Genomic DNA, 288,358 nt, shown 5'->3' with positions numbered 1-288,358 from the left:
GCCACATGTATTCCGAAAATGGCGCATTCCTTCCGACTTCGGAAGAATGCGCCACCTTCAGAATAGGTCTTAAGTACCGAAAAGGTCGTTAAGCCTTTTAACGTCCTTTTCGGTACTTAACACCTACATGAGAATGGACTCCATAACTTGGGGCTAACCTCTTGGTTAGCACACTTGTAATCTGGCAAAATTACAGCCAGACGGAGTGACTGTAACAGTAAATGCGTTTGGCAGTACGTCCAAGCGAAATCTCATCTAAATCGAAATGACACCTAATCGACCAGGATGATAGCTCAGGGGCAACGCCTTTGTCTTGGAAGCAAGACAGCGAGTTCTTAGATACTGGTCTTAGGTATAAGGAACGTAATAAAAGATTAATTAATTTCAAAGAATGCCAGCTGTGAGGTGTAATCTACTGCGTTTTTTTTTATTGTAGGAATTTAGTGAACGTTTTTTCTGCATCAAAATGAGCTTTTTTTTTTTGTTTTGAAAACACACTTTCCATATATGTTCTCGGTCTAAAATGAACTGGCAGTGGCTATGTGGGCCTTCTTGCATTGGTCCTTTCCCCATGTGTGCATAACTAGATCACTGACATCCATATAGTGGACATTATACCACAGTGCGGTGGTATTGAGCCAATGTAAGGTGCTGAACGGATGTAGATTATGGTGCGGGTGCGTAGCGGGTGTAGAGTGCAGAGCGGGTGTAGAGTGCGGAGCGGGTGTAGAGTGCGGAGCGGATATCGAGTGTCGAGCAAATGGACGATATATGTGCGGGACGGAATGATTTGAGTGCATGGAACATTTGAAAGAGCATGGCAGTGAACGGTTTTTCAAGTGCTTGAAACGGTCGTAATGCATGGAACGGTCGGAGTACATGGAACGGATAGAGTACTTGGTACTATTGGAGTGGGCCAAATCTCAAACACCTAAGGTAAACCACCATATCACATCTCCACGCTTACTCTCTTCTTTACACCACCACTCAACTAGAACACAGCAATACTATGACACCATTCGGTATAGCTGTTCTCATACCATCATCTGCCTCATACTCCCCATCACCCTAATTAAACACTGCTGGTCATACACCCTCCAGCCTAGGCGTTCTCCTCAGGCCTCACGCAGCCAGAATCGGTCTGGATAAAAAGCTGCCAGAACGAACACATACTCTTGATCTTTCAACCACTACATCTACCGCTAGAAAGCAGCTATCACACGAATACCTCACCTGCTGCACACATATCTGGTGCTCACACACACCGTTTGACTCTCTCTATTCTCTCTACTGACTTGAACTTCGGTTCCTGAGGGCGTTCAACCTACCAGCGCTGTGAGACTATACCAATGGTACATAAGGCACTATATAAATGCAAAATAACATAACATAACATACATGCACACATCTGGCCACAAACAAACCAGCAAATGGCACCTAGAAATAAAGTTTCATGCAGATTGAAGCGTGCTCATGAAACACACAGTAAACAGCTTTCATGATATAGTGCCTTTAAAGCTAATGGCCACTGGTCTGCTGTTACAGAGGACATTTAGAACTCCAAAGAGACATCTGGGGGAAAAAAGGAAGACTCAAAAGATTGAAAAGGTTACAGAAAAAGCATGATAAAGCAAACGCCAGAACAATAAGGAAAAGGAATAGGTAGAGCATGCTGGTTAATAAAATCGGAAGGAAAGAAACTCTGCTGAGTTCCGATACTAAAAACTGCTGGGGCATCCCTGTGGCCACAACCATTCTATTTGTGGGTGGGCCAAAATGTACCCACGGACCCAAAAACAGTACATTTCAGGAGGAAGAGAGGATACTGGTTAGCATATGCTGGTTACATAATCCACAACGGGATAATGTGCAGTCACGTGATATGTTCAAGCATTGGTGCCAGGCATCAGGGAGGAGTTGGGGAGACTCTAAATGTCCTGAGGTTGTTCCGCCACCCCATCACCAACCAAGGCACTGTGATAGGTCTAGACTGTAAAGAGGAGGGATTACACCAGTGCAGTCCAACAGCTTAAGGCGTTTCCATAGCAAGTCCAAGGATGATCCCAGAAGTAGAAGGTAGGGGCAACAGCTTTAATCTCATATCCTACCCTTTATGAATTTGAGGTGAGAGGGGAGAAAGTAGCAGAGCTGAGTGGGTCACGACCGGCACCATCCTGGCTAAACTCTGAATGGGCACAGTTTTAAATGGCTGAAGAATTACACATTGTACGTGTAGATTTTCTAGCCCTTTGTGCCTCTCTAGTGTGCCACTCCTTCCGACGTTCTACCTACACCATCTGTACCAGATTCTGGTCTACAGCGACAGTGTCCTCCAGACACAGTTCTGCTGCCTATGACTCTTGAGTCCCCTCTACTCCCATCCACCATCGCTGTGGAAACTACCGCCATTTGCAGCTATCATTCACCTGCCATTCTCCATTTCCCGGGTCCTCAGCAGACCTTAGCGAACAGAGCTCACTTGGTGCATGCTGTGCACGACTCCCACAGCTGTGTAGTTAACACAGGAAGTCAGCCAACCCCTCAATTTTAGGAAAGTGGTTAAATATTATACAGCAGTCTATTACAACCCTCCACCTCCCTACCTTTTAAGTACCAACAGATAATGGTCTGATATAGAATGATGTTAATCAGAAAGTCGAACATGCTATGTCATGTTAAAGGTTCTTATACCGCACACTGTTGCCACCAGTGTGGTTTCTTGATGCAATGGCGGTGCTGCAAAACATGGTGGGGGGGTACGTTAGGACTGAGTGGGAGAAAAGAGCCAGAGAGCTGTGATGTGCTGTTGGCAGCTTCAGTTCGGTTGACACCGTTCACTGAGCGTAGGTGTGTTTTTCTGTTGGTAGCTGCCGTGGGCTGTTGGGCAAGGCTATGTGTGGTTTGTTTCGTTGTTGTGGTGTAGTGAAGTGCGTATGGTTTGTTGTGCTGTAGAGGCCTGGTTGTGTTTAATATGTCCAAGCTCATGTCTGGCAGCAGTCCAGTTAATTGTAAATATTAACACCTAATGTTAAAATTCCTTTGGAATCTGTACTGTTCTTGTCATGCCTGGTTGCTATGCACTACCAAGATACAAAGTGGATGGTAGGTGCTTATAAAAAAAATATATAACAAGCACAGGCAATACCAAACGTTTTTGTGAAATGCTTGTGATATGCACTGCCGTATGAGTATTAACTGGCCATCAATGTTAGCAGCTGCAAAATGGTATGAGTACCTGGGCATATAATAGCAGTGCCCGATTTTCCACTACTTAGGCACAAGCCAAAACGGTTGGCTTTGACAATTCTTGTTTTTACCAGACTTCAATGAAGGACAACCATAGTGCTTATAAATCGAGTGACTGAAGGCAGACCTGTTTAAAAAAAATATATTACACAAGTAGCATGTTTACAGCTCCAATTAAGTCATTAACTCTTAGAAGGCTGCTTTAAAAAACACTAGCACCAGGTTTGATGGTAACGCCTGTTAAAGCATCTTCAAAGAGATCACAGGAACATGTATTATGGCCGGTTAGGGGCGGGAAGTGGGTGGGAATGGCCATAGGGATTAGCATGGCCATGGGTAGTCAATGGGTGCGTAAATAACCAAACAACACCTACGAGCTTTGTGTCCCTCCTCATATGCCATTTTCCCCTACCTGTACACTAATGAGATAATTTTAACTTGTAGGTGGCACTTTAACTGAAAATGGCAACAGAATATGCTCTGGTATGTATAGACAGAAAGTTAAGGCAATAATAGTTCTAACCCAAATAAATGTGGCAATTTGTTGTTCTTTACTTGGCGCTGAGACAGTGCTTTCATAGACTTAATTTAAAAGTCTGCATTTAATTCGTGCCCTTTCAGTTGTCAAGAATTCAGCAGTTTATTTTTAATCAGGATCACCCCTCTGACCACACACTCACACCTCAATCTCCCTCCCCAGCTCCCTGGCCCCCATATCCCGACATACAAACATGAAGGAAAAAGAGAATGTTGTGATCAGTACTCCAGAGACTATTTTGAGGTGTGAGTATTTTACTCCCTATTTTTAAACTCTGAGAGTAAATGTGATTTCAAGAGAGTCAAAATGACTTTTCTCCTTTGCAAGAGAGTAAAATGTATGTTACATCCAGCCGACGTGTGCAAAAACTGTATGGAAATCATTAGCATGCGGTAGCTTTCTGGATTGTGACAGAATACACCTTTCATTATTTCTCTAAGGTCTGTCCATTTGATCTCTCCTGTATATATTTAAAAGTTTAAAGCACAAACACCTAGCCAGTTACATAGTAAAGCAAACATGAATTGTAGTGTGTGTTTTGAGGTTTGATAGCAGAATTGTCTTTTGATGTGTAATGAAAGTCCTAATTTCCTGGAGCTATTACTGCCTAATGGTATGCCAATGTTAATATACAACAGTGCAGAGAGGCAAGGACTCTGTGCTGAATTATATACCTGATCACATGGTCAAATGTCTATTTATGTAGCGTTTTTGGCAAAAAAATATTTATTACAATTATCACCAAAATGAATTTGGTACCCCTTTAACGACTGCAAAAGGATGAAAGGCTAAGTTGACCTTGCCAGGATTCGAGCCTGCAACCTACAGATCACGCACATATCGCAGCAACAGGCACTCAACCAGCTGAGCTATCTTATTGGCTAACATCCTTCAGAGGTCAGTAAACTGAGTATCGACTGAGGTATACAAATCACAGTGCCTAGATGTTGGACGAACCATGTATGAAGCGCTACATAAACTAAACTACCTATCTGGATTATCACAAGGACAGGTTTCGCTGAGTTTCTATTTCAAGTACAAATGTAACTTTCATTTGTTTGTTTTTGAACAGCGCTTGTGCTTCCTGGAGAGTCAGGTTTTGGATGTTCTAATTGTAGTCTTGAAGATTTGAGAGGCTATAATATCTTTGATGGGTATAATGACAATCACTCACCCTTGAGCAAAGACTATGCTGCCACTGACCATTTATAGTAATTTGCCACATTGACTGCAAGGTTGAATGGATGTAAACTAGACCATGCATACTCATAATTCTACACACTGTTTTCAGGCTTCAGAGAAATAAATTCAGTTTCAGAGGCTTTACATTCATGTAGATACAAATCAAAAGAAGGTTCTGCTTTCTGTCAAGTAACCTGACCTTTGCCCTGCCCTTTGCTCTAAACTTGTGTGTAAATGTACACAGGAAAATAATAAAGCTGTCCGATTTACAAGATTTCTATGCCTAAAAAGGCCTGGTAAGAACCTTATCTGGTGGCCTGGTTGTGATAAAAACTTCCAGGACACAATGTTACCGTTGAATCTTTTATTCAAATGGTTAACAAAAAAGCAAAACCTTTATATATAATTAGTCAATTAAGACAAAAAGTGCATGCAAAAAATGCAGACTTCTAAATTGCAGTCTATGAAAACACGCATTACGGTTGAGACAGTGCAGAGTCTGAAAAAACAGCCCCCTCTCGCAGAACTTGAACGACCTGTCTCCTGCCCAACCATGTAAAGCTATTTGTCCACCATCAAGTGACACATTCAAAACACATTTAATTGTGGAAGGGGGTTTAAAATGTTGGGCCGGGCCATCAAAATACTCTGAGACTGTACAGGATTGGGCGATTAAGGCAATGGGGTTAATGAATGCGACAGGGCTTCTTTCTTCTTAAAGTGGCAGAGCATGGGCAGAATTGTGGCAGGCTGGGAGCTTGGGGTGGGGGAGTAACATTTAATTCCACAATTTTGGCTCTCTCAGCATGCCCAGTATATGCCACCAAGCAACTCTGCCAGAAGCAAACTACCTTGGAACTTCTACAAAAGAGGGACGGCATCCCATTTGGCAGATGTCTCCATTAATTTGGATTAAAGCGCTATATAAATAAACACATCATTATCATTGACCCCCTACAGAGGGGTTTGGAAGTCACCAATCCCCTCTGCAGTGTGAATATGTACATGAAGTAAGGAAGACCCACTTGTTGCCGGACAAAAGATGCAAAGTCTTCTCCCGATGGAATGAAGAGAGGAGAATCCCAACCAGACAAACAATCCTTGCTTATTGTCCATGAGCAACAGAAGAGGCGCTTGCTTGAAGAACTAAGGAGCTTGTCTGCTGCTGATGGCCAAAGATCCAGGACATCTAAATACCTGGAGGGCGACAATGTGCCATGAGTACCTCAAAGACCTTGGCCTGAAGAGAAGAAGAGAGCTCCAGTTGAAGAAGATCTTTGGAGAAGAACCCCAGCATCCACCTGGTCAGAATGTACCACTTCCCACTGCTGCTGTTGACCAGAAGTCCCTAAGGCCTTTCAACTCGAGCCAGCATTGAACTGTAATTCCACCCAGTGCCCCTCCATTAAGTAGACTCCCATGTGTTCCATCTAATCGCCCTTTGCCATGTCGAATTGTCGACTGAGCCAGTGGAACTAGCCCGCTAGGAGGGCATAGCTTTTGTGGCAAAGCACCATCAAGGGAATTTGAGGATATTGAATCAACCTGTTTGGTAACATGTAAAGGATCCGAACTATCATTTTGACACTATGGAATCAACACACATAGAGACTAAGGTGGTTGAACTAGTGGACTAGGTGCCAGACCCAGGCACCACCGGGCCTTAGAGTAGACATAGCAACTGTTTAAGTGCCTTATCACTTGAACCCAAGAAACAAGATTTCTTAACGACTATAATTTAGCATTTTCCCTTTTTTCATGAATTTCTTATTTTGTTTACAATCTAACTACGGTCCACTTCCCAATCATCTAGCCTGCCTAGTTGTGTTATTCCTTAGCCGATGGCATTTCTTCTCTTGCGTGGCTGTTGTTTTAGTATGCTTGTAAAGAGTGCTCTTTTATAGAGCGTTGTTTGGGTATTCTTTTGTTTATTAATTACTGCTCTGTTGTTTGGAATCTCCCACCTGAGGACCTTCCTCTCTGGAGAGTATAGAGTGCCCTTGTTTTAGGGGAAGGATACATACTATTTACTTTTATCTGCATAGTTTGGATCTAATGACTCAGAGCTGAGTTTTGGTTCAGGTTTAGGCCTAGCGTGTAGTCCTCCAGCTTCTTCTGGCCAGCAACAATTTCGTCACAGTCAAGCACATAAAGGAGCTCCATGTTATTATCAGCTCTCGCTTGTGCACGTTTCTCTTGAACCTGTACATACCCCACTGTTGCACCTCAATAATGATACAGAGCAGGTGTGATGGGTAGCATTTAGATTACTAAGAGGTTGTGACTTCCTGCAACAACAAAAAACCTACAAACATGGAAAATATGCTTTAAAATGCACCTGTTGGTCCCATTTAATAAAATAAAAATTACACTTGGTTGTTAACCCCCTCAAATTCCACCAGAAATGGGAGATATTGCTGGCCACGTCCACTGGCTTGGTGACACGTAGATTCAGTGTGTCTGAGATTTGCCTGATGAAAATGTGATCGTTGTGCTTCTTGTAGATTGTGAATTGTTCTGGTAATTAAAAATGACACAATTGCAAAAATGGAGGTATTCTTTTAGCCAAACATCTTCTGTATTAATCTTTTAACCCATCTATTGCTTTAACCGGATTCCACTGAAACAATACAATAATAAGCAAAATAAAACACACACACATTGTTACTAATAAAGGAAGCATCTTAGCACAAACACAGGCGGACTCCTGCTGACATGTGCGCAAAAGGTGCTTGAATTCAATGCTAATTATTTAAGCAACAGTTTCTCCACATGTCGCTATTATCTTCACACGAAAGGCGTCAAGGTTTGTGTTGCACAGCTCACGCAATAAATGGACCCCAGAAGCAGTCAAGTCTACCTCATGGTGATAATATATTGGTACCTTCCAATTACGCTTGGAAATATATGGTCTGTTTGTGTATTACGTTCTCAGTCCTGTTTCAAACAATATCGCAGTGCACATGTCACAGAGCTGCGATGTACTGTGTATTTTACTACTAGGACAGAAGTGACATGCAAGGAGGGACACAGAGCTTGTGGGTGTTTGGTTATTTTACCGGTCCATTAACTCCCTATGGCCTTGCTAATGATATGATATGATTGGTTATTTATAATGCGCTTAATACCCAGAGGCTTCTAAGCGCGGACCCGGGGATCGAACCTGTGTCGTTCGGTCTTGCTTCCAAGGTGAGCACATTGCCCCTGAGCTATCCTCCCGAGACTTGACAATTCCTTCCCACTTCCTGCCTAAAACACATACACCTGGAATCTCGTTAAAGTAGATTGATCAGGAAGTAAAATAAAACATTGGCCTTACAGTGTTATTTCGAAGCAGTCTGCTGAGATTTATTGGCTCAATTACAGATGTAAATGTGCTACTAATCTATCACAAATGTCTTAACCAAGTATGCCTTCAGCACTTGCTTGATATACACACACACATATATATATATATATATATATATATATATATATATATATATATATATATATATGAAAAACAAGGAAAGGTGCGCACTCCAATTCTCTGCATAACCTTCCAGGACACTGGTGTACTCCTCCGACCGGTTTCTGTGCCAATACACGTCATCAGGGAGGTTGGGTGGACTTGCAGCTCACCGCAGGTGCAGGTGATAAAAATCTGCTGCAAAGGCTACTGGTAGATGTAGTCATCCGGTCAGCAGAGAAAACGCTCACGCCCAATCCCACAGTGGAGAAAGGGGGGGAGTGTAGCCTCAAGTGAGGCACTCCAAAGCCGGGCATATATAACCCTGGTGCGCACCTTGTCAGGTCTTGAGGATTCCACCCCTCAAGTTCCTGCGAAAAATGAAAAAACAAGGAAAGGTGCGCACTCCAATTCTCTGCATAACCTTCCAGGCCACTGGTGTACTCCTCCGACCGGTTTCTGTGCCAATACACGTCATCAGGGAGGCTGGGTGGACTTGCAGCTCACCGCAGGTGCAGGTGATAAAAATCTGCTGCAAAGGCTACTGGTAGATGTAGTCATCCGGTCAGCAGAGAAAACGCTCACGCCCAATCCCACAGTGGAGAAAGGGGGGGATTGTAGCCTCAAGTGAGGCACTCCAAAGCCGGGCATATATAACCCTGGTGCGCACCTTGTCAGGTCTTGAGGATTCCACCCCTCAAGGTCCTGCGAAAAATGAAAAAACAAGGAAAGGTGCGCACTCCAATTCTCTGCATAACCTTCCAGGCCACTGGTGTACTCCTCCGACCGGTTTCTGTGCCAATACACGTCATCAGGGAGGCTGGGTGGACTTGCAGCTCACCGCAGGTGCAGGTGATAAAAATCTGCTGCAAAGGCTACTGGTAGATGTAGTCATCCGGTCAGCAGAGAAAACGCTCACGCCCAATCCCACAGTGGAGAAAGGGGGGGAGTGTAGCCTCAAGTGAGGCACTCCAAAGCCGGGCATATATAACCCTGGTGCGCACCTTGTCAGGTCTTGAGGATTCCACCCCTCAAGGTCCTGCGAAAAATGAAAAAACAAGGAAAGGCGCGCACTCCAATTCTCTGCATAACCTTCCAGGCCACTGGTGTACTCCTCCGACCGGTTTCTGTGCCAATACACGTCAACAGGGAGGCTGGGTGGACTTGCAGCTCACTGCAGGTGCAGGTGATAAAAATCTGCTGCAAAGGCTACTGGTAGATGTAGTCATCCGGTCAGCAGAGAAAACGCTCACGCCCAATCCCACAGTGGAGAAAGGGGGGGAGTGTAGCCTCAAGTGAGGCACTCCAAAGCCGGGCATATATAACCCTGGTGCGCACCTTGTCAGGTCTTGAGGATTCCACCCCTCAAGTTCCTGCGAAAAATGAAAAAACAAGGAAAGGTGCGCACTCCAATTCTCTGCATAACCTTCCAGGCCACTGGTGTACTCCTCCGACCGGTTTCTGTGCCAATACACGTCATCAGGGAGGCTGGGTGGACTTGCAGCTCACCGCAGGTGCAGGTGATAAAAATCTGCTGCAAAGGCTACTGGTAGATGTAGTCATCCGGTCAGCAGAGAAAACCCTCACGCCCAATCCCACAGTGGAGAAAGGGGGGGAGTGTAGCCTCAAGTGAGGCACTCCAAAGCCGGGCATATATAACCATGGTGCGCACCTTGTCAGGTCTTGAGGATTCCACCCCTCAAGGTCCTGCGAAAAATGCAAAAACAAGGAAAGGCGCGCACTCCAATTCTCTGCATAACCTTCCAGGCCACTGGTGTACTCCTCCGACCGGTTTCTGTGCCAATACACGTCATCTGGGAGGCTGGGTGGACTTGCAGCTCACCGCAGGTGCAGTTGATAAAAATCTGCTGCAAAGGCTACTGGTAGATGTAGTCATCCGGTCAGCAGAGAAAACGCTCACGCCCAATCCCACAGTGGAGAAAGGGGGGGAGTGTAGCCTCAAGTGAGGCACTCCAAAGCCGGGCATATATAACCCTGGTGCGCACCTTGTCAGGTCTTGAGGATTCCACCCCTCAAGTTCCTGCGAAAAATGAAAAAACAAGGAAAGGTGCGCACTCCAATTCTCTGCATAACCTTCCAGGCCACTGGTGTACTCCTCCGACCGGTTTCTGTGCCAATACACGTCATCAGGGAGGCTGGGTGGACTTGCAGCTCACCGCAGGTGCAGGTGATAAAAATCTGCTGCAAAGGCTACTGGTAGATGTAGTCATCCGGTCAGCAGAGAAAACGCTTACACCCAATCCCACAGTGGAGAAAGGGGGGGAGTGTAGCCACAAGTGAGGCACTCCAAAGCCGGGCATATATAACCCTGGTGCGCACCTTGTCAGGTCTTGAGGATTCCACCCCTCAAGGTCCTGCGAAAAATGAAAAAACAAGGAAAGGCGCGCACTCCAATTCTCTGCATAACCTTCCAGGCCACTGGTGTACTCCTCCGACCGGTTTCTGTGCCAATACACTTCATCAGGGAGGCTGGGTGGACTTGCAGCTCACCGCAGGTGCAGGTGATAAAAATCTGCTGCAAAGGCTACTGGTAGATGTAGTCATCCGGTCAGCAGAGAAAATGCTCACGCCCAATCCCACAGTGGAGAAAGGGGGGGAGTGTAGCCTCAAGTGAGGCACTCCAGAGCCGGGCATATATAACCCTGGTGCGCACCTTGTCAGGTCTTGAGGATTCCACCCCTCAAGGTCCTGCGAAAAATGAAAAAACAAGGAAAGGTGTGCACTCCAATTCTCTGCATAACCTTCCAGGCCACTGGTGTACTCCTCCGACCGGTTTCTGTGCCAATACACGTCATCAGGGAGGCTGGGTGGACTTGCAGCTCACCGCAGGTGCAGGTGATAAAAATCTGCTGCAAAGGCTACTGGTAGATGTAGTCATCCGGTCAGCAGAGAAAACGCTCACGCCCAATCCCACAGTGGAGAAAGGGGGGAGTGTAGCCTCAAGTGAGGCACTCCAAAGCCGGGCATATATAACCCTGGTGTGCACCTTGTCAGGTCTTGAGAATTCCACCCCTCAAGGTCCTGCGAAAAATGAAAAAATAAGGAAAAGTGCGCACTCCAATTCTCTGCATAACCTTCCAGGCCACTGGTGTACTCCTCCGACCGGTTTCTGTGCCAATACACGTCATCAGGGAGGCTGGGTGGACTTGCAGCTCACCGCAGGTGCAGGTGATAAAAATCTGCTGCAAAGGCTACTGGTAGATGTAGTCATCCGGTCAGCAGAGAAAACGTTCACACCCAATCCCACAGTGGAGAAAGGGGGGGAGTGTAGCCTCAAGTGAGGCACTCCAAAGCCGGGCATGTATAATCCTGGTGTGCACCTTGTCAGGTCTTGAGGATTCCACCCCTCAAGGTCCTGCGAATAATGAAAAAACAAGGAAAGGTGCGCACTCCAATTCTCTGCATAACCTTCCAGGCCACTGGTGTACTCCTCCGACCGGTTTCTGTGCCAATACACTTCATCAGGGAGGCTGGGTGGACTTGCAGCTCACCGCAGGTGCAGGTGATAAAAATCTGCTGCAAAGGCTACTGGTAGATGTAGTCATCTGGTCAGCAGATAAAACGCTCACACCCAATCCCACAGTGGAGAAAGGGGGGGAGTGTAGCCTCAAGTGAGGCACTCCAAAGCCGGGCATGTATAATCCTGGTGCGCACCTTGTCAGGTCTTGAGGATTCCACCCCTCAAGGTCCTGCGAATAATGAAAAAACAAGGAAAGGTGCGCACTCCAATTCTCTGCATAACCTTCCAGGCCACTGGTGTACTCCTCCGCCCGGTTTCTGTGCCAATACACGTCATCAGGGAGGCTGGGTGGACTTGCAGCTCACCGCAGGTGCAGGTGATAAAAATCTGCTGCAAAGGCTACTGGTAGATGTAGTCATCCGGTCAGCAGAGAAAACGCTTACACCCAATCCCACAGTGGAGAAAGGGGGGGAGTGTAGCCACAAGTGAGGCACTCCAAAGCCGGGCATATATAACCCTGGTGCGCACCTTGTCAGGTCTTGAGGATTCCACCCCTCAAGGTCCTGCGAAAAATGAAAAAACAAGGAAAGGCGCGCACTCCAATTCTCTGCATAACCTTCCAGGCCACTGGTGTACTCCTCCGACCGGTTTCTGTGCCAATACACTTCATCAGGGAGGCTGGGTGGACTTGCAGCTCACCGCAGGTGCAGGTGATAAAAATCTGCTGCAAAGGCTACTGGTAGATGTAGTCATCCGGTCAGCAGAGAAAATGCTCACGCCCAATCCCACAGTGGAGAAAGGGGGGGAGTGTAGCCTCAAGTGAGGCACTCCAGAGCCGGGCATATATAACCCTGGTGCGCACCTTGTCAGGTCTTGAGGATTCCACCCCTCAAGGTCCTGCGAAAAATGAAAAAACAAGGAAAGGTGTGCACTCCAATTCTCTGCATAACCTTCCAGGCCACTGGTGTACTCCTCCGACCGGTTTCTGTGCCAATACACGTCATCAGGGAGGCTGGGTGGACTTGCAGCTCACCGCAGGTGCAGGTGATAAAAATCTGCTGCAAAGGCTACTGGTAGATGTAGTCATCCGGTCAGCAGAGAAAACGCTCACGCCCAATCCCACAGTGGAGAAAGGGGGGAGTGTAGCCTCAAGTGAGGCACTCCAAAGCCGGGCATATATAACCCTGGTGTGCACCTTGTCAGGTCTTGAGAATTCCACCCCTCAAGGTCCTGCGAAAAATGAAAAAATAAGGAAAAGTGCGCACTCCAATTCTCTGCATAACCTTCCAGGCCACTGGTGTACTCCTCCGACCGGTTTCTGTGCCAATACACGTCATCAGGGAGGCTGGGTGGACTTGCAGCTCACCGCAGGTGCAGGTGATAAAAATCTGCTGCAAAGGCTACTGGTAGATGTAGTCATCCGGTCAGCAGAGAAAACGTTCACACCCAATCCCACAGTGGAGAAAGGGGGGGAGTGTAGCCTCAAGTGAGGCACTCCAAAGCCGGGCATGTATAATCCTGGTGTGCACCTTGTCAGGTCTTGAGGATTCCACCCCTCAAGGTCCTGCGAATAATGAAAAAACAAGGAAAGGTGCGCACTCCAATTCTCTGCATAACCTTCCAGGCCACTGGTGTACTCCTCCGACCGGTTTCTGTGCCAATACACTTCATCAGGGAGGCTGGGTGGACTTGCAGCTCACCGCAGGTGCAGGTGATAAAAATCTGCTGCAAAGGCTACTGGTAGATGTAGTCATCTGGTCAGCAGATAAAACGCTCACACCCAATCCCACAGTGGAGAAAGGGGGGGAGTGTAGCCTCAAGTGAGGCACTCCAAAGCCGGGCATGTATAATCCTGGTGCGCACCTTGTCAGGTCTTGAGGATTCCACCCCTCAAGGTCCTGCGAATAATGAAAAAACAAGGAAAGGTGCGCACTCCAATTCTCTGCATAACCTTCCAGGCCACTGGTGTACTCCTCCGACCGGTTTCTGTGCCAATACACGTCATCAGGGAGGCTGGGTGGACTTGCAGCTCACCGCAGGTGCAGGTGATAAAAATCTGCTGCAAAGGCTACTGGTAGATGTAGTCATCCGGTCAGCAGAGAAAACGCTCACACCCAATCCCACAGTCGAGAAAGGGGGGGAGTGTAGCCTCAAATGAGGCACTCCAAAGCCGGGCATATATAACCCTGGTGCGCACCTTGTCAGGTCTTGAGGATTCCACCCCTCAAGTTCCTGCGAAAAATGAAAAAACAAGGAAAGGTGCGCACTCCAATTCTCTGCATAACCTTCCAGGCCACTGGTGTACTCCTCCGACCGGTTTCTGTGCCAATACACGTCATCAGGGAGGCTGGGTGGACTTGCAGCTCACCGCAGGTGCAGGTGATAAAAATCTGCTGCAAAGGCTACTGGTAGATGTAGTCATCCGGTCAGCAGAGAAAACGCTCACACCCAATCCCACAGTGGAGAAAGGGATATATATATATATATATATATATGTTCCTTACACTGAAGTCCTGTTAAAAATAAACATTGGCAATACCAACCGTTCCGTTTTGGCTTATGTATAGATATTAGACTGCCGTTTGCCAGACATTGATATCGAATGCCCAGGTAATCACACCATGTTCCACTTTTACCATTTTATTGCAGGGACGTGCAGTTAAGTTAGTACCTAGCAACTGCCTATTCCATGCCTACATGAATGTCTAAACTGTTGGCTTTGCCAATACTTGTTTGACAATAAACTTCGCGGGGATATTTAAGAACCAGCGGATACAGTAAGGAAAAATACACACACGAGTGGGGGTGCCTTATAAATGCACACACATGAATCTTTGCTCCTTCTAGACAGGAATAACAGAAAGTTGGAAATAAAAAAAAGGCTACATGTAAAAGGACCGTCCTGCTATGTTCACAGTTTTCATTCAGAGGTCGAGGTATATAACACAGACACCAAACTCTTCAGTGTCCCAACAGAGCGGCCACGAATTCATTTCCAAGGGAACGCACAGTTCTGGGCTGTACTAGAAACCGTGTGGCTCCAGAGTTTCCATGGAAACCTGGATGCGTCCCGGTTTATTTTGAAAGAGAAGTAAAGCTGGTTCAGAGTACACATCCCATTCTGCCGAGTACAGAGGGGCAAATGAAGGAGGGTCACGTTCCCCTGGCACGAGATGGCGGCATTTAATTTGCATCAAAAGCAAATTAATCACCCATGAAGGAGAAATCGCGATAAACGAGCCCCTATGAGTGAACGAAAGAAAACACAGCCAGTCGTAACAGGAGGAAAGGCAAGGTCGTGTGACGAGGAGAGAGGCTCCCTTGAGAGGGAGGAAGCAGCTTTAGGTCTGCTAATATTTTGAGAAGCTGCTTTAAGTCTGCTAATATCTTGAGACGCTGCTTTAAGTCTGCTAATATCATGAGAAGTCTAAAATGGCTCGCTGTGAAGTGAAGGCCTTTCAAACGTACACATGCCAGGTCAAATTAATATTCACGTCCGTACATAGGCTGAATTCACGCCTTTAGCACGATTTAAAGAAGACGTTCACTTATCTCTGTAACACTCGATTTGATCTAAGGTAACGCCTGCTGTGTGGAAATTGGTATTCTTCCTTGGTTGCCTACGATGAAGTCTGTTACTCATGCTTCGATTGGTCGTCACAGGACTCGCGAAATTAGATCCATCTAACCTGATCTGATGACAGACTCAACCTTCAAAATCGGAATTATTCTATCCAGGCCCGCTCCTTGAGGGGAGGGCTACCAAGCAGGCAGGGACTCTCATTTAGTTACACCAACATGTTACAGGTCTTTGGGTTCTGGGGCCCAAACACATGTCGGGCACCATCCCGAACCAAAGACGTTAAGGGATTCAGAATCTTTGTCCTCCTCCCGCCTGCCCCCTCCGCCCCCACCCCTACCGCCCCCTACATGTACGGGCACAATCGCAACCCAAAGCATAACATGCTTGCCTGGCAGCAATCAATGAATTATGGATGCTCCAATGATGTCCCCCTTCCCTCCTTCATCCTTGAAGGAATGAGAATAAGCAAGTGGCAACGACCATCTTAAAGGAGTTTGGGGTCTGGTGCACAAACACATTTGGGGCTCCACCCGACCCAAAGAAATGAAGGGCTTCAGAATCTCTGCCCCTCGTCCCCACATGGTCACAATCACAACACACAGCTTAATATGCTTCCACGCACTACCCAATTTTCAACTTTCTGCAACCACTTCTCATACAGAAACTCACACAACCACCTCTCGGCACAGCAATCCGCACGCATTTCGCCACATTGCAACAACAGACTAAGAACACATAACCTGGCACAACAGCACATGAGAATACACGCAGACCCGAAAACCGCACTTAAGTTCAGCGAATGGTGAAAACCGAACTGAAGCTGCCAACAGGACATCACAATTCTCACTTTCATATTCCCACTACACCCTACTATTCCCCCCTTTCTTCACACTCTCCTTTTCAGATCCGCCAGAGCGCCTGGGCACCACTCCGGTGGTGAGGTGGTGATGGTGCACAGTACAAATACCTTTAACATTAACATGGCAGCAATCAAAACAAACGTGGGTGCTCCATTCACGTCCCCTTACCTCCCTCATCCTTGAAGGAATTAGAATAATAAGCAATTGACATTTCAAGGGAAACCTTAGCAGCCCATGATGAGGGTTATTGTGCTCTAGCATAGCCTCATGGAAGTAACCAGAAAGGTACTGTGAGAAATTGCCATCTGGCAAGGGTGCATATAAGCCCTGGACTTTTTGATTTTTATGAACTAACAAAATGATGCACGTAATTCCATATCAGAAAGGGTGACCTGCTAACCAGGACCACCTTTCCCAATGCTACATGCCAAAAGCATAATGTACACCTCAGGTGCAAGAAAACCTACATTTCGGGGGGCTAACTGGTCAAATTTAGGGAGGTGCACTAAATTCAGAGGTGGTGGGGGAGGGGTAAAGTTATTTGTGTGGGGGCATCTAACTTCTTTACACATTCTAATGAGGCCATTCTAGTGCAGCATCAATGTTATAAGCAGTTAACTCTCTCCTTTAAGTCTGAAAGCATCCACTTAATGACTGCTGTGAGAATGAACGGTCTGCTGTCCCCTCTCTACTCTTCCAATCACTCCCTTGGCATATAAGTACTAACCCCACATCACGATTTCAATTGCCTACAAATGTATGTATATGAATGCAGGTGCTAACAGTGAAATGCTTTGCATTATTAATTCCAAAGCCTTTGTTAACAGCAAAGCCCAGGTGCTGTTTATTGTCTGTGTCCTTTTCTGTCCAGCATTTCTGTAGGTAAGCCAGGTCGAGTCAACATAGCCCAAAATTTGAAGCCCCGCCAGCTCAATGGTATTGCGCCACTGATACACCTGTGCCTAGCTGCATCAGTAGCCTGATCTACAGTGCCGACTTTGCAGTGGCCCAGAGCAGGTTCAGGGGTCAAAGGTGCTCTCTTGACAGCTGCAGTGACAGCTACATCTGTGCAGCGCAGGGGCTGCTTCAAAGATATGTACCCCTGTTCCAAAAACAACATAACTAAAAGAATGCTGTTCGGATGGCGCACTGAACTGCAAATATACAGTGGCGGCCCACCTATATGAGCGGTGGGGTGCTTCCTCTCGCCTGAGCAACAGGCTGACACCTCACCTGGGTGGCAGGCAGCACAGCCCACCCATGTGCTTTATTTGCATGGGGGACTGTGCTGCCTGCATCTTATTAGAGGCTAGTCCCGACTAGCTCCTACGAGCCCCACCAACTCTCATTTTTGCACTAGCAGCAAAGACAGGCTGCCTGACAGGGGAGCAGTCCTCTCCTGTCTGTCAGCATGTTCACCCGTAGAGGCGGGGAGGGCCATCTGGTCCACACAGTGGCTGCGTGGGCTCATGTGAAGTGTGTAAAAAAATCATGCCCCAGTCTGCATATACTTTCTTAATGTGGCATGGCAGTTTTTGCTTGGCATCTAGAGTACACTAAACATTACACGTTGTATTACGTGGCAAGCTTGGCCTATGCTGTCACTGTGCGTTTACTTTCTTACTGTGGCATGCATTGGTTACTTTTTGCTTGCCATCAAGGTTAAAGCAAATGTGATGAATGTTATTACATGGCTAGACTGGCTTACATTGGTGACTCCAGTTTAGCCATATATTGTTTGTGTCATGGCAATTTTATAATTTGCATTAAGGGTAGAACCGAACATAAGTGTGATTGTGCGGTACACTAGCCTATCTTGGCATAGCCAATTTAGGTATTCTTTCTTTCTGTTGCATAGCATTTTATTTACAGGCGGGAGGCCTTATATGGCAACACTGGCATGCATTGGTGCAGCATGCATGGACATCTATGGGAAGAGCCAGCATAAACATGTTTTATATACTGACATATGTTGTGGTGAAAGGCACCATGAAAATGTGTTGCAAAATTGTCATGTGCACTGTTGGTGACTTGTATCTACTGGGTTTTTCATCATCTAATTGCACACTGTGTGGCTTTTTATCCAATTGTTCGCAAAAAGTGTTGTAAACACACCATTTTTACCCATTGTTTAAATAATGTCCTTGGGTTAGCCTTGTGGTTTGCCTATCCTTTGTGAGAGCAGGTAACAACCTCCCAGAGAGACAGCCACTGCACAGGAAGCTGTCCTGGGAATAGGAATCAAAGTGCACACCCATTCACAAAAGGAATAGCCCCATACCAGGGTGCTGTAGAATCAAAGGCCTTTGATTCTATTGAAATGCAATGGGTGCAGGGTTAGGGCCTCATCACGAGTTGGGCGATAGCCCCGGCACTAATACTACTGGGGCTATTAGCGCTACCACCAAACCCCCGGCGCTAATAGCGCTGGATCACGGGTTTGGCGGAACGGTTGGTCCCCATTCCCCATTGGGCCCATTCAGTAATTCCTTATTCCCCATTGGGCCCAATGGGGAATTTTCATGCTATTACCACTGGCGGATTATCCGCCAGCGGTAATAGCGCTGAAAATCGGCAAACCTGTGGCAGATTTGCCCCCAGCTCAGAGCATGATCTGGCGGACCTTTAAATGCGGCGGTAACAGCGTTACCGCCGCATTTAAGGGTTACCACCAAACTTGTGATGAGGCCCTTAGTGTAGACAGAGGGAGCTCTTTACAGCTGGAGGAAGGTCCCACCATCTTGTTTCACTCTGCCTCTATTTTTCCTTCCTGTCCTCTCCACTTCTTGTAGAACAAAGCACTTTGGGTGTGATGTCAGAAAGTAAAGGATAGGGATTGGACCCTTAAAGCAGGTTTGCTTTTGTCCAATCACCTGTAGACATTTGCCATTAAAGGAAGGGGTCTCCCACCAATTCTTTGAATGATCTCTGGACTTCCACCCTCAAGAAGATGTTGTTGGACCCTTTTGGGGGAGCAGTCCTTTCCAAAGTCCTTCGGTAGTGAGGTGAAGGCAGGTGATCCAAGGCAGAGTCAAACTCTGTCCCCTAACGATCCACAGGGACCATTGGGGGTGAATAGCTGCTGGAACAAGACCTGCATCTTTGCGAGCCACACTGCTGCCCAGGACCTCACTGTGCTAAATGACCACTGAAGGTGTGTGCCAGGCTCTGCCATGTTTGGGAGCCCAAGAAAAGGACCAACTTGTGCCTTAGACCCAGGAGTGGGACTCACAGCTCCTAAAAGCCAAGACAGCCAGATTGTACACCAGGACCCTCCGGAGCTACATTTGGCACTCGCTGATCATCAAACTGCTGTCCTGCACATTCCAAAGCCTTCACCACAGCACTGCGCTATCTGAAAATGCGTTGTTGCCTCGGCTCGAACTAAGACATACCACTTATTCTGCACTGCTCAAACCGCTGTTTGGAACGTCAGCTTCTTCATCATCAAATGAGTCGCAGATTGAACCGACCCAGGTGTTCTTCCAGAACCTCATCCTTCAAACTCATGCATCAAACTGCCTCTCCTGCGCATCCCATCATCAGACCGTCTGCTTTCGAACCTCAACCATTGAACGGAACCTGGTGACCACCTCGATTTGTATTGCTTCAGTAACATTTTGAACTGCAACCTTCTTCAGTTCGTCCCCACTTAGACATCTGCTTGCTTCTGGACCAGCACCACTGCTGCATTTCCAACTGCCAAACAGCAATGAGTAGCCTGGTTCACCATTGTCAAACCTCCAAGACACTGCAAAGTTATTATTGACTGATAACTGCCCCCCATGTCCATGTTGGGCCCTATGGAGTGGCTAGGTCAGAGTAATCCATTTATGAACATTGTAGTTTTTATTGCCTTTTCTCCCCCTGTCTCATTAAACAGAGTGCTGCATCTCGCGATCTTGCATATTCTGTGTTCTTTCTACAGGGGTGGGTTTTTGTAGTGTGTTCTATTTAGATATTATTGCATATGGTGTATTTAAAGTATATATATTTTTATAGAACCTTGATTGGACATTCCTTTATTTTTGACTGTTTATTTATTTATTGTGTGATATAGTTTTGCATACACTTTTCACACACTTGTGAACAAGAAAACAAATACAAGAGCACCAAAGATAAAAGAACATAATACATGAAAATCATTTAAAATGGTGAGCACATAACATCCATAAGTAAAACAATTTAAGAAAATTGGACGGTTTTACTTCGCTGTTTGGGTTGCTACATTTTCACATTCACACCCCTCTTGAGAGTATAGCCTTCCCTTAGCCCACACTACCACAAAAGTCAAAGGAGGTATGGGCCCCATTTATAGAATAAGTGCAGAGACCCCGCAAAGTACTGTGCGCGTACAATAACTTTGCGTGCAAGTGCGCACAAAAGTCCCTTTGCATGTACCGCGTGTTTATGGAATCCAAAGCGCAAAGCAACCCGACCTGCAAAGAAAACCAAGCTGCATGAGGAACGCCCACAACACGCCCCCACGCAAATCAACACTATTGCCAAAGACCAACCTTTGCGCAAACCTTCGCGTCCACCTCTGTTCCACCATCCAGCACCCCGTCGACACTGCACATGGTCCCCCGTAAGTCAAGGCTGCACCCCAGCAAAACTGTGTGAGGTCCCCATAAAGCAACAGCTGCACCCTTGCAAAACTGCGCGCGGTCCCCCATAAGCAACGGCTCCACCCCAGCAAAACTGTGCAAGGTCCCCCATAAGTAATAGCTGCACCCCAGGGAACCTGTGCAAGGTCCCCTGTAAGTAACAGATGCACCTCTGCGAAACTGCGTGAGGTCCCCCACAAGTAATGCCTGCATCCCAGCGAAACTGCGCGAGGTCCCCCGTAAGTTACGGATGCACCCCTGTGAAACTGCAGACCGTCCCACTTACTCCCAAGGCACACAAACTGCTGGCAGATACCACCAAATCATAGCAGCCCCTTCAAGTCCTGTCACCACCCACAAGCCCCCCTCTCACCTCTGCCACTACCCCCAGGCAGCCCCCTCAAGTCCTGACGCCACCCACCAGCTGCACTCACCTCTGCCACTACCCCCAGGCAGCCCCCTCAAGTCCAGACATGACTCACCAGCCCCCTTCACCTCTGCCACCACCCCAGGACTCCCCCACAGGACCTGACCCCACCAACCAGCCCACCTTACATCCCCCCCCCGCCTCAGGCATTCCCATCAAGTCCTGACACCACCCACCAGCTCGCTCACCTCTGCCACCACCCCAGACAGCCCCCAAAAGACCAGACACCACCCACCAGCACCCTCACCTCCACCACTTCCTCCAAGCAGCCCTTTCAATTCCTGATACCACCCACCAGCCCTCACACCTCTTCCACCACCCCAGGCAGCCCCCACAAGTCCTGGAACCAGCCACCAGCGCCCCCTCCTCTGCCATCAACCCACATGCAGCCCCCTGGCAGTACACCCCCATCCCCTCACTCCCTGAGATCTGCCAGTACCCCTAGCCTGGCCCCGCCGATTGGCACACCTACCAGTCCAATGTTGACAAACAACTCTCCTCAACGACACTGGCCTGTAGCAAACATGAAGTACACTGGCCACATATCCCCCTCCAGCATGAACAACTGGGATCACTTCTGCAGAATCCATGTCTGGAGCTCATCACAGGACTCCCTGGTACATCACACTCAGCTGCACATCTACAGGACAGCATAACGTGGCACCAGCAACACTGTGACCACACCACATACATGTGACATACGAATGAAATGGAATGCAATGAACATATCATTAGGCCCATGTGTCATTGCAGTGGACTCAAAGTGCTGTAGGAGAATGTCTGTGGAAGCCCCAAGACAATCACAGATTGTACTGAGTCACATGTAATGTGTGTCTGCATAGTAGCCTGTACAAAGGTATCAAGGAAGGCAGTGAGGTAGGCGGTCAGCTATGGCAAAGCACCCGCAAGTGGCACAAGTCCAACTGGCATGTGTCTGGGTGATGTGAAGGTCAAGGAGATGGACAATGTGCACAGGCAGACTCAATAATAAAGGAACAGAGAATCATGCATGTCAGTGACTGATGTGCAGCATGAAGTGAGAGCAGGTTCTGGTGAATGCAGATGTGTGCTGGTGAGGGGGCTTTGCCTTGGGAGGGATACAGCTACTGAAGAAGGAGTGCACAAGTGATGAGTGCATCCCACGCATACACAGTGAGTCCCCAACCCACGTGACAGTCATAGTTGAAATGCATTACAAAAACATAGTAAAAGTGATTTGCACATAGCCAAAAAGAGACAGAAACAAGTGTGTGATCATGAAACATAAATCTGTATTATGAAATGCACACAGCAAAAAACAAACATGGGGAGGGTGAAATGTCCAGGGCTGATACAAAAACAAAATACAAAATTAAACCTAACACTAAGAACTATGTACAGCGGGCCTACATGTCCTTCAGTGCGTCCTCAAGGGCAGAGACATATTCAGCATATTCCTCCTGTAGCCGTTCTTTATTTGAGGTCTTGCAGGACAACCATCATCCTCCTCCTCCTCTGCTCCTCCTCCACATCCCTGCAAGCTGCCTCCACTATGGAAGCCCGCCCCAATGCTCGTCTCTCCGACACCTTTGGCTTGGCCCTTGCAATCCTTGTCTCACTAGCCCGCTGCCTCTCTGCCATCAGCTGCCTAAGGTAAGTTGACTGCACGCACAGCAGATTATGGAGCCGCCTCCTCTCCTGCCAAAACCATGTCCTGTCTCATCTGCCTCCTCAGTGTAGATTGGCCCTGCATGGAGTACCTCTGCACGGTTCCATGTAATAATGTCGCCACATAAATCTTGCCATTTAATTTTTTTTTTGCCCCTGTCACCATATATATGGTCACCCATTTAATATTGCTGCAACCTTTTCCCGGCGATATTATTTATGCCGACCATATATATGGGGATAAGATAACCTGATACCCTCTGCACATTCCTTATCTGCTGCTGTCTGGCTGAGTGCAAGCTGCCCAAGTACCCCTGCCGTCAGGATGACAGATGTTGAGGGGGCACACTGCTAGCACTATCCTGAAGTGCCAGCTGTCTGACCAATGGATGTACCTGTGCTGGTGTATGGGCATGGACAGTAACCACCTCATCTGTTGCACATGGGAATTCCACCAGAGGCAGGGATGTATTCACCAACAGACCGGGCGGTGTGGGTGGGATTGGTATACAGGGGGCCGTGATGGAATGCGGCAAGGAAGGCTCCCTGGAGGACGACTGGGGCACATAGGGGAGGCATGGTATCACAAGTATTGAAGTTTCTGGGGTTCGAAATCTCCTACTCTGCCCTATAACTAAGATGGGAGTAGTCTCGACCATGAAACGATAAACAAAACAGTCCTAGTGGAGTCCGTCAAATCAAAATGGTCTATGATAACCAAAACCTAATGCCTGCCCTATCTCTTGTACAAAACGTTTACAAAGAAGAAATGTATGCAAAGGAAAAATCAGTGTTCAAAATAATAAATGTGGCTGAATCAGCTCTCCTACCACGTTAGAGCACACAGAGTAAGGCGGTCCATGTAGGCAGGATGACACACTCTGGCTCGGGTTTTCAACACAATAAACAGTTCCAAAATGTAGATCGAGGCACGCCTGGCCTTCCACGTTAAAGCCTTTCTTTCTTGAGTGCCAAATAATGTTTCAACAAAAAGTTCACGTAGGTCCCCCTCTGTCAGGCTCAGACCTCTTCAAAACACAATTCACTTGGGTACCCCTCTGCGGGGCTCAGACCTTTCACAACAAAGTTCACATAGGTCTCCCTGTGTTAGGCTCAGACCTTTCTCAGAACAAAGTTCAACAAAACTTGTAAGAGGGCTCCTTTCCCCAAGCTTATTACACTTCAGGCCCCCCTCAGTCGGGCTAAGACCACTTTCGGATATCGAAGACTTTAGAATGTGCATGGCTTTCTTTACAGACCTCTGCAGGACCACTTCGACTCAAAGTTCCAAGTTCAGTTTTCACTCGCCCCTTCTCTTGGAGTTAATTTTGCTTACTTCACTTTTCAGTTCATTCGCTTTATCGTTACAAACAATGCAGCTTTCACAGAGTCTTTCGAGTGATCTACTTCCTTTCGCCAGACCACTCCGTTACTCAGTATTGCTGATTCTATAGCTGTCCTTACTTCAAAGTTCATTCACTGGTCTGCCTTTCCTCATGTCTCATCCACATCCGCACAGCCTTCACTTGCAATTTAATGTTGCTACTTCAAACTTTAACACCCACTGGTCTCTCAGGTCACTTGCCAACTCACCGGCTGTGTGCGTTTCTTTCTTGGTTTTATGATTTCCAATTCACGAGTCAAGGTTAGTACCACAGGCTTGGCCTTGCCTCCCCAACCATGCTGTTCACCGGGAGGGTCACTGGTGTGCTTCGAACATGATGCATCCTTCTGATGTGGGATCTGGCCTTTTCTATGTGTCTTTTGCGGTCTGTCAGAGGCAACGACCCCCAGTAGGGAACTCAGGGTTTTCGACCTGCTGCTCTCATCCCTTGGTCCGTTGTTCTGCTCCAGTAGGTGTGACTCTGTCCCGGAAGTCCTACTCATACTCGTGTTCCGCCTTGCTCAGAGTGTGCCTCTAGGTTCTGCCTTTTATTCGTCTGAGGAGAGCTAATTGGTATTAGGTGTATGCACTTAGAGTCAAGTGCCTGACTTTGCCTGACCCGATTAGCAGGGCATGTCCAGTACGATGTGTGAGAGTTAGTCTAGTTACTCTCAGTCACCCTCTTCCTCGGCCCAGTGTGTGTGTAAAAAGGGGGGAGGAGTTGGGACCTCAGAGAATCCTAAAAAATAGGATGGTCCAGATGAACAAAAAAGGGGGGAATACTGCATCTCACCATCGGCTGCCACATCCCTACTCCCCGAAGACCCCTCACCCAGGTAATCTTCCCACACTGGTCCAACCCCAAGAACTGGATCCAAAACCGATGGCCACCTGGATGACAAGTCCCTGGGGACTAGCGGGTCAGACACCCTTTGGTTTCTTACATACCCTTCCCCTATGCGAGGTGGATAGGTTTGTTCTCTGAAGTCCTCTAGTCTGAGGCCTCTGAAGAGGACAAGTGGAAATCTTATCCATGGACTCTCGCATACCCACAGAGTTTCTCTTCGGCTGTTCTGGTAGGGGTTGAATTTTAACCTTTATTCCCTGTGAGTATCCCATGAACTGGGATCGAGAGGTTTTGATACAAACAATGTCTCTATGAGGGTCTATTTCTGTCCATTCCCATACCGGGGAGGTCTTGGAGTAGAAATCTGATTGCCACCCATCTTGTGGTGTAAATTCTATGGGTGAAAAGGAGGTTCTTGAAGAAGGGTGGAACATTCTGGAAAGTCTCTCCCTATGATAACCTCTTCTGGAAGTCCAGGGATAATGGCTGATACTAGCCGGGATTCCCCTCTGATATTAATGTACACCGGCACTCGGGGGTAGAGCTTGTTAGCTCTGTGTACACAGGTGACTCTAACCAGGGTTGCTTGTTCTAGATCTGTTGGAGTGACCAAATCGGCACTTATGACTGTCTGTTTACTGCCAGAATCAATTAATGCTTTTACTAGTCTTCCATTTACCGGAGCTCTCTCATATGTAAACTCAACTGAGGATTGGCATAAACATATGCTAAAGGTTTTGAGATTTTCCTCTTGTTCTTCCCATTTCTCTCCTTTAGGCATCCTATTTCCATATGCTCCTCCTTTTGATTTTAGGGCAATGCCAGGCCAAATAACCTGTCTCCCTACATGAGAAGCAGGTAGGTGGTGATGGTTTTATCCCTCTGGGTTCTTCTCTCTTTAGCTCTTCCTTACACTTAATGTCTTTTTTTTAATTTCTACCCTCTCTTTCGTGGGCCACTCTCAGGTTTTAGAGAGTCCTCCTCGTTCTAATGTCAGGTTTTGAGAGCGGTAGGTTGGTTTTTGATCTTTTCAATCTACATTTTCATGTAAGGAATGGAAAAGTCTTACTGCGTCTGAATGGTTTTTGGCAGTCTCAATAGCCATTTTAAGGGTGGGCCAAATTAATTGCAATATGGCTTCCTGTAGAAAAGGAGGTAACGAGTTGGTAAACTGTTCCAAGATAATCATTTCTACTAACTCCTCCAGAGTTTTATTGCCGACCCACAGGGAGACAGTGTTTTTAATTTGTTCCCCTACTTCCAGGGGGGTCTCACCAGGGTTTAATTTGATGGATCTTAGTTTTTGTCAATAAACATTACTGATCTGGCCTACTCTTTTAAGGAGTCCTTCCTTGATGGCTATGAAGGTAGCTCCCAAGGCGAGATTAAGTTAGGCAGTTTGTAGTTCACCTTTTAGTAGAGGGCAAAGTCAAAAGTGTCAACCTATGGTTATTTGGCCAGAATGGGCCACTTTTCCAGCTAGAGTGGGCCAGTGTGATATGTTACTAAACTAGTCTTAACCAATGTTATTAAGCAAATATGCTTACAATTCAATTACATTATTTGCAACATATTTACTTGGGTAGTGCTCAAACAGTATGTTTTGAGAAGTGATGAATTGCAATGTGTGATTGTGGGCTACTTTTCCATTGCAACCTGGGCTAATTTTATGTCCCGGTTTTACCATGGCGGGTTCCAGGATGCACCTTTTTGACGATATTAAGTGAAAAGAACGATTTATAAAAATCGATCAAAAAAATGTATGATTTAGTAAGACCACTTGGAGATAGCTCCAAGCAGTCTTTCTAAACCAGACTGTCAGCCCCTGTGAGGCACACGAGTGCACGCAGGGACTGACAGGCATGGCGAGACCCAGCAGAGGAGTCACGGGAGTGCCAGGTGAGTGTGTTCTTGTCTTTGTATGTGTGTGTGTGTCTGTGTGTGTGTTTGTGTGTGTCTGTGTGTGTGCGTGTGTGTGTGTGAAAAGTAATGTTTGTGAATGGGAGGGGCGGGGGAAAGGAACTGGTTGCATGTGTGTGTGTGTATGTGGTGGGGGAGCAGAGGAGCAAGGTGGAAAGGGGGACTGGAGAGGTGAAACCCCCTGAATTCAAAGAAAACCAGTGGCATGTGCTTTTTCAGCTTTTTGAGGGCCTCACAAAATCAACCAAAATAAATCAGTGTTTTGACAGTTATGTCAGAATGCAAAAAACTATTCTTTCTGAAAGGAGACCCAGAAGCTAAGAGGCTAGATTGTGGGTTTGACAGTGGCAAGATTGCAGGCCCGAAACCAGTCATTGGTTTGAAAATGCTCAACCTGTCATTTTCAGCTATGCATTGGGAGGGAAATGGAAAGGTTTTTACTGTTATAAAAATATTGGTTTTTCATTAGTTTCATTATAAATGATTCAGCGAGAGAGAGCAGCACCCCGGTTTATCCCAACCGGCTTTGCTTTTGCCAGATGCATCTTTTTCCATCCCAACTTTGACAGCTATGTTATACTGCAATAAGCTATTGTTTTTTTTCCTTCCATTTAGTTGCATATGGTTAAACAACCTTTCACACAATTAAAAACACAATAAAGACATGAAATTAAAAAAAAAACAGCAAATCACATTTAGGTCACAATTAAATCTCATTATTTTAAAAAAACAAGTTAAATAAATAACTTTAATTGTTTATCAAATTAGTTAAAAACACAGAAGGAGGGATCGTACAAAACCATTTCCTCATTCATACTATGGTCCGTGGAACCCACAATGATCTTACCAATTTAACACACACTTTAGGGGGTCAGTCTAAGTTTTACTGACTACCATACATGAAATACTGCAGCCATAACCACGAACGAATCAGTGGCAAAATTACTACTCCAACTCTGGTCTGATTGGTAGTCAATAAAATCAGCATAGGCCTTTCCATACATATCAGGCAGTGCCAAGCATTGTGTAAGAATATGTTGAGATGAGAATTAAACAGCCTACAAAGTCGTTCTTCTCAGGGGGTTCCCCTCAAGGCACCAGTATTTACCAAAACTGGTAGAACCTCCAACCTTAAGTAAAAAATGGAGCGTGTAAGTGATGGATAATGGAGACTAGCCAAATGTTTATGTGGATATTCTGCAAAATCGCCCTGATGAGAGTAGCCTACATATTTCAGGATGGCAGCCAAATGTGCAAGAGGTTGAATTCTATCTAATTACCTAGTTTTCTCAACATAGCCGGACAGATGGAATTCCAAGGGTGACTCTGGCAGTTCGGTCAGGCCAATCTTAACAAAGTGTTGACCACCAAATCCTTATACCGTGTACTACGCGTGAACCTCTGAGCATGTTCAGTCATTTGGGAAATTAGAGAAGTGCTCCCTACTGCTCTATATCTAATTCTGGACCAGAAACGACAAACCGACACCTTCCACAATGAAATTAATGATTGGAGGCCCAACTCCAGTCTGATTGCCTGAACAGGTACCACCCCCGGTAGGCCCTGTGAGAAACCTGGAGGTGTCTCACCCGCTAGTCCCCGGGATCTGTCATCCAGGTGGCCAGGACACAGCCATCCGTTTTGGATCCAGTTCCTGGGGGTGGACAAATGCGGGAGGACCACCTGGATGAGGGGTCATCGGGGAGTGGAAGTGGAACATCGGAGGGTGAGACGTGGTATCCCCTTCCCAATAACACCTTTTCCCCGTCTTACCGGGTGGGATACCTAAGAATTCACCCCCTCCTCCTCTCCGATACAAACACTTTCTCACAAACAGGATAAGGGTCTTAGTGGCCCCCTAATATTTAAGGAGCCCACACTAGAAGAGCCCCAGTGCACAGCACACAGTTCACAACGCTCCTTAGTTATGGAGCCTTGTTTTTAGTCTTATTTGTTTTTAACAATGTGGCAATTCGCTAAACTACCTTATTAAAAGCAATCACATTCACGTATGATTTCCAACACCTATCAAGCCATCTAATGCCTTGGAGGTGCTTTTAACATGAGCTGTTCTGGTACTTTTTGTCTCATTTTGTTCCCACTAGTTAGGGAAAGTTTTTCCTCCTGTCCCCTCACTCTTGACAAGCGGCACATCACCGCAAACTAGGGCTAGCTACTCAATGAGGGCTTAGAAAGAATGGTTGGAGGGAAAGATAAACCATATTCATATACAGTAACATAAATAACTATAACTAAATACTTGACCTGTTTCCATAATCTATCTTCATTGACCTGTTCTAAGAGCAGGTCGCTAAGCCTCCAACTAAAAGATGGCTCACTATATGCTTTTTTCCCAATGGTTATTATTTTAGTTTTATTACCATTTATCCGCAGCCTATTTGCCCTAGCATACTGGCCCAAAGCATCCAAGGACTGTTGTAGGCCTATTGCTGTACGGTATGATACTACAGTATCATCAGCGTATACCAGGGTATGAATAGCCACATCACCAAAACAAGGTTGGAAGTTATTTACTATAGACAGTGTAGGGGCACAATACGACACATAAAGGTTGTAAAGCATGGGGCCAAGAACGCACCCCTGCTTCAAACCTCTATTTTTGGGAAAGGACTTGGATAGATCTCCTTTTTGAGATAAACAAACCCCAACATAGGTGTCATTATATAGTGATTTAAGAAAGTAGAGAATGGAAGGATCAATTCCCCACTGCCTCAGCTTATTTCACAACCTACTTCGAGTAACACTATCGAAAGAGAAACTGTAATCTACGAAACATATATACAGTGGAGACTCTCGAGAAAGCAATGTATAAGAAATCAGAGTCTTCAAAACCCAAATAGAATGTGATGTACTGCACTTCTTCCTGAAACCCCTCTGAGTCATATTCAGAAGGCCCTTGTCTTCCACCCACACTGTTACAAGGTCCAAGAGCAAAACCAAAAAGGTCTTTGAACTGCTGTCTAGCATGGCCAGCAGTCTGTACTTTTCCGGCAACTGCCGAGGTCCCTTTTTGTGGACAGGAATTAAAATTGACTGGTGCCAAGACCGGGACAGTCTACCCATCTCACATATATGGAGAAAACAATGGTTCAGGATATTGGCCCAAAAACAAAGGTCACTCTTGATTGTCATATTAGATAATCCATCCAGGCCAACTGCTCTAGAGGATTTGACCTTCATTAAGATCTTAACCAAGTCAACCATCTGGACCTGTTGCCATACCAAGGAGCAAGGCATTGTTTTATAATGGATCACTACGGGGAGTGCGTCTTCATCCCAATACAGTGATTTAACATGGCTGGCCCTAAAATTTCATTAGCGGTCAAGCCGCCACTGCAAGTTCGCATCATATTGCAAAACTTAGAGTCACCTGTCTTAATGAGCTGGTTCACGAATTTCCAACCTGCACAGGCTTCGAAGCCAAGTTTTATACTGAGATTTCAGTTTGCTACAGCTAGTCCTCTTAGTAAGTTCATTCATATTATAATTTCTCTTAATCGAACGTATAGACATGATCAGTTCCCTTTCCCCCCCCAAGCACACCGACATAAAAAAGGGCATACAGCTTTACCATGTTTTCCATATCCCATTCGCATTGACTCAAGGTGTCCCTCCCCGATTTTTCCAAAGGGGCAAAGGCCAGATTAAAATTGCACTTATCAGCTGCTGTCCAGCGCAATCGGTTATCCTGGGTATTTACGGTGGGGTTAAAAAATAATGTTTCCTTGTCCAAAGGTTTAATTATCTGGCTTTCGAATTCAAGAATGGCATGATCGCTCACAGTTATAGGAAGTATAGAGAGTTCTAGAAGATAGATATTAATTGCCGGATTCACAAAGATAAAATCAATACAACTATTACAAGTCCTATTTGACCAAGTAAATAACACATCTTCTCTCTTAGTCATCAGAGGTAGCAAATCAAACTCTGCCAGTGATTCACATCATCTTTCACCTCTTACCACCCCTGGTATCCTGTCACCTCCCACCCCCCAGATACACAAGAGGGGGCACAGCAATCTGCATTAAAATCACCAGATACAACGATCCCACCCTTCGGGTGTTGGAAAAGCCAAGGTCTAATGATATCAGACAATGTACCACACAAGCAAGATGTTAAGTAAGCACCCAGAGGGTCATAAAGAGTAACTACCAAAGTAGGTCCTTTACCAAACATAGGGTTCACCAATTCTGCACAAAGTACATTATTATGCATTTTTATATTCATCATTTCTTTCAAACCTAAAGTGTTCCTTGCCCTGATACAAAAACTCCTTCCCCTTAAGGCGACCAGCTACAGTTTTCTAAGAGAGTGAAAAGAGTAACGTAGAGCCATTAAGCACAAAGGGGGCAGTCAACCAAGTTTCTTGGAGAAAAAATAAATCTACATTTTCAATTTCCCCAATGCCATGTCATTATACAAAAAGAACCGGTGCCCACGGGTATTCCAGGTGATTAACCAAAAGGTATTTTCAAGATAAATAGGTTTATGTCTTTGAAGAGAACTAAGCACCTTCAACCAGGTCCCAGGTGCTCGCTTATTCATTGACCAAAGGTCTGTCTCTTTATTATTGACTACACTTTGAGAACCAGTCAGTTCTCATGCCCATATTTCCTCCTTCTCTACACTCCCAGATGGATGAAAAACAGCAAACTCAAACCCCAGGACAGAGAATGAATAGGCATGTTTACAAATACACTCCACCACCATGGGCGAAACAAATGCGGCCACCACCCAATTCGTGATACTGTGATATTTAGGTAGTTCCAAAGCCTCAATATCCTTCAAGGTGATGTTACACAGATCAGGAATTAAGTGTAATAGATACAACAACCAGGCACAATTAAGAAAGGGGCTAGAAGCCAGTGGGTGTCTCTCTGCGATCTTAATTTTTTATTTTTTTTATTTTTTTTATTTAATTAAAGTGTTTTTTGGTTAATTAAAACCTTATACACTACAAAAATATTATATCAACCAAACACAATTACATATTACACATAAGAAAAGCATACATCACATTACTCGCTTCCAAATATAAAAGGCTGCCCCAATAAAAACCTTAATCCCTCCATCATAAATAACTGACCAAAATTGGTCAGATTCAATCCTTCGCATATCCTCTACAAAATTTGCATACCCTTTAAAATAACATTCCCTTAATTTGGTGCATGAAGTTAAAATATGTCTTGCTGTCTCCACCTCTATATTACAGTGCCTACACAATCTTTCTGCACGGGGAGTTTTTGTTCTTGCCCCGATAATATCATTACACGGGAGAATGTTCAAACGTAGTTGCAAGATAAATCTTCTCAAAGCTCTGCTTCCCGTGTTTAGCAGATATTGTCTTGGGGTGGCAGGTTTGAGGCCTTGGAGAGCATAAACAGAGTATCTGGACTTATTATAAAGATAAGATTGATTTTCACGCAGATCCCAAATAAAAGCTTTATCTTTAAGACTTTTCTTAATACACATTCTGTTATCTTTTCCCATGAATTCATTATAGCCAAGGGCTTCTAGAAAAGATAATACTATTTTTTGAAGATTTAGCATATAGGAATTCTTAAATCTGCCTTCACTTTTATTTTGTCTTATAAGGTTAAGCAGACTTCCTTCATCCCCGTCCCCTGAGATTATTCTAAAATAGAGTTTACATGTAACGCTCACCTGATTCCCGTAGAGGCGCCGGTCTTGACTGGGCGTATACCGTATCTTCAAAGGTGATGTGTAACACAAGGCTGGCTCTTTGGGCTGGACCTCTGTGCACTGTATGTCTGGCTCGAAGGGTAAGATGTCTGCAGATAGAAAATGTGGGATTAATGAACTGGGTTATTGAATGTCTCTCTCTTCTTCCCTTTCTCTTCTCCTGTAGAACCCCAAAGGTTAACGCTCTCCCCTTAGGTAAGTGAACGCTGTGCTCTCCATCTGCCTCGAGGCAGGGTGCTGTAACCAGTTTCTTCAATGGATAAGGGGAGCGGGCCTCTTGACTTCAGAGGACTGCTGTCCGTCGTTTACTGCACGAACGGTAAGTTTCGAGTAATTCTAATGTCTTTAAAGTCTTTAGTAATGATGTCTCTTGTTTTGCAGGGTTCCGGCGATGGCGGATGGCGGGCTGAAGTGAGTTGAAGATGGAGCACGTGTGATGAATAGAAGCGCCTCGAAGCACGTAAGTAAGCGCTTGTTGCCTGCTTCACGATGCGCTCTAACTGTCTTTTTATTTTGCAGGTACAAGTTCGGGGCGACTGCAGGGTGCCGGAATACCCACTGGGTTAGATGTGGAAAGGAGTAATGGCAGGTGAGTATTAAAGTTCCCCAATGTCTTTAAACGCACCTTGTTTTGTCTTTCAGATGCGGGATGCAGCGCCGAAGGCCTCCGGAGCGTGCGAAGAGTTGGTAAGCTTTTGTCTTTCAGATGCCGGAATGCAGTGTGAAGACCTCCGGAGCGCACGAAGAGTAGGTAAGCCTTTGTCTTTCAGATGCCGGAATGCAGCGCGAGGCGTTGGTGACAGCCGATGGACCAGGTAAGTGAAGAGCTGTCACTGAAGACCGTAATGCTAACCTGTTCTTTCTTGTCTTTATAGGTGTTGCTGAAGACTGGATTCAGAATGGTAAGCCTTTTTCCTTAGGCCCAGGATCAGATGCAGAAGACACGATGAGCGTTCTGCTGCTGAGGATGCAGAATAACGCAAAGCAAGATTCATCCATCGGGTGTGGTTTAAATAGCCTCCTGTAGTGCTTAGGTGTCTCCTTCCACAGCCACGCCTAGGTAAGAAAAGAGTTCCTGCTTTCCAGAAGAGTTCCAGTGTTCTGAATCTAGGGAGTGGCTCCTGCCCCACCCAACAGGAAAAGTAGTTCCAAACAGAAGAGGATCAGAGACTCAACTGGCAGGCAAGTAAGCAGCATGGTCTGCTGCAGGTAAGTCCACCCAAGCATTATGAGCCCGGCGCTTCCAGCGCTGGGACTGGGCATATTTATGAGCCTGGTGCCACTGGCGCCAGGACTGGGTCCAAAAGGTCCCAATTGGGACTGGTTGGCACTCGGAACCTGGGTTATGGATCTGCTTCCAAGGGAGTTGGGAAAACCCTGACCTTTTGGAAGCAGAGATCATGACTACAACATTCGATTTTCCACAAAGTCAAGAGGGATATGAGCCCCAGTTCGCACCTTATAGCCTGTATTGGTACTGAATTGGGGAGTCCTAGGGCTGGTCTCCAGATCTTCCCTTCAAGTAAGTGTAGTTTACTCAGATATTTACTTTCTACTGTTTCCAGTGCATACAGAATACCAGATATAATGCAGCTTTTGTATATCTCAAGTAAACCTTCGATTGAGTGGCCGCCTTTACTGGTCATATATTTCCTTATGACTTTCCATTTCTTTAGTACTTTTAGATTAACCGCCTCCTGGAAAAAATGTATACAGGGATTGCTCAGAATAGGCATCCCCAAATATGGATAGGCCTCAACAACCTCCAATTTAATAGAGTTTATCTGCCATCTTGAGGAAAGTTTTTTCTTTTCTAACTTTGTAGCTCCGAATACCATTACCTTAGTCTTATTTATATTAATACTAAGGTTATTCGCTTCAGAATAAGCTAGTAGGCCATTCAACATTCTTTGCAGCCATATCGGGGTCTTATCCAAGAGGACAGTGTCATCTGCATACATAAGGCCACATATGGGTTTCCCCGCCACTATTGGTGGGAAGTTATTTATGATGGTAAAGCTTTCCCACATATCTGAAACACACAAGTTATACAATATAGGCGATGTAACACATCCCTGCTTCAGTCCAGTATTAGTAGCGATCTCAGGTGATAACATCCCTCCTTTGCCCAGACATATGGAGACTGTAGTTTCCCTATACATTTCTTCCAAAAAATGCAAAATTTTGGGGCAGATCTTTTTCTCTCTTAATTTCTTCCACAAAAGTCCCCTATTAACACTGTCAAAGGCTTTCGAATAATCAACGAAACACACATATAGTTTTTCCCCCTTATCCTTAGCCCCTGCTATAATGTGTTTCAACATTATTATATTATCGAGGGTGCTATATCCTTTGCGGAAGCCAGTTTGGAGAGCAGACAGAAGACCCTTTTCCTCTATCCAGTTATTTAAGCTGTCAACTAACAGTGAGCAGAAGATCTTACAGCTACTGTCTGCCATGGCCAGCAATCTATAATTATCGGGCAATTTTCTGTCCCCTTTTTTAAAAATAGGGACTACTATAGCTTTCCTCCAGCTATCCGGTATGCGGCCTGTCTCCCATATACCAGTAAATAGCTGGAGCAGAGTCACTGCCCATTTCATGGGATTTTGTTTTATGACAGCATTAGCTAACCCGTCTGGGCCGGGGGCACGTGATGCTTTCATTTTAGAGATTACTTTAATAATGTCCAGAATACCAAAGGGAAATGTATTATAGCTGTATGGATTTATACCAGTAGGGATAGCAGACATATCACTAATCTTGAAGTAGAGATCAGTAATATACTGCTTCCAAGCCTCCTGGCTCACATTAGAATTTTCCCTACAATCTTCCTCCATCAAGAATTGTCGATATAAGTACCAAAATTTTTTTGAGTCATGGGTTTTACATATCTTATATAAACACCTCCAATTAGCATTATTAGTACTATACTTATAATCCTTTAGCCAGTTTTTATATTGTGTCTTTATATTACTGATTCTCTTACTTCTCTCTTCGTCATCTAAGTCACATGTCTGCTTTAGTTTACGAATCTCACCCATCATTTCTTTTTTCCTGTCATAAATCACTTGATCAAATTTGTGGGAATGATTTTTTCCCTTTTTATTTTTCACAATAAAGTTGCTGTTTGTCCTCCGTATTATTCCCAACAAATTCTTTATCAAATTGAGGCCGTTACGCACAATATCCTGGCCATCAATGATCAGGCGATCAAACAGCTCATTAAAGATAATTAAATTTTTATCCTACCAAGTGATCCTGTTTCCACCTGCAGAAAATTGAATATCCATCACATTGCCCACATCCCAACTTTGCTTTTTCGGGCTATTAAAAAATTTACCCCTGATGGGTGTATGGTCACTCAAAATGGTATCTATGTGTTCAAAATAGATCGTAGATTGGCTTAGTTTTTTATTTACAAACATATAGTCTAACCTATAGCCTACCTTCCCATTAGTCCAGGTTGCCCCAGTACCTGGCCCTATATTAGGTTCCAAATATTCTAACCCCCAACTAGACATAAGGTTCATCCACTGGCATCCCTGCACAAACTGGGTATTAAGCCCATCAACCAGGTTGCCCTCCTGTGTTTCCAATGATGCGGTAATGACCGTTTCATCCCACAATTCTTTGCACCTATTCATATCCCTTACAGCAGAGTCACAGTGGGCGTTAAAATCGCCCACTATACAAATTTCGGACTGAGGAGAATCCAGGGTCCAGCTTTCAATAGTATGGTTTAGAAACTCCCCAATCTCATAAACATTATCCCCCCCTGGTTGAGAGTAGATGTTAATGAGAAGGAGGTTCCCTGATAGCCTTCCCCTATCTATGATTGCACACATAACATTATGTAGGTTCCCGTGCTTCTCATAAGGTTTAAATGAAAGATGGTTTTTTACCCCAATACATAGCCCTCCATACGGCCGGCCCTTTTCACCTTTGGAAGCAGCTTTACTCCAGATATTATATCCATCAAGTAGAATTTCCCCAGTTACCCAAGTTTCTTGTAAAGCAAAAACATCACTCTCCAACAACAATTGGATACCATCCTTGTGCAATAGGGAATTAAAGCCTCTACTATTCCAAGAGAGGAGATTGAATTCATTAATATATACCTCATCTCAATTCTGGATAGTACTATTTCTCTCCAAAGAATTTACTTCTACATTTCTATTTCTTAATTCCATAGTAGTAGGTGAAGCTCCCACCAAATCCATGTTTTTATCATTCCGATCATTATGAATTGCGGAGTGGCATATCACAATTTCATAGTTATTGCCCCATACTCCATTAGAGTATTCCCTTATGAGGTCAACAAAAACTGCAGATCTAAATTGGACAATGACCCAGTTTTCCCAGCTTCCATATTCCGGCAGGATAATAGATTCAATATCCCCTGAATTAATATTTTGTAACTGTGGAATATGTGACAGTTTATTCACTAACCAAGCCCGATTTAAAAATGGGCTTTCATAAAGAGTGGGTTTTTCTATGATTTTAATACTTTTCCCCACTATAAATTGGGGTTCTTCATTTATTCCCACAAAATTTGCCATACTTATTTTTTGGTTACTATGCATGGCCAATCGTGCCATCTCTTTGATATATATTTCCCTCTCGCTTTTTGTGAGAGGCATAATATTGTTATTATATGGAATTTCAACATATTTAAAATTGTTTTCTATAGATACCATATCCTCACATTCACTTTCCTCTATTGTATTATCCTTACCCTTTAGCCATTTTTCTAGTCCCTTACTTTTAATTACCACTTTTTTCCCTTCGTCCGACTTCCGCTGATGTTCGATAATTTCATAGTGGTTCCCCACTTCTACGCATTCAGAGTCTAAAGGGGCGGTATTTGCTAGAGCCAGGGATTTTTTTTTAGCAGTCTTAGTAGTTTTAGTCTTGTCCATCACATCCTCTTACGGGTGGATTTTTTATTTTTTCTATTTCGCCTAGTGCGCCTCCTATAGCCTTGAGCTACCCTTATTTCTACCTCTCTCACACTAATACTAGTCTTATCAGCCGAGTTTTCCCTTGAATTAAGTTGTTCCGAGTGGGAAGTATTAGTCTGTACAGTGGTATTCTCATTTTCTTTTTCAACCACCAAAACCAACTCACTCAAGTCTCCTAACACCTCATTAGACCCCACGGTATGCCTTTCCCCCTTTTTAAAATCATTTCCACAGTATTCCTCTATCATAATCCCAAGAGATCTGGTATTATCAATATTCTGCAATACCAATGATTTTGTGTCACTCTGTTCTTTAAGCAATTTAGTGCAAATGGTCAAGAGGACATCCATCATGGTAGTTAGGGCATCCAATTTCTCACCAGATTTAAGTGAGTTTTCAATTACCCTACTTCTATCACTGTTAACAGAAATTTCAGAGAGGTTACCCATAGAATTATAAGACTCATCGCTCAAATTAAATTCCACTTCTCTCTGGGCAAATTTATCCAAATCTGGAGAAGCTGACAGATTTGTACCGATAATATTATTCATGTCGGTATCTTCTACTGCAGAAATTTCCAGATTTGTTCCCGTTCCCATAGATTGACGCCTGAATTTATGTACTAATGTCAACAGCGAATTATTGTCAATCATAGAGCTATTAGAGGGAAGAGGGGGAGGTAATACATTGTCAATCCTCGAGCTATTAGAGGAGAAAGGGAGGGGGAGTACATTGTCAGGTGCCATTACTTTTTCTTTTACAGTAAGAAAGCTGAGTATCTTAGGTTGTTCTAATACGCCTTTAGTCTCACAAATAGGCTCATTCTTACTTCCCTTTTTTAGTTTTTTCCCTTTACCAGGCTTCTGGGTTCCTAATTTAATATTAGATGTGGGTACACTTTTCTTCCCCTTTTTAGATCTCAAATTGTGTGAGCAAGGACTTTGGGCCATGTTAGTAGAGTGTTAGGGGGGATATATATAAATAAGAAGGAATAGCTATTAATTCCTAAGAAGGCGAATCACCCAAAATTTAAATCAATCCTATCACAAGTGAGTCTATAATAAATATACCTAGGACCTAATCAATTCAGTAGTTATAGTACACTCCTTTTCTTAAAATTAACAGGGGAGAAATAAATTAAACTAATATCAGGGATCAGCAAATAATAGAACTATAAAATGAGCAGCCAATACCATCAATTAGAATGGGAGCGAATAAAAACCAAAGTTATACAATTTCATAAAGAAAATAATTAGTTTGATTGGTTAAAATTATCGTCACAAGTCATATAATAATAAAAGTTAATGAATGATTGAAGAGTAGAGTTCAAATGTCAAGAAATATAGTATCTAAGTGTCAATCCGATAGTACCACCCGGAATGGGAACACCCGACAGCTTGAGGAGCGGCCTTAGTCCGACTCTCCCCCCCAGCCAGGTGATAACAATGTATATTTCACTGAAATAACTGGTTTGCTTACTTAGGACCCTGTAAACTAATCTTCCTTCGGCAGCATCGGCACAACACGCACAACAGCCGTATAACAGCCAGAGGGCTTAACTCCACAGGGCTTTACGCCGCAAGGGTGGTTTAGAGTTGGTTTTGAGGCCCGGTGGATGTCACGTGATACGTCACGTGAGGCTGCAGCGCCCCGCCTCCTCCAGGAAGCAGGCACCAGTGTAGCAAGAGCAGAGAGCTCGCAATGCTACTTGAGCACAATATTAGGCAGCAAAACGTTGGCGTTTAAGGAAACGCTTTTACAGAGATCAGCAGCACACACCCCTCGGCTGGTTTAGGGCTGGTTTTGAGGCCCGATGGATGTCACGTTATACGTCACGTGAGGCTGCAGCGCCCCGCCTCCTCCAGGAAGCAGGCACCAGTGTAGCAAGAGCAGAGAGCTCGCAATGCTACTTGAGCACAATATTAGGCAGCAAAACGTTGGCGTTTAAGGAAACGCTTTTACAGAGATCAGCAGCACACACCCCTCGGCTGGTTTAGGGCTGGTTTTGAGGCCCGGTGGATGTCACGTGATACATCACGTGAGGCTGCAGCGCCCCGCCTCCTCCAGGAGGCAGGCACCAGTGTAGCAAGAGCAGAGAGCTCGCAATGCTACTTGAGCACAATATTAGGCAGCAAAACGTCGGCGTTTAAGGAAACGCTTTTACAGAGATCAGCAGCACACACCCCTCGGCTGGTTTAGGGCTGGTTTTGAGGCCCGGTGGATGTCACGTGATACGTCACGTGAGGCTGCAGCGCCCCGCCTCCTCCAGGAAGCAGGCACCAGTGTAGCAAGAGCAGAGAGCTCGCAATGCTACTTGAGCACAATATTAGGCAGCAAAACGTTGGCGTTTAAGGAAACGCTTTTACAGAGATCAGCAGCACACCTCTGCGATCTTAATATATTTGGCATCCCCACACCACGAGTGGTCTAAACAAGACAATGACTGGCTCTTTTTAGAATTTTGAATGGTGTCTAAATTGGTAAGCCAATATTCATGCGAGGGAAGTGCCAGAGGACAAGCAACCTTCTCCCGCTCTTGATCTAAAGTGCCCGCTTGGCATAGTTGGGTGGCCTTTTGCACCATATTCAAAGCAGGTATTACTATACCACCCAGAAGGTTGCCCTGCTCCTCTCTTCCTCTCCCAGTACCTTTGCTGGACCGCAAATTAGCCACATTAGACAGTTCCCTGTCAATCTTCTTGGGCTTGGTCTTGGGCAGGGGCAATTTGGGGTCTGTCACCTCCACCAACTCTGGGCTTTCATCAGGATTAAAACTAAAATCAGCCATGTCAGATGAATTTCGAGGCTCCAACCATTTGTCAAGCGGGTCATGCAGTAAAACTTGCCTAATAGTGCCATCACTCAACTTATTAGTGAGATTGTAATATGGCCTCAAGAGAGACAGAGCTTTCCGAGCATCACCATTAGTTTTGGATTTTCTTGCAATGACTTTCCTGCCTCTTCCCCCATGCAAGGCAGGTCTGGCTGCTCCAGGTCGTTCATGCCCTTTTCCCCTTGGTTCAGACCAACGTGAGAGGGAGCTATTGAGCATAGATAACTTAATCATCCTGGGCTTCAATAGAATTTGCCTTCGAGGATGCCATGATATTAACTTCATCCAAACCTTCCACTCCTGTCTCTTCAGGAACTGAAGAGAGTTCATATAAACAAGATTCTTTTGGAGAGATATCCTGAGGGCCCACAAGCCTATCCTGATCAGATGCATGTTGCAATACTTGAGGGATGGTTGTACTTTCATTTAAAGGGAGAGCTTCAGGCTCCAGCAGGTGCTTGAAGTTCAATTGTTCTGAAGCCATGTTTGTACATAGAAGTAATAAAGCGTCCAGTTTTGCTTCAATCAAGTACATCTGTGTCAGTAATTCATCCGTCGGTTTTACCATGTTCATGATAGTAGCAGTACTATATCCTCTGCTTCCTCCTCAGAGTCACTATCACTTGAAGAGGTTACAGATGGAGAGACACATTTAGCGAGTTTGGGTGAGGCAGACAGATTTACAAAAGTCATACTTTCCTCTGAAAAAAATCACAGATCCCATTGAGGATCGTTTAAGATTCATGCAGTGGTTCAAAAGGAAACCGTTATTATCAATGTCAAACGAAGTACCAGCGGAAGTAGCATTTATAGGAGGGCTTGTGGCTGCACTATGAGCATTGTCCTCCACTGCTACAGGAACCGGAGAACTACATCCCGCCACAGGAAGACTGCACCCGGTCACCCCTCCCGGGTCCCAAGAGCCCAGGAAATCTAGAATAGAGGGCTGGTATCCATTTACCCCAGGTTTTTGGTCATGTTTCCCCTTCTTCCTACAAGGGAGCGCTTTCTTGGCACATATACTCAACATCGGGCTCCTGCCACGTTTTCCCATCATGATAGTGGTGCTACAGAGACCGTAGCAAACCTGCCTTTGTACTTTCATGCAACGCAGGTTACTGCCAACAAAGCCAGCTGTAAATGGAGGAGAAGAAGCAAGCTAGTATGGCAAGTTAAACAGATGCAGCACTTCAAAATCACAAGGAAAATGTGTTCCTCTGTTCCTCTGTAGAGTACCTGGCGGCATAGGCGTAGTACTCCACCAAACTCCAATGGAAGCTCCAATGGAAATGGGAGACCGGCCCTCCTGCCTCCTGTTTACTGTGAGTCTGCAAGTCTGCACTCAACTCACCGAATGCGCGCGCGCAAATGCGCTCCCTCGTTCTTCTTATAGGATTTCCTGGTAAGCAGCCAATCAGGTCGTCCCACGGCCAAACAATTTTTTAAAATTCATTCCGAACAACCTTCAACAGAGGAAAAGGATCTGCAAGTCTGCACTCAACCGTGCACTCGCCGAAAGCTTTCTGAAGGGTGACCTAGTAGCTCAGAGATAAGAGCATGAGTTTACTAGTGCAAGGGTGCAGGTTTAAGTCCACTGTTTTGATAGAACATGGTAGATTCACCTGTGCTTTTGGAGAAAATAGGTCAAATGTTACGTTTTAAATGTTACGTTTTAAATGTTTTGTTACTATTGTAAAATAAATGGTGTTATCTTTATTTCTATTATAAATGACTCAGAGAGAGAGAAAGAAAGAGAGTAACACTAATGTTTATCCCAGCCGGAATTGCTAGTTGCAGATTTGGACTGGCCTATGCGGCAATGGGACAATTGGGGGACGCTGGAAGGTCTAACCCATGCACATGCTCTCAAATGCATTATTTGCAACACCTTTTACCCATCAAAGAAACCTACTTAAACAGTGTGTTCTGAAAAGTGAAGAATTGCAATGTGTGATTGTAAGCCACTTTTTCATTGGTGCCTGGGTTGATTTTATATCCCAGTCAGACCCCGGATAGTTCCATGATGTATTTTTATCACATTTTTGACAGCTGTGTGTAAGTGTGCAGAAGAAGGCAACTGAACAGAAGGTGTCATGGTGGTTGGCAAAGACTTTTATTGAATCGAAAAACCTAACTATCCCTATTTCTAAGAGTGGTTTCCCTGCCTCAAACAAAAAACTAAAGGGTCTTTCAGAACGTCTGTAACTAAAGAAAACACTGCCCTGAGTCAAAACCTTACCTCTGTCCCTTACACTATAACCAAAGAGTCTTAATCAAAAGCAACATTCTCTCACCAGGAGAATGACTCCTTTGTCCTGGCATTTTAAAAGAAAGTCTCTTCAGGATCCAAGTTAATTTCATACATGGGCAGAGGGAATAATTCCCTTCCCCTGGCTATCTTCAAGCTGGATTCAGGGGTAATGATTCCCTTCCCCTGGGTAATAGCTTCACCAAAGTTCCAATTGGGTCCAGGGGGAATGACTCCCTTCCCCTGGATGTCTAGTTTCAACAAAGTTCCAGTTAGGATTAGGGGGAAGCCTCCCTTCCCCTGCCATTTTCGGTAACTTTTGCAACAGTTCCAGGCTCTCCTTAGCCCATTTCCCTTGCATTTATTTGGGTCCCAGACCCTGTTCACTCTCCTTTCTTGTCAAGTGAACTTGGTTCACTCTCCTGCCAAGCGGTGCCATGAGAAGGATAAGTTATGTACTAATATCTGTTACTTTGACTTGGGTCCCAGACACCAGTTTCAATTATTCATTTCATCAGGCCCACTTTTCATCAGGCATGATGGTACTCCTGTTCAGAGGAGAATTGCCTAGCACTTCTGTGTTGGACTGCTTTTGTTGGTGGGACAAGACTGATATGCAAATGGGTATTTCTCCATTGTGAAGGGTGCAGTGAGCTGAAACGTAGTTGTAGACCCCCCCCGAGTAGAAGACATTCCATGGAACAGGATATTTGACCTATGTTTGTTCTCAGTGGAGGGGCACCCACACTCCTTTGTGATACTGCCATGAGGATGATGCTTCTTATTGTTACAGATTTCACCTTTGTTCAGGTCCAAACCATTTGTACTCTTCCCTTCTCATCTCACTAAGCCCACTTAGGTGACTCTCTTCCCAAGCACTGCCATAAGGAAAATGCTTTGTATCTTCATACCTGTGTAGTTTGTCTCTCTCCTACACCTCTAAGCCCCTACTGTTCCCTGCAATGTGCCTGTAACCGTTGTTGGCTCAGGGACTCTGGGCCGGTTCTTACTGGGTGCTTGCATCTTCTTGCTGGACTGCACTGATGTCTCTGGCTTCTGCTGCTCTCGCTGTGCATACCTTCTACCCGGTCTCTTCATTGACGGTCTGGGTGCTGTTACTAGACTGCTCGGTACACCTCCCTGAGATCCTGGTGCCGTATTCCAGGCTGCAGTCACAACCCTGACCTGCTCCACAAAACCGGATGAAGTACTCCCGTTGTTGGCCTCTTGCCTTTGGGAGTGGACTGCTCTCGGATTTTCCACTGTGTCCTCCACATCTCCTTCAAACTTCCCGGGCTGGACTGTAATTCGTGCTGGCCTGTGGCTCTCTTTCTCAATGTCCTTTCTCAGTTTTTATGGATTTCTTAGGATGACTCACGCGGAAATCTGCAACATTCCTGTATCTTCTCTGAACCAGACTTAATGACTTGTCACTTCCCTTTGTGCTGCTGGCTTCCCTATCTGTGTCTAAAGGAAATCTTGACAGGGAATCAAGATTGCCCCATTCTTTTCCTTTACTATGCTCTACATTAAAGCAAAATGTTACGCTCACCTGGACCCCACAGGGGCGTCGATCGGACCCGGACAGCTGCGGTCTCCGCTAACGTGATGCGTAGTGCAGAGAGGACTGTTTGGACTGGCCCACCTAGTCTTGTCTGCTGGACCCGAAGAAGTATTTTCCTGCAAGTGGAGACAGGGATTTAGCCACCCGTGGGTTTTATTGATGGCCCCCTCCCCAACTGTTCTCCCCCACTAATCACCTCCGATACCCCCTTTAGTAACCTCACCTTATGTTTTTAAATGATGAGCTCTCCATCCTGCGAGTCTTGCAGGGGCGCGTAGATACCAGTTACTTCACTGGTTTGAAGGCGTTGGCAGAGTTCCGGAAAGTATTGACTCTGAGGTTCCTGGCGGGATTGGTAAGTATCAAGTTCAAAGAGTTCAATGTGTCCGATGTTCACTCTTGTCCCCTTCCTTCTTTATCTTGCATCGGAGTTCGTGTGAAGAAGGTCTCGTGGCTGCTGATGGCATTCAGGTAAGAGTCTGTATTACCCAATGCAGTCCGGTAACTATTGCATGCTTTAACGTGTTGTTTTTCTCCCTCTTTACAGGTGCGGCATATGAAAATGTGGAGAGTTATAGTATAATGCCTCCGGTGGTAAATCAGGTAAGTCTATGATGGTAAAGAGGTTGTATTTGTTGATTCCCTTGGCTCACCTTGTTCTTTCTTGTGTCCTCTAGGTGCCGGAGTGCGGCGAAGAAATGATGGAGGCAGCGCCGGATCGAAAGATGCTGTGAGGACTGGTGAGTATGGCACGGCGCTGGAGCTGGCGAAGCGGCGCGTGCAGGATTGATGTACTTTCCAGGTCCGGAGATGAAATGGATCCGGAATCAGGTGAGGAATTTGAAATATGTTTGTTTTCTAACCTTGTCCTTTTCTTCCTCTTTATTCTAGGAGCTCCGGATTCGAGGCGGGCGTGGCAGAAGACTGGATGCTGGCTGCGGGCACGGTGAGCGTCACGCTGCTGGATACAGAATAACGCGAAGCATGTGCTGCTGTTCGGGTGTGGTTTAAATAGCCTCCAAAGTAGTTCCAGGTAAGAAGTTCCCTAGAGCCACGCCCGAGTAAAAAATAGTCCCTGTAACAAAATAGTCCCTGTAACAAAATAGTCCCTGTAACAAGATAGTCCCATCCAGGCCTCATGTAGGCTTGGGCTCTTTTGCAGCATGGTCTGCATCAGGTAAGTTAAGTCTATGAGCCTGGTGCCTATGGCGCCAGGACTGATTTCTATGATGAGCCTGGCGCCTAAAGTGCCAGGACTGAACCCAGACAGCCCCTAGCTGGGGCTGCTGAGGTTTAAATAAATGTCTGGATGCCTGCTCCCGGAGCTCATGACCTTGGTCCTGATGCCCGGGGGTAGGCACCATGACACAAAAGGGCTGTAGGTCTAAAAACCAGTGCATTATTCTTGGGTTGGTGCCTTTTCTTAAACTGAACCAAGTGAGTAGTGAATGGTCTGTTATCAACTTAAATTTAAATTTAATTTTGTTTACTCAATTCAAAATGAATACCCTAGACTATCAATTTGACCGTGTATCTACCTGGTTGGAAAATAGACCTGAAAATAGACAGAATGAGTTCTTTAATAGAAAAAACACACAACCTGGCTCAGATTCAACAAACCCATTGAGTTCATCTACAGAAACTGAAGAAGAGGGTCCCAGTTCCTCAGACATTAGACCAATGACATCTGGAACAAATGTTGTACCTATGGTGTCTTTTTTAGAAAAAAGACCACCAGACGAAGCATATAGAAAAACAGACATAGAGAAACTGACTCCACGTTCCAAGAAACCGAATTTATAAAACTTTCAGATCAATCGTTAACATCGGAAACCACATACATCTTAAGAAGAGGATTAAGTTCAGTACCATCTTCTCAAAACTCTAGCTTTGACACATTTATAGAGGTGGAGATATTGCTGAGAAAGGTGGCATTGAAATTACAATTTCAGACATAAACTGAAGTGGACAGAGATATTTTGTCATATAAGGAACATCAAGGGAAGAGCAAATACATTCCAACTATCCAATCAAGTCCAATACAAATTTTCACAAAATTAGTATATGAAGACCTTGAAAAAGTGAAGTTTAGCAAAAAAACTACACCAATCAATTATGTCTAAAGAAGAGCTGGAAGTTGTAGGATCATTGAGTTCCAATCAAGACTTGACAATCAAACTTGTGGACAAGGGCAGGCTGATTGTCATAAGGAATACTTCAACATATGTGGCCAAGTGTAATCGTCAACTTCAAGACAATTTAACTTATAATTTACTGTCGGAAGATCCCACTCGAAGAATCCAGATGCTGGTGGGATACATGTTCGAAGAGGGAGAAGAAATGGGTACATCAGTGAAGCCACACATCAATCACATTATAAAAGTAACCCAACTATTCCTGTTTTCTACTGTCTTCCTAAAATACACCAGGATCGAGTAAATCCCCCAGGCCGTACAATGGTGGCACAACATGGTTCACTCTTTGAAGAAATGTGTATATATATTGATCATACTCTTCAATCATTGGTAATTGCTAACAGTCACCATATAAAATACATGGCACATGTTCTTACATTACTTGAACAAATAACTGAACCTTTGAATTATTATTGGCTGGTGACACTTGATGTAGCCAGCCTTTGCACTAACATTCCACGTGAGGAAGGGATTGAGGCAGTAGCAGTTGCATTACAAAGACAGTAATTTATGGATGTACATCATCGTTTTTGTCTGATCCTTTGTGATTTGTCTTGATTAACAGTTACTTTAAGTTTGGGAAACAATTTTATCAACAACTGAAAGGCACCTCTGTGGGGCTAGATTTGCATCAGCATATGCCAATGTGTTCATGCTAAAACTTGAAAATAGTAAAATCTTGGATTCAGGAGATTGGAGGAGAGGTGGTAAACTTTGGCTAAGGTATATCGATGACAATGTTTTCTGCCTGTGGTAAGGGACACCAGCAGATTAATCTGATTTTTGATATGCATCAATCAAATACATGATATGATAAAGATTACCTTAACCTGGTCTCAACACATGGTTACCTTTTTTGATACCAATCGAACATTACAGAATGATCATAATATCACTTTTACTGTCTTTCACAAAAGCAACAATTGTAACTCTTTATTACAATGGAAGTCTAATCATCCGAGAAAGTTGGTGCAGAATTAACCATATTTCCAATTTCTAAGATTATGAAAGATCAGTACGAATGAACAGGATTTTGAAAAAGAAGCTAATGTGTATCGATGAAATTGTTGCAACGAAGTAACCCAGATGAGGTGATCAAAGTGGCGGTTACAATGGAACAGATTAAGAGGCACAGAGAATTGTTGACATATAGAGAATACCAACAACACCATCTAATACATTTATCTTACCACTTACATTTGGTCCTATAACAACCAAAGTCATTAAATCTTTTAAAAATCATTGGCTGATTTTATGAACAAAACCAGCCTTGTGTAATATTTGCAAAGAATTTCCTCAAATATCTTACAAAAGACAACAGAAATTAAGAGACAAGGTAATATGTGCAAACATTGGTAGTAAAACGTCCATATACACTTATTTACACACATCTAGGATGGTAACTTTCCAATGTCTTAATTTCATACATTGCAATAATGTGATTCACAGGAGTATTCCTCACCAACTTCAAACAGGTGAACAGATCAATTTAAGACAGACTACTACCATACTACCAAATATACCATATATGGTGTAAAATGTTTGTGTGGAAAGATGTACGTGGGAGAGACCACGAGGATGACCAAGGACAAGATTGGTGAACACAAAGGGGACCTCAGGAATTGCAATTTGAAATTGCTAGTGGCAAAACATTTCAATTAGATGGGACACCAAGCGACACAATTGAAATTTCAAATAATAGAAACGATAGCACCATATACAAAAAAGACATGTACAACGTGAAGCCTTTTGGATTTTCAAATTACAGACAATGCACCCATTCAGAGTGAATGAAGAATGATCATTGGTATCATTTCTTTTTTTTTTGTCAAAATCTTTTTTATTGAAACATCAATAGACATTGAATTCATTAACAAACCAAATCAGTGGCAATATTACTTGATTACAAATCAGCGGTCAATCCCCCAATGGCACTCGTCCATTGAATCGTCTACTGAAATTCATAAAATTCATAAAATTCAACATTTGTCACTGTGCTCCCAACTTCAATTAATTTATAACAATGGATTAACATTTCATTTTAACATCTTTATGATTCTTATAGTGAATGTATTTCCTAAGTATCATTTGGGGTGTAGTATTACAGCTTTGTGTTCCGTAGCGTTCTTAGTTGGAGAAGAAGAGGGAAAAAACCCCCCCAAAAAACCCCACATTCATTAAAGTTACTATAGACTTCACCAGAGTCACCATTAGTCCCGGGTATTGCCCCCAGTGTCCCGCTACGTCCCCCCATTTTGATTTGAAGTCGGTAGGTCTTTCCTTCATTCCCAAGCTGTTCAGGGCTGGAGGAGATATTTAACCAGTCTGGGTTGGAAGAACATGTGTTCCTTTTCCTCCATATGGTCTAGGAATGGGCCCCACATATTCTAAAATGTGTCCGTCCGGTTTTCCATTGCAGCCGTTAACTTATCTATTCCCAGAATATTCCAGACTTTAACCCACCAGTGCACAATGTGGGGACCCTCCAGTACTTTCCAGAATCGATCGCGCGTGAGATGGGCCGCCATCAGTAGTTGTGTGATTAGCCGCACTCTGGGACCAGATTGTGGGTAGGATCCATCATCTGGGGTGTCGCCCAGCACCATTACTAGTGGGTCCATGGGGAGGAGAGTTCCACAGATGTCCTTAATTTTGGACCTGATCTCTAGCCAAAAGGATTGAATGATCGGACAATGCCACCACATGTGCCCCAGATCTCCCTTTGCCCCACAGCCATGCCAACATACATCAGGGCAATATACATTCATTGAATGCAGTCTCTGCGGCGTGAAATACCATCAATAGCATATCTTAAATGCGCACTCCCTGATATTTTGTGCATCTAGAAGACCTATGTGCTCTGTCCCAGATTCTCTGCCAAGATTCCAGAGCTATCTCTCTCTCCAGTTCCCTCTCCCATGCCAACATGTAAGAAAGTTTCTCTTCCTCTGGGGCGTTTTCTAGAAGGCGATAGCACGTTGCCACTTTGTGTGAGCGTTGTCCTTCCGAGACAGTTATCCCTAAGCCCGTGGGATGCCTAGTGGGCGCCTTTTTGACGGTCGGGTTGGTGACCCAGTGCCTGAGTTGTATATATCTAAATCTCTCTGTTTTTGGGAGGTTGAATTTCTCCTTACACTGGATGAAGGTTAAGGGGTCATTATTGGCATATAGCTCCTGCAGTCTCAGGGTCTCCGCTCTTGACCAGTTTTGGTATGATCTAGGTTGGAGCCCTGGAGTAAACACTGGGTTCTGCATGATTGGGGTTAGGGGGCCCAGACCCAGGGCGATCCCCCTTAGGGTAGTCTGCCTGTCCCAGCATCGGAGCGTGGAGCTCGTAGTTGGGAGAAGGAGCCTCCGGGAACCCCGTGCTTCCCGCGGCAGGAAGGGGAGGTGAGAGAGAGGAGCCCCGGAGAACAATTGTTCGATGTCTTGCCATTTGGGGGGATCATCTTGAATTGCCCAATCCAGGATGGGGGCAATTTGAGTTGCTCAGTAGTATTTTAGGATGGAGGGGAGCCCCAGGCCTCCAAGCTGCCTGCTTCTGGTGAGAATCTTGCGCTGAAATCTGGGTGTTTTACGCCGCCAGATGAATCGGCATATCTCCTTCTGCAAGTTGTGTAAATCTCGCTCCGGGATATGGACTGGGAGCGCTTGGAATGTGTAAAGGAGCCGGGGTAGCAAGGTCGTTTTGATGGCTGTTACACACCCCAGCCAAGATATCTCCTGGGGGCCCATTTTAGTAGAGAATCGTTTGTGTCTTTTATCAGTAGAGGGATATTTGCTCTCGCCAGTCCAGAGTATGTAGGAGTTAAGTGCACTCCCAAGGTATGTTATTTTAGAGTTTACCCAGCTAAGAGAGAAGGTGTTCTGTAAGGCATTTAGCACCTTTGGTGTTTCAGATAGATTCAGACCCTTTGATTTGGCCATATTTATTGTGAAGCCCGAGATCTGCGCAAAACTTCCCAGCAGGCTCATGAGCGGAGGGACCGAGGTCTGAGCGTCTCTCAAGAAACAGAGCACATCGTCCACATATAGCGCTACTTTGTGGTTCTGGTCTCCTACCTCGAACCCTTGAATTTCAGGATGAAGGAGGATGTGTTGGGCTAATGGTTCCATTGCTAGAGCAAAAACCAAAGGCGATAGGGGACATCCCTGCCTGGTCCCTTTACCGAGGGGTATCTGTGGTGTACAGTGAGCGTCGACTCGTATTTGGGTAGAGGGGATCCGGAAGTTGGCCAGGACCAATTTAGAGAAACGTGGGCTGAAGCCAAAACCCTTCAGGACCAAATGCAGGTAGTCCCATGACATGCTGTCAAAGGCCTGGTGGGCGTCTAAGGATAGCAAAGAAAGGGGACCTGGTATGGAGGGGGCTAGGGCTATTAGGTCTATTGCTTTCCAAATGTTATCATGGGCCGATCGGCCCTGAATAAATTCCGTCTGGTCCCTGTCTATTAGTGTAGTCAACACTTCCCCCAGGCGCTGCGCTATGATTTTACTAAACAACTGGGCGTCAGTATTGAGCAAGGCTATGGGCCGGTAGGAAGCACAATCTGTTGGGTCTTTTCCGGGTTTCAGGAGTAGGGTGTGTTTGATTCAGCCATGGATTGTGTAACAGACCCCGTTTCCCATAGGGTGTTGAATAGCTTTGTGAGGTGCAGTATGAGTTCCTTTGCAAAGGTTTTGTAAAACTTGTTTGTGAATCCATCTGGGCCCGGAGCCTTGCCAATAGGGAGGGCTTTGGTGGCAAATTCAACTTCCTCTGCCGATATTGGGGCTTCTAAGGATTCTAGTGAGGATTGTGACAGCTGTGGAAGGTCAGCCTTGGATATAAACTCTTTGACGGACTGCGGGTCTCCCTTATGTGGGCTCGCATGTTCCCTAAAAAATTCTTCTATAATGCGGCATTTGCCCTCCTCAGAGTATGTGCCTTTGCCTGATTTATCTCGCAGGAAATCTATTCTGTTTTGTTTAGTCTGTTTACCTAGTTTGGCCGCCAGTAATTTGTTAGCCTTATTTCCTTTTGTGTTTAAAAAATTGCTTGCTGCGCATCATGCCATAGGCCGCCCTCCCCATATGGTGTGCTTCTAGCGCCTTTTTTGCCATCATCAGGTCCCTTAGTGAGCGCCGGGAGGGTTTCTTCCTGTGGGCTTCTTCCAGTCTGAGTTCTTCCCCTTCTAATTGCTCTCTCAATACTCTCCTAGCTCTCCCTCGTTGTGCTGCCTGTTCTATTAAATGGCCCCTGAGTACCGCTTTGCTCGCTTCCCAAATCGTGCCCCAACTCACATCACCTGTGTCATTCTCGCTGTAGTATAACTCTATCGTTTCTCTAATGTGGGCGTGGATCATTGGGTCATCTATCAGGAAGTCATTTAGCCTCCAGGGGGGTTTTGTGGGAGGAACAGATCGGAGGGGGGTTATGGCCAGTGCGACCGGGGAGTGATCTGCTAGTGCTTCGGGGAGTATGTCTACTTCCAACACATCTTGGATCAGCGAATCAGATATAAAAAACATGTCTAGCCTTGAGAATCCCCCGTGAACCGCAGAACAATATGTGTAATTTTTTTCATCTTGATGGCAGAATCTCCATACCTCAATCAGGGAATGGTCTTTCAGCAAGGAGGTGAGGGCCTTAAAATGATTCCCATCGTTTGCTGTTGGCGGTAATGTTTTATCAACTAAGGGGTTAACCACAGCTTTAAAATCCCCCCTAGAATCACTTCCCCCTCTGCATGATCAAATAAAGCTTTTGACAACTTCATGAAGAACTGGTTTTGGTTAGTGTTTGGGGCGTAGATGGAGACCAGTGTGACTCTACGGCCATCTAGTGTGGCGTTGATCAGCAAGAACCTTCCCTCCTCATCTTGAACCTCTCCCTGAGTTTTAAAGGAAATCCCCTTGCGCACCAATATGGCAACCCCTCGCTTCTTCAGCCCGTGTGAGGCAAAGAATTTGGTGGGATAGAGCTTATCATTAAGGCGTAATTCATCGGCCGGTTGTAAATGGGTCACTTGGAGAAAGAGAAATGATGCGTCTAAGGACTTCAGTCTGTGGAGGAGAGCTTTACGTTTCAGGAGGGAGTTCAGCCCTTGCACATTGAGTGAGATGAATTTATAACTAGGGGTTGCCATGGTACGGTTGCTTAGGTTTTTGCCTTCGGTTGACTCTCTTAGCCAAGTCTGGAGTGGGGTAACTTCTTAGATTGGACATTGCTGTGCAACCTGATTGGAGACTGTGGTGGATCAAAATATAATGTCCCCCCACCAACTTCAGGGTGGGGGTATACACAAAAAACTCAAAGAAAGGGGTATAATAGAAACAGATGATATCAAATGGGCAAGCTACTTCCATCAAAAATTGCATAGTTCTTAGTCCTCAAGGTAATTTAAGCCAAGTGCGAGAAATGTCGGGCGCCATCCATTCTGGCGCCCAAGTCAACTTATTAAACAGAATTTTCAGGCCCGAAGTCGAGCTAAACATGATTTCAAGGGGGGCAAGGGAGTGCCCTAACTTTTATTGCGCTCCAGTTGAGGTGGATTAGTCTCTTACTGCTGCTTCAGTATAGGCTTCAGGTGAGGCGTTCCTAGGTGCTCCTCAGGCACCGAGAGAAAGATTTCTAATCCTGTCCAGGATTCCCCCCCATCAAACAAATCGCCTTCTCCAAGTGACCATGGAGGCCAAACGGAGAAATCCAAAGGTGGACATTTCTCCTCAGTGATCATTTAACCTCTAACCCTCGAACTGTTCAGGTTGCTGCCCAGCGCTCTCCCTCTGATGATGCTGGAGGTTAAGCCTCTTCTGGGGCTTTGGTTGCTTTCCCAGGATCGGGTTCGCGGCTTGAGGTCGTGGCGGACTGCGGTCGGCACCGGAACCTCCCTCGCCTAGCCCTCGGCGGCGGGCGCAAAACAGAGCCATTCTCCTCATGGGATCGTGGGTTAGGGGCCCCATCATCGGGTGTCTCACCCATTAGACTTTTCGCTTCTTCCTCTGATGAGATTATGTGGTGTTGATTATGGAGTATGAACATTAGCTTGCATGGGAACCCCCAGCGATAACGGATTTTCCGGTCCCTCAACCAGGCTGTCATCTTCTGCAACGCCGTCTGCGCGCCAATGTGTAGGGGGCCAGGTCTTGAAACAATTGGATTGCTGTGCCCTGAAAGCGTATTGAGCCTGAGTCCCTGGCTGCAGCCATGATATCCTCCTTCTGCCGATAAAAGTGCACCCGGGTGAGCACGTCTGGAGTTAGGTTTTTCTTCATCTGGGCTGAAGAGTACACACGATGTGTTCTGTCTAGCTTTAAGTCTTCGTTTGGTGGCAGCTCCAAGAGGGCTCTAAACAATGTCTCTACGTATTCAGCCAAGTCGCGGTCGGGGATTTTCCGGGGGACCCCCTGAAGACGCACGTTGTTTCTTCTTGACCTATTTTCTAGATCAGCCTGTTTTTCCCAAATGTCCTCAAGGTGCTCTTCAATGGCCCATACTGTTCCCGCTAATGCTTTTGCTGTCATGGGATTGCACACAAGTTACATTCTCCAGGTCGTTAACCCTAGACTTCAGTCCCCCCAGGTGGGATGTGAGGTCTGCAAGTGACTGGGCCAGGGAGTCCTTGGAGATCTTGATCTCCTTTTTGATTTCCTGTGTGATGTCTTGTTTAAAGGACTTAAACATTCCCTCCAGATCCTCCCTGGATACAGCCATGTTAGCGGTCAGCTTTGGGGCTGGGAGCGGGTGAATTTCGGCCGTGGTGGTGCTTGTGAGGAGTGGATCTCCGAGCTGTGGTGTTAGGCCTGAATGCTGTGTGTCTTCTTTTTAGCTACTCTTTTGGACATTCCCTGACAGGACTGCCTTTGTCGCCTACTTGCCTTCCCAGGACAGCCAGATGCACCCAATGGGAGAGGCATGCAGGGGCTCCCAACGTGTGCTTTATTGTTCATACGAGCCCTAAGGGGTGTATGAGGCTTCAATCGTATCGTGGGGAACCCGTTCCCAGCCGTTGGGATCTCCCTCCAAGGGTCTCTTCCTAATGGTGTGGCTCCCCACAGTCACAACCCACAATCCCCGCTCTGTACTCCGGGGCTCCCACACGCACCAGATCTTTATTTGTATGTGGTCTTCTGATCTTTCTTCTGTGTTCGGGGTCCTCGGTTCTCGCTGGGGGCCTTAGGGGTTCATCCGGTCACCCTGCGGTCTTCGGGTTGCAGGAGGGGGGGAACTCCCGGCACTCCCAGCCACAGTCACCACCAACAGGAGCCGGCCCATGAAGTGACCGGGGCTGGTGAGGCAGTGGAGGCTCTTCCTTCCCCCGATACTCCGACAATGTTAGCAAGAGGTCCACCCGCCGCCAAGCAACTAGGCAGGCCGCCCACCAGGTCCGGCGTGTCACAACACTCCTCTGGGTTGCTCATGGGCAGCCAGCTCCTCGACCTGCCGGGGAGGGGAGGGACCCCTCTTGGTGCAGACCACCGCACCCCGCCCCGCCCTGAACAGAGCTCCCAAGGGCAGGCAGGGTTGGCGCTGCACTGCAGTTAAGGCCGGAGGAGACGCGGATCTCACCTCGACCTGCCGGGGAGGGGAGGGACCCCTCTAGGTGCAGACCACCGCACCCGTGCCGCCCTGAACAGAGCTCCCAAGGGCAGGCAGGGTTGGCGCTGCACTGCAGTTAAGGCCGGAGGAGACGCGGATCTCACCTCCCCTCCGGCATTCTTCTCCCATCGGTCGGTGGGCCACCAGCTATCGGGCCAGCCCTCAGGCGGGCGGCCTGGCCGGTCCTCTCCCCGGCACTGATTTTCTTCCTCTCCAAGGGCTCCCCTGCCACAGGTGCGCTTCCCGATCCGAGCTCTCAGGGCAGGCCGGGCAGACGCTGCATTTCAGCCGTGGCCGGGGGGGCAGCGGAGCTCACTTTCCCCCTGGCGTTCTTCACTTTTTGGTCGGGGGTCCGCTGGTTGTCAGGCAGGCTGCCCGGCTTGTCTCCACCTCTGGCGCCGCTTCTCCTCCCAGCCAGTGGCTCTCCTGCAGCTGCTTCGCTCCCCCTCAGACCACCGTTGCCACTCTCTCGGGGGTCTCCAGCAACGAGTCTCCCGATCCACTATCCCTGCACCTCGTTGTCACCCTGGCCAGCCGTGGAGGTTCCGACGCGGCCCGCTCAGGGTCTCCTCATCTCAGGGGCTGCCCAGGATGGTGCGCACCGCCATTTTGGGGTTCCTTGCCAGCAGGTTTCACCGCCTGAAAAAGGCTCCAAATGAGGGGTTTTAAGGCTCTGAGCCCATTAAAAGCAGTGACAACATTTCATCTTCGTTCCAAATGTTCGTTATTCGGGGGAAATTGGTTGACTTGGGCGCTGTGGCATGGAGCTCAGGGGAAACATGACCGCATGGCGTGCTACCTAGCCACACTCCCCATTGGGATCATTTCTATAACCCATAGCTGGGGTACCCAGCGTTGCCCATGTCCTGATCGATTGGTGTCTCATTTGCCCTGGAGAAAGTTGCCCTTGTCCTAATGTAATTAAGTCATGCTGTTGTTTGTTGTTGTGTTTCAGAAGCTCTCAATATTGATTTTCGATTTGCATCAAATGGAGATTTTCCAAGTGATGTTAGTTTTTTGTGCGGTATGTTTTAGTCACTCAATGGCTTCATCACATTTGAGAACATGTTCAAGAAAGATTAATTGATTGTGCTCTCTTCTCGTGAATGAATCTAAGTCAAATGTAACCTTGCCAATTCCTATATTTTTGAATTCCCTTTAAAAATGCTTTAATAAACACTTTCAAACTGTACACAGTAGTAATACATTTCACAGGAATAACCAACACATCGAACATTTTGCCTCAGACACTTTTCCAAATTTTGCCTCCTTCTAGTACCTACTGTAGTAAATCGGGGTGAGCATCAGTAAATCAGGGTGTCTATGGAGTGAATTGTTTGCATGCAACCATAGACTATGATCTAGCCCCATGCAAAAGAGGAATCCATGCAAAATGTGGTCGACGTGGGTTCAATGGTGTGGATTTGTATAGCCGGAAAAACTTTCACACATACATACATTCAGCTTTATATATAAAGATATGGATGACTCCATTTTGGATACTTGGGATTACATCATACAAAATGGGTGTCAGTGGACAGTATTGGTTTTGTAGTGGAGCACACGCATTTTCGTTCAAAAACATTTTTTATACCTAACACATGGGGTCAGTGTGTATTTTTCTTAGTTTCTCATTGAGGGTGGGTTTTTGGGATGCCATACATATTTATAGTAGTTTTGTCTAGTTTATGTTGGGATATTATAGATCTCAGTTTTTTATTGTCAATTCTTTTTACTATCCCCATTTTATGTTTTTATTTATATATTGTTTTCCATTTTTCTTGATTTATTCTCTTTTTTTACATTTTCACTTATTGCTTTTTCCTTTTATCCAATTATGTCATCAATACATGGCCCACGGTAGCGGGTGTGTAGTTATGGTTAAGTTGCTAAATCCATAAATCCATAGGAAGACCACTTTTTCGGAGGCTTGTAACTTTGCTCCCCGTGAACAAATTTGAATAAAACTTTGCCAACAAAATATATGGGGCTGCTGAATTTTTTGGAAAGTTGGGTGAGGTTTCGTGGGGGGGGGGGCAAAGTTATAAGGGGGGTTCCCGAAAAGGTTTTTTTGCATAGACTGAATGGGGAAAAACTTTGCGCACGCCTACGAGGCAAACGGCTGGACGGATTTTAAGCAAATTTGTAGCAGGAGTGGGGGCTTGGTTCCGAAAGCATGCTTTTGTGTGTTTGGTGGAAATCCGACCAGTACTTTTGTTGCAAAGAACTGAAATGTATGTCTAAAGAAATTAGTGATATCTGGCTCAGCTCCACAGACTCATTTCTTTGTTTGCTCTGCGGACAAAAGTCTCATTGGCTTGCAGTACGCCGTGATGTCGGCGAACATTGGACGCGGCCGGTGGTTGGCTGGAGGGAAGCATGCTGTGCGTCAACATTTTTAGGAAACGCTGCTATGCTGTATCGGAGGACAGTATGGCGCCGAAAGGGCCTGGCTAACATACTTAACACCATGTGGTGGTGGGAAAAAGGGATGGAAAGGGTGGGGAGTGAGAAGTGGTTCATCTGAGATATGTCATAAGGTGGAAGAAGACGGTGGTGTGCCTGCATTATCAGTGTGTACTGCGCCAATTCGCAGGTTCCTCCACAGGCGACTACCATGTGTGGTGAATGGAGGCAGCCTTCGTTCTGGCACGATAGGTCGTGCAGCGACCTCTTACCATGGTGACTGGTGGCAGCTCAATTGCGGAAGGGGAGTGCATTGCCCATGACATGCACATTGTAACATAGCACGTACTATGGTGTGTTGCGCATGGTTAGCCCGTAGCCCATTTGATGCATGGGTGGAGGCCTTGCACCGACAAATATGTGCCGTGGTTGTAAGTAGTGCTGACATTGTTGCCTTGTGTGTGTGGTTCGTCAGCATTGCATAAATTGTTGGTTCCATGGGTGTGGTGATTGTTAGCACATGTTACAGTGTTTAGGCCATGGCTGCAGCGAATGCAGTGAACAGTCCTGCAGTATGTGCACTGGGTGCAGTGTTGAAGTACTGTGTGCATAGAAGTGGATAGGGTTGAACTGCAGATTTTATCGGCTTGGGTAGTGTCCATTGCGCACAGTGCTGAGTATTGTACTGCACTATGCACTAATGGTTTTCTGTACTTAATACAGTGTCGGGAGCACAGCGACTGTTGTGAAGATTTTGTGGTTTGGGTGGCAGTAATACAATGCTATGTGAATGGACGTGGGTAGGGGTGCCGGACACCGTGGTATGTTTGTGGATTCTGCTAATTGTTACATGTTTGCATGCATTGTTGTATTATGGTGCGGGGGTTGGGTAGAAGTGCTGCTGCCTATATTACATTTGTGGATCGTGGTACCTGGTCAAATGTTCGCCTCCATGGCTCTGTTATGTAGTTCTGGGTGTGGCCAAGGCTTAGACTGTTGGGTACATGGCCAAAGGCCGTAGGCCGTAGGCCATACACCCAAGAGCCTAGACCTAGACGACAGCCACTACAACATAATGCAGCCATGCAGTTTTAACTGTGCCTCTCTCTGAGGGTGGTGACCTTTAAAGAATGGTTGTGGAGGACATTTTACACTTGGTAGAACACCCGAAGTGAGGTGATATGCGTACATTACTGTATGGCGTAGATCTTTGCACGTGTTGCACATTAGGGAGGCACATGTGACCATTTCCGTTTGTTATGGGTTGCCTCTTATAAGAGCCTGGCTTTAGGAAGTGCTTTACGATATTGCGCCATGAAAGGATGTCCTCAGAATCACACATTTAAAATAGGGACAATGTACACAGCCAGCCACATACTGTTCACCACACCCACTGGAATGTCATTCAGCCATGCATGCAAACATGTGGCCAGGGTGAAAGTTGGCAGGCTCAATTGCAGATGGGGAGTGCATTGCACATGACATGAGCATTTAAGCATAGGGTACACTATAGTGTGTTGTGTGTGGTGAGGCCCTAGCACCTTGGATGCATGGCTGGATCCCTTGCACTGACAACTATGTGGCCTGCTTGCAAGTAGGTTTGACATTGTTGCGTTCTGTGTGTGGTTTGTGAGCATTGCATACAGTGTTGGTTACATGGGTGTGATGATTGTTAGCACATCCTACAGTTTTTTGTCCATGGCTGGAGCTGATGGAGTGAACACTCCTGCAGTGTGTGCACTGGGTGCTGTTAGGCGGAAACCTGTGCAGTTCCCTCTGGGACCACTGCAAAAGATTTAGGACTACAGGTGTTTGGCGGTGAACCCACTTGGTAGCAGTCTGTACCGCACAGATTCACTTGGTAGCTGTGGCTGAACAGTCAGTCTTCCCTCAAGAAGAGTTGAGCAGTATGTGGAGTATACAAAATAGGGCAATTCTTCACAGCAAGACAAGCAAACACGCAACGAGACTCAGTGTAAAGATATTAAGGTATTTATTTATAACGGAACAACTATTAAAAACACTATGGCACTTTCACGGCAAACAAATCAAACACAATTACTCTACGAAGAAGAAACGATCAATCCCCCTAGCAATATTTTGACAAGTCTAGGTTCTACCGGCACCACTTATTTACAGACAGAGGTGTGTACCTCAACCTAGATGGCACTCTAATATTAGTTAGGACGGGAGAGAAAAAAGATAGGCAGTTTACGAAATCAACACAGTTCAATACTTCACGGGTAAAATGCAAGGCAAGAAGGGAAGAACCACAATAGATCATAAAGTTCAGAGGCCAGGCCCACTCGGAGAGAGGCAAGGCGATATGTCCCAAAAAGTCTCTAGTGGAAATGCATTTGAGTCTTTGTAGCAAATTGTTATCGGCAGATTGAACCAGTTCAGAACAATAAGTGAGAAAGCTTGGAGGCTACCCAACGGAAAGGAGAGGATCAAGACACCTCACTCGAACCGATCGAAAGGGAAGCCAGGCGGACACGGTACCTTGTTGTGGAGAGACAGCTCCGGCGGGGGCAGTTGTTCCTGGTGGTGGATGCACGTCGGGTCTTTGCCAAGAGTAGAGATGATCTAGTCGTCGAAGAAAAGTGAAGTCCGGTGCACCACCAGGGAAGAGACCAGCCGCGGAGTGCTCCGTCACAAGGCACCACCTTTTGGTCGCGGTACAGGGGTAGTGGCTATCCGGTTGCCGAGGTGCGCTGCACGGGCAATTCGACCACTGCGTCCTGAGGCGAATAAAAAGCAAAGGGGACTGGTTGTTCCCACCAGTCAGGGGAAGAGACTCTCCGGCAGGGAGATCTCCTCTGTCGTCGGGAAGTGGTGAGTCGGCTCAGCAGGGCTCCACCGGAGGTGTCGTCGTTGCAGGTCGGCTCAGCGTTACCCTCGTCGGATTCTTAGGTCCTTTGGCGACTTCTCAAGATCCAGTCCCAAAAGCCCTGCTTTTATGCAGAAAACCCCCATTCATTCAGCCTAGCTGTCAATCAACACATGCTAAGTGGTGAGCGGGGAGGCTCACCACTTGGGCCAATCACTCCAGAGTGTGACCGGAGTTGGCAAGGCAACTCGGCCCAGGGTGCCTAAACCCCCTCCCACACCCCTGTGGTAACCCAGACAGAATGGCACCACTTTGGAGGGTCTCTGTACAGAGCCCGCCAAAAGTGGAACAAAGGGCTCAACATTTGGTTTAGGAGTCACAGAGACGAACACAGACGCCATTTTAAAAACCGAGTTCTGGCAGAAGATACCATCCGATAAACTTATTTACGATAAGTAGACCGGTGGTACGTTAGAGATTAACGAGAAAAAGTATCAATCTCCAACAATGGGACGAATCCCATAGGGTTATGTTCGGGGTCGAACATAACAAGTAGTTTCCACTGCCACCAGCCAAAACTCGACGAGGGGGGACGGGACAGTGCCCCCTCGAATAACAGATCCAGGAGTAATCGAATTACCCCTACTAGTACGTCCACAATAAGATGGTTTGTACTAGTTCTGTTAGTAAATTTAGGTCTAGTAAAGCCAATGGTGACTTTACCTGCCCGGGGAGACAGTAGTCAGTCCCTGGGTATGGAGTCTATGGTGGGGGTCCGCTAGGCCGCCCCAGTGCTACGGCACGTAGGGTGCGGTGTAACACACATAGAAAAACATATGAGACCCTATGGAGTAAAAGACCCCATAGGCCATAGAACACATTGATATTCAAAGGAATTACACACATACATGTCCAAGATTGGGAGAAAAAGAGTCTCACTCTTGGCAGGATGGAAAAAACAAACTCCAGAAATCCAGCAAAGCTGCTGGGGGACTCACTAGGTTAGGAAATTCAGCCTAAACAGAGAATTCTCCCTAACACTCGCCCCCCCCAGACTAAGGGACAGGAGGATTTAATCCACTCCTGGATGAATCTCATACCTCTAGTCGATGACATACATCCTAGAGAGACCATCAGCATTTTGGTGGTGACATCCTGACCTTTGCTCAATGGTGAAATCAAACCCTTGCAGGCAGATCGACCATCTCAATAGTTTTGGGTTTTCCCCTTTCATTTGCATTAACCATCTCAAGTGTTGGTGGTCAGTGTGAATGACAAAAGTAGAACCATACAAGTACGGCCTAAACTTCTTCAGAGCCCACACGATAGCAAAGCACTCTCTTTCGATTGTTGCCCACCTTGTTTCAGGATCCTTCAGCTTGCGGCTGATGAAGCAAACGGGGTGCTCCCTACCTTTCCAATCCAGTTGACTGAGTATGGCACCTATTCCTACATTTGAAGCATCTGTCTGCACAATGAAGTGTTGGCGGTAATCAGGAGCTCTGAGTACTGGGGCTTGGCAAAGAGCCTTTTTCAGGTTTTCAAAAGCCTGATTGCACTCCTCGTTCCATTTAACCTTCTTAGGAAATTTGGGCGAGGAGATGACATTCAGTGGAGAAGCTATGGTCCCATAGTTCTCTATGAAATTCCTGTAATACCCAGTGAGGCCTAGGAAGGCTCTCACCGGGGTTTGATTAGTCGGTGTTGTCCAATTTTGCACAGATTCAATTTTACTGAGCAAAGGCCTTATTTCTCCACCTCCTACCTCATGTCCAAGATAGACTACCTTACTCTGTCCAATTTGGCATTTGCTCGCCTTTATGGTCAGATTGGCTCGTCCAAGAGCCTGCAAAACATCTCTCAGGTGGGTTACATGTTCTTCTCAGGAATTGCTGAACACTGCGATGTCATCCAAGTATGCCATGCAGAAATCCGCCATCCCATTCAGAACCTGGTTTACCATCCGTTGAAACGTAGCAGGTGCATTCTTCAATCCGAAAGGCATTACCTTAAACTGGTATAAGCCAACGGGGTGGAAAATGCAGTTTTCTCCTTGGCATGGTCTGTCAGGGCTATGTTCTGTCAGGGCTATTTGCCAATAGCCTGACGTCAAGTCAAATGTGCTGAGGAACTTGGCGGCGCCAAGTTTATCCACCAACTCATCTGTTCTTGGCAAAGGGTGGGCATCAGTCTTGATGACTGCATTAAGAGCTCTATAATCCACGCAGAATCTAAGTTCCTTAGACCCGGCCTTTGGCACTAACACAACTGGGCTAGACCATGGACTAGTAGAGGGCTCGATTACCCCGAGATCAAGCATCTTGCTGACCTCACCTTTGATGTGGGTTCGTACATTTTCTGACATGTGGTATCCTCTGCTTTTGACTGGCAGACAGTCACCAGTGAGTATGTCGTGCTGGCCCCAAGGGGTCAAGCCTGGTGAAAGCGAGAACAGAGAGGCAAACTGATTCAACATAGATTTGCACTCTTCTTGTTGCTCGGGTGTCAGATTGGAGGTGAGTTTTACTCCTTCAATTTTTTCATCTAAAGGTAAGCTTCTGAGGAGATCCGGAAGAGCTTCACTCTCTTCTTCTTCCTCGGATGACGCTAGAAGCATCGCTCCTACATCAGGTCGTGAGACATACGCTTTAAGTCGGTTGGTGTGAAAGACTGTCGGAGCCTCCTTGGGATTGCCCAAGTCCACCAGATAGTTAACCTCTCCGAGTTTACCCACAACTCTGAGGGGTTCCATCCACTTATCTTGCAAGGCCCTCTGCCTTGTTGGGATCATAACGAGAACGAGCTGGTCTTGAGCGAACTCAACCATGTTAGCCTTTTGATCGTGCCAGTGCTTGACCAATGCTTGTCCAGCTTTCAAGTTATCGCTTGCTTCCGTCATCATGTGTGACATTCTCCTCCGGAGACCTATCACGTAGTCAGTCACTCTGACTGGCTTGGGGGAAGGAGCACTCTCCAACCCCTCCTTAATCAGGGCCAATGGACCTCTGACGGGATGACCATAGAGTAGTTCGAAGGGCGAGTAACCTACTCCCTCCTGAGGGACTTCTCTATAAGCAAAGAGAAGGCATGGCAGTAGAAGGTCCCACTTACGTTTAAGAGGTTCCTCTAAAGCACCTATCATGCTCTTCATGGTTCGGTTGAACCGTTCTACCAACCCATTGGTTTGTGGGTGGTACGCTGTTGAGAACTTGTAAGTAACTCCACAGGTTTTCCACATGGCTTTCATGTAGTTGGACATAAAGTTTGACGCCCTGTCAGAGATTACTTCCTTAGGAAACCTGACCCTAGTAAAAATACCAAGGAGGGCCTTAGCCACAGCCAGAGCTGTAACAGTCCTCATAGGAATTGCCTCAGGATACCTAGTAGCATGGTCTACTACAACAAGTATAAACCTGTTGCCTGAGGAGGTTGGAGGATCAAGGGGACCAACAATGTCAATCCCTACTCTCTCAAATGGGACTCCCACAACTGGGAGAGGCACTAAAGGTGCCACATTCTTGGAGCCAACCTTACCAGAGGTCTGGCAGGTGTGGCAGCTCCTGCAGTGTTTTTCTACTTCGGCCCCCATCTTTGGCCAATAGAAGTAGAGAGAGAGCCTTTCCTTAGTCTTCTTGAAACTCAAGTGACCAGCCAAAGGATTCTCGTGGGCTAACTGCAAGAACTGTGGTCTGTTCTCTTGGGGTACTAAAAGTCGTTTGTAGTCTCCAGGTGCAGACTCGGTCAGTTCACTGTAGAAGAGGCCATCTTCCCAGTGCAACCTGTATTTCCCAGGCTCTTGCCCTTCAGCCTGAGCTTCTGCCTGGTGGCGAAGACCTTCCAGAGTTGGACATTCCCTCTGTCCCTTACTGAAGTCTGCCCTGCTGGGTCCACCTTCTGCCAGTAAAGACTGCAGCTCAGGATGGTCAACAGGATCCAGATCTCCAATGAGTTCCTGGCCTTCCATTAGCTCTTCCTCAGAGTCTAATTCTACCACACAGGGTTGTACCTCCCTCTCAGCCTCAGCTGGAGTTGGAGTTACGGGTGTAACTTTGGACAACCGTGGGGAAGTCCGTGTTGGCTGCACTGGAATGCTGGCTGCTGGTTTCGGGATAGAAGTCTTAGGTTTCCCTTTCGCTTCTGATTTCTTGGAGACAGCGGCCGACAATTCCAGTGGAGCAGGAATGATTTCTTTCTTCATCATGTCCTGGAGAGTACCGCGCATGGTCCTCTCTCTTGCGGGTCTGGTTAGCTCCTGTAACCGTTTACTAGGAGGTCTGGGAGTATGCAATACAACTCCGAGAGTCTTCAAATCGTTACCCAACAGTACGCGTCCTGGTACATCACTCTGTATGCTGACAGGTATCTTCACAGTCATGTCGTTACACTTGATGAGAACTGGTAATTGGGGAAGCATCTGCACAGGCCCTCCAGCTAACTTGGCGAGGTGTTTGGGCGCCTTAGCAACATCCTCAGCCTGAAAAAAAAATGATTTATCCACCACAGTTATGCTGGCCCCAGTGTCCCTAATGGCAGGAGTCTCCTGACCATTCACCTGGACACTGTCCTTATAATACTCTTTAGTATTATCGGGGATAGAATTATAGACATCTAAATTCTGTTGTTCCCACAACCCCAGAGATACTAAAGAAATGCTGGCTGAGACTCCGCTGGGTTCGTCAGCTAGCAGTAGAAAGTTTCCACTTGCCATTTGGACTTCCTCCTCTGGAGCGAAGGCTAAGGAGACAAGGAGGACCCCTGAAGGTTTACCCTTACATTTGGGATCTCCTTTCACGTGGTCAGTCGAGCCACAAACAAAGCATTTACCGAATGCTTTCTGGAATGGTGGCTTGTTCTGACCTCCTTCCGGTTTGGCACCAGAAGACACTCTATTCTGCTGTGGTTTTCCTTGTGGCTTGCCCTTCTGGTTTTGTTTGGGGCCCTCTTTGGAATGTGAGTTATTAGAATTCTCTTTTGAGTCTTTTCCAGAATCCTTATGAGTAGCCCGGTTGGCCACCCATAAGTCAGCAGCCTTAGCTAGCTCCCGGGAATCCAATTCCTTCGAATCAGCCAAGTGCTGTCTGAGCTCAGGAGAACAGGCATCATAAATAGACTCCAACATAAAAAGATTCCTCATACCCTTATAAGTGTTCACTTTGTAACCCTTAATCCATCCCTCTAAGTTTTTCAACCCTTCACTCACCCAGGTAGCCCAAGGGGTACCATCATGCTTTTTGAGGGTTCTAAACCTCTTAAAATACTGGGAAGGGGTCTTCCCGAATCTAGCTATTAAAGCTAGTTTCACACTTTCGTAATCCGTTTTATCCGCCTCCCCCAACTCCATTACCACATCAGTCGCAACAGGAGGGAGCCTAGAGAACAACCAGGGAAGTAAAGTATTCCCGGTGATGTCCTGGAGCCCATGATTGCATTCAAACAGTTTCAACCAATCCAACACATCCAATCTCGGTTCATACATACCCACTAATTCCTTCGGCATCCGGGGTCTTTTGGGACTGGAGCTCCTAGAGGAACCAGAGGAGAGAGAAGCATTTTCCATAGACAACTTTTTCATCTCTAACTCGTGATTAAGTTCTATTTCCCTGAGTCTTAACTCAGCTTGCTTCTTCTCAGCCTGGGCATTCATCCGTCTGAACTCGAGCTCTTGGTTTCGTTCAGATTGAGCCAAGAACCGTTTGTATTCTAATTCGAGCTTCATTTTTTCAAGTTCAAAATAAGCAGGGTTACTTGTGGGACCTGGTATGGGCCCCGTAGGCACAGCTGGTAAGGCAGGTAGAGGAGCAGGGGAGACAGTTTCGTTAGCCTCTCCGTCCTCGTCAGCCTCTTCATCGCTATCATCAGAATTACGATTTAGATCAACACCATCACTGTTATCTACATTTGCTGGAGAGATTGGTTCCTCTGAACCAGTACCCAGACTTTGGTTCGCCAGCAATCTCTCTATTAGTTCTAACTTCTTGCCTCTTACAGAAAGATTCTCTTGCCTACAGAGAGCTCGCAAACTCTCAGTATTTTCACCTGACAAGGACTCTTGACTGTAAGTTTCCATCGTAGACATGTTTTTTTATTGAAGTTGCTTTTTGTGCTAAGTTTTGTGGTTAGTTATCCTACAGTGTCGAAAAGCACTCTAAACTGTATACTCGATACAAATCCCACCGCTGTACACCAGTGTTAGGCGGAAACCTGTGCAGTTCCCTCTGGGACCAATGCAAAAGATTTAGGACTACAGGTGTTTGGCGGTGAACCCACTTGGTAGCAGCCTGTACCACACAGATTCACTTGGTAGCTGTGGCTGAGCAGTCAGACTTCCCTCAAGAAGAGTTGAGCAGTATGTGGAGTATACAAAATAGGGCAATTCTTCACAGCAAGACAAGCAAACACGCAACGAGGCTCAGTGTAAAGATATTAAGGTATTTATTTATAACGGAACATCTATTAAAACACTATGGCACTTTCACGGCAAACAAATCAAACACAATTACTCTACGAAGAAGAAACGATCAATCCCCTTAGCAATATTTCGACAAGTCTAGGTTCTACCGGCACCACTTATTTACAGACAGAGGTGTGTATCTCAACCTAGATGGCACTCTAATATTAGTTAGGACGGGAGAGAAAAAAGATAGGCAGGTTACGAAATCAACACAGTTCAATACTTCACAAGTAAAATGCAAGGCAAGAAGGCAAGAACCACAATAGATCATAAAGTTCAGAGGCCAGGCCCACTCGGAGAGAGGCAAGGCGATATGTCCCAAAAAGTCTCTAGTGGAAATGCATTCGAGTCTTTGTAGCAAATTGTTATCGGCAGATTGAACCAGTTCAGAACAATAAGTGAGAAAGCTTGGAGGCGACTCAACGGAAAGGAGAGGATTAAGACACCTCACTCGAACCGATCGAAAGGGAAGCCAGGCGGACACGGTACCTTGTTGTGGAGAGACAGCTCCGGCGGGGGCAGTTGTTCCTGGTGGTGGATGCACGTCGGGTCTTTGCCAAGAGTAGAGATGATCTCGTCGTCGAAGAAAAGTGAAGTCCGGTGCACCACCAGGGAAGAGACCAGCCGCGGAGTGCTCCGTCACAAGGCACCACCTTTTGGTCGCGGTACAGGGGTAGTGGCTATCCGGTTGCCGAGGTGCGCTGCACGGGCAATTCGACCTGAGGTGAATAAAAAGCAAAGGGGGCTGGTTGTTCCCACCAGTCAGGGGAAGAGACTCTCCGGCAGGGAGATCTCCTCTGTCGTCGGGAAGTGGTGAGTCGGCTCAGCAGGGCTCCACCGGAGGTGTCGTCGTTGCAGGTCGGCTCAGCGTTACCCTCGTCGGATTCTTAGGTCCTGTGGCGACTTCTCAAGATCCAGTCCCAAAAGCCCTGCTTTTATGCAGAAAACCCCCATTCATTCAGCCTAGCTGTCATTCAACACATGCTAAGTGGTGAGCGGGGAGGCTCACCACTTGGGCCAATCACTCCAGAGTGCGACCGGAGTTGGCAAGGCAACTCGGTCCAGGGTGCCTAAACCCCCTCCCACACCCCTGTGGTAACCCAGACAGAATGGCACCACTTTGGAGGGTCTCTGTACAGAGCCCGCCAAAAGTGGAACAAAGGGCTCAACCTTTGGTTTAGGAGTCACAGAGACGAACACAGACGCCATTTTAAAAACCGAGTTCTGGCAGAAGATACCATCCGATAAACTTATTTACGATAAGTGGACCGGTGGTACGTTAGAGATTAACGAGAAAAAGTATCAATCTCCAACAATGGGACGAATCCCATAGGGTTATGTTCGGGGTCGAACATAACAAGTAGTTTCCACTGCCACCAGCCAAAACTCGACGAGGGGGGACGGGACAGTGCCCCCTCGAATAACAGATCCAGGAGTAATCGAATTACCCCTACTAGTACGTCCACAATAAGATGGTTTGTACTAGTTCTGTTAGTAAATTTAGGTCTAGTAAAGCCAATGGTGACTTTACCTGCCCGGGGAGACAGCAGTCAGTCCCTGGGAATGGAGTCTATGGTGGGGGTCCGCTAGGACGCCCCAGTGCTACGGCACGTAGGGTGCGGTGTAACACACATAGAAAAACATATGAGACCCTATGGAGTAAAAGACCCCATAGCCCATAGAACACATTGACATTCAAAGGAATTACACACATACATGTCCAAGAGTGGGAGAAAAAGAGTATCACTCTTGGCAGGATGGAAAAAACAAACTCCAGAAATCCAGCAAAGCTGCTGGGGGACTCACTAGGTTAGGGAATTCAGCCTAAACAGAGAATTCTCCCTAACAGGTGCTGTGTTGAAATACTGTGTGTATAGAAGTGGATAGTGGAAAACTTTATATGTTATGTGCTTGGGTAGTGTGCATTGCACAGATTACTGACTACTGTACTGCAGTTTGAAGTATTAGCTGTTTGCACTTACTAGAACAAAAAAAATATTGCTACTTGTACTTTGTGGTGATGGGTGCCGCTCTGGGTGAATCTGGATGCTGAAAGCGTGCATGCTTTTGGTGAAGGTTTTACTGGAGGTGCTTTGAAATCACACGAGACGGTTACTCTGAGTGTGTAACAATGCATATGAAGTGTTGTACAGAAATGATAGTGTTCGATGCAGAGGTCTTGGATGTCATTGGTGCATGCCTGTGTGACTATTTAATAGTACCTAAAGAGGGAGTGCAGCAAAAAGAATAGTGGAAAGGGAAGAAGGACTGTCCCTGCTTTACTAGGGCGCAGCCCTTGCTGTAGCTGGGAAAGCGTATGTGCCACATTCTGCCCTTCTCAGCATGGTGAGCATGGGAATGCAACTGTGGGGATTATCCAATCAGGTGTCGAGGGTGTGCTTCATAGGAAGAGGTGGCACTATTTTTTCCCAATTCTTTGTGTACTGAGGTTGGCAGAGATGGAGAGACACAGAGTGCTGATAGTGGGTGATACCTATGTGCAAGACCTGCACAGGTATGCAGTGAAAAGAAGCATTGCTGCTAATTTTGAGTTGGAAGGAGTGGAGGCTTTCTTGGGCACTGTCTATGAGTGCAGTTTAGGCAGTATGGGTGACCTTTGCAGATGTGTGGCAACTGTCTGGACTGTTGATGTTGTCGTGGTGCATTATGGTGGTCTACATTTGGGGTACATGTCGTGCCGACATTTGCTCCATCGCCTAAAGAAGTTGATGGAAGCAATGATGCAGATGTTTTCCACTGCCAAGGTGGTTTTCTCATGCATACCACCAAGAGGAGCATGGGACCATGCCGGTGTAATTTGTCCTGAGCCAGAAGTCGGAAGGTGCTTTATAAACAGAAGCATGTGTCAATTTATGTGCAGTGCTGGGATGTTCTCCAACGACTATGACATCATTAATGAGCAACTTTTGCACTGGTTCCATGCAAATGGCATTTCTTTCACCGCCATTGGCAATGCTGTTTTGTTTTACACTGTGCAAGAAGCGTTGAAGAGAATCCTGCAAAAAATGTTAGGAGGAAAAGAAAACAGAAACTGAGATAAAGAGCAGACGCAAATGGCATTTCTTTGACCGCCAACGGCAATGCTGTTTTGTTTCATGCAAATGGCATTTCTGTGAGTGCTATTGGCAATGCAGTTTTCTTTTACACTATGCAAGAAGCGTTAAAGAGAATACTGCAAAAATGTAAGGAGGAAAAGAAAACAGAAACTGAGATAAAGAGCAAACACAAACAATGTTCTGTGCAAGCACGTAAAAAGAAAAAAACAAACATTTAAAAAAAGGCTCTTTTCAGAGCCACCAATACAAACGAAATCCCCTATTCTGTTTCAAATGTATCCCCCCTCCCTTTTCTAGCACGATAACTACGTGGACTCTGTGGTACTATCAGGATTACACATGCCACATCTGGGCCTTTTGAGGATGGCAGGAATGGAAATGGGAGTGTGGAGGCTAAAGTATTGCTCAATAAAGTTTCTGGTTGTGGTGTGTACACCAAGAACTGTGGCAGAAGGTCTATTTCTACAGACAAATGCAGAAGCCTATGGTTGAAGTGTGCAAGGTAAATGGCAGGCGTCCTGTTTGTATGCATGCACTGTATGTACTTGTTGTACGTTGCTAAGAAACATTGAATGTTGCTTTTGTGCGATATTTTTACGAATTTCGTAAGAGATAGGTAAGTGCGGAACACAATTTGTAGCATTGTCAGAAGGAAAGAAGGCAGTTACTGTTTGGATATTAGAATGCCTAATATGGGTAAATGAAAACGTTGAACGCAAATTCCGTTGCAGTGGCACTTGATGGTAGGTGTTGGTAGAAAGAACAGTATGTATTTTAAATATGTTGTGGACGTTCAGTGGCAGACAGCCTGCTCAGAGGCACTTATAACAGAGTTGTAAAAATAGTGTACAAAAAATATTTCTACCTGTACTTTGCAGTGATGGGTGGCCATGTGGATGAATGTGGATGCAGAAATCTTTGATAGTTTTACAGAACTTTCTACTGGAGATGCTTTTGACTCACACGCCACTTGCACTCTGAATGTGTAACGATAACTATGAAGTCTTTAACAGAACTGACAGCATTACATGCTGATGTCTTCGATGTGATTGGTGGATACGTGTGTGACTATTTAACAGTACCAAATGAGGTAGCATTGGACAAAAAATAGTGTAAAGGGAAGAGGGACTAGTCCTGCTTTACTGGGGAGCGGCCCTTGTGGTAGTTGGGGTAGGGCACGTGCCACATCCTGCCCTTCTCAGCATGCTGGGAATGGGACTGTGGGGATTATTCAATCAGGTGCTGCAGGTGTGCTTCACAGGAAGGGGCGGTAACATTTTTTTTATTACTCTGCATAGTGAGGCTGGCAGACATGGAGAGATGCAGTGTTGTTTGTCGGTGATGCCTTTGTGCAAGATCTGCACAAGTATGCCGTACAGAGAGTCTTTCATTGCAATTTTGATTTGGACCGAGTGGACGCTTTGTGGGCCGGTGTCAGCGTGTGTAGTTTCGGCGATGTGCTTGCACGTTGTAGAGAAGTGGCCACTTTCGCTACTGTTGACGTACTGGTGATGCAATATGGAGTGTTTCATTTGGGTTTCATGACTTGTGCATGCGTGTTCCGTCAATTGAGGAAGTTAATGAAAGCAGTGAAGTGCATTTTCCCCACTGCAAAGGTGCTTTTTCCATGCATCCCACCAAGAAAAGTATGGAACTATTCAAATGCATTTTGTCACCAGCCAGAGCCCGGAAGGTGTCTTATCAACAGAAGCATGTGTGATTTGATGAGTGCTGCAGGGATGTTTTCCTGTGACAATGACATCATTGGTCCTCGAATTGTGCACCTTTTCAATGCAAATGGGATTTCTTTGTCCAACGATGGCACTGTTACTTTGTTTTACAATCTACAGGCTGCATTGGAGACGCTATTGTAAAAATGTGAGGAGGAGAAGAACATAAAAATCTGTATAAACACCAAACAAAAAAGGAGCTTCCTTGCTAGCACCAAAAAAAACAAACAAAAAAAGGCTCTTCTCAGAGCTACCACTACAAAAGAAAACCCCTACTTGGTTGAAATGTATTCACCCCCTCCTGCACGCACACAGCAGGAAATGTCCACGGACATAGCAGTAGATCTAGGATTACACATGCCGCATCTGGGGCTTTTGAGGATGGCGGGCATGGAAATGGGACTGTGGAGGCTAAGGGATTGTGCAGTAAGGTTTCTGGGTGTGGTGTGTACACACAGACTTTGGTAGAACATGTATCTGTAGAGAGGGAGGCAGAAGCGTACGGTTGTGGCTGTTTGTTGCAGGAGTCAGACTGTATGCATTTTGGGAGAGTCCTACATACATTGGTTGAAAGTGAATGCAGTGGCTGTTCATTTTGGATTCTATCATGTAGATGCGCACTGGTATGGAGTACCTGCAATAAAGTGGCTGGGTGTGTTTCCTCTTTGTGGCATTTTGGTGATGCACGATCATCCACACAATACAATTTTTAATTGTGGAGGGAAAAATTTAGGACATGTTACCAGAATTTCTCTGCAGTTTGCGATGAAGGACGCACTTGGGCAGGTCATGCGTGTGTCTCCAAACTACTGCATAATCTTTTGTACCATTACACAGGCACTATTATGGCTGCATTCTTGTTACGCTTACCTGGTCTCTGCGGAGGCATTGGGCATGGTTACAGCCCTCCGGGGGTGAGGTCGCTCGGGTCCGACGTCGCCCTCTGCGCTTATGTGGTGACTGGTGGTAATAGGTGATGCTGCTTGGGACTGCTCCTGCGTGGAGAATAGGGGGTGTGAGTATGCCAGCTTGTGTGCCTGATCCCCTTCCAGACCCCTTCTCCTAAACCGTGGTACCCGTGGGATGTGCTGTCCCTGGAAAGCTCACCTGTTGATTAGTTTTGGCGAGCACTCCGTCCTGCTGCTTCTAGCAGGGGTGCTTGTATGATCTGGACCGAGTTCCTTCACTGGTCCCTTGCACGTGTTAGTCCAGTCCTGCTGCAACTAAGCCACTATACTTCAGGTAAGTGTTCCTGTTTGCCTTTGTCTTTTCTCATCTGTTTTTGTTGTATTGTAAAGTTTGTTGTCTTGTATTGCTGTCCGTTTCACTTTTGATGTTTGCCCTTTTGCTTTCTTCCCTTGCAGGTAATGTTGCCGGCCCGGCAGAAGCTGCAGAGCTCGAGGTGGCAGCCAGAGGGAATGAGGAACGAAGCTACAGCGGTACAGTAGCTGGTAAATTGTTAACTAGGGAGTGCGAGGGTTCGAATGCAGCGCGGCCCTAGGAGGAATGTTCTAACCTTCTCTTTCAAGATCACTGGGTGTCAGGAGGTGAGTCTGCAGATGAAGTGATGAAGCACTGGTTTCCTGGAGGTGAGTATGGAGGAGAACGCCTGGTTTCAAAGGTAAGTAAACTGGTCCAAGCGGCGGTGAGCATCACGTTGCATGCGAGTGCACAGCTACGCGAAGCACCGGCCTTAAGGAGGGAGCAGCTTACATAGCTGAGCTTCTGAAGCCACGCCCACCAGGTTCAGCCTGCCTGCCACACCCAATGAGTCAGCACATGAAGACCAGGCCTAGGGAGCCACACCCGATGAGTCAGCAAATGAGGATGTTCTCTGGAATAAAGGCTTTCAGCTCCTGGAAAGTTATTGTAAAATAAAAGCACTCCTGCACTGAAATAAAGTGTTTCTGCTCACATCTCTATATGAGCCTGGCGCAAAGGCGCCAGGACTGAGTCCAGCCAGGGCCCCTGTGTTTATGGGTCCCAAAGGGACATAAGTGAGTCAAGTGACCCATTGCCCCCATCACTAGATGGTGTGGTTTTTGTGTTCTGGGGCCTGTGGCCATGAAAGTTCTTCTTGATTTGGTCCGGAAATGGAGAAAGTGAGGCACATTGGCAAGAAGGCTATTTGTGCCTTTTTCTGACATTTGACAATGTCCTACTTCCACAATGGAAATACTATGTTTCATAGCACAAAAATGTTTCCCACCAATGGCGTTCATCTCCCTGATCCTGGCATTCAGGTTTTTCTGCTACGTATGCAAAATACATTGCTGCCCTTTTTGGAAGTACATCATGCATTTCTCAAGTAGGTCTTGCGCACTTCAACCCTTTGCAACCCACACAAACACAAGAAGAACCCTCTTTTTACAGGCTGCTCTTTGTAGCCGAACTGACTGCAATGTTTTCCACAGAGCCACGCCGCCCATTATTTGCCACACAATGTGTGGAGCATACAGACAGCACGGTGGCCTGCATCCTTTCATTGGCAAATCAATTTTTTACATTTGAAATGAGCTTTTTGTTTAATGTTTTCCCTTTTCCGTTGCTTGCATGTTTCTTGGTCTTCTAACATACGACACAGAAGTAAAGGAAGAAAAGGGAGGGTACGGAAGGACCAAAACCCACAAGGATAAAATAGGGCCAGTGCAGACAGAGGAAGATGTTGGGTGTACTTCACTTAAGTAGGCGGCAGTCATTGTCATGCTCCCAGACCGAACATTTCCAAGCACTTTGAAGTTGCTGCCTCCTGCAGAGTACTGCTTCGTCTTACATGCAAAATACAATGCCCTTTCATAGGTAATGGTGTGCTGCGGAGCATATGGTCTGCAACAGTGATTTAGGGCTCTGCTGCCCTACAGGAGTGTCCCTGGTGTTGGCAGGAGCAGATGCAGAGAATGGTGTACAGGAAAGTAGCCTACTGCACTGTCAGAAGGGCAGTACACTGCACACTGCTGCCTTGTATTTCTCTTTGAGGTGTTGTCGCATGCAGTATGGTCAGCATTGACGGAGATGAGTACATTGTGAAATACAAATATGCTTGCAACAAGGACAAATGCAGCTTCATTACGTTCAGCAAGAACATAATTATTCAGGTAGTGCCACTCAGCCACAGTTCCTTTCAGAGCAACACTCATATTGTTTGAGATCCGAAGGTTCTGCTGTTTACTTAGCTGTCAGTACATTTACAGGGTAATTCATAGAATTCAGCGCACAAGTGGCACACGCGGCTGGCGCACAGTGTGCGCGTGCGACTTTCTGCACCAGCCGCGTGTGCTAAAATCCATTTCCGTGCACAGCGTATTCATGGATTTTAGCTTCCAAAACCAGCCGTGGTGCAGAGTGGTGCAGCGACCCTGCGGCAGCGCCAGTTACGCACCCAACCCCTCCAAGTGCGCCATGCACAGCGCACAAATCCTGTACATGGCGCACAGGCCCCCAACCACGAAAATGCCTGTAAAACTCCCCGCGCACCCCTCCGCGTTCACGTACCCCGCTGCACGGAAGTTTCACACGCGATTTGACCGGGGTACGTGTATTTCGTGGGTGCGCTGGAAGTTTCAGACACGATTGGAGCGGGGTACGTGTATAACTGGGGTTCGCTGGAAGTTTTACACGCGATTGGAGCGGGGTACGTGTATTTCGGGGGTGCACGGGAAGTTTCACATGCGATAGGCCCTGTGCGAGTGGGGTATGTGTATTACTGGGGTGCGCTGGAACTTTCACACGCGATAGGCCCTGTGCGAGTGGGGTACGTGTATTTCGGGGGTTCGCAGGAAGTTTCACACGCGATTGGAGCAGGGTACGTGTATTTCGTGGGTGCGCTGGAAGTTTCACATGCGATTGGAGCAGGGTATGTGTATAACTGAGGTTCACGGGAAGATTCACACGCGATTGGAGTGGGGTACGTATATTTCGGGGGTGCGCGGGAAGCTTCACACGCGATTGGAGCCGGGTACGTGTATTACTGGGGTTTGCGGGAAGTGTAACACGCAATAGGCCGTGTGCGAGTGGGGTACGTGTATTACTGGGGTGCGCGGGAACTTTCACACGCAATAGACCCTGTGCGAGTGCGGTACATGTATTTCGGGGGTGCGCGGGAAGTTTCCCACACGATTGGAGCAGGGTACGTGTATTTCGGGGGTGCGTGGGAACTTTCACACGCGATAGGCCCTGTGCGAGTGGGGTACGTGTATTTCGGGGGTGCGCGGGAAGTTTCACATGCGATTGGAGCAGGGTACGTGTATTTCGGGGTGTGCGGGAACTTTCACACGCGATAGGCCCTGTGCGAGTGGGGTACGTGTATTACTGGGGTGCGCGGGAAGTTTCACATGTGATTGGCCCAGTGCGAGCGGGGTACGTGTATTTTGGGGGTGCACGGGAAGTTTCACAAGCGATTACGCTGTCAGAGCGGGGTACGTGTATCCAGTGGGGTGCGCGTGGAGTCCCACACGTGAATTAGCACTGTAGGTCCTCCAAGGTGTCCCCTCTAACCCCTCCACGGCCCCTGCAGGCAACCCACACCACAGGGGACTACACCCCTGCACCTCTGGTCATGTGCCGCAGCCAGTCCATCCACCATGGGCATACCCCCCATCCAGGCCACATGTCACCTTGCACTAGTGATCACCAACTCATGTCCCCCAGCACCCCCACCCCCCAGCAGTCAGGGGCACCTGCCAGCAGGCCCCCACTCATGTCCCACTCATGTCCACCAGTACCCCCACCCCCCAGCAGTCAGGGGCACCTGCCAGCAGGCCCCCACTCATGTCCACCAGCACCCCCACCCCCCAGCAGTCAGGGACACCTGCCAGCAGGCCCCCACTCATGTCCCACAGCACCCCCAGCCCCCCAGCAGTCAGGGGCACCTGCCAGCAGGCCCCCACTCATGTCCCACTCATGTCCACCAGCACCCCCCACCCTCCAGCAGTCAGGGGCACCTGCCAGCAGGCCCCCACTCATGTCCCACTCATGTCCCACAGCACCCCCACCCCCCAGCAGTCAGGGGCACCTGCCAGCAGGCCCCCACTCATGTCTCACTCATGTCCACCAGCACACCCACCCCCAGCAGTCAGGGGCACCTGCCAGCAGGCCCCCACTCATGTCCCAGTCATATCCCACAGCACCCTCACCCCCCAGCAGTCAGGGGCACCTGCCAGCAGGCCCCCACTCATGTCCCACTCATGTCCACCAGCACCCCCACCCACAGCAGTCAGGGGCACATGCCAGCAGACCCCCAGTCATGTCTACCAGCACCCCCACCCCCCAGCAGTCAGGGGCACCTGCCAGCAGGCCCCCACTCATGTCCACCAGCACCCCCACCCCCCAGCAGTCAGGGGCACCTGCCAGCGGGCCCCCACTCATGTCCACCAGCACCCCCACCCCCCAGCAGTCAGGGGCACCTGCCAGCAGGCCCCCATTCATGTCCCACTCATGTCCACCAGCACTCCCACCCCCCAGCAGTCAGGGGCACCTGCCAGCAGGCCCCCACTCATGTCCACCAGCACCCCCACCCCCCAGCAGTCAGGGGCACCTGCCAGCAGGCCCCCACTCATTCCCACTCATGTCCACCAGCACCCCCACCCCCCAGCAGTCAGGGGCACCTGCCAGCAGGCCCCCACTCATGTCCACCAGCATCCCCACCCCCAGCAGTCAGGGGCACCTGCCAGCAGGCCTCCACTCATGTCCACCAGCATCCCCACCACCCAGCAGTCAGGGGCACCTGCCAGCAGGCCCCCACTCATGTCCCACTCATGTCCCACAGAACCCCCACCCCACCGCAGTCAGGGGCACCTGCCAGCAGGCCCCCACTCATGTCCCCCCTACATGAAATACAGATGCACAATCATGGCCCACTTCTACACCAAAATACCACAGCACGCCACCCCATTCTTGAGACGCAATGATTTCCCAATCCACCCCACACTGACATGCCTATCTCAAGACACAAACCAATAGTCAACTATGTACATCAACACATGTCCGTCACACACACACACTTGTTGGCATTGATTGTGTAAACCCACATTTTCACATGCATCAACCCAATGAGCGAATCCCACACATAATAATAATAATAATAATAATAATAATAATAATAATAATAATAATAATAATAATTAGGCATTTATATAGCGTTACAAACCCTTAGGTATCTGAGCGCTGATTATTATTACCCACGGTGTGTGGTGCTCATTTATCGACCTCGGAAGGATGAAAGGCTGAGTTTGGCCCCGCCGGGATTCAAACCTGCGTTAACAGGCTCTGCACGGATGTCAAAGCGAGCGCTCTACTCGCTGTGCCACTTGACCGGCTGGGCCACTTGACATGGAACTAAAATATGAAAATGTATTATGTACAAAAAAAAAACAATGACATGAAAGCATAAGAAAATAGCAAATATGAAATGAAAAGCATGTGCAAAAGATGAGAAATGAAAAGTATAACCAATCCAAAGAAATCCGAACGAAAAATAGTCCAAACTCTCCCTCCAACAACGCAAATCCAAAGGAAACGTAAAAAGAAAAATCCATTGATCCATGGTGAAATCAAATGAAAAAGGTCAAAATAATCCATTGTCCAACTATGTACAATCCATTGTCAAGGATCCATGAGCCCAATGAAAGAAATAAAACCTACCTAATAAACTACCTAATAAAAAAACTATATACAAATGTGTGTGGCATAGTCCATTCACCACAAATCAAAGAAAAAGGAAAAGGAAACCTAACTCTAAAAACTATTTACAATAGCAGCGGGCTAGTCCGACGGCTCACTTTTTGATGTCCCGGGCCAGGGCATCATCGAACTCCCGCTCAATGTCCTCGAGGTGGTCCTCTTCCATGGCCCCGAGGGTTCGCAGGGATGACGACATGTTCACCTCCTACTCCCTGCGAATTGCCTCGAGGCACTTGGCCCGCCTCAGTGCCCTCTGCATGGAGTTCTCCGCCCTGACCATTGTGAGCCGTGCCTCTTGCGCCCGCTGCTGCTCCGCATCTATGGCGTGGCCCAACCGCTGCAACACGGAAGACACTTGAAATCCTGGGTCCTCCTGCCCTCTGGCCGATGCCTGCCCCTCCGATGTTGAAGGCCCGAGCCATCATTGCTCCCACCATGTTGCTGCTGCTGCTGTGCCTGTGCCCTGGCTCTTGCTGCCTGCACGTCCTCCTCTGGCTGGGGTGCAGTTGTCGTGGTGGCCACCCCTGCTGGACGTCCGACTCCCGACTGTGGCAGTGATGTGTCCTCCACCAGCCTGGCCGCTGGGTCAGAGGCAGCTCCACAGGGTACCCAGGTGATACATGGGTGGGAAGATGGCATGGAGGACGACTGGCGCATAGGGGGTTCAGGTGAGGAGGGGGTCGCAAGAAGGTCCAGCACACGGAGGAATCCAGCACTGGTGACCCGTCCCAGCAGGTCAACATGGTCAAAGAGGCATCTGAGATGACGTGCAGTCTCTTCACGAAAAGACCGCAGGTCACCTCTCATGCCCCGTTGACGCAACGCTATCCCGGCCAGGACAGGCTCAACATGGTCCCGGATAGCCACGTCCGCAGGGAGAGGAAGGCCAGTTGTTGTGCGCTCATCCCCTCCATGAAAACGGGTCTGGACGTAGGCATCCCTGCTGGTGCCAGGTGATGCAGTGACAGGATCAGGGACAGGATTGCACACAGGCACCTACGCGGTGGCCTGTGCTGCCTCCTGTCCCTGCCCCTGCACTGCACCACTAGCACCAGTGGAATCCCCACCTCCAGACCCTGTGTGTGTCCCTTCCGCGGCCTCCTCCTCCACCAAACCCCCACCAACCTGGATGACTCCGTGCCATCTTCCTCCGTTGGACCCTGTGGGGTCTCAGCTGCCCCTTCTGCTGCCGAGGAGTCCACCTCTGACCTCTGCCTCTTGGACCTACCCTCGGCAGCTGCGGCCTGGGATGCAGCACCAGACTCCTCACTCCCCGATGAGATAACAATCTGGGAGGGGAGCCGGGCCTTGCGTCTCCGGCTGGTGTTGCGATCCCTGCTGCTGTGTTCCACAGCACCCTCTCCGCCCTCTTCATCAGTTGATGCTGCAGACAGGGAGAGATAAAACACAGACATCAGGGCACTGTACAATGAACTGATGCACACATGACAGTTGCACATGAGTGGCAGTGTCAAACTTCAGACATGGCATCACACTCCACGACACACATGTCATTTCAACTCACACACATGAGCATTTCCACAGCAATATTGCACCAGGCAGCACCATCCATACACATACAACAGCATGAACAGCCGAAGGTGAGCCTGACATCACATGAAACACAGGGAGTGCACTAGACATGCACACACGCCACCACACTTACATGCATGTCTACATCTCCTCCAACTGTCGCAGTGATGAGATCGCCATACATGTCACATCTGGCATTCAGCCTTCTACATATCAGTGTCACGTGCATCCATGTTGCATCACAGTTGCACACTTGTCAAATACACACACATGCACATGTACACAGTGCAGATATATGCAGCAGGAACCACCATCCATGTGTGACACCACAACCATGCCAACGTACATACACAGATATTCAAACATGTGTGCTCCCACACCTGCATTTGCACAGCATGTTTACCAACACATACACCATCGATGTGTCTCGCACCTGAGAGGACTCACATGTGGCAGCCTCACGCCCCTGTTCATACACATCCCTACATGGTCCTACGAAAACACATGTGCAACCTGCACACTACTGGCACACCACCACACGCACTGCGTCCAATCAGTATGCATGTACACTTACCGCTCAACTCTAGACGGGTCTGCCTCTCAAGGACCTGGATGTGGAGCGCTGGGCATATGTGTTCCAGGACCCTCATTTGGTGGTCGGACAGGTGGCCCCGGCGCCTCTTGGCATCCGCTGCCTTCAAGAGGCGCCGGGCCTTGTTGAGGGTCCTGGACCTGAACCTGGACCTGAAGTCCTCCCAGCGCTTCTTGACATGTTGTAAGTCGCGGACTGCCACCTCCTCCGCGTTGATGGCAGTCACGATGTCCATCCAGATCCTGGTCCGTCCTTCATTGTCGGCGCGCAAACTTCCAAAGAGGGCATCATACTGCCCCAGGACTTGCTCCACCAGGACACCAACTTCCCTGGCACTGAAGCTGGTGGCCCTCTGCCTTTCTGGCTGGGGGTTGCCAGTGGTGCCAGATGGTGTTGTGCCCGACATGGCAACCCCAGAGGCAGGAGTAGGTGGGCAACTGGGTCCTGGGGCTGGGCTGTGGAGCGATGGTATCCCAGTCAGGAGTCTTCGGTTCCAACAGGGGTGGTCACAGCAACTGCATCCCTGGCTGACGTGCAGGCAGCAAATAGCAGGGCATGTGGGCAGCAGGCAGTCAGGCAGCAGCAGATGGCAGGTGGGAACGTGCTTGGGGCTCTGGGGGGCAGTAATTCGGCCTTCTGGGCAGGAGCGTGTTCTTCCATGTGTTGTTGCGTGGCCAGCTTGATACGGAGTGATTTGGCACGTGAAAATCTTGCACATCTGTGTATAATTTGAGGAAAGGCCCTTAGCGCGTGAGCGCGTCAGCACACGTACACGGTTTCATTGGACCAAAGGCCCTTAGCGCGTAAGCACGTCTGTGACGTGACGTGCAAGGGCGTTTCCAACAACACGGGTGCATGTTCATTGTACACGTGCAAAAACTGCACGTCCGAGTGTCAGCTCGTGTATTTGGAGGAAAGGGCCTTAGCGCGTACACGCGTAAGTGACGTTGTACGTGTGGGCCGTTTTAAAAGGTATGTGTAGGACGCGATTTACTTGTATGTGCTTTTCGTGGAGAGCGAGTGGGTGAATTCTGTACTTCTTGTCGGTTCACACGAGATTACTTCACAGCGTTTCAAGTTTGTACTCCCTGTTACCTCTGACAGCATTCTTTATTTTTTTTGGGCATGTTTCCTCAAACAGCGTTCACTTCTTCTTTTGTCCTGTCTCCTCAGACAGCATACAATTCTTCTTTTGGCGGAGGTGTTGCCTACGCGCACACGCGCCTTTTTTCACATTATGTTTCCAGGCAGACGATGAGTCGCGCACGCATTTACCAACTGTGCTTGCCCCGTGTGTTGCGTACCCCTTCAGAGGTCCTTGTTGGCTGCATGTAACACATGTACGCTCATTTTTGTGTTTCTGGGTGCCACAGCGTAGTGCAGGTTTATTTTTCCACACAAAAGGTCTACGAGGGGTTGCGTGCACGTTACTTTTTGTTTTCAGGGTGCCTGTGCGTTGCGTGAGCCGTCATCTTCCCCCAGGGTCACAGGCAGCCTTGCTAGAGCACTAGGGTATGAATTCCATCTAGTACCCTACCCCTTTCACCCCCAATTGCCCAGGACAATTGTTTACTGCAACTCCCATACGCACAACATCATCAGTGCCATGGTTGGGAGGCGACCAAGCAGTAAGAGAGGCAGAGGTGGCTGACCTCCAAAAGGTGGGCGTGGTGGGCGCGGTAGGGGACATGGCAAGGATTTGCAGGGTGCCCCTAGACCCCCATGTGTGGAGGACCAATCAGGGACACCCATGCTCCCCCCCCTATGGTTGAGGGAAACATGGCTGACACCATCCCAGCTCAGCCCTTGTTGGACCAGCCCATTGTGGCACCTGACCCGGCACAGGATGATTTCCAGGCTGACTTCCAGGTCAGCAAGTCTAAGCCATGTGTGCCAGTGCAAGTTGGTGTCACCAGGCCACGTGGATCTGGGGCAGCGATGCCATCTGCTGCCCCAAGTAGGCAGGGTGGGGAGGCTGCAGGGGCAGCTACAGCTCTATCCACCCCAGCTCTGAGTCTCCCACCGAGACAGTGTCGGTCCTGGTCCATCAAACTGACGTTGCCCCTGCCAACATCACACTTCAGACAATGCCTGCACCAAGACCTATGGTCATTGTGCATTCGCACACTCCCAGTACCCTGTCCACCTGCGCTTCTGCCCCTACTGACCAGAGCGGCGCAAGCCACTCAGGCTCTGCTCCACCTTTGAAGAAGAGGAAGAAGGATGCTCTGGCACTACAGGCTGAGACCCCAGACATGGCTACACAGTCCGGCACGTCAAGGAAGCCTAGCTTTAATGACCCCGAACTTGATGCACTTGTGACCCATGTGTCAGCACATAGCCACGAAATGGTGGTGACTGCAGGGTGCAAGACCACACCTGGTCAACGTAGGGCACACTGGCAGACCATCGCGGACCGTATGAGTGCCCTTGGATTTGTGAGGCGCACAGCTGATGATTGCTACAAGCGGTGGAATGACCTGAAACGCAGAGCAAAGAACAAGCTGGCCTCAAATCATGCCGCTACTCTGGTGACTGGCGGTGGGTCTCCACCAGAGGACAACCAACTCACTGAACATGAGTCTGTTGCTGGGACCTTCATCACAGAGGAACAGATCCAGGCGTGGGAGAGCTACCTGATTACAAGGCATTGCCCGGTGAGTGCCCATGCATGTGTGTGTAATCCATGTGTATGTTGTTTGGGTGACGGGTTCTGATTGAGTGCCAGGTGAGGGTGTGTATTCCTGAGTGTTATGGGTCACCCATGTGCTTCCTACAATACATTCACGTGCCTTTGATTTGGGTATGACAGTATCCCTTCTGCCCACAGTAGCCAATTAGCCCCACATTACTGCTGTTGCACTTGAACTATCATCTTGCAACAACATTGTTCTGTTTTTTTCTGTGTTCATTCAGGCTGATTGTTTAGATTATCAAATTTTTCATATGCTTTTTTCATCCCTAATGCCACATATGTGACATGCTTCACCCCTCATTGGGCCACATGTGTTACCTTGTCATGTGAATGATTAGACCAATTCAGGCTGATTGAGTATTGGCCTGCTGAAATTTAGTTTTAGGGCCTGTTTGCATTTGGAACATGATAGTTGTTTCCTGTCATGTTGAAGTGACCAACCATTGATGTGTACATCTGCCTACAATCACTATCTAATTGTACACTGGATGTGTTGCAGTGTGCAGCACATGCATATTTTGCAACACTATTCTGCATTAATCTTCTCATCATGTCCATGTGACATGGATGTGTGACAGTACTCATTCACTGACATATCGCTGTAGTTGTCTAATTTACCATGGCTATGCTACATGACATCTGTGTGCTGGCATGTGTCATGTATGTGTATTGGACATGCCACTCACAGGCTGATGTGTGATGCCAGTGCTACACGACATGCTGCAAATGTGTTGCTTTTCCATCTTGGTGCCCTCATTGTCTGCCTTTTTGACTCCCCTTCAAAATCATTGACAGTGCATGCATGCCAGGGTTATAGTCATGTGGGACATGTGTAAACCATGTACAGGATCTCTGTCTTGTGAGGCCTATGTGTGTGCTATGGTGCTCATGCCTGTTTCCATTTCTTGTGTCTCATGTTTTTGCAGGTGACGACGCACTTGATGCTGGTGAGGTTCAGGAGATGGTGCAGACCCAGGAGGATTCTCAGCCATGACCAGAGACCAGTGGGGGACGTGGTGTGGTGGTGGGTGAAAACACTTTGGTACTGCAGACCATACAGTCGAGGGGTGCCTCTGGGTACAGCTCCCCAGACCTCTATTCAGGTGCTGAGTCGGATGATGAAACTTATGTGCTGTCGCAGGTCAGTGCTTCTGGCAGGGATTCTGTTCTGTCCAACCCACCTGCACCAGGGTTAGAACCCTCTATGGGGATGCCAGTGTTGGTAGGTCCGCCTTTGGCGGTTACGGATGCAAGGTCACACTCCACCGCACTTGATCCAGTTCCTGGGCCATCAGATCAGAGGGGGAATGCAGTCCTGCAGCCTCAGGCAGTGCCAGCACAGCAAGGTGCAGATCGCCTTGCCCCGAACAGGTGTGGTGCCCGCCGACGCGGTGGCCGTGCGCCACCAGGCAATACTGTATGGGAAAACTCCATGTACGGTATGGCAACCCAACAGGCAGCATCAGTAGAAATGATGGCTCAGGCAATGGAGAGGGTGGCCACTTCCATTATCCCCCCTGAAAGGCAGATGGAGCAACAACAGCAGGCAACAGACTCCATTTGCCAATCACACAGGGAACACATGTTGGCGTCCAACAGGGACCGACGGGCGGCACTGGAGACTCTGCGCGAATCCATATTAATAGAGTCACAGGGCCACAGGGAAGCCCTGAGGGTGGAACTCCATAACCTCAGGCAGAGTCTGCTTGAACTTGAGGCTTCCCGAAATGTTAGGGCAGAACAGCAGCTCTCAGCTGAGCTGCAGGCATCCCGCGAGGCCATGCATGCAGAAGTGCAGGCAACCCGTGACGTGCTGCATGGGGATCTCCGCACTTTAATCCTCCAGAATCAGACCTTCCAGACCCGCATGCTTGCTGCCATGGAGGACCATACCAGCACTTTGCGTGGGCTGCCTCCCATAGTGCCACCACCTCCTGATGCAGCAGCAGAGGGTGAAGAGAGCGACAGCAGTTCTCCCACAATGGCATAGCCGTGCAGGCCATGAGCCCATGGAGGTCTTTTCTTTTTCGCAACATCCACACAGGTCGGTGTTGCTGTGCACCCTGTCCTCGAACCTCCTGGATGGCCCCCCTCCCCCTATCCCCCACATGGCCATTTTTGATTTTTTTTTTTTTGTGTGGCTCCCGTGGGCATCAACTGTATTCCAGCTGGGCACATGCAGGCGTGTCCTGAGTTTGGGTTAGATGCTTGGGTTCATGACACACACACCCCTCCTGCTTCCCATTTCCATGGGCTTGCAAAGGGTGTGACCAAGTGACAGTGACTTACACAGTGACATTGGGCTCCCATGAGCTGTGTGGGCAGTCTGTAGTCAATACTGTGTATACATCCCTAGTGGGTATTGTTGTTGTATTGTACAATGCATGGTGTATTGATATGTGCTTGTGCATCCATGTCTTCCTCCTAATTTGCAGGTTCCTTCCTCATGTCTTCACAAGGCCGTCTCCTTTGCAGATGGAATTCATGTTGTATGCAGTACACCGACACATTTGCGTGGCAGCAACACTCTACAGTTGGAAGGGGTCGATGTGCTGCCTTATTCAGGTTGTAAGACTACCACTACTTTCACTTAGTACTGTCATGTTTTTGCAATGTTTCATGGTGTGTTGCTGTATTGTGTTGGTGGTAAGTATTTGTTCATGTGTGCTGTTTGTTATTGATTACTGGGAGTATATTGTTGTGGGCAGTTTCCATTAGGGACAGTGCATTTTGTGACACTTGTGTCAGGTCTTGTGCATTGCTTTGTTTGCTTTCACATTGCATGACATGCCATGGTGTGTTGGGTGGCGGAGCTGGGGAGGGGTTGGGTGACATGGCGCTATTTTCATGTTGTATTTTGCAAGGGGGTAGTCATTCATGCAGCATAAATGTGTGTTTTTCTTGTGACACAGCATTGGTTGTCTTCCGGCAGGTAGGGATGCACACAATGTAACAATTCCAGGTGACCAATCTCAGGCTGGTATGGTTGTGACAGTTGACTGTCCCTTATGTCATCATCATTGATTGTCAGCTGGTATGTGCCAGGACTGTGTGCACTCCACAGCGGTGTGATTTTAGGTGAAGTAATTAGCCACCAGCTGCGTACGGGCTGGCTCACCATGTGCCCTGTCCCCTCCCATGCGCAGCGGCCGTGCTTGTGGTTGGGGATGTGGGGGCACCACCATGTCCACTGGCAGGCCCCGGCGTGTTGCAACGTTGTGCAGGACCCATGCTGCCACTATGATCCTGCACACTACTGGGGGCGCGTCTAGCAGCTGCCCACCAGAGCAGTCAAGGGAGCGCAAACGTGACTTGAGCACTCCGAATGTGCGCTCCACTATGCCCCGGGTTGCAATATGGGCTGTGTTGTATCTTACCTCGGGTGGTGTGGTGGGGTTCCGAATTGGCGTCATCATGTGGGTGCTCAGTGGGTAGGCACTGTCCTCTGGGGAGGTGATGATGGGTATCATTAGTGGGGTTGTGACATTACTCAGTATCTGACGCATGCATGTGCAGGGGCATTTATACTCACCAAGCAGCCATGTATCGCCATTCTGCCCAGCTTCTAGGTCCCGGTTTAGGGTTGACATTCTGTAAAGAAAACTATCATGGGTGGACCCTGGATAGTTGGCATATACTGAGGTGATTATTCCCTTGGCATCACATACTACCTGCACGTTGATGGAATGCCAGTGCTTGCGGTTTCTGTAGAGGTGCTCAGTTGCCCTGGAAGGACGTAGAGCCACATGGGTGCAGTCAATGGCACCTAGCACTTTGGGGAAGTGTGCCACCCTGTAAAAATCCTAGACGACAGCCTGCCTTTCTGCAGGTGTTCTGGGCAGGTATATGTGCCTGCGGACTGATGGGCGTGCAGTCATGATGGCCAACACGTGGTGCAGGCAGCATGACTGCGTGGCCTGTGAGACCTCCCCCCCACTATGGCAGTTGTCCGCTGAAATGAAGTGGCCAAGAAGTGCAGTACATTGAGCACCTTTTCCAAGGGGCTCAGTGCTTGGGAGCAGAGGGTGGGTGATGTGAGGTCATCCTCCCACTCACTCACCAGGTCGAGTATTATTTGAGGTGGAAACCTGTACCCCCCATACACCTGGTCATCAGGCATCCCAAAAAGGCTGGTTCTGGGTGTAAAAATTCTGGGTCTGACTATCCTCCTCCTTCTCCTCCTGCGGTATCCCACGACCACTGCTGCGAGGAACGGTATATTCAGCTTGGCGTCTGAGCTTGTTTGCGCGCACCTTTATGCTGCGCGGGTCCACGTACGCCTGCTTCCTGCTGGCGTACGTGTTTCCGGATTAACACGTCTTTTTTGGTGCACGCATTGGCCCCGTTCCATTCCATGATTACGTGTTGTAGACGCGCGTGTGGGCGTTCCGCGCATGTGGCTCCTGTACATCCCCCGTGACGCCCACATTTTCATGCTTTGTTCCCCATTCCGCGTGTTACGCCCCCTGTTCTGCCTACTTTAGTTGTGTGCGCTGCGCTATGTGCGCTTTCGCTGTGCACGTAGCGCACGCTGTTTGGAGACGTGTGCGCCAGCATGCGCCACGCTGGATTTTAGCGCACATCCAGGGATTGACACGGGCACGGACTTCCATGAATCGCTGTGCGTGGATTTTGCTGCGATTTTCGCACTTGCACTCCGATTTGCACGCTTGCGCGGGAATTTTCAGCGCACATTAATTCCATGAATCGGCCTCTTAGTTGTATATAAGTAACCAAGCAGGAACAGCGATGCGCTTTTCCAGACTGACTACAGACAGTTACACTTGTAGTGACATCCGGTCTCTAAAACTAGAAACCGCAGGCGCGAACTTGACACTTTACCTCACAGTGCTCAGTGCAGGAGACACTGTGTCTGTTTCACGAGTCGTGGGAGGGCTAGCCGCGCATTCATCAAAATAATGGGCCATTTAACACGCCCACCGTACACTGGAGGATGCTGCTCCTTGCTTGCACTGGTCCTCAGGCAGCCAGGCGTGCTGTAGCCATAATTCAGTAGGTTTGGACAGCAAAATACATAGGCATTACGACTGCTTTAAATGCAGTAGCCTACAGCATGTTTCGGTAGGGTTGGCGACATGGGTGGAGTTACCAGTACACAGAGGATGAAATATGTCTCTGCATAGCTATGGAATGGACATACGGGCACTCCCACAACTAATTAACAGTCCATTAGCAGATGCAAACATGCAGCCAGTACTCGAGTCCTACAGATACCTGCATTGTGAGTGCACATATACGCAAGGCAGGTGCAGTCTCCCTAGGAAACCTCCATTTTGCTTACCTGTTCCCATCCCGCACACTATACTGTGCGACAGGCTCACCTTGCAATTTCAACACAAAAGGAGAAGCTACTTACACACTCAACAACACTTTACATGTACATGTTGAATGTGCATGATACATATATCCTACTAGCAAAGGGAAGGGGTAGCACAAATGGATACAGGCGAATTTGGGATATCAACAAGTTTGTCATGAGGGGAGCCAAGGATTGAGGTCTCATCATGACGTCTCTGCTCACAGGGATGTTGTTGGGGATGGTGCACTGGGAAATGGGGAAGGGGTAGATGTGAAGGTAGGGCAGTGGTTTTTCATTTCTCCAATAATATGTCCTTGTACAACATCTTTTAAGGCAGATAAATTGTTTAGCAATTCTTCTGTTTTGACGTCCAGGCTGCATAGGTTGCCTTTTAAAGCATTTTGTTCATTTCCTGTGGCCATATGCTGTTCTGCAAGTGGTGCCACATCTGATGCATTGCTTTCATTTCCAGTATGTCCTGCTAAAGATAAAAATATCTGTTAGGTGTACATGAAGCAATACATATTAACTGTACGTACCAATTGCGTTTCTATCGTTACCCATTTTGTGAAGAGGTAAATTCTCTTTCAGCCATTTTTGGGTGCTTTAATTTGCTGCATGCAAAAAAATGATCATGTTTTTCCACTGATGCACACTGCACAAGCTGTGCAATTATATGAGAGGCTTCAGTGTACTTACCGCGTTGTAGTGATGTTCTGCTCTCAATACTTTGCAGTCTTTACTCTGCCATTTCCTTCTTCGTTTATATGTAAAGCAGGAGTGCGGTAATATTGTTGGACGCAGACCTCACTTCGCCTATTGGTACATTCTGTTATCGTCTATACTCTATGCTTTTGCTCTGTTTGTTTCACAACTACAGAATTTGCAGACCTACTCCATTTCTCCTTGCAATGAACATACATGGTGCTCTTTTTACATGTGCCATCTCTTTGCTGGATGCAAACACTATGTACGAGCACCCCTGCCTTTCTCAGCACATTGGATGCCACCCGATGTCCGCCAACTGACGGACAGTTCGCAACCACTGTGGCCATTACTATGGAGCCACCGGTTTCACTATGCTCTATAGTACATCTATACAAATTAAGAGTATCCTGATAAAACCCTATCGAATTCAGTGCAAAAACCATTGGGACGTTATGGTTAAGTTGTGCTACTAGAACCCTATCACCTTTACTGAAAAATCTATGATAAAGGAACGTTATGCTTAAAGTGCCCTACTAAAAACCTATGAAATTCACTGAGAAAGAACATTGTTAAAGGGACGTTATGGTTAAATTGTGCTACTAAATACCTATCACCTTTACGGAATATGCTAAAGGAACGTTAGGGATAAAGTGCCCTACTAAAAACCTATGAAATTCACTGACAAAAAATGTTGCTAAAGGGATGTTATAGTTCAGTTGCCCAAACAAAAACCTATGAAATTCAGCACAACAACCATTTGAAAGGGACATTATAGTTACTTTGTTGTTAGTGCAAAGCAACTATAATGTCCCTTTCAAATGGTTGTTGCACTGAATTTCATAGGTTTTTGTTAGGGCAACTGAACCATAACGTCCCATTAACAACGTTTTTTGTCAGTGAATTTCATAGGTTTTTAGTAGGGCACTTTATCCATAACGTTCCTTTAGCATCGTTTTTTTCAGTAAAGGTGATAGGTTGTTAGTAGCGCAACTTAACCATAATGTCCCTTTAACAATGTTTTTTGTCAGTGTATATATATATATATATATATATTACATGGCCACGGTAGTGGCCATGTAGTTATGGTTAAGTTGCTGTTTCCATAGGAAGAGCACTTTTTGGGCGGCTTATAACTTCCCTCTCCCTGGACGAATCCTCACCAAACTTTGCAAAAAAAAGTATTTGGGTCACTCTGAATTTTTTTGCAAAGTTAGGTGAGGATTCGTCCAGGGGGGGCAAAGTTATAGGGGGGGTCCCAAAACTTTTTTTTTTCCCATAGACATAATGGGAAAAAACTTTGCTCACGCCTACAGCCCAAACCGCTGGACGGATTTACACCAAATTAGCGGCAGGAGCGGCGGCTTGGTCCCGAAAGCGTGCTTTGCTTTATTTGGTGTAAATCCGTCCAGTAGTTTTTAAAAAAAATGACAAAAATGTAAGTGAAAAAAATTAGTGATATCTGTGTTCGCTTTGCGGACACACTTCCCTGTTCGCTCCGCGGACAGGACGGTGATTGGGCAAGCAGCTTGCGTGATGTCCGCGGACATCTGACGTGCTCTCTCATTGGATGCGTGAAAGCGTGCAGTGCGTCTGGCTTCAGAGACGCCCGCCATCTTTGTTCCCGTGTCTGTCTCCTGTTCCTCCCACCCCCGCTCATGTCCGTGTGTCTTTCTCCCTCCCGCCCACCGCCTGCTCATGTCCGTGTGTCTTTCTCCCTCCCACCCACCCCCCGCTCATGTCCGTGTGTCTTTCGACCTCCCGCCCACCCCCCGCTCATGCCCCGCTCATGCCCCGCTCGTGCCCCGTGTGTCTCTTTCACCCCCGTGTGTCTCTCCCACCCGCTGCTCAGGTCTGTGTGTTTCTCCCCACCCCCGCTCATGTCCGTGTGTCTCTCCCCACCCGCCGCCCGCCCCCCGCTCATGCCCCGTGTGTCTCTCCCCCTCCCGCCCACCCCTGCTCATGTCCGTGTGTCTCTCCCCACCCCGCTCATGTCCGTGTGTCTCTCCCCACCCGCCGCCCACCCCCCGCTCATGCCCCGTGTGTCTCTCCCCCTCCCGCCCACCCCCGCTCATGTCCGTGTGTCTCTCCCCACCCGCCGCCCACCCCCACTCATGTCCCGTGTGTCTCTCTCCCTCCCCCCCACCCCCGCTCATGCCCCGTGTGTCTCTCCCCCTCCCGTCCACCCCCGCTCATGCCCCATGTGTCTCTCTCTCCTTCCCCCCACCCCCCCTCATGCCCCGTGTGTCTCTCTCCCTCCCCCCACCCATGCCCCGTGTGTCTCTCCCCCTAACGCCCACCCCCGCTCTTCCCCCGTGTCTCTTTCCCCCTCCCGCCCACCCCCGATCTTGGCCCGTGTCTCTTTCCCCCTCCCGCCCACCCCCGATCTTGGCCCGTGTCTCTTTCCACCTCCCGCCCACCCCCGCTCTTGCCCCGTGTCTCTTTCCCCCTCCCGCCCACCCCTGCTCTTGCCCCGTGTCTCTTTCCCCCTCCCGCCCACCCCTGCTCTTGCCCCATGTCTCTTTCCTCCTCCCGCCCACCCCCGCTCTTGCCCCGTGTCTCTTTTCCCCTGCCGCCCACCCCCGCTCTTGCCCCGTGTCTCTTTCCCCCTCCCGCCCACCCCCGCTCTTGCCCCGTGTCTCTTTCCCCCTCCCGCCCACCCCCGCTCTTGCCCCGTGTCTTTCCCCCTCCCTCCCACCCCTGCTCTTGCCCTGCATCTTTCCCCCTGCCACCCACCCCCGCTCTTGCCCCGTGTCTTTCACCCTCCCGCCCACCCCCGCTCTTGCCCCGTGTCTTTCACCCTCCCGCCCACCCCCGCTCATGCCCCTTGTGTCTCTCACCCTCCCGCCCACCCCCGATCATGCCCCGTGTGTCTCTCTCCCTCCCCCCCACCCCCCGCTCATGCCGCGTGCGTCTCTCTCCCTCCCCCCCACCCCCCGCTCATGCCCTGTGTGTCTCTCTCCCCTTACCCCCACCCTCCGCTCATGCCCCGTGTGTCTCTCTCCCTCCCCCCACCCCCGCTCATGCCCCATGTGTCTCTCTCCCTCCCGCCCACCCCCCGCGTGTCTCTTTCCCTCCCGCCCACCCCCCGCACATGCCCCGTGTGTCTCTCTCCCTCCCCGCCACCCCCCACTCATGCCCAGTGTGTCTCTCTCCCTCCCACCCACCCCCCGCTCATGCCCCGTGTGTCTCTCTCCCTCCCCCCACCCCCCGCTCATGCCCCATGTATCTCTCTCCCTCCCCCCACCCCCGCTCATGCCCCGTGTGTCTCTCTCCCCTTCCCCCACCCCCCCGCTCATGCCCCATGTCTGTCTTCTGTTCCCCCCGCTCATGCCCCATGTCTGTCTCCTGTTCCCCCCACCCCCGCTCATGCCCTGTGTCTGTGTCCTGTTGCCCCCCACCCCTCCCGCTCATGCCCCGTGTCTGTCTCCTGTTCCCCCCACACGCTCATGCCCCGTGTCTCTCTCTTGTTGCCCCCCAGCTCATGCCCCATGTTTGTCTCCTGTTCTCCCCACCCCCTGCTCATGCCCCGTGTCTTTTTCCTGTTCCTCCCACCCCCCGCTCATGCCCCGTGTCTGTCTCCTGTTGCCCCCCACCGCCCCGCTTATGCCCGTGTCTGTTCTCCCCACCCCCCGCTCATGCCCATGTCTGTTGTTCCCCCCACCCCCCGCTCATGCCCCGTGTGTCCCTCTCCCTCCCGCCCACCCCCCGCACATGCCCCGTGTGTCTCTCTCCCTCCCGCCCACCCCCCACTCATGCCCCGTGTGTCTCTCTCCCTCCCACCCACCCCCCGCTCATGCCCCGTGTGTCTCTCTCCCTCCCCCCACCCCCCGCTCATGCCCCATGTATCTCTCTCCCTCCCCCTACCCCCGCTCATGCCCCGTGTGTCTCTCTCCCCTTCCCCCACCCCCCGCTCATGCCCCATGTCTGTCTTCTGTTCCGCCCGCTCATGCCCCATGTCTGTCTCCTGTTCCCCCCCACCCCCGCTCATGCACCGTGTCTGTGTCCTGTTGCCCCCCACCCCTCCCGCTCATGCCCCGTGTCTGTCTCCTGTTCCCCCCACCCGCTCATGCCCCGTGTCTGTCTCCTGTTCCCCCCACACGCTCATGCCCCGTGTCTCTCTCTTGTTGCCCCCCAGCTCATGCCCCGTGTTTGTCTCCTGTTCTCCCCACCCCCTGCTCATGCCCCGTGTCTTTTTCCTGTTCCTCCCACCCCCCGCTCATGCCCCGTGTCTGTCTCCTGTTGCCCCCACCGCCCCGCTCATGCCCGTGTCTGTTCTCCCCACCCCCCGCTCATGCCCGTGTCTGTTGTTCCCCCCACCCCCGCTCATGCCCCGTGTGTCTCTCTCCCTCCCGCCCACCCCCCGCACATGCCCCGTGTGTCTCTCTCCCTCCCGCCCACCCCCCACTCATGCCCCGTGTGTCTCTCTCCCTCCCACCCACCCCCCGCTCATGCCCCGTGTGTCTCTCTCCCTCCCCCCACCCCCCGCTCATGCCCCATGTATCTCTCTCCCTCCCCCCACCCCCGCTCATGCCCCGTGTGTCTCTCTCCCCTTCCCCCACCCCCCGCTCATGCCCCATGTCTGTCTTCTGTTCCCCCCGCTCATGCCCCGTGTCTGTGTCCTGTTGCCCCCCACCCCTCCCGCTCATGCCCCGTGTCTGTCTCCTGTTCCCCCCACCCGCTCATGCCCCGTGTCTGTCTCCTGTTCCCCCCACATGCTCATGCCCCGTGTCTCTCTCTTGTTGCCCCCCAGCTCATGCCCCGTGTTTGTCTCCTGTTCTCCCCACCCCCTGCTCATACCCCGTGTCTTTTTCCTGTTCCTCCCACCCCCCGCTCATGCCCTGTCTGTCTCCTGTTGCCCCCCACCGCCCCGCTCATGCCCGTGTCTGTTCTCCCCACCCCCCGCTCATGCCCGTGTCTGTTGTTCCCCCCACCCCCCGCTCATGCCCCGTGTCTGTCTCCTGTTCCCCCCACCCCTCGCTCATGCCCCGTGTCTGTCTCCTGTTCCCCCCACCCCCGCTCATGTCCCGTGTCTCTCCTGTTGCCCCCACCCCCGCTCATGCCCCGTGTCTCTCCTGTTGCCCCCCACCCCCAGCTCATGCCCCGTGTCTGTCTCCTGTTGCCCCCCACCCCCCGCTCATGCCCCGTGTCTGTCTCCTGTTGCCCCCCACCCCCCACTCATGCCCCGTGTCTGTCTCCTGTTGCCCCTCACCCCCCGCTCATGCCCCGTGTCTGTCTCCTGTTGCCCCCCATCCCCGCTCATGCCCCGTGTCTGTCTCCTGTTGCCCTCCACCCCCCACTCATGCCCCGTGTCTGTCTCTGTTGTTCCCCCCACCCCCGCTCATGCCCCGTGTCTGTCTCCTGTTCCCCCCACCCCCCACTCATGCCCCGTGTCTCTCTCCTGTTGCCCCCCACCCCCTGCTCATGCCCCATGTCTGTCTCCTGTACCCCCCACCGCCCGCTCATGCCCCGTGTCTGTCTCCGGTTCCCCCCACCCGCTCATGTCCCGTGTCTCTCTCCTGTTGCCCCTCACCCCCCGCTCATGCCCCGTGTCTGTCTCCTGTTGCCCCACACCCCCCTCTCATGCCCCGTGTCTGTCTCCTGTTCTCCCCACCCCCCGCTCATGCTCCGTGTCTGTCTCCTGTTCCCCCCACCCCCTGCTCATGCCCCGTGTCTGTCTCCTGTTGCCCTCACCCCCCGCTCATGCCCCGTGTCTGTCTCCTGTTGCCCCCCACCCCCGCTCCTGCCCTGTGTCTCTCTCCTGTTGCCCCCCACCCCCCGCTCATGCCCTGTGTCTGTCTCTTTTGTTCCCCCCACCCCCCGCTCATGCCCTGTGTCTGTCTCCTGTTCCCCCCACCCCCCGCTCATGCCCCATGTCTCTCTCCTGTTGCCCCCCACCCCCTGCTCATGCCCCGTGTCTGTCTCCTGTACCCCCCCACCCCCCCGCTCATGCCCCGTGTCTGTCTCCTGTACCCCCTCACCCCCCGCTCATGCCCCATGTCTCTCTCTTGTTGCCCCCCAGCTCATGCCCCGTGTTTGTCTCCTGTTCTCCCCACCCCCTGCTCATGCCCCGTGTCTTTTTCCTGTTCCTCCCACCCCCCGCTCATGCCCCGTGTCTGTCTCCTGTTGCCCCCCACCGCCCCGCTCATGCCCGTGTCTGTTCTCCCCACCCCCGCTCATGCCCGTGTCTGTTGTTCCCCCCACCCCCCGCTCATGCCCCGTGTCTGTCTCCTGTTCCCCCCACCCCTCGCTCATGCCCCGTGTCTGTCTCCTGTTCCCCCCACCCCCGCTCATGTCCCGTGTCTCTCCTGTTGCCCCCACCCCCGCTCATGCCCCGTGTCTCTCCTGTTGCCCCCCACCCCCAGCTCATGCCCCGTGTCTGTCTCCTGTTGCCCCCCACCCCCCGCTCATGCCCCGTGTCTGTCTCCTGTTGCCCCCCACCCCCCACTCATGCCCCGTGTCTGTCTCCTGTTGCCCCTCACCCCCCGCTCATGCCCCGTGTCTGTCTCCTGTTGCCCCCCATCCCCGCTCATGCCCGTGTCTGTCTCCTGTTGCCCTCCACCCCCCACTCATGCCCCGTGTCTGTCTCTGTTGTTCCCCCCACCCCCCGCTCATGCCCCGTGTCTGTCTCCTGTTCCCCCCACCCCCCGCTCATGCCCCGTGTCTCTCTCCTGTTGCCCCCCACCCCCTGCTCATGCCCCATGTCTGTCTCCTGTACCCCCCACCGCCCGCTCATGCCCTGTGTCTGTCTCCGGTTCCCCCCACCCGCTCATGTCCCGTGTCTCTCTCCTGTTGCCCCTCACCCCCCGCTCATGCCCCGTGTCTGTCTCCTGTTCTCCCCACCCCCCGCTCATGCTCCGTGTCTGTCTCCTGTTCCCCCCACCCCCTGCTCATGCCCCGTGTCTGTCTCCTGTTGCCCTCACCCCCCGCTCATGCCCCGTGTCTGTCTCCTGTTGCCCCCCACCCCCCGCTCCTGCCCTGTGTCTCTCTCCTGTTGCCCCCCACCCCCCGCTCATGCCCTGTGTCTGTCTCTTTTGTTCCCCCCACCCCCCGCTCATGCCCTGTGTCTGTCTCCTGTTCCCCCCACCCCCCGCTCATGCCCCATGTCTCTCTCCTGTTGCCCCCCACCCCCTGCTCATGCCCCGTGTCTGTCTCCTGTACCCCCCCACCCCCCCGCTCATGCCCCATGTCTGTCACCTGTTGCCCCCCCGCTCATGCCCCGTGTCTGTCTCCTGTACCCCCCCACCCCCCGCTCATGCCCCGTGTCTCTCTCCTGTTGCCCCCCACCCCCTGCTCATGCCCCGTGTCTGTCTCCTGTACCCCCCCCACCGCCCGCTCATGCCCCATGTCTCTCTTCTGTTGCCCCCCCTACCCCGCTCATGCCCCGTGTCTGTCTTCTGTACCCCCCACCCCCCGCTCATGCCCCGTGTCTGTCTCCTGTTCCCCCCACCCCCCGCTCATGCCCCATGTCTGTCTCCTCTTGCTCCCACCCATGCCCCGTGTCTGTCTCCTGTACCCCCCCACTCCGCGCTCATGCCCGTGTCTCTCTCCTGTTGCCCCCCACACTCCCGCTCATGCCCCGTGTCTGTCTCCTGTTGCCCCCCACCCCCTCACTCATGCCCCGTGTCTGTCTCCTGTTCTCCCCACCCCCCGCTCATGCCCCGTGTCTGTCTCCTGTTCCTCCCACCCCCGCTCATGCCGAGTGTCTGTCTCCTGTTCTCCCCACCCCCGCTCATGCCCCGTATCTGTCTCCTGTTCCCCCCATCCCCCGCTCATGCCCCGTGTCTGTCTCCTGTTCTCCCCACCCCCCGCTCATGCCCCGTGTCTCTCTCCTGTTGACCCCACCCCCTGCTCATGCCCCGTGTCTCCCTCGTGTTCCCCCCACCCCCCGCTCATGCCCCGTGTTTCCCTCGTGTTATCCCCCGCTCATGCTCCGTGTCTCCCTCGTGTTCCCCCCAGCCCCCGCTCATGCCCCTTGTCTCTCTCCTTTCCTCCCCACCCCCGCTCATGTCCCGTATGTGCCCTGTACCCCCCCGCTCATGCCCTGTGTCTCCCTCGTGTTCCTCCCCACCCCCTGCTCATACCCCGTGTCTCTCTCATGTTCCTCCCCACCCGCTGCTCATGCCCCGTGTCTCTCTCGTGTTCCCCCACCACCGCTCATGCCCTGTGTTTCCTTCCTTTTCCCCCCCACCCCCTGCTCATGCCCGGTTTGTACCCTTTTCCCTCTCACCCCCCGCTCATGCCCATGTGTCTCCCCTGTGCCCCCCCAACCCCGCTCATGCGCCGTTATGTTCTTTATACACCCCGCCTTCCCTTTCCATGGTGGCCATCTTGGTAAAAGATTTTCCTTCCTACACCGAGACGCCGCAGGCATCCCGGCGTAGGAAGGAAAATCTTTTTGTTTTTTTTACCACCCGGCATTCCCACTTTGAGGACATAAGATGTTAGTGGTCTTCATCTATTGAAAAGGATTTTATGGTCACGTTGTACTAATAAAAACCTTTAAAATTTAGTTAAAAAAAATTGTTACAGGGACGTTATGCTTAAGTTGCACTAATAAAAACCTATGAAATTCAATGAAAAAACTTTGTTAAAGGGACGTTATGGTTAAGTTGCGCTACTAAAAACCTATGAAATTCAGTGAAAAAACTTTGTTAAATGACAAATGTATCAATGACATTTGTGATGTCATCTTTGATGTCCTGGGTGTTAGTCTTAGCAGTGCACGGTGGTGGCGCGAGTTATGGTTGCTTAGCTTACCATAACTGGCGAATTTCAAGGGTTTTTCGGTTTTACTTGGAACCATAACGTTCCTTTGACAAAGTTTTTTCACTGAATTTCATAGGTTTTTAGTAGCGCAACTTTACCATAACGTCCCTTTAACAAAGTTTTTTCACTGAATATATATATATATATATATACCCCCTCTCATGGTGTTTATGTATTTGTGAGGAGATATTGAAGGAGTAAAACCTTGTTACAAAATGGCTGCCACATTTTTCACATTTAGGCAGAGTATTCTTTGTTCGTTGTTTGTTTGTGTTATTACACACAGAATACGAGTTACTAACAGGACACAGGATTAGAGAATGTCACTCAGTTTCGTGTTGATGTATGCAGGAGCGTTTACAACTTGTCACAGTAATTATCCTTGCAGAAAAGTTTTTGATCATTTTATACATACTAAGTGCTTTAAGTATAGGTGCTGCATGGTCATGAGTACATTAGTTAGGAGTAGAAGCTTTTTGAGGTATGTTTTGACACTATTGGTTTTTGTATTCGGTTCAGTCATTGGGATGTGGGATATATACTGGTGCGGGTCGATTATGAGAATGTTTGTTCGGAATGGATGCTTTTGAGGCATGTTTTGATACCATTCGAGATTGCACTCGGCTTGTCTGGGTTGAGCAAGTGGGATGCGGTTGTGTAAAAGCAGTGGGGCACATAATGTATACATGATACAATGGTCTGATTCTTTTGGACATGTTTGAAAATGGCGCTCTAGTCATATTAGCTTTTAGTGTGAGGTTCGTAATATCAGCTCTATATTGGGTACAGTGTTGTTTCTATTTATGCATGTCAGAACATTGTGTGATAGCATGCATTCATTGTAAATAGTATAAAAGTAGACAATATGCGCTTTGAATTTTATGCACTATAACAGGATTGTCATGAGGGTTTGATTTTCTTCATTTTTTATTGTTTTGTGTTTATAGCCATCCGGGGATGATCTTAACTGATCGAAACATGTGCCTGTAGTGGCTGTGAATGGAATTGTTGGCAAAATTAATATGGATTTGTCGTCAAAATGAACATGACAAATTGAAATTGAATGATTAAATTCAAAATTTCCCACATTGAAAATGACATAAAAACTGATATTTTTTTTAAATCAGAAAACTGTATGATTAGTTTCTTTTGGCAACCTATAGGTGTTTCACCTAGAAGCGAAACAGCGTCTCCTTGGTCAGCAGGTCAACCTGCTGTTATTTTGCACCTCTTTGGAAAGTACACAAATTACATATTAACCCAAAATGACAATACTTTTTTTTTTTTTTTAACTTTACAGAAACATGCAAAAGGAGAATGATTCTAGCTTCTATTTCTCCATTTTCAAGGTATATATGCAAGTACTGGAATACTACATGATGTGAGCTTCAGAAATCTCATCTAGGATTTACAAATCATAGCTTTCAAAGCTTCAAATACAACCAACAAATAGACTTGCAGATTGTTCTTCATGATGTGCTGAAGAACATTTGAAATTGTACAACAAAAAAAATAAATGTTTTCTGTGTCCAATAAGCACACCTGAAAATAAGACAGCCAGAGCCCCGTGACATCTGCCCCGTTCTCTTCTGTCTACACCTCCTTCTAATCAAATGACTTTCATGAAAAGAAAGTGCATACAATAGGCTAAACAATGCCACCAAAATGTGAGAAAGCAAACCTTTTCACAAAAGACAGCACAGTGGAAACAGAATGTAATGCAGTATGCTTGTCACCAGCACCCAGTCAGTAGACTCAGAACCAAGATCATGACATTTTATTTATATTTTGAAGAAAAGGGCATTGAATAGCTTGAATCAGGCAGCCAAGGTGGGGTCCTGAGGCAAGTGCCCTTTTTGTCCTCCCATAAAGACATTGCTGCTTAGTTCTGGTAAGCCAATTTTCCAGATGCTTGCCCTGTATTTTGTGGTTTATTAGAATTTATATAACGCTTTACGCCAAAGTGCTGCACAAAGAATTACTGTACAACATAAGTGTTAATGGCACAACTTAAAGAAATAAAATCATGACGAAAAAAGTGTGGCAGGCCAGAGGAAAGACGCAGATCTTATAAGACATTTCGAGTGTGTATTTATTAAATGAAAGGATAATGGCTATCTGTCCATACTTCTATGGACATTCTCTACCTAACAAACTAACGGAGGTGCTCGTCGGTCGTCATTGAATGTCTTAGAAGAGTCTGTCCATTGTCCAAACTACACCTAACTGACCCAGCCACTATCTTAACAACTAAAGACAGCAGAATGACTCCCTTCTCCTTGGTTTTGCTTCTCGCAAGCCTCCGTTCAATAGATTTTCAAATAATCTCTTCTAACTTCTTTGTTCAGTTCATACAGTTCTTTTAACACTTTATTATCCTTCTGATTCTCCACAGAAGGCGGTCCCTTTGATCTTAGATTGATCTCTTCCCCCTTATTAATGGTTTCCATTGGTTTGTTCCTTTCTTATGTACCTTTATTGCAAATAATTATTCTTTCCTTTTCCCAGGGTAACCTTATCCAACCTTTATGATTCCCTCTCTTGGGACTCTCCTCCCTTCTGTGCAATTGACAATCTTGGTTCCTTCTATTGAATTTGCCTTTGGACATATGTATCAGTTTGTTCTTCTTTTCAGGCCTTTTTCTTATATCTTTGCTTTCTTTCGTGATTATACTTTCTTGCCCTCGTGGGTATGACTGGGATGAGTATGAGTATTCCTATAATGATTCTCACTCAGTTCTCTTGCTGCTAATGTTATAGTCTCGCTATCTTGACTGGGACAAGTAAGAGTGGTCCCATAATGATTCACATTTACATCGCTTGCTTGCAATGTTATAATCTCGTTATCTTGACTCGGACAAGTATGAGTAATCCCATAACGATTCTCAGTCGCTTCTCTTGCTTTTAATGTTATAATCTTGTTAATTTGACTGGGACACAAGTATGAGTAGTCCCATAACAATTCTCATTTGCTTCTCTTGCGTTCAGTGTTATAATCTCGTATATTGACTGGGAGGAGTATGAGTTGTCCCATAACGATTTTATTCGTCTCTCTTGCTTTAAATATTATAATCTTGTTATCTTGACTGGGACGAGTATGAGAAGTCCCATACTGATTCTCATTCTCCCTCCCAAGTCTCCCGTTTCCCCCATCACCTGATACTCTCAGCGATAATGTGACTGGGGTTGCTCTCCGTTCGGGATTGGCTTTCTCCGTCTGCCTGTTTACTTTAACCCGTCAATACTTCATAATCTTTATCTTCCTCTAGGATGGCTGTCCTGTGTTTCAGATACCGCAATGTTACACGGTTCCCACGGCATTGTGGTTTCGGCATAGGTTCTGGGGCCGCCAGTCCACCGTGAGCTCTCTGTGGTCATGCCACCACTCTTCGTTCCTCTCTCTCTCCAACGTACAGGAAGCTGCATGTTCAGCCCTCAGGTTTTCAGTGTGTGAGCAGTTTTGCAACTTGTGTGTTTTTCCAAATTCACAGTCTCCTCCCCTCTGAGGGATTATACAGTTGTGGGCCTTCCCCGGCGTACATCCATGTATTTCTCTTTCTGCCTGCTGTGGCCTCTCTTCTCGTCGCTCCATCCTCCATGTCTCAGTTATATGGATTTCTCCACTTAAAAGGATATTCACAGTTTCTTGCAGACAATAACACATATTTGTTCTTTCTTAATATACATTTTTGCAGGTTATAGATAAAGATGTAATGTTCGGCTGTTCTTTGGGGAGTTCCTCACAGGAACAGGAATCCTTGTCCTGCCAGGGAGATCCTGCTTGCCTCTACCCGTAGAGAGGGTGTTGCATAGCAGGCTCACCTCACTAGCCCCACAGGGGAGTGGGCTCCCCCTTGGGGAAAAGGGATGAATTCCAGTGATTCATCACAGAAGGTAGTCATTGATGCAGGAGCGAAACAGGGAGGAGGAGAGAGAGCAGAGAGAAAGGGGAAGCATGTTCCAGTGAAGAAGTGAAAGTACAGAGAAAGAGCGAAAGCTAGAAGAGGCACAGGCAGGACACGGGACAGTAAGGAGGTGAAGGATTCAGAGCAAAGCAAGCAGGAAGGGCAGTAGAAAGATATGAGTGAGCAAAGATATAGAGAGTTTTAAAGAAAATAAAAAGGAATTTGAAAAGCAAGTGAGGGGGAAGAGGAAGCCGGTGAAGTGATTCTAGAGCAGGAGAAATAGATTCCCGAGAAGGCAGGGAGAAGAGAAGACGGATGTAGAAGTTGTAGATCAAGTAGGGAGGAGCAACATGGAAGGTCAAGAGAAGAGCAAAACAGTATAAAAGGCAAGGAAAAACAAGAGAAGTAGTTTAGTAACCGAAAAAAGAAAAGGTCTAGCTTTCCAGAGGTTGAAAAGGCGAAATCGACATGAACCAGATAGTGCAGAAATGTGAGCGGAAAATAAGGGAAGAATCAATGTATACACCACGGTTGCTATCAGAGAATGAGATAGGTAGAGAGTTGGGAGATAAAGATATGAAGGTGGCAGGGCTAGGGGGTGGAAGGGAAGAAGCAGGAAAAAAAGCAGGCCTGGCTCTTGAAAGAGTTAAGATAAAGAAAGTGGTTGGACATTCAAGACTGGATGGCAAAGAGGCAGGATGAGATAGTATTGTGGGCAGCGGCGTGAAAGACGAGAAATAAATAAAAACTTGTGTATCATCAGCATAAAGATGGTGGGATAGACCAAACAAGGTGGTAATGGAAGCAAGCAGAACACTATATAGGGAGAAGAGAAGGGCGCCCAGGACAGAACCCTGTGGTACACCATGTTCAAGAGGAAAAGTAAAGTGCCATCAGCCCAAGAAACAGAATAGGTATGATTACAGAGATAGGAATGAAACCAGTCAAGAACAGAGTTTTGGAGGCCAAGACAAGCAACTGATGCAAGTAGAAGAGAGCGATTGACAGTATCAAAGGCTGCCAAGAGATGTAGGAGTACCAGGAGAGACGTTTGCTTAGCATAGCGAGCCAAAGGAAGGAACATTGATACAGAGAGGAGTGTAGCATAGGTAGCGTGGCAAGAGTGAAATCTGGATTGATAGCGGGGAAGGAAATAGTTGGTATTAAGATAGGTAACGACCTGAACATAGACAATTCTCTCGAGAGGCTTGGAGAGATAGGGAACAAGAGAAATAGGTCTAAAATTAGAGGGTAGAGAAGGATCCAGACCAGCCTTTTGAGAATGGGAAGAATTGTAGCATGTTTGGATGATGTAGGGGAGATGGAAGAGATAAGGGAAGCATTAAAAAGAAAAGTAAGGTAGGGAAGGAGGAGTGGGAAGACCATAGGAATTGAAGATGTAGGAAGAAGGAAAGTAGGAGCAGAATTTGGATTGGCATGACCCAGAAAAGTCCAAGTAACAAGATCAGACCGAGACATGAGGGGGAGCAGAAGGAGAAGGACAGGGGGAATGTGAGGTAATAGAAGAGTATAAGAGAGCGACTTTGGAATAAAAATAGCAGGCCAGCAGAGGTACATAAAGACAAGCTTAAGGTCTTCAGGAGAAGGAGGTGGAAACGATATGCGTCAGAATCTGAAAAAGGCCTCAAGGTGAGAGGAAAGTAAATGGAGAAGATCATTGTAGTATTGTTGTTTGCCAGAGAAGAATGCTGTGTCATAGATATTATGGAGGAAAGTGTGAGAGACCGAGTTGGCAGGTAAAGGTAACTTCCAACAGGATCGTTCAGTGCTGAAAAAAGAGCCGCGCAGAGAGCAACATGATGGGGATAAACAGGTTGCGATAAAGAAAGACTCAAGAAGAAGCAGAGGAAGAGAGAGAAACAGGTGGAGGAATAAGAGAGAAAGAAGAGCATGGTCCGAGGAGTGAATGGGAAAAACAGTAACAGAAGTCAAAGATGACACAGAGGACAAAATGAGATCCAGGCAGGAACCAGACACATGAAAGCGTGGGGATGGGGCAGGCGATAGGCAATAGGATCGAGGGGGATAGGAGGAACAGAGATATGAGTTGACAAGAGGTGCAGATTAAAGTCACCAAGAAGGAACAGAGGGGCATTAGAGGGGAGGAGAGAGGACAGACAAGTGTCAAGATCCTGACAGAGTGAGGTAGGTGGAACTGGGGGAGGGTGGGCGGTAGAACTGAGGAAAAGCTAAGGGACCAGGTTTGATATTCAAATCTAGAGAAAAGAGGAACATTGGTAGGGGGAAAAGAGATTGTGTAGGAAGAGTGATAGAAAATGCTGACACCACTCCCATGGCCCGAGTTGTGGGGGGTATGCAAGAAGGTGGGGGTGGGGTGACAAACCTTGTTAGTTGTGGGCGCTGGTAGGAAGTTGGTGGTCCAGTACTGTTGATAATCAGTCACAATACAGTCTTGGGTTGAGGTTGTGCATTGTTATTTATTGTTTGAATGCAAAATAACAAATAAAAGCACATTGTGGCAGAGTCGTGAAGCAAGAAAAACAGCCGATGCGCGTTTCAACCGAAGTCTTTTTCAAGGCCAAAGAACTGGAACCATTCTGTGCCGGACGTACATTGCTTTCAGATGAGCTACTAAGCCCATTCCCAGGTCCCTATACAGGGCTACTCTGCTACGCGCTCCAACGCGAGCCTGACCACTAACCTTCTTTGGCCTTGAAAAAGACTTCATGGCGCATGAATTTAATAAGAAGTAACACCAACAACGGCAATTTGTCATTAATATCAAACCTTCATTAACACACAGATTCACTCAGCATTCTCTTGCTCATTCACACGCACTCCCAGTACATGCACATACACACATAACTGCAACACAAAAGGGGGTTCCTACAAGAAATTTGAGTTAGAACATCTATCAATTATTTCGTATGAACCCATGAGGGTTATTGCTGGCATCTAATAGAAAGAATACATGTATTCTTTACACTAATTTAAATTTATCTTGATTTGTTCAAGACACAATTAGTGTAAAAAATACAATTAGTGTAAAAAATAAATGTATTGTGAAAGAAATTAATGTATTATTTCTATTCAATGCCAGATTGATTTTGTGTTGCTTGTAACTTCCCCAGTTCCTACCGATGTAGGGGGTCCCCCTTCCGTATATGATGCATACACACATAACAACATACATACACAATTCGTAATCTGTTCCCCAACCTGCCTCCTCAATGGGCCATGCAAGACTAGGGACGCAAAATGCCCCAGCCAAGCTGCTGAGGGAGCACTCAGTGTTTCGCTGGCCCAAGTTCACCCATTCAGAATAGGTGGTGGCACAGGCGGGTCGGCATCCTGTTACCCGTTATGGACAAGCCGCCCCTGATAGCAAGACCCCTTAAAAATGAAACAATGCTTACAGCCCTATATAGGCTTCCACCTCTTTCCACATTCTCCACGTTCAGCAAAATGTATTTTTAATTAATCACCTGTGCATAGAAATAGAAACAAGCATGGCAATGCCAATAGTTTAGGCGTTTAGTGTTGTTCTTTGCATTTTGCATTTATAGGCACCAGGGTGCAAGGAGGGGAGTGCAAAGTTTTAAAGGAGGATGCGGTCTGGGGTGCAGGTGTGCAATGGACTGAGAAGGGGAATAGAGCAAAAGAAGAAGCCATTGATAGAGGGAGCCGATGATGAGCAAGAGGAAATATGAGCGAGAAAGGGTGAGAGAGTAAGAGAAAAAGTGAGTATGGGCGGAAGGAGAGAAAAAGTAAGAGGTGAGAGTTGGAGAAGACGGAATATGGGGATATCTTCAAGAGTGCTGGGGGGAAAGCGACAGCATGTGCGCGGAGAGAGTTAGAGAGTGACCGTGTGAACTGGGAGAGAGTGACAGTGTGTGCAGGGGGAGAGAGAGAGCAACTGCATGCGTGGGGACAGAGAGAGAGAGAGAGACAGTGTGTGTGGGGAGAGAGAGATTGTCTGCGCAAGCCGGGAGAGAGAGAGCAACAGTCTGCATGGGGAGAGAGAGTGTGACCGTGTGCGCAGGGAGAGAGAGAGCAACAGTGGACATGGGGATAGAAAGAGCAACAGCACACAGCGAGAGAGAGAGCGAAAATTTGTGTAGAGAGAAAGAGCAATAACGTGGGGAGAGAGCACAATTGTTGGAAAAATAGATGATGCAGCAGCAATAAACATCTGGGAGAGTGCCCTTCATTTTGACACTGAACATAAAGATCAAACATGACTCGAGGCAGACTCACTGAACACCAGAATTAAGATGCAGACTGGATGTTTATACATTTTTTATTTTTGTATTGTTGTATGGTTATAAATAAACTTAAACAAACTTTTTCCTAAAACAATACAATGTAATTACAATTATTTATTGTCAAAGTAAAATCTGTCATCAATGGAAAGAAAAAGGAAAGGTAAAAGGAAAAAAAAGGGAAATGTAAAATAATTAAAGAGAAAAGAGAAAGATCAAGAAAAAGATAATTTACATTGTAATTTCATACATTCATTTAACATATTGCAAGTCATTTCAAATTAGGATAATAAAATCACACGTAAGAGCATTATACTCATATTCTGTTTGTTCTTGCTGTCCAAGTTCCAACGATAGTATACATTTTACAATCGCAATTTGTCTGAAAAATCATTTGCCATAGTTCTTCTGAAGTTAGGATCTTGAATTGTCCAAAATGGGGCTTAAGATATTTAGTTTGTTGGATGATCAAATTTGGACATTCTGTTATTAAATGTCGCACGTTTTCGGTTTGCTGTGGTTCACATTTAAATCGGCAAATGTTCTGACTCTCTAGTATTTCTTTTCGACATACTAATATTTCTTTGGCCTCATGTAGATTTAGTTGAAAATGCAGAAATTCTTGTCTACGTACTTTTCCGTTTGAGATATCTTTTTTCAACTATTTGATTTATTTTAATTAACTTATAAGATTTACATAAATCAGTGGTTCTAATCCAATCTTGTTGGTACAGCTTTTTTTTGGCCTGGTTGGATCAGTTAATGGTAATTCCTCTGAGATCCCAGTTGTTGTCAAGAGCAGTCGAGTTTGATCCCTCCATTTTGATAGAAATGGATGTTTGGAGGTGTTCATATAGTTTTCTAATGAAGATTGAAGCATTTTTGGTTTCAGTCGATCATGCAGTTTCCGATGCAATGAGCATATTTTCCAGTTATACATGGTGAACAACGATGGTAAAGCAAGTTCAAATCTTAGAATGGTCAGTACGGAGTTTGGTAATGTTAGGACTCGCTTCCAAAAAATCCCTTCTATCTTGGTCCAATACACTTCATATTTGAAAGGTTTGGTTTCCGCCCATATAAAATTATTGGGGCTACTTTTTGCATGTAGTAAGTTATAACCTATGCAAGTTTAAATTTCCCATATATTTTCCATAATCAGTATGGCCTGAGAGCTTGCAGTAGTTAGTTTGTTTCTGGTTGATTCAAGATATGGTTGATCTGCAATATTGTTGTTTATGCTTAGGCCTACGTACTTGTATTCATTCACTTTTTCTAGTGTTTGACCATTTAGCTTCCATTTTGTTGTTTGTTTTTTCCTTGATTTTTTCGGATAACAACATAGAAACTTGGTTTTCTTCCCGTTTATTTCTAGTTGTTCTTGTTCGTGTAGTTTTCAAGAGCATTGATTAAGTTTTGCAGACCCCTTGGAGTTTTTGAAAGAAGGACAAGGTCGTCCGGATAAAAAAATCCATGCTATTGCAGCTGTTCCTAGACGTGGTGAGTCTGAAATTATATCAGCCAAAGATTTGCTCACGTCTCCTATGAAGAAATTGAATAGGTTTGCAGTAAAGTACACAGCCTTGTTTGAGGCCCTTGTAGGTGTTAATTGATTCTGCAAGTGTCCAATCTTGGGTGAGTTTTACATGGATTGAAGTGTTTGAGTGCAGCTGATGAATGAAGTCCAAGAGGATGTTCGAGCAACCAGCATCCCTACATTTTAACATTCATTTATTTATCGACATGCAATCGAAAGTTGCCTTGAAATCTATATAGGCCATATAAATTGGCTGCTTTGTTGTTTTGATTTGCGCTTTTATTGCAGATATTGTCATTAGATTGATTGTTGTTCCTATTCCCGATATAAACCCGGTTTAATGTAGGTCTCGCAAATCGTTGTCCTGTATCAATGCATTGAGGTCTCTCAGAATTAATGTGCGAATAAGTTTCCTGGGGCATCCAAGAGTGCTATGGGGAGGTAATTGCAAGCCAAAAGTCTGTCGCCCTTTTTGAAAATTGGTACAATTACAGATCTGCACCATGATGCTGGTATGATTTTAGTTGTCTCCAAAAATACCATGTGCAGTATTTTCACCCAGAGTTCTGGTTGTTCTTTAAGTTCTTTAAGTGTGCTGTTAGTCAGGCCATCGAGGCCCAGAGCTGTAGATGAGCTTAACTTCGAGATGCTAAGTGGTGCAGAGTAGTGCAATCTGGCAGCAAGTCTTTCTGCCACTGCTGTGCTTTGCTTTTTTTTTCTTCTATTTTTGAAGGAAGAGGAGGAGACGTGTTCGCGGTGCTGAGTTGTGCAGAGTAGTACAGTCTAGCAGTCTGGCAGCGAGGCACGAGGCAGAGCCTGAGATCGCTGATGGCAGCCATGGACTCCTGTCAACAGATTGCAACGGTGCACTCCCCGGCGAGGCAGCATGAAACTAGAGAGAGAGGTAACGCAATTAAACATAATGGAATAGTGCTTGCTGAAAATACACCTAGTGAAAACCTGAACAACTCCAATCACGCTAATCATGCCGTACAGACACTTACCATGCTTGCAACGACAATGACATTCTTTTTTCACCCTGAAGAGAGCATGAACAATAATTTACCCCCCATTGAACAGTGGGGGGATAAAAATTGACAATTAAAACGGGTTAATGTGAAGGTGTGTATTGGGTCCAGTACAGCGCACTACATAGGTAGCGTAAAGCTGCAGACCCCATTAATTCAAATTCCACTGGAACCCCCACGACAGGGAGAACACCTGCCAACAGGCAGCCTCCGGCAAAGAAACACAGAGAGCCTTACACACCGAAGCTTCAGAGGAAATGTCCCCCGCAGAATCCTCTGTAATCATCAGAGCAACCTCAAGTGCGGCGAAAATGGTGAATATTACCCCACCCTTGGAGGGTCTGAAGACTTTAAAAACCGCCAAGATAGGACCGCACGAGGAGGAATGGCCGGCAGAACCGACTGTAGGTGACAAAGCAAAGAACCCCAAACACCTGGACCCTGGCCTAATAACATCGGACCAGGACAGAGGCAGCATTGATCAGGAGCAAGAAGCAAATCCTCGAGTATGGCCTATTCCCACCACCACCTTGAGTACTCCAGCATCGTCTCTATCAGACTCCAATTTCATGGCTGTATTTGAACAAAGGAGGTCTAATCGAAAATCCTTGTTCACCAAAGGATCTTATGATAAAGAACGTCTGGTTTACCGACAAACATTTCGACCCCAACTGGCCAGAGATACTTGGAAATCAAGAGGATTAAAACCAAAAGACGACTTGTACGTCTTTCACTTCTCTTACCAGGAATCGAAACAGAGGCGTGAATGCCCCATGCTACACACTGCAGTGCCCATAAAGGACATTGTGAATGGAGTGAATGAAATTTCAGACCAGCTCCTGTTAGAAACATCACTAGAGGTGGAAACAACTGCTGATTACTTACGGAAGTGCCCCTCAGTACCATCTTTAGCCCTCAGAGGGGGCCTAGCATTAAGACCAAGAGTGGGAACTTGCCCACCTGCTGTACCAGACCCGTTGAGAGTTGCGAAGCAGCAAACTTTAGGAGAGCAGCGGAGCACCCTGACCGAAATAATTAATTCAAAGTAATCAGGTTTGACAGCACCATATTTGAATGAACAACACAAAGCCCACAAACATCAAAGTGCAGAGTTTATCAACAAAGTAGAGGAAACGACCGTGCGACAACCAGAGACTACCTCTACAACATCGCAAATGACTGAAGAAGACTCCACAGAGCCCCACAGGGATGATCTTCAAGAAGTGCAAAAAGACCCACACAACCAAACTCGCAATGTTGCATTTGAAGATGGTGTTTGTTGAGGGGTTCATCACTGGTGTCCAAAATAATTTACATAACAGCTCAGCTAGAGTGTCGAGCCTACTTCATACAATTTTGGACCCAATTATAAAGGAGAAACAAGCCAGAAGATTGTCCAGAGGATTCGACCCAAAAGAATTGCAAACCCCAGATGGCCCACTTAATAAACAGTCAACATCACTGGTAACGCAGACAAAATTAGATGGACATAACAATGCCCCTCCTGAACAGTTGGAGGATGGCCCACTTAAAAAAAAACTTAAATGGGAATTCCCAAATGACAACAAAACAACCTTTGCCCCCACAAATCATGTTATAGTACATTGTAAATAATGATTCAACCGAGATAACTTCAATGCCTTTAGATAAAGATTCAGTAGCACTTGAACAGTCGAGGGCTGGTGGATCAAGTTCATTCGATAATGAAAAACCCAGAATGAAAATGCCACCAGTTATGCAGCAAAAAAAGTGTGAAATCTTTATTAAACTCAAAGCACTTCAAAAAGAAAACTTGTTTAAAACCATTTTGGAAGATCCAGCAAAGAAGAGGGAAAGCAGAAAGAATCTGTTTAGAAGAAAAAAAGAGGAAACCCTGGAATAAATTTGATTTCATCAGGAAACAACAACTCTTCAAATAAACAACAGAAGGATAAAGATTTAAATACACAGCAGTTGGAAGAGGAACAGCTAGAGGAATCAGTTGGCCTGATGGACTTATCGACTTGTACAATTTCAGAAAACGAACAGTAAGAGGACGCCTACTCGAACCAGGACAAACTAACATACGACACTGCAACGTCAGAGAGTGAACTAGATCAACCTTTGGCCTGCAAGCCAACATGGTCCAAGTTACCCAGAGGTCCAGCAATCTTAAAACAATTAGACCGTCAAATGCCGGAACCTAAGAGAAAGACACCAATGACACGAGAGGCTAACGAGAAGTGAGCATCTAATGGAGATCCTGCGCCCTTAAAGTCAGGACCGTTTGCCAGAAATGTCAAAGGCGCACAAAAAAATGGTGGTAATGGAAGTCATCAAGCAGCCACTTCATTGGGACAGTCAACCAACTCAAAGGTCGAAGGAGGAGGATGTCATTTCTATGCAATATGACAATCCAATAACTGAAACGCAAGTTAAAAAGACAAGAGGGTTATCCTGGATGAGGAAAATATGCCCATAAAAGTCTGGCACCAAGAAGAACAGTTCAGTACGATACATAAGACAAACAAATATGTGATTTCCCCTTTGAGAATTCCCAAACCGAGAGTTCAATCAGGTGACCTAAGACATCCGAGCATCCCCTCCAATCAAAAACTGTGTGAGAAATGAGACGAAAGCAGGAATGCAAGACAAGCCAAATTTATCATATGTTTGGCATGAGAAAGAATAACAGCTCAGAATGATGGACCCTCAACCGAGCCAATGGGATCCGATTATTTCATCATGTGCCCTGCCTGAGATCCTTAACAGCAGATGACCTGACTACAGTGGAGTTTCCAGAGGAGGACAGCATGGACAGAGTTATTCTCCACACAGTGACCCCACTGATAAAGCATCTCCTCATGGCAGAGGCACATCGATTGCGCCCTATGTGTTTTGATTTAACAGAGCATGAAGTGGAAGTCCGAGGGAATCCACCACAACTGTCAGAAAATACACGATATCAAGAGCTGCAAGGTTTGAATATGAAGACAAGACCTCCCACTCCCTCTTCAGAGATACCGCAAAAGGATCTATTACCTATTGGGCTCTAGATAGACATGGACGCAAGGAGAAGGAGAAACCAACGACGGGAAGAAAAGGCCTAGAAGAGAACTGGAAATGGGTAGCAGGGTTACTAGCCAAAAATATAGGGAAACCATAATGTTAAACAGATCAAGGGCTGAAGAACTTTAAACTAGCTAGTTGGAACACGAGGGGTTTCTCGCACCAGTTTATTGACGAAGACCTGACCTCAGGAAATTTGGATTTATTCTTTCTGCGGGAAACATGGTTCCAGGATCCCCCAATGTTAGATAGCTAGACACTCTATTTAAATGCAGCCATCAAAAGGCCAAGAGGAAGACCTATGTGTGGCCTATTAATAGCCGTTAACAACCAATTACAAACTCATGTGCTAGAGGAACTGAACCCCAGCCCATATATTCAACTGTTGACGGTCCGATTACCATCTGGACCTACAACTACCGAGAAGATGTTATATTTACTAAACCTATACTGGAATCCTAAAATTCCATCGTTAAATAATTTTACAGATCAGATAGTTGACCTCATCGACAACCAGAGGGTAAAATGGGAGGATCCCTATTTTCTGTTATGTGGAGACCTTAACTCCCAGTGCTTTGATAATAATGGATGAGAAATCAAAGATGACCTTGTGAGAACAACAACTTCGAGGGAGCAACAATCATCTCATCTCACCTCAAGAGATATTTTAATTCTAAATAACAATATCAAAGGAGATATCCCAGGTAAAATGACTTGGAAAAGAAACGGGATTGAGCAAATCATTGATTATATCTGTGTTTCTCGAAATATGAGCACAGCAATGCAATTGCTGTGTATAGTAGAGAAATGAGCGAGCGACAATAATCTTCTGAATCTGTCTTGGTCAGCCAAAAACCAGATCACGAGCTACAAATATATGAATGAGTTAGAAGTCGTTCCAGGCAGCAATAGACTGAGAATTCGACCTGAGAACATAGTAGGCCTAACAAAGACTCTTGCACAGGTTCAAACGACCAATTACATTAGGTTGTTTAAAGCCTTTGAATTGGTTAAAAGCAGTAAGACCAAGACCATCTCCACTCCTTTGATCTCGAGACTTTTGAATATAAGCCAAAGTACAACCATTATATACGCATCTTGAAGGAGCAAGGATCTGCGCAGGCCAAACTCAAGATCCACAGCCTGAAACAACAGCCTGAAACAACAATACAGAAATTGGCAAAGACTTCACAAGAAGAAGCTAATACAACGCGACACATAATTCATGCTCCAGTCCATAAGAGAAAAAAACACAGCAGAAATATGGACCATGAACAACAGGCTGGAAGCGCCACAAGACACATTGATACTGAACCCAATCCCACCTAGTAAGTGGTGAACATACTTTTCCAAATTCTATGACCCAGACCAACGGATACAGAAAGTACATCTGCTTCAACAACTCTCACCCTAGACAGTAACTTATCTGAAAATCACAGACAGATGGAGAAGCTAGCCATCCACAACCTGTATCATTAAACTTAGCTGACTTCACCATGTATGTGGAAGAGCAGTTGTCAGCTTTGTGAATTTGGCACTGCACATATAGTCATACAGTTTTTTCTTAACCACCCATTTCAAAGACGGAAATGTTACCATATGGAAAGTATAATTACTTTCTGCTTGGTTTAGACCTCTACTCTACTGTCAAAGGCAACTAGTCTTAATATTCTTTGCTGCTCCTGATACAAGACAGCACCTAAACCGTCTACAGTGGCGTACACATGAATGACATAAAGCAAAATTGAAACCATTTAAACCATCATTGGAGCTTAAGTAAGAGCCTTGAAAGGTGTCTGGAAGACTGGAGTACACATTGGTGTTCATTGTTGTTCTCCAAACAGTTCACTGGGGCAATATAAAGTATGGTTCTGGTTCTTTTGTGTTTCTCCCCCTTTCCTTTTAGCAGGGCAGCCTTTGGTTAAGTCTGACATTGGTCTGGACATTTTCTAGAAAACATGTACCCCCTTCTAATGGTAACTGTTTAATACCATGAAGTTTGTCATCTCCTTCAGATTATTTAGTCTTGGACAACTCCTGGGTCCCTTTACTTTGGCTGGGTCTTTCAGTTCAGTGGAAATAAATGTGTCCAATATACTTTACACTACTTTCACATACCCTGCAGGTGGTCAAGAACTGGTTGCAATTTGAGTAAACTAGCACATCTTCCCAGTTCAAGTCTCCATTTGTGAATTTCATCAGCTTCTGAAACATGGACATTTCTCCAGAAAGGTTATGGGCATGCGGGTGAACTCAAAATCCTTCAGAGTACATATGCAGTGTATTCTGCTGGTCTTTGGGATACATAAGCATCTGGTAATAGCAGCTCTATAGGTGCAATAGAGGACAATAAATGCCACACGTTAGATAATCCATGGATTTATCCATCCTTGGAGTAATACAGTGATCTTCAATAGTATGCCTTTTTTGTCTTTGCTAACCTATACAAATTCTGACATCATTATTTTTCACACGGGCCATGACAATAAGAACCTTAAGTGCTGCTGGTCTCTTGCCTTATGCCCGCTTTCAGGAATTGTTCCATATGTCGTTTTACAGCTTCTATCAATTTTGTAGTTATATGCCTTGATATCTCTCAGAATGGGGTGACACCATTGACTCAGACAGAGTGTTTGACTCAATATGCTTCCCCAATGTGCTAATCATGTATGCAGAACACATTTCCTGGCCAGCAGAAAACTCCTTGAGGGTCGAAATTGAGGTCCATGAATGCCAAAACATTTGGTCAAACCTGGTGCTGCAGAGGCCTGTGCCACAGTGTGAAGAAGGATGTGAAATTGAGTAATTTTGTTGACTCCATCGAACTAGACAATATGATCTGTGATGTTCATGTTGGTAACATTGATAGGTTGTCTCTCCCGCCGCTTGCTGGAGTGCACCAACACTGAACCAAAAGCCCTGCATATGACAGACCCTATCTTACACTCCATTGGTTTCTCACGTGTACCTAGTTCCTTTCCTTGGACCAACACGCACATCGGCTAATATAAGACCCTCCAACTCTCTGACCTTCCTGATGTGTTTCAATTTTTCTACCGGTTTTCTCTTCTTCGACTTGTAACCTTTTTTTAAAATTGGTTTATTAAAGTTTTCAAGGTGAAACAGAAAATAATCCCCACAACGCAACCCCTCCCATTCCCCCACCCTTCAGGAGATCATGGTGCCCTCAGTGCAACATAGCTCACCCCCTTACGTAACAGGTACATGAATAATGTCCAAGAGTTTCAATCTTTGTGGACAGAAAGGCAATATTTAGTCCTCTCTCAAATAATTGGGGCTCGGACAGCAATCCGTGTGGAATGCTGAATAATCCTGTTGGAATTAATAAGTAAAAGAAACAAAAATCTGATGTGTAGTAATGATTACTTCATTATTTATACAGGGTCAATCCAATATTGAACAACATTCATTTATACGTCCTTTGTTTTGATTTTTAAATGGTGCTTTATTTTCTTACAAGAGGTTGCAGAAGTCGCAGTCTATGCATTTCGGACAGAAGGTCCACCATCAAGGCTAGTTCTATAAATGAACATGAAACATATATATAATTATAACCTTGTCAAAAGGTGCAATAAATTGAAAGCTGGCAAACAACAAAATATACTTGTGTATTTACATAGATTCCTACCTGCATCACACAATATATCTAGCACCAAATAATAAAATGCTGTTAATACAAAAAATCAAAAAAAGAAAGCACTCATGATCTCCCCTTACATAATGTCCTCACTTTGCTGAGACATTGACTGTAAGTTCACCAACTAACACCAAATAATGTGTCTACTTACAATGTTCATTGGGCGGATGTAACTACCTCTTGTGGCGTTTGGTACATACAATGCCTGTAATACAATACACTCCGAGTAAATAGAAATTCATGGTTTCTATGATGACATGGATATTATAATGTGCATAGTTTACTCACCCCAACTTTCTACTCACAGTCTCAATAGGAAGAAAAAAGACCTGTAATATAGTAATCTAATCTGATTACTATATGATCAACCTTTGGTACAAACCAATGCTATTGTGTGTTCCCTGCAATCTTAGCACTCACCTTGGAGAAGACAAGGCAACAGTGTTCGAGTCTGTAATGTGTTCCTGCGAACGAGGTAACCGTCATTGTGACATTCACTTCAATATATTCATAAGGGTTTAACAATTGACATCTTGACTTCACAATGTCCTTTTCATTAAATTCCTCCAATAGTCCTTCTGTGTTTGTAATTGTGTTCCCCCTCTCATCTACCAGTGCTAAAATCATCCTGCCCCGCTTTGTTCCTGTAACGCTCCAACACACATTTTATTAGCTTTATTCGCTTGCACATAGTATCGTTGCTTCGTCCGTAACAAAGCGTATTGCGCTCGTTTGACCTGTAGTAGATCAAGCTGACTTGTAACCTCTCTATATGTTTTCAAGCTGTGTCTAGATGGATCCAGCTCTACTTATTTTTTAGAGAATCAACAATTCCTCCTCCAACTCAATGTTTACAAGCTGTTTATCCCATTGGGCTTTTATCGTGATTAACTCTCCACTCAAAATAGCCTTAAAAGCATCTCATGTTGTACTGTCTGAGGTAATCTCCGTAGGATTATTCTCAAAGTAGCCATCTATAACCCCCCCTTATTTGTTCCATGATAAACGGATCCTTAAAAAGCTTGGAGGGAAAGCTCCATCTCCACATCCCGTCCCTGTGTCCTCGCAGCTTTAACATAACCAAAAGGGGGTGTGGTTGGATAAAGTTATCGCACGTATCTCCAATTGAGTGACTTTTTCCAGTAGGGGGGCGGGGAGCCAGACATAGTCAATTCATGAATGGGCTCTATGGACATTGGAGAAGAAAGTAAACACCCTCGTTGTTTCCCTTATTTCCCTGCATGAGTCCCTAAGATGTAGCCTATCTAAGTTATTCTGTAATGATTTGGAAGGGGCCTTAACTCCTGGACTTAACTCCAGTATACCGATTATGACTTCTATGTAAAGTCAGTAACCATGCCAAATTTAAATCTGCCATGAGCAGGATATCACCCTTCACAAAGTCGCTCATAAGGGACAAGACATTGCGGATAAAGTCATCTTCGCCCATATTGGGGGCATACAGTGTGGCAATTGTCAAATAGGAATCTTCAAATTTTACATTTGCAAATCAATAGCATCCCTCTCTGCGGTACTGGATAGTTACTTCCAACCCTCTTCCAAATGCAAGCAAGACCCTTTTGTGCTTAGTACTAATGATAGCTTGGAACATATGTGTGTAGTGCCTGTAAGAAAGGCATGGTATCACAAGTATGACACTGACACAATGGATACAATTTGTAAAACATTCATTGAAAATGTTGGGGTCAGAGAAACTCCTATTTTGCCCTATAACTAAGATGGGAGTAGTCTTGACCATCAAACGATAAACAAAGCAGTCAAAAAATAGTCTATCGGCGCCTCTCTTTGAGAACAAACACGGCTAAATGACCTGTTCTTTGGGAAGGTACCCACACAAGAGTATGCAGCCACACTTTAGCTCACTGTACCTTTCATAGAAGGAAAATATGCATTTGCATATCAGTCTTTGTCCCGCCCACATGGGCGATCCAGCACCGAAATGCTATGGCAATTCCCTTCTGAACAAGAGTACCAACAGCAACCCCATACAAGTGTTTCAGCCTTGTTGGGCCTCATCAGTGAGGTGAAACTGTGTCTCTCTGAGCAGTCCTAGTGGAGTCCGTCAAATCAAAATGGCCTATGCTAACAAAAACCTAATGCCTGCCCTATCTCTTGTACAAAAAGTGTAAAAAGGAGAAATGTATGCAAAGAAATAATCAGTGTTCAAAAGAATAAAGGTAGTTGAACTAGCTCTCCTCCTCACGGTAAACTTCATGGAGTAAAGCTCTCCTTGTAGGCAGGACGACACACTTTGGCTTGGTTTCTAACACTCTAAGCAGTTCCAAACTGTGGATTGAGGCCCGCCTGGCCTTCTACGTTAAAGTCTCTTTTTTGACTTTCAAAATTGTATTCCAACGTAAAGTTCACAAAGGTCCCCCTCTTCCAGGCTCAGACCTTACAGCATACAGTTTAACCCAAACTTGCAATGGTGTTCCCTTCCCCAAGCTTATTGTTCTTTGGGTCTCACCTCTTTCAGATGTCGAAGACTTTCGAATGTGCATGGCTCTCTTTACAGACCACCGCAGGACCACTTCGACTCAAAGTTCACATTTACTCTCGCTTTATTCACTTTTGCTATTTGTTCGCTTTATAGCTTCAAACAATGTACCTTTCACAGAGACTTTCGAAATGGGCTTTTGCCGGACCACTCCGTTACTTAGTATCGCTGATCTCACAGCTGCCTTTTACTTCAAAGTTCATTCACAGATCTGCCTTTCTTCGTGTCTCATCCACACTCATGCAGCCTTCACTTGTGATATAATGTTGCAACTTAATTCGCTTTAACACATACCGGTCTCTCAGGTCACTTGCCAGCTCGCCGGCTGCATGCGCGTCTTTCTTGTTTTGCTATTTCCAATTCATGAGTCAAGGTTAGTACCACAAGCTTGGCTTTGTCTCCCCAACTCTGTTGTTCACCCGGGAGGGTCGCTGTCATCGTTGAAACATCATGCACTCTTCACTTGTGGGATCTGGCCTTCACGTGTCTTTCACAGTCTGTCAGAGGCAACAACCCCCAGTAGGGAACCCTTGGGGTTTTCAGCCCGCTGCTCTTGTCCCTTGGTCCATTGCTCTGCTCCAGTATGTGTGCCTCGTCCCAGATGTTCTGCTCGTACTCGTGTTCTGCCTTGCTCAGAGTGTGTCTTTAGGTGTTGCCTATTATTCGTGTGAGGAGAGCTAACTGGTATCAGGTGTATGCACTTAGTGTAAAGTGCCTGACTTTGCCTGACCTGATTAACAGGACATATCTGGTTAATCTCAGTCATCCACTTTCTCGGCCCAGTGTTTGTGTAAAAAGGCGGGGGGTTGTGACTTTGGAAAAACCAGCAAAATAGGATGGGGTAGATGAACAAAAAATGGGGAATACTGCATCTCACCATCGGCTGTCTCACCCCCCACTCCCTGAAGACCCCTCACCCAGGTGATCATCCCGCACTGGTCCACCCCCAGTAACTGCATCCAAAAGTGATGGCCGTGTCCTGGCCACCGGGTTGACAAGTCGCCGAGGACTAGAGGGTGAGACACCCTTTGGTTTCTCACATGCCGGAACCTAGCTTTGTTCCTATCCAACTGACTGATGTGTGTTTCTTGGAAAGCCACTATATTTGCCTTTACACCTTTCAAAATGTGATCCACCTGCTTCCTTTTAGTAGGGGAATTTAAACCCCTTTTGGGACAAGATTAAGAATTAAACTGGTTACATCCAAAAAGATTCACCCCACATTGAGTGATCCTAAATGTCTAAAAAGTGCACAATCAAGGCTGGGGGTATCATATTTCGAGTGAGTTCCAATACCCATCCATAGACAGCACCACACCAGCACCTCCACAAACTACCCTATCCCTAAAACCTAACCAATCCCCCCCTTCCTCCCCACCGTAAACCATTAAAAAAAGTGTAAATAACCAAAACAAAACTTCCCAACATAGGCCACAGCCATCATACTCCTCGGTCCCGAACACACAAAAACTGGGGTAATGGCAAAATGGGCCAAAACTGGCGAGGGCATCCCTAAGACTCTCTAGATTTATCCCATTAGATGGCCCAGCAGCCATTCCCCCTGACAAACACCCCCACCGTCAGCAACCACATAAAGTTGCACCAAACCCCTATAACAAGTATTACATCTGAATCTTGGGGGGAGACCCCGCTAAAAAGATCTCCTGTGTTGAGATCCAACTATAACCAATTGACCCTGTGGTAACAATTTCCACCAGGGGACCTCGCTGCAGAGTCATAACTAACTCACCCCCCATGGATGGACACCCCTATTATTCCCGGGGCAACTTTTGGAACCCTAGTCCAGGTCCATAGCCAGCTGTTTATTGAAGGCCCTTTCTGAGATGTTGATGATCTTTCAATGATTTCCTCATCGAGGCCCAATAAGCTGAGTCCCTCTCGTTGGGATGGTAATCATGTGCTGAATGCCTTCCAGTGTGAAAGTGAGGCTTAATGGAAAGGTCCGTCTATATCTGATCTTCTTTCTGGTCAGTTCTTTGGTTATTAGCCCCATTTCCCTTCTCTTCTGTAGAGTCAACATGGCTATGTCCTGGTAAATCTGTACCTCTATTCAATTGAACCGAATCGGGGCTTCGCTCTTGTCGCAGCCAGAATGCTTTCCTTCTGAGGATGAGGACATAGCCACCAAAATATCTCTTGGTCTCTGATTTGAGCCAAATTGCCTAGGACCCATACAGTGTATTCGGTCAATCAGAATCATTCCCGGTGATGTGATGTCCAACATTTTCCCCAGTAGGATCTGAATAGTGTCTCTAAGGTCAATGACATTCTCAGAGAGATCTCTAATGTGAAGATTGGACCTCCGCGAGTGATTCTCCAGGTCTTCATATAGTAATTCCAGATTTTGGGAGACCCTGTTAATGTGCTCCAAAAGCTCACTGTTTTTGTGATCTTCTTCTGTGACATCTTGCAGGTCCCGCTCGTTGGTATTGGTGCGTTCACCTAGCTGCGCCACCTCGCTCTTAATGTCCGCTATTGCCTGTTGAAAAATGGGTTTTGAGGGAATTGAACTGGTCCTGGAACAAAGCCACAAATGTATTGCTGGCCTTGGTATAAATCTGTCTTTGTGATTTCCGGGTCCTCCTGGGGCCCCTGTGCCTGGTCTTTGGAAGGCATGTCCTATCCCTTCCTACTGGGCTCTGCCACTGCACCCCTACACCAGTATCTAGTAGTGGAGATTGTGGGGAAGCCCTGTGATTTTGCTCCTGGAGTGGAGGTAACCTTCTTTCCCTTTGGTATCAGGCAGACAGAGGATTCCTCCACCCCAGTTATAGTCAATAGTAGATGAGGTATAGCCGCTACTAGCTATGCTATGCCAGCACCCAATCCTCATGTATGCTAGCGTTCAAACGGTCCCTTTACATCGTGGGGGGCTGGGAGACACCCTTCTCAAACACATCTGTGAGAGAACTCCCTCCACAAATCATTCAATTCCAGCCACTCGTGCCAGGGTTTTGCGAGTGAGGACGCATCAGAGGAATGGGCCCGCCTCTGTAGCAATCTTCATTGAGTACCAGAGGCTGTGTGGGCCAGATAAAACATTGAAGGCACAACGTTTCAGCTCACCATCTCACCGCCCTGAGTGCCCAATCGCCATCTCATTGGGTCTTGGGCACCGTGAAAGATCCACTCCTCCTTCACAGCCTCAGTGGGTATCTGTCCTTTCCCTCCCTTATCAGCCTTAGAATGGTGGCACCACATCCCGTATGATGGGCTGTCCCCAGCAAAGGGACGTCTCACCTCAGCAGTGCCAGATCAGCTATCCATGACCCTCCTACTCCCTCACCATGATCTACCCAACAATCTACACCTTTTTTGTGTTCCATGTAATAAAGTTGCAGGGAAAATTTCAGTTTTTAAAACAATCGTGGCAAAAAGGCTGTGGTGTGGCCCCCACAATCAATGGAATGGATGCAGGGACACCACCGCAACCCTGACCCCATTATACCGCACAGAGGGAGCAGGGGACACCCCAAACCCCGATCTGCTTGTGTGGTATAATGCAAACACTTTTATCGGGTCACACCACAGCCTTTTTGCCACGATTTTAGTAAAAACTGCAATTTTTTGACTACCATATTACTGGATACTCTTTTTGGGGGGGTCAACTGGGCCCCTTTATTGATGCTTATGGGTGGAAGCCTAGAGGAGCTCCGGAACGTACATGTCCAGCAGCTAATGTCAGGGAAACGGAAAGGACTCAGAGTCAAGGGTGGAGGTGCATGACAAGGTTAGTACTTTCACCTTAACAAGAGGGTATGGGAACGCCTCTCAGACTTAGGGGGCCTACCAGAATCCAGAGCCAGTACTACCCCAGAGGGGGGCTGTGGAATTTGAGATGGCCCCAGTTCTTTCCCCTCCCCAAGTGTCAGTTTGTTTATGAGCAGTACCCATCTGTATCAACCCAAGCCTATGACTCCAAATGCTGGGCAAGTTTTTCCTTTTCTCTGAAAAACAGCTCCAGACTGTGGACAAGAGTACCTGCAATAGAGGAAGACAGATAGGGCATTCTGCTTTTAGGGCTTCACCTCTAGTATTAGTTTGAATCTAGACAGTAGTGGTCAATTGATATACATAGTAATCTGGAAAGTAGGGAGGCCTAGATATGGGAGGATTAATGCTTTTTAGACGAGAGAGAGAAGAGGATCTGCCATAGAGCCCTAGAAATTGAATATAAACTCTTGAACCATCTGTGAGAGTATTACTTGAGTCATCTGTGACACTCAGTTGACTATCTTTCTTTGGGGAAAGGCAGCAATGATTCCTGGTGGGTGGGCAGGGGGGACACCCACTGAGTAAAACCATATCTGACATCTGATGCTGTAACTCGAATATCCCATCCCGTAAAGAATGAAAAGTTCTGGTGTGGAGGCCCAAGTCCACGGCTTGGAGCTCCCACCTCTTCAAGAATGAAAGGTGAGTCTTGTCTATACCTTATTTTGTTTCCATCTTGTAAAGAAAGATTTATGGCTTCAGGGTGAATGCGGACCTAGTACCAGAGGTGGTGGTTGGTAGGCTGCGATTGATTAAGGACCTTCAGAGGGTAGCCCCATTCGTCAAAGTACAGGGATGAAGTGGGTTGAGGTATGGACAGCTTGAGACATTGCACCTTGAGGAATAGACAAAGAAAAGACACATTAAGAAATGCACAATAAGAAAAAGATGCAATAAGGAAACAACATATTAAGGAGAAGACAAATGAAAGATAAAGGCACGAAGGTCAATAGAGCCCGGGCAGTGCAAGAAGGTACATGTTTGTCTATTGATGGAGCAGGAGAGCATTTTGTGAGACATGGGGTACGAAACAATGGAAAGGTGTAGATGTTCCCCCAAGTATTCAGAAAATATTTTGGATGAGCTCATCCAATGTGGGATGCACAAGTATCCAAAAAAGAATAGAACCACACTTTTGTGGGCCTCTTTGTGGCAAGGCTTCCGATTCGCTTGGTATATAGCCCAAACTCATTTACTTGCTTTGAGTGAGAGTATGGATACGCAAACTGCTTTAGAACATGGGATGTAAGCTCTGAACATAACACACATGCAGCTATTGTAAACTGTACTGTTTGGAAAGGACAAGTGTTAGGAGGAGTTGCAGTGGAGCTATTAATGAAAGACAGGGCGGTAGGGACGGTACAGAGGGATCTCAGATGGGAGCTTGTTAAATAGGATAAATAATTGAAAGCAGAAGGGAAGGAAATGGTATTATGAGGGCGTTATCAGGAAGCTACCAAAAATGAAGATACAAATATAAAAACAACAGTGTCATCAGACAATATTAAAAAGGGTAGAATGAAGCAGCTGAACCCTAAAAAGGGAACAGTCCAAGACTCTTCAGGTAATGGATGGGGCTGGGGTGAACAGCTAGAAGAGTGTTCATTTTTGTTAGCAATAAAGACCCCTCTAAACAATAGATAGCTTGGGCTCACTACTTATTTACTGATGGGAGAGGATTGGAGTGTGCCTGTGGCGTTAATAACATCTATTTTGAACAGTGGTTTTGCCATACAATATTGGTCTGAGTTATTGGCTAAATTTACTCAGCAGAAGACCAGTGCCAATTCCAGTACAGATAGGGAAGTCCTGAGTTCTGAAGACAAATTGACTATCTGGGAAAGTTTGCACCACGCAGTCGGGTAGGAGACAGAATAAAGGGGGCAGAAAATGGCCGAACAGGTAGAGATAGTAGATTGGAGGGATCGGGAAGACATGATCTAAAGGAAGGCTTTACCAAAGAGGGAATGTGAAGTGTGACTGTAGGGAGGTTACCCAAACAGAAACTGATACGAAGAAGAGACTTCCGAAATGAGGGCAGGGGTGGCAACAGGGACAGCCCTCAGAAGCGAGAGGATCAAGAATGCAATAGGGAAGTAGAAGGAGAAGAGACATACATTGCCAGGAACTACTGTGGCAATTATACCCAGACTCTTTCCCATAAGAGATTTGCTGAATTGCTTACATACTGATTGAGAGAATATTTCATTTATAAACAGCGTTTTATTTTCAAGCATAGTCAGAGAAATGTATTTACAAAATTCAGACTGAATGCAAACAAGACCATCCAAGACTATGCTGAGTGACCTGAAATACATGTTTGCAGTAGCTCAAGACTTTTATTACTATTATTAATATTACAATTGTAATGATTATTTTCATTATTTTTAGATTATTTGTTAAGCGTGGCCCTAGATTTGGGAAGCAACAGAGCAGTCATAGGGGAAGTACATGGTGAGGGAATCATATTGCAAGAGATCAACACAAGGGAGCGTGGCAGTAACAACGGGCGAGGGAGAGAGCAGGTAAATAGGCAGTAAGGGATCTGCAACTAACCAGGGCAGGAAACGGGGGAGCAGATCATCCAGTCTCAGGTTTGGTGGCGAGTGGAGGGTATGTGATATGATATATGATATGATATGATATGATATGATATGATATGATATGGCATTTGTAACGCGCCTATACACAAGAATGTGACCCTAGCCATTCCTTGAAGATGAAGATGAAGCCCTTAAGTTCTGTACTGAAATGCAAAAGTGAGATGGTGTATCTGATTTTGATAGGGAAGAGATACCAGCGTCTGGGGAAGTAGACAGGGAAGGCCTGTGTTCTGGTTCTTTCCTTCCTGCAAAAATGGAGTTCAGTTCTGCACTTGTTCTTATTTCAGTTTTATTGTGTGGGTGATGCTTCGGTTTTAGTGTTTGAATGATGTTTTGTGTGAATGTGGCATAACATAACATTTGGGGGCCACCGTGTGAGCCATGCTGAGGGCCCCCCCAACTCGGCAACAAATCACGGGTCGCACCACACTCTGGGCCGTCCTAGATTATCAGGCTTGCACAAAGATGCTGCTGCAGGGCTACGCTGCACACTGCACTAGGAGAAAGATATAAATATGCATTTTAATGCATTATGCAGCACACTTTCTGAGAATAATTGGCTAAAAGGCCAGCACATTTGCAATTGTTTTGTAGGGTAACACCAGTCTAAAATCCAATACATGCAAGTCACCAACAGTTCACAGGAACATTCATGCATTCATTAATATAAAGCTTTGCTATTAAAAATGCTATGCCACAATGAAAACATGCCCTACCGGCTGAACAATGTAGACCAGTCTAGGCACGTAATAACATATTAGAGTAATGCATTCCAGGCCACATTTAAACATACCTAGACTGGTTGCACCAAAATGCCAGTCAAAGCAATAACCCTTATCATGGTTATTTTATCACAGATGCCCAGAAAAATATACAATACTGCAGTAAGAAACGGCTACACTGGCAGCACCTAAATGCCAGTTTAGCCAGGTAATTACACTTAGCAGGACTGTGTTATCAGAGATGCCTGGTTAAAAAAAAGTCATGCCAACCTAAGAGATTACTAGACTGGCTGCACCAAAATGCCTCTCTAGCCACTAAAACCACATAGCAAGCCTGCTTAGCCTGGACATGGACGACTATTACAATTTTTTCACACAATCCTGATCCTACCCCACCCCACCACATCCCCCACACATCCCCTCTCTCTCCCACCCCCTGCCCTAACCCCCAAAATCATCTTATCTGCCACGAACAACGTCCACGTCCCTTTTTCTGTCCCAGTGCTTATGTATGAGGCTCTTTGCCTCATAGATAAGTACTGGGATGAGGAAGAGTGGGACTATGAGTAATGAAGAATACCTATAAGTAACTAAGGGATATCAAACACAAGTAGTGGTGCAACAGCATTGAGCTGGCTGACCTTCAGCCCTCGCCCCCGTTCCCCTTGACATTTTGGACTATGTTGACTCGACCTGGCTGACCTACAGAGCTGTTGCAGGACAGAACAGGACACATATGTTAAACGGCAAGTGGGTTTAGCTTTTAAAGGCCCAGCAATTACTAACCTAAAGCATTTCACTGTTAGTACCGGCATTCAAATGCATAATTCTTTAGGCAATTGAAATCTTGATGTGGGTTTAGTGCTTGCATGCCAGGGAAGTGATTGGAAGGGTAGAGAGGGGACAGGAGACCGCTTATTCTCACAGCAGTCCATAAATGGGTGCTTTCAGACTTAAAGGAGACAGTTAACTGCTTGTAACATTGAAGCTGTACTAGAATAGTCTCATTATAATGCGTAAAGGAGTTAGATGCCCCACACAAATAAGTTTGCCCCTCCCCCAGGGTCAGACTGGGACAAGAAATAGACCCAGACGTCTAAAAGAAAGTGGCCCACTCCTCGCCTAAAAAAGGTGGCCTCAAACCATCATCTGTGAATCACATCAGTTCACGACTTTACAGAACATGCTACTTATGGGGGTTAATCGTTTAATGGTTTTTGTAGCATGGTAAATGAACTGGATCCATGCGTGTTATTTCTCCTGGCCAGTGACCGACATTGTATTATGGTCTGACGTCTCAGAAAAAATAGTAGCCAAAAAAGGAAAGCTGCATTTTTTATAAATTATGAAAAACACAAAGGGGCATGCAGCAATACATACATATATAGCAAGGAAATTCCTGCTGCATGCACACAAATGATACTTTTGTGTAATCATTTTACCCTCAACCCCAGTGTGTGCTCTGCAACAGGGCCTTTGAGAGAGGTGTAATCTTTTGCCCTAGTACAGATTAAGCCATGATGCAGATTCAAAATAACAAAACTTGGCCAGATTGAAAGAGGAGAGCGAGTGATTCTCTAACTCTAATTTGGGTGTGGAGGAATAGGATAGGAGTTCTGCCTGGTTACTGCTGCTAATAGACTGCACTGGGGGTGACACAATGCATGCATAATGAAGGCTGCCAACTTGGCTGAAGTGTACTAAACAGGACCACCTCACATAACACTGCATTGAAGATATACAATTACTAGTGGTTACTTAACCACAGTGATGGACTTGCCTGGCGGGCTGTTGGTAGCTCTGCAAAATCAAAGTAAAGATGACAAAACCCAATAAGCACAGTATATATCATATAAATACAGTGCAGGGCTTGTAACAAAGATGTGATGAGCACCACCGGGATATCAAGCATCACCCGATAACTAGGGCCTAAACCATAGTTAGTCTGTCACAAAAAAGGGGTGGAGCATCCAGGACTATAAAAGCTGTGCCCCAGCACTAGTAGGCGGGAAAATAAATGATATCTTCCGCAGTGGTAACTGGCAACTAGCAAATGGTGGGAAATCTACCAGAGGCACGGCAATCAGCGTGCCGTGCTGAATATCCAGAACCAGAGATGGAAGTATATTATAAATCATTGTACCACTACTCCTTTTCATTTTTACAGTGTACCTTTACTTCAAAGGCTCAGGAAGAAACGCGTCCTAGGTGCTCTCTCTTTCTCCCAAGCCAGTTGCAGAACCGGCTCAGGCCCGTCATTCAGCACTGCCAGTTACCCAAGTCACACCTAGGCAGAGACACACATATAGCGTCTGTGGATCTGCAGGTGGTTACGGTTCCCAGGGTGCAAACCTTTATCAGTGGTACTGTGGCAGAGCCTTTCATATGCATGATGGAACAATTCCAACTCAAAGGGCATTGCAAAGCCCCGCAAATCGGTAATAGTTAAAGTGAGCAACCCAAGCACCCAGGTAAAGATTTTTCATGTTTACGTCACTTTCTATATTGTAAAATAACCTTATAAAAGAACGTTTTAGAATACACCTAAACATGGTCTGATTTAAAGTAATAGGAACGTGCCAGGCACGAGGCTTGGAAGGGGAGCATGGGGACAGGTGGAGTTCCAATTGGACCTGATTCGCAAGCACGCTCGTAGTACTTTATGCACTCTCTACCAAAACACGTTTAAATGGGACCATCATCAGAAATGCGGGGTGCCTGCTGACAGTTTTACTTTTCAACCCAATGACCTTTTTATCCAACACACAATGAATTGTGTACAGGGACAGGGACTTTAACGTTGCTGCTGTGTGATCCTGTGAAGTAGTGCTGTGGTACTCAGCGGCTTGCAGTATTCAGAAGGACGAAACAGTGCTCGGGTTTGAATATGTGACCTTCTCTTACTTACAGTTCTCTGCAGCAGAGGCTCAATCGTCAACCCCACAAACTATCATATTCCCAAAAACATGCAGTATTTGAATGACCATCTGGCCGCATGGGGATATATACAGCATGGGTACAAAGAAAGTACTGTTATTTACCTCATGCAGTCATTTCTATCTATCATTTCTATCTACACCATACAGCAAATATTCCATGCCATACAAATCATAATTAAGGTAGTATTTAAAAGAAAATAGAAAGCTTTTAAAATACCTCATTTTTGCTGCTACTGCCATACGCCCCAATTTTTTTTTTACCATTTCCAACTTACTCATAATGCCTCCCTTTACCGGGCCCTAATCACTGTGGAACACTATTTGAATGTCAAAAGTGGTCACTGTATCTCATGACAACTTTGCATGGCCTGTAAATGAGCGCGTCCTGCAACATATGATAGTGCAATACCATGCATGTTCGCACCGTGCGATATTCTGTGTCTTGAAGTAATATTAATGATCAATGGCAACATGGTGGCTGGAAGGGAAGCAAGGTGGAACAATATTAAAATAAGGAAGCAAAAGACAGATCATTGTCAAGGCTCGTCATTGGACATGTCATGACTTTCTGTGCTTACTGAGAAAAGAACCCATGCTTTGCCCTGCACAATCTTTAAACCTATTAAAATACAGTGCACAGTACTGGCGATTTCTTAAAACCCATAACAGAATTTTGTTTTCCCCCTTTCTTTGCAGTTGTTGAATATGGCACTCTATGTGCAACGTTTGCTTTGTTGGCATTAGGCTCTGGCCAGGTAGAGACTGGCCAATCTGATGCAGTTGGTTTCTTGTAGGGTGACATTTTGTGTGGAGCAACCCTCATTTTATGAAGCCACTTCAAAAGTAGCAGTGACGCATGAGATAAACAGTGCTGAAACGATGTCAATACATCATCAGCACCGTCTGTCGAATCGGAATGGGGGCCATAAGGAGGCCAATTGAATTCCACTTGGGCTGGACTCTCATGATCTTTTTCAATTCCAGCCACAGGATAGAAAGAGCTAGCGGGAAGGGGTAAGGGTTAAATCTGCCCTACAGGCCTGGCACTGGCAGCGCTTGTCTACTTTGCCTCCACCTACCCTCACAGAGGACACAGACTCCCGGCACCCGCAGCAGCAGCCCACCCTGGTGCCTGGATGCAGGCACCAGTGGTGTCACGCAGGCACTGGCAGAGGAGAGGCAGTCCCTTGTTTCGTTATTTGATTTACTTACCCACCACCACTGTGCAGTAAGCTCCACCACTCTCACTAAGGGATTCCAGCACCATCCATGGGAAGCATGCTTCTTGATTGAACAATGGAAGTCAACACGAGAGTGGCACCGGCACAAGCTCAGCTCACACACGTCATGATCGGCCCACCCACCCGGGCCCCAGAACAATTCGTTGCAAACAAGCAAGCAACTTACATACATATTCACATTGCATGATTTGCAACAATTCACGAGCCGGCAGCCCCCACGCTGTCGCCGGTGAATCGGCTCAGCTCAGGGACACTGCCAGACCAGTACGCCTACTCTATATTGTGATGCATTCATCAAAGAAAGGTAACACTCCTGTGATACCTTTCTTTGCTGAAGGCATCTGCTGTGCATGCCGTGACGAGGCACGAGCTGGCTGTGAGCAGAAGCAGCCCGCAGGCAAGCCAAGCAAGGTAAAATATTGTACAAAGTAGAATATTTTAACCTAACACCAGCCCACTTATGTGAGACCATCACCGCCCCCAGGGCCTCGCCCTCCAAGTAGTGATCGGCCATGGGCCGAATGGCCGATGGCCCAGTTTGACCCTGCCCCCTCCACCCCTGAAGTTAGCATCTCCCCCAACATTTGAAGGGCTAGCAACCCCCCAAAATGTAGGTTTTGTTGCACCCCTGAATACAAGCACACACACCATTCAACACACACACGCATACCCAGCCACCCATACATTTAAGTGTGTAACCCTTTCACCATACAGGTACACCGAGATGAGCCACCCATACATTTAAGTGCGCACCCTTTCACTATACAGGCACACACACCCATGCAACCAACCATAAATTTAAGTGTGCACTCTTTCACAATACACTCACACAGGCAGCCATCTATACATTTAAGTGTGCACCCTTTCAGCATCCACTCACACAGGCAGCCACCTGTACATTTAAGTGTGCACCCTTTCACCATGCAGGCACACCCAGGCAGCCACCCATACATTTAAATGGGTACCCATTTCACCATAGGCCTAGTACGGTAGTCGCCTGTCTGTTTCCAGTTCCTTCCCACTCTCCCCCTCCCTTCATTATCTATGTCTTAGCTCTTGCACTATCTGAAATGTTGTCAGGCCGAGTACGATAGTTAATTTCACATTCTTACTGTTCATGGCCTGTAAGAATGTGGTTGTATTTTCCTTTGTTCCCTCCCTTGCCTTGAAGCGCTTTGAAACACATTGCGTATAGGCGCTATATAAATAAGCAATCATATCATATCATACACTCGACATGCACACCCACCCACCAATACATTTCATTGTCCGCCCTTTTCACCGCACACTCACACAGGCAGCCAACTATACGTTTAAGTGTGCACCCTTTCACCATACACTTGACACACATCTCTAGCCAACCCATATATTTAAGTGTGCACCCATTCACCATACACTCGACATGCACACCCAGCCACCCATACATTTAGTTGTGTACCCTTTCACCATACACTCAGACGGGCAGCCACATAAAAAGACAATAAAATTGTCTGCATTCAGAAGTTCCTTAATTGAAGCTAAAGTAATTACCTTTGGTTTTTGGTTTTCTCAATATAAGTCTCTTATTTCATAGACTTAGTGGGCTTTTTAGTTTCCGATTGTGCTGCTGAAGTCACTCTATCTATTTTTTCTAATTTTGCATTATTGTTCTTTCTTTTTTCTTTCTATTTTCCTTTGGTTCTTCAAAACTCTTCAATTCATGAACTCCGACATTATGCGGTGCTGAAATCTTTTTTGTTATTATCATATGGTTCTTATGTTATCTTTTCCAATCAATTTTATTGTTCGTGCATATTGCTTTTAAACCAAATTATGTGTACCATGTTTTAATGTATCTTGTCAAACCCTTTCTGTCCCTGTGTGACATGCCATTCTCTTTTTATATAATATGATTGGTGTAATTTCCTTTCGACTGTTTATGTTACCTCAGCCTCAGATGAAGAGCAGGTCATAGCTCGAAACACGTGTCAGGCTGTTTTCCGTGCTTAAATAAATCCCTTGGATCTCAACCTTCAATTTGTACAATTCCTTGGCGCAGTGAAACTGGGACTCACTCGTTTTTGATGGTATCAAGGGAGACACAGACTAAAAGGTGTTTGTTTTAAAATCTTTATTTATTAAGGTTCCTGGGTTGGTGTAATGCCTGACTGGCCCTAACTCTAAAGGGATGGTTCCTTCAACTGATGTTTCTAATGGTCGTTGCTGTCTAATAGTCTAAAATAAAAGTCTGTCTGTGCCTGTGTCTAAGCCCATGCTTGCTTTTACGCTTTCCAAAAATGTGATCGGAAGTCTTTAGAAAGGAAAATAGTGGTTCAACATAAATTGGGAAAACAAAGGTGTAGTTCGGTCAACGTCACAAAAATGAGTTCAATCAAAAAGGGCTGTTTGTAAGACCTTCCCCACAGAGCCCTTGCAGTGGTTTCAAATAAGTTCAGTTTCTTTGGGTTCCTTGGGGTTCTCTTCCCCAAGCTTCAACTTGTTGAAATTCCAAACACCACGAAAGAAATATTAAAAAAGTTCCTTTTGAAGCTTCTCAGGGTTCCCTTCCCCAAGCGCCAATGCTTTCAACACTACAAAAAACAATAAGTCTCCTACTTGATTGGGAGAGGTGCCAACTTCAGGGGTGGTGGGGGCAGTGTCCGACTGGGCCATCGGCCATTTGGCCGTGGCCGGGCTGATCACTACATGCTTCCCATGGATGGTGCTGGAATCCCTTAGTGAGAGTGGTGGAGCTTACTGCACAGTGGTGGTGGGTAAGTAAATCAAATAATGAAACAAGGGGCTGCCTCTCCTCTGCCATCCCCTTGCCCTGGTTTTTTATGCAAAAGGTGACTCTCTTTGTATCAAATTACTCCCTATGTTACACACCCGGACATGCGAGCATGGGTCTGTATAACACTTCCCATGATCTATACTAGGGAAAGACAAAGAAGTGTTGGGATTGAGGTTATGTCTTTGTCTTACCTTTCTTTCCCCTTTTACAGGGTTTGTTCTGGGATAATCTGTTTGTCTCTTTCTTGGGTTAGGGACAGTGGCACCTGCATAACCCATAAAGGCTTCTGGGATCTCTTTACCTATCGTCCTGTTGGTATACACTGTCTCTCCTAGGGTATTCTTCTGAGTGCAACCCCAGACTCCGCTAGCCAGGTGATCCTCCCTCGCTTGTCCACCCCCAGGGTTGTTATCCAAAAGCAATGGACCTCCCCAGGCCACCTGAATAGAAGACCCATGGGGACTACATGGGAGAATAACCCTAGGTTTCTTACACCACACTGCCATAGACTGTGGCTGCAGCTTCACAAAGATGATGTACAGTCAACATACAAGCCTAGATTGTGTTTACATCTTCATAAAAGGAATTTACAGCAATCATAATGACATAGATTGTGGACAAAAAATTAAAGTGCTTTGCACTAATAATGCTGGCATTTATCATGGACTATGCATCATAAAATGACATACACTGGAACTGCTGTGATATATATTGTGGGCGCAGCTGCATAAAAAGGACTTACAATGGTACTGCTGGCACTGCTGGCATATGTAATGAACTCAGGCATCATATAAATGTTGCCAAATGCTCCTGTGTTATTTTGGTAACATGGCATCTACTGGATATTTTCATGTGTTACCCTAGAGAACCAATTGTAAATTGTATGACTTTTTAACCAGTTCTTCATCTAAAAATATGCTGTAAAATTCACCATTTCAACAGATTATTTTACACATTTCCTTTAGCAAAACATCCAATTTCCCCTACATTATTTAGGGATTTCTTGCTATGTTTGTTCACGCTAATTTGTGGGTGATGTAAATGTACTTGCACTAAAGCTATTCACCTGCCGACACTGACCTTAAATAATTTACAATGCTGCTGATCCTTCAGGATTATGCCCAACCCTCTTACACCTCCGCTACTGCCATGCACATAATAATATTAGTGGTCAGACTCAATGGTGGCTCGAAAATTTGAGCACCAGGGGACGAGCTCCACCTCAAGCTCCACCTCCTTGTTTCTATGTCATGTTTAAGATATAAAATTTCATTCAAAACCTTGACTCTTTCACCTGTAGCAGTCTGCAGCATACCGCTACAGCAACATAATGATCACAATTATTAGGCATGAGTGATGACCCAGGCTGGCCTGAGGGTCTATGGCACACAACTCATTTCTTCAAGGAGCTTGGTGGTGGGCTGGGGGTCTCCTTCAGCAGGGCTCGGCCAGGGTTCACTCATTTTTTGTTATGACACTGAATATGAAATATTTAACAGGAGGTCAGAAAATAATCATTAAAATGAGGCACAAACCGCTGAAAGTTTGCATCTAAGAATGCATTTAGGTGAGGTGTCCACTTGGAGAATTTGGAAATTAATATTAAAAGTTACAAAACACTTAGAAAAAGAAATTCCCAGAAAGCAAATGGTCAGGCCCCTGCATGATTACAGGCTAAATAAGTCCTCTTGTATCTGGATGGTTGGTTTGGGCCAGGAAGTTTGGTAAAACATATTGGGCAGTTAAAAAAGTGAAGAAGGCAATGATAGGTCCAATTAGGATGGTGGCTGGGAGAAAGAGGGGACATTGTATTTATTGTGAGAAGGTGAAGCGTACTGAGAATACAAATAACACACATAATATTTGTCTCCTTAAGTTCCAGTAGAAACTATTTACTTATCCTCGTGATGATTGTGATGGTGTCTGATAATGACCAAAGAGAGGAGCATGATTATTGGATCACATTGGCTGTTGCTGATTGCTGTGTATGTGAGCACATACCCTGTTGAATGACAGGAAATATGGTGTATACATTTGAAAGTACACTTTGGAATGATATTGTGAATTCAGATTGAGCATACATATTGTAGCAAAATGCATAATGTACATTAGACATTTACAAATGGAACACTGATGATAACAGTGGAGAAAGACTAACATATATGGATTGTATGGAGAATATAGCAGGAAGCCAAGTGAGTGGGCACCACTATGGAGTGAATCCACTTATTCTGGTCTTCAAAGTTTGTAATTGGAAAACATCCTTTCAAAAAATATTCGTGCATAAAACTTATAAAGGAGCAGGCTGTAGAAAGGTTTGGAGACACCCAAGCCAAGAAACAAGTGAAGCAAAAGACAAGGGCCCTCATTAGGACCCTGGCGGAAAGGGGTTTACGCCGGCGTAAAGCATGGCGTACCTTTCCGCCAGACTACGAGTTCCCGTAGCGCCATGGTGATTTTCACGCCTGCTTTTTGCAGGCGGAAAAATCCATGGCGCTACGGGACTTGTCGTTAATTACGCCACCGTAATTTACGGTGGCGTAATTAACGCCTTCCCCACTCCCATTATACCCTATGGGGCAAAAATGGGAATGGGGAAGGGTAAATGGGGATTGGGGACTTACCGCCCCGCCAAGGTCGGAATGGGGCGGTAAGTCCGCCAACCCCCATGGCGGAGTTGGCAGCTTTGCGCCATGGACCATGGTGCAAATTGCACCATGGTCCTCCGCCAGGGTCGTAATGAGGGCCAAGGTAAACTACCAAGTCATACAGCCGCTCTCTAGTGTACCCAACCAGGGTAGTGGTAACTTCCAAGATTTGTGCTAGTTCGAATTGAATCTCTGTTTCAAGTCTCCAAAAAATTCGAAGAATCCGTTATTTTTTTTCAAAATCATATTTATCTTCAACAATGATATAAAAAAAATGAGTAGTCACTAATAATTTCTTAGTGAGGAAGAGTTTGCCACAATTGACTAATCAATCAGACCAAGTTATGCCAATGCACTACGGAAAAAAATCCTTCATCAGGGCCAGTCTAATCATGATTCATACCAAAACATGTATTAAGTCAGCAGTGCAGAATAGTAACAACAATAACAATTCAGGAAAAACAATTCCGAGGAAACAATTGTAGTAGTAAAGTACATACAATGAAAAATAAGAATAAAAAACATACCAACAATTCGTGGTTGCAGTAGCAGGAGAGTGCAGCAGAAGAAAACGAAAAGAGAAAGCGAAAATGATTCATCAATCGCTATAGCCCAACAGTATTTTCTGTTTATATCCAGAAGTATGGTGCCAAGAAGTAATGAATTACCTGGGGCAGGTGGATATCAGGTAACACGTGGCAAACTACAGTGAGGCTTATCAGATGGTGACCAAATGCACTGTCCGAAATAAATCAGCGCAGTTCGTAAGCCTGCAACGCAATGGCTGTAAGCAGGAAAAAATCCTATTAGTGTCAGTAAATGACATCCGTGGTTAAACAGAGCTAGGAGGAGTAAAATGGGCTCACCGTATGGAAAGCGGGAGCGGAGCAGTTCTCTCAAGGTCTGCAAGCAGCAGATTGCCGTCCTTGCATCGGCGTGTTGCCAAGGCAACGTGCTTAAATACGACACATGACGCGCTCGAAGGGCGCGCTAGAAACTAAGGCAGCATTCCGGCCCTAGGGCTAGGATTAAGAGCTAAAATTAAATTGTCAGGTCTCCTAGTGTGTTAACAGAAAAATAGGTGATGAAAATAACATTAAGTGTAAAATATCATAGGGAATGGAAAGAGAAGAAATACTGTATTGTGCACAGGCCAAAGAGCTAAACCATGTCTAGATGAAATAATTGTAGGGCCTCCCCAGGAAAAAGGAGGAATAATCAGAGAGTAAAAAATACAGAAATTAAACAATGAACACAAAAGAAATACTATGGTTAGAAAACATACTAGTAAACAACAAAAGCAGATAACCATTCATAGTGTCAAACTCCGCTGCTACTGGTGTCGTCAAACAGGCGACACCTTGGGTCCTAGACACAAGGTCCAGGAAATGCAGCGTTTAGGTCAAAAGTGGTATGCATCCTACAACAGTGTACATGATTTGTAGTATCAAATGGTTGTTCCATGGATCTAAGTTTAACATTTTAATACATTACTATAAACCTTCACATTCAAGGGCCCAGGTCACGCTATATCAAGTGTGCTCAGGAACATATCAAATAACAGTGAGTGAGACCAGAAATCACAGAAAACAATGATAATTAATCTCCTCGTTGAGTCCATGAGGTGTCAAGCTGCCGAGTTTGTCTATCCAGAAGGTCTCTCTACGGTTGAGTCGTTGGCCCAAGTCTTCATGTGGACTGTTCTTCACCAGTACCTCTAGGATAACAAATCTTATTTGTGTCACATTGTGTCTATTCTCAGCCCAATGTCGTGCTACGGCCGAGTTGGTATTAGCATTTCGAATGCAGGATCGGTGTTCATTCCACCTTGTCTTAACTGTTCTTGTCGATTGTCCAACATAAAATTTGCTGCATGGGCACTTAATGCCATAGATAGTGTTGATGCTGTCACAGGTACCAAATGTCTTGAACGGAATCTTCTCCCCTGTTCTGGGGTGATTGATGGTGTTGCCCTTAATGACCGAGTTACAGTTAACGCAATGGAGACAAGGAAATGTTCCCGTACGTTGAGTTGTTGGTCCTTTGGGTGAAGGTTTCGTCTGAACCATTTCATCTCTCAGGTTCCTACTGCTTTGGTAGGCAAACACCAGTAATTCACTGAACAAACTCTGTACTCTGATGTCATTTTTGAAGATCCCCCAGTGTTTTTTGATGTTTTTTTTAATTTTGTTACTCTGAACGGAGAATTTAGATACCTATACCGGTGTCTTCAATTCTCTTTTGTTTTTGGGATTTTGAGTCGATAGTAGGGTCTCACGTGACAGGGCGGTAACCCTGGCAGATGCCATCTCCAGTTCATCATTTTTATAGCCCTGTGCAAGAAATTTCTCTTTCATCTCCATTTGTTGTGTCAGACAGTCCTCAGGATCACTCACTATCTTTTTGACTCGTAACAGTTGGCTGTATGGCAGATTTATGAGTAGGCTGGGTTGGTGAAAGCTGAGACGGTGTAGAAGGTTATTGCGATCCGTTGTTTTGCGAAACAGAGAAGTACTGTAGCCAGTTGCTTGTTTTTTAACCAGGACATCCAGGAAGGTGATAGTGTCGTACAAGATCTCTCTTGTGAATTGAATCCGTTGGTCTATGTTATTGAGGTATTCAAAAAAGATCTCAAAGGATTCCTTGGTACCTTTCCACACTCCAAAGATATCATCAATGTACCGCGTCCACAGGCGGATATCCTTGTTCCATTCCTGTTTACTCAATACATTATCAGTCTCAAACTTGTGCATAAAACAGTTGGCGTATGTGGGTGCCATGGTGGCCCCCATAGATGTCCCTGATGTCTGCAAGTAGAATTGGGTACCATATTGAAAGTACGAATTCTCAGCGATAAACTGTAGGAGAGCTAGTATAAATTCCTTCTGCGCTCGGATTTCCGATGTCTCTAACAGTAGCCATTCAACTGATTGAATCCCCAAATCATGTGGTATAGAGGTGTACAGGCTCCTTACATCGATGGTGAACATCAAATCGTCCTGTTGAGGCGTGATGGAATTGAATTTCTGCAGGAAATGGGTAGTGTCACGGGTGTAAGTGGAGGTTTGTTGGATTAAAGGCTGGAAAAAACAAATCGATGTAGATACCCAGAGGTTGATTAATGCTCTCCATCCCTGCAACAATAGGTCTGCCTGGTGGTCTGCCTGGTGGTTTGGTGCTATCCTTGTGGATCTTTGGTAACGCTCTGATTTGTAGTCTCCACATAGGAATCTCAAACCTCACGAGATGAGACTGATAAAGGATCTGTTCAGCGACAAAGACATCACCATCCGCCCTGCTGACAAAGGGGGTGCCTTGGTTATCCAGAACACAATTGATTATGATGCTGAATGCACCAGACAGCTCCGAGATCACACCACATATGCTCTTTTGGACCATGACCTTACACTTTCCATCAAACAAAATTTGGAAAGCCTACTAGCTAAAGCACTTGAATTGGAATGGATCAATGAGCATACACAGAAATTTCTTCTGAAAAGCCATCCTAGGATCCCAAACTTTTACACGTTACCAAAGATCCACAAGGATAGCACCAGGCAGACCTATTGTTGCAGGGATGGAGAGCATTAATCAACCTCTCCTACAGTTTATCGCTGAGAATTCATACTTTCAATATGGTACCCAATTCTACCTGCAGACATCAGGGACATCGATGGGGGCCACCATGGCACACACATACGCCAACTGTTTTATGCACAAGTTTGAGACTGATAATGTATTGAGTAAACAGGAATGGAACAAGGATATCCGCCTGTGGACGCGGTACATTGATGATATCTTTGGAGTGTGGAAAGGTACCAAGGAATCCTTTGAGATCTTTTTTGAATACCTCAATAACATAGACCAACGGATTCAATTCACAAGAGAGATCTCGTACGACACTATCACCTTCCTGGATGTCCTGGTTAAAAAACAAACAACTGGCTACAGTTCTTCTCTGTTTCGAAAAACAACGGATTGCAATAACCTTCTACACCATCTCAGCTTTCACCAACCCAGCCTACTCATAAATCTGCCATACAGCCAACTGTTACGAGTCAAAAAGATAGTGAGTGATCCTGAGGACTGTCTGACACAACAAATGGAGATGAAAGAGAAATTTCTTGCACAGGGCTATAAAAATGATGAACTGGAGATGGCATCTGCCAGGGTTACCGCCCTGTCACGTGAGACCCTACTATCGACTCAAAATCCCAAAAACAAAAGAGAATTGAAGTCACCGGTATATGTATCTAAATTCTCCGTTCAGAGTAACAAAATTAAAAAAAACATCAAAAAACACTGGGGGATCTTCAAAAATGACATCAGACTACAGAGTTTGTTTAGTGAATTACCGGTGTTTGCCTACCAACGCAGTAGGAACCTGAGAGATGAACTGGTTCAGACGAAACCTTCACCCAAAGGACCAACAACTCAACGTACGGGAACATTTCCTTGTCTCCATTGCGTTAACTGTAACTCGGTCATTAAGGGCAACACCATCAATCACCCCAGAACAGGGGAGAATATTCCACTCAAGACATTTGGTACCTGTGACAGCATCAACACTATCTACGGCATTAAGTGCCCATGCGGCACATTTTATGTTGGGCAATCGACAAGAACAGTTAAGACAAGGTGGAATGAACACCGATCCTGCATTCGAAATGCTAACACCAACTTGGCCGTAGCACGACATTGGGCTGAGAATAGACACAATGTGACACAAATAAGATTTGTTATCCTAGAGGTACTGGTGAAGAACAGTCCACATGAACACTTGGGCCAACGACTCAACCGTAGAGAGACCTTCTGGATAGACAAACTCGGCAGCTTGACACCTCATGGACTCAACGAGGAGATTAATTATCATTGTTTTCTGTGATTTCTGGTCTCACTCACTGTTATTTGATATGTTCCTGAGCACACTTGATATAGCGTGACCTGGGCCCTTGAATGTGAAGGTTTATAGTAATGTATTAAAATGTTAAACTTAGATCCATGGAACAACCATTTGATACTACAAATCATGTACACTGTTGTAGGATGCATACCACTTTTGACCTAAACGCTGCATTTCCTGGACCTTGTGTCTAGGACCCAAGGTGTCGCCTGTTTGACGACACCAGTAGCAGCGGAGTTTGACACTATGAATGGTTATCTGCTTTTGTTGTTTACTAGTATGTTTTCTAACCATAGTATTTCTTTTGTGTTCATTGTTTAATTTTTGTATTTTTTACTCTCTGATTATTCCTCCTTTTTCCTGGGGAGGCCCTATAATTATTTCATCTAGACATGGTTTAGCTCTTTGGCCTGTGCACAATACAGTATTTCTTCTCTTTCCATTCCCTATGATATTTTACACTTAATGTTATTTTCATCACCTATTTTTCTGTTAACACACTAGGAGACCTGACAATTTAATTTTAGCTCTTAATCCTAGCCCTAGGGCCGGAATGCTGCCTTAGTTTCTAGAGCCCCCTTCGAGTGCGTCACGTGTCATATTTAAGCACGTTGCCTTGGCAACGCGCTGATGCGAGGACGGCAGTCTGCTGCTTGCAGACCTTGAGAGAACTGCTCCGCTCCCGCTTTCCATACGGTGAGCCCATTTTACTCCTCCTAGCTCTGTTTAACCACGGATGTCATTTACTGACACTAATAGGATTTTTTCCTGCTTACAGCCATTGCGTTGCAGGCTTACGAACTGTGCTGATTTATTTCGGACAGTGCATTTGATCACCATCTGATACACCTCACTGTAGTTTGCCACGTGTTACCTGATATCCACCTGCCCCAGGTAATTCGTTACTTCTTGGCACCATACTTATGGATATAAACAGAAAATACTGTTGGGCTATAGCGATTGATGAGTCATTTCCCTTTCTCTTTTCGTTTTCTTCTGCTGCACTCTCCTGCTACTGCAACCACGAATTGTTGGTATGTTTTTTATTCTTATTTTTCATTGTATGTACTTTACTACTACAATTGTTTCGTCAGAATTGTTTTTCCTGCATTGTTATTGTTGTTATTATTCTGCACTGCTAACTTAATACATGTTTTGGTATGAATCATGATTAGACTGGCCTTGATGAAGGATTTTTTTCCAAAATGCATTGGCATAACTTGGTCTGATTGATTAGTCAATTGTGGCAAACTCTTCCTCACTAAGAAATTATTAGTGACTACTCATTTTTTTGATATCATTGTTGAAGATAAATGATTTTGAAAAAAAAATAACGAATTCTTCGAATTTTTTGGAGACTTGAAACAGAGATTCAATTCGAACTAGCACAAATCTTGGAAGTTACCACTACCCAGGTTGGGTACACTAGAGAGCGGCTGTATGACTTGGTAGTATGGAGAATATGCCATGAACAAGTGTGGTTAGCAAAAGGTTGCCTTTCAAAAGGATTAACAATGGGCATCTTGGGATATCGGGACACATGAAATGTAAGGTTGGTCTAAGATTTGAAGTGGAAGGAGGAGGGAGAGAGGACTCATGTAGCTACTGAAGTGAAAGTGTGTAGTGAAAAAGATTTTGCAGGTGCATGGACAACAAGGGATATGCCAATTGAATATGGGAGAGGATGGAAGGAGGAGATGACTATTTGTTCAACCTCTTGTTGTCATTTGAAAGCAGATCTGGACTGTAACAAATATACAGGAAACCTAAGTGATTTACATCGGAGGAGTAACTTGATATAGATAGAGTACATCTCTAAATTTGGCGACAAATATACTCACTTTTTGTTCGTCTTTCAAATGTCCAGGACAGGTAAGTGTACCAACACGGCTCAGGCAGCTCCACCAGGTAGGGTCTCCCCATAGTCTGTGATTCTCCTTCAACATCCCTCTAGGTAATATGGCCCTGCTTTTGGGGAAAGGCCTCTACATTCAGTCCAGTCAGGATAAGACCCATTTAAAGGGACTCCCCCAATCAGCTGCATCCAGTTGGTATCCAATCTGCTCCTCTCTTGTCAGACGGACTCGCTTGCTTCTTTGTTTTCACGAAAAACCCTCCGTTCTTTCTATGTGTTCAAGCCTAAATACCCAGCAAACTCCACCTATGCAGCATCATGTGACAAAGCATTTTGGAGTGAATGGACCTGAGAATGGTTCCCTTCCCTTTCTCACTCCCACCAAGGCCCACCTCCTTGACTCAGAAGAGTGATTTGTTAGCAATGGACTAACCTCCCTATTTTAGGCGTGGAAACTGATAATGAAGCGATTCATAAAATAATGTTTTACTAGTTCCTTACATCAGTATATAATATTGGTAAAATAACATATACAGATTCACAAGAATATTCTGAATCCAGCAATATTATTTATGTGTCTTCCATTTCATGCATAATCGAGTCATTAAAATATGCATATTATGAATATGAATAAAATACATTCTTAATGGGGTCTGGTGATTACAAAGAGCACAAATAACGGTTGTTTTGTAGGAAAAGTACATTTTATGTCATTTTGAGTTCACAGAATTTCAGTATTACCTTTAAAAGAGAAAAAGGTCTAATTTGAAACATTTTTACTTGTAATAGTAATCAAACAATATGTTGTTCTGTCCATTAATAACATTATTTCTGATGTGAATTATATTGCACATTTTAACATTTCAAAGAACTTTGCAGTCGATCATTTTCTTGTGTAATGACATTGAAATAGCCCTCCATGTAGCATCATTTGAATCAAATTGCTTTTATTTCCATTAAACCCTACAAACAGCCTTGTCAAAGATCATACCTGTGATATATAGGTTGCTAAATGTCCAGGCAAGGGGTACATTGATCCATTGAACCATCTTGCTTGCTTTACCATAGTGGCAATATGCCATTCTCGTCACTTTAAAGAGCTGTGAGACAATACTGTATCAAACAGGTACTCTGAGAAGAAAAGTGTAAAGTTTCAAAGAAATCTATTGATTTTGGTGTACCAAAAGCATGACACTGACATACAGGGTTCTGCGTAAATGGCAATCACCGCTGCCAGGGCTGTCTGTCAAGGGATACAGAGGTATCCTTAATTACTTGAGCCCAAGAAAGAGTGTTATGTGATCATAGCTGAAAATGCGCCTGTATACTTCTACCACAGATTCTATGTAGTCTCCAGATGTACACCTGACTTGCTAAGGCAGTTACTGTTCTGTGCCTGTTCCAATTTACACTTGTTCATTTTGCTCTAGCACCCTTGTGTTGGCTCAATTTCCCAGGCCATTGTATTGGGGCTACCCAAGAAAATGTTATTTAGTAAGCGGGTGCCAATTTTTCGTTAGGGTGGGAGTTGTGTTTTGAGTTACGACATCGGTGGCCACTGACAGGGCGTTCCTTAACGCCACAGTACAGGACATTGTTAGGGCTTTCTGTAAACCAGAGAGATTTGGCACCAGGCTATAATGGCAGACCAAGGGGTTTGCCCTTAACATAGCTCAGCATGTTGAGCGCCTGTTGAAGAAATGCATGTGTAACCTCCATGTCCGAAGTTTGAATTCCAATAGCGATGACCCACCCCTTCATTCTTACAAAGTCAAATCAACAAGTGCCATTGCATTTGATAAAATCATCTATTATTACAGCACTTTGGAAACAGCTCAGCAAAGGAAAAATACACACTAAACGTGCTTCTAATATTGTATTATTATTATAACATATTGCTCTACCTCTAATGAACGATAATGTCTTGGAATTTATATAACTCACCGTTTTAGAACCAGAAAACATGTTCATACTATTCGTAAATCGTGATGTATGCAGGTTTTGTCACATAATGGCAACAGCAGTCACACTTCATAAAAAATGTCAATAAGCCACACATACATTCAAAATTACTGATGGCTTTTTATCAACAGGAACAGAGACAGCACGTTTGCATCGAAAACTAAACCGAAACATGATGGCTTCCCCAAGGCTTGCTTTCCATTCCCCAGCAATGGAACATTCTCTATGTTTTGTTCAGTGCAGAGTTAGCACTTCTCAGAGCTGTTACATGGCTCGGCAATGCACCACTTCTATAGGCCATTACCTTGGAACACATTAAAGCAATCTGACATGTAGTGAAACAGCGGACTTTGAAGCCTTATAGAAATACATATCCCTCTGTTATAGACAACACAAATCTCATTCTATCAGAATGACAGCAAGCAAATATGTGAGCAATAAAAGTGTTTCACACACAACTAGCAACAAATGACAAGGCTGGACATGTAAAGAGGGGGGATGGAATGCCTGTTCCTATCTCCACACTCCATAACAATAGTTTTGGTACATGATGGTGGAGCTAAGGACCGTCTAAAAGCACACATTACAACATGCTTAATAGTTTAAATCGTGGCATGAGTGAGGAAACACCACATACATTCTTACAACTAAAGCAAAAACAGCACACTTGAAAACTACATTTTCTGAATACTGTATTCTCAAGACTTCCCAGAAAGTCCAGGCATTCATTATTCAAGCCTTAGGCCCTTCTGAGGCAGCCCACGTGATTCTGCCTCAGTGGCTCCCTCCCCAAAATCCTGGCTGATGCCGGTCTGCAGTATGTCTGATCTCTCTACACTCCCTGAGGGGACAGCAGATTTGTAATGGGCACTTGAGCCTTCCTATTGGTTGAGACAGGGCATGTCTCTCCGAGTTACTGCAAAACAATTGCAAACATACATGCATGCCAGAAGCATTGGGGTCTAGTTATCACTGACGTTTGGATGCTATAATATAAAGAGATAGAAATACCAGGGGGGAACAAGTATGCGTTTGAACTGTTAAAGAGAAGGGGGGTGTTTTTACTCGATTCAATTGCACTGGTAACATGTGAGGACAGTTCAGAAGATTTACTCGGACGTATCTCTTCAGGGCGCCATCCTCTTAGTAACATCAGTCTCTGTGCTCCTTGGAGCTAAATAAAGGTAAACGCTTGTTAATAAAAGATAAACGCTACATTCAAAATGAACTAAAATAAACTAAATTTGAGCATCCCTGATATAAAATTGTTTGAGCGTACATTAGTTTTCGTGAGAAGAACTGTCTGTGCTGTACAAAATTCGGCATTTGTTAACCATTTTCAAAAATCTAACATGCATTTTTGCAAAAGGATCAGAAATGAAAATGCCAGTTTTGGAAACGGAAAATGGTTGTAATCTGACCGAGGTTACACGTCACACCTAATCAAATCCTGAAACATGTTCATCAAGAAAATGTAACGGAATTACAGCCACTATGCCGAATTAGGGCTGTGTGAAATGGGCGGTAATTCCGCTGGTGCTAAATCCAATGGCGGAATAACACAGTAACCAAAAAATGGTAATTCTTCCACATTGCAAGTTCAAACACCGCCAAAATGTCACTCGAAAAAATGGCGGTAATTCTGCCAAAAACACAGCGCAGTTACCTCCACCCAAAAGGTGGAACTAGGAGAAGGAAATGATATATGATATGATATTTATAACGCGCTTAATGCCCAGAGGTTTCTAAGCGCAGATCCAGGGATCGAACCTGTGTTGCTCCTGTGTCATCGGGCTTCCAAGACGAGCACGTTGCCACTGAGCTATCCTCCCGGGTCCTTAAGCCACAGGTGCACTGAATGCACTCAGAAAGGGTACATAAGGCTCACACCTTCCCCAAACACACATACCAACACCATTCTGCCATTAGCAGTTGCAAACTTGGAAATTCAGCAACTCATACTCTACATTGAGGTGCAGTGGCAGGAACAGCACCACAGAGCACATGGAGCAGGGAGGCAGAGTAGACGCCATGCAAAGAGAGAGCCCATTCTCCGGGTCAGGGCATCACCCTCGGCACTTACAGATGCGCTTCTCACCACTCCCTAACGGCTGAACAAGGAGACCACCACAGAGATATTATTCCTGAAGCAGGAAGAAAATCCAGATCCGGATAAACTTCTGAACAGCCCTATCACCTATACTGAAGCTTGTGTCAGTGCGGCATTTCCTTGCTACAGGCACCTACCGGCACAGAGTGGGCTTGCAGCACGTCATGTAGCAGCCCACAGTTTTCATTGTGCCTATGCAGGGGCTGGATGCACTATTGCGGCATGCACCCCTCAGCACATCTCCCTGCCCACCACCCAGGCAAAGATCAATGCCACAAATGCAACATATTTTACCATCCCCCAAATGCCAAATGTGATAGCAGCCCTATGCTACACCCATGTGGCCTTCGTAGCCCCTCAGGCAGCAGAATTACACCACAACAGGAAGCAGTACCATTTAATGAATATCCAGGTGACTTGTGTTGCAGACCTCATCATAACACACTGCTGCTCACGCTTTCCTACCCATGACTCCATTGTCCTGAGGAACAGCACACTGCCTGGCTGCATGCAGAAACAGCAAGGGCAATGGACATGGAAATGCACACTGGGTAAGTACAAGTGCCATCACACATTCCAAAGTTACATGACACCTGAAAGGGGAGGCACAATCCAGTGTAAACTCAATGCACACCCTGTGACAGCCCTCTGCATGCAGGACCTTCCCTCTCACCCCACACATTACAGCCACCAACACACATGACTATGCCCTGCATGAAAGTGCCGTAGCATGACAGTAAAGCACAATGCTATAGCAAGTGAGTTATGCGCCAGAGAGAACTACATGCACCACGATGCATAGGGAAATCATACATACACAAGCAAAAGCATAGTGTACCACAGTACAATGATTATGCAACATTGGCAAACACTGATGGCACGTATGATGCAAATCACGAATGACATTACACAATAGCAAGTACACACAAACCATACAAATGCCCAACAACAACTGGACACACCTAAGGGTACGTTCATATTGGCACAGAATTGGAACAACACAGTCAGCATGTACCTTGCTAATCCTGTCACAGTGCATGAATGGCACAGCTAGTATATGAGAGATGTGTGAAAGGGGAATCCCAAAGTATTATTGCACAAGCACCCCCGTAGAACATAACGCTTCAAGTAATTACAGTAATCTGCAACCATGTTGTGCAAGTGAGCACCCTAATGTTATATAGACAGTGGAGATGAGCATGCCATTTACAAATGCAACACATTATCATTTTACTGTTACTGACACCTTGGCCTTTAGTCTTGCACGTGACTCTGGATACCCACAGCTCCCGTCGCTCATGACACCTGTGCACAATGAAGGCATGCCTCAGTAGGAGGCCAACAATGAGGCACACATCTGGATACTACTGAGGGATGTTTCAGGTTTCAGCACTGAACTGGAGTGGCTCTCATGTACAGGACAGAGAAGGTGGGGAAGATTTTCATTGTCTGTGCCATGCTGCACAACATGTGCCCCTTTGACCCCCTATGTAAACGTGCCTTCCCCAGAGGACAACAGCACCCATGTAGATGTGAAACTGCTGTCACACAGTCTGCATCATGAAGGCAGGGATGGCCATCTACTGAGGCAAGAACTCATAGACAATTATTTCTAGTCACATTTCCTAGCACCTACTTCACTGTTTTGTATGTAGCCACCAATCAAATTGTACATTGTTAATCAAATAAGCATTTTCCTTGCTTGAGTAAAGGTTAATCAGTGGTTTATTTTGTAAATTTCAAAATACCAGTACCCTCACCCCCACCACCATAACTCACACCCTCATCCTCAACGCCATGACCCTCCCTGCACCTTCATCCCCAACACCATGACCCTCCCACACCCTCATCCCCAACACCATGACTCTTCCCACACCTCCATTGCCAACACCATGACCCTCCCACACCCTCATTCCCAACACTATGACCCTCCTCACACTCTTTTGGTCTGCAGTCTGTCACATAAATGTGTCCACTACCATCTCTTCTTGTCACCTTTTCTTGGTGAAGTTGTAGCGCGACTGGAGTGGCACTGCAAGTGCCTTGGTGGCAATGGGAGGCCCCACTCCGCGCTTCTTGGTGGGTTGCTCACCATAGATCACTCACTTGGGGGGGCCAACACAGAACGGCCTGGTTCACCACCCCAGACGTGCTGCCTGGCCCTTACCTGGCCCTGGAAATGGTCTCATTGGTGGTAGACATATGGTCTGCCAACTCCCACAACCTTTGCCTCATTAAGGGTGTTGCTTGCAGTGACAATAGCAGCACAGCGACATGGACAGTCCAGGGCAGTGCCCCCCCCCGGAGGCACCCAGTACCACAACCAACATAGCCTGTGAGTGGCCCAGTTGCTCCTGAGCAATCTTCTGCGTCGTCTCCTGGTGCTGCTCCATCTGGGAGAGCCTTTCCCAGATGACATTGAGCGTGTGTTAAGGCACTGGTGTGGAGACTGATGGAGGTGCCTTCCCTCGAGGCAAGACGCCTGTTCTGCATTCACCTCATTATCCTCAGGTGGGGATCATGTGTCCTCTAAATGGTGCCCATGGAGGGAATTGAGAGATGACAGGGGGAGGGAGTACAGTGCATGGATGAGATGCTGGGCATGTGGGATGATTATGGGGACATCTGCCTCACTGGGGCAGCTGGAGGGGGGGAACCAGTGCTGCCAGACTCAGGTGTTACTATGTCAGTGGGTGCGGTGTCTCTGTCTAGTGCAGTGGCTTGTTACACTGCCTATATTGTCAATCTAGAAAAATGGATACCTCTACTTTGTAACCACAAACGCATTTTGGTGGCCGTGGGCCAACCGTCTCATGCACGATATGACAGAATATAGGTTTTCAAGTTTGCCAATGAATGACCATTTTGATGTAACAAGAATCGCCATTTTGTTTTCTAACCATTGCTCATTGCTTTCTGTTCCCATTGCTTCACAGTATATTTTCCGCTTACACTGCTCGACTGTAAAACATTGTTGTCTGTATGTGAAAAGGACAAGGCCGCAGGGCCCGAGAGGATAACAAGAGTTCGCCGAAACACAAACATAGGTAGCGCCAGGAAGAATGCCCGGCTCCCTCCCGAATGTAGCCTTGAAGTAGAGCTGCAGGGCATTTAATCATTTCACAGCTGCCAGCCAGTCTCGTTATATGGTGGAATATGTTAGAATAATACCGCTAAAGGCTTGAATTATGCTTTTCTTACTGTAAGCGATATTCAATCAACACTACAGCCAAGTCAATGCCTAGTCTGGGATGCTGAGGAAAACCCTTATTAATGTATTTTTATGTCTAGTTCAGTACTCTGGATGACCACCCTTGTATAACACCCCCCTCTTAGAATCCCCCTGACCCCACTGAGCCAAGAAGTAGGTTTGTTTTGCAAATTAAAAGGTTTATTGGAGAATTTAAACAATATATATATATCACACTTTATAATAAATTAATATCTGATAGTACACTTAGACAGATGATGTTGATCAACAATGGGTAATCTGGCACTAGCACACTTCTTTACAATCAATGAGGAGTTAGTATAGAATGGATAAAGTAGCAAAAATACTTTTATGATTTCAAGGGGAAAGCAATGAGGAATAAAATGCAGTACAGAAATACTTGATATGATTTTAGCAAAAGATAAGATAATCACTTTTTCTCTGGCAATTCACCCCCCTCCCCTATGCCATGTAAGAAATGGACGGAGATGGAAAGAGGAGCACACAGTTCTCAGGAATGCAACCAAATACAATACGAAATTCAGTTCCCCCCCAGCAAGCTTAGAGGAAACAGGTAGGAGTTCGAAACACAGGCCCAAAATGCTTTTAAATGTGATGGCAATGGATGGGAAAATGTGCCAACTGATTTTAATTCCCTCTAGAGATTCAGGATGAGTGGGAGATGCGTGTTGGTATTAGTTCAGGCTCACTTTAGCAATGCTCTATGAGTTATTACCAAGTTGCAAACGGATTTTAACAAGAGAAAGAATGGAGCTGCTATTTTGACAAGAGGAGGAATTGAGCCAAAATCTCAAATCGCGGTAAATTCGCGAGTGCGTGAATCGTGATTGCGGCAAAAGTATAAGGAGTATCCTAGCCCAAACGGTTCCAGAGATACGTACGTATTAAATAAAGGTAGTTTTTCGGATTTAAAGTAAAACTCAAAATGACAGGTGACAGCTTGCAGCTTCAGAATTGACAGGTGACAGTTGTGCATCTTTACAAATGACAGAGGACACGATTTCTAGGAGGCTGTTCTACTTAGGTTAAAATAGTTTGGATTAGATTATTTTAACTAAGAGATTGGTTCTGCACAGTTCTGCTAGGTACTCACAATATAAATTTGAACTAGGCCTCGTCACGGATCTGGTCAACACGTCCGGCTGCGGTTCTGTCTGCTCGGCGGGTCAATCAGGCACCGGTTCTGCTCACAGCTATCTGGGTCAGCTCTGCTCTGCTGGTCTAGCCTCTCTGGATTCAGCAGCCTCTGGTTCTGGATACTGCTCTGCTTTCCGGTCCGGATCAAGTGGATTCTGGATGTAACACTGCTTTCTGGGTACTGGCAAGAGTTCTTGGCAAATGAATTCAGACAGCTCGCCCGGCTGTGGAATAGTTTGCAAATGATTTTGAGGCCTGCTGATAAATACATTTGCTTGCAGTGGGCCTTCTTGGTTCAAAGTTCTGTAGTCTCTGTTTAGCTTGGAAGTCTAAGTGTTGGATCTCTGGATGTGAAGTCGTCGGTCAGCATGCTCCGCAGCAAATGGAATTGAATGTCTCTACCTGTCCAAGCAGTCTCTTTTTATGTGTTTTGAAAATGGGTGTGTGCCTGGGCCTAGCTAAGCCTGCCCCTCGCTACTTGTCATTGGCCCAATTCTCCCCTCTTCCATGATTGGGGGAACTGAGTTGTGAGTCAGAGTGATGAGGTAGATTTTATGACCAGAGGGCCCTCCCCTGTCATCTTTACACACAATCTATATTTGATCCAAATACATATTTTCCCAAATACACAGTTGTTTTTACATCACCTACACACATCATATATCACATGAGGTAGGCACTGTTCCGACTCTGGCGGTTCTAGGAGCTTGGGTAAAGAAATGGCAACTTATTTTCGATTTTAGTGGGTTATGCAACATTGGTTTTTCATTAAAAATTATACACATATACACGGCCTGTCCATACATACTCCAGTAAATTCCCATGTCTCTAGCTTAAACACAGAGTCTGTAGTATCAATAAATAGCGGGGTTTTGCCTCAGAACATCACACAAATTGGAGTTTGGGCTTGAATTGTGGGCAAGTTTTCATTTTAAGGATCCCCAAATTTCACATTTCTGTCATCTGGTTACCAAGAGTTATCTGTGTTTCTGTAAAATATATATTTGCTTTCAATTCAAAGTACTGCAGTGTTTGAGTCCGCCCCCAAAGTTTGGGGATGACAGTGATCACATGTCTCTCCTGGCTGGCAGATCTTTGTTGACAGGAAACAGTCAAAATCACCATATCCTATTCAAGGGAAAATGTCTTTTGTGTGGGCTCCAGCAAGCTGAGGTCAACAGACCAGGGGGGCACTTTGCATTTGGTTAGCATGAACATGTGATATCCTGGGCTTTCTGAGGTGAGAAGGTTTCCCAGCCTTTTGGCCTGTTAATCAAATCCATTTGTCTCTGGGAACAGCAGGTGGCTAGATTTCTAATTAACCCACAGTCTTTTGAAGTCCCAATTGTCACAGAAGGCTGATTAGCTTCTGAAGTAGCAGTTCTCCTGTCAGAGTGTAAACCGCTAGCGCCGCCTTGAGTCCAAAGCGGGTACTGCATGCATTTTTTTTTGGATCAGTCTTGAATTAATGCATTTCAAACAAGAGATTTTACATGGAAGTATATTATCCAGGTTCAGCACATGGCACTGGTGTGGTTCTGCAGTAAAATAATTTTGTGCCCATAATTTAGCCATATTTGACCTGAAGAAAATTAATTCCCAATAGTTATGGGTTGCTTTTGGCAATCAGCATTGCCCCTTTTGCAATGGTTTCAGGATACTGTGTGTAGCCCAATGGTGGTTTTAGGCAGTGCCCTTCTGTGCCCACAACATAGGCAAAAATGGGTGGCAGCCTATTCTTCATGCATTTCCCTGTGCATTTTCTGGGAAGTTCTGGCCATCATGATGTTTTCAATGCCAGTAAGGCACAGTTTTTGTGGATGCATGGGTAAAAACATCCCACAAGCCCCCCCTTCTTGCGATGGCCATTCTGATCTTTCACAGATGGAACTCGCAAGATCTGGGATGTTCTCCTCATCTTCTTCCGGTAGATGGCACAGTTCAGCATCTTTTCCCCCATCCGGTTAGATCGATTGGTTCTCCTCGCCGGTCCTGATGGGAATATTGGGCGGTAACCCGGGCCCCTCGGATCTTTGCTCCCGGTCCTTGGATCATTCTCCTTGGCCAGTCTCCAGGTTTTCTTTCTCCTAGGATGACAAAGGAAAAGCGGCAATACCTATTCGTAGACATTTTTCCATGACTACTAACGGTGTGGCAGACATATACATTTTATACTTTAACATACCTAACATTTTACTTTTGAGATACAAGTTATCATTCAAAGACAGTGGCTTACAAGAGTATAATATTTTAGAGACTATATGTGGGATATTTTAGGGTTGGAACTGAATTAATCTTGAGCGGTCCCCTCTGGTATTGCAGAGGACTCCTCCAGTTGCTGCAAAGTGTGTGTGGGATGGCAACACTTTAGCTGGTTAATAAGGACCCACTTGTCTTCCCCTTCCGCCAGACTGCCTTTGGGGATGCAGATCTTATAGGCAACAGGGGAGATCTTGTCTATAATTTTAAACGGTCCCTTCCATGTAGGCAAGAATTTTCGCTGTTTGGCCTGGTTCCTTTGGAAATTGTATAGATAGACCCGATCACCCACCTTATATTCCTTTCGGGTAGTTTTTAAATCATAGTGGGTCTTCATGCTCTCGGCTGATCTTTCTAGATTCCGCTGAGCATAGGCAAAAGCATGCTGAAGGTGTTTCCTTAAATTCTCCACATACTCATGAGTTGTGGAGGCTTTTATCAACGTTTGCTCTTGGGTTCTGTAGAGCAAATGCTGGGGAAGCACCATCTTGCGTCCAGTCATCAACTCAAATGGTGACATTTTGGTTGCAGATGAAGGGGTAGATCTGATGGCCATTAGGACCAGAGGTAATCGGATATCCCAACTTGGCCCAGAATCTGCCACAAACTTTTTTAAGATGCTCCCAATGGTTCGGTTATATCTCTCCACTGCTCCAGAAGAAGCTAGCCTGTAAGCAATATGTAGCTTTCTTTTGACCCCCAGTATCTCCCACATCTTTGTCATTACTTCACTGGTGAAGTGGCTACCTCTGTCTGACTCAATCCTTTGAGGTAGACCAAAACGGGAAAAGATGTGGTTAATCATCAGGGCAGCTGCTGTTTCTGCCTTGCAGTTTGGGGCTGGGAGACATTCCACCCACTTGGTAAACAAGCATGTAACGGTCAACATGTACTTGTTTCCTCTAGACGAGCGGATTACAGGGCCTACAAAGTCGATTTGCAAATCTGACCATGGCAGTGTCATCCCCCTCTTTTGGAGAGGCGCACGGTGTGTGAGGGATGATGGCTGAAATTGTGCACACACAAGACACCCCTTCAAGTATTGGTCGAGGTCCTGCCCCATGTGGGGCCAGTATGCAACCTCTCTTAAGATTTCCAGTGTTGTGTGAAACCCCCTATGACCGGCGGTGGCCGCATCGTGGGCGTGACTTAACATCAGGCTTCGGAATGAGGTAGGAACCACCCACTGATCAAGGCCAGCTTGGGATTTCTTTACCAACAAACTGTCTTGGATTCGGAACATTTTTGGACATTTCATCAACACTCTTAGGTCCTCTTTCCCAATGTAATCGGTATCCGTCAGGGGAAAGTTCTCAGGGTCCTCAAGGTGTTGGTAAAACTTACCAATAATTGGATCCCCCTTCTGAGCTGTAATCAAATCAGCATCAGGGGTCTCCTTACTCCATTGTGCAGTTGAAAGATCATTGTGAACATTTGTCTGGGACCTAGTGATTGCAGTGACCTGGATTTCCCCCAACAGGAACTCTATTTCTATTAGATCCCCTTGGATGGCCCCGGTTTTGGCCAGCTGATCAGCTAAGTCATTTCCAGTTTTGTTTGGTCCCTCTACTTTGGAATGACCCTTGATCTTTTTCCAGTAGATGGTCACCCATTCGATGTGACCAGATCATCAATATTTTGGATTAACTTCCCATGTTTCAGGGGTTTGTTATTAGCACATAACATGCCTCTGGTTTTCCAGTTGACCAGGTGCTCCACGAACCCGTTCCGTACATAATCCGAATCTGTGATTATGACCAGTTCGTGGAGTTGATGTTGGACAGCAGTGAGGATGGCCTGATGCACAGCCATCAATTCTGCCACCTGACTACTTCGGGGACCAATTTTGTATCCAGCAGAGGGTTCTGGAAACTCCTTCACCCATGCATTCCCTACGCCGGCCACCAGTTCTTTCACCCCGTTGCTATCAACATGGTACGATCATCCATCCACATAGACAGTGGGCATTCCCTCACACTTGTCTTCTTCAAAGACTTTGTGTGGGGGATTAAGGTATGCCTCCATGTTGTCCTTGATTTTAAGACTTTCGTCCTCGAGACAGTTTTCTCTGGCACAATCATGCAAGTCAGCCAGACCCTGCGCGAGGGGACTCTTCTTGTTTTGGCCATATCTGACCTCCACAGGAAAGCCTTGCATTGACAGAATCCAGGAAGTAATTCGGGAATTACTCACATTTCCGGCCCGGATTCTGTCACTTTGGAGATATTGCAGAGGCTGGTGTGGAGTCTCCACTATGATGTGTTCCCCCTGGATAAACGGGCGGTAATTCTTCAATGCCCACACCGTTGCCAGGAGTGCCTTCTCACAATCGTTGAATTTTTCCTCCACAGAGGATAAAGTTTTGCTCGCATAGGAGATTACTTTATTGACCTTGTTATGCTTTTGGTATAATACTGCCGTCAAGCACGTATTAGAGAACCCCGTCTCCAGGAAGAACTCCTTGTTTCTGACAGGGTAAGCTAGGCAAGGCGCTTGTGAGAGGCTTCTTTTGAGTTGTCTTACTGCCACGGTTTGTTCTGGACCCCATTCCCACTTGACCCCCCCCTTCAAGAGATGAATCAGGGGTCTAGTGATCTCTGCGTAGCCTTCAATGAACTTTCTGCTGTAATTAGTCAGTCCAAGGAGGCTCCTTAGTTCCCGCAGAGTTGTGGGGTCTTTCAGTTTCTGGAGTGCTTCCACTTTCTTTTCTTGGGGACAGAGACCCTGAGGAGTAATCTCATGCCCGAAGAAATTAACACGGGTTCTACACCACTGTGCTTTCTGAAAGGAAGGTTTTTCTCCGGCGGCCCTCAACTGTGTCAGAAAATAACGGATCTCCGCTATGTGTTCCTCCACAGATGAACTTTTGATGAGGACATCATCTACATAAGCCAGGTTACCCCTCACACCCAGGTCGGGCATGGCCTTATGTAGGAAAATGTTGAATTCATTGCCGGAGTTGAGGTATCCGAAGGGAGTCCGGGTCCATGTGTACTGCTGGCCCCCAAAGGTAAAAGCCAGTTTGTATTGGTCCTCCCTACTGACAGGCACGGTCCAGTATCCATTGGTCAGGTCTATTGCTGTGAATACCTGTGACCCCTGAATCTGGGCCAGCCCTTGGTCAATGTAGGGCAGAGGCCATCGGGAAGTATGGACCCGTTTGTTGAGCTCCCTAAGGTCGGCGCAGAGTCTCCACTGGCCGTTTGGCTTCAATATTCCCAGCACCGGATTATTGAAAGTGCTGTGGACTGGAGGGATTATTCCCCGGGACTCAAGGTTCTTAATTATTTCAGTAAGGTACTCCATGGATGCGAGAGGCAAGCGATATTGCTTCACAAACACTGGAGTCATTCCAGGGTCAGTGGGAATTGTTGTGGTGTGGATGTCGGTGCAACCACAGTCATATGAGTCGTCCGCAAAGAGATCTTGGAAATCCAAGAAAACTTGTTTCAACTTTTGCTTCTGTTCCAGAGTCACACAGGCATCAGCTAGGTTGACTCTCTCTTCCACCATCTGCCTGAAGCCTGGAAAGACTTCTGGTTTGGCTATCTCAGCGGCCTCCTCCAGCTGGGTGGAGAAGTCCCTGGTCAGAGTGCTGATTTGGACTGGAGGCTTCAGGTGGGAAAGGCAGCCCTCATGGACCTGGAAAATCACCTCATCCCTCCTGAAGTCACAAGTCACATCTTCCTTACCATAAGGGCAAGAAGTGTACACCAGGAAGTTCCCCCCATGCCGGGTGAAAATCCTGTCTGGTGTTGTATTGTCCTCACTGTCACTGTCAAAACAGTCCTTGGGGATTGGTCCTAACAGTTCATCAATGGAGAAATGTCGGTCATCAACCGCCATTCCAATAGTGGTGCCTGCGGCTAGAGTAATACTCTGTAAGTCGCTGTTATCCACCTCTATTGGAATGGTGTCATGTTCTATGTTGACTAATGGTGTTGGGTTTACCCCTAACCCTTGCTATTGGAGAGAAGCATTTAGATGAAAATAAGCATCAGGGTTTTGCAATTTTTGACCTCTTTTAACTTTCACTTCCAGGGAGAATTGTCGGGTCCTTTCTGGGATGGTGACTTCCTCTTTAATCTGAATTTCAACTGCATAAGGTAGCAATTGAGCTGACCTAAATGCTTTTTCTGAATCATCAAAGCCCATGGGATTATCCGCTAATCGGGACCAAGCTTTGAAGTTTATTAGGTCCAAACTAATGGCAAAGCGATTGAGAATGTCACTCCCCCCTTCCTGCATTTTGTTCCTCAAAGGCCCTTTTGGACAGAAGGGTAGCTTGGGATCCAGTGTCCACCAGTGCCAAAATTGTACCCTGCCCCTGTACTTGTACCGGGGCATAGTATCTTCCCTCCTTCTCCTCAAGGGGGCACAGATAATGCACATTTTTGGACAACTGGTGGGCTAACTTTCTGGTTTTGGACATTGCTAGCGAAGAGATTTGGGCAGAATTCTGCAGAGAGCCTTGGGAATCAAAGAAAAAGTTGGCAACTGGAGATCAGAGCAGATGTGGGTTCCCCTGGTTCCGGTTCTGGGCCGCCCCCCCCTTTTTGGAGGCAGTCACCAGGATGGGTTTGAACCAGGAGATTTCGGTATTGTCGGTTCTGGGATGAGATGATGGGCGGCGGTAGCTCAGTCTCCACATCTCCCCAGTCTGAATTGACATCCCTTGGGACCCATTTTTCCTTGGGAGGAGTTCCCCCATCTCTGAAGGAGAAGATCCTTTTCCCAGGATCTTCTGAGGATCCCTCTCCCTCAAATTGGAATACCTGTACCTCCTCCACAAAGTGGGTCTGTTTCGGTCCTTTGTTTCTCCTACCCCCCCTCTGCTCCTTGGGAGGCAGGCTTTCAGGGGCAGGAGATTCTGTTTCCGGTTCTTGGTTTTCCAGGGGCTGTTTACAAGTTGGGAAGGAAGCTTCCTCCAAGGCTTTACACCCCCCTTCCCCTTGTGCCTCCTCCCTGGCAACTGGTGGGTTATCGGGGTGCTGCCCCCGTCATTGTTCTGGAGCACCAGGTCCAGAGTTTGGGGCATTCTGCGGTGGCATGCTCATCTGAGGGTTCTTTTGAGCCCTCAGTATGTGACCCAGATCTCGTGCCATATTTTGGACCTGGCGCTCAAGTTGTGAAACCCGCTCAGGCTGATACAGGGCTCTATTTTCTCCGCTGGGCTGATCCCGGGAAGGGTAGCTATCCCTTCTCTGGTAGTACCCCTGGTTGGGAAGATTTTGGTACCCCTCCACCCTTGGCCTCCCCTCTCCCGGATTAGGTTGTCTGGGCTCAGGGAATTGGGGAAAGAAGGATGGATGATTTTGGGGCTTGAAATTGGGTGGATATCTGGGGAAAAAGTTCTGCCCAGGATTTGGAGAATGTCTGCCCTCCTGGGGGATGTTAGGAGGGAAGTTCCCCGGGTCAGGTGCTTGGCTGGATCCCCCCCTTGGGCTGGAGGAGTCCACACATAACCCAGGATTGGTCGGTTTCCCTTGTAGCGGGGACTTACATAGTCAGGCGGGCGGGGGACCCCATTTGTGGGACTACCTCCTCGACTCCCTGTCTGTGACTGGCCCGAGGGCCTTCTGGGCTGTGAATTATTTGGTGCAGGCAGGTTTTTAGGCCCCCCATCTCCAAATCTAAAACGGGGGCAACATTTACCTCTGCCACCTTGGCAGCAGCAGGGGTGCTGTTGGTTTTGGGGTTTTTCGGCGCATTATTTTTATTTTCGATGGGCTTCTGCACCTCATAGATCCGGCTAGCCTGTTCAATGACCCAGTCTAAAGATCTTTTCTCATGAAAATCTCTCACGAGCTGGGTCATTATGCATTTGGGTAAGGCATGGAAAAACGTATTGATAAATTCTCTGCTATCCGTGCGCACCCTTCTGGTGGTCTGCGCAAAAGCACGCTTTAATTCTTGCACAAACTCTTGTGGGGCCTGATCCTCCCCACATTGCAAATTGTAGGCTGCCTTGTGAGCCTCTTGAGGATTTCTGTGCACAGAAAAATGTTTCAAGATGGCCGCCCTGTATGTGGACCAACTTGAATGGTTTTGATCCTCCAGCCCCGCAAAGAAACTGGAGTATTCTGGTGAGAAGGTCCACTTTACATATTGAATACAGCTTTGGCTGTCCTTCAAATGGAAAGTCTCCATCATTTGCTCATAGAGCTCCAAGTGTTCCCAAACAGAATACTTGGCGTTCTTATGATAAGGCGTGATGACACTCCTTATTGCCTTTATTTGTTTCAATGGGTCCTTAAGCAAGGCCCTTTTTGCCTTATTGGCCTTTTTGGTTCGGGTAACCCTGGTCCATTCATCCTCCGACTCAGAAGCGCTGCTCCCAGAGGTGCCCGTCTGATCTTCCAGGTTTTCCTGGATTATGTGAGCCTGGGAATGGCTGGCAGAATGTGGGGACCTGGTCTCCTGTGTCCTGTGACACTCAGAGGAGTCTTCAGATCCCTCCTTGCTACCAGGATTTGCTGGGTATCCCCCCCACTGACCTAGCTGGGCAGAGGTTTTCAGGATGCCCTTAATGGGCCTACTCTCCTGGGGTTCCCCACTAAATTGCACTGTGCTTGGGTGCCCATACCCGGATACCCGCCCATCCATTCCTGGGAGGTACTGGCCTATGAGCCCCATACCTCTAGCTGGATAGTACTCTGCCATCCCCGTGGCCTTGGGCTCATGTGCGCGAGGGGACATGGGGGTGGCAGATTCCCGGGACTGGGAGAGATGAAGGCCTCTGGTACTAGGGCTCCTGAGGTTATGCTCAGGAGTTTCTCTTTCCCAGCGAACCTCATCTCTATCCGCCCCTGCTTCCTGTTGCAATGCAAGAGCCTGCGTTTTCAGTTCCTCAGTTAAGGCCTTACTATACTCTATCAGTCTCTCCTGCATCGCTACCTGTTGCTGGAGCCTATCATTGTGCTGACAGAGAGCCTCATTTTCTCTCCGTGCCTCCTGATTGGTCCTGGAGTATTGGGCCAGTCTCTGCTGCAGGAGGGTTACCTCCTGAGCTGTGTCCCTATTGGCCTGCTCCTTTTTTGCCAGAGCATCCTCCACCCTCCTGGTGTGCTCTAACAAGTTCTGGTGTTCTTTTTGGAGGTCACCCAGTCCCTGGAGGGCCAGGTGATTTTCTTCCATTTTCCTTTTTAAGTGGCAGACTTCCTGGCCTAAGGTATCCCTTTCCTGACTAAGAGCCTGCATCTGTGCCGCCAGGTTGTCCCTTTGCCTTTGGAAGGCACCAGCTTTCTGGTGCTCCTGATCAAACTCTGCCTGGGTATCCAGGTCTTTCAGAATCAGTTTATTGCTTTCCTCTTTCTCTCTGTCTAATCGAATTTGCAGGGTGGCTACCTGCTCTGTGCATGCCCTGTTGAAGTCCAGTTGTTGCTCCAGCTTTTTCTGCCTCTGCAGAAGGGAGTCCAAACCTTCTTGGTACTCCTTCTGCAAGGCCAGAAATCTGGTATCCTGGTCAGCCTTCTCCTGTTGCAGTCTATCCATGTCCTCTTTTATTTTAATGATATACTGCCTACTATCATTTTCTGACTCCTGGCTCCTCTGCAGCCTCTGCTCAGAAGAGACCAGGTCAGATTGGGCCTTTTCTAACGCCAGCTGTTGCCTACTTGCCAGATCTTGGCCTTCAGCACATTTGTCCTGCATGGCTCCCATATATAGATACAAATATGCAGCTATCCTAACCATCTTGTCGTGTTCATCTTTAACTTTAGGAGCCATGTATAATTCACTCAGGGCCACATGTAATGGACCCTGATCTCTCCATGTATCTGACCCTGTTTCAGTGACCTGTTGTGCGATTGCCTGCAGCCAGACCGTTTGGTTCTGATGAGTCCACTCACCTCTCACAAATAGCTTATGTAAGAAGTGCTCTCTGGCTATTTTCATATCTACCAAGGTCGTCATTCTGGAATTTGAGTTCCTTCCTGACTTACAGAAGTTTGTATTTTATTTTGCAAAACAGACCGTTTCCTTAGAGCGTTCCTTTGAGGGGTGCTTTCACAGTGTAAAACAGCGTGGTGATCTAACCGGATATGTGTATCTGGTCAGTTGGCACACTGTATTAATCTGCACAAATGGTCATTCTAACCCAGAATATCCCGGCTCCGAGCCCCCACTTTTGTAAGCGATATTCAATCAACACTACAGCCAAGTCAATGCCTAGTCTGGGATGCTGAGGAAAACCCTTATTAATGTATTTTTATGTCTAGTTCAGTACTCTGGATGACCACCCTTGTATAACACCCCCTCTTAGAATCCCCCTGACCCCACTGAGCCGAGAAGTAGGTTTGTTTTGCAAATTAAAAGGTTTATTGGAGAATTTAAACAATATATATATATCACACTTTATAATAAATTAATATCTGATAGTACATTTAGACATATGATGTTGATCAACAATGGGTAATCTGGCATTAGCACACTTCTTTACAATCAATGAGGAGTTAGTATAGGATGGATAAAGTAGCAAAAATACTTTTATGATTTCAAGGGAAAAGCAATGAGGAATAAAATGCAGTGCAGAAATAATTGATATGATTTTAGCAAAAGATAAGATAATCACTTTTTCTCTGGCAATTCACCCCCCTCCCCTATGCAATGTAAGAAATGGACGGAGATGGAAAGAGGAGCACACAGTTCTCAGGAATGCAACCAAATACAATACGAAATTCAGTTCCCCCCCCAGCAAGCTTAGAGGAAACAGGTAGGAGTTCGAAACACAGGCCCAAAATGCTTTTAAATGTGATGGCAATGGATGGGAAAATGTGCCAACTGATTTTAATTCCCTCTAGAGATTCAGGGTGAGTGGGAGATGCGTGTTGGTATTAGTTCAGGCTCACTTTAGCAATGCTCTATGAGTTATTACCAAGTTGCAAACGGATTTTAACAAGAGAAAGAATGGAGCTGCTATTTTGACAAGAGGAGAAATTGAGCCAAAATCGCAAATCGCGGTAAATTCGCGAGTGCGTGAATCGTGATTGCGGCAAAAGTATAAGGAGTAGCAAGTCGGTTCTAGGCTTGTTGGAAAGCTTAGATCCTTTCAGAGGAGAGGAAAGTTAAATTTCGTTCCTAGCCCAAACGGTTCCAGAGATACGGACGATTAAATAAAGGTAGTTTTTCGGATTTAAAGTAAAACTCAAAATGACAGGTGACAGCTTGCAGCTTCAGAATTGACAGGTGACAGTTGTGCAGCTTTACAAATGACAGAGGACACGATTTCTAGGAGGCTGTTCTACTTAGGTTAAAATAGTTTGGATTAGATTATTTTAACTAAGAGATTGGTTCTGCACAGTTCTGCTAGGTACTCACAATATAAATTTGAACTAGGCCTCGTCACGGATCTGGTCAACAAGTCCGGCTGCGGTTTTGTCTGCTCGGCGGGTCAATCAGGCACCGGTTCTGCTCACAGCGATCTGGGTCAGCTCTGCTCTGCTGGTCTAGCCTCTCTGGATTCAGCGGCCTCTGGTTCTGGATACTGCTCTGCTTTCCGGTCCGGATCAAGTGGATTCTGGATGTAACACTGCTTTCTGGGTACTGGCAAGAGTTCTTGGCAAACGAATTCAGACAGCTCGCCCGGCTGTGGAATAGTTTGCAAATGATTTTGAGGCCTGCTGACAAATACTTTTGCTTGCAGTGGGCCTTCTTGGTTCAAAGTTCTGTAGTCTCTGTTTAGCTCGGAAGTCTAAGTGTTGGACATCTGGATGTGAAGTCGTCGGTCAGCATGCTCCGCGGCAAATGGAATTGAATGTCTCTACCTGTCCAAGCAGTCTCTTTTTATGTGTTTTGAAAATGGGTGTGTGTCTGGGCCTAGCTAAGCCTGCCCCTCTCTACTTGTCATTGGCCCAATTCTCCCCTCTCCCATGATTGGGGGAACTGAGTTGTGAGTCAGAGTGATGAGGTAGATTTTATGGCCAGAGGGCCCTCCCCTGTCATCTTTACACACAATCTATATTTTATCCAAATACATATTTTCCCAAATACACAGTTGTTTTTACATCACCTACACACATCATATATCACATGAGGTAGGCACTGTTCCGACTCTGGCATTTCTAGGAGCTTGGGTAAAGAAATGGCAACTTATTTTCGATTTTAGTGGGTTATGCAACATTGGTTTTTCATTAAAAATTATACACATATACACGGCCTGTCCATACATACTCCAGTAAATTCCCATGTCTCTAGCTTAAACACAGAGTCTGTAGTATCAATAAATAGCGGGGTTTTGCCCCAGAACATCACACAAATTGGAGTTTGGGCTTGAATTGTGGGCAAAGTTTTCATTTTAAGGATCCCCAAATTTCACATTCCTGTCATCTGGTTACCAAGAGTTATCTGTGTTTCTGTAAAATATATATTTGCTTTCAATTCAAAGTACTGCAGTGTTTGAGTCCGCCCCCAAAGTTTGGGGATGACAGTGATCACATGTCTCTCCTGGCTGGCAGATCTTTGTTGACAGGAAACAGTCAAAATCACCATATCCTATTCAAGGGAAAAGGTCTTTTATGTGTGCTCTAGCAAGCTGAGGTCAACAGACCAGGGGGCCACTTTGCATTTGGTTAGCATGAACATGTGATATCCTGGGCTTTCTGAGGTGAGAAGGTTTCCCAGCCTTTTGGTCTGTTAATCAAATCAGATTGTCTCTGGGAACAGCAGGTGGTTAGATTTCTAATTAACCCACAGTCTTTTGAAGTCCCAATTGTCACAGAAGGCTGATTAGCTTCTGAAGTAGCAGTTCTCCTGTCAGAGTGTAAACCACTAGCGCCGCCTTGAGTCCAAAGCGGGTACTGCATGCATTTTTTTTTTTTGGATCAGTCTTGAATTAATGCATTTCAAACAAGAGATTTTACATGGACGTATATTATCCAGGTTCAGCACATGGCACTGGTGTGGTTCTGCAGTAAAATAATTTTGTGCCCATAATTTAGCCATATTTGACCTGAAGAAAATGAATTCCCAATAGTTATGGGTTGCTTTTGGCAATCAGCATTGCCCCTTTTGCAATGGTGGTTTTAGGCAGTGCCCTTCTGTGCCCACAACATAGGCAAAAATGGGTGGCAGCCTATTCTTCGTGCATTTCCCTGTGCATTTTCTGGGAAGTTCTGGCCATCATGATGTTTTCAATGCCAGTAAGGCACAGTTTTTGTGCTAGGGCTCGGATGCATGGGTAAAAACATCCCACATTACCGCCCCCCTTTGCTGAGCCCACTAGAGCGTGTCGGCTCCCAGGACGCGAATAGCACCTAATAGATAGCAAGGTCCAGAATGCAACTCTTCCCCCTGTATGTAGCTCGCTTCCAAGAACAGAAGCGCTGTGTTCTATTCAACAACTGAAAGATGCCTTTGCACTCACAAATTGCAAATTGTTACTAGAATAGATGTTTGAAGCTGTCATAGTAGTCAGAGATGTCCATCATCACACCAAGTTCAAAGAAAACCAATAAAGGGGGGTGTTAAACATGTCATAGCTGATTGTTTGATATGCATTTTGTATATATGTAACTGATGTACGTAATTCACTCTCTTGCATCCCTCGAGGTCTAGAGATACACGTCGCGGGGCGTGAGACCGAGTTGGCCAACTGAGACTTTTGCTTTGCAATAAACCTTAGCTTTGGGAATACAACCTCGTGTCTGGCGTATCTATCGTGTGTGGTGACTCGCCTTGTTTCCATAGACGTCAGGGTACCCTAGGGGCCCCTTTCAAAATGGCGCCCGAATAGGGACCCTGCCCCACTTGTTCCATCGCATAACGTTGTAATTGAGTAAGGCAGAGAACGGCGAGGACGGGCCGATCGAGCCGGGATCAAGAGGTGTTTGGGGAGCCCTGTAAAAGTGATGAGAGATTCCTTTGCAGATCTGCACACATCTAATCCCTGATCGACGTGCCTAGCTAGAGAACAAGGAGGCGAGGGTCCCGAAACGAGGTGGAAGCCAAGAAACGCAGACACAACGTCCTTTGGTGCGTCAGTATACAGACGACTTGATTTATCAGGTGAGTCATTCCCCGATTCAAAGTATCCTGATATTGGTTGAGAGTTGACTTTCCAAAATCAAACGCCCTAGGTAAGGTTGATTAACCAGGGGGAAGGTTGAAACATGGCTTGGGTATTGTCCACCTTAGCTGGGTTTTTCCGCTGTGGTAGACAATCTTTGGAAGATGGCCAAATTGTACCACCTGGGGGAACGCCGGCGTATGAGATCTATGTGAAGTATGGAGTGGGTGCGATAATATTCTGTGAGACTTGGCATAGGCAAACCAGAAAGCAGCAATACCATCAGTGGCCGATTAATGGTAGTTTTGAGATAGCGAGGATAGACAACCTGGAAAGGGTGTTGATAAGAAAGAAAGCGCGTCCTGCAGCATTTGAGACTATTAAAGACTGGAGAAAGGAAGCCATGCTCCGATTTAAAAGCAGAGCAAAGCATGCACGCAGGCATAAATCAAAAGGTGAAGTAGCGGAAGAGAAAGAAGAGGAGGAGTGGACTGAGAGTCTAAGAAGGGCAGGTAGGCGTGACCAGTTGAATATAGAAAAGATATAGCCACAACGAGAATTACACATAGCAGATGAATTGATAGAAAATATATTGATCCATACAAAACAAGGCCCAAGATCAGAAGTAAGACCAGACACGTCAGTAGCTATTGCCCAGACCCCACCCGTAGCTCAAGCTCCCCCTCCGGTAGCTCAAGCCTTCCCGCAGCCACAGACCACGCGCGTAACACTTCCTATTAGCCAATCAGGCCCACAACAGACACTCCCTGTTCCCATTGTCCCATCCGCACCTCCCGCCTCAGGCACAGACTCGGTACCGTCCATTCCTCCCGGGGTTGAAGTTGAAACCACGGGGGCAAGAGGCGGGACTGACCAACGGGGATGCACGAGGGTAACTCGCAGTGCAATCAGCAAAGAAAGGAAGGTGGAATTGCAGCAACAGGCAGAGATGTATATAGACGGGAATGATGGGACGGCAGCAGTGGCTTCGATATATGACTTCCGTAGAAGCAACGAAAGACAGGTAGTGTTGGAATGCATGGGTGAATATTTAGTGGAGAAATGGAAACAGCTAATTGGGAAATTACCACCGCAGCGATTGTTAGATTTGAATGCATTAGCACGCTGTAGGGAGAGGGATGAAGAAGTGAGAGAACATGTATATAGACTTTTGAGCTTAGAAATGAATTAGATAATGAATATGTCAAAGTGTTTACTACACCTGCGTACAGGAGTAGGGATATCGGGAGACCTGGGAAGGGGGAAAAGGGGTTGCATAATAAACGGCAGCAATTACCATCGCCGGGGCAGAAGGAGATGGTGAACGAATTATCATTGCTAAAACAGGTGGGGGCAGACTTGAAAGAATGTCTAATAAGAACACAGGTACTATTGCAGCAAGTAACAGGACCTAATAGAGGGCGCGGGAACGCACAAGGAAGGAGTAATGCTAATATGCATGGGGGAACAGTGGGACCGAATCAGTGTGCATATTGTAAGGAGGAAGGACATTGGCAAGCGCAATGTCCGCATCTACAGAATAGAAATGGGTCTGGTCAGAGGAGACAGCATAGAGGACACCCAGGAGCGAATGGACCAATAGGAATAGTATGCAGCAGCATCACAATAACGGAGGTAATCAAAACCAAGGCCAAAACCAAAATGCCCCAAACCAGAGTCAGGGACAGCAAAATCAGCAATATGGAATGTTTTCGATACACAGCCAAACACGTATTACAGTAATAGCAATGATTACACATCGGACGATGTGTTACTTCCCCAATAGGACAGCCCAGGACAGGGGTTGGAACCAGTGTCTATTCCCGTGAATCAGAGAGGACCCTACGTAGAAATGAGAGTCGGGAATGAGGAGCACCGCTTTTTTGTAGATACAGGAGCACATAAGTGTTCAATAGACCATCACTTGGTTCCGGATATACCACTGTCAGAGCAAAAGAATATTTCCGTAGGGTTCACAGGTACACCAGTCATAAACCCAGTGTCCAAACCAGTCCCAGTTACCAAAGGACCATTTACTGAACATTGTCCTTTCCTTTTAACAGAAAATTGTGGAGAGAATCTGTTGGGATTAAACTTGTTGAAAAAACTAGGTTCTGTTATACATTGCACGGCAGACGGAGTGTTTCAAACGATATGGCCACAAGATGCCCCTGTGTCAGAATTCATGTCCGAAGCGTTACCAGGGGAACTAAGTAAAGTACCAACCTGTATATGGGCAATGCATGACAATAATGTAGGATGTTTAAAGATAGAGCCAGTAAAGATAGTTTTGAAAGAAGGTGTTACCCTACCGCGAATACCCCAATACAAAATTTTGGCTGAAGGTGAGAAAGGATTGAAGAGTATTGTTACAGATTTGGTGAAATTAGGGATAATCAAGGAAATTACAGGCAGTACATGCAACAGCCTGATTCTTCCGGTTTATAAAAAAGGAGGCAATGAGGTACCATACCGCTTCATAATTGATCTACGCGCATTGAATAAGGTAGTAGATCCACAATTTCCTCTAGTGCCAGACGTCACTACAATATTGACAATGATACCTGTTTCAGCAGAATATTTTAGTGCAGTAGATTTGAAAAACGCATTCTTCAGTATTCCAGTGGACAAGGACAGCAGATATTTGTTCGCGTTCACATTAGGAGGACGATCATTTACATTTACGTGGATTCCGCAAGGTTACACGAAAAGTCCAAGTATTTACAGTAGAGCATTAAAAGAGCAGCTAGACATGCTGGAATTACCGTGGGTTGTGTACTCTTGCAATACATAGACGATCTATTGCTAGCTGCAGACACAGAGGAGATTTGTAAAGAAAGCACTGTATTACTACTGTCACACCTAGCGGCACATGGCCATAAAGCTAGTTTGAAGAAATTTCAGTATAATCGAAAGGAGGTGGCCTATTTGGGCTACCTACATTCGAAAGGAGGGAGAAGACTCACGCCAGAACGCATAGAAAGTATTTCTTGTATGCCTATTCCAAAGACACAAAAAGGAGTCAGAGCCATAATAGGCATGGCTTCATATTGCCGACAATGGATTGGTAATTTTGCGTTAATTGTGAAACCGTTGGTGAATTTAACTAGAAAGGATGCGGTTATGCCTTTGCAGTGGGATGAGGAATGTCAGAAAGCATTTGATGGATTGAAAACTGCCTTATGCTCGGCTCCAGTTTTGAGTACGCCGAACTATGAGAACATTTTTAGACTATTTGTGTGTGAAAGTGAAGGATGTGCATTGGCGGTTTTGACACAGGAACAAGGTGGAAGAAATAGGCCGTGCGGCTATTTTTCTTCTGCGCTGGACCCTGTAGCGCACGCACTACCACGATGTTTGCGAGCTGTCGCAGCGGCTGCTGCGTCAGTGAAACAAACGAAAGGGATGGTATTGGGGCACACTTTAATTTTGATGGTCCCACATGCCATAGATGTTCTATTAAATAGGACACAGACGCAACACCTCACCTCTGCTAGATTGACGAGATATGAGATTATCTTGTTCACGCCCCATATCCAAATTATGAGGTGTAGCGCTTTGAATCCTGCAGAATTAATGCCACCAACCATGAAAGAAATTGGGAAAAATGAATCATCCCCCCCACGATTGCTTAGTGGTCACTGAGGAAGAAACCAAGGGAAGAGTTGATTTAAGTGATATCCCACAGAAAGAGCCAGATGGAGAGTTATTTTGTGACGGCTCATGTTTTAAATTACCAGTTGGCACGACAACTCCCGCATACGCTATCACTACCCTAGAGAGCGTTGTAGAAAGCAAAAGAATTCCCTATAATTCAGCACAAGCCGCGGAAATAATAGCATTAACCAGAGCCTGCGAGATTTCTGAAAATTAGAATGTGAATATATATACTGATAGTCAGTATGCTTTTGGAGTGGTTCATAATTTTGGTCGACTCTGGGCTGAGAGAGGGTTTCTGACATCACATGGCCCCAGAATTCAACATGGCCCTTTGATTGTACGTTTGCTGTCTGCACTCACGTTTCCAAAGCGCCTAGCAATAGTGAAATGTGAGGCACATAAAAAAGTAACATGCAAAGTAGGAGAGGGAAACGCGTTTGCAGACAGAATTGGGAAACAAACTGCCACTGAATTGAATACCAAAATGATGATGGTTCAGACAGAGAAAGTACCCTGTATGATAGAAGATGGAGTTGCCACTGTCAAAGAAATGCAGGCCGAGGCTACGGCCGATGAAATACAGGGGTGGGCAGAGGGATCTGCTGAGTTGGATCTGGAGGGTTGTTGGGTGGACAAGGGAACTAGAAACTGGATGTTGCCAAATTCGTACGTGACTGCAATGGTCACAATGGCCCACAGCCCTACGCACATCTGTGCGAAGAAAATAATACAGCACCTTTCTACAGTTTGGCAGAATGTAAACATAAAAAAGAATGCAGAGAGGTTGGTGCAGAACTGTATCACGTGTTTGCAACACAATGTAGGGAAGGGAACAGTGACTCCAACAGGCAGTTTTGGCCCGCCCTCCATGCCATTTGAGGTAATTCATTTTGATTTTATAGAGATGGAGAGGTGCCAAAACTTAAAATACGTCTTGGTGGTGATCTGTGCATTCAGTAAGTGGGTGGAGGCATATTCCTTGAAGGACTGCACAGCAATGAGCACGGCAAAAGTAATGTTGAAGGAGTACTTTTCCAGATTTGGCTTGCCCCGAGTCCTATGGTCTGATAATGGACCACATTTTGTGGGTGCAGTGGTATTACAGATATGTGCTGGTCTTCAGATTGATAAGAGATTCCATAGTTCAAGGCATCCGAGTTCTGCCGGTCTTGTCGAGAGGCACAACGGGATTCTTAAATCAAAGATTAGCAAGATTTGTGTGTGAAGCAAGTTGAGTTGGGTGGATGCATTACCAATAGCACTATTATGCATGCGTACGTCTGTACAGGCTAAAACTGGGCTCTCCCCGTACGAGATCGTGATGGGGAGGCCGGCAAATGTTTGGTGTGCACCTCAGCCAAAACGACTTAGTGAGATAGAACATCCTGTGCTTAGTACTTATTGTGGCCTTTTAATGCAGAAATTGCATTTGATTCATCAGCAGGTGCAGGAGGCATTACCAGTGAGATACACCGGTCCGGGGCACACGCTAGAGCCAGGAGACTTTGAAAGAAAGTCATCATTAGCACCCAGGTGGCGCGGGCCCTATCAAGTACTTTTGGCGACGCAGACAGCAATACGGGTGGATGGAAGGAAGTCGTGGATCCATGCCACCCATGCCAAGAAGATTCCAACTGCATTGAAAGACTTGCCTGACACTGATGACCGGAAAGAGACAGCGGTCCCAGAAACGAAAGAAACTGTTGCCAGTAAGCAGCCACCTAATCTGCCAAAACGAGAAGTGAAACTCGAAACAAAGCCTGAGACGATTGCCAAAGAGGCGGAAGGGCAAAGAGTGCCCCAACATTGCCCAGCAGAATCGACATCACTGCTGACCGACGCAAAATCTGCCTTGCAAATACCAGCAGAAACAAATCGTGTACCCCTTTGGCGCCCACCAGCACTTGCCAACACACCAAAAAACAGATCTGCATCATTGGCGCGGCGCACACCAGCACCTGCAGTAGCGCCACAGGCTGACTTTGAGCCTGAATCTGGAAGTGCACCGGCACTGTTCACGGATCATACGATACCAGTAGCAAGGCGATACAACCTGCGGCCTAGGAAGACAAAGTGATCCGCAGTTCTTTTTGGTGTTTATGTCAACCTCTGGTTCAGCTCATGGACGGAGAAGGAACCAGAGGTGTAGAGGAGAGAAGCGTGAGAATTGTGCAAGTCGGACAATTCAAGACTCGCGGCTCCTCGGTGCGATCATAAAAAGTACATGTGTCCGGAGCCAGAGCGGACAAGCTGGGCGCACATGGTACTATGGCAAGTGAGATAACTGATAAACAGTACATGTGTCCGGAACCAGAGCGGACAAGCTGGGCGCACATGATACTAAGGCGATAAGATAACTCATCAAAGGTCCTCTGAGCAGTATAAGGAAGGACAAGTGATCTCGCCTAAAAAAAACGAATAATCAAATCCAGGCTAAAAAGGACAGGCAGAACTGAACTGTGAAAATTCCATTGAACTTATTATCATCAGAGCAAACGCGACGAAGAGAGATATCCACAACGAACTGTGATAAGAAAGAAGAAGGACGACAAGAAACATGCCGGGACCGGTTCCAGCCTCCTCCTGCACCACCACCGCTGAGAATAAATCAATTATAAAGACTGTAAGCTTAAGAAAAACGCATGGTAAAACAAATTGTATGCTGGTACTGACAATAATAATGTGCTTTATGAGCGTGTTAGCACCAATATCGACAGCCCTAATATTATGGTGGGTAGAAACAATACACCCATTAGAAATGTTTTTACTAATAATTAATATATCCACTACTGAAAGCCCAGTTCAGGTGATCACGTATACACTGCCCCCAATGGAAGAAAAACACAGGGAAGGTTTTGGAAATAACACTTTACTGTTGATCATGAACATGACACATGCAATCCTGAAGAAAACAAATTGCTGGGTATGTGCCCATTTACCACAGCATGCTGGGAAAGGAATAGGGTGGTATGTGCAGCCATTACCATTAAGTTCTGCATGTAGTGCATCTTTAGGTGCAATGTTCTATGGGAAATGGAATGAGAGTAATACGGGTCAATTAGACAGAACCAACATGAATGAGTTTGAGGAGATAATAATGAAGCCTGTGGGTTGTTCCATTTTCCATAAAGCACAAGTAATAGCCCCAGAGCCCACGAGGAAAAGTACACGAAAGATAACACGACAAAATAGACGAAATAGATTGCCCCCACCAGAAAAAACATCTGTAATGACGTTTCGTGTAAGAACAGAAGGGGACAAAGATGCAATTCCCCCATTTTACACAGTGAATTATAGCCCAAGAACTGTCCCTTTTTGTCTAAAAAAGAAAGGCTCTTTTTCAGTCGGAACATATGCGGGTTGTATGAATACAGCGGTATTAAAATGGGAAATAGATCCAGTATACGTAGGTGATCCAGTTTATTTTATATGTGGAGAGAAAGCATACCCTTGGTTGCCCAGAAACTGGGGAGGTACATGTTACCTAGGGCTACTGTTCCCAGGAGTATTCCTTTTAGAAACAGCAGCCATGGTCAGATTATCCAGAACTAGAGTCAAAAGGACTGACAAGGGTGTTCCAATAGCAACTAATGTAGCAAAATCATTTATTCCATTCTTAGGGCAGATAGTGAACTCCTATAATATAAGGCAACTGTCCAGAATCCTAAAAAAATACAATAAACACAACAACAGATATATTATTTAACATGACGTTGGAAGAAAGAGGGATCAGGTTAATGACGCTGCAAAATAGAATGGCTCTCGATGTGATCCTGGTTGATCGTGGGGGAATTTGCAAAATAGTGGGATCAGCATGTTGCGTTTATGTTGATGACTATTCCCCCACGATCTATGAAGCAAAAAAAAGAATGCACGTCCTAAGCTCTTAACTCCCTACTGGAGAAGGGAGCTGGGGAATAGGATCTTGGTTTTGGGGAATACTACGTTCTTGGGGATGGAAGTTGATCTCAATATTAGTAGTGGTGTTTGGAATATTCCTAACGTGCTGTTGTTGTATACATTGTTTACCCATAGTTTGCGCTGAGGTAACTGAGGGATGTACGGAAGGATGAATGCATATGACGACAAAGAAAAAACAACCTCATGATCGAACTGACCCAGACCCAAATGAGATGAGAGCAGTGAAAGAGTTGATGGCAATAGACATTGATGAAGACGATGATGCCTACGATAGCATGCAAAATTCAGACATAAGTACTTCAGATTCATCATCACTAGAGGAGGTTTCAATAAATAGATGAGACGTTTGGCATACGGCCAAAGGAGGGTTTGTCAGTCTAGAAAAATGGATACCTCTACTTTGTAACCACAAACGCATTTTGGTGGCCGTGGGCCAACCGTCTCATGCACGATATGACAGAATCTAGGTTTTCAAGTTTGCCAATGAACGACCATTTTGATGTAACAAGAATCGCCATTTTGTTTTCTAACCTTTGCTCATTGCTTTCTGTTCCTATTGCTTTGCAGTATATTTTCCGCTTACACTGCTCGACTGTAAAACATTGTTGTCTGTATGTGACAAGGACAAAGCCGCAGGGCCGAGAGGATAACAAGAGTTCGCTGAAACACAAACGTAGGCAGCGCCAGGAAGAATGCCCGGCTCCCTCCGAATGTAGCCTTGAAGTAGAGCTGCAGGGCATTTAATCATTTCACAGCCACCAGCCAGTCTCGTTATATGGTAGAATATGTTAGAATAATACTGCTAAAGGCTTGAATTATGCTTTTCTTACGGCCCCCCTTTGCTGAGCCCGCTAGAGCGTGTCGGCTCCCAGGATGCGAATAGCACCTAATAGATAGCAAGGTCCGGAATGCAACTCTTCCCCCCGTATGTAGCTCGCTTCCAAGAACAGAAGCGCTGTGTTCTATTCAACAACTGAAAGATGCCTTCGCACTCACAAATTGCAAATTGTTACTAGAATAGATGTTTGAAGGTGTCATAGTAGTCGGAGATGTCCATCATCACACCAAGTTCAAAGAAAACCAATAAAGAGGGGTGTTAAACATGTCATAGCTGATTGTTTGATATGCATTTTGTATATATGTAACTGATGTACGTAATTCACTCTCTTGCGTCCCTCGAGGTCTAGAGATACACGTCGCGGGGCGTGAGACCGAGTTGGCCAACTGAGACTTTTGCTTTGCAATAAACCCTAGCTTTGGGAATACAACCTTGTGTCTGGCGTATCTATCGTGTGTGGTGACTCGCCTTGTTTCCATAGACGTCAGGGTACCCTAGGGGCCCCTTTCAATATGGTGTCTGATTTGGGGTGGGTGGGTAGTGTTTACCCCAGACTCGTCAACAGTGGTGAAAGATATCTCAGTGGAAGGTGGTCCTGCAGGCGCTGTCATGGCCAGAGTTGGGTCCATGACATTGGCAGCTGTGCCTGTGCCCCAGACGTGCCGGCAGCAGTGCCCTTGGACAGGCAGGTCCTGGAGGTCTTCTAGGCAAGTTCCTTCCTGGGTGCAGCATGTCCTGATCCCATCCATCTACTTGTGCCTTCCATGGGGGGCGGTTGTCTTGTGCGCCTGTTAGGAGTCATGAAACAGTGCATTATTCCCCTTGTTGGAATGTTGTAGTGTGTGCTGCCATGAAGTGCACTATCTACTATGGGTCCCAGGTTGCTACGGCACCATGTTAGCATACTCATGAGGGAGACAGTATGATGGATTATTGGCTTTATGGTTGGGTGTGAATCTTGAACAGCTGGGAATGTGTGCCTTGCCTGGACTATGGTGTCATGTGGTTCACGGTTGTGCAAGGTAATGGTTGTCCATGTAGGGCTGGCCCAATGTTGTATGTTTATCCTGTACTACTGTCAGCTGAGGGATGCCCTGCTGGCTATGGGGGTGTGGGTGCGACATTAGGTGCGACATGGAGGGCTTGCTGCTACTGATCTGTTGCACTCATTGCCAGTTTGACCCAGAGATTTACAGCTTTTGAATTTGTGCCATACATTACGTATGTGGCAGGTATTTGGCTGATATGTTTATATATGGGTGCTGTGTGTGCTGGAAATAGGTGGTGGCGATGTACCATGTGATTGGTAGTTGAATATATCCTACATGAAGACCTCCTCCTTTTCAATGGTGAGTCTTTTAGGGGGCTCATATGTACCATACCTCCTTATGTACAATCTGGAGGCGTTACAATAATTGCTTGTGCATTGGCAGGGTAATTTGGGAGATTACAAGTGTGTATGTTGACATTCTATTGGTATTGTTGTCCAATGGGCCCATTATACACTCATGTACTCACCAGGGTCTTCCTGACTGCTTTCTCCCGCCTCTGCCATTCCCATGGCCTCCCCTCTGCCATTCCTTCGCCCTTCAGCCCCACCATGTGGAGGATGCTGCTCACCGCCTCCTCCCAGGGTGTGAGCTGCAGTGGGGCAACGGTTCCTTCACCAGTGGCTGCTGTATCCTGACAGTGGTTTGAGACGAATGTGCAGATCCTGGCTTTGAAGTAGTTCCACCTCTCACTTATGTCCTTGTAGTCCCGTTGAAAATTTCCTACAGCCACCACCTTGTCCCGAATTTCACGCCAATTTGCATTCTTCCACTGTGAGAACGTCTTCCTGCTGTGTGACCCTTACAGCTCCTCTGCCTTGGCGCCACCTGCTCCGTAAGCACACTGAGCTCCTGCTCAAGGATTTTGGCTTTTGCAGCTGCATTTCTGGCACCTTGCCTTTGACTTTCCCTCCAGACATGTTTATGGTGTGTTGTAGTGTTGGATGGCACTTCCTTTATAGTAATTTTGAGTGTATTGAGTTTTTAAAGATGCCTTCTGCTGAACTTCCCCTTCACAACTTACCGGTCAGCAGTAATTCCGCCAATTTACCGTAACCACCGATGGTTGGTGCATGCACCTGTCCAATCATGATTCAGCGGTAATTCCACCGGGATTCTCGGCGGTAACAGTAATACCACTTGTGATGGATCAAGAGTAAGACTCACAGTGGCATGTTGGGTATTGGTTAACAAGTTTTATTTATCAAGAAGAATAAGAGGTTTGGGGGAAAATCCTACCTATCCCTACCTCTAAGAGGGGTTTCCCTGCCTCAACAAAACTAAAGAACGTCTGTGTCATGATATTCAACAAAAAAAGAGTGTCCTCCATCCTGTGTCCAAACCCTGAACTGACCCTTACATTCTAAACTTAATATAATTTGCACCAGGGGATTCACATAAGCTATCACTCATAGCTTTTCTTCCCACTTCCAAAACACAAAGGGTTTCAACATGTAGAATGGAAAAGAATAACAAAGTTCCACCAGGAAAGGGTTTTTTCCTTCCCCTTTATTTCTTCTGTTAATCGAAAAGTCCCTCAATTGTGGTTCGCATTCATTTTCTCATACTCTGTATTTCCATTGGGTTAAAAGGGTTTCTCTTGAAACTCCTGGTATACTCCCTACCAGAATATGTATGACTTTCTCATTTATCCTGCAAAAAGGGGTATGCTTCCTCCCTTCAAAACTTGTTCACAATTTTACATTTCCAAGTTTACTTTGCTTTCCACGCCTAGTGTACTCCCCTGCCAGCATGCTGCTATTTCACACGGTTCAAGTCTGCTCTCTTTTTCACTCCTGGTTTACTCCCCTGCCAGAATATCAGTTTCATAAATGCAAATGCACTTTCTTCCTCGCTCCTGGTTTACCCTCTTGCCAGGATAGCACTTTATTTTATTTTTGTTTGTATTTTACAGTTTAAAGTGGGGACCAAGCTCGAGAGAAGCAGAGCACTGTACAGAATATGGGTAGCGGGCATTTGGGCTGGCATCTTTTAACAGTAGCGCAGTACTGTGAAGTCTGTGCATAGGGAAGGGGGGGCATTGGAATGAGTCCTTGGTCAGGTGTTGTTTTTGCAAAATTAGAGAAGTGTGGGGGCATTCCGAGCTGACACCGGGATCGAGTTCCAAAGGGTGGGTGCATGACAAGAGAAGGATTGTTTGCGGGTCCTCTCTTTGCGGACAAGTTGTGATTCAAGCTAATTGGTCAATTTGCTGCGCGAAGGGCATGTGCCACCAGATATGGGGAGCTTAGCTGCCAGGTACGCTACTGTGCTACTTGAGACTGCTTTATAGATGATATATACAGTCTTGAACAGTATCCTGGCTTGGAGTGGAAGCCAATGTAGTTCTCATAGGATGGGGGTAATTCAGTCAAATTTCCCTGCTCCCGTAATAAGACATGCTGCAGCGTGGTGGACTGCTTTTAGGGGATTCAAGTGAACAGCTGGGAGCCCTGTCAGGAGAGCATTTCCCCTATCAATGTGCGAGACCACAAGGGCCTGCACTACGGTCCAGAAGTCCTGCAGCGGAATGAAGGGTTTGATTTTTCGAAGGGTAGAGCCAGGCTATTTGGGACTTTTTGGCTATGTTTTTCTGGAAGGAGAGATTGCTGTCAATGGTGAAGCCCAAGGATTTTGCTGAATGTGAGAGTTGTGGATCGAATCCTTCCAGGCACATATCATTGAGCCATTGTTGAACAAGTTGTTTTTTAGTGGGCAGACCGATGAGGATGAATTCAGTCTTGGATTGGTTTAGTTTGAGGTAGGCAGTTGACATTGAGGACTGGATGATGGCTAGGTAATTGCAGTGACAAATGATGTCCTGTGTGCTATATATTGTTTCATAAATGTAAGTTCACTTTCTTTCTAACTCCTGGTTTACTCTCCTGCCAGGATATCACTAATTCATAAATGCAAGTTCACTTTCTTTCTCACTCCTGTATGAGTCCAGTCTCATCATTTGCCTGGTTCTCTAATCTGCCAAGGCTTTTGTCCTCCCTAATGATTATTTCCTTTATCCACAATAGTATATTTTTCTATTAATGGGTTGCTGATCCCCATTTACCAAAGTTTGTATCACTCTCTTTCATGTTTTTGGCTATTAAACCCTTTTCACCTTTATTTGCATTCACATTTCTTTTCATGTAGTGGGCCGCCGACCCTTGCTCAGAATTATTTGCAAAGATACCAATTTCCTCAAAGGCCTCACTTTGCCTTCCTCGTATGACTTCTGTAACATGGTATTGACTTGCAGGCGCTTCGGTAACCCATTCAGCTTCTCTGGGCTTACCGAACGCCTTTCCTGTCTCTCGTGTCTCTGTTTCTCCATTTTCTCAGATTGTTGACTCAGTGTGCATCTTGTCAGACAAGTGGCCCTAGCATTGCCTCTTCCTGCAATGTACGGCTCCCGCTGCTATTGGAAATCGAGCAGTGGGTCTCCTTCGCTCTGCTTTTCCCACATGCCTCTCGTGTCAGACACAATCATTCTCATTTTGTTTTGCATGCATTCAGCATTCACCTCAGCGGCAGCACCAGTTACCAGCTCTCTTGGTTTCTGCCTCTCTCTTCCTGATCTGTCAGCTGTGGTAGATTTAAACTTCCCGGCCTTGACGAAAACAGTTTCCATAGAATAGACAGCTGTGTTGGTTTATTGGTTGTAGTCCTCTTCATTGCTCCGTCGCTCTTCCTCAGTCCTGGCGCAAAACAGGGGCGGGGATAGATACTTTGATTGACTGGGTATATTCTTCATGTATATCAAAATAGCTTATATAGGTATGTTGCATGAGTGTCTGTATGTCATCAGAAATTATGGTTACTAGATTTTTTCGATTGAGTATTGTCTTATCCCTCTGGAGTTTGTCTTTTATCACGTGGTCCTCCCGGAGATAGCACCCGCCAGGATCAGAGTGAGGTAGCTCCTGTCTTTCCCTGGCCATGCAAAATGAGCTTCCCTGCAGAGCATTAGTGAGGAGGTTGCTAGATTCGTCACACGCCATACTCACCGCCCTACTCATAATGAGGCCCTTAGTTTCGAGGCAATGGGGTCTCGATCCTGGGCTGGCCATAATATTGCCACCTATGACTGCAGAAGTCAAAGTTAGTTAGTGTGTTTTTTAGGACATTGGACGTTCTTTTAATGTATGGTTCTGTGTAGCATTTGGAAGGCACTGGGCTTCATTATAAGTATGCCAGTCTGGAAACAAGTATGCCAGTCTGGAAATAGCGTTGTTGGCAGATCCGTGCAGGACCGGTATAGTCCAAGTTGCGATGCCGGTAACACTGGCATTGCAAGTGACCCACCACCTCTGACAACATCGTTGCCGGTATCTGCAGAGAGACGTAGCAGCCGTGTCTGAGATACTGCCATAGCATCAGTAAATGTACATTACGAGGTGCATGGACACACAATCACTGGCATGGACAGTAACAACGCAAAAACGATGCCGGGAACTGCAGCATCACTGACCAGGTGTTAAGTGGATTCTGATGTGTAGAAACCTGTCACAGGTGCTCAAAATCAGCACAGGTGTCCCAAATGGGCTGTGCCACAGCACAAAAGGACCACTGCCACACCCCACGCCCCTTCCAACACCACAATTCTAGCAGTAGTTGTAGCTGTACTGGAGCTGGAGCTGGAGGCCATGCCTGCAAAGCTATCACTTGAAGAGGCATGGAGACGGAGGATGCAGCGGAGGTGCAGGAGGAGGAGGAGGGCTATCATGGCCCATTGAATCCCCAATGTTTAGCAGGTTGCAGCCCGCAGGCAGCCTCCAATCCCTCGCTTCAAGGCCACACCATTCAACCTCGGCCAAGGTCAGATCCACACCCTGTACTGGATGGACAGGGACACCATCACCTCAATGGTGGACCTGATCCATGACGACCTGATCAGCCTCATCCATATCCGCACAGCCATCCCCCCGTGCTGAAGGTAGTGTCTGTGCTACACTTTCTAGCACAGGCACATACCAGCACACTTTTGGTGAGCTGCATGGGGTCTCACAACCCTGTTTTTCCTGTGTGCTATTCCAGGTGATTGATGTACTCCTGTGTCACGTACAAGACCACATCAGCCTACCCTGGACTGCTGACCAGGTAAATGGCATAAAAATAGCCTTCCATGCCCTTCCAGGCATGCCTACGTCATTGGTGCCTTGAACTGCACACATGTGGAGCTGGTGGCCAGGCATGCTGTGGAGGCAGTGTACCACAACAGGAAGCTCTTTCATTCACTGAGTGTGCAGATGGTGTGTGATGCCCGCCACCTCATCATCAATTGCTGTGCAAGATTTCCCGGCTCAACACATGACTCCATGGTGCTGCGTAACTCCATGCTGCCTCACTACATGGCACGATACGGTGGACAGCATACCTGCCTGCTGGGTGAATCTAACTACAAGGCCATGTGCAGTGTTGAATTGGGGGGGGGAGTCAACATCTTAGCATACATGGCTGCTTGGAGAGTCTAACTACAAGGCAATGTGCAGTGTTGAAATGGGGGGGGGCAGTAAACAGCATATGATACCTGGCTGCTGGGAGAGTCTAACTACAAGGCCATGTGCAGTGTTGAATGGGGGGGCAGTAAACAGCATAGCATACCTGTCTGGTGAGAGTCTAACTACAAGGCCATGTGCAGTGTTGAATTGGGGGGGAGGCTATTAAAACGCATAGCATACCTGGCTGCTTGGGGAGTCTAACTACAAGGCAATGTGCAGTGTTGTACTATGGCCCAGTATGACACCCATGACCAGTGGATGGGCACAATGCATATATTAATCAATCATTACTCCTACTGCAATTTCCTGAAACAATTGCAAAACCTCCATGTAGGTGCTCAGAGGCCGCGGAGGGTGGCAAAAGGGGAAATTATATCAAGAATAATAGCAAGGAACATCATTACCAAAAACTGTGAAACAAGTGAACCTCAAACATTGAAGGGGAGATGACCCTACTCAGTGTTGTGAGTGCATGAAATGTGCAAGTGTGTAAGTGTTACTCAAGGTGCATCACAGTATTAGCATGCCAAGAGTGCAAGTCCTTGACAGGCGTGTCACCATGTATGAAAAATATCCAGTGCAAACATAACTATATCTATCCCGTACAGTGATGAACTAAATAACTACATGTACCAGAATGCACCACACCATAGTGACAATGACAAGCACAAACACAGACAAGCAAACCCACAACTCATCATGCACAGCCAGAGAATACTGAAGCTCCCACCCACAAAACACCTTTTGGCTGCACCCATATTGGACAGGTACACTGCCTGTTAGAACCATACAATCACACATGCATATCATAGAAATGCCAAATGTACTGTTATACATGGCTATATATCTGGAATTCATTTGTAACACATTAATGACATTTACATCAATTCCAATGTGTCAGTTGCACAAAAAGGGTCAGAGGTCATGTTTTCTGTGAATGGTCCATGTTAATGCCACTGCCAACACACACCTCACACGCATTATGACAAAGTGCCGTTCTGGTACCCGAAAATTGACACATGCTAGCTAAGCTCAATTTTGTTTATGCATGTTTGTATTCTCGAATGAACACTACACAGCCTCTGCCAACCTGAAATGACCAGGAAATTGACATATACACTTTCTGTTGCTCCCGTGCAGGTCATGCTGGGTATTCCCTGATGCCATGGTTGATGACCCCCGTCAGGCAACCCCACAACATCCATGAGCAGGCATAGAACCATGCCCATGTACGTACACGCTGCACCATAGAACAGACTTTTGGCCTGTTGAGGGCCAGGTTCCGCTGCCTCAGCAGATCGGGGGGAACACTGATGTACAGCACTGAAAAGGTTGGGAAAACAGTGCTTGCCTGTGCCATGTTACACAACATGTGCATCAGGTGCAACGTCCTCCTGGCCCCCAAAATGGACATGCAACCACCAGAGGCTGAGGACGACAGTGACGATGAGCTGGCAATGGCACAACGCCGCAATTGAATGGATGGAAGTGTTGCACGTGAAGACCTTATAGAGCACTACTTCTGAGCACCTGTCACACACATGCCACAGGACATCTGGCAAACTGGGCACTGGGCACTGTACTTAAATAAATGCACTCACACTGAAAGATCAATGTCCAATCATGTTTTCTTTGCCAACACCAAATATATTGTGTGATAAACAATAATGTACATTCGTGAAAAGCCTTAACTCACTAAACTATCCCACCCAACTATACCTCACCACACCCCCTCCCTAACTATCCCTCCCCACACCCACCCCCCCAAATATCCCCACACCCCCACCCCCTCCCCAACTATCCCTCCAAATACCCCTTCCCCAATTGTCCCTCACCACAGCCGCTCACCAAACTGTCTATGTGCATATCATGTCCTGCACAACTATCTACATAGTCAGAGTACGCAGACAGGGCAGCCATGCATCAATGCCCTGTTTCCGGCCCCTTTTAGGTTCTGGGGTGCAACCTTCTGCAGACTGAGACAGCCACCCCGAGTGACACCTTGGTCTGTTCTGTAGAGAACTGCTGGTTGTGGAACTAGTGGAGGGAGCCGGTGGTATGGGCAGGCACCTTTGGTCCACGAGGGCCTGGACCAACATGGACATTGTTTCAGCCATGGAGGACATTACACTGTTGCCCTCCCTCACATGGCGTGACATCTGCAAGATGGCACTTGTGCATCTGCCCAGTGCCTATGCGTTCCTCCTTGAGCTGGCCTGAAGGCTCTCCCACATGAGTTGTGCCTCATGCAGGTGCTGTTGGACAAGTGAAGTCACAGAATCCTGCCGTTGCTCCATTCGTGACAGGCGCCCTTCAATGTCCCTGACACTGCATAGGGGTGGGGTTTGGGGGTTCATTGGGCCCACGGGGTTAAAGGCTGTGGCCTCCTCGTAGCTCTGATCTGTTTCCACACTATCTGCTCCACCCTCCTCCCCAGTGTTTTCATCTGGACCCTCTTGTGGATGTCCTTGCGGCAGGGGTGCAGGTGCCTCATGGATGGGGGTGGCAGGGGTGCATGTGCCTCCTGGATGGGGGATGGCAGGGGTGCAGGTGCCTCCAGGATGGGGGGTGGCAGGGGTGCAGGTATATCTGCGATGGTGGGTGGCTGGTGGGATGCAGTTGTTGTTGTCCTCTCACGTCTGCCAGAGGATGCTGTGGAGTCCTGTGTTGACATGGTGGTGGTGGTCTGTCTGCAGCGAGGCCTGGTTGCCCGGGATGTACTTGGCTACCCAGCCTCATTGCCAGATGATGTGCCTGAGGGAGTCAGAAAGGCAGGGCATCACTAATGGGTGTGGATTGATGAGACAGACATGAATGCTAGTACTTTCTGATGACAATGCTGTGTTATGGACATGGTGGTGGCCATGGCATGGTGCACACATGCCTGTGTCGGGGATGCTGTGCGGGTGCATGTGTGGTGTGCCTACATGGTGTGTGCAGTGGCTCTTGCATGGTGTACTGGTGTTTCCCATTTACGGTGTTATGGGTGTGGCACACAAGCAGTTAGATATGGTTTTGTGGCTGGTTGTGACATGGATGTGTTACACACGTGACTGCTGCCCATAGCACTTACTGCGTCAGTGATGATTTTGCGGGATGGGCCATGGTGGATGGGATGAGTGGGCCACATGTATCATTGCTGTGTGCGCAGGTCATTTGCTGGTGGTGGAGGTGCTTGCTACTGATGTGACTTTGGGCCTGCGCTAGCACGGCGGTGACAACACAGGTTAGGCTGTGTCAGGAGGTGTGTGTCTGAGTGCCAGGAGGTGCATCTTGTGAGGGCGATACAGGGGGCCTGTGTAATGTTCACTGTGTGAGTGGTGTACGAATGAGGTTTGGGTGCAAGGTCTATGTGGATGTGTGCATCCATGTTGAAGGGGGGGGCGCCGGCAGAGCTGTACTGGCGCTGGGCACGACATACTTGACATGTTTGCCTACTCTATTGTATACAGTGTGGACAAGGCGGATGATCTGACATTGGGCTTACGGGTACTCACCAGCCTCCTCCGATGTCACTGCTCTGGCCACCGCTGCACCAACTCACTCAATAGTCTCTAGGTACAGTACGCTACTGCAGGTCTCCTCCCATGGCTGCAGGTGGATTGGAAATGCATGGCCGCCTCCTGTGGGTACGCCCTGGGTGCGCTGGCCCGACAGCAGTTTTTGCACCCTCAGATGAAGGTCGTCCCACCTTTTGTGAAAGTCCCAGACAGTTTGGGGTGTTGTTCCGACCGCCGTGACCTTCAGGGCCACCTCTTCCCAGATTGCCTTCTTGCACAACTGTGCCTGCCTTCTGAGGTTGCTGCTGAATACTTCATCTGCATGCTCGACTAGGGTATCTGGAAGCATGCTTAATTCAGCCTCACCGAAGCGCGGCTTGCCCCTCTGGGTTGCAGGTACTCTTGAAGACATGTCTCCTGATGATAATCTGTGCTCGGGACGTGGGTGTCACTCCTGTGCTTAGAGGATTGCAATTAATTGCATTTTATTAATGGCTGCCAGTCAAATACCTGCTACGGCGAACACGTTATTTCCGGTCACGGTAATAACGGCACCATTGTTACCGGTGCCAGTGAGTCCAGTAGTGTGGAGGCGGAATCAGAGTCACCGGCACTGAGGGTGACGGTTTGGGGATTTTGGGGAGGAGGGTTCGTGGTATTACTGGTATGCCGGTGCAACAGTTTCCGGCATGCCGGAGTGCATGTGTACGCTAACACAGAATCATTTTTTACTGCCGGACTTGTAATGATGCCCACTGTCTGCCCATACATTAAGCATTATGTGTTGTCACCTGCATCTTCTGTGTAGCCTGATTCTGATGTTGACATAAAAATGGGCTTGGCATTCATAAATGGCCAGGACCGGCTGACGATGTGTCGGGGCTCGTGGGGCCCATTTCAACATGATGTTTCAGGGGCCCCTACCTACAGCTGGGAAAAGTAGTCTGGGGAGCTTACATTGTAATGGAGACAGAGGAAAGCACCAAGGTGTTAAAAGCTGCTGATTATAAGTGGATAGGCAGCCACAGGGTAACCAAAACACTAAGGGTCTCATTTTATTGAGGGGCATAACGTAAGAAATATGTGTAAAAGCCTTGTGCAACGCTTTTACGCATGTTTCCTTTGTCACGCCAATTTTCCAGCATTTGTATGGTGGGAAGAAGGGGGCGGACATGCAAGTGGACATCTCCAAAGTGGTCTTGGGGTCAGTACTTTCCAAGGAAAATAACGGATTGCCACATCCCGTCCTGTATGCAAGCAGGACATTGTTTCATAGGGTACAGGCATATTTCACCATCAAGCTGAAAGCCCTAGCCATCAAGTGGACAGTTGTCAATCTTCACTACTATTTGACGTGGTGGAAGTTCCAATTAGTCACAAGCCATTCACCCCTAACCTGGATGAGTCTCAGGAATTATTCTAATGCCTGAGTTTTGAGGTGGTTTTTGGGTCCACAACCGTATTATTTTTCTGTGGAACATCGGAACAGAAAAGATCAAGGGAATGTATATTTCATAGCTGTTTTCTCCTTACTCTTGAAGGGGGGGCCTCTCGCTTAACGGGAGGGGTATGTGATGAATCTGGAGACTTTGTCCGTTCTTCCCTAAAGGGGGCCACCCGCTTTGAGGCTAGGGAGATGAGCCCACTCAGCAAAATCTCCCTAGGGGTTTGGGAAATCGGGACCTCACACGGAATGACTCCCATGTAGGGCACCAGGACTCCCATTCCCATGGTGAACTCCCAATGCCCAAGGTATTATCTTCCTACATGGGAGTAAGAATAACTGGCAATACAACTATGTGTTTGGCTCAAGGTAATGCTGAACTTTCCACATGCTTGACGACCTGTGGTGAACAATATGCCCCTCCTGAGTACCGGAGCAAGAATAGGGGGCCAATGAGCCTTGAATGGAAGAGGAGAAAGCCAACGCTGAAGTAAGTCTCAGATGTGAGAATGTCAGCAAGGGAAGGAGTCGTGCAAACCAGCGAAGCCAGCTGCAGCGTAGAAGGAGGGATATGGCGTCCACCCGATGAGGAATCGCGCAAGGCCTGAGAGGCAGAGGCTGCTCAAAGTGGACCAGTCCTGGAGGTGTGACCATGTACAGGACATGGTGAGCCTTCACACAGATTCTGAGTCCAGGAACAAAGGGTGACTGGGTCCTCTGATCTCAGACCGAGAGCCAGAGGAAGAGAGAGAGAGCCGAGACGAGCAGAATGGAAAGGCCGCTAATATCCAGAGCGGAAGAGCGGCAAGCAGTGGAAAATGCTGCCGTCAATAAAGAGACAGACCCTCACTGGAGCAATCACTGAAACACAGCAGATATGCGGGTTGCCCAGGTTGGAGGGAGGAGAGGAGAAGAGAAGAGAGTACAAGTGGGGAAGAGGGAAGGACTATGCTATATCCATCATTGGGTCACAGGGAACTGAGAGTGGAGAGAGAATGAGACAAAGAAAAGGGTTAGGGAAGCCTGAGAAACCCGAGCAGCATAAACCTTGAGAAAGATTACAGGTAACCAAGGAAAATAAGAGAGCCAGAAGCAGAGAGGGGTCATAGAAACTCTAAAGAACTAAGTGAGGAGCTAGACGGGCACAATAAGCAGACGCACCCAAAAATTGGTCGAAGTGCAGGGAAATCAACCAAGTTGGTGGAAAGTGATTAGGGAAAAAAAAATGTCCTTCCACCTGAAGAAGTTTGGTCATTTTGTGTTTCCCAGAACTTGTGACTTTTTTCAAACTTCTGGGAACTTTGAGGAACTTTTGATAGACTAATAAGAACTGTTTTCTTTGAGTGAAACTTTTATTTACCTGTAAACATTGGATCCAGACTCAGGAGGGATTCCTGGGATCACCTAACATATCTTTGTGAAAAACCAAGAGTGCAAGGCACTCAACCTATTTTGGTTTTTGCTAAATGGTAGTGCCAGTTTAGTGAATATGTTTGGCCCAAGGACTATTTTAATGTATTTTGGACTAAAGACAAGCACCTTAGTTTAGTTTCATTGGGAAGGGAACTCCCGTTTAGAAGTAGGGTCAGTGAGGCATTTTCTTTTACTTTAAATAGAACTACCATCAAACATGCCCTCTATCCGAGTCCTTCTTCTGGCTTGCCACAGTATGCTTAGTTCCTTTAATAACTGCACTCCTACAGACTACACAAAAGACCAAGGGGCTCCTATTCATCGAGCAGAGTGCTGTCACCTCCGATTTTCATTCATATGTATAGGGGAGAGGAGGGGCAGAACACAACTTGCGTTACCGTCGCCTTTCTTCCTGTCCACCATACAAATAATCCAGTATTTGCACCGGCATGCATTTTCATGCTGGAACAAATGCACAAGCATAAAGCTGGCAGATCCCAAAGGGATCCATTGTACACTATGCCTGCCATGCTCGCATGAATGGCAGCGTTCACCAGTACAATGAAATCCTTTGTGAATACTGCTTAAATGCACGCAGTGTTCACAATTGAAATTAAACCTTGCCCAACATGCGAGGTTGCCAGGCAGCATTTACTCACTTTGCATGGCGGAGTGCAAACGTGAAGGGCAAAATGCAGCATTACATGTGTGTACCCCGCCTTTTGCCCTGTACTTTTACACTTCACCTTGCAAATGACGAAAATTGGGTGGCAGGGAGCCGCATATGTGTATGTGAACACATAACAGCTCCCCGCCACCAAAGTAGGATTTTGATTTAAATGACCCCCTAACTCTAATTATAAACCAGGCCATGAAGCAATTGGCCCTAACAGAAAATTACGTTACCAATGAAAACAATCAAAAAAGCAAAAGACAGCTCGCACTATTTGCAACAAAAAAAATAACACCTTGGCTAGCGAAAATATCAATGTAAGTGACAACTGATTAAGATATTGTAGTCTGCTTTAAACTGTCCCAGTAGGACAGATCACTATAATGTGACACAGGATTACCTAATCACTCAAATCACTGTATCCACCCTCAAATGTCATCAAAGATTGTCACCTTAATGCAAAGTATTGAAAGTATTGAGTAGCATTACGTTTACATCTTGAAGATATTGCTATAGTATTTCAAAAAGATTACACACAAAAAACAAATGAACAGAAGATATGCGTCACACCATGACGGACATTAAAAAGTGAACAAAGCTTTACAAATGCGTGCCGACACATTTTTTCAGGCAGAAGACACATTTGTCAAAATATGACACAACACTAAATCAGATAAATGTGATATGCAAGTACATGACCATGTATGCAGAAAAACTCTGAGTGACCTGGAAGAATGGGAAAGCTGCCTCAATCCAGTGTCTGGTAAATGATTATTCACACTGGTATGTGTGCATGTGTATGAGCATCTACACCTCTTGGCGTTCATAAAGCTCTTTTTCTTGAGAATCTGGGGATGGCTAGTGACAAAGTAGATGAGGACCGTAGGCAGGGGAGTTTGGTTCTTTTGGAGATGCATTGGGTGAGGAAGGAGGGTGCTGTATTGTGGATGCATCTGTGCGTTAGGGTGAGAATCTTAAAGTCAATACGTGCTTTGATTGACAGCCAGTGAGCGTCACGTCTAGTTTGAGAGATGTGGTCCGAGCGTTTGAGGCCCCAGAAAGCCCGCAGGGCATTGTTTTGGATCAGCTGAAGTTTAACCAGAATTTCAGAGGAAGTGCCTGCAAGGATGTTGCTGCAGTAGTCCAATTTGCTGCCTACAATGGCTCTGGCAAGGGTGAGCCAATTGTCAGTGGATAGGAATTTTCTACTAAGGTTAATGAGTTTAGTGGTGTAGGCTGCTGAGGAGGCGAGAGCATTGACGTGTTTGTGCATGGATAATTCTGCATCTAGGTGAACTCCCAGTGTTTTCACATGGCTTGAGACTCTGGTAGGGTTTCCGTCAATGCAGAAGGATGCAAAAGTGGGGTCTAGGTGTTTAAGGCTGTACGGGTAGTCAACTATGAGGAGTTCGGTTTTGTCATCATTCAGGCAGAGATGGTGTTCCACTAATATACAAAAATGGACTTGGTAGTGAGGTTGGATAGATACTAACTAAATATTCTCAAAGAATATAGATTTATTATCAAAATTCACACATTCATTAACACTGTTTGTTCACAGAACACATTAATTTACATACAATTGACATCGTCAAATTCATTCCACCATCCATACTCATATTTACTAACACATATCCAATATCAACTTAACAATTAATGGGTTAACCCTTAATATGGGACCCTTCCTGGAGAATACACCAATGTATCATTTATTCACATCCATATAGACTATCAGTGTGTATTTCTTGTTCAATAGCAACCAAAGCTTATTGACATCATCTACACGCGTTTCGGTCATTACAAAAAAGGGCTTTCCAAACTCAGCCTTGCATTTTTCAACCTTCTTCAGGATATGAGCAGGGCGTCAATTTCGCCTGACCCTAATGACATAGTTCAGTGGAAGGGGTCTTCCAACAATTAATCTAAAAACAAACAACAGACAACTAATTACTAACCAACCTCATAACATTTCAAACAACACAGTTTAGTTGTGTATATAAATCTCTCATGATTATATTTATTCACACTCACCTCCAATATACATTCATGGGGGCAGTGTGAGCGTTAGAACTAATCCTCAGTGCTCCACGGTTCAAGTTCAAAAAAAGCCTGAAAAACAGGAAGAGACAAAGGCAAACGTGTGCCCAATGCTCTCTCTCTGCAGACAAATTACTTCACATCTCATAATTGGGGGGTGGAAAGTCACCACCCAAAGTTCACTGAACTGTTTATAAGGACAGAAGATTCATGAAAGCACCACTACTGCACGACAAGGGGAGGGAAGTGTCCCTTTTGTCATTTGGGGTCCGATCCCGACTGAGGGAGATCCAGGTGAGCTTAGAGCCCTTTGGGTAACACGCATGCAGTGGATGGGATGCAGAATAAGTCAGCCACCAAAGGAAGATGGCAAACTTTTCTGTTTTATTATCAATTGTCTAAAACAGGGAGTTACAACAGACATCATCGGACGTTCGCTTGAGTCTCTTGTATATTTCATTAAAAATCACAGTTATATAGTAAAAATGTGTCATACGTGATGTCATACTACGTGGCAAATAAGAGAAAACTACAAGGGATTGTGATACGCTCAAGAAGAACATCTAAGTATACCTTCTATACTGGGTTGGGTTATGATTAGATATCTACTGTCAGGTGGACAACTGAAGCCTACCTCTACTGCAAGTCATCTTTAACACTATTAGGTACAGGGTACATTATTGGCTCTCAAACTATAAGGCCCCTCATTATACGGCCCTCTATAATTGGTTGGCATGCTTGTGCTATGTCTGAAACATTCGGTTCAATTAGTAGAACGTACGCTCATACCCGGGTGCCAGGAGGTGTTTGTTTATTTATAATGTGCACCAGTCCCGAGGGTATCAGGGCGCAAAAGGCATAAAGAGGGTTGTTCAACTTCGGTTACATTGCTGTAAAGTACCATACATTATATACATGTTAAGGCAAAGAAACTTCATGAAACAATTATATACAGTATGTACAGACAAGACAAGTGGTGTTATCTGAGTGTGGTATATTGTCAAATGTCGTTTTCCTTAATCCAATGGATGAGGTTGGATCTGAAGTGAAGATAGGGAAGGTCTTCTCTTAAGGTAGGTGGGAGCCAGTTCCAGTATTGGGCAGCTTTGACCGGGAAACTGCTTCCACCAGTCTTCATGCGTTTAAATCTAGGCACTAGTAGGAGGTTGGCGTTGGCTGTTCTCGAGGGGCGGTTGGAAGATTGTCTCGAGATTCTGGCAATGAGGTATTATGGGGCGGCATGGTGTAGGCATTTATGCGTCAGGGAGGCTGTTTTGAGCAGAATGTTGTCTTTTATGGAGAGCCAGTTGTTGGTTCTTCTGAAGTCAGATATGTGGGCTTCCTTGGGGATACTTAGGGCTGCTCTTAGGGCATTGTTTTGTAGAATCTGGATCTTGTTGGTAGTGTATTTGTTCCTCCCTACATATAAGGCATTGCAGTAATCCAGTTTGGATAAGACAAGGGGTCCTGCTAGGGTAAGGCAGTTATTGGAAGAAAGGAAGGGCTTGGCCGCTCTGATTAGCTTGCAGGTGTAAGCCGTAGCTGAGGCCATGGAAATGACCAGTTTTTTAAAGTTGAGAGTAGAATCTAGATAGAATCCAAGGGTTTTGACTTCCTTGGCTACTGTGATGTTGTTATTGTCTATATTGAAATTCAAGTAGAGCTGGCCTAGTTTGAGGAGGTTAGCAGGGGTGCCGAGAATGAGGAGTTCCATTTTGTTATCATTCAGGCATAGACCATGAGATGCCATCCATGCATGGATGATGACGTACACTGTATTCACAAAGGCAAAATCCTTGTTGTAGTCTCCCGTCAATGGGATGAGGATCTGTGTATCATCCACATAGTTAGTGTAGGTGAAACCCAGGCCATCTAGATCATCAAAAAGGGGCTTTGTAAAAATGTTGTACAGAGTAGGCGAGATGCAGGAGCCCTGGGGCACACCGCAGGTGATGGGTATGGGGTCAGCACCTGCTAAGGGTGAGAAAACCTGCCTTGTTCTATTGAACTCGGTAAACTCGAACTCGAATTGGGTGAACTCGACTTTACCTACCCACCCAATTAGCCCAATGTCTCTCATCACCCATGCCTTCTGCCATAAAGATTGTCTTTGCACTTGTCCTTGCAATGTATTCTTGTCTGTGAGAATATAAGGGAGTGCGGGCATGCACTATCGCTTGTTGTAGAACTCCAAGCCCAACTTTATTCCCTTCCTTGGCTCACGTGACAGGACAATTTGGTCCATTCTGCAGTAATTAAATGTCTTAAATGAATAAAAGTTGGCACGCTTGGTGTTCTTTCTCCGCACATTAACAAGGGATGATTTAGCTTTTCACGTTCACTGCCTTGAAAATAGATAACCGGCCTTGGCTTGCTTCACCATTCAAGTCGGCGATCTCAGCTAATTCTTGCTGCGACACAGTTCTTGTCCTTCTTTTCAATGGGTCTGAACTAGATAAATTCATAAAACCGATGTCCAGCTTCTATACATTGGCGGCTCCACCTGCAGTCTATTCACTACGTCTAACCAGCTTCTAAGGCCACTTAGTCCACTTGCATTGCTGCATCTGTACAGTTAATCAAGGGCTAGTTTTTTCTGCAGTCCGTCACACATGTGCAATCCTCTTCTTCGCATATGGAAGTTTACTTGATTCTTAACTTCGTCATCAGTTTCTATATGGCCAATGCATTCTCTTCAGTCAGTCTTTTCAGTGTGTCACACTCGTCTCTTGTGGCAACACTAGCTCCTCTTTCACTCTTTCTCATATTCCTTTGGGGAGTTTCTCCCTCAAATGATCATCTCTTCAGGAATACATTTGATAGGGCTTTCTCAGAGGGTATCTTCTTTCAAATATTCTCTATGGTATGGTCACAACTGCTGGTGTCAGGTATGGCATGATCTCAGGCTCCCAACATACCAGAAGTGTGGCTTGCTAAAAAGCCACACCCAAACTTGAATACACACTTTGCGTTATTCTGCACTCCTGCAGCGTAACACTCACCATGTCCAGCTCCTGCTTATCTGCTTTTCCCGCGGCCCGATCCTGAAGCCATCGATCCGAATTCCATCACCAACCTGGAAGAACAAGAACAGCATTAACAAGCAAGTACACTTACCTGAGTGAGCTGCAGATCCTGAATCCATCCTGCGCTTCGTTTGCCTCGCCCGTCTCCGGATTTCACCGCAACCTGCAAAGGTGAAGAAGAAACAAGGACAGCATTAATAACAGCTCTTACCTAGGCAAGCAGCGGATCCTGCTATCACTCCGCGCTTCATTCGCTCATCACCCTGGAACATCACTGCAGCCTGCAAGGGTGAAGAAACAACGACAGCATTAACAAAGCACTTACCTGGGCAAGCAGTTCCGCGCTTCGATCACTCACCACTCCAGAACATCACCGCAACCTGCACAAAGAAGGGAAGAGAATACAGGTTAGCAACTAACTCTAAAATAAACAGCTCCGCGCATCAACAATTTACTGTAGTCTCCGCCATCAGGCGCTGCAAGCTCCGAAATCGCAACCATCCCTGTGGAAACAAAAAGACATTAGGGAAATAGCATAGTGGAGAAAAGTAATGCAGAGAAGTCGGAGAAAACAAAGGAAGGAGAAAGAGACAGAGTAGAGACTGAAAGACACTATAACTCACATGAACACAACAAGCAGAGTCGGAGTCACAGCCGGTCTGGACCCGGCACAAGGGCACACGGACCAGTGAAGCAACTAGGTCCACCGGAACGCCCGCACCTACCACGCCCCCCTGCACAGAGACGCAGGATGGAGAGTTCAACGCACAAAAACCTAAAGTGAGAAATAACCTCAAGGGAGGGAATTTGGATCAGAGGGAAGTCACCTTATCGTCCTTCTTCTTCGTCATTGATTGAGTCTGCACACACTGAAATTCTTCTTCTTGTCTTGCATCTGGATCGGCAACGTTGGGAGGGAGGGTCTCACCTTTGTAGGCCTTTACATCGCCCAAGTGAAGCCAAGCTCGTCTTCCTTGGACCTTTACAGCTGAAGGGGTTATATTTTCAATGCAAACAGGGCCATGAAAACATGGCTCATACCACGTCTGGGTGAAATTTCTTATTAAAATCAAATCTCCAACATATAGCTTTGGTGCAGATAAAAGTTCACTTCATCTGGTTGTTCAATTGTCTTCATCTGTGTTCTGAGACCAACCCCCCTGACTCTTGAGCTGATCTGAAATGAGAGAGATGCTAGAGGTCATACATGTTGAATAATCATGCAGTTCATCATCTAAAGTCTTAGCTATGCTCTGGGTATCACTACCAATCCTAGACAGAGGTGTAAGAGGCGTTCTCATTCACTGTCCTGTTACTAGTTCTAGTAGGTGATGGTCTGAACCAGGCTGATTCCGAAGGGCATATAAAGCTGAGGGTAGACAATATAACCATCCCGTCTTCATCGTCAATTTAATCTTGGCAATCCTTTCTTTAAGGAGGCCATTGAGTCTCTCACATATCGAGTTTGCTTGCGGGTGATAAGCAGAAGAAAACTTGTGTTCAATATTTAATAAGAGCCCTATCTGTTCAAACACCTCATTAACCGAATGTGGGCCACTGTCGGATCTCAGCACATCACACACCCCCCATCTTGGAAAGACTTCTCACAAAAAAACGTTGCTGCACAGGTGGCATCAGGGTGTGCACACAGACCTGCCTCGATCCACCTGGAGAAGGGACACACCACCAGTAATAAATAATTATATCCATTACACACCTGCAGCATATCGACATAGTCACTATGTGAATGCTGAAATGGGCAAGTCGGTCGAGGTATTAGCCCTCTAATTGTTCTCAGTGTATGCCCCGCAGTAAATCTTTGACACATGATGCAATTCACCATAAAGAATGCAACGTGTTCTAGCAAATTTGGGATGAACCAGTCTTCCGCAATCACTGCAGCAAGACTCTGCCTAGTTACATGGGCGGGGTAATGCAGCTGTTGAAGCACGACTTTTAACAATGCTAATGGCATCACCAGCTTTCCAATGCTATCTTGTCGCGATAATACTTCTGTGGGGGATAAAAAACACCCCCTTTGTTTCCACAATTCCTGCTGTGCCCTCCCTTGAATCTCCCTTGAATTTTCATTAATTGATAATTTATTAAACCCTTCTTGTATTGCCATAGCTGTGAGTACCTTTTCCTTAACATTCGGAGTATCAAAACTAGAAATATCTGGAGAATATGCAACCCTTTTGGTGTTATGGCCATTGGGCAAGGGCCCAGGCCTTCATTACCCCCAGGGTCCAAATGGACACAGTCCTGACACCTCTGGTGCCAGGCTCATAGAAAAGTGTGCTTTGCACACCCTGTGCCTACGGCACGTGCATCAGGGCCAGGCATGGCCATAGAACATCATTGGGAGGCACATGCCAGAGTCCTTGGGAGGGGCAACGTGGAGCCACAAGGTGGGGCCAAATGGAGGGGCCAGAGCCAGCCTATATAAGGCCAGCCAAACCACATGCCCTTGCTTCGTGTTATTCTGCTTTGCAGCGTGATGCTTACCACTGTTCCTCACCTTGATTCCTGTTACTCCATCTCTGAAGACCATCTTACCTGATTCCAGCCGCTCCATCGCTGAAGGTTCACCTTACCTGATTCCAGCCGCTCCATCGCTAAAGGTTCATCTTACCTGTACCTTACCTGACTTCAGCCGCTCCATCACTGAAGACGCACCTTACCTGATTCCAGCCGCTTCATCGCTGAGGCTCACCTTACCTGATTCCAGCTGCTCCATCGATGTACGCGTATCCTACCTGCATTCCATCACCATCGGAGTCAGAGCCTTTCCTCACCCGATACGGACTTCCTGCAACACAGGAGCTTCACTTCTTCTCCTCTTCATCGTGGTATCTTCATCCGGTGCCACGGATCTGCCTCCAAGCCTGTCCGGCAAACTATCGCCTAATTTCCATTACCCCCTTTCTGGGCAAACTCCTGGAAAAGCTGGCCATCTCTCAGCTTAACCTTCATTCAGATTCTGTTGGTTGTCTCCATGACCACCAGTTTGGCTTCAGAGCGGCCAGAAGCACGGAAACTGCCCTCCTCAATATCTGTGAAGATCTGCTCTCCAACCTTCATTCTAACATTCCTTCTGTCCTCATCCTTCTTGATCTCTCTTCTGCCTTCGACACGGTCAACCACACCATCCTGCTCAACCGTCTCTGTGATAATCTGGGTATCACTGATCAGGCTCTGGCCTGGCTGACCTCTTTCCTCTCTGATCGACTCTCCCAGGTCCAACTGGGGTCTTTCCTATCATCTATCTTCCTCTCCACCTGTGGAGTTCCCCAGGGGTCTAACCTCTCACTCTGGCTTTTCAACCAATACCTGGCAACTCTCGCTCACTGCATTGCCATTTTCTGCTCAAATTTCCAGTGCTACGCTGAAGACACTCAACTCATTTTCCGGCTGCCCTCGGCCACCTCCTCTCCCTCTCTCATCTCTGACTGCCTAACTGCCATTCAAAATTGGTGTGCCGACAATGATCTTTGTCTGAATGCCAGCAAGACGGAGATCCTCCTCATCGGCACACCATCTCCATCCTTTTCCCTCACTCTCTTGCCGGCCTCCCTTGGCCCTCCTCCTACCCCTACCTGCGAGGCTAAAAACCTTGGCGTCATCTTTGACTCCACACTTTCCTTCTTGGCCCATATCTCTGATGTCTCTAAAAAGTCAAACTTCTGACTGCACCGCCTCAGAGGTAATTCTGACTTTCCTCTCCTTCCCCCAGAAGCTCATGGTATCCCAAGCTCTGGTTATCTCTAGCTTGGACTATTGTAACAGCCTCTTTCTAAATCTACCTGCCTCTACTCTCCGCCCTCTACAACTTATCCAGAACAGGACTGCGAGACTTGTCCTTGGCCTCAAGCTCTGGGATCGTATCTCTCCAGCTTTGAAATCTCTCCATTGGCTCCCAGTGGATACAAGGATTAAATTCAAAACCCTCTGCATTGTCCACAAGGCTTTCTGGGGCCTGGGTCCAAAATACCTTCAGCTACCCCTCCGCAAATACCTCCCCTCTCGAGCTCTTCGCTCCTCTACCTCTAACTCCCTCAGGGTCAGTCCTTTTTCAAAGAAACGAGCTGGGGGTAGATCTCTATCTTCGGCTAGGGTCTCCCTCTGGAACAGCCTCCCTGCCACTCTAAAACTTGAGGAGAACCATCTCCGGTTCCGGAAGCACCTCAAAACCTTCCTCTTTGCTTCTGCCTTCGCTCCCCTTCTCCCCTGCTGATCTGCCCTCTTGGCACTGTGCACCTGGCCACCCTCTGTCCCCTGGGCCCAGGGACCAACTCGACTCCCCAATCACCCTGGATGAGATAGTTACAGCAATCTCAGACTTGCCTAAGGGTAAAGCACCAGGTCTTGATGGGCTCACCACAGAATTCCATCAAGAACACATTGCTATATTGGCTCCCAGGTTGCTTGAGGCCTGGGACGAGTCGCTCCGCGTGTCTGCCGTCCCCCCTCCTTACGCAAATCTGTCATTACGGTATTGCTTAAGCCTGGTAAACCTGACGACGAATGTGGGTCGTACAGACCACTTTCTCCCATAAACCTTGATACAAAATGTTTTGCCAAAGTCACAGCGAACCACTTCCTCCCGATCATGACATACTTGGTTCATGAGGACCAAGCAGGTTTCGTCCCGGGGAGGTCCACCTCCCATAATATCAGGAGGCTGTTTAATGTGATGTCCCGTATTGATCAAGATGCTCGAGCCGTGACGGTCACGCTTGTCGCTCAGAAGGCGTTCGACATGGTCTCGTGGAGGTACATGTGGTTGGTGCTGGAGACAATGGGCGTTGGCCCGAACATGATTGGATACATTAAACTATTATACACCTCCCCCGTGGTGCGAGTGCGGGCCAACTCATTGACATCTAACCTGTTCACACTTTTTAGGCGTACCCGACAGGGTTGCCCCTTCTCCCCGATCCTCTTCGCTCTAGTAATAGAGCCAATGGCGGATCACATCCGTGCACGCCATGCCCACAGGGGAATAAGACTGAAAGACACCCCTCAAATTATATCCCTGTATGCAGATGATGTATTACTATATATTAGGGACCCCACCACCCATCTCGACCCCATATTAAGAGACATCACCCGTATTGGTACCCACTAGGGGTTTACAATTAACTACTCAAAGTCTGAGGTGTTCCTGCTCACTAGTACCACCCAACATCCTACCACCGAATACCCTCTTCGCTGGTCCCCTGACGGAATCAGATATTTGGGAGTCCAGATATCCCTAACCAAGCCCACCCTGCTTGCCGATAATTACCTGATGGTAGCACAGACAGTCGAGACGAAAATCTTGAGGTGGTGATCTCTCCCATTGTCTATGGCCGGTCGACTCTCCCTCATCAAAATGGTCCTACTTCTCGAGCTACTTTACACTTTCAGTAACATACCCATATGGCCCGGGAGGGAATATTTCACTAAACTACACACACTATGTGCACAGTTCCTATGGCAATCCGGCGCGGAGCGCAAGAAATGGGCGGATATGGTGCTCCCATACAAACACAGGGAGTTCACGGCTCCCTTTCTAACCCTTTATTGGACTGCAGCCCAGGCCCAACACGCCTCTCACTGGTACTCCGGCTCCCCAGCCCGCCCACATGTTAAATTGGAGAGAATGGCGGCTGCCGGAATCAACATAATGTCCCTCATACTACACCAGCACTATACACCTGACTCCCCAATTGATCCGATTGGCGCGACCCTTCGTGCCTGGACCCATTTGCAGCACCCAACAGCCGAGTCTCCTCCATACTATAAATGGCTCCCTGTGTGGGCCTTCCCCGGTTTGGAACCGACACATGATGCAACACTAGCTCGACATTGGGGGGCTCTAGGATACCAGGCAGTGTCTGACTTCTACCCCGATGGCAGGTTCATTGACCCCAAGACATGGAAACCAGGACACACTGGATCCGCTCTGGAGACCCTCCAATATTATAGGCTCTGGGCTGCATTCCATACTAAATGGCCCTCCTTTCCCAATGAGCCCCCTGATACCACAGCGATCGCATATATTGCCAATTCGGGCGGCGCCCGTGGCGTCGTCTCCTCATTGTATGAGATACTACAGGACACTGTCCCGGTTCAGACTCTCAGGGCACGCGGTGAATGGGCGGCAGAACTGGGCCTGGAAATCCCCTACCAAGTGTGGGAGAAAATGTGCCTACATACTCAAAAGGTTTCCCTTAACTTCCGCCACCGCGCCATGCAGTATAAACTCTTGAACAGACTGTACTATACCCCACATAGGACCTCTAGGTTCATCCATACCACTGTACACACCTGCCCCCGCTGCAATGCGGAGGAAGCGGATCATTTGCATATGTTCTGGACCTGCAATAAGCTGGGGGAGTTTTGGGAAAGTATCTTAGAAACACTAACTGTGATTGCTGACACTGTAATTGACCCTGACCCCTTGGGGATCCTGTTTGGGGTGTGGAAAACAGATGATACTAGACGCATGGCTAAATTCCTCAACATAAATTGTATGGTAGCTAAGAAATATATACTCCAGAGTTGGAAAAGCTCCCCCCGGTTTCTCAGAAATGGCTGCGTTTGTTCACTTGGTCTCGAAATTGCGAGGAAGAATACCTTACCATGCTCCCTGCTCACTCTCGCCCCAAGAACATCTGGGTTGCATTTAATCCGTACCTCAACAATCAAGGGGAAAAGACGCCAGCGTCTGGCTCGTCCCCGGCCCAATCAGGGACCACTTCCTCATCGTGAGTTGCTATACCCTGCTCTTCCCATAAGATGTTATACTTGCATTGTTGTGATTGCTGCAATGTGACTAATGTATTGCTCTATAGTATACTTGCTATGTATATATTGCGCTTCAACATGTGTACCTTTTGTGAACCTGTGCCAATAAAAATAAAAGTTTAAAATAAAAAAAAAGATTGAAAACTCGCGTGTTCCCCCAAACCCTTCTGTCTTTCCCTCCCAGAGACCGAGTGCTCTAGAAAAAATAACATCAAATATAATACATAGCTGTGGGGGTGAAGGTAATGGAGCATGGCACTTTTCTTCAAGCCCTTGCACATCCAAACACATTCAGAGCACAGCACGAATGTACAATGCTTCTGATGAATGGAGCCTAGGGAATGAATGCTGCATCATAGCAAATGGCGGAATGGCGGAGCAGGATATGTGAGCTGTAAACCAGCCCCTGGCAGGATGACGTTGGCAGGTGCACTCTTCAGTACGATAGCAGGCAAGGCTCTTCAGATATACATGCCCTTGCTTCACCTGCCTGGCATGCTTTAACTGTACTAGCGAAATTCACTATGGGGGTTGTAGTCTAATTATTTCACGCAGCCACTCAATCCAAATATGCACAAACACAGAATTTGAAACATTTTAAGACCGAGATTTACAGTATGTTTGCATAATGCAAGTTTAAGGTTACAGTACTTGGTTGGCGGTGCAGGAAAAAAAATGGCAGTAATTTCGTTATCACCACTTTTCCCTCCCCGTCAAATTACCATTTTGGGCCGATTTACCGCCAGCAGTATTACCACGTGGTAAATCCACCGATTTTCAGAGGAAACGTGGGGGATTTAGCTACAGTTGCTCGAGATAAATCCTCCACTTTTCCTCCAAAAATTCGCAGATTTATCACGAGGTAATTCTGACGACGGTAAACCCATCAAAATCTCCATGGAGTGCTATGGACTCCAGAAACAGGGAATTACCACCACTTGTAAACCCGTGGTAACTCCACGGGACCAAGTGGCGGTAATGGTAATTGAGTTTGGCGGTATTTCGGCAGATTTAAGGGAATAACTCGTAAAGAGGCCCTTCATAGAATACAGGAGTGGCTGGCAATGTTTTGGGATTACCAGTCTACAGTTGCAGTTCTACTTTACAGCCTGTAGAAATGTTACATTCAAAGTGGTGACTAATTCACCCCTCATAAATTGCTATATTATATTTGACACTACCTGTGGTGATGGGGAAACATTTTGAGACAAGCGGGCGGGGGAGGGGGGATATTTGTGTTGCTGGTCTGGAGGTTATGGTTGTGCATGTCACAAAGAGGTGGGGAAAGGAATGGGTGGATTGAATTGGCTCTGTTATCGTGGGTGCTTTGGTGGTGTTGGTGGTGCTTATGTCGGGGTTGTACTAATGGTAGCTTGAGCAGTAGGGGGGATACATGGATGTAGCTCCTTGAGGTTTCTGGAAATCTGTGTCGGAGTCCGTAAAGCGTGGCTCCGAATAGTTTGTGCCGGTGAGGGTGAAGGAGGTTTGTGCTGCAAGATGATGTGGTTTCTGATTGGGGAGGTGGGGGTCTGGTGTTAAAGGACCGGAATGGGGCTTGCTGGGGGCTTGCCTTCAAGGTAAACCAGGGATTATGAGAACATGACATTAGACAGCTTTGGAGGGTGACCCCGAAAATAGGATTCTGTGCACAAAAGTATGACCTCCCTGAGGTTAAAAAGTGTGGGAGCCGTATCACAAATCACCATTTTCTAGCATTACAGATGCAGAACAAATGTTAACAAAACAAAATAAATACGATTTAACAAGGCCATAGCTTGAGGAATGCTGGGAGGCCGATAATTTCCCATTTGAAAGCTTACCTTTTTCCTTTGTATGATGATTCAGGACAGAGTGGAGTTGTCATAAATCAGTAGAGATTGGTTAAAGGGGTTACAAGTGAAAGTGTCGTAAATCGACCTAAAAAATCCAAACTGAACAGATGCGTGCATCACAGCAGCATAGGATATAAGGGACTGAGGTATTCAGCTAACCCCGAGGAAAGGGCACAGTGAAGCATGTCTATATCTGACTAACTATGGAGGGAAGACATTATGCGAGTGTGGAATAGTCCAATGTGGGTATCGGCGTGGGTGATGTGGAGACAGCAGGGGTACTGGATTATGTTATAATGTGATAGGTTATTTATAAGGTGCTTAATACCCAGAAGTTTCTAAGAGCGGACCCAAGGCAAGCACGTTGCGGCTGAGCTATCCTCCCGAGACAATAGGTGGAGCAGCAGCAGACAGCGCAATAGAACAGGCACAAGCCCAGAGAGCTTTGATGCCAGGATGGAGGCACAAAGCATAAACAATGTCTTAAAGTAGGTTGAACATATAACAAGCAGAAACTGTCCTTTATCTGGAGCTCAGTGATGTTGACATCTTAAAATATAGCGTTCAGTTAAAACTGACCCTTTATTTGTTCACTCTGGAGCTTGTGGCCCAGATATTTTCTCCTCTCACAATGAAGGCAATTGAGCATTGTGGAGCAGCTTTGCTTGAGGACTGGAGGTGGCACTGCGTGCACCAAGCCTTAGCGCCAGTTGCCCTATCTCGACAGCCCCAATCGTGCCATCGTTATCCCCTGTGTCTTCTTTGGCAGCTTCAGCATTGAGCATTCTCCAAAGATGGCTGCACGTTGGGTCTGCTTCCCACATTTCCTTCCACCGCTGCCTGAGTATTGTATGGGGTTGACTACACGTTTTGCTTATTGCAGACCCTAGAGCAGCCTCGGTCATGGAGTTGAGTTTCAGACCATGGGCCTAAACCACTGCTTCATCAACATCTATGATGTTGTGGGTCACCAACACGTGTGCTGCTCCCGCTGCTGCACCACCTCTTCTCCTGCTCCCGGCCTTGTGGCCATAACATAATGCAACGTGGGCAGTGTATGGGTTAATGCACAGTTATCAAACCGTCCCATTTTAGGCAAGAGTTATGTTATTATTCTTTTGCTACGCACCTAATCACCAGTGTAGTAGTTCCAAGCGCCAATCCTTGCCCATAGAGTGCGTATTGTGCCCCCGCCCAGCGAACCAGACCTTAGTCTGCTGGAGATGAGAACATTATGCAAGAATGAAGATAAAGGAATGTACAGTGGGAAGAGAGGAAACAGGTGGATGGAGAGAATTTGTCTGGGGCAGGGGGCAAGAGGGCAAGTGCTTTGTATTTGTATCGGTGCCTGTTGTTCCAAAGATATACAGACTAGCTTCTAGAGAAGGCTCATTACAGGTTTGCCAGTAACAGGCAAACCCGCCTTACTGTTACCGGCGCCCGATATCCCGGTATGACCGGAATGGTATGGGTGCCTGCAACGGCGGTACGCTCCCATTCCATGGAGTCCATTTGGACTCCATGGAATGAGTTTGCAGCAATCACTGGCACTGGTAGTAGCGGTGCCGGTGAGTGCAGCAATGGTTTGCCGGTAGGGGCCTGAACTACCGGTAGGTCAGGACTGCCGGTGGATCAGAGCCCCTACTGGCAAAAGCCAGAGCCGCTAGTACCAGCCTTTTTTTCCAGCGGACCGGCACACTCCTATTGAGCCCCAAAGGCAACTCAAAGATAGATGTGTTGAGATGATATACACACTGACAGCTTTGGAGAAGTATAAGAGTCGACTAGTGTTGGGGGTGTGAGAATCCTGAGGACGTGGTTGGACTAGCCTGGGAGATATGAAGGCTTAAAATACTTGTGGTCTATAATTCTGGTGCCTCAGGTAAATTCACAGATAATAACTCGGGGACTGCCGAACCAAAGTCAGAAAGAGGCCTGGTGCACGAGTAGGACATGTGAAAAGGTAAATGGTGTTAGTGTCAACACGGGAAAGGCACAGACCGAACTTTGCAGTAAAATGACACATTTCCCAGAGCTCTTTCAAGATCTATCAGGGTGTTATGAATTAGAACAAGATGGTCTACATATGGAAGTGGGCAGATGGAATCCATTTTCTGGGGCAAACACCCGACTGCTTTTACGTGAGCTGGGAGGTCAGTCAAGAGTACGTTAAATGAAGGGATCTGGGAGGTACTCCTGTGTTATGCTGCTTTTTGTATTCTGGGGGTACGTTCCCCCGACAAGTCGGATTGAATCTGTATGCAGCTTTATCAGGGCTATGATTAGTTTCAAGTGAGAGTTTGGAATTCCCAAGGCAACTCGCTTTCTCCACAGTTTGACCCTATTTACACTATTGAAAGCGCAAGGCAAATACATGTCAGCCACCTAACATTGCTCTTCCGGAAAGGCCAGGGGATTCGGGCAATAACTGAGCGGTCTACCAGTGTGGTTGTGCTAGAACAACCACACAGTTACGTTGTGGATGAATACATGTTTGTTTGTTTGACTCAATGCAATCGTTTCATTGCATTTATCGCAGTAATGGCATGCATTAAACCCTCAAACAGAGAAACATGGACAGGTGTTAGCCTCAAACCTTGTTTCATAAAGGTGGCACTGGCAGGGAATTATTTGTGAGATTTGGTGACGGAGAGCATGGAAGGAAGTCAATTAGTCCATGTTATTAACAGGACAGCAGCACTGTTAAAGAATGTGCAGTGCTTCAAAGAAACATAAAGCACTTTTTTGAATGCAGGTGCTAAGCAGTGCGAAAGCATACACACCATCCTGCCTCCACAAAAGTACGGAAGCTTCATTTACAATTGTTCTGCAGAAGATTGGTTTTGTAGTTTGTCTGCTGCAGGATTTGAAAATAGAGTCTGCGTGTGGACACTTATCCTACTTGGTGGTTCTCTGCCCTCATTTAGGCTGCCAGTTCCATCCAAGCAAGAGCGTATCACTCGGCGCAGCTGCATCGACGCTTTGAGGGAGGTTGTATGGCTCCAGACACTGCAAAGGTGTGTATGTCTAAAGATAACATCTACCATAAAAGCATGCCATGCAATCCATATAAAAATTCAGAGGCAAAGAAAACAAACACCTAGTTAGTTAAATATAAATGACTCCAATCATTTTAGTTTTACCTGTTAGGTGGCGTTAAGCGCTATCTATAAGCCAAAAATACAGCATTGGAGTACAAATTACAGAGAGATGAGTTGTGAGGAAAGACACACAGCTTGTGTGTGTTGTTTGATCTTTACACATCCATTGATGCCCAGAGCCAGTGCAACCCTGTGGCCATCACCACCCACTACCTGACCCTCGTTGCCTGTTAAGACGGATTTCTAAAGTCAACCATGGGGTGGATTTTGGGAGGCCAATCTATTATGGTGAAAAACACCGCCGTTTACCCAAACCCAATCAAGGAAGGTATCAGAGTGGTAAGGCTTAGACTCAGGAGGGGTGTGAGAGTGTTCTAGGGCTTTTGAAGAATCTGAGGGCGCCCTCTCTTCTTTCCCCAAAATATCATCCTCCGAGGGGGCCAAGGAAAGACCGTCGCTATCGTATCCTGATCCTGGGGGTGGATATGTGAGGGAGGATCACCTGGATCACCTGAACCAAAGCTCCTAGGAAGATAAGAGTGGGATAGAAATGTACCTTAGGCAATCTGTCATGCAATTTAGGTGGCATTAACAAGTCGTGTATATTGTAAATATGTGTTTTATGAAAAATCAGATATGCTGTACAGACACAAAGGGGAGTGTTTTCACCTAAGCCATAAACATGACACCGGGTGACACGCTGATCCTTTCTCCAGTCAGGGGACAGGAAATCCTTTGACCAATCCAATCCTTAGAGGGTTAGGCATAGAGAATCAGCCTCCCCACCCACTTTGCAAATGCATAAATAAGGACTGCTAGGACAGATAGCACACACACCTTTCCACTACTCACCGATTTCTTGGTGAAGCACCGTGCAGGAAGAATCCAGACTCCAGATAGATCCAGAGACCAGACTCTAGAACCACACTCTAGAACTTTGAAGCAGAGAGGCCTAATTCACAAGATGAACCCTTCTCAGCAGGCCTGCAGAATCTAGCAACCTGATTCTAACCCCTAAACTTCCAGGGGCTCTCACATCCAACAGCCGGGCTGTGCTGCTTTGCTGTTTTAGCCAAGAACTCTGTGCTAGAACCAAGGTCCAGACCCAGAAAGTAGATCTGTATCCAGAACCCGTCAGATCCAGTCCAAGAGGCCACCCAGAGCGCCATGCAGTGCTGAGAGCAGAACCCAGAGTGCCTGAGACCTGTCCGGTGGCGAGTGAAGCCAAACCCTTGACCAGATCTTTCACGAGGCCCATTCCATTCTAAAGCCTAGGAGTGAGTATCTAGTCTAGAACTGTGCATAGTCATCTCTTAGTTTAAAGTAATCTTATTCCACCCATCTCAACCTGTCCAGAACTGCATTATAAAACCTCTTTTGTCTATCCTAAATTCTTCTCTCCTCCACATAATTCTTGATAACTGTAGCAATAATCATCTTTGCGCTGATATTTTCTGAAGAGGGACAAGTGTTTTGACGGACAGAGATGAGAGCGGTGGCGTCGCTGTTCTGGTGGCTACCCGTTGAGTGTCTTGCTTCTTCATAGCTCCTTAGTATATGCCTATCCTTGTTGGTAAATCGTTAAAGCGCATCTGTCATTTCTGAAATCTTGATTCTATTTCTGAAAAATCTACCTTCACAAAAACCTCTGTAACTTTTGAAACGCACGTTCATTATAGTTTTTCCGTAATCACGTTTCAGGCACATGGAAAAATTGCTGCGAATTGCCATTTAGCTCCATTTCAACACATGCCCAAATAGCTGTTTCTTGTATGCAACTGCTGAATTTCGTTTTCATTCTGATAATCCTTCATGAATCATTGCTAGTGTTGACCTGTACCAATCTAAAGTAACTATCACTAATCCTGAATCTCCTTTAGTGAATTAAAATAATTTTAGCATATTTTCACCTCCAGTGCAATCATATTAAAAAGCATTGTTGACCTGTTTTAAAATCATACCTGTTTTCTCTACGCTTGCTGGGGGAACTGGGATTGAACTGCATTATTTATTGCATTCCTGAAACCTGTGTGACCTCTTTTCCACCTCTTCATATTCCATAGTGGGGGGAGTGAATAATAACAGGGGAAAAAGTAATCATATTATCTTTGTTGAAATCATATCAAGTTTATTTCTGTTTTGCATTCTTTCCCATCTTGCATTTCCTTGAACCATACAAAGTATTCTCTGCTACCTTATCCTTTCTATTCCTACTCCTTACTGATTAAAGAGATTGTTGAGACTGTAATATTACCCATTGCTGATTACTGTACATATTCATAAGTGTGCTATTCGGATAGTATTTTATTCACAAAAATGTGATATATATATTGTTCAATTCTTCAAATAAACCTTTTAATTTGCAAAACAAACCTACTTCTTGGCTCAGTGAGGTCGGGGAGATTCAAAGAGAGGGGCATTATTTAAGGGTTCATCATCCAGATTTAAAGAACTTTGACATAAAATATGTAAATAAGGGCTTCCATTGGGCATCCCAGACTAGGCATTGACTTAGTTGGAGTGCTGGATTGAAGTCACATACAGATTGGGGGCTCGTCCGGGATTTCTGGAGTAGATCTACCACTTGTGCAGCTTAATACAGCGTGCTAACTGACGGGATAGATAAATCCTGTTGGGCTACCACGCTGTGTTACACTGTAAAAGCACTCCTCAAAAGGGAACGCTCTCAGGAAATGGTCTGTTTTGCAAAGTAAAATAATAAACTTCTGTAAGTCAGGAAGGAAATCAATTTCCAGAATGGTGACATTGGTAGACATCAAGATAGCTAGAGGGCACCTTTTACATAAGCTGTTTGTGAGAGGTGAGTAGACTGAGCAGGACCAGAATGTGTGGTTGCAGGCAATCACCCAACAGGTCACTGCAACTGGGTTAGATATCTGGAGAGAGCAGGGCCCCTTACATGTGGCCCTGAGTGAACTATATATGGCCCCTAAGGCCAAGGATGAGCACAACAAGATTGCCAGGGTAGCATCATATTTATATTTATCTATGGGAGCCATACAGGACAAATGTGCTGAAGGCCAAGATCTCGCAAGTAGGCAACTGTTGGCATTAGAGAAGGCCCAATCTGATCTAGACTCTTCTGAGCAGAGGCTGCAGAGGAGCCAGGAGTCAGAAAACGAAAGTAGGCAGTATATCATTAAAATAAAAGAGGATATGGGTATCCTGCAACAGGAAAAGGCAGACCAGGATACCAGAATTCTGGCCTTGCAGAAGGAGTATCAAGAAGGTTTGGACTCCCTACTGCAGAGCCAGAAAAATCTGGAGCAACAACTGGATTTCAATAGGCCATGTGCAGAGCAGGTAGTCACCCTGCAAAGCCACCTGGATAGAGAGAAGGCAGAGTGCAACAAATTATTTCTGAAAGACATGGACACCCAGGCAGAATTTGAGGAAGAGCGCCAGAAAGCTGGTGGCCTTCAAAGGCAGAGGGACGACCTGGCGGCACAGAGGCAGGCTCTTGCTCAGGAAAGGGATACCTTAGGCCAGGAAGTCTGTAACTTAAAAGGGAGGCTGGAAGAAAATCACCTGGCCCTCCAGGGACTGGGTGACCTCCAGAAAGAGCATCAAAACTTGTTAGAGCACACCAGGAGGGTGGAAGATGCTCTGGCAAGGAATGAACAGGGCAGTAGGGACGGGACTCAGGAGGTAACCCTCCTGCAGAAAAGACTGGCCCAGTACTCCAGGACAAACCAGGAAGCACAGAGAGAGAATGAGGCTCTCTGTCAGCACAATGATAGGCTGCAGCGACAGGTAGCCATGCAAGAGAGACTGATAGAGTCTAGTAAGTTCTTGATTGAGGAACTGAAAGCTCAGGCTCTTGCATGGCAACAGGGAGCAGGGGCTGATAGAGATGAGGTTCGCTGGAAAAGGGAAACACCTGAGCATAACCTCAGGAGCCCTAGTACCAAAGGCCTCCATCTCTCCCAGTCCCTGGACTCTGCCACCCCCATGTCCCCTGGCGCACATGAGCCCAGGGCCTCGGGGATGGCAGATTACTATCCAGTCAGAAGTATGGGGCTCATAGGCCAGTACCTCCCAGGAATGGATGGGGGGGCATCTGGGTATGGGCACCCAAGTACAGTGCAATTTATTGGGAAACCCCGGGAGATTAGGCCCACTAAGGGCATCCTGAAAACCTCTGCCCAGTTAGGTCAGTGGGGGGGTACCCATCAAATCCTGGGAGCAAGGAGGATTCAGAAGACTCCCCTGAGCATCCCAGGACACAGGAGACTAGGTCCCCACATTCTGCCAGCCATTCCCAGGCTCACAGAATCCGGGAAAACCTGGAAGATCAGACGGGCACCTCTGGGAGCAGTGCCTCCGAGTCAGAGGATGAATGGACCAGAGTTATCCGAACCAAGAAGGCCAATAAGGCCAAAAGGGCCTCGCTTAAGGACCCCTTAAAACAGATTAAAGCAATAAGGAGTGTCATCACACCTTATCACATGAACGCCAAGTATTCTGTGTGGGAACACTTAGAGCTCTTTCAGCAAATGATGGAGACTTTCCATTTGAAAGACAGCAGTAGCTGCATTCAGTACGTCAAATGGACATTCTCCCCAGAATACTCCAGTTTATTTGCAGGGCTGGAGGACCAAAATCATTCAAGATGGTCCACATACAGGGCAGCCATCTTAAAGCACTTTTCTGTTCATAGAAATCCCCAAGAGGCTCGCAAGGCAGCCTACAATTTGCAACGTGGGGAGGATCGGGCCCCACAAGAATTTGTGCAGGAGTTGAACCGTGCCTTTGCGCAGACTACCAAAAGGGTGCGCACGGACAGTAAAGAATTTGTGAATACGTTTTTCCATGCGCTACCCAAATACATCATGACCCAGCTAGTGAGAGATTTTCATGAGAAAAGGTCACTAGACTGGGTCATTGAACAGGCCACCTGAATCTATGAGGTGCAGAAGCCCATAGAAAATAAAAATAATGCTCATAAAAGCCCCAAACCGACCAGCACCCTGCCACTGCCAAGGTGGCAGAGGTAAAGGTTGCCCCCATTTTAGATTTGGAGATGGGGGGCCTACAAACCTGCCTGCACACAATAATTCTAAGCCCAGAAGGCCCTCGGGCCAGTCACAGACAGGGAGTCAAGAGGGTAGTCCCACAAATGGGGTCCCTCGCTCCTCTGACTATGTAAGTCTCCACTACAAGGGAAACCGACCCATCCTGGGTTATGTGTGGACTCCTCCAGCCCAAGGGAGGGTCCAACCAAGCACCTAACCCAGGGAAATTCCCTCCTAACTTCCCCCAGGAGGGCAGAAATTCACCAAATCCTGGGCAGAACTTTTTCCCCAGGTATCCACAAAATTTCCAACCCCAAAATCATTCCTCCTTCTTTCCCCACTTTCCTGAGTCCAGACCACCTAATCCGGGAGAGGGGAGGCCAAGGGTGGAGGGGTACCCAAATCTTCCCAACCTGGGGTACTACCAGAGAAGGGATAGCTACCCTTCCCAGGATCAGCCCAGGGGAGAAAACAGAACCCTGTATCAGCATGAGCAGGTTTCACAGCTTGAGCGCCAGGTCCAAAATTTGGCACACGATCTGGGTTGCATGCTGAGGGCTCAGCAGAACCCTCAGATGAGCATGCCAGCACAGAATGCCCCAAACTCTGGACCTGGTGCTCCAGAACAATGATGGGGGCAGCACCCCGATAACTCACCGGTTCCCAGGGAGGAGGCACAAGGGGAAGGGGGGTGTAAAGCCTTGGAGGAAGCTCCCTTCCCCACTTGTAAACATCCCCTGGAAACCCAGGAAACGGAAACAAAATCTCCTGCCCCTGAAAGCCTGCCACCCAAGGAGCAGAGGGGGGGGTAGGAGAAACAAAGGACCCAAACACCCATTTTGAGGAGGAGGTACAGATCTTCAAATTTGAAGGAGAGGGATCCTCAGAGGATCCTGGGAAAAGGATCTTCTCCTTCAGAGATGGGGAAACTCCTCCCAAAGAAAAATGGGTCCCAAGGGATTCACATGCAGACTGGGTAGATATGGGGACTGTGCTAGCGCCGCCCATCATCCCATCTCAGAACCAACAACATCAAAATCCCCTGGTTCAAACCCATCCTGGAGACTGCCTCCAAAAAGGGGGGACGGCCCAGAACTGGAACCAGGGGAACTCAAAACTTCTCCTATCTCTAGTTGCCAACTTTTTCTTTCAGATTCCCAAGACTCCCCAAAGAATTCTGCCCAAATCTCTTCTCTCTCCATGTCCAAAACTAAAAAACGAACCCACCAGTTGTCCAGTTGCGGAGAAGGAGGGAAGATACTATGCCTCGGTTCAAGTACAGGGACAGGGTACAATTTTGGCACTGGTGGACACTGGATCCCAAGCTACCCTTCTGTCCAAAAAGGCCTTTGATGAACTAAATTCAGGATGGGGGGAGAAGTACCAAATTCCTCTCACCTCTCTTCCTGGACAACTTCAGAACTTTGACGGGAAGGAAATTCCTGTCGAGGGGACTGCAGATTTGGACATTAAAATTGGGCGACACAAGGTGAAACACCCGGTCATAGTAGTGACTCCAGAGGGCACCCCTTGTTTACTAGGGAATGACCTCCTGAGAAGGTTGTCACCCCTAATCGACTGTGTAAACAAGGTCCTCTGGATCCAGACTAGCCGACCAATAAAGTTGAAACAGAGTGTCAACTATGTTAGTTTAAACGGCACATGCCACATGGTTGAACAAAAATCTGACCAAGTAGAATTTCACTTCCAGAACAACCAAATTCCAGACGTGACAGTAATAGCAGTAGGACAACAGACTGGTGATGGGGGGTCCTGTCTATTTCTGAAAATCAACCTTCCTTCCAGTTTAAGGTGGTATTCCACACTGGAAGGAAACACTCTGAAATTCTTTACCAATCCACAATCAGACATTCCCACTCCTATAGTCCAGAAAGATGTGAAATCAGCTCAGAGCCTGGCTTATATTCAGCAAATTGGAGAGCAGTTGTTCATCCCTGTTCAGTTAAATGAAGGGAAGGACTATGTTCTCACCCGAGTGTGTGTGAACAACGGTAAGAGCTTCATCAGCGAAGCCATGTTCCGCCAACTCCCAAAAGATCCAGCCATTACCACATTCAAACTGATAGACAAATGGGAAATGGATTTGGAAGCTCCCAATTCCAAACATCTCCTGCCAAGCAGGTGTATGCTCAAAATATCCATAGGCAACAAGAGCATAGTCCATAATTGTTGGGTCGTGCAAGACGTCACTGCCGCCTTTTACTTAGGCAGTGAATTTCTCAATCGCTTTGCCATTAATTTGGACCTAATAAACTTCAAATCTTGGTCCCGATTAGCGGATAATCCCATGGGCTTTGGTGATCCAGAGAAACCATTTAGGTCAGCTCAATTGCTAACTTATGCAGTTGAAATTCAGATTGGAGTGGAAGTCACCATCCCAGAAAGGACCCGACAATTCTCCCTGGAAGTGAAAGTTAAAAGAGGACAGAAATTGAAAAACTCTGATGCCTATGTTCATCTGAATGCTTCTCTTCAACAGCAAGGGTTGGGGGTAAACCCAACACCATTAGTCAATGTAGAACATGACACCATTCCAATAGAGGTGGATAGCAGCGACTTAAAGAGTATCACTCTAGCCGCAGGCACCATTATTGGAATGGCGGTTGATGATTGACATTTTTCCATTGATTTAGGGAATGAACTGTGAGGACCAATCCCCAAGAACTGTTTTGACAGTGACAGTGATGACAATACAACATCAGACAGGATCTTTACCCGGCAGGGGGGGGAACTTCCTGGTGCACACTTCCTGCCCTTATGGCAAGGAAGATGTGACTTGTGACTCCAGTAGGGATGAGGTGATTTTCCAGGTCCATGAGGGCTGCCTTTCCCACCTGAAGCACCAGTCCAAATCAGCACTCTGACCAAGCACTTCTCCACCCAGCTGGAGGAGGCCGCTGATATAGCAAAACCAGAAGTCTTTCCAGGCTTCAGGCAGATGGTTGAAGAGAGAGTCAACCTAGATGATGCCTGTGAGACTCTGGAGCAGAAGCAAAAGTCGAAATAGGTTTTCTTGGATTTTCAAGATCTCTTTGCGGTGGACTCATATGACTGTGGTCGCACCGACATCCACACAACAGCAATTCCCACGGACCCTGGTATGACTCCAGTGTTTGTGAAGCAATATCGCTTGCCTCTCGCATCAATGGAGTCCCTTACTGAAATCTTTGAAACCTTGAGTCCCGTGGGATAATCCGTCCAGTCCACAGCACCTTCAATAATCAGGTGCTGGGGATATTGAAGCAAAAGGCCAGTGGAGACTCTGCGCCGACCTTAGGGAGCTCAACAAACGGGTCCATACTTCTCGATGGCCTCTTCCCTACATTGACCAAGGGCTGGCCCAGATCCAGGGGTCACAGGTATTCACGGCAATAGACCTAACCAGTGGATACTGGACTGTACCTGTCAGTAGTGAGGACCAATACAAGCTGGCTTTTACCTTTGGGGGACATCAGTACACAAGGACCCGGACTCCCTTCGGATACCTCAGCTCCGGCAATGAGTTCAACATTTTTCTACATAACGCCGTGCCAGACCCTGGTGAGAGGGGTAACCTGGCTTAAGTAGATGATGTCCTCATCAAAAGCTCAACTGTGGAGGAACACATAGCGGAGATCCGTTATGTTCTGACACAGTTGAGGGCCGCCGGAGTAAAACTTTCCTTTCAGAAAGCACAGTGGTGTAGAACCCGTGTTAATTTCTTGAGGCATGAGATTACTCCTCAGGGTCTCTGTCCCCAGGAAAAGAAAGTGGAAGCACTTCAGAAATTGAAAGACCCCACAACTCTGCAGGAACTATGGAGCCTCCTTGGACGGACTAATTACAGTAGAGAGTTCATTGAGGGCTACGCAGAGATCTCAAGACCCCTGATTCATCTTTTGAAGGGGGGGTCAAGTGGGAATGGGGTCCAGAACAAGCCGAGGCAGTAAGACAACTCAAAAGAAGCCTCTCAGAAGCGCCTTGCCTAGCTTACCCTGTCAGAAACAAGGAGTTCTTCTTGGAGACAGGGTTCTCTAATCCATGCTTGACTGCAGTATTATACCAAAAGCATGACAAGGTCAATAAAGTAATCTCGTATGTGAGCAAAACTTTATCCTCTGTGGAGGAAAAATTCAACGACTGTGAGAAGGCACTCCTGGCAACGGTGTGGGCATTGAAGAATTACCGCCCGTTTATCCAGGGGGAACACATCATAATGGAGACTCCACACCAGCCTTTGCAATATCTCCAAAGTGACAGAATCTGGACTGGAAATGTGAGTAATTCCCGAGTTACTTCCTGGATTCTGTCAATGCAAGGCTTTCCTGTGGAGGTCAGATATGGCCAAAACAAGAAGAGTCCCCTCGCGCAAGTTCTGGCTGACTTTCATGATTGTGCCAGAGAAAACTGTCTCGAGGATGAGTCTAAAAATCAAGGACTACATGGAGGCATACCTCAATTCCCCACACAAAGTCTTTGAAGAAGACAAGTGTGAGGGGAATGCCCACTGTCTATGTGGATGGATGCTCTTACCATGTTGACAACAATGGGGAAAAAGAACTTGTGTCTGGCGTAGGGAATGCATGGGTGAATGAGTCCCCAGAACCCTCCGCTGGGTACAAGGTTGCTCCCCGAAGTAGTCAAGTGGGAGAGTTGATAGCTGTGCATCAAGCCATCCTCACTGCTGTCCAACATCAACTCCACGAACTGGTCATAATTACAGATTCGGAATATTTATTTAACATTTATAAATATATATGGAATATGTACGGAACGGGTTTCGTGGAGCACCTGGTTAATTGGAAAACCAGAGGCATGCTATGTGCTAATTAACAAACCCTTGAAACATGGGAAATTAATTCAAAATATTGATGATCTGGTCACCTTGAATGGGATGACCATCTACTGGAAAAAGATCAAGGGTCATTCCAAAGTAGAGGGACCAGACAAAACTGGAACTGACTTAGCTGATCAGCTGGCCAAAACCGGGGCCATCCAAGGGGATCTAATAGAGGTAGAGTCCCTGTTGGGGGAAATCCAGGTCACTGCTATCACTAGGTCCAAGACAAATGCTCACAATGATCTTTCAACTGCACAATGGAGTAAGGAGACCCCAGATGCTGATTTGATTACGGCTCAGAAAGGGGATCCAATAATTGTTAAGTTTTATCAACACATTGAGGACCCTGAGAACTTTCCCCTGACGGATACCGATTGCATTAGGAAAGAGGACCTCAGAGTGTTGATGAAATGTCCAAAAATGTTCTGAATCCTAGACGGTTTGTTGGTAAGGAAATCCCAAGCTGCCCATGATCAGTGGGTGGTTCCTACCTCATTCCGAAGCCTGATGTTAAGTCACGCCCATGATGTGGCCACAGCCGGTCATAGGGGGTTTCATACAACACTTGAAATCTTAGGAGAGGTTGCATACTGCCCACCCATGGGGCAGGACCTCGACCAATACTTGAAGGGGTGTCTTGTGTGTGCACAATTTCAGCCAACATCCCTCACACACTGTGCGCCTCTCCAAAAGAGGGGGATGACACTGCCATGGTCAGATTTGCAAGTAGATTTCATCGGGCCCGTGATTCGCTACTCTAGGGGAAATAAGTACATGTTGACCATGATATGCTTATTTACTAAATGGGTGGAATGTCTCCCGGCCCCAAACTGCAAGGCAGAAACAGCAGCTGCCCTGATGATCAACCACATCTTTTCGCGTTTTGGACTACCCCAAAGGATTAAGTCAGACAGAGGTAGCCATTTCACCAGCGAAGTAATGACAAAGATGTGGGAGATACTTGGGGTTAAAAGGAAGCTACATATTGCTTACCGGCTAGCCTCAAGTGGTGTAGTAAACGTTACACCAAAACCATTGTGAGCATCTTAAAAAAAATGTGGCAGATTCTGGGCCAAGTTGGGATATCCGATTACCTCTTGTCCTAATAGCCATCAGATCTACCCCTTCATCTGCAACTAAAATGTCACCGTTTGAGCTGATGACTGGATGCAGGATGGTGCTTCCCCAGCATCTGCTCTATAGAACCCAAGAGCAGACATTGATCAATGCCTCCACAACTCATGAGTATGTTGAAAATGTAAGAAAACACTTTCAACATGCTTTTGCCTATGCTTAGCGAAATCTAGAAAGATCAGCCGACAGCATGAAGACCCACTATGACTTAAAGACCACCAGAAAAGAATACAATGTAGGAGACCGGGTCTATCTATACAATTTCCAAAGGAACCAGGCTAACAGCAAAAATTTCTGCCTACCTGGAAGGGACCTTTTGAAATTGTAGACAAGATCTCACCAGTCGCCCACAAGATCCACATCCCCAAAGGCAGTTTGGCAGAGGGGGAAGACAAGTGGGTCCATATTAATCAGCTAAAGTGTTGCCATCCTAGGCACACTCTGCAGCAACTGGAGGAGTCTTCTGGAACCCCAGAGGGGGCCACTCTAAATCCATAAAATATCAACCCTAAAATATTCCACATATAGTATATAAAATACAATAATGCAAATGTCTCCTGATTTATAAAATGTATATGTCCGCCCCACTACATTGATAGTGGTGGGGAAATGTCTACAAATATGTTTTTGCTTTGTCATCCTAGGAGAAAGAGAGAGAGATAAACTATGGAGACTGACCAAGGAGGACGACCCAGGGACCGGGAGAAAAGATCCGAGGGGCCCGGGGTATCGCTCAATACTCCCATCAGGACAGGTGAGGAGAACTGATCGATCCACCCCTGATGTAGGAAAAGATGCTGAACTTTGCCTTTTGTGGAATCCGGAGAGATGAGGCTGACATCCCAGTCTTGCGAAGTTCCATTGATGGAAGTTCAACGGCCATTGCAAGAGGGGGGCTTGAGGGATGTATCAACCCACTCATCCAAGCCCTGCAACATCACTGTGCATTGCTGGCAGCAGAAGCATCATAATGGCCACAGGAAAGCATGCTGCTCGCTAGAAATGACCAGAAATTGCGCAGTGAAAACCTGAAAAATAGGCCACCATCTACTTTTGCCTATGTCAGTGGTAACACAGGAGACCACTGCCAAAAACCACCATTGGGCTACCCACAAAGTAGCCTGAAACCATTTGGAAATAGCAATGCTGATTGAAAAAAAGAAACACAGTGCTGTTTGAAAATCTGTTTTCTTGATTGTCAAAAATTGCTAAAATCATGGCTCACAAATCACCTAAAAGATCCAACTTCTTTGTTGGGTGTTCCGCATCATTACTGCAAGAATCCACATCAATACAATGTCAGCAAGAATCACATGTTCTCAGAACAAAATCCTATTTTAAAGATACTTGATGGAAAGACAGCTGTCAAAATGGGTGTAGTACCGTTGCTCACCTCTACCAGAAAGCCGGCTTTTTAAAACCATTTGTGTAAAGTTGAACAATTGAACCCAAACTATGCCAAAGAAGAGAATTCCAACAAAATGCCATATAAGAGTTCCACACAGTGATTTCATGTTGAAAAAGACTTAGGGATATGTTGCTTATTTTAAGTTTATAAATGTTATTTTTTTCACAAGGAACTATGTTACAATTGATCAGAAAGTAACCTGATGCAGTTAAAACTCCAAAAGGCTTGCTTCCCCTGAAAACCCTTCACACCTTTTCCCTGGACAGTGTTGGCAGGAAACAAGACATGTGACCTTCTGAGTCAGCCCAGGTCTAGGAGGCGGACCAGACTGAGATGTGAATTGAATTGAAAGCAAATGTATGTTTTATAAAAATGCTTATAACAAATTTTACCAAGCTGACAAAAATGGGAAACTGAGGTTCTTTAAATGAAAAATTCCCTCACGATTTAGGACTAAGCTGGACGCCGTGGGATGTTCTGAGACCAAACCCCAGAATGTATTTGTATGCAGCTGCTGTGTTGTTGCTATGAACATAAGAAATTACAGTAATATGCCCAGAGAGAATATGAATGCATGTCTAAAAATGGGTGCAGAAATAATCTTGGGAAACCCTCCAAAAGCGCAAAAAGTGATCATTTCTGAACCAAAGCTCCTAGGAAGATTGGAGTGGGACAGAAATGTACCTTAGGCAATCTGTCATGCAATTTAGGTGGCATTAACAAGTCGTGTATATTGTAAATATGTGTTTTATGAAAAATCAGATATGCTGTACAGACACAAAGGGGAGTGTTTTCACCTAAGCCATAAACATGACACCGGGTGACACGCTGATCCTTTCTCCAGTCAGGGGACAGGAAATCCTTTGACCAATCCAATCCTTAGAGGGTTAGGCATAGAGAATCAGCCTGCCCACCCACTTTGGAAATACATAAATAAGGACTGCTAGGACAGATAGTACACACACATTTCCACTACTCACCGATTTCTTGGCGAAGCACCCTGCAGGAATACTCCAGACTCCAGATAGATCCAGAGACCAGACTCTAGAACCCAACTCTAGAACTTTAAAGCAGAGAGGCCTAATTCACAAGCTGAACCATTCTCAGCAGGCCTGCAGAATCTAGCAACCTGATTCTAACCCCTAAACATCCAGGGGCTCTCACATCCAACAGCCAGGCTGTGCTGTTTTGTTGTTCTAGCCAAGATACCTGTGCTAGAACCAAGGTCCAGACCCTGAAAGCAGAGCTGTATCCAGAACCCGCCAGATCCAGTCCAAGAGGCCACCCAGACCGCCGTGCAGTGCTGAGAGCAGAACCCAGAGTGCCTGAGACCTGTCCTGTGGCGAGTGAAGCCAAACCAAACCCTTGACCAGATCTTTGACGAGGCCCATTCCATTCTAAAGCCTAGGAGTGAGTATCTAATCTAGAACTGTGCATAGTCATCTCTTAGTTTAAAGTAATCTTATTCCAACCATCTTAACCTGTCCAGAACTGCATTATAAAACCTCTTTTGTCTATCCTAAATTCTTCTCTCCTCCACATAATTCTTGATAATTGTAGCAATAATCATTTTTGCGCTGATATTTTCTAAAGAGGGACACGTGTTTTGACGGATAGAGATCAGAGCGGTGGCACTGCTGTTCTGGTGGCTGCCCGTTGAGTGTCTTGCTTCTTCATAGCTCCTTACTACATGCTTATCCTTGTTGGTAAATCTTTAAAGCGCATCTGTCATTTCTGAAATCTTGATACTATTTCTGAAAAATCTACCTTCACAAAAAACGAAATTCATATGTCATTTTGAAGCTGAGATCCCAAGCTTTCCAACGAACCTAAAACGACATTCCAATTCATTATAGTTTTTCCGTAATCGCGTTTCACACACGCAGAAAAATTGCTGCGAATTGCCATTTAGCTCCATTTCAACACATGCCAAAATAGTTGTTTTTTTGTTTGCAACTGCTGAATTTCGTTTTCAATCTGATAATCCTTCATGAATCATTGCTTGTGTTGACCTGTACCAATCTAAAGTAACTATCACTAATCCTGAAACTCCTTTAGTTAATAAAAATCATTTTAGCATATTTTCACCTTCAGTGCAATCATATTCAAAAGCATTGTTGACCTGTTTTAAAATCATACCTGTTTTCTCTACGCTTTCTGGGGGAACTGGGATTGAACTGCAATATTGATTGTATTCCTGAAACCTGTGTGCTCTCATTTCCACCTCTTCATATTGCTAGTGGGGGGAGTGAGTAATAATAGGGGAAAAAGTGATCATATTATCTTTTGTTGAAATCATATCAAGTTTATTCCTGTGTTGCATTCTTTCCCATCTTGCATTTCCTTGAACCATACAAAGTATTCTCTGCTACCTTATCCTTTCTATTCCTACTCCTAACTGATTGTTGAGACTGTAATATTACTCATTGCTGATTACTGTACATATTCAGAAGTGTGCTATTCGGATATTATTTTATTCATAAAAGTGTGATTAATATTGTTAAATTCTTCAAATAAACCTTTTAATTTGCAAAACAAACCTACTTCTTGGCTCAGTGAGGTCGGGGAGATTCAAAGAGAGGGGCGTTATATAAGGGTTCATCATCCAGATTTAAAGAACTTTGACATAAAATATGTAAATAAGGGCTTCCATTGGGCATCCCAGACTAGGCATTGACTTAGTTGGAGTGTTGGATTGAAGTAACTTACAGTATCATTGACACCTGTGCTGCCAGCAGATATTGTTCACACTGGGCACCGCTGCCCCTCCCTGTAGTTTCCAGCAGACCAACATTTTCCTGGATATTCAGGGGGTAGGGAGGTCCCTTGCCAAATGAATTGCAAAGATTTAAGAGTGTGAGTTGGGAGTGGCACTGGGATGGCATAGGGCAAATTCGGAAGTAAGTTTATCTTGACCGCAGTGCACCTGCCAAACCAGGCTATCTCATTGTGTTTCCCCCGATCAAGGTCTTGGTAGAGTTCGCAGAAAAGATTCGGGTAGTTATGGTGAAAGAGAGTATTATGGGAGCGTGTAAGGTAAATACATAAATAATTGATCCGATTGTCCTCCCAACTAAATGGATGAGTTTGTTTTAAATACTGTAGAGCCTCCTGGGGCATAGAAACGTTAAAGGCTGCCAATTTAGTGTCATTAACAGCGTATCCAGAGATCCGCAAAACAGATCGAACTCTGAGGTAATAACTGGGAGTGTGGATACAGAATTGGTCATCATAAAAATAATATCATCGGCACAAAGTCATGCCTGTGTCAATCCCTGCGATAAAAGGGTTAGCTTGTAGTTTTATGGCCAGGGGTTCAAGGGCTAAAACAAATAAAAGAGGGAACAGGGGGACACCACATGACTTGATGTAGACTGGGACCAGACAGTTCCAGCCCCCACATCCAGCCACACACACAGACCGCCTTTTTGTTCAGGAAACAGAAAGTTTCTCCAACTAAGGGCATATGATATCTGGCAATTCCAGACCAGAGAGGGCAGGAAGAAGGCCAAATGAGAACATGGCCAAACGGCAGATGAAAATCTTGTGGCACAGCCATTTGTGAGTGCATGCTACTCTTTATGGGATAATGTGGTCAAATGCAAAAGTGCACAAGTAAAAAGTCAAAATTACAGTAGAAACTATTCACTGCCATCAGCCCCTCCTGGACACATTGCATTTGGAATCACAAAGGAAAATGTCATAAGGATACAAAGTATCCTAACCAGACTTCAATTAAAGGCAATGTGTATAGTAAAAGAGACTTATTTTCCCAGTACCGACAGGTATATGGACTGATCAGTTTCCCCAAAAAAACTAGCGCAAAACAAAGGGGAGTGAAGCCTATGGTTTTACTTCCCTCTAAAAAGTCAGGTTAGCAGGCAAAACAAAGCAAAAAAAGGGTGTCCCATAGAAGTATAGGGGAAGAAAGCAGCAAAAAGGAAATATTTTCTAAACACTGCCTAAAACATATCCTCCTGTGATCTCTTTCAGCTAGCTTTATCAAGCAGAAACATCAAACTTGATGCTGTAATGGCATACAAGTGTCATTTCCAAGCAGTCTTCTGAGAGTTAATCTCTTAATTGCAGCTGTAAATGCACTACTGGTATGATAAAGAAAAAATGTCTTAACCAAGTGTGCCGTCAGGCTCTTGATTTAAAAGTAATGCAATCCTGTTAAGCATTGGCAAAGTCAACTGTTTTGGCTTGTTTGTAGGTATTAAATTGGCATTTTATTGGCTCTATTATCATATGTCCAGGTGCTCACACCATTTTCCTGCTGTTGCCATTTTATGGCCAGGTAGTTCCATCATGGTAGTACATCGAAAATGCGTATCTCATACTTACAAACGAGTCAAAAGGTTAGCTGTGGCAATGTGCTGGCAGTCCAGTGGTTACCAAACAATAAATGTTCTGCAAATCCACAGAAAAATGCCAGTTTGCAACTTATCTTTCCTTTGTCACACAGTTAATAAACGTTATTTCTAGGACAGTTTATTTTTCTATAGGAATGTGACTTAAAAACGTATGTCAATGTTACTTTCTTCCCAGGGTAACACTGTGCCTAGCTGCTCTGGCCCATCACTTTTGTGCAGGAAGTAAGTAAATGTAAAAGGAGCATATGCCGTTTTTGTCTCCATTCAAAGCTCAAGTCATATTCTGCCATTTTCAAGGTAATAACCCCCTGGGTTTTGAAAATTGCTGGTTGAAAATGTGCCCAATTTTTGGGTGAACAGTTTTTAGTCAGCTGCTAATATTTTTCATTGTTTCTAAGTGGTTGGCTGTCTTGAGCTGTTTCCTGAAAGTCAGCTGGTTCACTTCCAGGTGAATCGGTTTGTGTAGGGCGTTCCACTGTTTTGTGGCCAGAACTAAATAAGAGGATCCTCCTTGCTGTTTCTTGTTGAAGTTGGGGACTAGTGCAGCATTGCTGGAGATAAGTGTTCTGGGGAGAGTTTAGTGGCGAAACTTACTTCTGAAGAGGGAAGGGCACCCTCTATGGTATGAACGATGGACGATGCACAAGGTTTTGAAAGGAACCTTTTTCTGATGGGTAACCATTGGAGAGCATGTAATGCTGGCGTGATATGTTCAAATGGCATCATTCTGAGTAGTCTTGCTGTTGCATTTTGAACCTTTTAAAGTTTCCAAATCTGGGAGCCCGAGACAGAGGTTTTTTGCATAGTCTAGTTAGTATTAGAGAAATTATGGCCATGGCCCTGTGGGTGAATGTTAAGTAAGCTAACATGTGGCGTAGCAAGCACAGCTGGCAGCAACAGCTTTTGACCATGGCTCTGACCTATGGATCATGAGTGAGGGTGTTGTCCATTGTCATTCCAATATTCCTTACAATGATTGATGGGTTTGGGCGAGGGCACCTCTCATCAGGCCAAGGGATTGTGGTGGAGTTAAAACCTGTAGGACCACATAGCATCAGTTGTGTTTCGCTAAGGGTTCATTTTGATCTGTTTCCTGTCATCCATGCATTCACGTGTACAAGACATGTTTTAATGTATGGGGTGTTTAGTGATGGGGGGTTTCACAACTTTGTAGATTATTTGTGTATCACCCACATAGTTACAGCATTAGATAGCAGATTTATTGATGATGTCTAGTAGGGGTTTCATGTAGATGTTGGAAAGTAGAGGTGAGGTATGGATCCTTAGGGTACCCTGCAGGTAAGTGGTGTAAGGGTGTAGAAGAAGGCAACTGAACAGGAGGCGTCATAGTGGCTGACAAAGACATTTATTGAATTAAAAGACCTAGCTATCCCTAACTCTAAGAGGGGTTTCCCTGCCTCAAACTAAAAACTTAAGTGTCTGTCAGAATGTCCGTAACTGAAAAAAACACCGTCCTGAGTCAAACCCTTAACTCTGCTCCCTTACACTACAACCTTAGAGTTTTAAAAATAAAGTTTTATCACTAAGTGAATGACTCCCTTCTCCTGGTCTTGGTTTACACACAGTTGTAACTGTAGCCAGGAGGAATGACTCCCTTCCCCTGGTTCTTTGGTAATGTTCAAGCTGGATCCACGGATCTAAGTGATCTGACCGTGGCTGATTTTGCCAGAGCCGGAAAGTTTGCATTATAAAGGTGCGAACCACCAAAGGTTTACACCTTTCTCATGTGAACACACGTACATACCCACACCCACAACACACCCATGACACATCCCCCACCCACACCCTCAACACACCCCCAACATAAACAACCCCCACTTACCTTTTTCTTCACGCTGAGTCCCTGCGGCGCCAGTTTCCTTTCACTTCCGTGATCGGGAACAGGCGCCGCAGGGTCGTTTTCTTTTTTTTTCTTTTATGGGGGCTGCAGGGGTTTCCCTCACAACCCCCGCTCACCATACTGTAGAGTATAGAGAGCGGGGTGTTGCGGGGGACACCCCCACAGCCCCTGCTTTTTTTCTTTTTTTTTCACGGGTGTGCTGCGGGGACCTCCCCCGCAACAAAACAAAACTACGACGCTGTTGCAAAATACAGACAACTTCCCTACTCCTAACCTACAAAAATTCTCTTGCTGCTCTCACCTATGAACCTGACTCTGCCAAATCCATCTTCTTCACAAACCTTATTTCTTCCCTTTGCAATTACACATGCAAACTTTCATCTACACTCCAATCTTTGCTCACACCTCCCAAGCCAATATCTATTACCTTCTCCCTTTTTGCTAATAACATTGCTCACTACTTTTCCTCTAGAAACTCTATTTCTTGTCACTCTCACAGCCCTTCTCTCTCTTCCTCCCCCACCATTCATTTGTCCAACACTTCTCCCCTCTACCTCTTATACGTTAGACTACTTATCCCTACCTCTCCTTGAGAATTAGCACCCATCCTTCACAGTGCCAACCCATCTTGCACTCCTGCTGACCCTTCTGCTGCCCAAATGTCCAAATCATTTGCCCTTATCTCTCTGAGCTCTTCAGCCTCTCTCTCTCAGCTCGACTACTCCCTGCCTCCTTCAAATCTGCAACTGTTTACCCCTATTGAAGAAGCCCTATTCCCACCTAAACGTCGCCCACCAAACTATCACCCAGTTTATCTCCTTCACCATTATTCATAATTCCTTGAGCGGATGGTCTTCAACTGAATCACTAACTACCCTGAGGATTATGGGCGTGGAGAGCCACTTCAATCTGGCTTCCATAGAAGACACTTCCCAGAGACTGCACTGCTGCGTGTCTAATACTTTGTCTCTAATGCTCACCACTCCAAACTTTCTTTTATGCTCATCCTTTTAGACCTTTCTGCGTCTTTTGACACTGTGGACCACTCCTCTCTCCTTACCACTCTCCAGGCCCTTGGGTTTCGCAAATCCGCTCTTGCTTGGATTAACTCCTACTCAGAAGGTCAATCCTTTAAAATCCATTGGAACTTGCAAACCTCTGCCCCCACTCCTCTCCCTGTCAGCATCCCCCAAGGACCAATCCTTGGAACTCTGCTCTTCGCCCTCTATATCTCTGCACTAGGAAGTCTTATCTCATCCTTTAGATTTCACTATCACCTTTGCTGATCACACTCAAACAGGGGGGTTGTTAGGTCTGGAAAAGATCTGGGGCTAAGCTAATGTCAGAATTGGTGGGACTCAAGGCTAGCTAAAGCCTTTTGGTTGTAGCCACTGAGATTCTATCCGGGGCTACAACCAAAAGACTCCCCCAGCAATGCCTCTGCACTCAAATGTTGTTCTCATTTCTCTCATTCATCCCAGGAATCTCGCAACAGATTACAAAATGTCTCACTGCAATTCGTCACTGGATGGCTCTCCACTACATTATGCAAAACTCTTTAAAAACTGTGAGGAACCTGAGGGTGTCATTGCTTATTTTCACCCTGGGTCCTCCTCTCAGATGGCCATGGAAAGGCTATCGTTTTTGGATCCGGAACCTGAGGGTGGATATGCGAGGGAGGTTGAAGGGAACCTGGGGAGTGGGTGGATGTCCCGTTGTTTCTGATGGGTGGATGACTGATCGCATAGTGGTAAAGAAATCGGTCCTGAAGAAGATGACTCCAAAAAATATGTCATTGAAACCGGTCAACCAGATATTACACAGATATCTCTAAATAACTAGAGAAATAGGCCTGAAAATAATTATCATGAATAACCAGTGTCTAAATGACACAAGATTGGTTTTGGTTTTATTTATTCTGTTTTTCTAATTGCTTCTTGAAAATGCAATAATGGTTATTGTGAAAAATATTTTGATGAAGTAAAGTAAGCAGTAAATGTATTAAGTACAAAGGACAATTTTTGACGAGACAGTGCTCTCACTCTTCTCCCTTTTAAGCAAACATTATTTTATGGTTAGATAGAACACACTTCGCACAGGGTGACTACATTATACGGCAGTGTACCATATCTTTAGGTGAGACATGGTATCCCCCTTTCCCTTATCAAATGTAACCCTCTATTCCCTGAGCCTTTGTAGACTACTATCAGTCTTTGTCCCTTTCTTCCGACCAAAATGTCCCACAGACATATCACCTTAATACTGGGACGAGGAGGAAACAACCAGGAGTTATGCACACTTCCATTCATTCAAACCTCCCTAAACACCCCGTTGGTACTGAGATGAGGAAGGGGACTTTGGAGGATTTTAGTTGGAATAGCCAGGCATATCCAGCTAATAGGTTTCACTGTGGTCAAGCAATTCAACTCAATGACTCTCACCTGCGGTCATTTAACAAGTTCCAGGTGTATAAAAATGGTAACCGCCCAACACAGAGGGAAAGACGGCCTGGAGTATGGAGCTGGCTGGAGAGGAACAGACTTGAGAGAAGCTGTGCCGAGCAGGAGTGAGAGAGACCCCGGGCGCCAATGCTGTCCATGAGAGGGTCTAGGATCCTACCGTCCTTCCTGTCAGGTGCCTACAGCAGGAGCTGTGGGCCGCCGAAAGCTTTCTAATCACCGCAGGTCTTAGAGAAAACGAGTGGTGATCTCAGTAGTTACCACTAGGGAAGAGCGGACCTACGTGCTGCAGGTTTCAAGTACAGCTAGAGCTGTCCACTGTGGCTCCTACAAAAGGAAAGCAGAGTGAATAGAAGCCAGAAAGCAGAGCAGATAAACCCGAAGGAGCTGCCGTATACCACCGGGGAGTGGAGCAAGTGATGAGCACTTATGAATGAAGTGAAAACAAGGTGGTGCTAATGGTAAACACCACCGAATGAATTTTGTGAGCCACAAGTGGTGGCAAAGCGAAAGATTACCAAGAAGGATATGAAATGAGAAACTAACTATTGGCCAAAGAAACAGGAGCCCAAGGAACTAGAGGTTAAGAGAGAAATCCTGTGTTGTCACAAGCCAGAATAATACAGAAAGTTTAAGAAAGTGCATAGGGGTATCAGTTGCATGGCCTGTAATGGGTGGAGTGTGTGGTCCAACAACTGCGCCTAGAGTGAGTACCCCCTACTTGGAAAGAACCAAGGAAGGTAAATGTAAAGAAGTTTGTGTTTTGCATCAATTGCTGAAGTGAGTTTGAAATGAATAAACAGAGCAATCAATGTGAACTAGTGAAAAGCCTGGATGACCAAGGATTTGAATTGGTATTATTTTTGAAAGCTAGAAGATTTGAACTGGTATTGTTACGAAAGCTGGAAGTTTTGAACTCTTGGGGAAGGAAACCCGAGACTTTGCCAACTGTGTTGAACTATTGGGGAAGGGAACCCTGAGGCTTTTTCAATTGTTCGGAACTTGGGGAAGGGGAAGCTGATTATAAACCAAGAGCTGGAGGAAACTCAGAACTTTATTTTGAACATTATTCCTTTTTGCTGCTGACATCCCTACACATTGTATACAGTTAGTTGTGAGGGCAAGTATAGGTTTTGGACACAGCAGACTTTTGATTTGTACTTAGATAAGCCTTACTCCATCCTGACATTTAAGTAAAATAAAACATTTGATTAGAAATGTTAATCTGTTGTCTGTGTCTTACACCATGATGCCTTCACAAAACAAAAGTCATTGTTCTCTCATATTCCAATGCCATTACTATCCTCTCCAGTCTATTTCCCGCCTGACCTTCTTGCTCCCTCATCCAAGGCTCACAGCCTTGGGGTCCTCCATGATGGTGACCTGTGACTGCAACAATTCATCACTACCACTGCCTCTGCTGCTCATATCAACCTCCTCAACATTCAGAAATGGTGTCCTTTTCTTGCTAACCACTCTACAATAACTATAATCTCCACTCTTGTGCTCATAAAACCAGGCTGCTGCTGAAGCCTGCTCCCTATCCTTTTTCTCTGCTCCTTGCTCCCAATCAGCTATGCTACCTGAACTCTCTAAAAACCTACCCAGATCGTTCCCCACTGCTACCTTCCGACAACATGCTCGTTGGCTCTCCATGCACAACTGCTCTTTTTTCAAGTTCCTTCTCCTAGTTTGCAAAGTTATCAACGGTCGTGTTCCTCAGAACCTGTATAATTACATTCTAGTTTGGTCACCATCTCATTCCCTCCAATCTTTCTGTGCAATCAGCCTCACTTTCCCATTCCTTTCCTATGCCTCTGCTTACTTCCGCTCTTTCTCCCTACTTGCCCCTCTCTACTGGAACCCACTGCTCATGACAATCAAAGCAAGCCCAACTGTGGACCTCTTCAAAGCTTGGCTTGAACTTCACTTACTTGCTAAAGAGGGAGCTCCCTCTGCCATCTCCTCCATCCTCCTACCTGACTCCACCACTCCATCCAGTGATGCTCAATGTGTAAGTTTGTAAATTGGTACTCATCGTTAGTTCGAAGCACTTGCCCCATAGATTGTAATGTTCATAGGTCACCTGTTTTCTTATATACATGCTGTTTCTGTTTTGGTTTGTTGTCCCAAGTACGTGTCCTAATTTTTTACACAATTATAAAGTGGCTCATTACTTGTTCCCTTCTTTATGCTATTGTACAGTTACCATTCGAGGGAATGCTTCAGACATCTGTAACTGTGTTATTGTAAGTCATTTCTGTTCAAAAGTGACACCGCTGTTTTTCAAATAAATACAAATACAAATACAAATAAGAGGAGGCTTAGTTGGGAGAGATGGAGCAAGTCAGAGCAAGCGATTCACAGTCAGGGTATTGAGATTATAAAGGAGTCTCTGTGCACCAGATTTATGCCGCCTCCTCTCCTATTGTTGACATTAGCACAGATGTTCTTGAACCCTGATGGGAAGCTTGGGTGGATAACCGGGGACTGATCATCTGAGAGCCAAGTTTCTCTGATGAAGAGTAAGTCTATCTGGTCTTCATAGAGAAGGTAAAACATGTTTGAGGATTTGTTCAAGTTTGCTTTCCTTAATTTTCCAGGTCTCCATGTTAAGACTTTCAGAAACAAAGAGACTTAGCAGGCTCTTCTTGTGGCCTGGTACGTCTCTCAGTTCCTGGTGCGTGGTTCTGGTGGATGGTGCGGGGTGTCTTGTGATAAATGGATTAACACAAACTGCGGGTCCCATTTTATGGATGGTTGAATGGCTGTCACGGTAAATGCAGGCAAGGATGGTAGGTCATTGGTGAGTCCTGTTTCTAGGACCAATGTTTGGTCATAGCACTGTGGTGCAGCTTTGTGCTTCAGGAGGTATCTCAGGATAGCATCCATCAATGGTCTCTTGATGTGAGGTAGTGAGAAGCCTGTAGAGTCTTCGGTGGGCTGATCAGAAGGGGTAGTAAGGGATGCTTTCACTTCTCTCCTTGTTCTTTTTTCCTGTCTGATTATGGTATCTTTGTGGTTTCTAGGCATCTTGCTACAGTGTTTTCAGCCTGTAGCTGTTGAGGATTGACAAGAGGGGGGAGATATAATAGTACGACATAGAAGGGGTGATAATTTACCTTTGATTTTCTTTTGGCCTGCGTTTGTGGTTGGGAGATTATGGAACTATTCAAATAATACTATATGCCAATTGGCTTGTAGACTATACAAAAGAGATGATTTATCAGGGGTCGGTCAGGTTATAGAAAGGGTTTCTTTGGTATATCAGTGTATGTGGCTATGGTTATAATGATTCAAGAATGTATGAGGAATTTTTGCGTCTGATACACTATGTGTGAGGGACATAATTTTAGTGAGATAGGTCTGATTATGACAGAAACGGTATAATAGGTGTGTTGATATAGCTTGGTATTATGTCAAGGTCTTTAGGTGATTGGTCTGCAACGCCTGTATGTGTCTGGTACGTAGGCACAACTTAAAAGTAAACTAGTTATATACTCGATACATGGGCAACAGTAATGGGTCTGCAGTTATTGTGTAGACACACAGACACTGATTTAACCTGCCTAAATACTAGGGATGTTGCAAAACAATGGAGCTATGCAGTAGGTAAGCAGAGGCTAAGTGAGTAAATCTATCATGAAGATGTTATGAGCAAAGTACCCTGAGAACAGCTTGTAATGTGTGTGTTATGCAGGCAAGTACAAAAAAATAAAATCTGGCTGTGCACTAGGTTTTCATGTCTCAATGTTAATATCCCTGTCCCATTGAACAAGCAAATGATATGAAACATTACCAATCCAGCAGGGTTAAGAAGAGAAGGGTTAAGGGTGAGGTAGGCAAGACGTGGTATTCGCCTTTCCCTTTTGAAGACCAACCTAACCCTCCCCCTACCTTTATAGGCTATTGAAAAACCTCTCCACTTCTTTCCCCACATTTTACCTTTGACCGGTACTGGGACGAGGAAGAGGCGTGATGAACACTAAATCCTAATTTCAGCACTCTAGTACTGGGACAAAAATATGCCTGTAGAGTGCTTTAAAGTCAGGCATATCCCTTTAATTATAGTTAGGCAAGCCCAATTGAGAGTCCACGCCTGCAACCTGTCAAGTGGTTGCAGGTGTATAAAAAGAGACCAAAGAAGCACCAAGGAGGGCAACATGGAGGCCAGTGTGGGAAAGGCCAGCAGGGGACTCTTCTTGTGAGGAGGCAGACATGGTGGGACCTGAGAGGAAGCCAGGACACTGGTCGAAGTTGTAGAGTACCTGTGGAGGCCAGGGCAAGCTTGGCCGTTAAGCTGCCACAGGTGTGGTAGCGTCCATTTTGGAGAGAGAGAGCAGCCGGAGCTGCGTACGAGGAAGATATAATATATTATATGATAAGAAAGATATGATGAAGAAAGAAGAAAGGACGCCATCTGTGTCGATTGTAGCAGAGCCACTGGTGTGTGGATGACAGCATCCAGAGTGCAAGGGGGGGCTTGCAGAAGCTGGCCTACCAACCTGAGAGGCAGAAGTAAAGCCACTGGAGAGGAATGGCAAGGACTGGTGCATGTCGGGGGAAGTCACTGAACACGAGGGCATGCCTAGAGGGCTATCACAAGCAATTAATTACTGTTTGAGCTATATTAAAACCCCAAAATTAATCAAAACTTGCTGCAAAGCGAATTGAATACCGAACTGAATAAAACTGAAAGACAGCTGAATTACGTACATTGAACACACCGAACTGAGTGAAAACTTGAAGCCAAGCTAAAGTAAGCTTATTGAATATAGAACTGAATTAAACTTTATGGGTAAAGTTAATAGTGGATGAAAACCAAAAGGGAAAGTGCCCATTTTGAAAGCAACATATGGAAAGAGTGCATCTGTGAAACAATGCAAAAGAAAGGTGGGGCATGAAAAAGACCGCCACAAAACGAATTTTACGAATGGATACAGTGTGGCAAGACCAAAGACTGAAGTCAGGAGAGTGTGAAATTTCACACTGAGCCAAGATGTCGACAAAGAAAAGCTAAGTGAATGTCAATCTGTACTGTGAGTGAACAGGTAAGACGAGCCAGAAGGAAGGTCAAGTGGACCTAGAGTTGTGTTGAACTTTGAAAGACTCAAATAAATATCAGTTGCTATGTTGAAATCTTGGGGAAGGAAACCCTGGGATTTGATGAACTGCAAAAGCTGTCTTGAGGACAGAGCCTCAAGACCCTTTTTCTTTTGAACTGTGTTGCCTGGTACTTGGGGAAGGGAACCCCGAGGATTGTGTGGGCTTTATTGCCTTGACCTTGGGGAAGGAAACCTCAAGGATTTGTGGAACTGTTTTGAACTTGGGAAAGGTAATCCTGAGACTTTTGTGGAACGTTCTTGAACTTGAGGAAGGGGAGCTGAAAAGGAAGCTAACAGCTGGAAAAGGCTCAGAACTTTATGTTGATCACCATTTCTTTTATTATTGACATCCCTACACATTATTTAGCATTAGTCGTGAGGGCAAGGATAGGTTTTGGACGCAGAAAGACTGTTAAGATGTACTCTTTGACACAGACTTTTCTTAGTTTCCTTCAGGTCGGGAAATCCTACCTTAGCATAGTGCAAATGAGACCATCTACCACCCTGACCTTCGATTTAATAAAACATTTTGTTTTGAACTTTGAATCTGTTGTTTGTGTCTTGCTTCATGATGCCGTAAATACATTCAGCCATCAAAATGTAAGCACGCTTGATGAGACAAAAAGATGTAAACACTTATGCTTCAGTTACTGGGCGCTCGCTTCAGACATGGATCGCTTTGTATTTGATAATTTGCCCACGCTTATGTACACTTCAAATACTATGAACATGGCATTTTCGCAGTAAATGTTTACGGGGAAAACAACATTGGGTAAATACGCAGATCATGCTTTATGATGTCTTCTCTACGAATAAAGTGCCGATTTCCAGATATGCAGGTTGTAGTATAAAAGAGCCATGAAAGTATGGGGCCAAAGCAATGTTTCAATGTAGATCTATGCTGTGTGCACACCAACAGAGTATATGTGGCTATGTGCTTAGTATGTAGGCAATTACAAAGAGTGAAATTCAGCTATATGTTAGGTATACAGTGAGCAGTATGGTGAGATGCGAAATTGTTGTGATGACTAATTCACTGATTAACAGCTTCTGTATTTGGTATGAATGTGGCAATGTAGCTAGCTGTTCAGATGTAGTGGCTGCTAAACACAGCTTCAGTCTAGACAATTGCTAGTTTAACACAATTAGTCAAGATTTTATTTGGAATTCAAGGCAAAACATGGTGAATCTAGCTGTGTTATGGGGTTAGCAGTATATTGAGCTATACAGATGTAGTGGTTGCTAAACGCAAAGATTCCATCTATATAATTGCTAGTCATGCAGTCTAACACAATGGGTAAATTGAAACTTTTAGGTAGGATATAAAGCAGGTCATTATAACTATGTGTTATGGGGTCAGCAATATAGTGAGCTATACATATGTTGTGGATGCTAAACCCTAAGATTCAGTCTAGATAATTAGTGGTCATGCAGTCTAACACAACTGGCCAATCAAGATTTTTAGCTAGCATTTCAGGCAAAACCAGAGTCAATCTAGCAATGTAGAGGCAGCTGTTCCCCACAGCAGAGGCTGGTACCAGGAATACTAGCAAGGGGATGACAGGGGGCTACCACACTGCAGCGCACATGTCAAGATTTTGCAAAGTTGAGAAAGAAAACATCAGTACAGAGATGGATAATCATGTTATCGGTACACAAATCTACATTGGAACAAAGGATGTATTTGGAATCAAATTTTAAAAAAATGGAAGCAACTTAAAAATAGGTATAATTGTGATGAAAACGTTGGGCATGCCCATTTTAAATAAGGTGGTTATGCATGTAGAAGCGGGCCACCTCTGGGCAAGTCACCCAGGCACCGCACAGTACCACCCACCCAGAAGTTTCTCAATAGAAGTGCTCAGGCATTACTGGCTCAGGCTGTGTATGAGGGGGGGGAGACTGCCTGGACTCCCCGGAGTCAAGTAGATTGTGAAGCTGTTGCAGGACACTCAACCTTCTGCTTCCTCCGCCCATGGGTACAGACATGATGGCGGGCAACGAGCCACAGCTCTGCATGGAGAGTGGAGAACATTGACTGATGGAACCCTGACTTGAATGTATTCATTGCAACACCGTCTTGTAGTTTTGTTGCTCCTGTTTTTAATTCTGGCATAGATGTTTCAGAACAGAAAGAGAAAGATACCTGGAAGAGCTACTATACAGATGTCTGCCTTGTAGCAGTTTGAGAGCTCGAATAATGGAAAACAGATGGGGGAACACATGCACTGCATCCAACCTTTCCTTCCACCTCAGAGGAGAACAGCTGTGCTATAATGAATAGATTGATGGTGTGTCTTGCTGTGCATGTTCTAAACGTGTAGATCTACTGCTTCCAACAGACAGCATTCAGAGCCATGTGTCCACGAATTGGTTTACCGACGATCGATTGTGTCAATCTGTATTGAAAGATCCTGGAACCATGGGGCATGTGCTAAACATGAGATTATTGGGCCTGCTTGAGGCAGGGCACATTGCGTTTCCAGGGAAGTGCGCAGATGCCTGGAATCCATTTTTAGTACAAAAGTCATGTCACTCTTTCATGGAAAGGCACCTCCGTACTGACTAACATCTTTGTCCATATTCAAATTTGCATCCTTTTTGTGGGATTAACGAACAGTAGTATTGCCCAAGTAAATTGCAGCATATCATCTCCCCTTCAAAAAAGTTATATGCAGCAAGTCTTACAAATTACCAGTTGATTATCCTTTCAGACATTGATGGAAAATGGCAGGTAGTGGAGCTGATCGGCCATTTGGAAAATTGAGTTACTATATATAACATTCAAGCTATAAACCAAATGGGATGCAGAAGGTCACTTTTAGCCAACAGTATTCCCCTTTGTACTTCGGCAAAACAAAATAGCATCCCTTTGCATTCATAAGAACAAAGCACACTACTGTTTGATTAATTATCCAGTTGCCTTTTATCTTGGGAAGTGCAAAACGCCATGGAATAAACGGGCGCAATGGAAGCTCATCCTATTTTAAAACCATGTAATTCCAGCAATTGGGCCAGAATAAGATTAGCCATATTAGGATGCATGCAGCTAACATCGACAGGTCTGCAATATTTCTTATCCAAAATGAAAAACAACGATAAATGTAAATCAGTGAAGTTAAATGTTAACAGAAACTGGAGAATGTCAAATCTAATAGGTAACTTTAAATCTGAAACCAGATAAGAAAGCCTTGAAAAAAGTCACTGTGGCCCACTCAGCCGAAAGGCATTCTACAGAATGTATGGGGGTCATTATGTTCCCAATCATTGTCACCAGACTAAAACCCATGTTATTGTGTGGGTCAGTTGCATTTAATATATTAACTAATAAGGAAGGGAGCACCATTGATGGATTTGCAATGATTGCTTCTGATTTACTCTACAATCATTGCCTATCTTACAGCTTTATATATATATATATATATATATATATATATATATATATATATATATATATATCAGTGAAAAAACTTTGTTAAAGGGACGTTATGGTTAAGTTTTGCTACTAAAAACCTATGAAATTCAGGGAAAAAACGTTGTTAAAGGGACGTTACAGCGTTATAGACGTTATAGCGTCCATGTAGTATTGACGCGGTAGCGTCCATGTAGTTATGGTTAAGTTGGTGTTTCCATAGGAAGAGCATTTTTTGGGTGGATTATAACTTCGCTCCCTCTGGACGAATCCTCACCAAACTTTGCAAAAAAAGTATATGGCCCACTCTGAATTTTTTTGCAAAGTTTGGAGAGGTTTGGTCCAGGGGGGGCAAAGTTATAGGGGGGGTCCCAAAACTTTTGTTTTTTCCCATAGACATAATGGGAAAAAACTTTGCGCACGCCTACAGCCCAAACCGCTGGACGGATTTACACCAAATTTGCGGCAGGAGCGGGGGCTTGGTCCTGAAAGAGTGCTTTTGCACATTTGGTGTAAATCCATCCAGTAGTTATTTTTAAAATGACCAAAATGTAAGGGAAAAAAATTAGTGATATCTCCGTTCGCTTCGCGGACGGACTTCCCTGTTCGCTCCGCGGACAGTGCCCTGATTGGCCGAGCGGCTTGCGCGATGTTTGCGGACACCCGACGTGTTCGCTGATTGGATGGCGTGGTGCGTGAAGCGCGTCAGATTTTCTGTGGTGCCCGCCATCTTGCATTCGCGGACGACCGCGGACAGCGCGGTGAAACTTGGATTAAAAATTGTATTTAGTGGAGTGTGTTGGTGTGTAAGAGTGTTTGGGGAGGGTGGGGGAGTATGAGATAGGTTCAATGTTCTGTTTTTTTATATGTTAGACACTTTTGTTGTGTTCGATTTGTCTGCGGACAACACGGCTGTTCTGAAATGTTCTATATAAACTAAATGGTGGGGTGTTCTGAGGATGGAGTATGTGTCTGTTTTGTTCGCAAGCAAGCTAAAATTGAGCTAAGAACACTCGCGGTGTCCTTAAATGTTCGTACATAAACAAAATGGGGGTGTACTGAGGACGCTGTCCGTATTGTACTCTGGCAAGTTGCATGTGTTCTAAGAACACTCGCGGTGTCCTGAAATGCTCTGATTACTTACCGGTGATCTTCATTACTCCTAGTTCTACTCTTCCTTGTCACAGTACTGACGACCCTCCTCACCCTCCCTGCGGGGAAGGTCCCATGCTCCGGCTTGCTGATATGAAACTGAGTGATGTGGATGTGGGGGAGAAATAGAAGAAGGTCCTGTGTCGGAGGCAGGGGCCTCATGAAGTAAGTACTGGGACGAGGAAGAGTGGACGTGGAGGTAATGTTTGCAATTAAATAAAATGGGGGTGTTCTGAGAACGCTGTTCGTATTGTTCGTTGTCAGGCTGAAAGTGTTCTAAGAACCCTCCTTATGTCCGTTGACATTACAATTTCCTACGGCCCTTACCCGACTTTTTGTCCACTAAACAAACGATAATACAGGCTGCTGTGCATCGACATTGTGTGATAATCCTATCACTTGCCCCATCGACCTGGCTGACCTGCTTTTGCGACACTAAATCATATCTCCCGCCCCTAAGCCTGACATTATCAAAGCATTCATATTCCCCGTCTCTCTCCGTGACGGTACAGGGTGCATAGCCAAACGCACCCAGTCGTCTCCAGTCCTACGCGACTTTACACAGAACCCGGAAAACAACACAGATCATCTCACAACACAGTGAGCAACAATTTGGAATATGAAACTGTGATTTAAAAGCAAACTGCAAGATTGTACATTTCGTAAAGTACTTTTATTTGACATCAAATGTTTAGAGAATATTCAACGATTTGCATTTGTCTTTGCTGTCAATCCGCAAAAGTTCATCTTGAGTCACGCGCTGTTCCTTTGCGGTTCCTACACGACTTTACATAGAACCCGGAAAACAACACAGATCATCTCACGACACAGCGCGCCACAATTGGGAATATGAAACTGTGATTTAAAAGCAAACTGCAAGATTGTACATTTCATAAAGTACTTTTATTTAACATCAAATGTTTAGAGAATATTCAGCGATTTGCATTTGTCTTTGCTGTCGATCCGTAAAAGTTCATCTTGAGTCACGCGCTGTTCCACTATGGTGGCACTGATAATCGGAAGGCTGTTCCAACAACGAGGTATTAGACCACCATAATGGTTGGTATGTTGCTTCTAGCCGCTAGTACCGCGTAAGGGCATATTGGTCCTTGGCGATTGTCCCATAAAATGGTGAGGGTCATGAAGTTGTTTAGAAGTAGCTGCACCTGGCAGTTGAAAAATCCGTCGGCCGGGGTGTGAAAATCGTGGCATGGACAGTACGGGAGGAGATACCTGTTTTAAAAAACATAAATTAGTCTCACCAGCCGATCTTCATTAAAAATATTCATTTTATTTATTAGGGCGTGAAACTATTTGCTAGCGAGGATAGTGCAACGGAGTATGTTAACTTATTCCCATTAACCCACCCTCTGTCCTCTGCCTTTTTCAGAGCCCTCTAAGCGACAGGGGACCAATTTGGCGGTGATAGTGCGCGGTAGAAAACACTATGCCACATTGAACGAACAAGTACAAATTAACTGGGCTTTAACGCCACGTTATTGTTATTATATTCCGGTATAAAATAATCTAAAGGGTTACTTACATTATATTGGCATTTTCCATTGTCTAAGCGTAGTGCAGTCCCAAAATACGACTCTGTCTGTGCCAACGATCTTTCTCATAGTGATATAATATATAAAAGTGGTTTCGTTTCAGAAATTTCATCCTTATCATGTCTTACATTTTTGCAACACTCCTTCAAAAGAAGTCTTTTAGCACGATCCCTGTCTGTCAAGGTCAAAAAACAATAGAACCTTATAGTGCGAGTCGTGGGCCTCTCCGGCACGCGAGCAAAAAATGGAAGCAGCTGACCTTCACTGTAAACGACCATAAATTCTTAGTTTGCAACATTCTGTGTACAGCCATCTCTGAGAAATTGCTTTTTACACTCCATCTTTGTATATTTTTTGCATGCTAATAAAAAAACTTTGTTACAGGGACGTTATGGTTCCAAGTAAAACCGAAAAAAACCTGAAATTCGCCAGTTATGGTAAGCTAAGCAAACATAAGTCGCGCCACCACCGTGCACTGCTAAGACTAACACCCAGGACATCAAAGATGACATCACAAATGTCATTGATGACATCACTGATGACATCACATGAGTATGTACTTTTCATGAAATATGTGTACAGGGGATTCTTATTATAATGTTGCGAAAAAGTGTCAAGGATCATTGCAATAAATATCATACCCTAATTAGTGCTTTGAACGATGCATTGATATAAATAGCATTCTATTATGGGGTTCTATCTAGTATACTAAGGTACTAATGCAGAAACATAGCATTGTGTGCAGCGTACAAGATGAAGGTATAATATTCGTAATGTTAATATTTTGAATAATGAAATGATAATTGTTTTCTTAATAGATTTTTGTGTACTGTGAAATATGTAATAAGTAGCGGACATGTTACATGCTTTCCCATTGGCTGCGGTGAAGCATGCAGTGCGTCGTATTTTCAGAGACACCCGCCATCTTTGTTTATTGTTTGCATCGAGAGGCTTTGTCAAGATAGAGCTTGCATACAACCCGTCCACGGTGGCCTGCGGAGGGCCGAGGAGCGGGATCTGCCGCCTGCACAGCCAGATACCATCAGCCTTGCGTGTCTACCTCCCGTTCCTCCCACCCCTCGCTCATGCCCCGTGTCTCCCTCCCGTTCCCAAAACCCCCCGCTCATGGGCCGTGTCCCTCTCCCATTCCCCCCACTCCCCGCTCATGGCCCTTGTCTCTCTCCTGTTCACCCCCACCCCCCGCCCATGGCCTGTGTCTCTCTCCCGTTCCCCCCACCCCCGCTAATGCCCCGTGTCTCCCTCCCGTTCCCAACACCCACTGCTCATGGCCTGAGTATCTCTCCCGTTACCCCCCACCCCACGCTCATGCTCCGTGTCTCCCTCCTGTTCCCCCCACCCCCCACTCAGGCCCCGTGTCTCCCTCCTGTTCCCCCCACCCCCACTCATGCCCTGTGTCTCGCTCCTGTTGCACCCCACCCCCCGCTCATACCTCGTGTCTCCCTCCTGTACCCCCAGGTCCCGCTCATGCCCCGTGTCTCTCTCCCGTTCCCGCCCTCCTCCGCTCATGGCCCGTGTCTCTCTCCCGTTCCCCCCACCCCCTGCTCATGCCCCGTGTCTCTCTCCTGTTGCCGCTCACCCCCCGCTCATGCCCCGTGTCTCTCTCCCGTTCCCCTCATCCCCGCTCATGCCCCGTGTCTCCCTCCTGTTCCCCCCACCCCTGCTTATGCTCCGTGTCTTCCTCCTGTACCCCCCACCCCACGCTCATGGCCAGTGTCTCCCTCCTGTACCCTCCACCCCCTGCTCATGGACCGTGTCTCTCTCCTGTTGCCCACCACCCCCCGCTCATGCCCCGTGTCTCCCTCCTGTTCCCCCCACCCCCCACTCATGTCCCGTGTCTCCCTCCTGTTCCCCCAACCCCCCACTCATGCCTCGTGTCTCTCTTCTGTTGCCCCCAACACCCTGCTCATGCCCCGTGTCTCCCTCCCTTTCCCCACCACCCCCCGCTCATGCCTCGTGTTTTCATTCCTGTTCCCCCCCCACCCCCCGTTCTTGCCCTGTGTCTCCCTCCAGTTCCCCCCACCCACCGTTCATGCCCCGTGTCTCTGTCCTGTTGCCCCACCCCCCGCTCATGCACCGTGTCTCTCTCCTGTTGTCCCCCACTCATGGCCAGTGTCTCCCTCCTGTACCCCCAGCCCCTCTCATGCCCCGTGTCTCCCGCCTGTACCCCCCACCCCCCTGCTCATGCTCGTGTCTCTCTCCTGTTGCCCCCCAGCCCCCGCTCAGGCTCCGTGTCTCCCGCCTGTACCCCCCACCCCCCTGCTCATGCCTGTGTCTCTCTCCTGTTGCCTCCCACCCCCCGCTCATGCCCCGTGTCTCTCTCCTGTTGCCCCCCACCCCCACTCATGGCCATTGACTCTCTCCTGTTGCCCCCCACCCCCGCTCATGGCCAGTGTCTCCCTCCTCTTCCCCCCACCCCCCGCTCATGCCCTGTCTCCCTCCTGTAACCCCCACCCCCCGCTAATGCCCAGTGTCTCCCTCCTGTTCCCCCCACCCCCTGCTCATGCCCTGTGTCTCTCTCCTGTTGCCCCCACCCCCCGCTCATGCCCCGTGTCTCTCTCTTATTGCCCCCCACCCCCCGCTCATGCCCCATTTCTCTCTCCCGTTCCCCCCCACCCCCTGCTCATGGCCTGTGTCTCCCTCATGTTACACCCCTCCACCCCCGCTCATGCCCGTGTCTCTCTCCTGTTCCCCCCCACGCCCAGCTCATGCCCCGTGTCTTCCTCCTGTACCCCCCACCCCCGTTCATGCCCCGTGTCTCTCTCCTGTTGCCCCCCACCCCACGCTCATGCCCCGTGTCTCTCTCCTGTTGCCCCCCACCCCCTGCTCATGCCCAGTGTCTCTCTCCTGTTGCACCCACCCCCCGCTCATGCCCCGTGTCTCTCTCCCGTTCCCCCCGCTCATGCCCCGTGTCTCCCTCCTGTACCTCCCACCCCCTGCTCATGCCCTGTGTCTCTCTCCTGTTGCCACCCACCCCCCGCTCATGCCCAGTGTCTCTCTCCTGTTGCCCCCACCCCCACTGCTCATGTCCCATGTCTCTCTCCTGTTGCCCCCCACCCCCGCTCATGCCCTGTGTCTTCCTCCTGTACCCCCCACCCCCGCTAATGCCCCGTGTCTCCCTCCTGTTCCCCCCACCCCCTGCTCATGCCCCATGTCTCTCTCCTGTTTCCCCCACCCTTGCTCATGCCCCCGCTCATGCCCAGTGTCTCTCTCCTGTACCGCCCACCCCCGCTCATGCCCCTTGTCTCCCTCCTTTACCCCCCAACCCCTGTTCATGCCCCGTGTCTCTCTCCTGTTGCCCCACACCCCGTGCTCATGCCCCGTGTCTCTCTCCTGTTGCCCCCCACCCCCACTCATGCCCAGTGTCTCTCTCCTGTTGCCCCCACCCCCTGCTCATGCCCCGTGTCTCCCTCCTGTTCCCTCCCACCCCCTGCTCATGCCCCGTGTCTCTCTCCCGTTCCCCCCACCCCCGCTCATGCCCCGTGTCTCCCTCCTGTACCCCCCGCCCTCCGCTCATGCCCCGTGTCTCTCTCCCATTCCCCCACACCCCCCCGTATGGCCCGTGTCTCTTTCCCATTCCCCCCAACCCCCTGCTCATGCCCCGTGTCTCCCTCCTGTTCCCCCACCCCCCGCTCATGCCCCGTGTCTCTCTCCTGTTGCCACCCACCCCCCGCTCATGCCCCGTGTCTCTCTCCCATTCCCCCCACCCCCGCTCATGCCCTGTGTCTCTCTCCCATTCCCCCACCACCTGCTCATGGCCCGTGTCTCCCTCCTGTTCCCCCACCCCACCTGCTCATGCTCCGTGTCTTCCTCCTGTATCCCCCACCCCCGCTCATGCCCGTGTCACTCTCCTGTACCAGACCCCATTCATGCCCCATGTCTCTCTCCTGTTGCCCCACACTCATGCCCCCTGTCTCTCTCCTGTTGCCCCCACCCCCCGCTCATGCCCAGTGTCTCTCTCCTGTTGCCCCCACCCCCCGCTCATGCCCCGTGTCTCCCTCCTGTTCCCTCCCACCCCCCCACTCATGCCTGTGTCTCTCTCCCGTTCCCCCCACCCCCGCTCATGCCCCATGTCTCCCTCCTGTACCCCCCGCCCCCTGCTCATGCCCTGTGTCTCTCTCCCATTCCCCACCACATCCCGCTCATGGCCCGTGTCTCTTTCCCATTCCCCCACCCCCCGCTCATGCCCCGTGTCTCCCTCCTGTTCCCCCATCCCCCGCTCATGCCCCGTGTCTCTCTCCTGTTGCCACCCACCCCGCGCTCATGCCCGTGTCTCTCTCCTGTTGCCACCCACCCCCCGCTCATGCCCATCCATGTAGCCGAACAATATTTTCGAGGAATTCTTTGGCTAGGACAGAAGCTGAAGGTAAACCTTTCAAAGGAATAAAGTGGGCCATTTTGGAAAACAAATCCACAATTACCAGAATAGTATTGTACCCTGAACAAGGAGGCAGGTCCGTAATAAAATCCATTGATAGGGTGTGCCAGGGTGCTGGCGGTATGTCTAGAGGTTGAAGGAGACCGGCTGGTCTTTTCTTTTGACTTTTATTTTGGGCGCAAACACCACAGGACATCACAAAAGATTTAACATCTTTTCGCCAAGAGGGCCACCAAAATTGTCGTTTCACCTTTTCCTCTGTCTTGGCAATACCGGGGTGTCCCTCTATTAATGCATCATGATAACCGGAAATAACTAGTTCGTGTAATTCCTTATGTGGCAGGAATAAGCGTCCTTAGAAATAAGGTAAACCATTATCTATGGTAAAGTCTGATCCCTTTTGTATTCAATCATGTAAGGTTGTAGGGTCCAGGAGTTGTTTCACTCTGGCTTGAATGTCTTCAAGCGTCTGTAACAAAGTCATGCCTAGAATCCTCTGTTCGGGAATTATTGGTACTGGTTCTGAGTGTGTATCAGATTCTCCCATTCCAATTCGGGATAAGGCGTCTGCTTTGCCATTCTTGCAGCCAGGTCGATAGGTAATCACGAAATCAAATTCTGCGAAAAACAAAGCCCATCAGAGCTGCCGTGATGACTGAGCCTTGGCGGTTTTCAAATACTGTAAATTCCGGTGATCAGTGATCACTGTGATAGTATGTCGAGCGCCAAGCAGATAATGCCGCCAGGCTTTAAAAGCGGACTTAATGGCTAACAGTTCTTTGTCCGTGATTGCATAATTAACCTCGGGTGCCGAGAATTTTCTGGACCAAAATGCTACGGGATGCAGTTGGTTGGTTTCGGGATCTCTTTGGGACAGGACAGCTCCCATGGCTAGGCTGGATGCGTCAGTCTCGATGACATAAGGGAGATCTGGACGCGGGTGTTTCAATATAGGTGCGGAGGTAAACTTAGCTTTTAAATCCTGAAAGGCCTGCTCGGCTTCTTCAGACCATTCAAAACGTTTATTTTTCCTCAAGAGTGCAGTAACCACTCTTAATAGAAATAGAAAATTCTATCGCGGGATAAACCTGTGATAGAAATTGGCAAAGCCGAGCATGCTTTGAACCCCTTTTACAGAGCTAGATGATGGCCATTTGAGGATGGCATCCACTTTTCTTGAGTCCATTCGGACTCCTTTGGGTGTCAGGATGAAACCTAGAAACTTGCCTTCTGTGGTATGGAAAACACATTTCTCCAATTTAGCAAATAGTTTGTGTTGGCGCACTTTTTCAAGTACTGCCCTGACGTGTTTTCTGTGATCAGATTCCGAAGAGGAGTACACCAGAATGTCATCGATATATACGACAACACAAACATCGATGAGTTCCTGAAGGACATCATTCATGAAGTATTGGAAGGCAGCCGGCGCGTTACACAATCCGAAAGGCATCACCTGGTACTCGAATAATCCGTATTTAGTACGGAAGGCAGTTTTCCATTCGTCGCCTTCTTTAACTCGTACCAGATGATAAGCCCCCCCGGAAATCTAACTTGGTGTATATGCAAGCTTCCTTCACCTGGTCAAGGAGTTCAGGGATCAGAGGCAGAGGATAACGGTTTTTAACCGTTATCTGGTTCAATGCGCGGTAATCGATACAAGTTCTAAGGTCGCCTTCATTTTTGGGCACGAAGAACAAAGCCGAGGATGCCGGGGACTTTGACGGGCGAATAAAACCATTAGCTAGGTATTGATCCAAATATTGTCTCAAATGCAGATTCTCAGGTTCGGTAAGGGCATAAATCCTGCTACAAGGGGGTTGTGCAGCGGGCACCAGATCGATTTGGCAATCGTACGATCTGTGAGGAGGTAACGTGTTGGCCTGTTCCTTTTGGAAGACGTCCTGAAAGTCTTGGTATTCCGGAGGTAGTTGCATGGAGGCAGAGGTTACAGATGCTAGATTAATCTTCAGGTTTTCTGGGTAGCAGGTTTGTGTACAATCCGGGAAGGTTATTCTCTTAGCTCGCCAATCAATTCGAGGATTATGTGTCTCTAACCAAGGGATTCCAAGAATAACCTGAAACTGTGGAGCCTTGATTACATCAAACACAACACCCTCTCGATGGCCGTCGGGACCAATAAGAGTCACCTCAGTAGTGGAATGTGTTACCGGTCCAGAGGCAATTTCAGTTCCATCGACTGTGGTGATGACATCTTTGCTGGTTTTAGGACGGAGAGGGAGGTTAATCCTAGAGACCAATTCACGATCCACATAGTTTCCAATAGCCCCGCTATCGATGTATGCCTTTATTGCATGCAACCGCTTAGGCTGTTCTGGATCTACGAGAACCATTGGCACAATGAAATGCGAGGTCTGAGAGTTAGTTTTCAAGCTCGGAAAGCGGACCCCTACACTTGTCGGGCTGAGTCGTTTCCCGAAACAGAGTCTTGATGGTTTTTATCAGCGGCTCCTACCGCCTTTCGGGGCGGTTTTGCCGGGCAATCTCGTAGAAAGTGTCCAGAATTCCCACAATAAAGACATAATTTTAACTGCCGCCTCCTTTCACGTTCCTTTTGATTTAAGGGTCCTTTAACCCCTCCAATTTGCATAGGCTCAGAGACATTAACTCCCTTGGGATTAGCATGGGTCTTGACCAACACCCGGGTCTCAAACCTGGACCGATCTGCTTTTCTGTTTTGAAGTCTGTGATCCAATTGGACCACTAAGTCTATATACTCTGTGCATTCTTGGGGCGGATTTACAACTTGGGCCAAGACATCTTTAAGTTCTCTGCGTAGGCCTCGATAAAACAACGTGACTCTTTTATCCTCTGGCCATCCCGTTTTCACAATTAGTCTATTAAAGGTTGCAATATAGGATAGGAGGTCCTGATTGCCCTGTCGCAGGGATAGAAGTTCGTCATCCAGAGCCTGCCCCTGAGAGTGTCGAGCAAATAACCTTTCCATGCTTGCTTGAAACCTTTGAAAATCACGGAGAATCGGGTCATCTTGAGTAACCAGTGGAACTGACCAATCGGCAGCGCAGCCGCTGAGATATGACAATACAAAGGCTACCTTCGTCTGATCATTAGGGAAAGCCCCAGGTCTGCATAGGAAGTGCAAACGACACTGATTCATGAATACGGCGAATCGTTTGGGGTCCCCAGCAAAGCGTTTGGGTGGGGCCAGCGGCATGTTTCCAGGTAGATTAATCTGCACAGTGTTACTGGAAACCACAGGAGCAGTATTCCCTCCGGAACCGGGTAGAGGAGTTTGCCCAGCTTGACCTTGCAAAAGCTGTCTGGCCAGGTCATCAGTTCTTTCCTTTGATATTATTAATTCCCTCCTGAAGGCATTAGTCTCTTGGCGAGTGGCATGTACTTCGGCCCTTAATTCCCCCAGTAATTGGGCCAACTGATCAGTCTCAGAACTTTCCATAGCGCCTGGGTGGGAATTTGTAGGAAGGCTTCGCGTTCTGTAACGCTCACCTGACTCCCACGGAGGCTCTGGCCTGGTTTGCGCTGCTGTGACCTCTTCTGAGGTGCTGCGCAGGGTTCGGAAGACGGACTGGACCGTGCCCCCAAATCTGGCTTGTCTGGTTCGCAGAAGTATCCTTCTGTAGGCGAAAATAGGGGATTAACTGTCTGCGGGGTAATGAAATCAGCCTCCCACTTTCCCCTCTCACCCTCCTCGAAACCCTTCTGTGATTCCTCGTAGCGTCTCACCTTAGGGTCTGGAAGGACGAGCTCTCCATCCTGCTTCTGATGCAGGGGCGCGTTGGTATCCAGTTACTTCACTGGATTTTCGGATTGGTGAGAACCAAACTTGCTTGGCTTCCAGTTAAGTTTTTTCATAAGAGGTTCCCCTTGTGTCCATGCTTTAATGTACTAATGCTAGTGTCTTTTTCCCCATAGGGGCTGGGGTACGGAATGCCGGGGAACAGGCACCGACCCGAGATGAGAGGTGAAATCCTTGTAGAAATCAGGTAAGTCTTTAATGAGCGTTTTTTTGGTAATGTCTTTTCATTCGCTCATTAACGCTGATGTCTCTTTTTCCCCTTAGGGGCCGGGGTCCGGAAATGCCAGGATGCGGCGCGGACCCGAAATGAAGAGGGAATGAATCAACAGGTAAGTCTTAACATGGAGATTTAGCTTTCCTTATTCCCTTCTCTCTCTCACCTTTTGTTCTGAACTTTTTCTCCCTAGGCGCTGGGGCGTGACTGCGAATCCGGATGATCGCTGCTGAACATGGAGGCGCCCTGTAAAGGTGAGTGGAATGCGGCGCTGCAGCAATCGACGTGATGAGCTTTTAAATAAAAGTCTTCCTTTTCAGGATTGTCGGCAAGATGTCTCCGGGATGCGGATTTAGTAGGTAAGGACTTTTCCTTCTTCTGTTCTCTTCTTCTCTTCATTTGCAGGTGATCCAGGATGCTGGCAGGCGTGGCAGAAGTCAGGATGCAGGAGCAGACACAGTGAGCGTCCAGCTGCTAGATGCAGAACAACGCGAAGCAAGTGTGGCTGTTCAGGTGGGGTTTAAATAGCCTTGGAAGAAGTTCCAGGTATGTATCCTTCCTCCAATCAGGTATGTATCCTTCCCCGACCACGCCCGGATGGTAAATTAGTCCCACAGGTAAAGTAGTTCCTTTCAGGCCTCAAGGAGGCCGGGATCCTGCAGCATGGTCTGCATCAGGTAAGTGCACCCAAGCACTTCCATAATGAGCCTGGCGCCTATGGCGCCAGGACTGATGTCTTCTATGAGCCTGGCGCCATAGGCGCCAGGACACTGTCCAAAGGGCCCCTATATGGGGTTGCTGGGTCCTTCCTTGCGGACTGGATGTCCACTTTCGGGGACGCAGGGCTTGAACCGGCTCCCCGGGAGCGGGCATCATGATATCATGCCCCGTGTCTCTCTCCTGTTGCCCCCACCCCCACACATGCCCAGTGTCTCTCTCCCGTTCCCCCCACCCCCCGCTCTTGCCCCGTGTCTCCCTCCTGTACCCCCTGCCCCCCGCTCATGCCCCGTATCTCTCCCATTCCCCACCACCCCCCGCTCATGGCCTGTGTCTTTTTCCCATTCCCCCCTGTCTCCCTCCTGTACCCCCTACCCCCTGCTCATGCCCCGTGTCTCTCTCCCGTTCCCCCCACCACCTGCTCATGGCGCGTGTCTCCCTCCTGTTCCGCCCACCCACCGCTCATGCCCCGTGTCTCTCTCATGTTGCCCCCACCCCCGCTCATGTCTCGTGTCTCTCTTCTGTTGACCCCCACCCCCCGCTCATGCCCCGTGTTTCTCTCCTGTTCCCCCCATCCCCACTCATGCTCCGTGTCTTCCTCCTGTACCCCCCAGCCGCGATCATGCCCCGATTCTCCCTCCTGTACCCCCCACCCCTGTTCATGCCCGTGTCTCTCTCCTGTTGCCCCCCACCCCGCGCTCATGCCCCGTGTCTCTCCTGTTGCCACCCACCCGCTGCTCATGCCCAGTGTCTCTCTCCTGTTGCCCCCACCCCCCGCTCATGCCCCGTGTCTCCCTCCTGTTCCCTCCCACCCCCGCTCATGCCCCGTGTCTCTCTCCCGTTACCCCCCACCCCCCGCTCATGCCCCGTGTCTCCCTTGTGTACCCCCCGCCCCCGCTCATGCCCCGTGTCTCCCTCCTGTTCCCCCCACCCCCGCTCATGCCCCGTGTCTCTCTCCTGTTACCACCCACCCCCCGCTCATGCCCCGTGTCTCTCTCCCATTCCCCCCACCCCCGCTCATGCCCCGTGTCTCTCTCCCATTCCCCCCACCCCCCGCTCATGCCCCGTGTCTCTCTCCCATTCCCCCCACCACCTGCTCATGGCCCGTGTCTCCCTCCTGTTCCCCCCAACCCCCCGCTCATGCTCCGTGTCTTCCTCCTGTACCCCCCACCCCCGCTCATGCCCGTGTCTCACTCCTGTACCACCACCCCCATTCATGCCCCATGTCTCTCTCCTGTTGCCCCACACTCATGCCCCCTGTCTCTCTCCTGTTGCCCCCCACCCCCCGCTCATGCCCAGTGTCTCTCTCCTGTTGCCCCCACCCCCCGCTCATGCCCGTGTCTCCCTCCTGTTCCCTCCCACCCCCCCACTCATGCCTGTGTCTCTCTCCCGTTCCCCCCACCCCCGCTCATACCCCATGTCTCCCTCCTGTACCCCCGCCCCCTACTCATGCCCTGTGGCTCTCTCCCATTCCCCACCAACCCCCGCTCATGGCCCGTGTCTCTTTCCCATTCCCCCACCCCCCGCTCATGCCTCGTGTCTCCCTCCTGTTCCCCCATCCCCCGCTCATGCCCCGTGTCTCTCTCCCGTTCCCCCCACCCCCCGCTCATGCCCCCTGTCTCCCTCCTGTACCTCCTACCCCCTGCTCATGCCCGTGCCTCTCTCCTGTTCCCCCCACCCCCCGCTCATGCCAGGTGTCTCTCTCCCGTTCCCCCCACCACCTGCTCATGGCCCGTGTCTCCCTCCTGTTCCCCCCACCCACCGCTCATGCCCCGTGTCTCTCTCATGTTCTGCTCCACCCCCCGCTCATTCCCTGTGTCTCCCTCCTGTACCCCTCACCCCCTGCTCATGCTCCGTGTCTCTCTCCTGTTACCCCCTCCCCCCGCTCATGTCCCGTGTCTCTCTCCTGTTGCCCCCCACCCCCTGCTCATGCCCTGTGTCTCTCTCCTGTACCCCTCACCCCCCGCTCATGCCCTGTGTCTCTCTCCTGTTGCCCCCATCCCTCACTCATGTCCCGTGTCTCTCTCCTGTTTCCCCCACCCCCTGCTCATGCCCTGTGTCTTCCTCCTGTACCCCCCACCCCCTGCTAATGCCCCATGTCTCCCTCCTGTTCCCCCACCCACTGCTCATGCGCCGTGTCTCTCTCCTGTTCCCCCCACACCCCACTCATGCCCCGTGTCTCTCTTCCGTTACCCCCACCCCCCGCTCATGCACTGTGTCTTCCACCTGTACCCCCACCCATGCTCATGCCTCGTGTCTCTCTCCTGTTGCCCTCCACCCCATGCCCCGTGTCTCTCTCCTTTTTCCCCCACCCCGCTCATGCCCAGTGTCTCTCTCCTGTTGCGCCCCACCCCCCGCTCATGCCCCGTGTCTCCCTCCTGTTCCCTCCCACCCCCCACTCATGCCCCGTGTCTCTCTTCCGTTACCCCCACCACTGCTCATGCCCCATGTCTCCCTCCTGTAACCCCGCCCCCGCTCATGCCCCGTGTCACTCTACCGTTCCCCCACCCCCTGCTCATGGCCCGTGTCTCTTTCCCGTACCCCCCACCCCCCGCTCATGCCCCGTGTCTCCCTCCTGTTCCCCCCACCCCCCGCTCATGCCCCGTGTCTCTCTCCTGTTGCCACCACCCCGGCTCATGCCCCGTGTCTCTCCCGTTTCCCCAACCCCCGCTCATGCCCCGTTTCTCCCTCCTGTTCCCCCCACCCCTGCTCATGCCCCGTGTCTCTCTCCTGTTCCTCCCCACCCCCGCTCATGCCCTGTGTCTTCCTCCTGTACACCCCACCCCTGTTCATGCCCCGTGTCTCTCTCCTGTTGCCCCCCACTCATGCTCTGTCTCCCTCCTGTTCCCCCCACCCCCCACTCATGCCCTGTGTCTCTCTCCTGTTGCCCCCCACCCACCGCTCATGTCCCGTGTCTCCCTCCTGTACCCCCCACCCCCCGCTCATGCCCCGTGTCTCTCTCCTGTTGCCCCCCACCCCATACTCATGCCCTGTGTCTCTCTTCTGTTGCCACCACCCCCGCTCATGCCCCGTGTCTCTCCCTTATCCCCACCCCCCGCTCATGCCCCGTTTCTCCCTCCTGTTCCCCCCACCCCTGCTCATGCCCCGTGTCTCTCTCCTGTTGCCCCCCACTCATGCTCTGTGTCTCCCTCCTGTTCCCCCCACCCTCCACTCATGCCCTGTGTCTCTCTCCTGTTGCCCCCCACTCACCGCTCATGTCCCGTGTCTCCCTCCTGTACCCCCCACCCCCCGCTCATGCACCGTGTCTCTCTCCTGTTGCCCACCACCCCATACTCATGCCCTGTGTCTCTCTCCTGTTGCCCCCCACCCCCTGCTCATGCCCCGTGTTCTCTCCTGTTGCCCCCCACCCCCCGTTCATGCCCCGTGTCTCCCTCCTGTTCCCTCCCACCCCCCACTCATGCCCCGTGTCTCTCTTTCGTTACCCCCAGCCCTGATCATGCCCCGTGTCTCCCTCCTGTAACCCCCACCCCCCGCTCATGCCCCGTGTCTCTCTACCGTTCCCCCCACCCCCTGCTCATGGCCCGTGTCTCTTTCCCGTTCCCCCCACCCCACCTCATGCCCCGTGTCTCTCTCCTGTTGCCACCACCCCCGCTCATGCCCCGTGTCTCTCTCCTGTTACCCAAACCCCCTGCTCATGCCCCGTGTCTCCCTCCTGTTCCCCCACCCTCGCTCATGCCCCATGTCTCTCTCCTGTTCCCCCCACCCCCGCTCATGCCCTGTGTCTTCCTCCTGTACACCCCACCCCCCGCTCATGCCCCGTGTCTCTCTCCTGTTGTCCCCCACTCATGCTCTGTGTCTCCCTCCTGTTCCGCCCACTCATGCCCCGTGTCTCCCTCCTGTTCCCCCCACCCCCCACTCATGCCCTGTGTCTCTCTCCTGTTGCCCCCCAAACCCCCGCTCATGTCCCGTGTCTCCCTCCTGTACCCCCCACCCCCCGTTCATGCCCCGTGTCTCTCTCCTGTTGCCCCCCACCTTGCACTCATGCCCTGTGTCTCTCTCCTGTTGCCCCCACCCCCTGCTCATGCCCCGTGTCTCTCTCCTGTTGCCCCCCACCCCCGCTCATACCCCATGTCTCCCTCTTGATCCCTCCCACCCCCCGCTCATGCCCCGTGTCTCCCTCCCTTTCCCCACTACCCCCTGCTCATGCCCCATGTCTCCCTCCTGTTCCCCCCACCCCCTGCTCATGCCCCGTGTCTCCTTCCTGTTCCCCACCCCCCGCTCAAGCCCCGTGTCTCCCTCCTGTTCCCCTCACCCCCTGCTCATGCCCTTTGTCTCCCTCCTGTTCCCCCCACCCCCTGCTCATGCCCCGTGTCTCTCTCCTGTTTCCCCCACCCCCCGCTCATGGCCCGTGTCTCTCTCCTGTTGCCCCCCGTTCATGCACCGTGTCTCCTTTCTGTACTCCCCGCTCATACCCTGTGTCTCTCTCCTGTTGTCCCTCATGCCCCGTATCTCTCTCCTGTTGCCTCCCACCCCCCCGCTCATGGCCAGTGTCTTCCTCCTGCTGCCCCCACCCCCCCGCTCATGGCCAGTGTCTCTTTCCTGTTCCCCCTATCCCCCGCTCATGCCCCGTGTCTCTCTTCTGTTGCCCCCCACCCTCCGCTCATGTCCCGTGTCTGTCTCCCATTGCCCCCCACCCCCCGCTCATGCCCCGTGTCTCCCTCCTGTACCCCCACTCCCTGCTAATACTCCATGTCTCCCTCCTGTTCCACCCACCCCCCGCTCATGCCCCGTGTCTTCCTCCTGTACCCCAACCCCCGCTCATGCCCCATGTCTCTCTCCTGTTGCCCCCCACTCATGCTCTGTGTCTCCCTCCTGTTCCCCCCACTCATGCCCCGTGTCTCCCTCCTGTTCCCCCCACCTCCCACTCATGCCCCGTGTCTCTCTCCTGTTGCCCCCCACCCCCTGCTCATGCCCCGTGTCTCCCTCCTGTACCCCCCACCTCCCGCTCATGCCCTGTGTCTCTCTCCTGTTGCCCCCACCCCCTGCTCATGCCCCGTGTCTCTCTCCTGTTGCCCCCACCCCCCGCTCATGCCCCATGTCTCCCTCCTGTTCCCTTCCACCCCCCTGCTCATGCCCTGTGTCTCCCTCCCTTTCCCCACCACCCCCTGCTCATGCCCCGTGTCTCCCTCCTGTTGCCCCCCCACCCCCTGCTTATGCCCGTGTCTCTCTCCTGTTGCCCCCATCCCCCGCTCATGCCCCGTGTCTTCCTCCTGTTCCCTCCCACCCCCCACTCATACCCCGTGTCTCTCTTCCGTTACCCCCCACCCTTGCTCATGCCCTGTGTCTCCCTCCTGTAACCCCCACCCCCCGTTCATGCCCCGTGTCTCTCTACCGTTCCCCCCACCCCCTGCTCATGGCCCGTGTCTCTTTCCCGTTCCCCCCACCCCCTGCTCATGCCCCGTGTCTCCCTCCTGTTCCCCCAACCCCCGCTCATGCCCCGCGTCTCTTTCCTGTTGCCACCACCCCCGCTCATGCCCCGTGTCTCTCTCCTGTTCCCCCGAACCCCCCGCTCATGGCCCGTGTCTCTCCCGTTTCCCCACCCCCCGCTCATGCCCTGTGTCTCCCTCCTGTTCCCCCCACCCCTGCTCATGCCCCATGTCTCTCTCCTGTTCCCCCCACCCCCGCTCATGCCCTGTGTCTTCTTCCTGTACACCCCACCCCCCGCTCATGCCCCTTGTCTCTCTCCTGTTGCCCCCCACTCATGCTCTGTGTCTCCCTCATGTTCCCCCCACTCATGCCCCGTGTCTCCCTCCTGTTTCCCCCACCCCCCACTCATGCCCCGTGTTTCTCTCCTGTTGCCCCCCACCCCCCACTCATGCCCCGTGTCTCCCTCCTGTACCCCACACCCCCCGCTCATGCCCTGTGTCTCTCTCCTGTTGCCCCCCACCCCGCACTCATGCCCTGTTTCTCTCTCTTGTTGCCCCCCACCCCCTGCTCATGCCCCGTGTCTCTCTCCTGTTGCCCCCACCCCCCGCTCATGCCCCATGTCTCCCTCCTGTACTCTCCAACCCCCAGCTCATGCCCTGTGTCTCTCTCCCTTTCCCCACCACCCCCTGCTCATGCCCCGTGTCTCCCTTCTGTTGCCCCCCACCCCCTGCTCATGCCCCGTGTCTCTCTCCTGTTGCCCCCCACCCCCCGCTCATGCCCCGTGTCTCCCTCCTGTTCCCTCCCACCCCCCACTCATGCCCCGTGTCTCTCTTCCGTTACCCCCCACCCCTGCTCATGCCCCAGGTCTCCCTCCTGTAACCCCCGCCCCCCGCTCATGCCCCATGTCTCTCTACCGTTCCCCCCACCCCCTGCTCATGGCCTGTGTCTCTTTCCCGTTCCCCCCACCCCCGCTCATGCCCCGTGTCTCCCTCCTGTTCCCCCCACCCCCGCTCATGCCCCGTGTCTCTCTCCTGTTGCCACCACCCCCGCTCATGCCCCGTGTCTCTCTCCTGTTCCCCCGAACCCCCCGCTCATGGCCCGTGTCTCTCCCGTTTCCCCACCCCCCGCTCATGCCCCGTGTCTCCCTCCTGTTCCCCCCACCCCTGCTCATGCCCCATGTCTCTCTCCTGTTCCCCCCCACCCCCGCTCATGCCCTGTGTCTTCCTCCTGTACACCCCAACCCCCGCTCATGCCCCGTGTCTCTCTCCTGTTGCCCCCCACTCATGCTCTGTGTCTCCCTCATGTTCCCCCCACTCATGCCCCGTGTCTCCCTCCTGTTTCCCCCACCCCCCACTCATGCCCCGTGTCTCTCTCCTGTTGCCCCCCACCCCCCACTCATGCCCCGTGTCTCCCTCCTGTACCCCACACCCCCCGCTCATGCCCTGTGTCTCTCTCCTGTTGCCCCCCACCCCGCACTCATGCCCTGTTTCTCTCTCTTGTTGCCCCCCACCCCCTGCTCATGCCCTGTGTCTCTCTCCTGTTGCCCCCCACCCCGCACTCATGCCCTGTTTCTCTCTCTTGTTGCCCCCCACCCCCTGCTCATGCCCCATGTCTCCCTCCTGTACTCTCCAACCCCCAGCTCATGCCCTGTGTCTCTCTCCCTTTCCCCACCACCCCCTGCTCATGCCCCGTGTCTCCCTTCTGTTGCCCCCCACCCCCTGCTCATGCCCCGTGTCTCTCTCCTGTTGCCCCCCACCCCCCGCTCATGCCCCGTGTCTCCCTCCTGTTCCCCCCACCCCCGCTCATGCCCCGTGTCTCTCTCCTGTTGCCACCACCCCCGCTCATGCCCCGTGTCTCTCTCCTGTTCCCCCGAACCCCCTGCTCATGGCCCGTGTCTCTCCCGTTTCCCCACCCCCCGCTCATGCCCCGTGTCTCCCTCCTGTTCCCCCACCCCCACTCATGCCCCATGTCTCTCTCCTGTTCCCCCCCAACCCCGCTCATGCCCTGTGTCTTCATCCTATTCCCCCCACCCGCCACTCATGCCCTGTGTCTCTCTCCTGTTGCCCCCCACCCCCCGCTCATGCCCCATGTCTCCCTCCTGTTCCCTCCCACCCCCCACTCATGCCCCGTGTCTCTCTTCCGTTACCCCCCACCCCTGCTCATGCCCCAGGTCTCCCTCCTGTAACCCCCGCCCCCCGCTCATGCCCCGTGTCTCTCTGCCGTTCCCCCTACCCCCCGCTCATGCCCCGTGTCTCTCTTCTGTTGCCCCCACCCCCCACTCATGTCCCATGTCTCTCTCCTGTTGCCCCCCACCCCCGCTCATGCCCCGTGTCTCCCTCCTGTACCCCCACTCCCCGCTAATACTCCATGTCTCCCTCCTGTTCCCCCCACCCCCCACTCATGCCCCGTGTCTCTCTCCTGTTCCCCCCCACCCCCACTCATTCCCTGTGTCTCTCTCCTGTTGCCCCCCACCCCGCGCTCATGTCCCGTGTCTCCCTCCTGTACCCCCCACCCCCCGCTCATGCCCCGTGTCTCTCTCCTGTTCCCCCAACCCCCACTCATGCCCCGTGTCTCTCTCCTGTTGCTCCCCACCCCCCACTCATGCCCCGTGTCTCCCTCCTGTTCCCCCCACCCCCACTCATTCCCTGTGTCTCTCTCCTGTTGCCCCCCACCCCCCGCTCATGTCCCGTGTCTCCCTCCTGTACCCCCACCCCCCGCTCATGCCCCGTGTCTCTCTCCTGTTGCCCCCTACCCCGCACTCATGCCCTGTGTCTCTCTCCTGTTGCCCCCCACCCTCTGCTCATGCCCCGTGTCTCTCTCCTGTTGCCCCCCACCCCCTGCTCATGCCCCATGTCTCCCTCTTGTTCCCTCCCACCCCCGCTCATGCCCCGTGTCTCCTTCCTGTTCCCCCACCCCCGCTCATGCCCCGTGTCTCCTTCCTGTTCCCCCACCCCCCGCTCATGCCCCGTGTCTCCTTCCTGTTCCTCCACCCCCGCTCATGCCCTGTGTCTCCCTCCCTTTCCCCACCACCCCCTGCTCATGCCCCATGTCTTCCTCCTGTTCCCCCCACCCCCTGCTCATGCCCAGTGTCTCCTTCCTGTTCCCCCACCCCCTGCTCATTCCCCGTGCCTCCCTCCTGTTCCCCTCACCCCCGCTCATGCCCTTTGTCTCCCTCCTGTTCCCCCCACCCCCTGCTCATGCCCCGTGTCTCTCTCCTGTTTCCCCCCACCCCCTGCTCATGGCCCGTGTCTCTCTCCTGTTGCCCCCCGCTCATGCACCGTGTCTCCTTCCTGTACCCCCCACTCCCCGCTCATGCCCCGTGTCTCTCTCCTGTTGTCCCTCATGCCCCGTGTCTCTCTACTGTTGCCTCCCACCCCCGCTCATGGCCAGTGTCTCCCTCCTGTTGCCCCCCACCCCCTGCTCATGGCCAGTGTCTCTTTCCTGTTCCCCCTACCCCCCGCTCATGCCCTGTGTCTCTCTTCTGTTGCCCCCACCCACCGCTCATGTCCCGTGTCTCTCTCCTCTTGCCCCCCACCCCCCGCTCATGCCCCGTGTCTCCCTCCTGTACCTACTCCATGTCTCTCTCCTGTTCCCCCCACCCCCCGCTCATGCCCCGTGTCTCTCTCCTGTTCCCCCACCCCCCACTCATGCCCCGTGTCTCTCTCCTGTTGCTCCCCACCCCCCGCTCATGCCCCGTGTCTCCCTCCTGTACCCCCCTCCCCCTGCTCATGCCCTGTGTCTCTCTCCTGTTGCCCCCCACCCCGCACTCATGCCCTGTGTCTCTCTCCTGTTGCCTCCCACCCCCTGCTCATGCCCCGTGTCTCTCTCCTGTTGCCCCCACCCCCCGCTCATGCCCCATGTCTCCCTCCTGTTCCCTCCCACCCCCCACTCATGCCCTGTGTCTCCCTCCCTTTCCCCACCACCCCCTGCTCATGCCCCGTGTCTCCCTCCTGTTCCCCCCACCCTCTGCTCATGCCCCGTGTCTCCCTCATGTTCCCCCACCCCCCGCTCATGCCCGGTGTCTCCCTCCTGTTGTCCCTCATGCCCCGTATCTCTCTCCTGTTGCCCCCCACCCCCCGCTCATGGCCAGTGTCTCCCTCCTGTTTCCCCCACCCCCGCTCATGGCCAGTGTCTCCTTCCTGTTCCCCCTACCCCCGCTCATGCCCCGTGTCTCTCTTCTGTTGCCCCTCACCCCCCCTCATGTCCCGTGTCTCTCTCCTGTTGACCCCCACCCCCGCTCATGCCCCGTGTCTCCCTCCTGTACCCCCCACTCCCTGCTAATACCCCGTGTCTCCCTCCTGTTCCCCCCACCCCCCGCTCATGCCCCGGGTCTCTCTCCTGGTCCTCCCGACCCCCCACCAATGCCCTGTTGTATTCTCTTTATACACACCGCCTTCCCTTTCCATGGTGTCCATCTTGGTAAAAGATTTTCCTTCCTACACCGGGACACCGCAGGCGTACCGGTTTGAGAAGAAAGATCTTTTTTTTACCACCCCGGGTTCCCACTTTAAGAACCTAGGATGCTAGTGGTCTTCCTCCATTGAAAAGGACGTCATGGTTTAGTTGCACTAATAAAAAACGATGAAATTCAGTAAAAAAACTTTGTTAAAGGGACGTTATGGTTAAGTTGCACTACTAAAAACCTATGAAATTCAGTGAAAAAACTTTGTTAAAGGGACGTTATGGTTAAGTTGCACTACTAAAAACCTATGAAATTCAGTGAAAAAACTTTGTTAAAACGATGTTATGGTTCCAAGTAAAACCGAAAAACCCCTGAAATTCGCCAGTTATGGTAAGCTAAGCAACCATAACTCGCGTCACCACAGTGCATTGCTAAGACTAACACCCAGGACATCAAAGATGACATCACAAATGTCATTGATTACATCACTGATGACATCACATGTCTGGCTCCCTCTTTTTTCCTTTACTGACATATCTAGGCCACATGGTTTTCTTCAGTAACAGTCAGGAACTAAAAATTGTAAACATACCATATTTGTAGACTTATCCTTCAAGTAGGTTCTTACAGTAATTCCCTTAGAGTCCATGGGGTCTATGGTGCATGCTGCAGTCATTGCCTATGTTTATATATGATTAGGTTTCTGTATTAACGACAACACTCCAATACAATGATATTAGATGAGTACATTCTTTATAGATTAAGTAGATTGTGATAGGTATCCCGATCAACCCTGACATCTTGTTACCAACAATATAAACACATCTCCTTGTAGGGACTTTTCATCAAAATGTATTTCACATGTGATGTCATCAGTGATGTCATCAATGACATTTGTGATGTCATCTTTGATGTCCTGGGTGTTAGTCTTAGCAGTGCACGGTGGTGGCGCGAGTTATGGTTGTTTAGCTTACCAAAACTGGCCAATTTCTTGTTTTTTTTTCGATTTTACTTGAAACCATAACGTCCCTTTAACAAAGTTTTTTCTTTGAATTTCATAGGTTTTTATTAGTCCAACATAACCATAACGTCCCTTTAACAAAGTTTGTTCATTGAATATATATATATATATATATATATATATATATATATATATATATATATATATATATATATATATCGAAAAGCACAGCAGAGGAAAAGAACCGCACTCGAATCAAAGTAAAGACACAAGTTTTAATGATGGTAAGAAAAAAGGCAAAAAAGCAAATACACCATATACATACACCATAAAAAAGTCTATAAGACAGTCATTTTCTCCAATATATTCTAAAATACGAAGAACAAAATGCAGAGTTCTTGGCGCATACTGTATCATTTTGAATATGATTAGATCTGATAAATCCTTTGATGAAGTTGGTTATTTTATGCATTTTGCTTAAACAATTTAGTTAAAAACATATGATATGACGCAAAATCTATATGGAACACAAAGCTTGGCAATGTTAGGAATACCATACATGGCAGGTTATCAAAACAAGAATAGAGGAAGCAGCAGGTAATTCATACATTGAGCTAGATAGTAATTATTTAAATTGAATATTTTCCAACCAGGTGATAAGTCTTTTCAGTTTAATACACGTGCCAGTATTATAAGTAGAGTGACAATGGAACGAGATCAGACTAATTCGAAAATATTCCAGATTGACATCCACAAAACACACCTTGTTTAGCGGACTAGATCTGTTGTTATATTCCAAGAGAGGTCTGAGCAGACTTTTTCAAATATAATATTCACATTAGGATCAAGCTGCAGAAATCCTGTAAAAACATCAAACACGGTTGACAGACACAATGTCCTTCTATTCTGTGCCATTTATGCTAGTTCAGTAAAATGTGTAATTGTGTGCTTGCATATCAAAATTGTTCCATTTTAGATTTCTTGTTCCCGCTATTTCTTGTTGTAATAGGTCAAAATTCATCTATCACACGAAAAAGATAATGTAGGCATTATTGAATTATTAAATCGGTGCACAGTTTGCTGACGGTTTCCCCTGACAGGGAAGATTACAATTCTTTCTCTTTCTCTAATTCTCTAAAAAGCCTGCCAATCACATTGTTGTACTTTGCTGTTTCTACATTGAACGTGATGGTTTGGAGTAATTCTATTGTTCCAGTTTTTATGTTTTTGGATCCTCAGTATTTACTTATAAATGATGTCCTTTGTGTTATTTTAACCTAATCACATTGTCAACAATTAGCTAACGCACATTGTAAACATCTCGAAACGGCAGAAAAAAAGAGTGGGTGCCTGCAATTATACCGGACCTGACGTACAGATAGAATGCACTCTGTCTCTCTTTAAAAAAAAAGACTTTATTTGGCTTTAACAATACAAACAATTAAAGATAAATACACAACAAAATACAACCAACTCAACCAACAGGTTACATGAGAGACATGCACAAAGGATGTGTACTGCAGCAACGTAAATATGCTATCACAGCAGCAGATGTAGGGCAGTAGGACACAGACAAAGAAGGCCCTCTGAATCAGGAAAGTCATACATCAACGCAGACATGTTGGTCAGACATGATATCAAAAAGAAGCATCTTACAGTTGTGGCTAAACAGCCCGAGTGGGAAGCGTCTCACTGAACTCATCAATATAATATTCTTATTTATGGAATCTAGAGAAATGGCACAGGCACTTTTTTGCCGCAGCTATCAAACATTCACTCGTGGTCCATCCACCATCTTCCAGCTTCTGGCCAGGGCAATACAAGCAGCCTGCAACAAGTGAGTAATTAGCAGAGCCCTGGAGCCCTTCATGGGATAAACTGGTTCCAATGGCACACCTAGCAGAGTCGTCAGGGGCTCCATAGATAATAGGGAACCAGCTATATGCTTAATCAAGGCCAGCACCTCTTTGCAGAATCACGTGGCCTTTTCACATGCCCACCAAAGGGGGGGAAAGTCGCCCCTCTTGCCACAATCCCTCCAGCAAAAGGAGTAAGTAGAAGGATACATTTGTTAAGACAGGTTTTATACATGTACCACCAGTACAACATTTTGTATACAATCTCCTTGTTTGTCACACATCGGGATGCGGTTGCAGCCCTTGCCCATATCTTGCTCCAGGTCTTGTCCATGATTGAGCAACCCATGTCCTCCTCCCATCACAGTATAAAGGGGAGCCGGGGAGCGGGATCCAATATGTTCAAGAGTCTGTACAAACGAGTGACTTGCTTTTTGTGGAGCCTTTCCAGCACAGTAAGTTCCAACCCAGTGAGCGAGCAAGTTCCAGCCTCTAGGGTCTTGTGATTAGCAATCCATGGTCTAATTTGACAATATCTGAAATGTTCTGCCTTGGAGATGCCAAACAACTCCTTGCAGTCCTCAAATGTGAGAGTAGCATCCCCACGATAAAGCTGGCTCAAGTGTTGCAGGCCGCCCATGCGCCAGGCCCCGAAGGACCCCGCAGTGAGCCCAGGAGAGAAGCAAAGGTTTTCCAAAAAATGGCGATAGGAGCCAAGGTCATGTGGGACCTGCCATAATTTTAAATGATCTGTCCCAATACGCCACGGAGACCAGGGGAGAGGGCAGCAAATTGCCCCTGCCACATCTGTAAGCTCCATCAAGGCGCAGGAGCGTCAAAATGGAATACCTAGGGGCTGATTGCCTGACATTTACCTGAAGGGACCTGTCAGAGTCAGCCCGCCAGGCCATAATGCGAGACATTGGCCGCTATAACATATTTCGGAAGAATGGGTAGCCCCAGATCACCATTAAATCTATTTGAATGCAGGGATTGCCTACTAATGCGGGGTCTGCAATTGGACCAAATTAACTGCATCATTTGCTGGTGCAAGACCCAGAGGGAGGGACGAGGTACAAAGACCAGGAGGGCCTAGGAATGATGTTCATCTTCACCGCCGAGATCCGACCTATCCAGGAGATCGCCTGATTCTCCAAGCATAGTAAATTATCAGTGAAGGATTTGAAGAGTGCTGGCTCGATACAACACGGAAAAGGACGGTGTCAACTTTATACCCCAGTAGTTAAGGTTGTCGTTTTCCCAATGGAATGGGTGCTTTCGCTGGATCCTGGCCATGTTATATGGGGATTCAGAGGTATTAAGTTCTGAGTCCTAGCTCTTTTATTCTCTCCAGAGTAGTCTCCAGCCTCAACATGTGCTCTGCTTCAGACCCTACGAATACCAGAATGTCATTGCTTATGTTTGGCACCCCCTCCAGGTCAGCCAGCACACCTTTGATAATGTTCTGGAAGACATAAGTGGCTGACGACACCCCAAAGCACAGACGTTTCTTTCGATACAAACCCTTATTTTGTTGTGAAGGTGGTTATGTATCTGGATTCAGGGTGGAGGACCACCTGGTGGTACCCGGCCCTCAGGTCTAATTTGGAGAACACTCTGGCCCCCTGGAGTTCCCCCACCATGTCGTCAATCGTGGGGGTTAGGTGGCGCTCGAGCTTAATGGCCTTATTTGGCGTGCGCATGTCTATGCAGATGCGTACCGAGTCTGGCTGTTTTGGTTTTCTGGCCACGACAATAGGGGACACCCACGGGGTAGGATCCTCTACTTTTTCAATAATGTCGAGTCACACCAAGTTGTCCAGTTCTTTCTCGACTTGTTCCCTTAGGTGTAATGGTACTCTGCTGTGCTTTAACACCACCGGGCAAATAGACTGATCTATGTGTAACTTGACTGGTTCACAAAAAGGCAGAGGATTCAGTCTAGGAACCCTCCCGTCCCCTGCACACTTTCAGATGTTCTTTTCTCCATTTAATTTGAGGTGTGCACCCGTATTCAACCCTTCTACTAGCTTGACTGGTTCGCCTGTCAGTTTCCCAATGCCCTTGAAGACCCCTGTGAATCTCTCGAGCATTGCGTGAATGTCTTCAACATAGACTCTGTATGCAAAATTTACAATTCCAAGCACCTCTGCCGCAGCACAGCTGAGTGTTGTGTCTCTGCTAATGTCTGTGATAAAATAAAATCTGCTTTTATGGCTCTATCTCCATGGCTTACCTTTGAAATGATCACCCCTTTTAGTGGAATGGGCTTTGTTCCCCCAAATGTGAATATCTTGGCATTGGCTATTCTCAGGTCCGGTGGACCTGGCAGTGATTCATAATCTCTTAGGGCCATCACGTTCAACTTGGCACCTGTGTCTATGAGCACCGGTGTGTCCGACACACTCACACTCACGGTGCACCTTGGTTGCCTCTGCTTCTTTATTTTCAGCGCACATATGCTGGAAATGATAAATATCTCCCCATCCTCTTCCTCCTCCTCATCAATGTCTTGGTCCTTGTGCACCTCATCTTGTTCCAAATGCGCCACACTTTGGACACTTCTCTGTGTGCCGAAATTCAGCTTCCCTTGGCTTCTTGGTATTACGATGGGAGTCAGAGCCCTGCACATCCGCGCAAAGTGATATAGGATGCTGCATCTCCCGAAGGTCCTCCCATTCACCGGGCATTCCCCTGGATGTGGGCTATCGTACCCACAATGGAAGTACAGTGCCAGTGGTTCCTTCCCATTCTCCTTCATGGGGGGCCATCCCCTCTTGACCGATTTCGTCACCTGTGGGCGATCTACTGTACACACCTCCTCAATTTTTAACGTGTGTATCGCTGTGTCCATTTTTGAGGCCTGCATATCGGCAAATTCATACCAGCATCCCATTTCAAGAATCCAGGCTAGAGTGAGCCCTGGCTCCCGTAACACCTGTCATCTCATTTTTCCAGACGTGCACCCTTGGATTAGTTGATTTTGGACCATAATTTCCTTGTTGTCCCAAGTGCACGTAGTGTCCTAGGAGTGTAATATATTCATGGAAACTGCCTCCTGTGGCGGCTGACCACCAATGATGTTGTAACAACTCCAATTAATATATATATAAATATATATATATATTCAGTAAAAAAAACTTTGTTAAAGGGACGTTATGGTTAAGTTGTGCTACTAAAAACCTATGTAATTCAGTGAAAAAACTTTGTTAAAGGGACATTATGGTTCAAAGTAAAACCGAAAAACCCCTGAAATTCGGCAGTTATGGTAACATAAGCAACCATAACTCGCGCCACCGTGCACTGCTAACACTAACACCCAGGACATCAAAGATGACATCACAAATGTCATTGATGACATCACTGATGACATCACATGGCTGGCTCTCCCTTTTTATCCTTTACTGACATATCGAAGCCACATAGTTTTCTTCAGTAACAGTCAGGAAGTAAAAATTGAAAAGGTACTATATTTGTAGACTTAGGGTCAAGTCACATCATATGAAACATACATAGCGGAAGACACAGGCTTGAAAGAGAGCAATCCTTTCTGTGCATGAAGATAATCATTAGGGTTATCAGCACTTTCTCATAGTTTTATTTTTATTACTCTACCTTCCCTGTATATGCTCATATTTGTATTCATTATACTCACTCTCCTTTCCTTTGGGTGCAGTCACATCATGTGATACACATACATATGGTAAGTAGCAGCTTTGAAACAGAGCAATAGTTTCTCCGCATAAAGACAATCAGTTAGTTATTTTGTATTTTTTTCTTGTTTTTTTTTCTTACTTTACTCCTAAAATCTTCACATAACCTTCTCCAAAGCAACCCTTACATTCCAAAATAGAAAGGCATTTCCCGTAAAAGATAAAGAAATGCCATCTTCTTTAAAATGAACAGCATTACTGGCATCAATATTCTCATTATTACAGAAGAACATACCAGCTCTAAGCATGAAGGCACACATGCCTCGGTTGATGATACACCTAGCAATGTTTTGCTGAGGACAAAAAACGGAACTATTGTCCCATATTGCCCTAGGTAGTAATCCAGAAAAAATTACTTTCGCATTTGGAAGGATCTTCATTACGGCTTGAACCAAGCGTTCCAAATCAGCCAACAAAGTAGGGGCACTGACGTTGCCCAAATGGAAAGCACCATAGTGCAAAACTACCACATGCGGACTGTTCATCGTGGCCATATCCTCACAAACTTGTACAATTCCCTGTACATTGCAATCAGGCACAGTGCTCCACACCACCTCCACTCCTTTCACATCAAAGTTCTTTGCAACATGCTGCATTGAGCGTACTGTTGTAAACCATGCACAAACATATCTCTGAGCACCAACACCCTGACTTTCTCCACTTCTGCCATCTTCACTACACACAGTCTCTTTCAACACAAATCCACAACCTCGACATCTGATTGGCTGATCCGTACAGTCTTCTTTCCATGTTGGATTTCCTGGAAAAACCCAGATGTAGCACGCCCTGTCCACGAACAGCCGCGGTGTCCGCGGACGGGGTCCACTTTACTCTCTGTGCCATTGCCTCATTGCATACAGCTAAGCAATCACACAATACGAATAACGTCCTCAGAACACCCCCATTTTGTGAATCTTTTAACATTTCAGGACAATTATCATTTCATTATTCAACATATTAACAGTACAAATATTATACTTTCATCTTGTACTCTGCACACAATGCTATGTTTCTCCATTAGTAGCTCAGTATACTAGATAGAATCCCATAATACAATGCTATTTATATCAATGCATCGTTCAAAGCACTAATAACGGTATGATATTTATTGCAATATCCTTGACATTTTTTTCGCAACATTATAATAAAAATCCCTAGTACACAAATTCCATGAAAAGTACATACACATGTGATGTCATCAGTGATTTCATCAATGACATTTGCGATGTCATCTTTGATGTCCTGGGTGTTAGTCTTAGCAGTGCACGGTGATGGCGCAAGTTATTTTTCATAGCTTACCATAACTTACGATTTTCAGGGGTCTTTCGGCTGTACTTAGAACCATAACGTCCCTTAAACAAACTTTTTTTAATATCACGCAAACAATATACAAACATGGCATGCAAAAACCAACTTCTCACAGATGGCTTTACACAGAATGTTGCAAAGTAAGAATTTATGCTCGTTCACAGTGAAGGTCAGCTGCTTCCATTTTTTTCTCGGGCCCCGGAGAGGCTCGCGAAGCGGACTATAAGGTTGTATTGTGTTTTGACCTTGACAGACAGAGATTGTGATGAAAGACTTCTCTAGAAGGAGTGTTATTAAAACGTAAGAGACGATAAGGATGAAATTTCTGAAACTAAACCACTTTTATATATTATATCACTATGCGAAAGAACGTTCGCACACGCAGAGTCGTATTTTGGGACTGCACTACTCGTAGACAATGGAAATTGCAATTGTACTGTAAGTAACCCTTTAGATTATTTTATACCAAATATAATTACAATAGCATAGCATTAAAGACTGCTCAAGTTGAACTTGTTCGTTGAAAGTGGGATAATGTTTTCTACCGCGCAATATCACCGCCGAATTGATCCCCTGTCGTTTAGAGGGCTCTGAAAAAGGCAGACGACACAGGGTGGGTTAATAGAAATAATTTAACCGGTCTATAGGCGGTCAAGCGCTCTACTCGCTGTGCCACTTCACTGTAGCCTGTCAAGTGGCACAGCGAGTACAACGCTCGCTTTGACATCCGTGCACACCTTGCTAACGCAAGTTCGAATCCCGGCAAGGCCAAACTCAGCCTTTCATCCTTCCGTGGTCAATAAATGAGCACCACACACCGTGGTTAACAATAAGCACCGCTTAGATACCTCACGGTTCTTAGCGCTATATGAATGGGAAAATATTATTATTTTATTATTAACATACTCCGTTGCACTATCTTCGATAGCAAATAGTTTCACACCCTAATAAATAAAATGATCGTTTTTAATGAAGATCGGCTGGTGAGACTAATTTATGTTTTTTAAAACAGGTATGTGGCCCCATTTTGCCTATGTCACGAATTACAGACTCCAGCGGACGGGGTCTTCAACTGCCAGGTGCAGGTCCAAATATGCAACTTCATGACCCTCACCATTTTATGGGACAATCGCCAAGGACCAATATGCCCTTATGCAGTACTAGTGGCTACAAACAACATACCAACCAATAGGGTGGTCTAATGGCTCGTTTTTGGAGCAACCTTCCGATTATCAGAGCGACCATTTACTGCTTTTATCATAAACCAACAGCCTATCTACCGCAAAGGAACAACGCGTGGCTCAAAATAAACTTTTGCTGATCGACAGCAGAGACAATAGCAAATCGCTGAATATTCACTAAACATTTCATGTGAAATAAATGTACTTTACCAAATGTACAATCCTGCTGTTTACTTTTAAACCAGAGTTTCATATTCTGAATTGTGGTGCACTGAGTTGTAAGCTGATCTAACACCCTCTGTACCGCAAAGTAACATCGCGTGCTTCAACATGAACTTTTGCGGATCGACAACAAAGACAAATGCAAATTGCTGAATATTCTCTAAACATTTGATGTCAAATAAATGTACTTTACAAAATTTACAATCTTTCTGTTTGCTTTTAAATCACTGTTTCATATTCCGAATTGTGGCGCGCTGTGTTATGACATAATATGTGTTGTCTTCCGGGTTCTGTGTAAAGTCACTTAGGACTGCAGAGGACTGGGCGCGTTTGATGACGCACCCTGTAACGTCACGGAGAGAGGCAGGGAATATGAATGTTTTGATAATATCAGGCTTGGGGGTGAGAGATATGATTTAGTGTCGCAAAAGCAAGTCAGCCAGGTCAATAGCGCCAGTCATAGGATTATCACATAATGTCGGCGCACACCAGCCGGATTTATCGTTTCTTTAGTGGACAAAAAGTCGGTTGACGCCCATAGGAAATTGTACTATTTGCGGACAAAAGGAGTGGTCTTAAAACACTTTCACCCTGACAACGTACAATACAAACAACGTTCTCAGAACACCCCCATTTTGTGTAATTGCAACCATTTCGGGACACCGCGAGTGTTCTTGGAACACATTCAACTAGACAGATTACAATACGGACAGCGTCCTGAGGACACCCCCAGTTTGTGTATTTACGGAAAATTAAGTACACCGCGAGTGTTCATAGCTCATTTTTACCTTCCTTGCGAACAAAAATGACACATACTCTGTTCTCTAAACACCCCACCATTTAGTTTATTTACAAAATGTCAGAACAGCCGTGTTCTCCGCGGACAAATCGAACGCAACAAAAACGTCTAGCACATAAAAAAACAAAACATTGAACCTATCTCATACTCCCCCACCCTCCCCAAACACTCTTACACACCAACACACGGCACTAAATACAATTTTTCATCCACGTTTCACCGCGCTGTACGCGGTCGACGGCGAATACAAGATGGCGGGCGCCATAGAAAGTCTGACGCGCTCCACGCCCCTCGCCGTCCAATCAGCGAACACGTCGCATGTCCGCGGACATGACGTAAGGCCAAGGGCCAATCGGGGTGCTGTCCGCGGAGCGAACAGGGAAGTCCGTCCGCGAAGCGAACACAGATATCACTCATTTTTTTGCCTTACGTTTTGGTCATTTTATAAAAAACTACTGGACGGATTTACACCAAATTTGCAAAAGCACGCTTTCGGGACCAAGCCCCCGCTCCTGTCGCAAATTTGGTGTAAATCTGTGAAGCGGTTTGGCCTGTGGCTGTGCGCAAAGTTTTTTCCCATTATGTCTATAGGAAAAAGCACAAGTTTTGGGACCCCCCCTATCACTTTTCCCCCCCTGGACGAATCCTCAAAAATTTGTGATATCTGTGTTCGCTTCGCAGACACACTTCCCTGTTCGCTCCACGGACAGGACGGTGATTGGGCAAGCAGCTTGCGTGATGTCCGCGTACATCTGACATGCTCTCTCATTGGATGCGTGAAAGCGTGCAGTGCGTCTGGCTTCAGAGACGCCCGCCATCTTTGTTCCTCGCATGAGAGGCTTTGTATCCCGCCTGCACAGTAAGTCCCCCACCCCCGCTCATGCCCGTGTCTGTCTCCTGTTCCTCACACCCCCGCTCATGTCCGTGTGTCTTTCTCCCTCCCGCCCACCCCCCACTCGTGTCCGTGTGTCTTTCTCCCTCTGCCCACCCCCCGCTCATGCCCTGCTCATGCCCTGCTCGTCTCTCCCACCCGCCCAACGCCCGCTCATGCCCCGTGTGTCTCTCCCACCCCCCTTGTGTCTCTCCCACCACCCGCTCATGTCCGTGTGTCTCTCCCCACCCGCCGCCCACCCCCCGCTCATGTCCGTGTGTCTCTCCCCACCCGCCGCCCACCCCCCGCTCATGTTCCGTGTGTCTCTCCCCACCCGCCGCCCACCCCTGCTCATGTCCGTGTGTCTCTCCCCACCCGCCGCCCACCCCTTGCTCATGTCCCGTGTGTCTCTCTCCCTCCCCCCCAACCCCGCTCATGCCCCGTGTGTCTCTCCGACTCCCGCCCACCCCCAGCTCATGCCCTGTGTGTCTCTCTCCCCTTCCCCCGCCCGCCGCTCATGTCCCGTGTGTCTCTCTCCCCTTCCCCCCACACCCCGGTCATGCCCCGTGTGTCTCTCTCCCTCCCCGCCACCCCCGCTCATGCCCGTGTGTCTCTCCCCCTCCCGCCCACCCCCCGCTCATGCCCCATGTGTCTCTCCCCCTCCTGCCCACCCCCCGCTCTTGCCCCGTGTGTCTTTCCCCCTCCCGCCAACCCCCGCTCTTGCCCCGTGTCTTTCCCCCTCCTGCCCACCCCCGCTCTTGCCCCGTGTCTCTTTCCTCCTCCCGCACACCCCCGCTCTTGCCCCATGTCTCTTTCCCCCTCCCGCCCACCCATGCTCTTGCCCCCTGTCTCTTTCCCCCTACTGCCCACCCCCGCTCTTGCCCCATGTGTCTGTCTCCCTGCCCCCCACCCCCGCTCTTGCCCCGTGTATCTTTCCCCCTCCCGCCAACCCCCGCTCTTGCCCGGTTTCTTTCCCCCTCCCACCCACCCCCGCTCTTGCCCCGTGTCTCTTCCCCTCCCGCCCACCCCCTCTCTTGCCCCGTGTCTCTTTCCTCCTCCCGCACACCCCCGCTCTTGCCCAGTGTGTCTCTACCCCCCCCGCCCAGCCCCCGCTCATGCCCCATGTGTCTCTCCCCTCCCCTCCATCCCCGCTCATGCCCCGTGTCTCTCTCCCCTTCCTCCAACCCCCCGCTCATGCCTCGTGTGACTCTCTCCCTACCCCCCACCCCCCGCTCTTGCCCCGTGTGTCTGTCTCCCTCCCACCCAACCCCGCTCTTGCCCCGTGTGTCTGTCTCCCTGCCCCCCACCCCCGCTCTTGCCCCGTGTGTCTTTCCCCCTCCCGCCAACCCCCGCTCTTGCCCCGTGTCTTTCCCCCTCCTGCCCACCCCCGCTCTTGCCCCGTGTCTCTTTCCTCCTCCCGCACACCCCCGCTCTTGCCCCATGTCTCTTTCCCCCTCCCGTCCACCCACGCTCTTGCCCCGTGTCTCTTTCCCCCTACTGCCTACCCCCGCTCTTGCCCCATGTGTCTGTCTCCCTGCCCCCCACCCCTGCTCTTGCCCCGTGTATCTTTCCCCCTCCCGCCAACCCCCGCTCTTGCCCCGTGTCTTTCCACCTCCCACCCACCCCCGCTCTTGCCCCGTGTCTCTCCCCCTCCCGCCCACCCCCTCTCTTGCCCCGTGTCTCTTTCCTCCTCCCGCACACCCCCGCTCTTGCCCCATGTCTCTTGACCCCTCCCGCCCACCCCTGCTCTTGCCCCGTGTCTCTTTCCCCCTCCCACCCACCCCCGCTCTTGCCCCATGTCTTTCCCCCTCCCGCCCACCCCCGCTCATGCCTCGTGTCTCTCTCCCCTTCCCCACACCCCCGCTCATGCCTCGTGTGTCTCTCTCCCTACCCCCTACCCCCTGCTCTTGCCCCGTGTGTCTGTCTCCCTCCCCCCACCCCTGCTCTTGCCCCGTGTGTCTGTCTCCCTCCCCCCAACCCCCGCTCTTGCCCCGTGTGTCTTTCCCCCTCCCGCCAACCCCCGCTCTTGCCCTGTGTGTCTTTCCCGATTCCGCCCACCCCCGCTCTTGCCCCGTGTCTCTTTCCCCCTCCCGCCCACCCCCGCTCTTCCCCCGTGTCTCTTTCCCCCTCCTGCCCAGCCCCGCTCTTGCCCCATGTCTCTTTCCCCCTCCCACCCACCCCCGCTCTTGCACCCATGTCTCTTTCCCCGTCCCGCTCACCCCCGCTCTTGCCCCGTGTCTCTTTCCCCCTCCCGCCCACCCTCGCTCTTGCCCCGTGTCTCTTTCCCCTTCCCGCCCACCCCCGCTCTTGCCCTGTGTCTCTTTCCCCCTCCAGCCCACCCCCGCTCTTGCCCTGTGTCTTTCCCCCTCCCGCTCACCCCCGCTCATGCCCCGTGTGTCTCTCCCCCTCCCGCCCACCCCCCGCTCATGTCCCGTGTGTCTCTCCCCCTCCCGCTCATGCCCCGTGTGTCTCTCTCCCTCTCCCCCACCCCCCGCTCATGCCCCGTGTGTCTCTCTGACTTTCCCCCACCCCCCGCTCATGCCCTGTGTGTCTCTCTACCTCCCCCCCACCCCCCGCTCATGCCCTGTGTGTCTCTCTCCCTCCCCCCACCACTCGCTCATGCCCCGTGTGTCTCTCTCCCCTTCCCCCCAACCCCCGCTCATGCCCCGTGTGTCTCTCTCCTCTCCCTCATTCCTACCAACGCTCATGCCCCGTGTGTCTCTCTCTCTCCCTCCCGCCCAACCCCCGCTCATGACACGTGTGTCTCTCTCTCCCTCCCGCCCACCCCCGCTCATGCCCCGTGTGTCTCTCTCTCTGTCTCCCGCCCACCCCGCTCATGCCCCGTGTGTCTCTTTCCCTCCCCCCACCCCCGCTCATGCCCCATGTGTCTTTCTCCCCTTCCCCCCACCCCCGCTCATGCCCCGTGTCTGTCTTCTTTTCCCCCCGCTCATGCCCTGTGTCTGTCTCCTGTTCTCCCCACCCCCCGCTCATGCCCCGTATCTGTCTCCTGTTCCCCTCATGTTCCGTGTCTGTCTCCTGTTGCCCCCCACGCCCCTCGCTCATGCCCCATGTCTGTCTCCTGTTCTCCCCACCGACCGCTCATGCCCCGTGTCTATCTCCTGTTGCCTCCCACCCCCCCGCTCATGCCCCGTGTCTGTCTCCTGTTCTACCCACCCGCTCATGCCCCCTGTCTGTCTCCTGTTCTCCCCACCCGCTCATGCCCCGTGTCTCTCTCTTGTTGCCCCCCACTCCCCGCTCATGCCCCGTGTCTGTCTCCTGTTCCTCCCACCCCCCGCTCATGCCCCGTGTCTGTCTCCTGTTGCCCCCCACACCCCTGCTCATGCCCCGTGTCTGTTCTTCCCACCCCCCGCTCATGCCCCGTGTCTGTCTCCTGTTCCCCCACCCCTCGCTCATGCCCCGTGTCTGTCTCCTGTTGCCCCCCACACCCCTGCTCATGCCCCGTGTCTGTTCTTCCCACCCCCGCTCATGCCCTGTGTCTGTCTCCTGTTCCCCCACCCCTCGCTCATGCCCCTGTCTGTCTCCTGTTCCCCCCACCCCCCGCTCATGCCCCGTGTCTCTCCTGTTGCCCCCCACCCCCGCTCATGCCCCGTGTCTCTCCTGTTGCCCCCCATCCCCCGCTCAGGCCCCGTGTCTGTCTCCTGTTGCCCCCCGCGCGCCCCGTGTCTGTCTCCTGTTCTCCGCACCCCCCGCTCATGCTCCGTGTCTGTCTCCTGTTCCCCCCACCCCACGCTCATGCCCCGTGTCTGTCTCCTGTTGCCCCCCACCCCCCGCCCCCGCTCATGCCCCGTGTCTGTCTCCTGTTGCCCCCACCCCCCGCTCATGCCCCGTGTCTGTCTCCTGTGCCCCCCTAACCCCCGCTCATGCCCCGTGTCTGTCTCCTGTAATCCCCCCACCCCCTGCTCATGCCCCGTGTCTGTCTCCTGCTCCCCCCACCCCCGCTCATGTCCCGTGTCTCTCTCCTGTTGTCCCCCACCTCCCGCTCATGCCCCGTGTCTGTCTCCTGTGCCCCCCTAACCCCCGCTCATGCCCCGTGTCTGTCTCCTGTAATCCCCCCACCCCCTGCTCATGCCCCGTGTCTGTCTCCTGTTGCACCCCCGCTCATGCCCCGTGTCTATCTCCTGTTCCCCCCACCCGCTCATGTCCCGTGTCTCTCTCCTGTTGCCCCCCGCTCATGCCCCGTGTCTCTCTCCTGTTGCCCCCCACTCCCCCGCTCATGCCCCGTGTCTGTCTTCTGTTCCCCCCACCCCCCGCTCATGCCCCGTGTCTGTCTCCTGTTCCCCCCACCCCCCGCTCATGCCCGTGTCTGTCTCCTGTTGCCCCCCGCTCATGCCCTGTGTCTCTCTCCTGTTGCCCCCCATCCCCCTGCTCATGCCCCGTGTCTGTCTCCTGTTCTCCCCACCCGCTCATGCCCCGTGTCTCTCTCTTGTTGCCCCCCACACCCCCGCTCATGCCCCGTGTCTGTCTCCTGTTCTCCCCACCCCCGCTCATGACCCGTGTCTGTCTCCTGTTCCTCCCACCCCCCGCTCATGCCCCGTGTCTGTCTCCTGTTGCCCCCCACCCCGCTCATGCCCTGTGTCTCTCCTGTTGCCCCCCACCCCCCGCTCATGCCCCGTGTCTGTCTCCTGTTCTCCGCACCCCCCGCTCATGCCCCGTGTTTATTGTTCCCCCCACCCCCCGCTCATGCCCCGTGTCTGTCTCCTGTTCCCCCCACCCCTCGCTCATGCCCGTGTCAGTCTCCTGTTCCCCCCACCCCCCGCTCATGCCCCATGTCTCTCCTGTTGCCCCCCACCCCGCTCATGCCTTGTGTCTCTCCTGTTGCCCCCCACCCCCCGCTCATGCCCCGTGTCTGTCTCCTGTTCTCCGCACCCCCCGCTCATGCTTAGTGTCTGTCTCCTGTTGCCCCCCGCACCCCGCTTATGCCCCGTGTCTGTCTCCTGTTGCCCCCCACCCCCGCTCAAGCCCCGTGTCTGTCTCCTGTTGCCCCCCACCCCCCGCTCATGCCCTGTGTCTGTCTCTGTTGTTCCCCCACCCCACGCTCATGCCCCGTGTCTGTCTTCTGTTCCCCCCACCCCCTGCTCATGCCCTGTGTCTGTCTCCTGTTCCCCCCACCCCCCGCTCATACCCCGTGTCTGTCTCCTGTTGCCCCCACCCATGCCCTGTGTCTGTCTCCTGTACCCCCCACTCCGCGCTCATGCCCTGTGTCTCTCTCCTGTTGCCCCTCACCCCCCCGCTCATGCCCCGTGTCTGTCTCCTGTTGCCCCCCAGCCCCCCGCTCATGTCCCGTATCTCTCTCCTGTTGCCCCCCACCTCCCGCTCATGCCCTGTGTCTGTCTCCTGTGCCCCCCCAGCCCCTGCTCATGCCCCGTGTCTGTCTCCTGTAATCCCCCCACCCCCTGCTCATGCCCCGTGTCTGTCTCCTGTTGCCCCCCGCTCATGCCCCGTGTCTGTCTCCTGTTCCCCCCACCCGCTCATGTCCCATGTCTCTCTCCTGTTGCCCCCGCTCATACCCTGTGTCTGTCTCCTGTACCCCCTCACCCCCCCGCTCATGTCCTGTGTCTCTGTCATGTTGCCTCCCACCCCCTGCTCATGCCCCGTGTCTGTCTCCTGTACCGCCCAGCCCCCCGCTCATGCCCCGTGTCTCTCTCCTGTTGCCCCCCACTCCCCCGCTCATGCCCTGTGTCTGTCTTCTGTTCCCCCCACCCCCTGCTCATGCCCTATGTCTGTCTCCTGTTCCCCCACCCCCCGCTCATACCCCGTGTCTGTCTCCTGTTGCCCCCACCCATGCCCTGTGTCTGTCTCCTGTACCCCCCACTCCGCGCTCATGCCCTGTGTCTCTCTCCTGTTGCCCCTCACCCCCCCGCTCATGCCCCGTGTCTGTCTCCTGTTGCCCCCCAGCCCCCCGCTCATGCCCCGTGTCTGTCTCCTGTTCTCCCCACCCGCGCTCATGCCCCGTATCTCTCTCCTATTCCCCCATCCCCCGCTCATGCCCCGTGTCTGTCTCCTGTTCTCCCCACCCCCCCGCTCATGCCCCGTGTCTGTCTCCTGTTCCCCCCACCCCCCGCTCATGCCCCGTGTCTGTCTCCTGTTCTCCCCACCCCCGCTCATGCCCCGTGTCTCTCTCCTGTTGGCCCCACCCCCCGCTCATGCCCCGTGTCTGTCTCCTGTTGCCCCCACCCCCCGCTCATGCCCCGTGTCTCCCTCGTGTTCCCCCCACCCCCCGCTCATGCCCTGTGTTTCCCTCGTGTTACCCCCACTCCCCCGCTCATACCCCGTGTCTCCCTCATGTTCCTCCCCACCCGCTGCTCATGCCCCGTGTCTCTCTCGTGTTCCCCCCACCACCGCTCATGCCCCGTGTTTCCTTCCTTTCCCCCACCCTCTGCTCATTCCCCATTTGTACCCTGTTCCCTCTCACCCCCCGCTCATGCCCATGTGTCTCCCTTGTTCCCCCCACCGCCCCCACACATGCCCTGTTGTGTTCTTTATACACCCCGACGTCCCCTTCCATGGTGGCCATCTTGGTGGCCTGCGGCGTCCCGGTGTAGGAAGGAAAATCTTTTTTTTTTCTTTTACCACCCGGCGTTCCCACTTTGAGGACATAAGATGTTAGTGGTCTTCATCTATTGAAAAGGACGTTATGGTTAAGTTGCACTAATAAAAACCTATGAAATTCAATGAAAAAACTTTGTTAAAGGGACGTTATGGTTAAGTTGCGCTACTAAAAACCTATGAAATTCAGTGAAAAAACATTGTCAAAGGGACGTTATGGTTCCAAGTAAAACCGAAAAACCCTTGAAATTCGCCAGTTATGGTAAGCTAAGCAACCATAACTCGCGCCACCACCGTGCACTTCTAAGACTAACACCTAGGACATCAAAGATGACATCACAAATGTATTGATGACATCACTGATGACATCACATGTCTGGCTCACTCTTTTTTCTTTTGCTGATATATCTAGGCCACATGGTTTTCTTCAGTAACAGTCAGAAACTAAACATTTTATTTTATTTTAGACGTATCCTTACAGTAATTCCGTTAGAGTCCAGTCACATCATATGAAACATATACATACGGGATTACACAAGCTTGAAAGACAGCAATCCTTTCTGTGCATAAAGATATTCAATAGACTTATGACCACTTTCTGATAGTTCTGATGTTTTTCTTTTTTATGGCTGTACTTTCCCTGTGGGTCCAATCACATCAAGTGATACATATACATAGGGTAAATAGCAGCTTTGAAACAGAGCAATCATTTATTTGCATGAAAATAATCAGTTAAGTTATGAATTGTTTCTGCTACTACTTGTGCTTTTTTGCTAACTTCACTTTCCCTGTATATACCCATATTGGTATGTGTTCTTGTGTATTTGTGTTTTGTCTATATTAATGCAATTATGTAGTACATGTGTTTTATTAGCTACGTATTACATATTTCACAGTACACAAAAATCTATTAAGAAAACAATTATCAATTCATTATTCAACATATTAACATTACGAATATTATACCTTCATCTTGTACGCTGCACACAATGTTATGTTTCTGTATGAGTAGCTTAGTATACTAGATAGAACCCCATAATAGAATGCTATTTATATCAATGCATTGTTCAATGCACTAATTAGGGTATGATATTTATTGAAATGATCCTTGACACTTGTTTCGCAACATTATAATAAGAATCCCTTGTACACATATTTCATGAAAAGTACATACACATGTAATGTCATCAGTGATGTCATCAATGACATTTGTGATGTCATCTTTGATGTCCTGGGTGTTAGTCTTAGCAGTGCATGGTGGTGGCGCGAGTTATGGTTGCTTAGCTTACCATAACTGGCGAATTTCAAGGGTTTTTCGGTTTTACTTGGAACCATAACGTCCCTTTGACAAAGTTTTTTCACTGAATATATATATATATATATATATATATATATATATATATATATATATACATCAAAGAAAAAAAGAGGAGAAAGGGAACCGCACTCTCCGCGGGCCAGATGGAGAATCCATAAGAGTAGAAGTAGCACAGCTCACAGCAAAGTATTGATTAAAAATGTAATGTTAAATACAAAAAAATCACAGATAAAAGAACACGGCCGGAAAGGCCGCAGCAACAACAGAGACAGGACGCCCATAAGCACGACCCACACACAACGCGTTTCACGCTCAACTGAGCGCTTGGTCACCTGTAATATATGTATATATATATTCAGTAAAAAAAACTTTGCTAAAGGAACGTTATGGTTAAGTTGCGCTACTAAAAACCTATGAAATTCAGTGAAAAAACGTTGTTAAAGGGACTTTATAGTTTCAAAGTAAAACCGAAAAAACCCTGAAATTCGGCAGTTATGGTAAAATAAGCAACCATAACTCGTGCCACCGGGCACTGCTAACACTACCACCCAGGACATCAAAGATGACATCACAAATATCATTGATGACATCACTGATGACATCACATGTCTGGCTTTCCCTTTTTTCCGTTTACTCACATATTTAGGCCACATCGTTTTCTTCAGCAACAGTCAGGAAGTAACAATTGAAAAGGTACTATATTTGTAGACTTAGGGTCAAGTCACATCATATGAAACATATACATAGCGGAAGACACAGGCTTGAAAGAGAGCAATCCTTTCTGTGCATGAAGATAATCATTAGAGCTATCAGCACTTTCTCATAGTTTTATTTTTATTACTCTACCTTCCCTGTATATGCTCTTATTTGTATACATTGTACTCACTCTCCTTTCCTTAGGGTGCAGTCACATCATGTGATACACATACATATGGTAAGTAGCAGCTTTGAAACAGAGCAATCATTTCTCTGCATAAAGACAATCAGTTAGGTTATGAACTCTTTCTGCTACTACTTCTGCTTTTTTGTTTACTTCACTGTCCCTGTATATACTCATATTTGTATGTGTTGTTGTCTCTTTGTGTTTTGTCTGTAATAATTATGTATTAAGTGGGTTTTATTATCTATTTATTACATGTTTCACAGTATGCAAAACTCTAATAAGGAAGCAGTTATCATTTCACTATTCAACATGGCAAGATTATGAATATTGCACCTTCATCATGTATGCTACACACACTGCCTATGTTTCTGCATGAGTAGCTTAGTATACTGGATAGAACTTCATAATAGAATGCTATTTATATCAATGCATTGCTTAATGCACTAATTAGCTCATGATATTTATCCCCAATGATCCTTGACAGTTTTTGGTCAGCATCATAAGAATCCCTTGTACAGAGTTTTCATGAAAAGTAAATGCACATGTGATGTCATCAGTGATGTCATCAATGACATTTGTGATCTCATCTTTGATGTCCTGGGTGTTAGTGTTAGCAGTGCATGGTGGCGCGAGTTATGGTTGCTTATCTTACCATAACTGCCGAATTTCAGGGGGTTTTCGGTTTTACTTTGAACCATAACGTCCCTTTAACAAAGTTTTTTCACTGAATTTCATAGGTTTTTAGTAGCGCAACTTAACCATAACGTCCCTTTAACAAAGTTTTTTTACTGAATTTCATAGGTTTTTAGTAGCGCAACTTAACCACAACGTCCCTTTAACAAAGTTTTTATACTGCATTTCATAGGTTTTTAGTAGCGCAACTTAACCATAACGTCCCTTTAACACTGTTTTTTTACTGAATTTCATAGGTTTTTATTAGTGCAACTTAACCATAAAGTCACTTTAACACATTTTTTTTAACTGAATTTCATAGTTTTTTATTAGTGCAACGTAACCATAACGTCCTTTTCAATGGAGGAAGACCACTAGCATCCTAGGTTCTCAAAGTGGGAACCCGGCGTGGTAAAAAAAATATTTTTCTTCCCAAACCAGGACACCGCAGGCAGGCGTCCCGGTGTAGGAAGGAAAATCTTTTACCAAGATGGACACCAGGGAAAGGGAAGGCAGGGTGTATAAAGAGAACACAACAGGGCATCTGCAGAGGGTCGGGAAGACCAGGAGAGAGACACGGGGAATGAGTGGGGGGTAACACGAGGGAGACACGGGGCATGAGCAGGGGGTGGAAAGAAGGGAGACACGGGGCATGAGTGGGAAAGAAGGGAGACACGGGGCATGAGCGGGGGGTGGGGGTGAACAGGGGAGACACGGGCCATGAGCAGGGGAAAAGGAGGGAGACAGACACGGAGCATGAGCGGGGGTGAACAGGAGAGACACGGGTCATGAGCGGGGGTAGGGCAAGGTGGGGCCCTCACCCCCGCTCATGCCCCATGTCTGCCCTGTTCCAACAGTGCAGACACGGGGCATGAGTGGGGGGTGGGAGGGAAAGAAGGGAGACACGGGGCATGAGCGTGGAGTGGGGGGGAAGGAAGACAGGGCATGAGCAGGGGGTGGGGTGGAGAAGGGAGACACAGGGCATGAGCGGGGGGTTGGGGGAATAAGAGGTCAACAAGGGGCATCATAGGAGGGGGTGACAAGAGGAAGACACAGGGCATGAGCAGGGGGTGGGAGGGAACAGGAGGAAGACACGGGGCATGAGCGGGGGGTGGGGGGTACAGGAGACAGACACAGGGCATGACCAGGGGGTGGGGGGCAACAGGAGAGAGACACGGGGCATGAGCGGGGGGTGGGGAGAGGGAGAACAGGAGACAGACACGGGGCATGAGCGGAGGGTGGGGGGAACAGAAGACAGACACGGGGCATGAGCGGGGGGTGGAGGGAACAGGAGACAGACACTGGGCATGAGCGGGGGGGTGGGGGGCAACAGGATAGAGACACGGGGCATGAGCGGGGTGTGGGGGGGTACAGGAGACAGACACAGGGCATGAGCGGGGAGGTGGGGGGAACAGGAGACAGACACGGGGCATGATCGGGGGGTGGGGGGCAACAGGAGAGAGACACGGGGCAGGACATTTCGGGGCGGCCGGTTCGGCGCGGGACGATTTGGCACGGCCGGTTCGGCGCAGGAGCCGGTTCGGCGCAGCACGGCGCGGCAGCCCACGCCGAACTGGCCGCACATAAATGTCCTGCGAGTTCTTCATGCAGGCACCACAGCCACGCAGAGTACACAGCTGGGCCCGCAAAGGTGGGTGCTGTCCTGCTCGGAGCAGTCTGCTCCGAGCAGCACAGCCCCCACCCTTGTGAGCCCAGCAGATCAATTCAGCTCTGTGCGCCGCACCCCAGTGCACATCGCTTGCTGTTTAGGGAAACGTTCAGTGCAGTGCACTGAAAGTGCGAGTTTCAACATCATCCCACAATATTTTAAAATGAAACCGCTCTAGAACAGTTTAATTTTAAACGGGGTGTACCGACGGGGCATGAGCGGGTGGGGGGAACAGGAGACAGACACGGGGCATGAGCGGGTGGGGGGAAACAGGAGACAGACACGGGTCATGAGCGGGTGGGGGGAAACAGGAGACAGACACGGGGAATGAGCGGGGGGTGGGCGGGAGGGAGGGATAGAGACACGGGACATGAGCGGGGGGTGGGCGGCGGGAGGGATAGAGACACGGGGCATGAGCAGGGGGTGGGCGGCGGGAGGGATAGACACATGGGGCATGAGTGTGGGGTGGGCTGGAGGGATAGACACACGGGGCATGAGTGGGGGGTGGGATGGAGGGATAGACACATGGGGCATGAGCGGGGGGTGGGCTGGAGGGATAGACACACAGGGCATGAGTGGGGGGTGGGCGGCGGGAGGGATAGACACACAGGGCATGAGCGGGGGCTAGGGGGTGGGGGAGCTGGAGAGACACACGGGGCAGGAGCAGGGGGTGGGCGGCGGGAGGGATAGACACACAGGGCATGAGCGGGAAGTCGGGGGTGGGGGAGGGGGGAAGGGAGAGACACACGGGGCATGAGCGGGGGGTGGGCGGGAGGGATAGACACACGGGGCATGAGCAGGGGGTGGGCGGCGGGAGGGATAGACACACGGGGCATGAGCAGGGGGTCGGGGGGTGGGGGGGAGAGACACACGGGGCATGAGTGGGGGTGGGGGGAGGGGCGAGACACATGGGCATGAGCGGGGGGTGGGTGGCAGGAGGGATAGAGACACGGAGCATGAGCGGGGGTGGGCGGCGGGAGGGATAGAGACACGGGGCGTGGGCGGCAGAAGGGATAGAGACACGGGGCATGAGCGGGGGGAGGGATAGAGACACGGGGCATGAGCGGGGGGTGGGCGGCGGGAGGGATAGACACACGGGGCATGAGCAGGGGGTCGGGGGGTGGGGGGAGAGACACACGGGGCATGAGTGGGGGTGGGTGGCAGGAGGGATAGAGACACTGGGCATGAGCGGGGGAGGGATAGAGACACGGGGCATGAGCGGGGGGTGGGTGGCGGGAGGGATAGACACACGGGGCATGAGCGTGGGGTGGGCGGCGGGAGGGATAGACAACGGGACATGAGTGGGGGGTGGGCGGCAGGAGGGATAGACACACGGGGCATGAGCGGGGGGTGGGCGGCGGGAGGGATACGCACACGGGGCATGAGCAGGGGGTGGGCGGCTGGAGGGATAGACACACGGGGCATGAGCGGGGGGTGAGCGGCGGGAGGGATAGACACACGGGGCATGAGCGGGGGTTGGCTGGAGGGATAGACACATGGGGCATAGGGAGGGATAGACACACGGGCCATGAGCGGGGGGTGGGCGGCAGGAGGGATAGACACACAGGGCATGAGCGGGGGGTAGGTGGTGGGGGGAGGGGAGAGACACACGGGGCATGAGCGGGGGCTGGGCGGTGGGAGGGATAGACACACGGGGCATGAGCGGGGGGTCAGGGGGCGGAGGGGAGGGGGGCAGGGGAGAGACACACGGGGCATGAGCGGGGGGTGGGCGGCGGGAGGGATAGAGACACAGGGCATGAACGTAGGGAGTGATAGACACGGGGCGTGAGCGGGTGGTGGGCGGCGGGAGGGATAGACACATGGGGCATGAGCAGGGGGTGGGCGGCAGGAGGGATAGACACACGGGGCATGAGCGGGGGGTGGGCGGCGGGAGGGATAGACACACGGGGCATGAGCGGGGGGTGGGCAGCGTCTGGGATAGACACGCAGGGCATGAGCGGGGGGTGGGCGGCGGGAGGGATAGACACACGGGGCATGAGCGGGGGTGGGCGGGAGATATAGACACACGGGGCATGAGTGGGGGGTGGGCGGTCGGAGGGATAGACACACGGGGCATGAGCGGGGGGTGGGCGGGAAGGAAAGACACACGGGGCATGAGCGGGGGGTGGGCAGGAGGGATAGACACACGGGGCATGAGCGGGGGTGGGCAGGAGGGATAGACACGCGGGGGTGGGCGGCAGGAGGGATGGACACACGGGGCATGAGCGGGGGGCCAGGGGGTGGGGGGAGGGGAGAGACACACGGGGCGTGAGCAGTGGGTCGGGGGGAGGGGAAAGACACACAGGGCATGAGCGGGGGGTGGCCAGCGGGAGGGATAGAGACACGGGGCATGAGCGGGGGGTGGGCGGCGGGAGGGATAGAGACACGGGGCATGAGCGGGAGGTGGGCGGCGGGAGGGACAGAAACACGGGGCATGAGCGGGGGGTGGGCGGCGGGAGACACGGGGCATGAGCGGGGGGTGGGCGGGAGGGATAGACACATGGGGCATGAGGGGGGGGTGGGTGGCGGGAGGGATAGACACACGGGGCATGAGCGGGGGTGGGCAGCGGGAGGAATAGACACACAGGGAATGAGCGGGGGGTGGGCGGGAGGAAGGGATAGACACACTGGGCATGAGCGGGGGGTGGGCGGCGGGAGGGATAGAGACACAGGGCATGAGCGGGGGATGGGCGGCGGGAGGGATAGACACACGGGGCATGAGCAGGGGTGGGCAGCGGGAGGGATAGACACACGGGGAATGAGCGGGGGGTGGGCGGGAGGAAGGGATAGACACACTGGGCATGAGCGGGGGGTGGGCGGCAGGAGGGATAGAGACACAGGGCATGAGCGGGTGGTGGGTGGCGGGAGGGATAGAGACACGGGGGTGGGCGGCAGGAGGGATAGAGACACTGGGCACTGGGCATGAGCGGGGGGTGGGCGGCGGGAGGGATAGAGACATGGGGCATGAGCCGGGGGTGGGCGGCGGGAGGGATAGGGATAAAGACACGGGGCAGTAGCGGGTGGTGGGCGGCGGGAGGGATAGAGACACGGGGCCGGAGCGGGGGGAGGGATAGAGACACGGGGCATGAGCGGGGGATGGGCGGCGGGAGGGATAGACACACGGGGCATGAGCGGGGGGTGGGTCGGCGGGAGGGATAGACACACGGGGCATGAGCGGGGGGTGGGCGGGAGGAATAGATACATGGGGCATGAGCGGGGGGTGGCCGACGGGAGGGATAGACACACGTGGCATGAGCGGGGGGTGGGCGGCGGGAGGGATAGAGACACGGGGTATGAGTGGGGGGTGGCGGGAGGAATAGAGACACGGGGCATGATCGGGGTGTGGGCGGCGGGAGAGATAGAGACATGGGGCATGAGCAGGGGTTGGGCAGCGTGAGGGATAGACACACGGGGCATGAGCGGGGGGTCGGGGGAGGGGAGAGACACACGGGCATGAGCGGGGGTGGGGGGAGGGGAGAGACACACGGGGCATGAGCGGGGGTGGGGGGGAGGGGAGAGACACACGGGGCATGAGCGGGGGGTGGGCAGCGGGATGGATAGAGACACGGGGCATGAGCGGGAGGGAGAGAGACACATGGGAATGAGCGGGGGATGGGCGGGAGGGGGAGAGACACAAGGGCATGAGTGGGGGGTGGGCGGCGGGAGGGATAGACACACGGGGCATGAGCGGGGGGTGGGCGGCGGGAGGGATAGAGACACAGGGCATGAGCGGGGGGTGGGCGGCGGGAGGGATAGACACACGGGGCATGAGCGGCGGGAGGGATAGAAACACAGGCCATGAGCGGGGGTGGGTGGTGGGTGGGATAGACACACGGGGCATGAGCTGGGGGTGGGCGGCGGGAGGGACAGACACACGGGGCATGAGCGGGGGGTGGGTCGGCGGGAGGGATAGACACACAGGGCATGAGCGGGGGGTGGGCAGCGGGAGGGATAGACACACGGGGCATGAGCGGCGGGAGGGATAGACACATGGGGCATGAGCGGGGGGGTGGGCGGCGGGAGCGATAGACACACGGGGCATGAGCGGGGTGGGCGGCGGGAGTATGAGCGGGTATGAGGGATAGGGACATGGGGCATGGGGCATGAGCGGGGGATGGGCGGTGGGAGGGATAGAGACACGGGGCATGAGCGGGGGGAGGGATAGGGACACGGGGCATGAGCGGGGTGTGGGCAGTGGGAGGGCTAGACACACGGGGCATGAGCGGGGGGGTGGGCGGAGGGAGGGATAGACACACGGTGAATGAGCAGGGAGTGGGCGGGAGGGAGGGATAGACACACGGGGCATGAGCGGGAGGGAGAGAGACACACGGGGCATGATCGGGGGGTGGGCAGGAGGGGGAGAGACACACAGGGCATGAGCGGGGGTGGGCGGGAGGGGGAGAGACACACGGGGCATGAGCGGAAGTGGGCGGGAGGGGGAGAGACACACGGGGCTTGAGCGGGGTTGGGCGGGAGGGGAAGAGACACATGGGGCATGATCAAGGGGTGGGCGGGAGGGGGAGAGACACACGGGGCATGAGCGGGGGTGTGGGGGAGGGAGAAAGACACACGGGGCATGAGCGGGGGGTGGGCGGGAGGCGGAGAGACACCCAGGGCTTGAGCGGGAGGGGGAGAGACACACGAGGCATGAGCAGGGGGGTGGGCGGCGTGACGGATAGACACACAGGGCATGAGCGGGGGGTCGGGGGGAGGGGAGAGACACACGGGGCATGAGCAGGGGTGGGGCGGAGGGGAGAGACACACGGGGCATGAGCGGGGGCGAGGGGGAGGGGAGAGACACACGGGGCATGAGCGGGTGGTGGGGGGAGGGGAGAGACACACGGGGCATGAGCGGGGGGTGGGCGGCAGGAGGGATAGAGACATGGGGCATGAGCGGGAGGGAGAGAGACACACGGGCATGAGCGGGGGGTGGGCGGCGGGAGGGATAGACAGACAGGGCATGAGCGGCGGGAGGGATAGACACACGGGGCATGAGCGGGGGGTGGGCGGCGGGAGGGATAGACACACGGGGCATGAGCGGGGGGTGGGCGGCGGGAGGGATAGACACATGGGGCATGAGCGGGGGTGGGCGGCGGGAGGGATAGAGACACGGGGTATGAGCGGGGGTGGGCGGCAGGAGGGATAGGCACACGGGGCATGAGCGGGGGGTGGGCAGCGGGAGGGATAGAGACACGGGGCATGAGCGGGGGTGGGCGTCAGGAGGGATAGAGACACGGGCATGAACGGGGGGTGGGCGGCAGGAGGGATGGAGACACGGGGCATGAGCGGGGGAAGGGATAGAGACACACGGCATGAGCACGGGGGTGGGTGGCAGGAGGGATAGACACATGGGGCATGAGCGGGGGGTGGGCAGCAGGAGGGATAGACACACGGGTATGAGCAGGGGGTGGGCGGGAGGGAGGGAAAGACACACGGGGCATGAGCAGGAGGGAGAGAGACACACACGGGGCATGATCGTGGGTGGGCAGGAGGGGGAGAGACACACAGGGCATGAGTGGGGGGTGGGCGGGGGGGAGAGACACACGGGGCATGAACGGGGGGTGGGCGGGAGGGGGAGAGACACATGGGGCATGAGCGGGGGGTGGGCGGGATGGGGAGAGACACACGGGGCATGAGCGGGGGATGGGCGGGAGGGGGAGAGGCACACGGGGCATGAGCAAGGGTGGGGGGTGGGAGAGAGACACACGGGGCATGAGCGGGGTGTGGGGGGGGAGGGAGAGAGACACACGGGGCATGAGTGCGGGGAGGGGGGAGGGAGAGAGACACACGGCATTCGTGTGCAGGCGGCAGATCCCGCTCCTCAGCCCTCCCCTGGCCACCGTGTGCCAATGGCCTGAGCGGGGGGCTGGAGGAACAGGGGAGACAGAGAGCATGAGTGGGGGTAGGGGGGACAAGAAGGACTCCCGGGGCATGAGCGGGGTTGGGAGGAACAGGAGACAGCCACGGGCGGACTTACTGTGCAGGCGGCAGATCCCGCTCCTGCTGACAAAGCCTCTCATGTGAGGAACAAAGATGGCGGGTGTCTCTGAAGCCAGACGCACTGCACGCTTTCACCGCATCCAATGAGAGAGCATGTCAGATGTCCGCGGACATCACGCAAGCTGCTTGCCCAATCACCGTCCTGTCCTCAGAGCGAACAGGGAAGTGTGTCCGCGAAGCGAACACAGATATCACTAATTTTTTTCATTTACATTTTTGTCATTTTTTTTAAAACTACTGGACGGATTTACACCAAATAAAGCAAAGCACGCTTTCGGGACCAAGCCGCCGCTCCTGCCGCAAATGTGGTGTAAATCCGTCCAGCGGTTAGGGCTGTTGGCGTGAGCAAAGTTTTTTCCCATTATGTCTTTGGGAAAAAACAAAAGTTTTGGGACCCCCCCTATAACATTTCCCCCCTGGACGAATCCTCACCAAACTTTACAGAAAAAATTCAGAGTGAGCCATATACTTTTTTTGCAAAGTTTGGCGAGGATTCGTACAGGGGGAGCGAAGTTATAAGCCGCCCAAAAAGTGCTCTTCCTATGGAAACACCAACTTAACCATAACTACATGGCCACTACCATGTACCATATATATAAGCTAAGCAACCATAACTCGCGCCACCACCGTGCACTGCTAAGACTAACACCCAGGACATCAAAGATGACATCTCAAATGTCATTGATGACATCACTGATGACATCACATGTCTGGCTCACTATTTTTTCTTTTGCTGACATATCTAGGCCACATGGTTTTCTTCAGTAACAGTCAGAAACTAAGAATTTTATTTTATTTGTAGACGTATCCTTTTAATAGGTTCTTACAGTAATTCCCTTAGAGTACAGTCACATCATATGAAACATATACATATGGGAAAACACAAGCTTGAAAGACAGCAATCCTTTTTGTGCATAAAGATAATCACTAGACTTATGAGCACTTTCTGATAGTTTTATGGCTGTACTTTCCCTGTATATGGTCATATTTGTATACATTGTACTCACACTACTTTCCTTAGGGTCCAATCACATCAAGTGATACATATACATAGGGTAAATAGCAGCTTTGAAACAGAGCAATCATTTATTTGCATGAAAATAATCAGTTAAGTTATGAATTGTTTCTGCTACTACTTGTGCTTTTTTGCTAACTTCCCTTTCCATGTATATACCCATATTGGTATGTGTTCTTGTGTCTTTGTGTTTTGTCTATAGTAATGCAATTATGTAATACATGTGTTTTATTAGCTACGTATTACATATTTCACAGTACACAAAAATCTATTAAGAAAACAATTATCAATTCATTATTCAACATATTAACATTACGAATATTATACCTTCATCTTGTACGCTGCACACAATGTTATGTTTCTGTATGAGTAGCTTAGTATACTAGATAGAACCCCATAATAGAATGCTATTTATATCAATGCATCATTCAATGCACTAATTAGGGTATGATATTTATTACAATGATCCTTGACATTTGTTTCGCAACATTATAATAAGAATCCCTTGTACACATATTTCATGAAAAGTACATACACATGTGATGTCATCAGTGATGTCATCAATGACAATTGTGATGTCATCTTTGATGTCCTGGGTGTTAGTCTTAGCAGTGCACGGTGGTGGCGCGAGTTATGGTTGCTTAGCTTACCATAACTGGCGAATTTCAAGGGTTTTTCGGTTTTACTTGGAACCATAACGTCCCTTTAACAAAGTTTTTTCACTGAATTTCATAGGTTTTTAGTAGCGCAACTTAATCATAACGTCCCTTTAACAAAGTTTTTTTCACTGAATTTCATAGGTTTTTAGTAGCGCAACTTAACCATAACGTCCCTTTAACAAATTTTTTTCACTGAATTTCATAGTTTTTTAGTAGCACAACTTAACAATAATGACTTTGACTTTATATACATGTCATATGGAACTGACTAGATCTCTTCTTATGAACTTGATGTCCGCGAACTTATTTAATGTTCGCGGACATGTTCGGAGAACAGTACCACTACCTAAAAACGGTGGGGGAGGGGGGTGGGGTATGTTTGATTGTTATATCATAATATAGGAACATTTAACAAATTCAAAAAGCAGCACACAAACACATTATATATAGTAATGCATAAGAAATGTAACCCATATATGTAACACACTAACCATTCATTTAAATACAATATGTTCTGAAATGGAATATACCACAAGAAGATAAATTGGCTTCTAACATAATTACCTCACAGACACAACAGAACTGAGAACAAGACCAGACCCACTGAATACATAGGACTTATCTTACCAGAAATGGTAAGTGTACTTCATTTTGCTCATATATTTATAAACTTTCTGTATTAGATTAAAAAATATATTATCTTTTTTTTTTTTCTCACAGAAATGTCTAGTACTCTGGAATGGCTAGAGGACAATTTCCCACATGAAGAAATGTCACAAGATAGTGAAACTAATGGTAAACACTTTATAATATAAACCATTGATTTATTATTTTTTTTATATACATTTAACATATATATTATTTTTTGTACAGAGCATACTAAAATAGAAAAAACTTCAGAAGACCCTGTTATGGATAACAGTCTTCACAATATAGAAGAAAAAATTGATGTATTGTTGGCTAATTTTAATAATTTAAAAACTTTTGTAGAAAATCATTTCAAACCAAAAACCTCGTACCATTGCCCCACATGTACTTGTCCCTCCTCACCATATCCCAGTCAATTATCCCCAAACCCTCTCCATAATCCAAAACGTTTTTTTTTTTTAATGTAATATTTTATTGGTTTTGTAACATACCAACTGTGGTCCTCACCGGACCAAAAACACAAAACAAACTAAAACAATAATATCGTACAGTGGTACACTCAAACAAGCAAATCATACAAAATCGCAATAGAGTTGCTATACTACGAAGAAGGATCCCCTGTTGCCAGCACGTTCTACGTATAGGGGTGTCACGTCGAGACTGGTTACATGCTTCACACCTCGTCTTCCCATTGGCGCCATATCTTGTCCGCCTTATCGGGGCAACCTCGGCTTTTAAACACTCTCCTTTCTATGGCAATGCAAATCTGTACGTCAGTGATCCACTGGTTTATTTGCGGCGTCCCCACAGCACCCCATAATTGTGCTATATTCCTTTTAGCAACTGCAGTAGTTGTCATAAAGCAAAGTTTTTCATACCTTGACAAGTCAATTTCACTGTCCGCTCCGAGGAGTAACAGTTTCGGGTCTCTGGGAATTGTTTTATGCAGTACTCTAGTTAAGATGTCACAGCATTGCTACCAATACTCGCGAATATTCGGGCATTCCCACAGTGTGTGAAAGAAGGTTCCCTCTTCACTATGGCATCTTAAACAATTGGGTTCCGCTATCTTGCCCCAGCGGTATAATGCTACCCTCGGGTAATAAATTCTATGCAATATTTTTAGCTGAACCAGTCGTAGTCTGGTTGAGATGGCTACCTCCCTGGGGAACATCAGTATCTGAACCCAGTCTTCCGGTAATATCTCCCCAACTTCGGTTTCCCACTTCGTTTTGAGGCACACCAGCTCTGTTGTAGCGAAGGAGTTGATGGCATTGTACATGACTGTGGTGACCTTAGCCTGAAAACTATCCGTTATTATATTACGTACTATTGGTGTGGTGTCTTGCATGTCAGCTAGTGTGGGGAGATGTTGCTGTAATGCGTGTCTGAGCTGCGTGTAATGGTACCTTTCTGTCTCTGGGAGGTTAAAAGCTATAGCCAGCTCTTCGTAGGATCTGATGGTGCCGTTGGTTATAATGTCGCCCACTCTCTCTATACCACATCCCCTCCATACTGGCCATCTCGGTAATTTGGCTACTTCGTGGAGGTTCCTATTATTCCATAGTTGTTGGATTGGTGTGACCTTGTCTCCCCATCCTATAAAGATGTGTGATTCTGCCCAAATACGGGGTGTCTGTGCCGCCATGTTTCGGGAAGTCGCTCTGGACGTTGCTTTGTACAGCTCCAGTGGGGGCGATGCCCGTACATGTGGTAGTCCTGGGTCTGCGTGCATCTCATCATTTACTACAGACATGTGACTGGCCCAGTAGTATGTCTGTAGTCTTGGTAGGCCAATCCCATCTTCCCATATTGATCTTTGTAGTGTTTGTAAGGCAATTCTCGGGCGTCCCTCCCATAAGAGTTTTCTGAGTATGTTATCTATATTCCGAAATTCTTTCATAGGTATATATAGGGGGGCGTTCTGGAGCACATAAAGGTAGCGGGGGAGTGTCAGCATTTTGAACAATGCAGCTCGGCATAATAGTGTCAGAGACAGGGACCGCCAGTGTCGTACATCCCCTGTGAATCTCTCCGTAATGGGTTGTAGGTTATTCAGTGTATAATCATCTAGGTTCCTCGTGATCTTAATGCCTAGATACTGGAAGTGATCAGGAGCTATTCTATATGGGCATGACTCAGGAACCTCACTGCCTAGAGTATTTAATGCAAATAGTGTAGATTTAGCCCAGTTTACTCTCAAACCGCTAAAAGCACCATATTTCTGGAGCAACTGTGTCACCACCGGGCATGTCGCTCTGGGGTCCCTCAAGTATAGCAATAGGTCGTCTGCATATAATGAGACTTTGTCTTCCCACTCCAAACCACCCGGGATGCCACTCCATATGGGTGTTTCTCTTAGCAGCTGAGCCAGTGGTTCCATTGCCAGTGCAAAGAGCAACGCTGATAGTGGGCATCCTTGCCGGGTCCCTCTCCCCAAAGCAAAGGGACGTGAGGTCCAACCGTTCACACGGACCTCAGCCATCGGTGCCTCATATAGCAATTGGACCCAGGATAGGAACTGCTCCTGAAAACCCATTTTTCGCATGATAGCCCAGAGTGCCTCCCACCGGACAGGGTCAAAGGCCTTTTCAAAGTCTATTGCAAGTAAACCCAGGGGAATATTGAGGGTCTGGGCCCGCTCAATGGCTAAGTGAAGTCTTCTTATGTTCATCCTCGTTGATGCCCGGCATGAAGCCACACTGGTCCGGGTGGACTAGAGATGTTATGACTTGCTGTAGGCGTATCGCTAGAAGTTTGGCCAGAATCTTGGTTTCAACATTAATAAGGGAAATAGGCCTATATGACCCACATTGGTCCGGAGGCTTATTCACTTTGGGTATAACAATTATTGTGGCCTTCCTCAGGTCTGCCGGGAGGGATCCCTTTGTCCGGGCTTGTTGGACCATGCGTAGTAGGTGGGGAGCTAGGTTGCTACAGCCAATCTTCTTCCAGGTTTCTATGGGGAAACCGTTCGCACCAGGGGTCTTCCCAGACTGGAGCTGGGTCATAGCCACTGCAATTTCATCTTCCGTGATGTCTCTTTCTAAACCAGCAATTTGGGTCTCATTGAGGATCGGAAGGGTGATATCATCTAGTATAGAGTTTTCAGGGGGAGTTGTGGGGGCCCTGTATAGGTCTTCATAAAACTTTGCGAATTCCTCAGCTATGTCTCTGTCCGCGAGGCAGGACTCCAAGTTTTGGGACACAATCGATCTCACATGGTAATGTCCCTCGTCCCTCCGTTCAAGCCAGGCTAGGACCTTCCCTGCTTTGTCTCCAGTGTCATATATTCTGGCCCTCATTGGACTATGTGCCTGTTTGGCGTTGTCCATTGCGATATTTTGCAGTTTCTTTTGAGCCAGTATCAGCGCTCTATTAGTATCTGGACTGTCGTTGGTGAGATGTGCGTCTTCTGCTTGTTTAACATTCGTTTCTGCTTCATGCAGTGATTCCAGGTGTATTTTCCTTTGGGCCGTCGTCCAGGAGATGATTTCTCCTCGTAGTACCGGTTTATATGCCTCCCAAAGTACGGCGGGACTTTCTACTGTTCCCGTATTGGTCTCAAAGTATTCTGTTGTGACATTTTGTATACGTTCTATTAGCTCAGGAGAACCTAGATAATAGTTGTTCAATCTCCACCTCGGTGGAGGAGCTGGTTTGCACATTGTAAGTGATATGAGTAGGGGGGAATGATCCGAGATGCCCCGCGGAAGATATTCAGCTTGCGTTACTGTGTGTGTTAGTGTCGCAGGCATGAAGAAATAATCCAGTCATGACAACGATGCATGCGCTCT

Source organism: Ambystoma mexicanum, chromosome 5q (genome assembly GCF_040938575.1).
Source record: "Ambystoma mexicanum isolate Mex_15411 chromosome 5q, UKY_AmexF1_1, whole genome shotgun sequence".
NCBI classification, from domain to species: Eukaryota; Metazoa; Chordata; class Amphibia; order Caudata; family Ambystomatidae; genus Ambystoma; species Ambystoma mexicanum.
The sequence above is the reverse complement of the archived record's forward strand: the minus strand, read 5'-3'. Positions refer to the sequence as shown.